This window comes from Bos javanicus, chromosome 14 (genome assembly GCF_032452875.1).
Source record: "Bos javanicus breed banteng chromosome 14, ARS-OSU_banteng_1.0, whole genome shotgun sequence".
NCBI classification, from domain to species: domain Eukaryota; kingdom Metazoa; phylum Chordata; class Mammalia; order Artiodactyla; family Bovidae; genus Bos; species Bos javanicus.
Genome location: NC_083881.1, coordinates 63,551,533 through 63,771,788, shown reverse-complemented (window position 1 = coordinate 63,771,788; position 220,256 = coordinate 63,551,533). Strand labels below are relative to the sequence as shown.

Here is a 220,256-nt window from a genome sequence, read left to right as displayed (position 1 = left end):
AATTCAATCTCTTTACTTATTATTATTTGTTCAGATTTTCTACTTCTGATTCAGTCTCAATAGGCTGTGTATTTAAAGAAGTTTATCCAGTTCTTCTAGGTTGTCTAATTGGTTGACACATCACTTTTCATAGTAGTCTCTCATGATCCTGTGTATTTCTATAGCAATCAGTTATAACATCTCCTTTTTTATTTATAATTTTATTTGAGTCTGCTCATTACTGGCTTTGATTTAAATGTCTGTTTTGTCTGATATAAATGTGATTACCCTTGTTTTCTTTTGGTCTCCACTTACACAAAATCTCTTTCTCCATCCCTTCACTTTGAGCCCGTGTCTTTACAGCTGAAGATGAATCTTCTTCAGGCAGTAAACATATTTGGGTCTTGTTTTTTTTTTTTTTTTAATTTATCCAGCCATTTGGCCTTTTAATTGGTGAATTCAGCACACTTATATTTAGAGGAATTATTGATATATAAAGACCTACTACTGCCATCTTATTATTAGACTTCTGGCTATTTTGTATCTCCATTGTTTCTTTTCCCCTCCCTTTCTGCCTGCATTTGTCAACTGGTGATTTTCCATGGTGGTGTCCTCTCTCCTTTTGTTTCCTGAATCTACACCAGATTTTTTGCTTTGTGTTTACCATTTTTTTTTTTTTGGTAGCTCAGTCATGTCCAACTCTTTGCAACCCCATGAATCGCAGCACGCCAGGCCTCCCTGTCTATCACCATCTCCCGGAGTTCACTCAAACTCACATCCATCGACTTGGTGATGCCATCGAGTCGGTGATGCCATCCAGCCATCTCATCCTCTGTCATCCCCTTCTCCTCTTGCCCCCGATCTCTCCCAGCATCAGGGTCTTTTCCAATGAGTCAACTTTTCGAATGAGGTGGCCAAAGTACTGGAGTTTCAGCTTTAGCATCATTTCTTCCAAAGAACACCCAGGGCTGGTCTCCTTTAGAATGGACTGGTTGGATCTCCTTGCAGTCCAAGGGACTCTCAAGAGTCTTCTCCAACACCACAGTTCAAAAGCATCAATTCTTCAGCGCTTGGCTTTCTTCAGTCCAACTCTCACATCCATACATGACCACTGGAAAAACCATAGCCTTGACCATAAGGCTCACTTAAAACACTGCATAGATAAAATAGGCCATTTTATACTGATAGCAATTACCTTTGTATGTCTATATGCTCCTCTCCTCTTATATTTTTGATGTTATAATTTGGCTTTTTTATGCTATATATTCATTAACTAATTATAGTAGCTATTTTAAAATATTCTCTTCCTTTAATGTTTATACTATAGCTAAATGGCTAACACACCATTCTAATACTGAGTTTTCTAATTCTTTTTCACCTTTACCAGAATATTGTATACTTTTGTATGTTTTGATGTTTCTAATTAGCATATTAATTTCAACTTAACTCTTTTCAGCATTTCTTGCAAGGTGGGTCTGGTGGTGGTAAACTCCCTCAGCTTTTGTGTAGGACAGTATTTCTCTTCATATCTGAAGGATAACTTTGCTTGATGAAGTATTCTTGGATGGCATTTTTTATCTTTCATGTTGAATATGTCATTTCACTCACTCTTGGCCTGTAGAGTTTTGCTGAGAAATCCACAGCTAGTCTAATGGGGGTTCCTTTGTTGGTTACCTTTTTCTCCTCTCAGTCTGCCTTTAAGATTCTTTATAGTTGATTTTTAAGTTTCAGTGTAATGTGTGTTGGAGAAGGTCTTTTTGCATTGAAGTAATAGGCTGTTCTATTAGCTTTGTGGTATGTTTGTCCAAATTCTGGGAAGTTCTCACCTTTTCTTTAAATAATGTCTTCTCTCTCTCTCCTCTTTCTGGTACACCAGTTAATCTTGCCTTTCATATTGAATTCAATAGCTCTCACAGGGTCTTTTTTTTTTTTTTTTTACTCTTTTTAGATCTAAGTTCTCTCTCTTTTAACTGAATTATTTTTATATTTTTATTCTCCAAGTCACTTATTCTCTCTTCTGTCTGGTCTGTCCTATTACTGATACTCTCTATTGCATTCTTCACCTATTTAATTCTTCAGCTCCAGAATTCGTTTGGTTCTTTCTTATAATTTAAACCTCTTTGTTAAAGAATTCCTTCTGTAATTGAACCACTTTGCCGTACACATGAAACTAATACAACACTGTAAATCAACTATACAATTATAAAATAAAAATAAAAAATATAAAATAAAAATAAAAAATATAAAATATAAAATAAAAATAAAATTATATTTTAAAATAAAAAATAAATTTAATATAAAAAATATAACAAAAATATAAAAATTTTAAAAACTGCTGTTCATTAATTTTATTCCTGATTTCATTGAATTATCTGAGTTTCCATATGTGTATATATATAATTTTAGTTATTTTTGGCTGTGCTGGGTCTTCGTAGCTGCACACAGGTTTTCTCTTGTTGCAGTGAGCAAGGGCTCCTCTCTAGTTGCGGTGCGCAAACTTCTCATCGCAGTGGCTTCTCTTGAGGGGGAACATGGGCTCTAGCGCACACAGCCTTCAGGAGCTCCAGCACATGGGCTCAGTAGTTGCAGTTTGCAGGCTTTAGAGTCCAGGCTCAGTAGTCGTGGTGTTTGGGCTTAGGTGCTCAGCAGCATGTGGGATCTTTCCAGACTAGGGATCCAACCGGCGTCCCCTGCATGGCAAGGCAGACTTTTAACCACTGAACCACCATGGAAGCCCCTTGAGTTTTCTTGTAGCTCATTGAATTTCTTCATTAAAGCGATTTTAAATTATCAGTTAGATTGCAATCTTGTGTGTCTTGTGTTCAGTTGGTGGAGAATTATTTGTGTGATACCAGACTTAAGTATTCACGTTTGTAGGTATGTGCTCTTGCTTTTGCAATTGAAGCAGCAGCTACCTTAGCTTTCCAGGTACACAGTGGTTAAAAAATCTGCCTGCCAATGTAGGGGACACAAGAGAAACAAGTTTGATCCCCGGGTTGGGAAGATCTCCTGGAGGAGGAAATGGCAACCCACTCTAGCATTCTTGCCTGGAAAATTCCAGGGACAGAAGAGCCTGGTGGTCTACACTCCATAGGGTTGCAAAGAGACATGACAGAGTGATGGAGCACCACCTACATTCTTAACCAAGCTTTTATGTTCTCTTTGGTTTTTGGAGTTCAACAGGCTGGCTATTAGTCCTTTCTTTTGTATTTCAGACTGTGGCTCTAAAGCTCACGTTTGTGACTTTCTTTCTTGCTCACTGAACTTGACCTGTATCTGGGCACCTGTGTGTGTACTGGAGCTGGGTCTTGGGATGGATTCAGGAATGTGGACAAGGAGTTGGCAGTAGACTGGGGTGTAGGCGAGTTTGGCACTTGGAGCAATGAGTGTACCCACAGCCTGGTGGAGGGAGCCTTGAGTGGAATACTCTCAGAGGTTTGTGGGTAGACCTGCTGAAGTCCTTAAACAGACAGGAAGTGCATTTCTCTAACTCTTTCATATCCTTACCTTTCTCTTCCCTCTCCAGTCATGGAGGTCCGTCTTCAGCAATCTGGTGCTGCTGGAGACATGGGTTTCTCCAGCTAAACCCTGCACAACTGTGGTAGCCGGGCATTCATTCATCACTTTTGCTCTCCACCTACCTCCTCCATGAGTGAGGTCGTGACCTTCCGCCTCCTCCGCCTTAGAGGTGACCACTGCTGTCACAAAAAAAGCCCAGCCCCTCGCTGTGCCCTCCTTGGGAAAGGGGCCGCCCGTGTGAGTTCTTCCCTCTTCCAGACTTATCTCTGTGTCTATGCTGCTTTGATGGCAGGCTGGAATCTCCCGAGGCAGGCTAGACTTCCACAAGCTCTCTCTTGCTGGTGGATACCCACCATCCACCTGGTTTTTCACCCTCCAGGCTCTTTTACCCCCAATCCATGGCAAGTGGTGGTGGGCAGGGTAGGTTCACCATACCCCTTGGAGGCACAGCCTACTAAAAACCTGTCATCTCTGCACAGGCGGGCTGGTGTGTCCTTTGGTGTAATGTGCGGAGGCACTTCTGTTCTCTTGTGGTCTGCTTAGTTGTTCAAAAGGATAGAGAAAAGAAGGACTCTGATCATGATTCTGACATCACTTCAGTGATCTCTGACTCTGTTTTTAAAAGTTGTTATCCATTAAAGTAATTGGGAAAGGAAGTACAAAGAATTCTTGTCCGTTGAATTTTTTTCAGCATAAAGGAATAGCAAGAGAAATAAACGCTAAACTAAAATGAAAGTTAATAGCACAGACTCGAGTCAGAGATCCTGGAGTTCTAGATTTGGTTTTGCTACTTACTAACAGAAGGTTACTTAAATAAAACATACCCATTTTGTTGGAAACTTTAGCAGCAGCGTTTTATCTCTTTGCTAATAACTGTTGAGAAAAGATTGGTATGTTCCCAGGTGGCTCAGTGGTGAAGAACCTGCCTGCCAGGGAATTCCCTGGTGGTCCAGGGGCTAAGACTCCGTGCTCCCAAAACAGGGGGGGTGGGTTCGATGCCTGGTCAGGGAACTAGTTCCCACGTGCCACAACTAAGACTCGACACAGCCAAATAAATAAAAATAAATATTAAAAAAAAATAAAAAAGAACCTGCCTGCCAATGCAGATGTATAGGAGTTCGATTGTTGGGCCAGGAAGATCCCCTGGGGGAGTAAATGGCAACCCACTCCAGCAGTCTTGCCTGGAGAATCCCATGGACAGTCTGGCAGGATATAGGCCATAGGATCACAAAGAGTTGGACATGACTGAAGTGATTTGGCATGCGTGCACGGCACAGAAATAAAATACAGGGTCAGAAGGTTAGTTCCACAAGTTTTATGAACTCTTAGGGTAATTAAAAGGTTTTGGTTAAGTCCATTTAGAATTCCAAGGGAACCTAGAATGAGAATACGAACAAACTCAGAAAAATGATCACAGGGTTGCTAAAAGAAATGTCTGATATTCCCAGGCAGTCCAAGATGCTCTAAAGAAAGGATTGATTTGGAATTATGCTCAGCTTGGTCAAAGATGTCCTTTTTCATTATACAAAATGACGACTTTCTCTTTTTTGACTGCCCTAATATGTGACAACAGAAAAGCATCTTTGTTTCGCCTTACTCGCAAGCATTGATATCTCCCATCACCTCCTCACCTCCTGTCTCCCAGGCTGAAGGTAGCCTAAGCATCTGAGATTTTATGGACCTTCACTTTTTCATAGTTCATAGGCAGTTTACACAGACCCTAAGAGCACACCCTAACAGCACTGCAGAGCCTGTAGATCTGGATTCAAATCCAAGCTTCACTACCACTTACTATGTGCTTTGGGAAAATCATGAAACTTCTTTAAGCTTTAGTTTCTTCACCTGTAGAATGAGAATATATGACTGAATCTAACTTAGGGATAGTTTTAAGAACTGAATGAGACAGTACATGTAGAGTTCATTTGATAAGTCAACAGGTAGCACTTGCTCAATATTCAAAAGCAAGCTTTTCAGTGTTTAAAAAAAATTCTGATTTTTTCAAATGCTCCACCCATCTTAAGAGTCCCTGCTCTACACAGGTGCCCATAACTGCTTAGTGCACACGATCTCCATTCCTCACTCATTTCACAATTTTTGTTGTTGCCCATAATTACTGTTTCACCAAATTATCACTGTATCATAATTGGTATTGTAAATAATCACCAACATTTGTTAAGTGATTACTTACAAAAAATGAGGTCTATAACATTTAAAAACTGTGTCTAGCATACAATTAAGCATCTGATTCATTTTTTTACATTTTTTAGAACTTTTTATGCTGTTACTTAAAAAAAATGGTCAAAGTATCTTAGATTGATTTCAATGGTTTGGGAAATATTAACATTTGGGGGATGATGAAAGACTTTTTGGATGTCAGTCTGGCATGTTTATTTAAGAGATTTGAATATCAGAATAAAATATTCCAAGTACAACATATTTTTCTTACTTCAGGTTGGGACTACATAGAAACAAAACCTTATCATCACCAGTCACATATCCACCTGCTCATATATACCTTATCAATTGTTGCTACGTATTTTGTGGGATCTAAAAAAATATTCTTGCCTTCCAACATCAAGAGCTTCTTCTCTAAAGGGAGTATGTTAGGTTAGGCTAATAAATGAATCAACTGTTTCAGACTTTCTGGGGATGTTTTCAGTAACAAAGTAAATTGCATGCTTTTCTAACTTTGTTAGGGCTTTCCTGGTGGCTCAGTCAGTAAAGAAATCTACCTGCAATGCAGGAGACCTGGATTCAATCCATGGGCAAGATAACTGGAGGAGGGCATGGCAACCCACTTCAGTATTCTTGCCTGGAAAATTCCATGGACTACAGATCATGTACAGGTCTTAATGGACTACAGATCATGGAGTCACAAGTCTTAGCAACTAAACTACCATCACCACCACTATCTTTGTTGAAAAGACAAATTCTCCCCCAACCCTGCCCCCAAACTTAAAATTGTAGACAGAAAACCGAACCTGATCATTTCCATGAGAACTGGTCTTACACGGAGAATGCATTTATTAAGCACAGCTATCCAGGTTCTCATTTACTCACTGCAAATGAACAGGGACCATGATTTTACATCAAGAGTAAGAAAATTTCAAAGTACTCTCTAAAATTTCACTCATTTGTGATCCATTAGTTTGGTAGAGGTATAATCAAAGGTAGCATCCTGTTAACAAGATACATTAGCTTGTTTTAGCCATGCAACTTAGTGTGCATGCTACAGAAAAGGAGATTCTAGGCTGAACAAGCAGTTTCCAAGTAGCCATTATCATCTCCTACCTGCCAAGAGGCAGCTGTTAAGTAAGCCTTGTAAGATACGGTAGTGTCCTTCACTGTGCTTCAATTCCTACATGAAGTTGGGTGTGCTCAGTCATGTCCAACTCTTTGCAACCCCGTGGACTGTAGCCTAGAGGCTCTCCAGGCAATACTGGAGTGGGTTGCCATGCCCTCCCTACCCAGGGGATGGTCCCAACCCAGGGATTGAACCCAGGTTTCCCACATTACAGGCAAATTCTTTACTGTTTGAGCCACCAGGAAAGCCCAGCCATACATTTATCAGACACTAGTCAGTTATCATCTATGAAGATTGTTTTGTGAAGTCTTGCTAACATTGAAACTGGTAAGTCATTGCTCCTAGGGGAAATAAGTTAGGTACCTGTGAGCCTATCACATTTTCATCAGTTGACACACAGTTTTGTGTTTCTGCCTGAACACTGAACCCACAGCTGACAGCTCTATAACTTATGCCCAAACGAAATTTACATTTTCTCCAGAGGGGCCATTTAAACAGTAAAATTATACACACACTCACTCATAGACACACACAGCACGAGAATGTCAAAGTGAGGCACAAACAGGCCTTGAAAAGGACACTTGTTTTTGAGAGCTGAAACAAGACATTATTTTTTAGTTCTGCTGGGAACACGTGGATTTCAGGTGACTCATTTTTCTGTGCTATCCACAGATGATTGAAATCTGTTTGCACAAAGACTTTGTGGGTGACAAGTAATTTCTGGTTGAGTAGGTGAACTTACACAAACAATGAAGATTTTTTTCCTATGTCAATTCCTACAAGATTACAGACATGTACCTGTTTTGTTGTCTCCTCTAAGAAAACAGACATTTCAAAATCAAATGATTTATCTTTGGATCACACAAGAAATACTGACTTCTAGCTATCCAACACACAAAGGAAACTGTCTGAGAACACCATCTGCAACTCTAGATCTGGGACGGTTTCAACTGTGAGAACTTTAGCTTGAGACGTCTTAGAAGCTGCTCCTTTAAAACGTGAAGATTGAACCATTCTGTATTCAAACTGAGATATATCCCTGATAAAGCTTTCATGATTCATAGAAGTTTTCCTCTCAACAGTCAGGGTAGGACTGCAGCCAGGCAAAATACAAAATCATCACTGTTAATAATGCCTACTAGGTGCATGATAATAAGCCATGGGGCAGGAAGTGGGGTTTGTGTATCTTGAGTTTCAGAATACAGTGAAACGCATAAGGCTTCAATATGCAGGGAGAGCTGGCACTGTCATAGCTAAGGCTTTAGACAGACTTATTTGCTCCCAAAGGCAAGATAGTTGAGGTAATTCTAGCATGGTGATAATCAGATATGCAACTCACAAAGCAAACTCTGGCAGTAGTGTGTAGAGAATAAAGTAGAGTTAAAACTAGATCATTCTCTAAAGCACACTGAAACTGTCAGGGATACCTGTTTAATGTGTATGCCCTGGGCCCCAATCCTGGTGTTTTAAATCCATTCCTCTCAATGTAGAAGCCCTATTATCTTCATTATTTAAAAGTACTTTCGATGATAAAGTATTATTCTGAGTTAAGTCACAATCAATAAGTCAAATTACACGTCTCTAAAATTAAGGCTTAAAACTAATCCTAAATACACTTAATGTAACTAGTTTTTGGTATAATTTTAATATTATCTACACTCTCCTGTCCAGCAAACACAGTAGTTATTACTGTTTTATACCACATAAGTGATAGTTTAAAAGCTATCTCCCAGCCTAGAAACCTTAATGTATCATATATTGAAATCATCTCAAAAGAACTCACATAGAAATCTGACTTCATAAAGTGCATTAGAGGCATTGTTTTATGTTTCTTCCATAGACCTAATAAACTTCTGAAAAACAATCATACCTTTGTTCTGAAAGAGGCTCTTAACGTCAGTTTCAACTATCACCTATTTTCCCAAGTCAATTACAAAGAGAAATAAAATAGCATAACATCACTATGCACTGTTTAAGGAATTTTTATTAAAGCAAGAATTTTATAATCCAAATTACGTTTCCTTGCTCAGTTATCAATTCTGTTATTTAAAACAGAAGTGACATTCTGAGCTATTCCACAGTAAAGAATTACAAAATTAAAGAAAGGAATGCTTTAAATTTTTGTACTTTGCTGAAAATTCTTTTTCCCACGGTCTATAAAACATTAATTTGTTTTTATATTTTACTATTTTTTTGTGTTTTTTGTTGTTTTTAAATCAATAAGTAATCTAGGACTAGCATTATGTTTGCTAGACCTGGCATTTGCTCGGTACATAAGGTTCAAAGTTTCCTTTCCTTTTTTTATTTATTTTCTATTTTGCAATGTTTTTTTTTCCATAGTATTTAAGTTTTTCGATGTTTAGGTATTTTTCTTCGGTGAAGCACGAGTTTCTTTTCATGGTCCCTGATCATCTGTAAATGTGGGGGAAAAAGAGATTATGATCATCAAATTTAAGACACAGAACATAATGATTCCAACCACTAAAAAGAAAGGACCTTTACCTAAGTGACAGAAGTGCTAATTATAGCTATAATGACAGTCGTATTTTACAATATATGCTGCTGCTGCTAAGTCGCTTCAGTCGTGTCCAACTCTGTGCGACCCATAGATGGCAGCCCACCAGGCTCTGCCGTCCCTGGGATTCTCCAGGCAATAACACTGGAGTGGGTTGCCATTGCCTTCTCCATGAAAGTGAAAAGTGAAAGTGAAGTCGCTCAGTCGTGTCCGACTCTTCGCGACCCCATGGACTGCAGCCTACCAGGCTCCTCCGTCCATGGGATTTTCCAGGCAAGAGTACTGGAGTGGGGTACCACTGCCTTCTCCTTACAATATACAAATGTATCCAATTTACACGTTACACACCTTAAATTTACACAATGTTGTTATGTCAAGCATTTTACTAAAAACACAAGTAAGAGGACCAACACTGGCACTTGTGGGTGTGAAAGCCCTCAGCCAGGCTCAGCCTGCCGAGAGCCTGTCTCTGCAAAGCTCTAGGAACCACAGCCACCCCTGCTGGTTCACAAGCTGCGCGGCCGCTCTCACAGGGTGACAGCGGGGCAGAGGAGCTTCAACACGGAACACACCCCGCACAGCCCCAGCTATTTCCTATTTTATAGGAAAGCTTTGTACACGCCTGGCTCTGGCTACAAAGCTACATCACCCTATTTCTTGGGGGTAATGAAAGGCAGTATTAGAGGCCAAAAAACAACTTCATCACTGCCACCCAAGAAAATGTATTAAGCTATGAAAGTCCTTCAGCGATCTACACAGGGCCAATCCATGTTACAGCTATTTAACACAAATTACTACGCAAAACGTCTGAAGGGGTCTTGATCTCAAAAATTCAAGTCTATACCAGGGTAACATGTAGTTAATTCCTCTGTATCTTTACTTCTCTTTGAAAAACTGGCAATGCATTTGGATTAGTGATAAAATGAGTTTTTGCTATGTTTCAATACACGCTCAAACTGTGAGAATAAGAAACAGGAGGCAGGCTCACTTTAAACAGTCGGAACCCCAGTGGCACTGTTAACTGCTTTCTGGGCAGCCTCTTTTGCTTGGTGGGCTTGGAGTACAGCTACAGCTTCATCAACCTGAAAAAACGAAAACAAACTGGTTCTGAAAAACAATAATTAGAACACAGCTTCAAACCGCCAACCTACAAACGTCCAACAAAGGCAAACTCCTTTCCTCAGATGCAGGTGCTCATGACTGTTATGAAAAAAACACATTCCAACTATACATCTGTATCCCTTGGGCTCTATTCCACCACTGTTTTGGAATTATTAACCTCTTGTACCTACTTTCTCCCCACCAAAAATCCCCCAAAGTTCAGAAATATCAGCAAATATCCCTTTCTTCAATACAGATGAGCAGTTAAGAGTTAATGGACGCTGGAGTTACAGTGACTGGATCTGAAACCAAGCTCTGCCATTCACTAGCTGCTTTGTGAGCAACTGGGCAAATTATTTAATCTCTCTATACTTCAGTTTCCCTGTCTATAAAATAGGGATAACAGCACCATAGGTTATTAGGATTTTCAATTAATATTTATAAAGCTCTTAGAACTGTGCGTGACTTGTACAAAGCACTTATAAATGTTCTACAAAACATCCTGGAATATGTAGTATAAGAAGCTGGTAGGTAAATGATAAATTTAAATTACTTTAGAACGGAGAGACTCTGGAGACTCAAGCATATGAAGAAGTTCTGAATTATCAATCTCCAACAACATGCCAGTGATTTTACCAGCAAGAGTAGGGTGCATGGCTTGAATTAGAGGAAAGAGCCGTTCACCTAGGAACAAAAACATTCAAAAACTCCTTCAATCAAAAAAAAATTTTTAAGGCATCTACTATAGTAAAACTGGGGTTTATGAACCCTTCGTATACAGCAAATAAATGCGAACCCATAATCCACCATTTTAGTATCTTTCATGAGATGATCAGTATAAAATGGATTAAGATCTACCACAAGGCAACTAATTCTTGAAAGCATCAGTTTGCCAAAAAAAGATGAAATGAAGCTACGTGTTAAATCTGTGTTCAGTCAAAATCAAAGTGGCGTACTCATTTGGTTCAAATTTCAAACTCCTCCTTCAGAAAATGTGGTAGGATACCTGGCAAGTCATGCCCCATTACCCTGTCCATCAAAGGCAACGTCTTAATAGCTTTCCAGGCTTTTAATGAGTTCGGCAGACAAACTGCCATGGTGCTCATTCATTCCAATCCGATCCCGCCACCCTAGCTGTCATTTTTAGGTGCAAAGGCAGTCTAAGTGTCCTCTTATTTTCTAGTCTCTCACTGTAACTGAGCAGGTGGGACAAAGGTACTCACCCAACATTTGCTTCTGCTCTTGAGGAGGGGCAGATGCCAACATGGAAGCAGTCAGAGGCTCCTGACCTTGTACATGAACAGCGGGCTAGAAAGAAAATGGGAAAATTCCTAAGTACAGAAGTAATGGCAAGCACAAATACAGTCATCACTGGAAAATAACTGGATAAAGACTATAATCTAAACATAAACAGGAGAAGCTGAGTGAACCAGAAAATGCAGCCTAAGGCAGCTATTAACACCTAAGTGCTCAAGTATTATAAGCACAGGGGTGTTGAATTTTCTTTATCTGGAGTAGTCTTTGGAACCATACTTCTAGTATAATCAACCACAATTTTGGTCCCAGGGGTCAAAAAAACCAAAAAACAGTAAGCCAAATCTCACAAACTAAACTTTATTTCACCCTTTCTTACAACTATGCCAAATAAAACTCTCAAACCACATAAGCAACTCAGGAAGGGAAACGCTGCTCTAGTTCCTGGAGTATAGCACATATTTTTACATATTAGCCATTAGTGGGACTTCAACAAAATGTTCTAGATAGCTTAAGCTCTCACACATCATATGGCTGTCCTCAAAGTCCTTGCAGTCAAGGACTGTCATCATAAAGAAGCCATCAAACCCACACCTGCTGCATGGTGACCTGCGGCTGTGCATTCAGATGCTGTTGAGGATTGCGAACTCCCGCAGCGTATTTGTACTGTGGAACGGTGCGAACAGCAGGAGTAGCTGCAGCTGCAGCAGCTGCGGGACGTGGACCCATCGTTTGTGTTGACGTGTTAGCTAAAAAAATAAAACATTTTTTGTATTTATCTTCGTATTTCCATTGGAGACCGATTTTTACGAGAAGGGTTAAGACTCACCAACACGCTGTGTCGACATGACTCGTGGAACCTGTGAAGAAGCTGGTCTCATAGTACTAAATGGTGGTCTAGGAGCGGCTGGGCGGATAGCACCGGGCATATTTTGGAATGCTACGTTTAAAGACATGAGCGCACATTAACTGGGAAAAACTCAGTGTTCATCTTGCTTTTTCAGAGCTGAGATTTGCACAAAAGACTAAAAATGACCAAATATAAACAAGTGTATTTTTTTTAAAGCTTAGGCTTCTATCTGCCATTTTCTTCAGACTTTTATGCCATTTCTCATCAGAGCATAAAAATATGAAATGGAGTTGGATGCATTCCCAAACTTGTGATAAAAAGGAAAAACAAAAAGAATCAAACCAGCATACATATTACTAGCATTTTAAGATTCTTTTTAAAGAACAAAATGCTAAAGATGCCCAAAATGAACACCCGTTAACTATAAATTACGGAAAGCAACAGCTAATATACCATTGGATATTATATGGTTATATATATATTAGCTGTTATATATACGGATATAACAGCTAATTTGCCTCATTTATGTTTTTTAATTCAAATACTTTGCAACTTAAAAAAAAAAAAAAGCTTACGATGAGGTCTGGCACCCTGAGCAGTCCAGCGAGGACTTGGTCTTAGTTGAGCAATTTGACTAGGAGGATAGTATGCAGCACGGTTCTGAGTCTGTTGGAAGCAAGCAAACGTTATCAGTCATAGAAAAAGCAGATAATACAACACATTATGCATGTTCAAAAGTTAACAGGTTCTCACACTCCAGGAAAGATCCCCAGGAGGAGGGCACAGCAACCTACTCCCATATTCTTGCCTGGAGAATCCCATGGACAGAAGAGCCTGGGGGGCTACAACAGTCCATAGGGTCGCAAAGTCAGACACGACTGAAGTGACTTAGTACATAGCATGCACACTCTTAAGCATTTTTCAAATCCAATCATAATTCACATCTCAATGTTTTCATCTTAAGACTTTATTCTCTTTTTTTGGGGGGTGGGGTGGGGGGGGGATGACAAAACATTAAAGGAAGGTGACCTAACAGGAAAACCTTCATGAGGTTTTTGTCCTTTTCTAGAACCTACCTGTGGGATAGCTGCCATGAAGTAACCTGAAGGAGGTGCTGGCTGGTAGGGGTTGATTACGGGGTTGGGCACAGCTCTTACACTTGCCATCCTCTGCATATACTGGTTAGTGAGGTGAGCCTGGCGCTCTTCTTTGCGCTGAGCTAAAGCTACATACAATGGCTTGGTGGCCACAATTCTACCGTTCATTTCCGTAACTGCTTTAGTGGCTTCTTCTGGGGAGGAGAAACATACAAAACCAAAACCTTTGCTGCGACCACCCTCCATCATAACCTATTGAAAGAAAATTAAAAAACCACACAATTAATGCAATAGAAGGATGAGGCACAAAGACAGTATCAACTAGAGCCACCACCTCACACTTAACCCTGTCAATACTTTCATCCTTTCCCCACAATTTTCCCGTTAATATCCAAATACTAAGGGTAAACTACATGCATGCATTATCCTAGCCAAGCAGAAGTAAAGGGGCGGAGACACAACAGAAACTTTAAGGTTTTTAGATTTTCAATATTAAGGTTCAATTTCTAAATACATTCAAAGCCTACTAAATTTTAGTAAAAAATTTAGAAAAATGCACAATTAAAATCTAACAAGTCAAGCTGACAAGATGCTTTATTACTCTTTGGGGTGGGGGAAGCAGTTGAGTCTCATTTTAAAGTTAAAATTTCACATTCATAACCACAGGGCCATAAATATTGGGGTATAAACAACATTCAGGAAACTTCACAATAACTCCAAAGATTTTTTAAACAAGCAGTAAGGAAATGAACTACTCAGTAGACCTACATGTACGCATGCTATACATCTGTATTAAACATCATGCTGGTGACACAGGAACAAACAAAAGAGCAATAAACCAGATTCATGGTCTTACATAAATGTGGAATCAAAACAAAACAAAAAACTGGCCTCAAGGATACAGAGAACAGATTGGTGGCTGCCAGAGAGGCAGGGGGCTTGGGGAAACGGATGAAGGTGGTTAAAAAGTACAAACTCTGGCATAAAGTCACAGGGAAGCAATGACTAGGGACGCAACAAACAGGATGTACAGGGACAGTGTGGGGACTACAGTTAATATGTGTTACTCATCTGACAGTTGCAGAGAATGGATCTTTAAAGTTACCATTACAAGAAAAAAATATTTTTAATCTATGGTAATAAATGTTATCTACACTTATCGTGGTGATCACTCTGCAATATACACAAATATCAATGTTGTACACTTGAGTATGTTTTACGTCAATTACATCTCAACAAGAGTCTAGAAATATACCCATGCAAGTACGGGAACTTGGGATGTTAAGCTTACATTTTAGAACAGTGGGTAAAAGATGGACTTTGGACTATCTAGTATATGATACAATGGGATAATTCTGAATTAACGTAGAGCTTATAGTCACATCATATTGAAACAATTCCAATTGCCAGATAGATTCTGACTCAACAAAAAATGCAAAATACAGGGAAAACCTAAGATGATACAAGACCCCCAAGTCTTAAATGGAAGACTTGGAAAAAATATTTGCAATATAAAACATAGAGCTGACATGAAATTCTCCCTATGAAATCAATAAACAATGCAATGTGAAAACAGGCAAAGAACAGGCTAAACAAGTAAACACGTAAATAGCATGTCTCATTTAAAAAGATGTGTATCTCTTTCTATTAACTTGACAAGACTAGTAGTAATTTAATTTGTTCGGCCTTTCTGGACAATTCTGTCATATTAATGTTAAATATACATATCCACTAACCAGCTATTCCAACTCTAGGACTTCAGAAATACTGGTATGTATACATGCAAAGACATATGAGGATGTTAGAGTGGCAGGTCTAACACTGTTAACACGCAAGTAACCCAAATGTCCAACGATATGGGCACAGCAGAATAAATTATGGTACACTTATACCATGAATAGCCAGCCTTTAGTGAAAAATGAGAAAATGTCTGAGATAAATATGTACCCAGATCTGTAAATAAAAAGACAAACTGCACAACTGGTATACTATGACTCTGTTTTATAAGAAGTTTATACGCATAAGGGGAGTATACAAGCATGAAGTATCTGGACGGCCACCCAAGCCCTTTGCCAGACTTCAGCATGGAGTTGTCACCCTTCTGTCTTGATCAATGTTTTTCAGCAAGTGTTACCAAATTAACATAATGACCTCCTCTCTCAGAATAAATTCTTGCCAAACTTTTTATCTCCTTGCCAACAGTGATATAGTGATCCACAAAGGACTTCTTTTTAAAAAGGACTTTTTATAAAGACTCTCCTTTGTAAAACATGCATGCTTCTTCATACATTCAAAATAAATGGATGCACAATACTCCATTTAAATGCTTTTCAGGGAACATAAAGGATAAACACATTCAGGAATAAATACTATCATACTCCCAAGTTCTCTTACAACACTCCAGTATGAAATATCAAATTTATATACATACATCCATGGGCACATATTTTTCTCAAATCTTAAAAAAAGATATGCACCATATGCTTTACCTTTGCACTGGTGATTGTGCCAAATGGAGAAAACTCCTTCCGGAGACGTTCATCATCAATACCATCGTCAAGATTTTTCACATAAAGGTTAACACCCTTAAAAAAAAAAAAAAAATTTGGAAAAAGAAAACCACAGTGGTACTTAAACATACTTCCTATTAGCTCATCCCATGTTTCCTCTCCTTTTCCCCTCTCAAACCCTCCAGTTACCTGGCAGTAACTGAAATGAACATAGAATAGGTTTCCTCACTCCTTAGTTTTACTTTTCAGTTAAAAAATGAACCTGGTATCTGGTGATCCTGTCTTGCTTCATCTGTTCAAATTTGCGCTTAAGTTCTGTCTGTCGTTCCACTTTTTTCTGGGCTCGACCAACATAAATTTGTTTTCCATTGAGCTCTTTTCCATTCATCTCATCCACAGCCTTACCACAAGAAACCAAAAACACAAAATTTTAATTACTAACTTGCACTAATAAGTTCATTTTTTAACAATAAAGAAAATCGGTTAGATTATAAAAGCTAAAAATGGACCCACCACAAAAACTAAACTTTGAGGTTTTAAGACATAATGAAGAAGTGAAGGGAAGTGAAGTTGCTCAGTCGTGTCTGACTATTTGCGACCCCATGGACTGCAGCCCACCAGGCTGCTCCATCCATGGGATTTTCCAGGCAAGAATACTGGAGTGGGGTGGCATTTCCTTCTCCAGATCTTCCCAACCCAGGGATTGAACCCGGGCCTCCCACATTGTAGGAAGACGCCTTACCATCTGAGCCACCAGGGAAGTCTTAAGACATAATATAAGTTTCCAATTTATACTCTCAAAACTAATACACCAAATGCAAGTAATTCAAAACAATACATATGAAATACAACATGTACAATAGCCAGCCGTATGCTTGTGTATTTCGATGCAAGAGCAACTCAACTTTATATCCCCCACTTCTTATAAAATACAGAAAACCCACATTGCCTGATAATTAATATTAAGTCTTACTTTTTGTGCATCTTCATGCCTTTCAAAGCTTACAAATCCAAAGCCTTTGGATTTTCCACTCTCATCAGTCATTACTTTCACACTTAAGGCAGGTCCTGAAAAAAAATTTAATGATTCAAATATATCCCATACATTTAAGTTTATATGTTTTAAGTTTCAAAAAAGCTGTGCAGAAAAGAATATAAAAATGGGGATTAAAAAAAATCCCAAACCTCCAGAAATTTATTCCTCCTTAATTACCCTCTCTCCTATCATGGGCACTAAACATTCTCTTCAAAGACCCTTTATTTCTTCTAAGAAGCTAAGTAAACTCTTTCTCTGAAATATTCCTCCTTCCATTTAAGGCGGTATGTTTCAGACAAATGTAAATGACAGAGTTAATTTATTCTTAGCATTTAGTACAAAACAGATGCATTGTTCTAAAACAACTTGATTTTCTTAAGAATTCCTTAAGCCTTGGCCCACTTGATTTTCAACAGGGAGTAGAGGAAACAAAGGGTTTGACCTTTGGGGAAGACAAAACAGAAGTACCTGGAGATGGCATGTTTCTGAAGACACACTTCTCCCCCACTAACCCCTCAATAAAATAGACTTAACTGAACTGGGTATTATTTTAGGTAGGTGGGGGAAAAGGTTAAAAAAAAAAAATCACATCTAATTACAGAGAATCTGCAAGATTTATGGGCACAGATACGACTGTTTAGAGGGTTCAATGTGGCATGACAGCTTGGCAATAATAAAGGATTACGTTTCCTGATTCTTTATGATTTGAAATACTCTTAAAAAAACAGGACACCTGTTTAAGTTAACCAGAAGGGGAAGCAAAGTTAAGGGGCAAGCAAATCATCCGCAAGAGTACAATGTCAGGTTCATCTTCTGATCAGCTACACAACTGTCTAAAGTGAGACTGGTTACACTTCACTGGAAAATCTGGATCGTTGAAGTTATTATTTTGAATTGCTCAAACATAATGCTGAGACTGGCCAAATATCCTAAAGCTGGCCAGCTTTCCTAACCCATAATTAAAGACTACATTCCAACCTAAGTTGGCTGTGTCACATGCAATGCCTCTGTTGAGATGGGATCTGTTAGTGCATAAATCCAGCACAATTTCGTAACATGGCAAAACCTTTTAAAGTCTGTTCCAATTACAATCACAACTTACTGTGCTAACGCAAGGCTATTGACCTTTAAACTGGATAGAATTTTACTGATATGCTAGTATAATGGACTATCAGTAGCTTAATCCAAATTAACTACAAAATTTAAGTACCATGATAAGTCTCATTTATTTTTAGTATAAAATATTATCCAAAATTAACAATGTGAATATAAAAATTTAATTCAGACACATTACCAAACTTGCCAAAGAGATCCTTAAGGCGCTCATCATCCATGTCTTCTCCAAAATTCTTGATGTAAACATTGGTGAACTCTTTTGCCCTAGCTCCAAGTTCTGCTTCTCGTTCTTTACGAGACTTAAATCTTCCAACAAATCTAATAAAATATGTAAGAACTATAAAATTAGGTTCTACTTTATGAAGTTCAGGTTAATTAAGCCTGATAGGTGATTCTGTAATAGTCACTGCTAATTTCAGAATCTCTAATAAAAAGGACACACTATAAAACAGAAATAGGGTCTTAAGTGAAAAAATAAAAGCACCAAATGTAACAAACCTCCCAACTATAACCACAAAAAAAGATATTCTTCCTAATATACTCCTTTGCTGTCCTTCTAGCTAACCTGGGTTAAGAGTCTATCCAGAAACGCAAGGAATGGAAGTACACATGGAGCAGGCCAGTGAAGAGACAAAACTTTCATCACTGCTGTTGCAACATGGCTTCTTCCACAACAGAAATTTACGCTACTGAATTCTGTCCTCACACACCCAACAGCCTGGGATGAATTTCTTTGTGACGTTATCAACAAAAGTGTTTTTAAAACAAGGCTTTGCGCAGTGTAACAGTAGTGTGTCACTGCAGAATACGCGAATAAACATCAAAGTAAAGATCCATCAGGTAATTGCACCTGGAACACGACTGAGATTAGTGCGTCTTTTTGTTTTCTGTGTTTAAGTCTATCTAGCACAATTTCTTTTCAGAGAAGATACCTATGATTTTATTCTCTTAGAACCCCCCTCATCTCCCTCCTCCCAACAGTGGTGCTTCTCCATGTAATTAGTTTTTTAAATGTTCTCAATGGGAACATTATTCCATTGTGGCTAGCACAACTTTTTGCTTTTATAAATAATGCCTTAACTTTACCAGACTGTTACTTGTTCTTAGGATAGCACTGTAGAAATCACGGCAGTTCAAAGGTTATATAAATGACCTTAAGTTTATACCTACAAACTGCTTTCCAAAACAGGGTTATACCATTTTATACTCAGAAAACAGCAATAAATCAAGTTCTTATTTTAATCTAGGCCGTCACCAGTGGTAGCCATTTTCTCCTCTAAACCATTGCTGGCATGCCAAAGACATTTTCATCTGTAAATGCTAGTAATGCTGAACATTTTTCTCATCTAAAGATGTACTAACTTTAAGAATTATCCTTTGTAAACACTGTTCACACTGAGAAGTTGCTGGTTTTTTTAGACATATGAGGTTCTTTTCCTTAACCATGCAGTTGACAGAACTCAAACAGCTAACACCATGTGGATGAGTCGTCCATGAACAGACTGACCATGCCACCTGACACAGATTTAAGAGTGATGTAGCTGACTTCTAAGAACCAAACCCAATTTGTGTGCCATTACCCCAGTTTACATGGCAACATGAACTCACAGATCACTTACAAGATGACCTCAAGGCTGAATCTGCCCAGATAAGAAAAATCCACTGGCATAGAAGATTTGTAATTTCTTTGGGCTCATAAAAATCTGTATTTTTACAAGCTGTAGCATTAAGTCTTACAGAGGTTTTATCAGTATCATCATTTTTAAACTTTTCAACTTTTAAGAACAAGTCTATTTCAGAAAAGATAAACCATGAAGACTTCTGATTTATCTTTACAGGGAAAAGGGAGCCAAACTGTCACAATTACAATAATCGTTGTAGGAGTAGGGTAAACAATCCCTGGTGGCTCAGAGAATAAAGAATCTGCCTGCCAAGCAAGAGACCCGGGTTCGATCCCTGGGTCATGAAGATCCCCTGAAGAAGGAAATGGCAACCTAATCCAGTATTCTTGCCCAGAGAACTCCACTGAACAGAGGAGCCTGGCAGGTGACAGTCCATGGGGGGCCACAGAGTTAGGACACAACTGAGCGACTAACAAGGCCAGTAAAAAGCTACCCTGGGCTCTGAATTTATCCACCAGATTTGTATCCCAGTTTATCCGTGGTACCAGCATGTAAAACATAGGCAAATCATTTTAGCCCCAGTTTTGAATGTAAAATGGGCTAATTATTACCTTAAGAATTATGACTAAGTTTCTGCCTGGATTTCTTAGTTTTCCAACTATGCACTTATTTCTGGGAAAGCTTTATATTTCAGCATACCTAGCTTCTCCTTTCTCTTTTCAGTTTGAATGCTGACCAGTTGTATTAATTCACTGTTATTTGTATGTTACAGTAAATATGGAGAAAAGACAATTATAAAATCTACCAAGATATGGTTTATTAATTTTCACTGTTATCTCTTTTGAGCACAAATATATTTCTTGTAAAATGGATGAAATGATTTTAACTATTAAAAACAGATTTGAAGTATTATTAACTTCATATTTATACTTACACTTTGCGATCATTTAGAAGCATCCCATTCATTTTTTCAATAGCTCTTTCAGCTGCTTCTTGTGTCTCAAAATGCACAAACCCATAACCCTTGGAACCATTTTCATCACAAACCACCTAGGGAAAAATGTATACCAATTTTTCATTACTTACTATTGATTTAGGATTTTTCCAATGTTCAGATAACTTGTCACTATTGATTTAGGATTTTTCCAATGTTCAGATAACTTGTCAGCTACCTAACCTCAGTATTTGGGAAATAAAGATATCTATTAACAGAAAGCACAGCTGCTATCTTAAGGAATAAACAAGTAGCTTCCCCATGGCTCAGTGTGCCTGCAATGCAAGAGGTACAGGAGATGGGGGTTTGGTCTTTATATTAGGAAGATTCCTGGAGAAAGGGTTGGCAACCCACTCCACTATTCTTGCCTGAAAAACCCCACGAACAGAGAAGCCTGGCAGGCTACAGTCCGAAGGACTGCAAAGTGTCAGACAAGACTGAGCAGTCGACTAAGCACACGGCTACAACACTGTAATAAGTGTTCAGTTCAGTTGCTCACACTACCCACAACAGCTCCAGAGAAACTCCTAAATATATTTTTACTATAATCACTTAAAAAATTTTTTATTACTTAATTTTCATTTTTATAACCTTCTATTACGAGACAAATTCCACCATGGATAGTTTGTTGTTTTGAACCAAGTATTTCGCATAGGGTTCTCTGACCTACACCAGCGTTCCCAATTATTTTCCAAATTTGGTTTCTGATAATCTAGTTAAAGATGACTGTGTGCTCAGTAAGAGCAAGCACCTTGTCTTATCCAACTTTCATCTTTGGGGCCTATTTAGGCTCTGACAGGAGTTAACAGGAGAATGTTAGATCCCACCAAAAAGATACCCCGCATTCAAGGGCAAAGGAGAAGCCCAGCAAGATGGTAGGGAGGGCGAAACTGTGCGCACCAGGACCCAGAGACTGAGCCAGAACTGTGTTTGAGTGTCTCCTGCGGAAGTACGGGTCAGCAGTGGACTGCTGTGGGGCAGGGGCTCTGGGTGCAATAAGCCATTTTGGAGGAGGTCACCATTAACCCCACCACAGAGCCAGCAGAACCTACACAGGACTGGGTAAACAGACTCTGAGAGGGCCCACACAAAACCTTGTGCACACCAGGACCAGGAGAAAGGAGCAGTGACTCCACAAGAGACTGACCCAGACTTGCGCATGAGCATCCAGGAGTATTCCGTGGAGGTGTGGGTCAGTGGTGGCCTGCTGGAGGGTTGGGGGCAGTCCAGCAGTGCATGAGTGTGAGCGTGCATGGGACCTTTTGAAGGAGGTTGCCCTTTATCTTCATTACCTCCATCATAGTTTGGCCTCAGGTCAAACAATAGAGAGGGAACACAGCCCTGCTCAATGACAGAAAATTGGATTAAGATTTACTGAGCATGGCCCTGCCCACCAGAACAAGACCCAGTTTCCCCCTCAGTCAGTCTCTCCCATCAGGAAGCTTCCATAAGCCTCTTATCCTTCTCCATCAGAGGGCTGACAGACTGAAAACCACAATCACAGAACAGAAAACTAACCAATCTGATCACATGGACCACAGCCTTGTCTAACTCAATGAAACTGAGCCATGCTGTAGCTCACAGGGCCACCCAAGATGGGTCATGATGGAGAGTTCTGACAAATCATGGTCCACTGGAAAAGGGAATGGCAAACCACTTCAACATTCTTGCCTTGAGAACCCCATGAACAGTAAATTATGTTTACTTATCACATTTTTGCTTACCTTACATGAAAGGATGTTACCAAAAGCAGAAAATGTATCATACAGTGCTTTATTATCAATGGATTTATCCAAATTTTTAATGAATATGTTGCCCACTCCACTTTTGCGAAGTGATGGATCGCGCTGAGACCACATGATGCGCACTGGCTTGCCCTTTATCACATCAAAATTCATGGTGTCCAAAGCACGCTCCGCTGCAAGAAAGGACATTTTCAAAGTAAATATTATTCAAAACTTTTACAGTCTACTTAATATAATCTATCGTGGAGAGAATAATTGAGCCCCTCTACCTCTTTAAGCCGAAGATGGCTGGACCTCATACCTGTCAGTCTAGATTTATATCATACAACACAAAGACAAGTATCAAGAATTCCCAAATTTCCCGCGGTAACAGATGACATATTGTTTAGAACTAATATATTTCTGAAGCAATCTCTTCCTTTGCCATGAAATTTAAAAGCGCTTTTTTGTTCCTAGTTAACTATAAAAACAGATTTCCCCTTCACAATCTGCTTGATAAACAATATAACAAGACACCAAAAGCAACTATAGGTTATCCACAAGCAGAGCAGTTTACGGATTTTCAAGCATTTTAACTTATTCCCTGCTACTTATTAAAAATGTTTTATTGCTTATTCCTGTCAGTATTACACAAAAACTAGCCCATCTTCTAAAAAAAAGTTCCTGACGTATTGGGGGGATTTCAGTGACTCACGGCACAACTTCCTGCTACCATGTTAAAAAAAATGAAAGGTTTTATCCGTTCAGAATCATTTGAGTCATGCCTTCAAAAACTAATGTGAAGTTGAGCATATTTAGCTATTAACAAAAATTTTTTAAATAACCTGGTTTACAATAGTCCAACTCGCTATTAATACATATAAAACCAGTTTTATCTTAGATCATTTACTTAGTAACTGATTAGTTACTTCTGGATAGTGCTAGAAAATTTCAAAATCTGAGTTCAGAGTCTATGAAGGATCAAATTATGTGCACCTGTACCATTAAAGAAACACTTATTAAAGAAGTTTGGACTCTAAATGGAAAAATATATCCTCTTAAGTAGAAAAGACTAGTTCCTAAACAAGGGACACACACAATCCATTTGAAGTTCTGAAACATCAATTTTCACAAATGCCATGCTAGTGTTAACTGTAAAGTGAGAAAACAAATTTTCCGGCCACTTCTTTCTATACATGAAAATTTCAGTTTCTAGAAGATAGTGACAATCAGCTGTCAGCTCATTTATCAACTGGCCACACCTACTCAGCTCCCCTAGTTTTTTAGCTGACTTTGCTTGAGCTTCTTTTGAATGAGTCACATTTTCCTGTTAAATTGGAAACTGATCACTTTCAGCAGCTATTCTACAAGTACACCGATGTAGCGAAATAAGAGGGGAGTAGAAGGAAAATCACTTAATTATTTGGAAAGAGAATAATTTGTATACATACAGGAATAAAATAAACTGAAGATGGAAAAATGCTACCTTCTTTTCAGCAGTGACAGTACAAGTCTACTGGTAAAGAGAATAATACAGTGAGTGTACTGTAACCATGGTAACCTGAAGTTCAACTTTTCAAATCCTAAGAAATTAAATTTTTTTTCTGATTTAAAATTGTTAAGTTTAGAAACTATGTTAACAGTTTCAAAAGTTCACATTTCTAGAATTTGTTAGTTCAAGTTTTCTCTATCAACCCTTCAGTTTGTGATTATCTGCACCCAAATTACCTTCCCTGATCTTCCATTTAGTGATAAACTTGATCAGAGTTGGGAAGAATCCTTACAGAGAGGCATTTGGAACTACTGCCTGCAGAGCAAAGGGCAGAAAACCTGCAGTGCAGTTTTACAACTTGGTGTGGCTCAACAGCCTGTCTACCCCAAATCTCAGTATTCACTTTACCTAGTGAAAAACTGACCACAAAATAATTCCTTAACGAGATAAAAAGTTTTAAATTCCACCTTCCAGACCTTTCCTACAAAAATTAATTCCTTATATTTTATAATACTTGACATATATTCAAGTAGCCAAGGGAAAAAAGGGCAAAAATGGATCATAAAATTAAGTGAAAATGACTTTTTCAAGTCAATTGATTTCAGCTATAAAGAAAAATCCCGGCAACTCATCAGGCCACATACCTATTTGCCAAATATTCGAATTTCTGTGAACTGTTTAAAAATATAAGGTTAATTCCATCTTTTTTCTCATACATTCAAACTAATTAATCCCTTACTTTTCAGTCAATCATTCCCCATGATGTATGAACAATCTGGACCACTTTTATAAGGAAATCACCACTAGAATACCTCTTAAGTATAATGGTCTAGTACACACTACACTCACAAGCAACATTTTACAGTCAAAATTGGGGATGACATTTTTAAGTAAAATCCTTCAAAACCAGAGACGATTTCAGGAGGTAAAAGAAAAAAGAAAAAAAACCCGAATTACCAGTACTACGAAACTACTAGATTTAAAAAATCAAAACTAACTAAATTGCCTGAGAAAACGATGGGTCATCTTCTACATCCCTTCTCTCCTAACTTGCTGTTACAAGAACTGTCTGAACCCCCAAAGCAACGTCTCGGTGGTAATTTACACTTTTGGAGCCGTCAGTCACTCACACGTTAGTGAGAATGGTAGCAGAAACCTGAGGACGACCACCAGAGCACCAGATTAACTTTATTCAAAGTCCCCGCGACTCTCCCAGGCGACTGGCCCCGCGGCAGGATAGAGGCCTAGGGCCTGGGAGGTTACCGGGTTCAACACGTGGTATTTTTCGAGCAACGAAATGCACTTCCTCCCTGTCCTGGGGCGCCGGCAGCAGCCTGGGGGTGGTGGGAGCGCCTCCACCGACTACCGGAGAAGGGGTCTCTGCTCTCGACACCCCCAGGATCTCGCCGCTACTGGGGGGGGGGGGGGGCGCCGCGTGGTGTTAGAACCCAACCTCACCCACCGTCCGGGCGCGTCATCACCCTAAAGTTTGAGCGCTGCTGAGGCCGAGAAAATGGTCGCGGAGAAGGAAGTGGCCCGGCGTGCAAGGGGCGTGCGGCTGCCGGCGGCGCGGGCCCCGGCCGGCGCGGGGATCCGGGGTCCTGAAGCCCCAGCCTCGGCCCTCTGGCCTCGGGTGGGGTGACATGCCCTCCCGCCCCCTCCCCCCCGGGCCCGCCGGCCTAGCCCGCCCGCCGCCGCCTGAGCCTCATGGCCGCCCGCCCGCCCGCCCGCCGGGCCCGGCTCTCACCGTCCGCCGGCTGCTGGAAGTTCACATACGCGTAGCCCAAGGAGCGGCGGGTGATCATGTCCCTGCAGACCCGGATGGAGAGGATGGGCCCGGCCGGGCTGAACTTCTCATAGAGCATCGCCTCGGTCACGTCGGGGTGTAGGTCCCCCACGTAGAGCGAGGCCATGGGGTAGCTGGGGGCGCTGGGGTTCATCTCGGCACGGCTGCCTGCAGGGCCACAGGCCGCGCGACCTTTCCCGTCAGAAAAGGGGAGCGAGTGCCGGGGCCGGGGGGCCGGAGCCGGGGGGAGGGGAGCGGGGGCAAGCGCAGAGGGACAAAAATCAACCGGAATCGGGAACTACTCAACGGCCGCAGAACCGGGTCGATCCGCTGCCGCTGGAGGCTTGGCTGTTGGCTGCCGGCTGGGGAGCGAGGGTGGCGGTCTCGGGTCCGGGCAGCGGGAGAAGGCCTCGGTCTCTTGGTTCCTTCTTGGAGCTGCTGCGGGGCCGCGGGCGGGCGGGTCGGTCTCGGCTGCTTCACCGGGTTATTTTATAAAAGAGGAAGGAAAAAAAAAATAAAAGTCTCCGGCGGGGGAGACGCGGATTTTTTTGTAAATTTTTTTTTTGGGTTTTTTAAATGATTTTTTTAGATTTTTTTTGGATTTTTTTAATAATAAATGTGTGTTCCGAGCCCGGAGCACACACTCCGCACTCTCAGCACTAACCGCCGGGGAGAAGGGGAAGCACCGCCTCCTGCACCCTCTACTTATACCCCCCGCCGCACTCGCCCCGCCCCCCGCGCGTCTGACGCCAGGGCCCTACGCGAGCGTCAGCGCCGGAGGGGGAGGCGACAAGGAGGCGGAGAGGGAGGAGGGAAGAGAAAAACAGGAGGAGGAAAAGAGCAGAGAGGAAGGGAGAGGAGGTGGCGGCGGTGGCGGCGGCTGCTGCGGGTGTGGGGGGGTGGGGGTGGGGCTGGGGCGGAGGGGCGGGGCTTCTGCGCACGCGCCGGGGTCGGGGTGGGGGAGTGTGGGCGGGCCCCGCGCGGCGTAGGGCCCCTGGGGGAGGGGAGGGGCGCGGAGGACCGGCTCGCTGGCGGCTCTCTCGGGAGTCGGGTGGGCCGGCCCCTCCTCCCACACACCCCGCCCCACCTCCACCCGGGAGAGGCGTTGAGCCGTCACCAGGGCGGTGGGCGGTGCGCGGGGCTTCCGGGTTTCTCGGCGCTTAACTACCCCCCACGTGCGCGGCCCCCACGGACCCTCTTCCCGCCGCAGCCAGTCGTGTTCCACTCGCCCCCACCCCCGCCCTCTAGGGCCGCCGGGCGAGAGTGGGCCGGCGTGATTTTCCCCAGGCCCAGTTTCCGCAACGTGGGCGAAAAGGAGCCAAGGCTGGCTCCCCGGTTCTCCTACCAGACCGCACTACGAGTCCCAGCGGGCAGCGCCGCCACGCGCCTCGACCGCGGAAGCGGTGCCTGCTGGGAGCTGGAGTCCTCAACGGCCGCGGCGCTCGCTGACCCCCAACCGGCCGCGGGTCTTGGCCGCCCGCTCGGGGACTCACCCACCCCCGCCTCTCGCAACCGTTCCAGCGCTGGACCCGGGTCGTGCTTCCAATAGAGGACCGGGGAGCGGAGGGGCCTTCGGACTCCCGGTCCTCTCCTTTCCGAGCCCTTACGAGTCTTCCCGGGTATCCCATCTGGGCGCTGTCGTTGGTCAGCGTGATTTTAATTTGGGCAAACTATTTTGAGATCTTTGTCCGCTTCCCTTTTTAAAGTATCGTGATCACAATTCACTTAAGAGGCTAGGGTGGAGTCACTGATTTCGTGCTACTTCTGCCAGCAATTTGAAACAGAACAGGACTCCAGAAAAATGTTTTCCTGCAAAGTGCGAGTCTGTCACAGTCGTACATGGCTCCACAGACTTGCAACCAGGCAAAATCAGAAATAGTCTAAACGCAGTATTAAAAATGTGTACAACAGTTGTGGAGTTAGTTGGGGGCTTTAATAGGAAGGCCAGCTGTAATGAATCAATTGCAAAAATACCAGTTGATAGGAAAGACATTAAATCAACATACAAATCCCACTTCAAAGTAGTACTGTACAATTTTTAAAGCTTTAGCATCTTTTATTCTCTACAGCAATCTTGTGTGGAAGGTGGAGCGAGAAGTACTAATTTTATTTTACTGTTCAGATCAGATCAGTCGCTCAGTCGTGTCGGACTCTTTGCGACCCCACGAAGCACAGCAAGCCAGGCCTCCCTGTCCATCACCAACTCCCGGAGTTCACTGAGACTCACGTCCGTCGAGTCAGTGATGCCATCCAGCCATCTCATCCTCTGTCGTCCCCTTCTCCTCCTGCCCCCAATCCCTCCCAGCATCATTGTCTTTTCCAATGAGTCAACTCTTCCCATGAGATGGCCAAAGTACTGGAGTTTCAGCTTTAGCATCATTCCTTCCAAAGAAATCCTAGGGCTGATCTCCTTCAGAATGGACTGGTTGGATCTCCTTGCAGTCCAAGGGACTCTCAAGAGTCTTCTCCAACAACACAGTTCAAAAGCATAATTTTTTCGGTGCTCAGCTTTCTTCACAGTCCAACTCTCACATCCATACATGACCACAGGAAAAACCATAGCCTTGACTAGACGAACCTTTGTTGGCAAAGTAATTACTCTGCTTTTGAATATGCTATCTAGGTTGGTCATAACTTTCCTTCCAAGGAGTAAGCGTCTTTTAATTTCATGGCTGTGGTCACCATCTGCAGTGATTTTGGAGCCCAGAAAAATGAAGTCTGACACTGTTTCCACTGTTTCCCCATCTATTTCCCATGAAGTAGTGGGACCGGATGCCATGATCTTCGTTTTCTGAATGTTGAGCTTCATACCCACTTTTTCACTCTCCACTTTCACTTTCATCAAGAGGCTTTGAGTGTCACTGCATATCTGAGGTTATTGATATTTCTCCCGGCAATCTTGATTCCAGCTTGTGTTTCTTCCAGTCCAGCGTTTCTCATGATGTACTCAGCATATAAGTTAAATAAACAGGTTGACAATATACGGCCTTGACGAACTCCTTTTCCTATTTGGAACCAGTCTGTTGTTCCCATGTCCAGTTTTAACTCTTGCTTCCTGACCTGCATACAAATTTCTCAAGAGGCAGGTCAGGTGCTCTGGTATTCCCATCTCTTTCAGAATTTTCCACAGTTGATTGTGATCCACACAGTCAAAGGCTTTGGCATAGTCAATAAAGCAGAAATAGATGTTTTTCTGGAACTCTCTTGCTTTTTCCATGATCCAGCAGATGTTGGCAATTTGATCTCTGGTTCCTCTACCTTTTCTAAAAGCAGCTTGAACATCAGAAAGTTCACGGTTCATGTATTGCTGAAGCCTGGCTTGGAGAATTTTGAGCATTACTTTACTTGTGTCTGAGATGAGTGCAATTGTGCGGTAGTTTGAGCATTCTTTGGCATGGCCTTTCTTTGGGATTGGAATGAAAACTGACCTTTTCCAGTCCTGTGGCCACTGCTGAGTTTTCCAAATTTCCTGGCATATTGAGTGCAGCACTTTCACAGCATCATCTTTCAGGATTTGGAATAGCTCAACTGGAATTCCATCACCTCCACTAGCTTTGTTCGTAGTGATGCTTTCTAAGGCCCACTTGACTTCACATTCCAGGATGTCTGGATCTAGGTGAGTGATCACACCATCGTGACTATCTGGGTCGTGAAGATCTTTTTTGTATACTTCTTCTGTGTATTCTTGCCACCTCTTCTTAATATCTTCTGCTTCTGTTAGGTCCATACCATTTCTGTCCTTTATCGAGCCCATCTTTGCATGAAATGTTCCTTGGTATCTCTAATTTTCTTGAAGAGATCTCTAGTCTTTCCCATTCTGTTGTTTTCCTCTATTTCTTTGCATTGATCGCTGAAGAAGGCTTTCTTATCTCTTCTTGCTATTCTTTGGAACTCTGCATTCAGATGTTTATATCTTTCCTTTTCTACTTTGCTTTTCACTTCTCTTCTTTTCACAGCTATTTGTAAGGCCTCCCCAGACAGCCATTTTGCTTTTTTGCATTTCTTTTCTATGGGAATGGTCTTGATCCCTGTTTCCTGTACAATGTTACGAACCTCATTCCATAGTTCATCAGGCACTCTCTCTATCAGACTAGGCCCTTAAATCTATTTCTCACTTCCACTGTATAATCATAAGGAATTTGACTTAGGTCATTCCTGAATGGTCTAGTGGTTTTCCCTACTTTCTTCAATTTAAGTCTGAATTTGGCAATAAGGAGTTCATGGTCTGAGCCACAGTCAATAGAACAGTCTCAAATGATTGTCCAATTCATTCTTTAATTCAGTAAACTTTAAGGCATGTTAAATATATTTTTGGTTGTGGACTGGGTACTTTATTCTCATTTAATTCAAATTTAAACCTGCAGAATCCCACATAAGTGCCATTTTGCCCCTATCTTGGTAGGAAGAGAATAATATTGATATTTTGGAAAACAAGTTGCCTTATGTAGTTCATTAGGCAAAAGAGCAAGACTGGGGACTGAGGACTGTGCGTTAGGAAGACAGATCTTATCCTAGACGACAAACCACCATTCACTCTAATAGAACTCTCTAGTTAAAGTCAGTCCATCCATACGTTTATTGAATACATACCAAGTGCATCTGGATGTGAGGAAGATCCTTGAGAGACACATTTCTTTCCTCAAGAGGCTTCTGATGAGTTCTCTGCTAATCATATAAATATAAGCATTACAGTGAGTACAGTAAATATCCAATCCCAGTGTTTTATCTGGCTGTGATGATTTTCTATTAGATTCTAAATTTGTTCTCTTAAAAAAAATGAGGATGGAAATTCCATTGTTTAAAAGAAAATATTTCATTTTAGTATTTTCATTAAATTACTGAATTGAGTATAAAAAAAAAATCAGACGAATGAAAGAAGAGGTACACTCATTAGAAAAAATGTGAAAGGAAATCACCTTCTATAACTTGGAAATTCTATCACACCAAGAGCTGAAACTACCAAAAATCATATTATTGCTAAGAATATCCACACTGCTGGTAGAGAAAGATGAGGGTGCAATTTCTGATGGAGCTCACTGAAACATCATTGTAAGTAATAAAGGTGGGGAAAAAATGGTCTGCTTTGAATCTAGAAAATTTTGTCAGCAGAAACTTTGGCAAGTGCTCTAAAGTGGATGTGGGTCCTCCAGTCACTAGAAAGGGCTTACTCTCAGGTTTCGCTGCTGCTGCTGCTAAGTCTCATCAGTCATGTCTGACTCTGTGCAACCCCATGGACTGCAGCCCACCAGGCTCCTCCGTCCATGGGATTTTCCAGGCAAGAACACTGGAGTGGGTTGCCATTTCCTTCTTCAACACATGAAAGTGAAAAGTGAAAGTGAAGTCGCTCAGTCCGACCCTCAGGGACCCCACGGACTGCAGCCTATCAGGCTCCTCCACCCGTGGGATTCTCCAGTCAAGAGTACTGGAGTGGGTTGCCATTGCCTAGCTGCTGGATTAAATAACTCACAAATGACTTCCCTTTGTTATAATCCATTTTGAACAAACAACCTCCCAATTACTAGTTGAACCCCCAGGCACTTTGACCCAGGAAAAGATGCTCTAGGTGGTAGACAAAAGTATTTTTTGTCATTGGAAAGGTGTATCAGTTCTTTGTAGATTAGTAAATACTGTGAGAATCAAGTTGGTCAGGATTCCTGTGCAGCCATGGTTCTTGACATTCAGTTGGTGTCACTGTCATATTTTAGGGAGCTACAGCTGAGTCTGTACAAGGGAGACTAGAAGCAAAGTCCATCTGTGAGAGGAGGGAGCTAATAGAATCAGGAGGAGACAGAGGCCACCTTAGGAGGAAGAAGAGTGGGATCTGGAACTGGAATCAAAAACCTGTTCCCTTGATCCATCATTCACCTCTTTATTTTCAACCAGCTCATTTCTCTCCAATTAGAAACCTGTTTTTCTGATTAAAAGTCAAGACAAATTTTCCCTCAGTGACAGATTTCCAACTTACTCTTTTCACAGCAAAGATTTTTATTTCCACTTCCCTTTAATTCCTCAGCATGAGTACTATATTGACTTTCCACACCTGCACCTCCCCAATTATTGCCCTATCAACAGTCACCAATGACCTCCATCTGTCAATCCAATGGACTTTCTTGTCCATACTGTTCAATAGCTGAAGGATCCGACTCTGTTTTCCTCCTCTCTCTCTCTTTTTTTTCAACACACTCTCTTGGCTTCAGGGAGGTAACTCTCCTGGTTTCTGTCCTGCTCTCAGACTTACCCCCTGTCTCCTTGTCCCCAACCCCCAAGCACCACATTGGGCTGGATACTCTTCTTCTGGCCTTCACCCTCACCACTCCTCTGCTACTACATTTACCACGTTATGTTATTGAACAACATAGTTTGTTCTTAAGCTTACAAACAGCTGTGAAAAGAGAAGCAAAAAGCAAAGGAGAAAAGGAAAGATATAAACATCTGAATGCAGAGTTCCAAAGAATAGCAAGAAGAGATAAGAAAGCCTTCTTCAGCGATCAATGCAAAGAAATAGAGGAAAACAACAGAATGGGAAAGACTAGAGATCTCTTCAAGAAAATCAGAGATACCAAGGAACATTTCATGCAAAGATGGGCTCGATAAAGGACAGAAATGGTATGGACCTAACAGAAGCAGAAGATATTAAGAAGAGGTGGCAAGAATACACAGAAGAAGTATACAAAAAAGATCTTCACGACCCAGATAGTCACGATGGTGTGATCACTGACCTAGAGCCAGACATCCTGGAATGTGAAGTCAAGTGGGCCTTAGAAAGCATCACTACGAACAAAGCTAGTGTAGGTGATGGAATTCCAATTGAACTCTTTCAAATCCTGGAAGATGATGCTGTGAAAGTGCTGCACTCAATATGCCAGGAAATTTGGAAAACTCAGCAGTGGCCACAGGACTGGAAAAGGTCAATTTTCATTCCAATCCCAAAGAAAGGCAATGCCAAAGAATGCTCAAACTACCGCTCAATTGCACTCATCTCACACACTAGTAAAGTAATGCTCAAAATTCTCCAAGCCAGGTTTCAGCAATATGTGAACTGTGAACTTCCTGATGTTCAAGCTGGTTTTAGAAAAGAAAGAGGAACCAGAGATCAAATTGCAAACATCCACTGGATCATGGAAAAAGCAAGAGAGTTCCAGAAAAACATCTATTTCTGCTTTATTGACTATGCCAAGGCTTTTGACTGTGTGGATCACAATCAACTGTGGAAAATTCTGAAAGAGATGGGAATACCAGACCACCTGACCTGCCTCTTGAGAAATTTGTATGCAGGTCAGGAAGCAAGAGTTAGAACTGGACATGGAACAACAGACTGGTTCCAAATAGGAAAAGGAGTACGTCAAGCCTGTATATTGTCACCTTGCTTATTTAACATATGCTGAGTACATCATGAGAAACGCTGGACTGGAGGAAACACAAACTGGAATCAAGATTGCCGGGAGAAATATCAATAACCTCAGATATGCAGATGACACCACCCTTATGGCAGAAAGTGAAGAGGAACTCAAAAGCCTCTTGATGAAAGTGAAAGTGGAGAGTGAAAAAGTGGGCTTAAAGCTTAACATTCAGAAAACGAAGATCATGGCATCTGGTCCCATCACTTCATGGGAAATAGATGGAGAAACAGTGGAAACAGTGTCAGATTTTATTTTTCTGGGCTCCAAAATCACTGCAGATGGTGACTGCAGCCAAGAAATTAAAAGACACTTACTCCTTGGAAGGAAAGTTATGACCAACCTAGATATCATATTCAAAAGCAGAGACATTACTTTGCCAACAAAGGTCCGTCTAGTCAAGGCTATGGTTTTTCCTGTGGTCATGTATGGATGTGAGAGTTGGATTGTGAAGAAGGCTGAGCACCGAAGAGTTGATGCTTTTGAACTGTGTTGTTGGAGAAGACTCTTGAGAGTCCCTTGGACTGCAAGGAGATCCAACCAGTCCATTCTGAAGGAGATCAGCCCTAGGATTTCTTTGGAAGGAATGATGCTAAAGCTGAAACTCCAGTACTTTGGCCATCTCATGGGAAGAGTTGACTCATTGGAAAAGACTCTATTGCTGAGAGGGATTGGGGGCAGGAGGAGAAGGGGACGACAGAGGATGAGATGGCTGCATGGCATCACTGACTCAATGGACGTGAGTCTGGGTGAACTCCGGGAGTTGGTGATGGACAGGGAGGCCTGGGGTGCTGGGATTCATGGGGTTGCAAACAGTAGGACTCGACTGAGCAACTGAACTGACCTGAACTGAAGCTGTCTCTCCAAAATAAGTTATAAGCTCCAAAAGAGAGTCTACATGCTAGGTGTTTCCGACTCTGAGACCCTATGGACTGTAGCCTGCAAGACTTCTCCGTTCATGGGATTCTCCAGGCAAGAATACTGGAGTGGTAGTGGGGGGGAGTCTAGATTCTATTTATCTGTATTCCTAACATGGGCATGAAGCCTGGCACATTGGAGGTGCTTTTTTCTTTTTTAACCTGACTTCAGGGAGAAGGCCAGACAGACTTATAGACTAACCACATAGGTTGGGGGTTAATAGTGAGCTCTCAGTCTGAAGTTCACGTGGGAAGCTATGGCTGGGTTCAAGTCCAGACCTCTTGGCCTGCCACAGTGCACTACTCTCAAATTCTGCAGGCAACTGGAGGGAGTGTTTCCTAACATAGTGGCTTGGTGCTCATCTCCAGTACTAAGCTTGAAGGTAAATTTGAGTACCCCAGAGTCAGCCACTCAGGGACAAATGAGGGATAAAAGGAGTTCAGGGACCTCCAAAGCAGAGGACACTGTGCATAGCAATCCCATTAGTGTCCTGTCACCCTTTAGAGGCTATCAGACAGCTTCCCTCTTTGACTTCAACAGTGTGATCACTTCTGACAAAGATAATTAAGGCTACAAATAAAAGGCAGAAGATAGAATATGTGTCAGTTCCCTTTGATTTTTTGATTTACCACTCTCATTTTTCTCTCCCATCATTTCTTTTTGGTCTTAAAAAAAAAGCATGCTATGTTTTTCCGGCTTGCCTGTGTATATCTAATTTTAGATTGCAAGCTGTGGGACAGGATCATGTCTTTATATGTGTAGCATCTCTCTGTGGGTGCCTCAACATCATTCAATTAACCTGTTTTTAATCTTAGGAAATAAAATGTAAAATTCTCCAGAGAACTTGTTTGTTTGAACCTCATTCAGTTCAGTTCAGTCGCTCAGTCATGTCCGACTCTTTGTGACCCCATGAATAGCAGCACGCCAGGCCTCCCTGTCCATCACCAACTCCTGGAGTTCACTCAAACTCACGTCCATTGAGTCAGTGATGCCATCCAGCCATCTCATCCTCTGTCATCCCCTTCTCCTCCTGTCCTCAATCCCTCCCAGCATCAGGGTCTTTTCCAATGAGTCAACTCTTCACATGAGGTAGCCAAAGTATTAAGAGTTTCAGCTTCAGCATCAGTCTTTCCAATGAACACCCAGGACTGATCTCCTTTAGAATGGACTAGTTGGATCTCCTTGCAGTCCAAGGGACTCTCAAGAGTCTTCTCCAAAACCACAGTTCAAAAGCATCAATTCTTCAGCGCTCAGCTTTCTTCACAGTCCAACTCTCACATCCATACATGACCACTGGAAAAACCATAGCCTTGACTTTCTAGAGATTTATAAATAATTTTCAGGCTATATCTAGGATATATTTGGAATATATCCAAAATAATTTATTTCAAGTAGTGTATAACAAACTAAAGTTGACTGGCCTCATAAGATCTTTGGATAATACTGAGAGATATATTTGAGCTGAATAAGAAAGGAATATAATAGCCCCTCCCAACTGAAAGGATATACTTTCCATACAAACAGAAATGATATATGTTCCTTGAAACAGAAAAATACTAAACAATGTCCACAATAAGACCCAAGCTATACAGTGTTTAACAATATTAACTACTGCTCCATTGGTCTGCTGTGTTGGTGAGGAATATAGTACCTACTCAAATTTGTAATCTAGCATGCTCATGATCAGAAATATTTCCTGTAAGATTTCCCATTCAGATTTTATGTTTCCTTCCATATACATTACATATTTTCCTCGTATCAAAAGAACAAAGGGATTTATACAAGAGTTTGAAAGTGGTTCTGACATTGTGTGTCAGATGACGTAACATGACATTAGTTCTGAGCAAATGGCTGCCAAGTACAAAGATACAGGTCTTGAAACAAAGACCCACTTAGAGTCGTAAACATCGACTCATAAGCAGAGAAACAATCTTGGGAGAAAAGGATAATTAATGGCTTTATTGCGAAAGAGAATAAGAAACTTAGAGAAATTTCAGCATACTTAGGTCTCTTACAAAATGCTCTTCTGATGGCATAGCCATCTGTGTTAGTTAAATCAGTATCACTGTTTGGTATAATGATAACAACAGGCATACCACCACCTATCTAATAGGATTATTGTGAGACCTGAATAGGGTATGATATGTAAGCTTAAATTATATAATGCACAATGCTACCATTGATTGAACAGTTCCTAGTTTTGCAAATACAAGCACATATCAATTTGGCAGATTCTAAATTCAAATCCATGGCAGAAATATTACACAGAGACGTATACATACAGACACACAAAAGAAACGACCATCACTGTCCTAAGCCAATCTGGAGAACAGAAAATTACAATGGCTACATTAAGACAGTGTTAAATGTCAGATGAATAACAACAGCAAAACTAAAGTCAGTTATCTAGGTTGTGGATTATGTGAGGAGGGGATCAAGAGAACTTTGAAATGGATTCTATTCTAGGACCATGGCACAAATAATCTAAGTACATAAATTAAGCTATAGAGAATGACAAAAATATATTTCAGGTAAATAGAAGAAATTTTATTAATTCTAAGAGCTAATATTTGTTGAGTACTCACAAGCCTCGTCACAACAACTCTATCAGATATGAAACAACAGTATTGCCAATGAGGAAACCAAGGCTTAAAGAAGTCAAATAACCTTGATTCAAACACAGGTAGTGCAAGATCAAAGGATAAAATCTTTGATCTGGGAATTAAGGGAACTAATACTTCGAATAAAAAGAGGAAAGAGCATTGTAAGGTGGAGGAAATAACATCAGGAACGTCATGGAGGTCGGAATAAGCAAGACGTGCTGAGGGTATGAGAAAATCTTATGGTTGAAACATGGCACACAAATTGCAGTAAAGGCAAGCGAAAGAGTGAAAGAGAGGGGCATAAAGAGAAGAAGAGATTAGGGCTTAAATATTGGAAACTAGATTGGGGCTTTATTCCTAGGAAAATAAACTGGGGCATGGGATCTAGTCCTGTGATCTGTGGATTATCAGTAATTCTGGTGACAGTGTAGAAGTATTGGTTTGAAAGAGGAGAAACAAAGGGAGACCAATTAAGATATTCTTGGAATGGCCTCACTTTGCTCTTCCAGGAAGTGAAGTCAAAGAAAACAAGTTCTTACTGCCTAATGAAAAGAAGCACACAAGTTTTTTTCAGGAATACAAACTTTTTTCCTGTAATAAATCTTGTTGTTGTTCAGCTGCTAACTTGTGTCTGACTCTTTGCAACCCCATGACTTCCCTGTCCTTCACTATCTCCTGAAGTTTGCTCAAACTCATGTCCATTGAGTTGGTGATGCCATCTAACCATCTCATCCTCTGTCACCCCCTTCTCCTTCTGTCCCCAATCTTTCCCAGCATTAGGGTCTTTTCCAATGAGTCAGCTCTTTGCATCATGGCCAAAGTATTGGAGCTTCAGCTTCAGCACCAGTCCAGTCCTTCCAATGAATATTCAGGGTTGATTTCCTTAGGATTGACTGGTTTGATCTCCTTGGTGTCCAAGGGACTCTCTTAAAAAATCATTATTATGTATCTTTATATAAAGGACACTGAATTATAGAATTCATCCCTTTGTTTACTACAAACCAAATATTCATTTAGGCCTACGGTGTATGCTTGTTTAAGGCTCTGCATAAAGCTTACCAACTCTATAGAAACTGATGGTTTTGTAGCTGTTAGGCAACATATCTCAAATATGCATGGGCTCTTTAAAAAAGGTAGATTGAAGTCACTTTCAAACTGAGGTTTCTGGTGAATGACTAAAGGAGAACTATACTGGATCTACATTTACATATGTCTTAATTCATTGAACATATATTTACTGAGTGATATGTTAAGAACCTTGAAACACAGTAGATACAGAAACGGGGAAGAGACTCTCTACCTTAAATAATGTAAAATGACATTAACATCATTTAATTCAACTCTGGTGTAGACATTTATTTAAGCTTAGTGCATAGATTGAAAAGTTCTCTAGAAAACTTGACTATTGAACTTCCTTGTTGTTGTTTCTAAGTCGTGTCCAACTCGGCGACCCCATGGACTATAGCCCATCAGGTTCCTCTGTCCATGGGATTTCCCAGGCAAGAATACTGGAGTGGGTTGCCATTTCTTTCTCAGAGGATCTTCCTGATCCAGAGATCAAACCCACCTGTCCTGCCTTTGCAGGCGAATTCTTCACCCCTGAGCCACCAGGGAAACCCCACTGAACTTCCTTAGTAATTTATAAATAATTTTCAAACTATTGCTCTCTCAGTTCAGTTCAGTTCAGTTGCTCAGTCATGTCCGACTCTCTGTGACCCCATGAATCGCAGCACGCCAGGCCTCCCTGTCAGTCACCAACTCCCGGAGTTCACCCAGACTCACATCCATCGAGTCAGTGATGCCATCCAACCATCTCATCCTCTGTCTTCCCCTTCTCCTCCTGCCCCCAATCCCTCTCAGCATCAGCGTCTTTTCCAACGAGTCAACTCTTTGCACAAGATGGCCAAAGTATTGGAGTTGCAGGTTCAGCATCAGTCCTTCCAATGAACACCCAGGACTGATCTCTTTTAAAATGGACTGGTTGGATCTCCTTGCAGTCCAAGGGACTCTCAAGAGTTTAACAGTAAGAAGCCTCTTTGCTATGAACTGCTTCCCTGGTGGCTCAGATGGTAAAGAATCTGCTATCTGTAATGTGGGAGATCCAGGTTTGATCCCTGAACTGGGAAGATCGCCTGGAGAAGGAAATGGCAACCCACTCCAGTATTTTTGCCTGGAGAATCCCATGAGCAGATCAGCCTGGCAGGCTACAGTCCACAGGGTTGCAAAGAGTCGGACACAACATAGTGACTAACACACTTGCTATGAATAGAGTGGGAATGTAGCATCTCCCAACTGAAAAGGCAGATTTTCTGGAGACTCTTTAATGGTAAAATATTTTGTGAAGGTAATATAGTCCAGTGGGCCGACAGACATGATTGCTACCAATTGCAAGGCAGCACAGTGAGTGGCGTAGGAGTAGGTGAGCACAGGGCATTCTGGGTAGACAAGCAGGTACACTGAACTCAGCTTTGGGCATTTGGGGCCAGGGACATGAGAGAAGCAATCAGGCTGACTTTTCCTAATTTAATAACAGCCACGATTTAGCAAGCTCCTTTACTCAACACACAGCTCAAGGGAGAAACAAAGCGAGGCCCAGGGAAGGTCAGCACAGAGCCAGCCCACTAGCAGCACATTCAGTGCTGGTGCCACGTCCACTGGGCCAGGCCCTGACGGAGCACTGCAGCTGCTCTCCTGAGTCACTGGTGACCTACCTGTCAGATTAAATGAAGATAATCAGTTCCAGTTCTGTATCATTAATGATTAGACAGCTCCTGTAACTGTGGTTCATTGGTTTATTTTGTTTCTTCTTCTAGGAAAACAACAGGTATGAACAACTTCCTTATAGATAGCATTCTTTGAGTTCCTTCATAGGTTAAGCAAAAAAAATATGTTTACACTAAGTGATGGATAGCTGCCTATGTCCTCACGTGTATGTTGTAGTGACAAAGTTATGTAAGTACCTGTCCAGTTATGTCTCTGGCTTGGAAAACTATATCTATATAATTTGGATTGTAAACCTACTTTTACCCAGTTAGACTTACTTCAGATTTACCCAAGCATATCATTTCCTTTTCACTAATAATTTTAAAACACTGTCCCTAGACCCAGGGGCTGGGTTGCCTTAGGCCAAACAACCAACTGGGAGGGAGCACAACCCCACCCATCAGCAAATAATTGGATTCAAGTTTTACTGAGTAAGGCCCTGCCCACCAGAGCAAGAGCCAGTTTTTCCCATGGCAGTCCCTCCCATCAGGAAACTTACACAAGCCTCTTAGCCTCATCCATCAGAGACCAGACTGAAGAAGCAAGAAGCACAGTCCCACACCACTAAAAAACCATATTACAGAAAGTTAATCACGATAAAAAAAGCAGAAAGTTATGTCCCAGATGAAGAGACAAGATTGCTGTTGTTCATTGCTCAGTCATGTCTGATTCTGCGAATCCACAGACCGCAGCATGCCAGGCCTCCCTGTCCTTCACAATCTCTTGCAGTTTGCTCAAACTCATGTCCACTGAGTTGATGATGCCATCCAACCATCTTATCCTCTGTCACCCCCTTCTCCTCCTGCCTGCAATCTTTCCCAGTATCAGGGTCTTCTCCAGTGAGTCAGCTCTTTGCATCAGGTGGCCAAAGTATTGGAGATTTGGCTTTGGCATCAGTCCTTCCAATAAATTTTCAGGGTTTATTTCCTTTAAGGTTTACGGTTGGATCTCCTTGCTGTCCAAGGGACTCTCAAGAGTCTTCTCCAGCACCACAGTTCAAAAGCATCAATTCTTTGGTGCTTAGCCTTCTTTATGGTTCAACTATCACATCTGTACATGACTACTGGAAAAACCATAGCTTTGACTACACAGACCTTTGTCAGCAAAGTGATGTCTCTGCTTTTTAATACACTGTCTAGGTTTGTCATAGCTTTTCTTCCAAGGAGCAAGCATCTTTTAATTTCATGGCTTCATTTACCATCCACAGTGATTTTGGAGCCCAAGAAAATAAAGTCTTTCACTGTTTGCATTTTTTCCCCATCTATTTGCCATGAAGTGATGAGACTGCATGCCATGATCTTAACTTTTTGAATGTTGAGTTTTAAGCCTGCTTTTTCACTCTCCTCTTTCACTTTCATCAAGAGGCTCTCTAGTTCCTCTTTGCTTTCTACCAGAAGGGTGGTGTCATCTGCATATCTGAGGTTATTGATATTTCTCCCGGCAATCTTGATTCCAGTTTGTGCTTCATCCACCTCAGCGTTTCTCATGATGTACTCTACGTACAAGTTAAATAAGCAGGGTGACAATATACAGCCTTGACACACTCCTTTCCCAATTTGGAACCAGTCCATTTTTCCATGTCTGGTTTTAACTGTAGCTTCTTGACCAGCATACAGATTTCTCAGAAGGCAGGTAAATTGGTTTGGTATTCCCACCTCTTTAAGAATTTTCTACAGTTTGTTATGATCCACATAGTCAAAGGCTTTAGCATAGTCAATGAAGCAGAAATAGATGTTTTTTTTCTGGAATTCCCTTGCTTTTTCTAGGACCCAACAGATGTTGGCAGTTGGATCTCTGGTTCTTCTGCCTTTTCTAAATCCAGCTTGTATATCTTGAAGTTTTCTGTTCACATACTTTTAAAGCCTACCTTGAAGGAATTTGAGCATTACCTTGCTAGTATGAGAAATGAGTACAATTGTGCAGTAGTTTGAACATTCTTTGCCATTGCCCTTCTTTGGGATTGGAATGAAAACTGACCTTTTCCAGTCCTGTGGCCAGGACTGCTGAGGTTTTCAAATTTGCTGGCATATTGAGTGCAGCACTCTAACAGCATCATCTTTCAGGATTTGAAATAACTCAGCTGGAATTCCATCACCTCCACTAGCTTTGTTTATAGTAATGCTTCCTAAGGCCCACTTGACTTCACACTCCAGGATGTCTGGCTCTAGGTGAGTGATCACACCACTGTGGTTATCCAAGTCATTAAGACCTTTTCTGTACAGTTCTTCTGTGTACTCTTGCCACCTCTTCTTAATATCTTCTGGCTCTGTTAGGTCCACACCATTTCTGTTCTTTATTGTGCCCATCTTTGGGTGAATGTTCCTTCGGTATCTCTAATTTTCCTGAAGAGACTGCTAGTCTGTCTGTAACAGGAGGGAAAGGGGCAGGGCACAACTTTTGAAAGAATGACATAGCCCAGGGATACAACATAAACAGATTAGAATCAAATGGGTCCAAGATGGCTTTAACATGAAGTGAAGTGAAGTCGCTCAGTTGTGTCCGACTCTTTGCAACCCCATGGACTGTAGCCCGCTAGGCTCCTCTTTCCATGGGATTCTCCAGGCAAGAATACTGGAGTGGGTTACCATTTCCTTCTCCAGGGGATCTTTCCAATCCAGGGATCGAACCCAGGTCTCCTGCATTGGAGGCAGACACTTTAACCTCTGAGCCACCAGGGAAGCCCTGGAAGATGGCTTTAACTAGACCTTAATCTTCAATCAACAAGCTATATGACACACTCAGAGGAACCATGACAGTTCCAAGGCACTGTCAAAAGACCAAGGAGTAGGAAGTGGCCCAATTCCTGGAAATCTTCATCCTTCCCCCAAAATAGTTGGAATAATTCTCCCACTCATTAACATATGATATTACCCAAACCATAAAAATTAACCATGCTACATGGCTCACACTCTGTATGTAGAGTGTGCTTCTCTCTGAATCTAAATAAATTCATTTCTTTAGATTTTCCTATTACTTTGTCTCTCACTGAATTCTTTCTGCAATGAGACATCAAGAACCTGAGCTTCATTAGGTCCTGAAACCAGGTAGCGTGGGTTTGCCTGGGTTCCAGTCCCAGCCAGGTGGTTTCAAGTCCCATTCTGAGGTAAATAGGTTTATTTCCCATTTTATCCTGTTCCTCTATTTCTTTGCATTGTTTACTTAAGAAGGCTTATCTCTATTTGCTATACTTTGGACTCTGCATTCAGATGGATATATCTTTCCTTTTCTCCTTTGCCTTTCGCTTCTCTTCTTTTCTCAGCTATTTTAAAGGCCTCCTCAGACAACCATTTGCCTTGCTGCATTTCTTTTTCTTGGGTATGGTTTTGATCACTGCCTCCTGTACAATGTTCCAAACTTCTGTCCATAGTTCTTCAGGCCCTCTGTGTATCAGATCTAATCCCTTGAACCTCTTTGTCACTTCCACTGTATAACCATAAGGGATTTGATTTAGGTCATATCTGAATGGCCTAGTGATTTTCCCTACTTTCTTTAATTCAAGTCTGAATTTTGCAATTACAGAACTTCCACAGGACTGGGGAAACAGACTATTTGAGGGCATAAACAAAACGTTGTGCACACCAGGGCCCAGGAGAAAGGAGTTAGAGACTGAGCCAGACTTGCCTGTGAGTGTTTGGGTGTCTTTGGTAGAGGCATGGGTCAACAATGCCCTGCTTCAGGGTCAGTGCGGGGTCAGGGGCACTGAAAGCAGCTGTCCTGGGAGGCACAGCTGGCATAAGTCCTTTTGGAGGAGGTTGCCATTACCCCTACTATAGTTTGGCCTCAGGCCAAACCACAGGGAAGTAAAACAGCCTCACCAATCAGCAGAAAATTGGATTAAAGATTTACTGAGCATGGTCTTGCCCACCAGAGTAAGACCCAGTTTTCCCCACAGTTAGTCCCTCCCATCAGAAAGGTTGCACAAGCCTCTTATCCTCATCCATCAGAGGGCAGACAGAATGAAAACCACAATCACAGAAGGGACAGGATAAAATCCGAGAAAAACAACTGAATAAAATGGAGATAGGTAGCCTTCCAGAGAAAGAATTCAGACTAATGATAGTGAAGATGATCCAGGATCTTGGGAAAACAATGGTGAAGATGCAAGAGTGAGTGTAGTAAGTGAAGTCGCTCACTCGTGTCCAACGAGCGACCCCGTGGACTGTAGCCCACCACGCTCCTCTGTCCATGGGATTTCCCAGGCAAGAGTACTGGAGTGGGTTGCCATTTCCTTCTCCAGAGGATCTTCCTGACCCAGGGATTGAACCCAGGTCTCCCGCATTGTAAGCAAGACACTTTACTGTCTGAGCCACCAGGGAAGTCCGAAGATGCAAGAAATGTTTACCAAATACCTACAAGAATTAAAGGACAAACAAACAGTGATGAATAATACACTAGAAGGAAACAATAGCAGAATAACTGAAGCAGAAGAATGGATAAATAACCTGGAGGACAGATGGTGGAAATCACTGCCACAGAACAGAGTATAGAAAAAAGAATGAAAAGATATGAGGACAGCCTAAGAGACCTCTGGGACAATATTAAAGGCACCAATATTCACATTATAAGGATCCAGGAGAAGAGAGAGAGTAAGGACCTGTGAAAATATTTGAAGGGATAATAACTGAAAACTTCCTTAACATGGGAAAGAAAATAGTCAATCAAGTCCAGGAAGCACAGAGAGTCCCAGGCAGGATAAACCCAAGGAGGAACACACTGAGACACATAGTAATCACACTGACAAAAATTAAAGGTAAAGATAAAATATTAAAAGCAGTAGGGGAAAAAAATGACAAAAAATATACAAGGGAAGTCCCATCAGGCTGATTTCTCAAGGGAAACTACAAGCCAGAAGGAAGTGGCATGATACATTTAAAGTGATGAAAGAGAAGAACCTACAACCAAGAATACTTTACCCAGTAAGACTCTCATTCAAATTTGATGGAGAAATCAAAAGCTTTCCAGACAAGCAAAAGTTAAGAGAATTCAGCACCATGAAACCAGCTTTACAACAAATGCTAAAGGAATTTCTCTAGGCAGGAAATACAAAAGAAGGAAAAGTTTTACAGAAAATAAACTCAAAACAATTAAGAAAACAGTAATAGGATCATATATATCTTAAATGTAAATGGATTAACTGCAGCAACCAAAAGACATAGACTGGCTGGGAGGATGAAAACATGAGCATGCATGCTCTTCCACTTACCACTGCACTCTGCTTGACCCCCCGAAATTGTATGTAATTATTTTATATTGTTAAGTTAATCATGTTCCCATTATGGTTTGCAATTGCAATTATCTTTTATTTTTTGTCTGGCTATTGATTGTGAAAACTGATAAACATCTTTCATATTGTGATTATGTACCTGTTATTCACTTAACACCATGGTATATGGTTGGTCAAAGAAAAATAATAGAACTCTATATCAGTGGCCACAGGACTGGAAAAGGTCAGTTTTCATTCCAATCCCAAAGAAAGGCAATGCCAAAGAATGCTCAAACTACCGCACAATTGCACTCATCTCACACGCTAGTAAAGTAATGCTCAAAATTCTCCAAGCCACGCTTCAGCAATATGTGAACTGTGAACTTCCTGATGTTCAAGCTCGTTTTAGAAAACGAAGAGGAACCAGAGATCAAATTGCAAACATCCACTGGATCATGGAAAAAGCAAGAGAGTTCCAGAAAAACATCTATTTCTGCTTTATTGACTATGCCAAAGCCTTTGACTGTGTGGATCACAATAAACTGTGGAAAATTCTGAAAGAGATGGGAATACCAGACCATCTGACCTGCCTCTTGAGAAATTTGTATGCAGGTCAGGAAGCAAGAGTTAGAACTGGACATGGAACAACAGACTGGTTCCAAATAGGAAAAGGAGTACATCAAGGCTGTATATTGTCACCCTGCTTATTTAACTTCTATGCAGAGTACATCATGAGAAACACTGGACTGGAAGAAACACAAGCTGGAATCAAGATTGCCGGGAGAAATATCAATAACCTCAGATATGCAGATGACACCACCCTTATGGCAGAAAGTGAAGAGGAACTCAAAAGCCTCTTGATGAAAGTGAAAGTGGAGAGTGAAAAAGTTGGCTTAAAGCTCAACATTAAGAAAACGAAGATCATGGCATCCAGTCCCATCACTTCCTGGGAAATAGATGGGGAAACAGTGGAAACAGTGTCAGACTTTATTTTTCCGGGCTCCAAAATCACTGCAGATGGTGACTGCAGCCATGAAATTAAAAGACGCTTACTCCTTGGAAGGAAAGTTATGACCAACCTAGATAGCATATTCAAAAGCAGAGACATTTGCCAACAAAGATTCGTCTAGTCAAGGCTATGGTTTTTCCTGTGGTCAAGTATGGATGTGAGAGTTGGACTGTGAAGAAGGCTGAGCGCCGAAGAGTTGATGCTTTTGAACTGTGGTGTTTGAGAAGACTCTTGAGAGTCCCTTGGACTGCAAGGAGATCCAACCAGTTCATTCTGAAGGAGATCAGCCCTGGGATTTCTTTGGAAGGACTGATGCTAAAGCTGAAACTCCAGTACTTTGGCCACTTCATGCCAAGAGTTGACTCATTGGAAAAGACTCTGATGCTGGGAGGGATTGGGGGCAAGAGGAGAAGGGGATGACAGAGGATGAGATGGCTGGATGGCATCACTGACTCGATGGACGTGAGTCTGGGTGAACTCCGGGAGTTGGTGATGGACAGGGAGGCCTGGCGTGCTGTCATTAACGGGGTCGTAAAGAGTCAGACACGACTGAGCGACTGATCTGATCTGATCTGATATCACCAAAACTATGATTTAATAGGAAAACCTGTAATCACTTTTTAAAGCCCAGATGCATATCAGAATTATCTTGAATTTTTTTGAAAAATACCAAAGCCCAGGTATTGCTTCTTTTTCCTCCAGAGCTCCAGATAGGTCTCTAATGAACAGCCATGTTTAAAAACAGTGGGTTATATGATGATCTTTTGTTTTTATCAGGTTTGTTTCACTTTTTGTATTTCATATTCAGTGCTCTCATTTCATTTAGTTTATGTTTTCTAATTTCTCCATCTCTTCTTTTTTCTGATATTCTCAAGGCTTGATAAAGCCTTGAGAAATCAGTCATGTCTGACTTTTTTGACCCCATTGACTGTAGCCTACCAGCCTCCTCCATCCTTGGGATTTTCCAGACAAGAATACTGGAGTGGGGTGCCATTTCCTTCTCCAGGAGATCTTCCCCACCTAGGGATCGAACCTAGGTTTCCTGTATTATAGACAGACGCTTTACCGTCTGAGCCACCAGGGAAGTCATACATGTAATATATATATTTTAGAAAACTTACGTATTTTTGCCTAACTAAAAATTTTATTATATTTTGATTCCACTTGTTTGACTTCATATGAATAGAATGCTAGGTTTATAATTAAAAAATAGATCTGCATCAAGCAACAAAGGTTTACTGTATAGCACAGGGAGCTATAGTAAATATCTTGTAATAACATATCAGTTCAGTTCAGTTCAGTCGCTCAGTCATGTCCGACTCTTTGCGACCCCATGAATCGCAGCACACCAGGCCTCCCTGTCCATCACCATCTCCCGGAGTTCACTGAGACTCATGTCCATCGAGTCAGTGATGCCATCCAGCCATCTCATTCTCTGTCGTCCCCTTCTCCTTCTGCCCCCAATCCCTCCCAGCATCAGAGTCTTTTCCAATGAGTCAGCTCTTGGCATGAGGTGGCCAAAGTACTGGAGTTTCAGCTTTAGCATCATTCCTTCCAAAGAACACCCAAGACTGATCTCCTTCAGAATGGACTGGTTGGATCTCCTTGCAGTCCAAGGGACTCTCAAGAGTCTTCTCCAACACAATAGTTCAAAAGCATCAACTCTTCAGAACTCAGCCTTCTTCACAATCCAACTCTCACATGCATACATGACCACATGAAAAACCATTGCCTTGACTAGACAGACCTTTGTTGGCAAAAAAATAACATGTGCATATATATAACTCAATCATCTTGCTGTGCATCTGAAGCATTGTAAGTGAACTATAATGAAATATATATTAAGAGAAAAAAAATCCTAATTTCTCAAGAGGAAAAAGTGAGAAGCTGAAAGTCACTTCATCCAAGAACTCAGAAGTGTCAGTCATCTGCCTACTGAAGCAGTCAGATGGACCAAAAGGAAAGAACCAGACCCTACCCTGGTGAGTATAATATAAAAATGCAAAATGAAGACTTACTGAGTGGCAAAACAATTGGTGTTGACATCCTTAGTGAGATGTATTCAAAGAGAAAAGCAAAGAAAATTCAAATGTTATGTAGTAGTTTCACTCTTTGTATTACTGTTTTATGCTTAAAAGAAATAAAGAAAATTAGTGATTATTAGTGATAAAAGAATTAGTGATTATAGTAACTTTGTTAGGAAGCCAATATTTTTACTTAGAGTGATAATGTTTCACTGAATTATTAAAGAAATATAATTTGGATGAAGAATTAAAAAATGGAGGTAGGCATACTTCAATGTGAGGCTAAGTTAGAAACATTAATATAAACTAACCACTAAACCATTCAGGTATGACCTAAATCAAATCCCTTATGATTATACAGTGGAAGTGAGAAATAGATTTAAGGGCCTAGATCTGATAGATAGAGTGTCTGATGAACTATGGAATGAGGTTCGTGACATTGTACAGGAGACAGGGACCAAGACAATCCCCAAGAAAAAGAGATGCAAAAAAGCAAAATGGCTGTCTGGGGAGGCCTTACAAATAGCTGTGAAAAGAAGAGAAGTGAAAAGCAAAGGAGAAAAGGAAAGATATAAGCATCTGAATGCAGAGTTCCAAAGAATAGCAAGAAGAGATAAGAAAGCCTTCTTCAGCGATCAATGCAAAGAAATAAGGGAAAACAACAGAATGGGAAAGACTAGGGATCTCTTCAAGAAAATCAGAGATACCAAAGGAACATTTCATGCAAAGATGGGCTAGATAAAGGACAGAAATGGTATGGACCTAACAGAAGCAGAAGATATTAAGAAGAGGTGGCAAGAATACACAGAAGAACTGTACGAAAAAGATCTTCACAATCCAGATAATCACAATGGTGTGATCACTGACCTAGAGCCAGACATCCTGGAATGTGAAGTCAAGTGGGCCTTAGAAAGCATCACTACTAGCAAAGCTAGTGGAGGTGATAGAATTCCAGTTGAGCTATTTCAAATCCTGAAAGACGATGCTGTGAAAGTGCTGCACTCAATATGCCAGCAAATTTGGAAAGCTCAGCAGTGGCCACAGGACTGGAAAAGGTCAGTTTTCATTCCAATCCCAAAGAAAGGCAATGCCAAAGAATGCTCAAACTACCGCACAATTGCACTCATCTCACACACTAGTAAAGTAATGCTCAAAATTCTCCAAGCCAGGCTTCAGCAATATGTGAACCGTGAACTTCCTGATGTTCAAGCTGGTTTTAGATAAGGCAGAGGAACCAGAGATCAAATTGCAAACATCCACTGGATCATGGAAAAAGCAAGAGAGTTCCAGAAAAACATCTATTTCTTTGACTATGCCAAAGCCTTTGACTGTGTGGATCACAATAAACTGTGGAAAATTTTGAAAGAGATGGAAATACCAGACCACCTGATCTGCCTCTTGAGAAATTTGTATGCAGGTCAGGAAGCAAGAGTTAGAACTGGACATGAAACAACAGACTGGTTCCAAATAGGAAAAGGAGTACATCAAGGCTGTATATTGTCACCCTGTTTATTTAACTTCTATGCAGAGTACATCATGAGAAACGCTGGACTGGAAGAAACACAAGCTGGAATCAAGATTGCCGGGAGAAATATCAATAACCTCAGATATGCAGATGACACCACCCTTATGGCAGAAAGTGAAGAGGAACTCAAAAGCCTCTTGATGAAAGTGAAAGTGGAGAGTGAAAAAGTTGGCTTAAAGCTCAACATTCAGAAAATGAAGATCATGGCATCCGGTCCCATCACTTCATGGGAAATAGATGAGGAAACAGTGGAAACAGTGTCAGACTTTATTTTGGGGGGATCCAAAATCACTGCAGATGGTGACTGCAGCCATGAAATTAAAAGATGCTTACTCCTTGGAAGGAAAGTTATGACCAACCTAGATAGCATATTCAAAAGCAGAGGCGTTACTTTGCCAACAAAGGTTCATCTAGTCAAGGCTATGGTTTTTCCTGTGGTCATGTATGGATGTGAGACTTGGACTGTGAAGAAGGCTGAGTGCCAAAGAATTGATGCTTTTGAACTGTGTTGTTGGAGAAGACTCTTGAGAGTCCCTTGGACTGCAAGGAGATCCAACCAGTCCATTCTAAAGGAGATCGGCCCTGGGATTTCTTTGGAAGGAATGATGCTAAAGCTGAAACTCCAGTACTTTGGCCACCTCATGCCAAGAGTTGACTCATTGGAAAAGACTCTGATGCTGAGAGGGATTGGGGGCAAGAGGAGAAGGGGACGACAGAGGATGAGATGGCTGGATGGCATAACTGACTCAATGGACGTGAATCTGGGTGAACTCCGGGAGTTGGTAATGGACAGGGAGGCCTGGCGGGCTGTGATTCATGGGGTCACAAAGAGTCGGACACAACTGAGTGACTGATCTGATCTGATCTGATCTGAATGCCATTTAATAAAACATATCTTTTCCAGCTCTGTTCAATTAAATGGTCAAGGAACAGTATTATTCCACCATCATGAGACTGATGCTATGCACTCCTAATTTCTGAAAGTTGGGGTCTGATGCTATTTTACACTTAAAGAAAACAACATGCTTAAGAAAACTGACTGATTCAAGCCTGGGCCTGGGAAGGCACAGGTGAGCCTTGAAACATTTTATTGGTCAGTAATAATGGTATTGCATGGAAGAACACAGAAGCCAATTTAAAGGGACACTCATGACTAACTAACTCCATCAATTGGAGTATCAAAAGAAAATGATGACTATAGTCAGTTAAAATGTGTTAATCTGTGAAAAGCTGTGGTCATAAATGATAGCAAAAATGTACCAGGGGAAAAAACTAAGAACACAGGAGAATGAAGAGGAAGGCAGGATAGGAGACCACCAAAAGAGGGAAACCCAGTCATGTAGAAACTTGTCCCAAACCCCTCTGAGTTGTCAACCACGCACATATGTGAATGAGTTATTAAAATCTGAACTGAGATATAAATGGCACTCAACACAGGCATTATACTGTTTGCAGTTTGACTTTAAACAAGTTAATTGGCCACTAAAGCAAACAATTCAATACCTTTTGTGCTGTGCTGTGCTTGGTCGCTCGGTTGTGTCCAACTCCTTGTGACCCCATGTACATGACCCACCAGGCTCCTTTGTTCATGGGGATTCTCCAGGCAAGAATAATGGAGTGGGTTGCCATGCCCTCCTCCAGGGGATCTTCCCAACCCAAGGATCGAATCCAGGTCTCCCGCATTGCAGGTGGATTCTTTATTGCCTGAGTCATCAGGGAAGCCCAAGAATATTGCAGTGGGTAGCCTATCCCTTCTCCAGGGGATCTTCCCCACCCAGGAATTGAACCGGGGTCTCCTGCTTTACAGGTGGATTCTTTACCAGCTGAGCTACCAGGAAAGCCCACCTTTTAGGAATATATTTTAAAAAAAAAATTGGAGTTTCTGTAACATAACATTTAAACTGTCCAGGTTACAATCCAGTATTATGTGATATATGAAGTACCAGAAAAATGTGACACATTCTCAAGATAAAAGATAAAAAATAAATAAGTGATAGCAAAAATGAGAAAAGTTGGCAAATTGTACTAAAGAAGTTGAACATAATTAAATCTCATTAGTCACCCTTATCATGTTAGCACTACTGACTCATTTATTGAATCAGTGCAGAATATCAAATTCAGTAAATATCAAGTATGTTAGTTTTACTTAATCTAAATTTACATTTAGGAAAATAATTTTTAACTCTCAGGCCATAACTGTCAGTGTCTATACTAGTGCAAACTGATTTTTTTGTGGTGACAAAATTATATCCCTGCCTGCCTTAGAAATCTAGTGGTGCAAGTTTTGATTGTACCTCAAAGTACCATTCTAGTGAGTCATCTTGGGGAAATTAGCATTGGAATATATTTGAACTACTGTACTCCTGAGTCTCTATGTATTAATCAGTAAGATTAAGTCTTGAGAGCTAGATCAGACCCCTGGTGGTATTTTGCATAAGGCTACAGAGCAGACTACCTGAAAGAATTTTCCATGCTATGGAAATGTTCTGTATCAGTGCTGTCCAGTATGGTAGACATTGCACATGCAGCTAAAGGCTATTAAGCCTTGAAATGTGGCTGGTCTGACCAAGAAATGGAATTTTAAATTAAATTTAATTCGCTTAAAGTTAAAATTAAATAGACATATGGCTTGCAACTACTGTACTGAACAGCACAGGTCCAGATTTTAAGCTTCTTTTTAATTACATAAAATACCTTTAAATTTACTCAGAAATGCAAATTCATTCTCATCAATTTGGGACATTGTTCATTTCCTTTAAGATAAAGTATCTATATTGAAAAAAAATTAGGATTAAACTTTTTTTTTGAGAAACTAACAACATTATTAATCAGCTATACTTGGATAAAAATTTTTTTGAAAAGGTAACATGTTTACATTATTTAAAACATTAAAAAACAATTTTTTTTAAGTATACAGTAAGAATTCTCTCCCGCTCTCTTCCCCAGCTACCCAGGTCTCTTCACTATCGGTGTGACTAATGCTATCAATTTCTTATGGATCCTATGCATATACAAGGACACCTTTGTTTTGCACAAGGCTTTTTTTTCCCTAACATTGTTTAGGGATATTTCATATTAGTACATCAGCAGTCTCCTTTGTTATGACTGCATAGCCGTAAATCTGTTTTAAAGGATCCCTGAAGGTGGCCTCTCTGTTGATGAGATGGCTTGCATTTGGAATGTGAAGAATCTTAATTTCACAAGACGGGTAAGGCTGACAGCAGGTAGAACCTACGGCAACCATCGCATAGCACAGACATAGTATAGCCAGCTCATCCATCCTTATGGAGGAGGCCCACATTTTAAAATGCCCAGACATTTTTCTTCTAAACTTGTATTTTGAACCAAATCATGCTAAGTTTTGTGAAGTGGCCCAAGATATTTATAAACTGACTATGATTTTTTTAAAATAGTATGATTATGATTTCAATAATATGCAAGCCGTGTTAGCAGCTTTCCATTACATGTAGAATAAAATCCAAACTCTTCACAGAGACCCACTGGGCTTTGCATGATCTGACTCCAGATGTTTTTATCACTAGGCTCCAATCACATACGCCTCTTAACACAGGCCAGCCCCTTCCTGCTCCAGAGCCTTTGCACTCACTCTGGCATGCTCTTTTCTGGGCTCTTTCTGTCACTCTCCACTTCATCCTCCAGTCTCAGCTTAAATGTCACCGCCTTCTTGATGCCTTTTTTGAATGTGCCATCTACAGGACCCCCTTGCAGTTGTCCCCTCACCACTGCATTCTTTGTAGCCCTTGTTATAATCTGCAATTATTTTATTTACATGTCCTCTCTTTCCCATTGGAATGTAAGATCCCTGAGAACAGGAACTTGTACTCTCTTCACCAGGGTAACTCTAGGACCTAAAACAGTGCTTGGTATACAACTGGGGAACAATTAATATTTGCTAAAACAAAAAAAATGTTGAATGAGCAAATATTGAATTCATTTCAAATATAGTGCCCAGAACCTGAGAGAATTTGGTCAAGTGCCATGCCTTTCAAATTGTCCCACATAATTGAATAAACACAGTAAATTACTCTAAAAATAAGCTGTTTGTGTATGAGGACTTTGATTCTATTAACATCTATCTGGAGTCCTATTTACTTCTTTTGTAAGTCAGAGATGTTCAGTATGTTTGAATCACTAAATCTACTTGCATCAGCTATGACATGCCTTCTATGAAGTGATGCTGATTATGACATAATGGTTCATGCTCTTCATCTCATAATCTTTTTGAGTCATTAGGTCAACACGTATTGGTCATTATGTTAACATTTATTAGTCACATGCTTACCTTGCATCATTACTGAAAAACATACATTTACATGGTGCTTTAACGCACAGTGTCGTGTAGAAAGCACACCAGCAAATTAGCTTGACAAAAAGAGAGGGGGTTTCATGAAGAAATAATGAAGCTGAGATGAGGAATACTCCTAGATGACAGAAGACCTTAGATGTCAAGCGGAGCTTAGATTTTATTCGACAGACACTGGGGAGTTGGTAAAAGCTCATGCAAATAAACATTAGGGATGAAAACAAAGTTTGATGGCTCTTCTGGCAGCTCTGTGTAGAATGAATTGCAGCAGGGGAGACTGACCAAGGCTGGTGCAGTAATCCTGGTGCAGGGTTACATGGTCATAGACTGTGGTGATGACAGAAAATGGGAAGGAAAGTGGACCTTGCAAAGAAAGGCCCATCAGGACTAGGTGATGAATTTAGAGTGAGGGAGGACAGAATAGAATGAAAACTGGCTACAAGGTTTCCAGTCTATTGACTTGGACTGACTGTGGTGCAATAATGCGTGATTTCTACAGGGAAGGCTTTAACTGAGGCCAGGAGTAGAGAGCTGGGTATAAAAAAGCATGAGCTAAGTTTTTAAAATACAAAGTTGAAGGTGGTGCAGGATATTTAGTTGAAGGCAATAGAGAATCAAGTCTGGAAAGAAGGTGAGACATCAAAATTTATACTGTGTCATTTTTATCAATTTCTGTCTCTCTTTCTCAAACTATACACTCACTGCCTACTTACATAGCCTCAGATGCTCCTTTCTCAGCAATTCACTATTCAGAAGAATCTACATTTATAAATTTGTATATTTCCTTATGAACTTTCTCCATGGTAGCATAAAAGAAATAGAAGAAAGGATTTAAAAAATGCATTAAACTTTTCACCCTGAAACATTTATTAAGAAGTTACTTTGGATTTTAAAAATTCATTACTTTTAAATTCCAAATTTGTGCTTCAGCTTTACATTAAGTATACCCATTTATTATTCTATTTATAAATCTAATAAACTGATGTCTGATCTATTTGGTTAATCATTTTAAACTGCATTTGTTCATTTAATAATTTGTTTATTTTTTCAAACACATTAATTTTCTGATTAACCCAGCTTCCAAAATACTTAAGTAATTCTCATAAAACTAATAAATCAAACAAATAAATATGGTAAGTGGTATTCTTGCTTGGGAAATTCCATGGATAGGGGAGCCTGGCAGGCTACAGTCCATGGTGTCACCAAAGAGTTGGACACAACTTAGCAACTAAACAACAAGTTCTCTTAAAAATTTCAATATGGTGTATAAGTTTTTCAAAGATTTTTAACTTGACATCAAAAGTTGAAACTAATTAGTCAGTTACATACTTTAAATCAGCATTTCAAGGTTAATTTTCAGATACTTTATTAAACATTGTTGTTGTTTAGTCACTAAGTCATGTCTGACTCTCTGCAACCCTGTGAACTGCAGCACGCCAGGCTTCCCTATCCTTCACTATCTCCTGGAGTTTATTGGAGAGTTTATAAACTCATGTCCATTGGAGTCAGTGATACCATCCTACCATCTCATCTTCCATTGCCCCCTTCCCCTCCTGCCTGCAATCTTTCCCAGCATCAGGGTCTTTTCCAGTGAGTTGGCTCTTCACATCCAGTGAGTTTGGCTCTTCACACAAACTCTTAAGGCCAAAGTATTGGAGCTTCAGCTTCAGCACCACTCCTTTTAATGAATCTATTAAAAATTCGAAGTATTTAAAACATCAAACAGGGAATTACATGGTGGCCCAGTGTTTAGGATTCAGCTTTCACTGCTGGGGCTCAGGTTCAATCCCTGGATGGGGAACTGCTGCTGCTGCTAAGTTGCTTTAGTTGTGTCTGACTCTGTGCGACCCCATAGACGGCAGCCCACCAGGCTCCCCAGTCCCTGGGATTCTCCAGGCAAGAACACTGGAGTGGGGTGCCATCGCCTTCTCCAGGATGGGGAACTAAGATCCTATAATTTGCACAGTGTGGCCAAAAAATAAAAATAAAAAATTAGAAGCATTTAAAACACAGAGATTTCTTTAATAGAAAGGTACAACGCCATGAGGTTTGATTTCCTTCACTATCTCTGTTTAATTCTAAACCTTCTCAGGATTAAGAGATGCATTTTCAGTAAGAAAACAATTATGTTATCCCAAACAAATCCAGGAACACCTTCCCAAGAAATGTTTGGGTTTACCTTCTTAGCTAGGAGGTTTCTCTTTGGGAAGAGTGTCTCTTGGCCTCTGGGTGTTTAGTTGTTGGCCTTTCTCTTGGCATCCAAAATTAAAGGGGTCAGCGTTCTCTGTGAAAGTACAGTCAGCCAGATTCCAGCACCACACTTCCTTCCCAGCACCCTCAAGGCTGGTTCCTTTCCTTCAGTATTCCAGCACACTCAGGAAGCCTCTGTAGGCCCTAAACTCTGCCTGCAGGCCTGGGCTAGGCCTGGTCACCTGGATAGCCCACTGCAGTCTGAACTTCTCCATCCTTCTCCTTCTCTATCTCTTTAGTGGGGAGAAAAACTCTTAAGGTTAAAAGCAGTCAACAGAACCTCCTTTAGGAGAAAGAACTGTCTTCAGTTAATGAGCTGGATTTAGCAAAGCAATTTCTTAGGCTATTTTAATTGTCAAAAGGTAGTTCTGAGGGGATGGTAGGAAGAGCTAGCTTGACATGATGAAGAATAAACTTTGAGTTCCAAAGGGAAGGGGAGAAAAATCAGAGTAAATGGGAGAGAGAGGAGCCTAACTGGAAGGAGAGGTGAAGGAGGTAGACAAGGTGGGTGGGTGGAGTCTACGGGAGAAACCTGTGACAATGCCCTGGTGACAGAAATGCTGCCTGCAAGAGCAGGGGTGTGCAATGCTCACGACCGTTTGTTCTGCAGTGTTCCCCTCCTGTCAGGATCATAGTGGTATCTGATGAAAATTGATCTGACAGTGATGAGCTGTGGTTAGGCCAGAGCTAGGAGAGATTTGAGGTAGAGAGCAGCTGGGTGCTAATCACAGTTGTCCAGGAATTAAGATGTTAGCCACTGTGGTGTTGACAGCAATGAATGGATACAAAAGATGCAGGAGAGACTCAGGGATGTCAGTAAGAGTTGGAACCACAGCAAGAGAGAACGGTGAGACCAGGTCAGACAACCGGGGGCAGGATGGGCAAGAAGGAAAGTCAGCACCAGCGCTTGTAGTGGCCATGTTGAATATGATACCCTGGGCCTTCTGGTGGAAGTTACCCCACAGCGTGATATTTAAAGCAGCATGAATGTTTCTGTGGGACTGAGTTTAGAGGAGAAAGAACACACTAAGTACCATAGGACCTTAGAGAGCTCTGTATATTATTCAGGGAGGTGGGGAAGGGGAAAGGGAGCCTTTGGGGGAAAAGAGAAAGAAACGCTATGAAAGAGAGGTGATCTTGGTTATTGCCAAATTGTAGAGACCTAAGGGCCTAGATCTGATAGATAGGGTGCCTGATGAACTATGGACTGAGGTTCGTGACATTGTACAGGAGACAGGGATCAAGACCATCCCCATGGAAAAGAAATGCAAAAAAGCAAAATGGCTGTCTGGGGAGGCCTTACAAATAGCTGTGAAAAGAAGAGAAGTGAAAAGCAAAGGAGAAAAGGAAAGATATAAGCATCTGAATGCAGAGTTCCAAAGAATAGCAAGAAGAGATAAGAAAGCCTTCCTCAGTGATCAATGCAAAGAAATAGAGGAAAACAACAGAATGGGAAAGACTAGAGATCTCTTCAAGAAAATTAGAGATACCAAGGGGACATTTCATGCAAAGATGGGCTCGATAAAGGACAGAAATGGTATGGACCTAACAGAAGCAGAAGATATTAAGAAGAGGTGGCAAGAATACACAGAAGAACTGTACAAAAAAGATCTTCACGACCCAGATAATCACGATGGTGTGATCACTGACCTAGAGCCAGACATCCTGGAATGTGAAGTCAAGTGGGCCTTAGAAAGCACCACTACGAACAAAGCTAGTGGAGGTGATGGAATTCCAGTTGAGCTATTCCAAATCCTGGAAGATGATGCTGTGAAAGTGCTGCACTCAATATGCCAGCAAATTTGGAAAGCTCAGCAGTGGCCACAGGACTGGAAAAGGTCAGTTTTCATTCCAATCCCAAAGAAAGGCAGTGCCAAAGAATGCTCAAACTACCGCACAATTGCACTCATCTCACACACTAGTAAAGTAATGCTCAAAATTCTCCAAGCCAGGCTTCAGCAATATGTGAACCGTGAACTTCCTGATGTTCAAGCTGGTTTTAGAAAAGGCAGAGGAACCAGAGATCAAATTGCAAACATCCACTGGATCATGGAAACAGCAAGAGAGTTCCAGAAAAACATCTATTTCTGCTTTATTGACTATGCCAAAGCCTTTGAGTGTGTGGATCACAATAAACTGTGGAAAATTCTGAAAGAGATGGAATACCAGACCACCTGACCTGCCTCTTGAGAAATCTGTATGCAGGTCAGGAAGCAAGAGTTAGAACTGGACATGGAACAACAGACTGGTTCCAAATAGGAAAAGGAGTACGTCAAGGCTGTATATTGTCACCCTGTTTATTTAACTTCTATGCAGAGTACATCATGAGAAACGCTGGACTGGAAGAAACACAAGCTGGAATCAAGATTGCTGGGAGAAATATCAATAACCTCAGATATGCAGATGACACCACCCTTATGGCAGAAAGTGAAGAGGAACTCAAAAGCCTCTTGATGAAAGTGAAAGTGGAGAGTGAAAAAGTTGGCTTAAAGCTCAACATTCAGAAAACGAAGATCATGGCATCTGGTCCCATCACTTCATGGGAAATAGATGGGGAAATAGTGGAAACAGTGTCAGATTTTATTTTTGGGGGCTCCAAAATCACTGCAGATGGTGACTGCAGCCATGAAATTAAAAGATGCTTACTCCTTGGAAGGAAAGTTATGACCAACCTAGATAGCATATTCAAAAGCAGAGACATCACTTTGCCAACAAAGGTCCATTGCCAACAAAGGTCCATCTAGTCAAGGCTATGGTTTTTCCTGTGGTCATGTATGGATGTAAGAGTTGGACTGTGAAGAAGGCTGAGCGCCGAAGAATTGATGCTTTTGAACTGTGTTGTTGGAGAAGACTCTTGAGAGTCCCTTGGACTGCAAGGAGATCCAACCAGTCCATTCTGAAGGAGATCAGCCCTGGGACTTCTTTGGAGGGAATGATGCTGAAGCTGAAACTCCAGTACTTTGGCCACCTCATGCGAAAAGTTGACTCATTGGAAAAGACTCTGATGCCGGAAGGGATTTGGGGCAGGAGGAGAAGGGGATGACAGAGGATGAGATGGCTGGATGGCATCACTGACTTGATGGACGTGAGTCTGGGTGAACTCCGGGAGATGGTGATGGACAGGGAGGCCTGGCGTGCTGCGATTCATGGGGTCGCGATGAGTCGGACACGACTGAACGACTGAACTGAACTGAACTGAATAAATAAACGAACTTATTATGTCACTATGTATAGTTCAGTTTATGTAATTCATTTAGTCCATTAGCCATGTAGTAAACCCCTTGAGTGTGTGGACCCATAGAAGACAGGTACATCAAACAAGAACCCTGAGGCTGGCCCAGGTAAAGCCACTTCTAAACATGAAGGGGGAATCCATCCAGGAAATAGGTCTGCCTGGATGTGGGTGGGGTGTGTGGGCCATGGGTTCATAGTTCTCCAATTTTGCTGCATATCACCCTTACCCTGATGGCCTGTTGACACAGATTACCAGGTCGCACTCCCAGCGTTTCTGAGAGGCCAGGAGAATCTGCATTTCTAACAAACTCCCAGTTGATTCTCTTGCTTCTAGTCTGGATTCCACTTGAGAACCACTGCGCTAGGTAGATGGGGGGATGGCGCTGGAGGTGTGAAAGCACACAAAGCCATGCTGCCTTTGGCTTTCTTCTCTGAAGGTTCCAAGGTCTGACCACTGAATTTCAATCACTTTCTCTAAAGTCTTTTCACCACAACCGTAGAGGCAACTTCTCACTCTAAAGCATTGTTTAAAAGGCCATTGCTGGCACTTCCCTGATAGTCCAGTGGCTAAGACTCCTTATTCTCAATACAGGGGACCTGGGTTCAGTCCCTGGTCAGGGAACTGGATCCCACACGCTGCAACTAAGTGTTCGAATGCTGCAACAAAGACCTCGCATGCCCCAGCTAAGACAGGGTGTGGTGGTGGTGGTGGTGGTTTAGTCACTAAGTCCTATCTGACTCTTGCGATCCCATGGACTGTAGCCCACCAGGTTCCTCTGTCCATGGGATTCTCCAGGCGAGAATACTGGAGTGGGTTGGCATTTCCTTCTCCAGGGGATCTTCCTGACCCAGGAATCGAACCCTGATCTCCTGCATTGCAGGCAGATTCTTTACTAACTGAGCTACAAGGGAAGTCCAAGACAGGGTGTAGCCAAATAAATAAACAAATATTTTTTTTAAAAAAAGAAGGCTGTTGCTTTTAGAAACTGGAATGGAAGTGGCAGAGGGGAATCAATCCTTACACCTCTCTCCATTCCCCTCACCCCCTCACGGCTGCCTCCCCTGCAAGGCCCTGGCCCCTGTTTCTGCCAATGAGGAAATGAGCGTTAAATGTTAAAGTTTCTAGTTTCTATGTGGCTGCTACTTGATGGAGGCCTCTCTGGCTCCTACAGAGAGGCCTCCATCAAGTACCTGGAAATAAGGTTGAGTTCTTTTTTTTTTTTTGATGTAATTTATTTTGCCTTTTTTTTTTTTTTTTTTGGCTATACCATGTGGCACGTGGGATCTTAGTTCCCTGACCAGGGACCAAACCCATGCCCCCCTGCATGGGGACCATGGAATCTCAACTACTGGACCACCGGGGAAGTCGCAAGATTGAGTTCTTAAACTACAAAATTCACACTTAAGTGATCAAAGCAAAAGCCAAAAGGATGGCTTTAGCCAAGAGCCTCTTCAATAACTTCACTAAAGGATTCATGAGAGAGAGAAGCACTGAGAGCAGGGGGCAGGGGAAGTAAACCCGGAATGACAGAGACAAGCATTGGCAGTGACTATCCAGGCTTTGGCCACGGAAAAGGAAACATGACTTGACAGACTTCTAACATTACGGTCCTGTGGGCAAGGAGGCTTTTCCTGATGTGGAGATAGAGGCATCAGGTTTTTTAGCCTGATTCCGTTTGTGTTTGATTCATCTAGCTTCCGTTGTTCTGATTCTCATTCATCTCTACAGGCAAGTCTCTCTGCAGGGAAAGAAGGCACTGGTCTCTCACATTCCAGTCTTACCATCCTTAGGAAAATTATACTTCTTATAATTAATTTTTTATATTCTGTCTTTATACATTTTTCAAGAAGTTAAGTAATTTGAGTCTGCCATTAAGAGACGGATTTATTTTCAATCAATTTGCTGATGAAATCTGCAAAGGTTGAGTACCAGATTTCAATATCGAATCTGCCAGGTTGAGTACCAGACCCCCGTCACGGGAAAACCTTAGGAGATTGGGCGCTAGTCTCTCCAGTTTCTCCCCAGGACATGGTCATAGGATAAATGACAGGGAGCTGCAAGCCACCTGAGCGTTCAGAGGAGGGTTCTTGGCCATGATAACATCTGAGTTGTATCTTAAAGGCTTAGTGACCGTTGGTGGGTAAAGAGAGGTAGGCAGGGAATTCTCAGCATAACCTAGGCCACAGAAAAGGGAATGAGCAATAGGAAGTTGAGTTGTGAGGTGGCTGGAAAAATAGACAGGGGTCAAATCAAGGAGAGCCTCAAGTCTCACGGATAAGAAGGAGTCATTTGAGTTTTTTAAGTGAGAAGACAACAGGGAAATTTTGGATTTACGACTCCTGCTCCAGGAGAATATGAATACAAAGTCTAGAATATGATTTTAAGAAGCAGCTAATCCAGAGACAGTTAGGGGATCATAGTCCAGAAGAAAGTTGGTTCTGAATTCTTTTATTTTTTTTTTTTTATTTTATACATTATAACATTTAATTTTTATTTTATTTTTAAACTTTACAATATTGTATTAGTTTTGCCAAATATCAAAATGAATCCGCCACAGGTATACATGTGTTCCCCATCCTGAACCCTCCTCCCTCCTCCCTCCCCATACCATCCCTCTGGGTCGTCCCAGTGCACCAGCCCCAAGCATCCAGTATCGTGCATCGAACCTGGACTGGCGATTCGTTTCATACATGATATTATACATGTTTCAATGCCATTCTCCCAAATCTTCCCACCCTCTCCCTCTCCCACAGAGACCATAAGACTGTTCTATACATCGGTGTCTCTTTTGCTGTCTCGTACACAGGGTTATTGTTACCATCTTTCTAAATTCCATATATATGCATTAGTATACTGTATTGGTGTTTTTCTTTCTGGCTTACTTCACTCTGTATAATAGGCTCCAGTTTCATCCACCTCATTAGAACTGATTCAAATGTATTCTTTTTAATGGCTGAGTAATACTCCATTGTGTATATGTACCACAGCTTTCTTATCCATTCATCTGCTGATGGACATCTAGGTTGCTTCCATGTCCTGGCTATTATAAACAGTGCTGCGATGAACATTGGGGTACACGTGTCTCTTTCCCTTCTGGTTTCCTCAGTGTGTATGCCCAGCAGTGGGATTGCTGGATCATAAGGCAGTTCTATTTCCAGTTTTTTAAGGAATCTCCACACTGTTCTCCATAGTGGCTGTACTAGTTTGCATTCCCACCAACAGTGTAAGAGGGTTCCCTTTTCTCCACACCCTCTCCAGCATTTATTGCTTGTAGACTTTTGGATCGCAGCCATTCTGACTGGCGTGAAATGGTACCTCATAGTGGTTTTGATTTGCATTTCTCTGATAATGAGTGATGTTGAGCATCTTTTCATGTGTTTGTTAGCCATCTGTATGTCTTCTTTGGAGAAATGTCTATTTAGTTCTTTGGCCCATTTTTTGACTGGGTCATTTATTTTTCTGGAATTGAGCTGTAGGAGTTGCTTGTATATTTTTGAGATTAGTTGTTTGTCAGTTGCTTCATTTGCTATTATTTTCTCCCATTCTGAAGGCTGCCTTTTCACCTTGGTAATAGTTTCCTTTGTTGTGCAGAAGCTTTTAAGGTTAATTAGGCCCCATTTGTTTATTTTTGCTTTTATTTCCAATATTCTGGGAGGTGGGTCATAGAGGATCCTGCTGTGATGTATGTCGGAGAGTGTTTTGCCTATGTTCTCCTCTAGGAGTTTTATAGTTTCTGGTCTTATGTTTAGATCTTTAATCCATTTTGAGTTTATTTTTGTGTATGGTGTTAGAAAGTGTTCTAGTTTCATTCTTTTACACGTGGTTGACCAGATTTCCCAGCACCACTTGTTAAAGAGATTGTCTTTAGTCCATTGTATATTCTTGCCTCCTTTGTCAAAGATAAGGTTTCCATATGTGCATGGATTTATCTCTGGGCTTTCTATTTTGTTCCATTGATCTATATTTCTGTCTTTGTGCCAGTACCATACTGTCTTGATAACTGTGGCTTTGTAGTAGAGCCTGAAGTCAGGTAGGTTGATTCCTCCAGTTCCATTCTTCTTTCTCAAGATTGCTTTGGCTATTCGAGGTTTTTTGTATTTCCATACAAATTGTGAAATTATTTGTTCTAGCTCTGTGAAGAATACCATTGGTAGCTTGATAGGGATTGCATTGAATCTATAAATTGCTTTGGGTAGTATACTCATTTTCACTATATTGCTTCTTCCAATCCATGAACATGGTATATTTCTCCATCTATTAGTGTCCTCTTTGATTTCTTTCACCAGTGTTTTATAGTTTTCTATATATAGGTCTTTAGTTTCTTTAGGCAGATATATTCCTAAGTATTTTATTCTTTCTGTTGCGATGGTGAATGGAACTGTTTCCTTCTCTTTCTGTTTTCTCCTTATTAGTGTATAGGAATACAAGGGATTTCTGTGTGTTGATTTTATATCCTGCAACTTTACTATAATCATTGATTAGTTCTAGTAATTTTCTGGTGGAGTCTTTAGGGTTTTCTATGTAGAGGATCATGTCATCTGCAAATAGTGAGAGTTTTACTTCTTCTTTTCCAATTTGGATTCCTTTTATTTCTTTTTCTGCTCCGATTGCTGTGGCCAAAACTTCCAAAACTATGTAGAATAGTAATGGTGAAAGTGGGCACCCTTGTCTTGTTCCTGACTTTAGAGGAAATGCTTTCAATTTTTCACCATTGAGGATAATGTTTGCTGTGGGTTTGTCATATATAGCTTTTATTATGTTGAGGTATGTTCCTTCTATTCCTGCTTTCTGGAGAGTTTTTATCATAAATGAATGTTGAATTTTGTCAAAGGCTTTCTCTGCATCTATTGAGATAATCATATGGTTTTTATTTTTCGATTTGTTAATGTGGTGTATTACATTGATTGATTTGTGGATATTGAAGAATCCTTGCATCCCTAGGATAAAGCCCACTTGGTCATGGTGGATGATCTTTTTAATGTGTTGTTGGATTCTGATTGCTAGAATTTTGTTAAGGATTTTTGCATCTATGTTCATCAGTGATATTGGCCTGTAGTTTTCTTTTTTTGTGGGATCTTTGTCAGGTTTTGGTATTAGGGTGATGGTGGCCTCATAGAATGAGTTTGGAAGTTTACCTTCCTCTGCAATTTTCTGGAAGAGTTTGAGCAGGATAGGTGTTAGCTCTTCTCTAAATTTTTGGTAGAATTCAGCTGTGAAGCCGTCTGGACCTGGGCTTTTGTTTGCTGGAAGATTTTTGATTACAGTTTCAATTTCCATGCTTGTGATGGGTCTGTTAAGATTTTCTATTTCTTCCTGGTTCAGTTTTGGAAAGTTGTACTTTTCTAAGAATTTGTCCCATTTCTTCCACGTTGTCCATTTTATTGGCATATAATTGTTGATAGTAGTCTCTTATGATCCTTTGTATTTCTATGTTGTCTGTTGTGATCTCTCCATTTTCATTTCTAATTTTATTGATTTGATTTTTCTCCCTTTGTTTCTTGATGAGTCTGGCTAATGGTTTGTGAATTTTATTTATTCTTTCAAAGAACCAGCTTTTGGCTTTGTTGATTTTTGCTATGGTCTCTTTTGTTTCTTTTGCATTTATTTCTGCTCTAATTTTTATGTTTCTTTCCTTCTACTAACCAAAAAAATAGAAATCATTCCAAGCATCTTTTCTGACCACAATGCAGTAAGATTAGATCTCAATTACAGGAGAAAAAGTATTAAAAATTCCAACATACGGAGGCTGAACAATACGCTGCTGAATAACCAACAAATCACAGAAGAAATCAAAAAAGAAATCAAAATTTGCATAGAAACGAATGAAAATGAAAACACAACAACCCAAAACCTGTGGGATACTGTAAAAGCAGTCCTAAGGGAAAAGTTCATAGCAATACAGGCATACCTCAAGAAACAAGAAAAAAGTCAAATAAATAACCTAACTCTACACCTAAAGCAACTAGAAAAGGAAGAAATGGTTCTGAATTCTTACAGTGCAATTGAAACATTGCAGAAACAAACACCATCAGGATTTAGTATTTGGACATACAGCCTGAAAAGGAAGGATCTGGGAGACAGGAGTGGGTTGGGAAGATATCCCTGGAGAAGGGAATGGCAACCCACTCCAGTATTCTTGCCTGGAGAATTCCATGGACAGAGGAGCCTGGCAGACTACAGTCCACGGGGTCACAAAGAGTCAGACACGATGAGTGACTAACACTTTTCACTTTTTTCAATAGTCCATAATGGAAAAGAATATGCAAAAGAATATATATGTATAACCGAATCATTTTGCTGTACACTGGAAACTATCACAACATTGTAAATCAACTATACTTCAGTAAAATATGTTTGAAGAAGAAAAAACATCAGCAATCTCCTGATTTTGTGTCTTGTAATGTGGTATTCATTACAAAGTGTCTTTGTGATTGTTAAAAATGTGGGAAGGCCTAGAGAAAATATCTGTAGTCTCTGAGTTTCTTAATCTACTTACCCTATCTTATCTAAATCCTGTGAATTAAGTAACCATCTATCAGACGGTCACAGTGGTTGCATCTAGAAAAAGGGACCTAGAGGACCAACCACAGCCGGTGTACGTACCTTATCCATTCGAATACATTTACAGTATCCCTCTGTATGGCTTCCCTGGTGGCTCAGAGGGTAAAGCGTCAGCCTACAATGCGGGAGACCCAGGTTCGATCCCCCCTGGGTCGGGAAGATCCCCTGGAGAAGGAAATGGCAACCCACTCCAGTACTCTTGTCTGGAAAATCCCACGTTCTGAGAAGCCTGGTAGGCTACCGTCCATGGGGTCTCAAAGAGTCAGACACGACTGAGTGACTTCACTTCTGTATGGAGGCCATAGCTGACTTATCAAATGCCGAGTAGTCAGGTAACTCCCGGAAGGCAGGCCTTTCCAGGCACTCTGGCTCCATGAGCCCAGTTACCGGGAGAGGAACCAGGTGTCACATGGTCTCTGTGCTCCACAGCCCCAAACGTGCAGAGCCTTTGGATCGGCATTCAGAGACCCTCTCAGCGCACTCTGCCCAAAGCTCTCTCCCACTGCATGAGCATGTCCCATGTGGGGTGATAGGGAAAGGCGGGACAAGGAAAGAGCCTCCCTGTGGAACACTGGGTGTTCTGAGAATTAGCGCCAGAACGAGGAAGAGGTTCCCGGGCTGACCTGGTTGTTCTATAACAATCACTGTCTCCTGAAGTTGTCTGGAGATCAAGCTGATGAGAGAGGCATGCAGGAATTTAGTGATAAGAAAGGGGAAGGATACTATAAGGAAAGTGTCTGAAAATACCAAAAAGATGGCTAAAAAGTAGGTAATAAAATAACACATATTAATTGGAAAAAATAAACACAGAAATTAAAATCTCCCAAGTATAACCAAAATTCACATTTTTCTGAATGATATACAAATATGCATTTAATTAATTTTGAACATTCTTAATACATGTCTTGTATTTTGCTTTTTTAAAAAAAAATTTGCCATTAACTTTACTTAATTATAATCAAAATTATTTAAAATATAATTTTATTGGTTTGTAGGCTCTCTTCCCTGGTGGCTCAGACGGTAAAGCATCTGCCTACAATGCGGGTGACCCGGGTTCGATCCCTGGGTCAGGAAGATCTCCTGGAGAAGGAAATGGCAACCCACTCCAGTACTCTTGCCTGGAAAATTCCATGGACGGAGGAGCCTGGTAGGCTACAGTCCATGGGGTTGCAAAGAGTCGGACACGACTGAGCGACCTCAATGTCATGTCATTCTTGATCTGCATGAAACTGCCACATCAGCTCTGCCTTCCTAATGGTCTCCAGGTTGCTACATTTTGGAGTTTTTGCCTCTACGTTAACCTTCCCATATTCCCTCCACCCCATTCCCCCCAGTCGGAATCTTATACTTGCCCAGAGGTCCCTAAGGGTGTGGCAGGGTCTTCTCAATGACTCGTCTCACCGCCCTGAGCCACCACCTATTATCACTACCACCAAGAAGCAGAGACCTTGGTGGCGGCCTGCCTGGCATCATCTTCCGCGACACAAAAAGAAAACACACCTAACATATTTCAGGTGAATCACCGTGGGAGCCTCCAGTGGTAGCCTTTTTTCCAGAAATGGAACCCAGGTGGCTAGTTTCGAAGCCCACTCTCTCCAAGCTCCTGGGACCACCTGGCATGGCACAGGCAGTGTCACCAGGAATAGCCACTTGGATCCACACCCCTTCCCACAAGAGCACATGTGTGTTTTCCCCCTGGTCTCGAGTGTTTCTACCCCGCTGTCACATCTACCCTGCTTCTAAGCCTGCCTATCCCGCGTGAATCCTCCCACCTTCAAACAGGCAGGAGATGATAAGGCTGGGATCACTCACTCATTTGAAGGAGGTAGATAAGAAAGTCTAGAGCCACCTGGGGACAGGTACTCAGTGCCTGCTTCTTGACTGATTGATTGATTGAAAGATACACCCTTCTTACTTACATCATCATAATTAGTTTCTTATCATAGGCAGATAGTGCCACAGTTATTATCGCAAAAAGAATTTATTTTTAAACCATAGATGAGTCTGAATTTCATAATCATCAGTCTGAGTAACTGCCACAAGGAAACATGCATCAGCTGCATAAATGTGAGCTGATGCAGAGTGGAAAACTGAATGGATAGCAGTGCTTTATATTTCTACCACATGTTATGTTTCCATGTTCTCCCAAATTATCGCATTCGCATGTTACAATAACTTGTTGAGACAGGCAGAATTGATATTTTTATTTCCATTTTATAGGCTTAGTTCATCAAATACTTATTGATTCCTTTTTATATACCTGGCCCTACACTGGGTCCTGGTGATACTGAGAGAAAGGTAATACAATTTCTATCCTCAATTTGCTCACAGTCTGGCAGGAGACATGAATATAACAACCAACTAAATTATGTGTGGTGAACATTATGCAAGTGATGGGAACAAAATGTTATAGGTGCCAAGAGGAAGGAGTGGAACTGGGGGTGGGGCAAAGCAAATATCACTGACTGACTACAAAGTGCCAGGTTCTGAGCTAGGGCCTTCCTACTCCATGTGTGGTCTGTGGACCATCGGAGGCTACATCTCCTGGGCCCTTGTTAGAAATGCATAATCCTAGGCCCTACTCCAGACCCACTTATTCAGAATCTGCATTTTATCAAGATGTTCAGGACATATCTCTGCCTGCTAAAGGTTGAGGAGCATGGGCCTAGGTGACTTACAGATTTTATTTAATAGACAGCCAGTGAATTTATTTCTATTAGCCCTATATTATAGATAGGAGTTGGAGTTACAAAATTCTAAGTCACACAGCTATGTCATGGAGCTGGAATTCGAACTAGGCAGATGGGCTGGGCTTCTGTCATTACCCTGATGTTATTTACTCTCTAGGGGTATCAGAAAGACCTCACAGATGATGTCTGAGCTAGATTTGGAAGGTCCTCGATGGAAGGAAGGAGGGCCTTCCAGTCAAAACGCCTGTTGAGTGAATTCTTGGTATGGCAATGGAATAAGTCCCATAGTGGGCAGTGTGGCAAGTATGGTGAACAAAGAAGATTGAAATCAAATTACACAGTTTGAATGTCACCCTAAGGAACTTGAGTCTATCCCATGAGTTGGTTTGGCAAACTGCTGTGGAACTGTGATTATGTGGAGATGGCTATGTCGGAAGTCCAGCCTCACCAGTCACTAGCTCTGTGATTCCAAGCAGCATTGCTGGTGGGGTTCTCTGGAGGCAGATACTGAGATGCACTTGGGAGAATGGTTATTAGAAATCAAGGTTTGGGAGAAAGAAGAAGAAAACAGGGTTGGGCAGAGGAGGAAAATAAGATCAGCCCCTGAAAGTCTTGGCCAGCCTGACAGGGAGCTCCAGAGTGAGGATATTGGCCAGTCCAGGTTGTGGCAGGTCAGGGTGAAACAGCCAGGCCTTTACCTCCACCCCGCCCCAGCGTCAGAGGCCAGGCCAGACATGAGCTCAGGTGATGTGGGTCTCTGTGGCTGGAGCAGACCCCGAAGGAGGCAGTTGTCTGCAGACAGCGGGGCAGCAAGTCCTCCCTTGGGGGGACTCTGAGCAGGGCACTCTCGGGGTCTGCCACAAAGAGTTTTCTTACTTCTTTGTCTCTGTCTTCTCATTGGCAAAATGGAAATATTATAGTAGATCACCCATGGGGCAATTATATGCCTGGCATGTAACTCCCAGGCTGCTAGGGTTATCTGCTCTTTTGGTTATCTACCCTGACAAGATAGGGTCTTGTCACTGTTTCTCCCTTGCAGCACTTAAAATTTGAAAATATCTTACCGCGGCCTGAGGAATAGAAGACGATCCTGTCCAATTCCCAGTTTGCCTGAAGTTCCGCCATTTTCTCATGATGTTCCAGGCCTCGTCATTTGTCCGGAGATCCTGGTTGAGTTAAGCTGTGCTAGGCAAAAGGCGAGATTTGAGAAATGTAAAGTAAATCAGTGGTTTGAAAATACCTAAGTTGAATCACAAAGGGGGGAATACAGGCTGCATTTTAGGGGTATAGACCAGGCTTCTGTACCATGGAGACTCAAAATAAGACTCAAACAGCAGAGTTTCCTTCTTCCTCATGTAAGAGTCTAAAAATGAGTGGTCAAAGGCCATGTAAGTGACACTATTCCATAAGGCCACTTGGGAACTGAGATCCCTTTTGATCTTGTTGCTCTACTATCCCCCAAGACAGTGGTTCTTAAAGTGTAGTCCCTAGACTAGCAGCATCAGAATCACCTGGGAACTTTATTAGAAACCCATATGGTAGGGCCCAGAAATCTGTTTTACCAAGCTCTTCAGGTGATTCTGTTGTTCAGTTGCTCAGTCATGTCCGACTCTTTGTGACCCCATGGACTGCGGCACACCAGGCTTCCCTGTCCTTCACCATCTCCCCGAGTTTGCTCAAATTCATGTACATGGAGTTGGTAATACTATTCAACTATCTCATCTCTGTCGTGCCCTTCTCCTCCTGCCTTCAATCTTTCCCAGCATCAGGGTATTTTTCAGTGAGTCAGCTGTTCACGTCAGGTGGCCAAAGTATTGGAGCTTCCACTTCAGCATCAGTTCTTCCAATGAATATTCAGGGTTGATTTTCATTTAGGATTGACTGTTTTGGTCTCCTTGCTATCTGAGGGAGTCAAGAGTCTTCTCCAGCACCACAGTTTGAAAACATCAATTCCTCAGTGCTCAGTCTTCTTTATGATCCAACTCTCTTATCCATACATGACTACTGCAAAAACCATAGCTTTGATTATGCAGACCTTTGTTGGCAAAGTGATGTTTCTGCTTTTTGATATGCTGTCTAAGTTTGTCATAGCTTTTCTTCCAAGCAGCAAGTGTCTTTTAATTTCATGACTGCAGTCAGAGTGTGTAATGATTTTGGAGCCCAAGAAAATAAAGGTGATTCTGAGGTAGACTCAAGTCTGAGAAACACTCATCTAGGATTTTTTTCCTCATCTATCAGGTCAAAACTGTGGGATGAGCCTGTGGAAAGGTGGAAAGAAAGCAAAAAAGAGGGCAAACCATTTCTTTAAAAAAAAAAAAAAAAGTGCCTTGAAGGTGAATGCATTAATTCCTCTGACATCCTTTTGGCTGACAACTGGTCATGCAGCCACCCAGCTACCAGGAGTCTTGGGAAATGTAGTCTCTAACTGGGCAGTCTGTGTCTAAAACTTGGGGCTTTATATTAAAACAAAGATCAGGGAGTGAATACTATTCAGAAAATTAGTAGCCTCTGTCACTATTGCAACAGGACAGGCAAAAAAGTGAGGGGCACCACTCCCACTAACGTAGTGGGTTATGGGGACTTCCCTGATGGTCCAGTGGTTAAGAATCTACCTTGCAGTACAGGGGACTCAGGTTCAATCCCAGTTTGGGGAACTGGGATCCTACATGCTGTGGGACAATTAAGCCCCACTTGCAGCAACTAGAGAGAAGCCCATGTACCGCAAGGAAAGATTCCACATGCTACAGTGAAAATCCCTTGTGCTGCAACTAAGACTCAATGTGGCCAAAAATACTTTTTAAAAGGAGTAGTGGGTGTGTATGGAGAGGAAGGGATGTATTTGAGAAATAGGTGCTGTTTTGATCCTATGGTGAGGGAGAGGAAGGAGAAGTGATAACTCCTAGGTTTCTAGGTGGGTATTTGGTGATGGTGTCGCCTGGGGTAGAGATTCTAGAGGAAGAGGAAAGAGGAAAATATGACCTTTGACACTAGGCATAGTGAATTTAAGCTGACTGAGGATGTCCAGGGAGAAATATCCAGATCTGTAGGTAGTTGGAAACACTTGTCCAAAGACCCTGAGAAAGGTTGGTGCTAGAATTAGAGCCTGCAAACACCATGGTGATGGGAGCTTGAGCATGAACTGCTCGCTCCAGCATAGGACACGGGAAGAGAGATCAGGGCAGGGGACATTGGCATTTAAAGTGAGTGCTGGGTTATACAGAGTGAAGTAAGTCAGAAAGAAAAAACCGATACAGTATATTAACACATATATATGGAATTTAGAAAGATGGTAACGATGACCTATAAGCAAGACAGCAAAAGAGACACAGATATAAAGAACAGACTTTTGGACTCTGTGGGAGAAGGCAAGGGTGGGATGATTTGAGAGAATAGCATTGAAATATGTATATTACCATATGTGAAATAGATCGCCAGTCCAAGTTCGATGCGTGGAGAGCGGTCAAAGCTGGTGCACTGGGACAACCCTGGGGGATGGGATGGGGAGGGAGGTGGGAGGGGGTTTCAAATGTGGGACACATGTACACCCGTGGCTCATTTATGTCAGTGTATGGCAAAAACCACTACAATATTGTAAAGCAATTAGCCTCCAATTAAAATAAATTAATTAAAAACAATAAAGTGGGAGCTGGAAAAGAGGTACATGTAGCGTGGTCAGCATGGTATTGGGACTGAGACCAGGAGATTAGAGAAGTCAGTGGAGGAAGGAAGGCACTTCAAGGTCAGGATGGTACCAGTGTCATACGCTGCAGTGGGACAGATCCTCCGAAGTGGTCTTTGATGACAAATCAGAAAACCTGTGACTCAGACAACTTAGGAGACACACCCAAGGTTCCAAGGCTAGTAGGTGGCAGAGCTACGTTGTCTGGTTCCAGCCTTCCCCTTCGAAGGTGCCGAGGCAGCCATTGCTCCTCTCCTAACGCTGACTGCACAGTAGTTCTTAGCATTCTCTCAATACTGCGCCGGGGTATGAACACGGTCTATCGGCTTGTGATTCTCTAGCCATCTGCAGGACTGGTTTCCGAAACTGTCACAGTTCTTTCTGCCTCCATTTGCTTGCGCTGGCCCGCCCTGAGTCTGATTGTGACACAGGTTGGTTTATAGGCTTCCCTTTCCTCCTGAGCATTCAGCAGTCACGTTGCCTTTGTCCTCGTGGCGTGTCTCACCCAGCATCCCAGCAATGAGAAGCAGTTGTTGTCACACCCTTAGCCACCATACTCTGTCAGCCCAGTGCTGGAAAGAGGAACTTGATGACTAAAGGACTCAAGCTTAAATCCACTGGACTGCTGACCCTCTATTCCATGCATTTTCAAGTGCTTGACTGGCTGAAGATGCCAGACACCTGGGTCATGGACAAACCCCGCCAATGTGACCTTATTCTCAGCCTTCCTGTTGTCCTGGAGGTCAGTCATGAATCTGGCACTGTGCAAAGTTGCTTATTTCCAAAGTGTTCAATTTTTTTTTTTTTAATCTTAGTTCCTAAATGTTTGACAATTGTGTATCAGGCTATTTTCAAGGCAGCTGAATTCTATGGCAACTTTCAGCATCCCGCTTCTGATGAATATTTTTGCCTGTTAAAAAGGACTTTGAAGCTACAGGCAGACTCCCACCATCCACCGACAGGCTCATTATCAATCCATAGTCATGTGCTGACTGCGGAGTGGCCCCAGGTTTTTGCATATCTTGTGAGATCTCTATGGGAACACAGTCATTATGATACAGCAGTTCCTGTCTTGAGTGCATTAGATAGGTGATTTTTTTTTTTTATGGTTTCATTTCCTTTTGATACAAAAGAGAGTCTTGATAACCAAAGATATTCGCAAATTCCAGATTCCTTGTTTCATACATGAGCATGACTTCATCATCTAAACTGAATAAACCCAGTTCATTGGAAGGACTGATGCTGAGGCTGAAACTCCAGTACTTTGGCCACCTCATGCAAAGAGTTGACTCATTGGAAAAGACCCTGATGCTGGGAGGGAGTGGGGGCAGGAGGAGAAGGGGATGACAGAGGATGAAATGGCTGGATGGCATCACCGACTCGATGGACATGAGTTTGGGTGAACTCTGGGAGTTGGTGATGGACAGGGAAGCCTGGCGTGCTGCAATTCATGGGGTCGCAAAGAGTCAGACACCACTGAGCGACTGAACTGAACTGAGATCTGTGATGCAGCTGTGTCTTCTCTTGGCAGGTGAGTCAGACAGAATTCCATCACCCCTGACATGTTGGATGACCTGAGAATTCAGTGATTTCCTATGACGTAGAACAAACCAGATTAGTAGCTGCCAGCAGAAACTAGGCATAAATACTGCTGCTGGTTCTCAAATATATACCTTATCAGCTCATTCTTCACTTTCTGCTGTTACCATCAAAGTCCAAGCTATCTTGACACAATCATTGACCTGGGCTATTAACCAGCCTCCTTGATTTCATTCTGACCCCCTCCATCCATTTTCCAAACTGAAGCTGGAGTCATCTTCTACGTAAAATGTATCATGTCACTCAACTGCTTAAAACTCATCTGTGTTCCATCTCATCTCAGAATAAAACCCAAGTTTAACACCACAGTCTGTGAGGCCCTTCTGAGATCTGATCACTGCCTGACTCTCCCATCTCATATGCCACTCTTTTTGCTTTGTAGTAATCTGTCTGCACCAACTTTCCTCTACCTTGCAATGATTATTCACAATGGCCTTCCTGTTTCTTGCTCACGGGGCCACCATGTACAGATATGCAGGTCCTGTGCTGCACAACTCTGGGAGGGGGGTTCAGTAAGTTCAGGGTACGTGACAGACCCAGAAATGCCCAGCATGGCAGTCCAGTTTACACTCGGGAAGGCTTCAGCACTTGCTAGTCCTTCTACCTGGTACAACCATCTGCAGGTTTGTCTCACAGCTGGCTCCTTCTTGCCATCTAGTCAACAAATATTCCACAAAGCATTATTCTCTACCAGGCAGAACTAGTTACATAATTTACAGGGCCTGGTGCAAAATGAAAATCAGGGCCTCTTATTCCCAAATTATTCAGAATTTCAAGATGTTAACAGCAGGGCATTAAACCAAGCACAGGCCCTTCTGAATGTGGACCCTCTGTGACCACACAAGTCTTGCCCCCTTGAAGTTGGCACCGCCTTAGTCTCAGCTTAAATGTCACTTTCCCAGGGGGGCCCTTCCCAACCAACCATGCCAAAGGAGGCTTCTGAATGCTATGTGAAGGCGTGCTAAGGACTTCCTTTCCTTTCCAGCTAAAATCACAGCAATGGAATTACAGATGAAATAAGGATCCTGAGTTCCATTTGCACTGAACATCCAATCAGCTTAAAGGATTTTGTGTTTCTCTTTAGTGAGGTCTTGGACAGGTTCTCATTTTTCTATAAATTGGCCCTGAAGGTGCTGATGGGCCTCATAAGCCAAGCCAAGCCAAGGAGAACTTCGGTGTACAAAGATCAAAAAGGACTTATTACAACAGTAAAAATTTGAAAAGGATATTATGATTGCAAGTTTTTCTAATGAAAAAACAACAATGCACATTTTATGGAACTAAGGATTTCATGTGTAATAATGAACTCAATTGTATTTTAAAGTTTAATAGAAATTGCACAGTTACTAATTGGTTAGCATGTATGTTCCTGTGTTCAGAAATTAAATTTTTGCTTTGGATGAAATAAAAATTAAGTACAACTTCATCCTTGAAGAGTCAAAAGTTTTGTTGTTCTGTAGCCCTGTGAAGTTTCTTATATAAAATGTGGTTAGTTTGAAATGTCTATTGCTTTCATTCATAAGACATTTATAATTAATGGCTTACAAATTTCCACGTACTGTATTTGACTCAGGAAAAAAGGATGCATAGGACAGTTTCTTTATAAGATCTTCTCATCTTGTTATGGTTTCCCTCCTGCTCCTAGGAATCTAATACTCTCAGCCTAATGACAGGGGAAGGAAAAAGTTCAAGGCTCTGTGACAGTGAGATAAGGTGAGAACGTGTCATTTTCAGAGAGACTGCCATTCCTGCCACCATCCTCTGACTAGGCAATGCCATCTGGGGGCTTCAGATATGGTTTTCTGTAGTGGATTACCCTTGGGTTACTGCCAGGAGCAAAGCAGTTGTAAAAAAAAAAAATTGCAACTTCCTAAAAGCTTTTGCAACCGAGGGAGAAAACAAGTTTCTGCCCCAGTTTTTGCTAATTTTGTAAACAACCATTTAAAAAAAAAAGAAGAGAAAAAAACAAGCCTAAGAATGATATGCATTTATATTTGTGGAAGGCAAAGAGTCGGACACGACTGAGCAACTGAGCACACACAAGGCAAAGAACGAAAGTAAAAGCTAAGCATGCTTAAGGTACTTCACTCAATTCGTCTATAGTCCTAGACAAAATCACGAAGGAAGCAAACCCTGACTTCCTTACTTCTTGCCCCATTTGTTCTCAGAAAAGTAGCTGATAAACGAATTTATGAAAAAAAAGTGCAAGTGTTAGTCCCTCAGTCATGTCCAACTCCTCGTGATCCCATAGACTGTAGCCTGCCAGACTCCCCTGTCCCTAGAATTCTCCAGGCAAGAATACTAGAGTGGGTAGCCATTCCCTTCTCCAAGGGATCTTCCCAATCCAGGGATCGAACCTGGGTCTTCTGCCTTACAGGCAGATTCTTTGTTGTCAGAGCCACCAGGGAAGCCCAAATTAACTTATACTAAGGTATAAATGACTGATAAAGCAGGTAAAAGGAATCTTTGGTAAAGAGCAGAAAAGTTTTAGAGGTAGAATTTCAGCAGAGCCAAAAATTCACCCACAAACTTTCCCATCTTGAGAGAAGAGAGAGCTATCTATATTTTTCACCTTCTCTCATTTTTCTTTCTCTCTCTCTCTCAACTTTTGTTTTGGAAATAGTTTCAGATTTACAGAGAAGCTGCAAAGATAAACAGGAGCGTCCCCACGTGTCTTTTACCCAGTTACTCCCAATGTTATTTTATATTACTCTGGTACATTTGTCAAAATCAAGAAACTAACATTGGACTCTTCCTATTCATCGCACTCCAGACTATTAGGGTTTAACCAGTTTTTCCACTGATGTATTGTACCATTTGCCCCAGTCCAGGACACCACACTTTGTTTAGTCCACACTGCATTTTTTTATACCCAATCTGATCTTTTATCCCCAGAATTCCACATGTAACTCTGGTCGTGTTACTTCTCTCCTCAAACATGCCAATGGCTTCCATTCTCACTCAAAGTAGAATCCATAGCCATTGCCACACAATCTGTGCCTTCCTTCAGTTCCCCTTCCTAACTGCCCACTAGCTGTCTCCAATTTATCCCACTCCAGCCACAATGGCCTCCTCGCTCTTCCTTCCACCTATCAAGCATGTTTTGCCTCAGGACTTCGTACTTACTGTGACCTCTACTTGCTATGATTCCACTAAGAATGCTTTGTCCCTGGATACCTCCCTGGCTTTTGAAGAAGGGAGGTAAGGTTGAATGAGCAGGAAGGGGTGACCATCTCTTCCAGGCTTGCCAGGCACTGTCCTGATTTTAAAACTGAAAAACCATGGGAGCCCCCTTACTTCCTGGAGGACCAGGACAGCTGGTCACCTAGCAGGGGTAGGTTTATGGAGGGGATTGGCCAGCATTTAATATGGAGGCCAGAAAAGGCCTCATGGACAGGTAAGGGATTGAGTTTGTGGTTCCTTACTGTTGTATGGCTCCTGGGAGCCTGTCTGCAGAACCCGTTGAGCACAGATAAAGGAAACCCCACTGGTTATCAAAAAACACATTAAAAAAAATTTTTTTAATGATACAAATGTTATTTACAAAACAGAAATGGACTCACAGACATAGGAAACAAATTTGTGGTTACCCAAGGGGAAAGGGCGGAGAAGGCAATGGCACCCCACTCCAGTACTCTTGCCTGGAAAATCCCGTGGACGGAGGAGCCTGGTGGGCTGCAGTCCATGGGGTCGCACAGAGTCAGACACGACTGAAGTGACTTAGCAGCAGTGGCAGCAGCAAGGGGAAAGGGAGAGGGGGAATAAAACAAACACCACTACATACAAAATAGATAAACAACAAGGACCTACTGTATAGCATAGGGTACTATCTTTAATATCTTATAATAGTCTGTAGTATAAAAGAGTCTGGAAAAGAATATATGTATCATATATACATATACATGACAATTCAGTTATATATATATATATATATATGCCATACACCAGAAATGAACACAACATTGTAAATCAACTATATTTCAATTTAAAAACAACAAAAAAAGTTTTTCCCTCCATTTTATTGAGATATAATTGACTTATGGCCCTGTATAAGTTTAAGGTGTACAGCCTAATGCTTTGACTTATATACATGATGAAATGATGGTACAAACTTCCAGTTGTAAGATAAATAATTCCTAGGGGTGTAATGACAACAGGATTAATATAATTAACATTACTGTATCTCATATATGAAAGAGAATAAATCCCAAGAGTTCTCAGCACAAGGAAGAGTATTCTTTTTTCTATTATTTTGTATCTATAGGAGATAATAGATGTTCACTAAACTTATAATTTCACTCTTAAATTTACAAGATCTATAAAGAGTGGCCAAAGAGGCTCTGAAGCCCAGGAAATTCAGAGTCAGGGCTCTATGTGACCTTGAACAGGTTACTTCATTTCTCAAAGCCTGAGTTTTCTCATTTGTGAAATGAAAGTTATAGAAACTTCAAGAGTTATTGTAAAGATTAAAATAGTTTATATATATATAAAGGTGCTTTGAACAATTCTGGCACATAAACACTTAATTATAATCCATTATTGTTGTTCTTTTCTCCCCATGTTTTTGGCAGGGCATCAATATTCAATGTAAGTGCTGTTGTGTTCAGGACACAGGGATGTATAATCAAGGCCTGTGGAAAGGGAGCTGGGGGAAAGAAGGCCATAAAAAAGAGGGGTCATGAAAGATAAGTTAATTTGGGTACTTATTTTAAAATAATTTTTATTTTGAGATAATTGCAAATTTACACACAGTCATAAGAAGCAATTTAGAGCCCTCTCATATACCCTTCCCTGGTGGCTCAGACAGTAAAGAATTTGCCTGCAATGCAGGAGACCCATGCTCAATCCCTGGCTTGGGAAGATTTCCTGGAGAAGGAAATGGCAACCCACTCCAGTATTCTTGCCTGGAGAATTCCAAGGACAGAGGAGCAGAGGTCACAGCGTCGGACACAATTGAGCGACTAACACTTTCACTTTCATATATTCTTCATCCAGCCTCCCTCAAGAATATCATGTTACATTACCATAGCACTATAGCACGATACGGATACAATGCATAGCAGGTACTTTTCATTTTGTTACTGAAACTAAGACTGTCATCTTCAAGGAATGAAATAAACAGTGCTTCCGGCTTGAGGGTGGAGGGCTGAGGGCCGAGGAGTGTGGGCCCACGGTCCTTATCACTTCAGTGATGGACCAATGGGTGGTCACTTACTGCTCCAATCCACTGTAAACCACAACCTCTACTTCTGATAGAATCACTTCTTAGCAGTGTTTCTTTTGCCTTTAGCATAGTCACACTCACCACTTACCCCATGTTTGTTATGGCCACAGGCTCTGTGCTAAATACTCCTCATGCATTATCTCCATCTTTACAATAGCCCTAGGCGATAATACTGTCCCCATTTCATAGATGATGAAACTGAGGCCTCATAGGGTTAAGCAACTTGCCCAGGTCATATCAATCTAGAAAATAGGAGAGCTGGAATTAAAACAGGACCATGTGACTCCAAAACTGCTCTTATCCCCCTACTCACCCCTACTTCACTTTCATAGCAGAGGACAGAGGAAGGGACTGGATTCACAGGTATTTCCCTTCCTTCCTCGATGAACTCACAATTGAGTTAGGAAGGGGGCAGGGGCAACATGCAGAATATAAAAACACAAATGATAATACAAGGTGGTATATGCGACACAGGAATCCAGGGTGACCTAGGGACCCGGGGCGGGGCAGTCGAGAGAGGCTTTCTGTGGGAGGCAGACGAGGGAGATGGGTTGGGCCTTGGGTGTGAAAAGCCCGTGTCTGGCAGGGTTCATGCTGTTGTGACACTCATGTCTGGTTTCATCCTTCCTTCCCACATCTCCCTCCTGACTTTAACCGAACAGACCTGCGGTAGACTTTCTTCAGCATGTATAATAATCCTCACAGCCGCCGTGTACTGAGTGCTCATATTGGGCTAGTCACTGTTTTAAGTGCTTTACATATGATAACTCATTCAATTTTCACAAGACCTAGGGCATGGGTAATATTACTAGACCCATTTTATAGATGAGGCTATTGAGGCACAGAGAGGTCAAGGAGCTTACCCAGTTATAAGTTTTAGCCAGGATCTGAACCCAGGCGGTTTGGGTCTAGACTCCCTGCTTTGGAACTCTGTCCTCCAGTATAATGTTTGTGTTTCTGCATCCAAGTCTTCTTAGAGGCCACACCTTTTACTTTGCAAGTCCTTTTACACATCTCTATAAAATCTCACCCAGTCAAAACTCAAGTTAAATAGCACAACAGCCATCACCCAAAGGGGAGCAGGCACTTTCTGAATAACAGACTTCTGTGATTCTCCCTAGGGCCAGTGATTGCATTTTCACAACAATCCTGCCAGATTCATATTAATAGGAAGGAGGAAATTGAGCTTCAGAGATATTAAGTAACATACTTACAGGCTGAGATTCCCACCTGAAACCTATGTCCTCCTCTGCATGTAGCTCAGACCCCTCCTTGTCTGAGGCCTTTCTCCCCTACCGCCCGGCATCCACACATCAGAGCCTGCTGTGTGCCACTCGCATGCATTAGAAATTCGCACACACGGCCTCAATGGTTTTCTCAGCAGGGCTCCTCTCCAGTCAAGAGTAGCTCAAGTGTCAGGAGACGCAGGGCCCACCTTGTAGGGCTTATCACATCCTAAGATTCTAAAGCTGAAACGTTCCCAGAGATAATCAGACCCACCACTCACCCCAGGGAGGGTCTCCTTCTGTAGTGATCCCTGATCATTTATTCATTCAGCAATAAAATGTACTGTGTGCCAAGCACATCCTGAGTGATGGGGCTACATCAACAAAAAGGGCAGGCAAATCCCTCATGGACAGGAAGTTCCATTCAGGTTGGGGGAGACTGCCAATAAGATGGGGAGAAATTTCAATCACAGTGATGAAAAGAATATATAGGGTGTCAGGCGTTGATATATGGTAAGGAGAAAAAATTTTAAAATAAAAATAAACTGTGGAAGGGGAAGAATGGTGTGTGTGACAGAGAGAGAGAGAGAGAGAAACAGAATGAAAGAAAAAAAGAAAAAGAGAGAGCTTAAGTTGGCCAGTGGTAACCTCTTTGAGAAGTCTCCCCTCAAAGTCTGTCATCCACTAACTGCTTGAATATGTCCAGCTACAGAGGGTTCATTCCTAGAAAGGCACTCCTCCCATTTTAAACAAGCTCTGATCTCTGTGACGTTTATCAGATCTTCTCCCAGTGACTTCTACCCTTCATCCTGAGTTCTGCCTTCAGGAGCGGCACCCAGGAAGCCTAACCCCCTCTCCTAGGACAGATATCCCCACCTGTTGGAGGACATCTGTTTCCTTCCAGGAGTTTCCCCATAACCCCAACATCCTCATTTCTTTCAGCTGGCTCGCGAATGACATGGTTTCAGTACCACCCTGGCAGCTGCCCTCCTCTGAATTCACAACCCTTTATCTCAAGAACATTTGCCTCTGCGGTGAGTTGATCAGCACAGAATATTTTAGACTACTGCTCCCTGCATATGGACCTAGTACTGCATGAAATCAAAATGAAACATGTTTTTAAGGTTTATCCTAAGCAGAACTCAATCAATCTCCACTGGAGAAGCTAGACTAGAATCGTCAGACCCTGGAAGTTGGGGGGAATTCTAGGAGGCCAGTAGAGATGAAGTCTTTTAATTAATTTGTTTATGGCTGTGCTGGGTCATCACTGCTGTGTGTGGGCTTTCTCTAGTTGTGGTGAGCAGGGGCTACTTTCTAGTCGCGGGGCTTGGGCTTTTCACTGAAGCAGCCGCTCTTCTTGCAGAGGACAGGCTCCAGAGCGTGCGGGCTTCCGTAGGTGCAGCACTCAGGCTCAGTAGTTGTGGCATTTGGGCTTAGTTGCCCTGTGGCAACTGGGATCTTTCTGAAACAGGGATCAAACTCATGTCCCCTGCATTGGCAGGTGGATTCTTAACCACTGGACCACCAGGGAAGTCCAGTGAAGCCTTTTTTTTTTTTTTTAATGGGTTTATATCCAGAGGGGATTTATAGAAGGAGGCAAGATGGGGAGTCCAAGGTGAAGAGAGACAGCATGAGGTAGACCCTACCCTGTCAGTGGACAGAGGTCCTGGCAGGGAGACAGGCATCGTGCCTGATGAAAGGTGCAGAAGACAAATAACTTATTGTAGTTTCAACTTGTCTACTTAACTTTTTAGAGTGAGGTCAAACTTCTTGTTTTTAATCTATTTAAGAGCAAGTTATATTCTTTTAAACATCCTTTGCAAAACCTTCAATTAATTTACAGGGTTTCTGCTTGCTGATTTCTAGAAGATCTTTATATATCAAGGAAATTAATCCTTTGTGTTGTATGGCACAACTACTTTTTTCAATTTGTCGTTTGTTTTTTCACTTTATGGTATTTTTAAATTCTAGATAGAAAAATTTTATGTTTTAAGTGGTCAAATGTATCAGTCTTTTCATTTGGGGATCTTTTCTTCTCCTTTGCCTCCTCCTTATTCACATATATCATTTTTAAAAAGCCTTCTCCATTCTGGTACTATAAAAATAATCTCCCATGTCATCTTCAACTATTTTTATTGTTTCACTTTTTACATTGAAATCTTTGATCCTTCTGGAATTCATTGTGGTGAATTCATTTATTGTTCATTTACTGTGTGTGCCAGGCATGGTGTTCAGCATTTTACATATGTTACCTTATTTAATAATAAGAAATGTATAATAATAATATTAATATGTAATAATAATAGTAACAGTAATGGTTTAACCTCTATTTTACTGATAAGGACACTGAAGCTTAGCAAGGCAAACTCAGCCAAGATCTTACATCTAGTGAGCATCGTAATAGAACTCAAGTTGACCTGAGTTCAGTTTTTGCTCTTATCATATTTATAAAAGTTTAGAAATCCCCATCTTCATGAGTGCTATATTATGCAAGATTGCTGATGAGTATGTGATGACAATGACCATTCTATGAGATGTAAAGAACCAGGAAGATGCATTGAGGTAGGGCCACTAGATGTCATTTAGCCAAAGTCACTTTTCAGCTGGGCAACTCACTCATGAATCAACCTAAACGTTGAGAATTCAAATACTTCTCTAGAAAAATGGTGGATGATTTGATTACATTACACCAGAGTAAACAGAACTGTGACTATGAAATCTTTCAATGTTCAAGAGCCTCTTGAACCTCCTTTGTCAGGAACAGCAAAGATTCCGAAGTTTGGATTGGCTTCAGTCTGCAAGTGGAGCATAATTACTGAATTTGATTGATTCTTAGATACGTATCTTTTCACATTTAACATCTCTGAAATTAGGATGTCTCTTCTGATCAATGGTGTCTTGTAATTGCTGTTGACCAGGTAACAGATAACACAGGCCAGTGACTGCTTGCATAGGAGCCAACGACCTGCTTTATATTTCTAATGATACAAATGGACAATGGCCACTCATCAACTTTTCACTCAACAAACAATTCAAGGAGCAATTCAGGAAGGAATACAATCTTGGCTGTTTTCTGGAATCTTCTGTTGACACCTTCTGAAAAGAAGAAAGGAGCTGTATTAAAAATTGGGGGTTGGGGGCTGGAGTCATTGGCTCGGGGGGGGGAATCCTTGAAAGAACTGTTTAAAGAAATCCTGCCTAACTGATACCTCTGGCAGCACAGAGGATGATTGTCTTTGGAAAAACAGGACAAATATACCCAACTCTGCAGTGAAATGCGTTTTAGAACATTGGATTCCAGAAAAGAAGTCTAGGGGAATACCTTAACCTATTTATTTTTTCTTATGATTTCCTTTTGTATTATGCACAATTGATGTGAAAAACAAATCTATGTCTATTAAACTTTTTTTTTTTCACAGTTAAGAGTCATCAGTAATGGTGACATCAGCCTATATTCCTGGCTCTGTATTGAAGTAACCTGTTGAACAATCTTGGAAGCACTGAACAAATCAATGATGGCTTCTGGACTCTCATCTTTTTTTTTTTTTTTTTTTTGCTGCGTGGCTTTCAGGATTTTTGTTACCTTACCAGGGATTGAACCTGAGCCCTTGGCCATGAAAGCACAGATTTCTAACTTCTGGGCTGCAAGGGAATTCTCTGGACTCTCATCTGAAAGTGATCCCAAGTCCTAGGACCATTAGCACAAGAAACTTTTCTTGTGGTAATTCTCAGAGTCTTAGTGGAAGACCAAGTCCTTTCACTCTGTGGTTCTTTCCTTTGTGCCTCTAAATAAAGATGCCCACTTCCTGCAGGGGCTTCCTTTCCATTACAGCTGGTTAATGCAACTCTAATTCAGTGAATCTCTCTCTTCGACTCTGAGGGCTTCTTTCTAGTATCCTTAAACCTTCCTCACTAAACTGTTCCTGCACAAGACTAACAGCTGAGGGTTAGGAGGTGCCACAAGGAGCTAGTAAAGTTTAAAATGTTCCTTCCACCATTATGAAACAAAAATGTTAAGTAATATGAAAGCAATATGACAGAAAGTGAAGAACTAAAGAGCCTCTTGATGAAAGTGAAAGAGGAGAGTGAAAAAGTTGGCTTAAAACTCAACATTCAGAAAACTAAGATCATGGCATCTGGGCCCATCACTTCATGGCAGACAGATGAGAAAACAGTGGAAACAGTGACAGACCTTATTTTCTTGGGCTCCAAAATCCCTGCAGATGGTGACTGCAGCCATGAAATTAAAAAATGCTTGCTCCTTGGAAGAAAAGTTATGGCAAACCTAGGCAGCATATTAGAAAGCAGAGACATTACTTTGCCAGCAAAAGTCCATCTAGTCAAGGCCATGGTTTTTCCAGTAGTCATGTATGGATGTGAGAGTTGGATTATCAAGAAAGCTGAGCGCCAAAGAATTGATGCTTTTGAACTGTAGTGTTGGAGAAGACTCTTGAGAGTCCCTTGGACTGCAAGGAGATCAAACCAGTCCATCCTAAAGGAAATCAGTCCTGAATATTCATTGGGAGGACTGATGCTGAAGCTGAAACTCCAATACTTTGGCCACCTGATGTAAAGAACTGACTCATTGGGAAAGATTGAGGGCAGGAGGAGAAGGGGATGACAGAGGATGAAATGGTTGGATGGCATCACCAACTCGATGGACATGAGTTTGAGTGAACTCCAGGAGTTGGTGATAGACAGAGAGGGCTGGCGTGCTGCAGTCCATGGGGTTGCAAAGAGTCGGACACGACTGAGTGACTGAACTAAACTGAACTAAATATGAAAGCATTGTGTCCTCGTTTAATTGATGGCATTCCCTCCTCTTTTCTCAGTGGTGCTAAGCCACTGGTGCATCTTGCAATCAACAGCATCTCAAATTAGATGAAATATGGTAACTTCAGCTTTGGAGGGGCATGGGTCAGGGAGCCAGTTAAAGAACTATGTGAAGTCATTGTCGTCACATATTAATCATTTTGAACTAGTCTATAGCAGGCTGACCGGGTCAATACAAGTTTCTACCTTTTGTCTTAAGCTGTGTGTTCTTAACTGTACTTTCTTTTGTAACCAGGGTATAGGATTTTACCATGGTCCTTTAAAAATTTTTATCTTTTCGACTCTGGCCTGTTGTTCTCATCTGCCAATCTCATTTACAGTTTTAGTTATCCCTTTCTCTAGCTTTATGCCATCTGTGAACAAGCCCAACCTTTATATTTTTATTTAAGTCACTAGTAAAAATGTTGAGCAGTTCTGGGACAACTCTGACCCATGGCAGTCATTAGTGAATCCTTCAGGTTTGCATGAACCACGGATTAACTCTTTCTGGACACGGCATTCTACCTATTCATCCAGCTGAAATAAAGCATAGTTGGTAGGCACGCAAAGTTTGATCACAGAGTTGGCCCCTCAACCTTAACTCCACCATATCCTGGCTATATGACCCTGGGCAAGTTACCTGATGACTCTGCTTAGTTTCCTCATCTGTAAAATGGGACAGTTGTTTTCACTTTATAGAAATGGGTAGATGTTTAAATTAAATAGTAATCACAAAACACTTGGCAGAGTTCCTGACATAAAGTAGGCTCTCAAAAATCCAGAATAATCCACGGCTGGAAAATGCTAAACAGAAGAGCATTTATAAGCTATGTTTGGAACAAAACAATCAACCAAGTAAGACTATCATCAATTTGGGGGAAGAGATGGATAATGCTAACATATGTAAGAACATCAGAAGAAAACAATCAGGACTTTCCTGATGGTCCAGTGGCTAAAAACGGTTAGTCCTACCAGTTTTCTCACATTTCGCCATCTTGCTCAGTACATATCATGAGACCCTGTGCAAATGCCTAAGAAAAACTCAACACAAGCTAATTCCATCATTCTGCTGTTGTAAGAGACTTATTTAAAAAATGAGATCAGTTTAGTGTGCATAGTTTTTTATTTATAATTTATAATGACATTTTTCAAGAAGAGGTTGATGCAGCTGAAAGTAAAAGACATGTATTTATTTGTGATGGCTCCAGTCTGACTATCAATGATCAACCCTACTTTTAAGTGTTTATGAATAAATACTATTAATACTTTCCAAGGTTTTACTAGGAATCCATATACAATTGACAATTCTGTATTTTATTGAATCTTCCCTTTTGCCATGTGATGGCAACAAATACTCATCTACCTCCGTCCAGGCTTCTAGGAATTATACCATTCCCATGAGATGGCAACCCACTCCAGTCTTCTTGCCTAGAGAATCCTGTGGACAGAGGAGCCTGGTGGGCTGCCGTCCATAGGGTCACACAGAGTCGGACACCACTGAAGCGATTTAGCATGCACGCATGCATTGGGGAAGGAAATGGCAACCCACTCCAGTGTTCTTGCCTGGAGAATCCCAGGGACAGGGGAGCCTGGTGGGCTGCCGTCTATGGGGTTGCACAGAGTTGGACGCGACTGAAGTGACTTAGCAGCAGCAGCATGATTTCTTAAAGATTGATGTTGAGATGTATACAATTGCATCTGCTGGTTACTTTTTATCCTGGATGTATTTCATAGGAGCTGCAGAATTAAACACATCTAAAGCAGCTGGCACTCTCACCACCTTCTCATTTATCCTGGATTTCATTTCCTTATGCGTGCTCAGTCATTTCAGTCATGTCCAACTCTTTGCAACCATATGGACTGTAGCCTACCAGGCTCCTCTGGTGGGATTCTCCAGGCAAGAATACTGGAGTGGGTTGCCATGTCCTCCTCCAGGGGATCATCCTGACCCAGGGATTGAACCTGAGTCTCCCACATCTCCTGTACTGCAGGCAGATTCTTTACCACTGAGCCACTGGGGAAGCTTATAGCCCTTGTCATTCTGTCCCTAAGAGTAGTGGTTTTAAATCTTTAGGGTATATATTGATCACTTGGAGAAGGAAGAGCTGTTAAAAATGTACATTCCCCACAGGCTTCTAGAGAGAGGCTTGGTAGGTCTGAAATGGGGCCTGGGAACATACATTTTTACAGATACTCTAGATAAATTTGATGCATAATCTATGAGAAATACCTTCTACAGAGGAAAATGACAGGAAGTAATTTGTTAATTATGATTTTTTAATGTATTTTAAAATTTATTTGGCTGTGCTGGGTCTTAAATGGGATATGGAATCTAGTTCCCTGACCTGGGGTCAAACCTGGGCCCTCTGTATTGGGAATACAGAGTCTTAGCCACTGGACCATCAGGAAAGTCCCGATTATTTTCTTATAATGCTCTTATATATGTTAGCATTATGCATCTCTTCTCCCAAATTGATCATAGTCTTGGTCAATTGTTTTGTTCCAAACACAGCTTATAAATAGCTCTTCTGTTTAGCATTTTCCAGCCATGGATTATTCTGGATTTTTGACCTTCCTGATGCTACTCACAAAGCTGATGCCTTTTAAAAATATTTGTTCTTAGTTTGGGGCCATTCCTGTCATTGTTAGCCTGTGTGCTTTGAAAGGATAAGCCCATTGGGGTGCTCTCTGTGCAGTACTCCTTGGCTGGCTTCTTTAGATGCCCACAGAGCATAGTCTATACCCTTATGGCATCCAGCCAGGATTCACTGATAATGAGATAAAGGCTGTGGATGACAAGAGCTCTATGAGCTAGTTATTAGAATACTATAGGAAATTTGCCCGCACAAAAACTGGCCATATACTGGTGCTCTGCCACCTGTGGTTGAAGTGTGAAGGGGTAGATTCAGACCAAAACTGAGGTCACCCAGCTGTCTGTCTGAAACTGCTGATTATTGGCCTTCTCCTAGAGCCATTCCCTGAAGATCCATTTTCCCTTCTTCCTCTCTGGCCCTCTGGACCTTGATACACTTTCCTTACTGCATATTCCACACCGGATTTTAGTTATTTGGTCATATGCCTGCCATTTATTACATTAAACAAAGGAACTATGTTTTATTTATTTAAAACAAAAACAATATAAAACAAACTCTTGTACTTTGCATACTACTTGACATTCAGTATTTGTTGAACTAAGCCACAGATAACAAATATTCGACAGGCATGCTATATTCCCAGTCCTATGTTGGAACAGACATTGCTAATGGATCTCAGAGCTCTCTCCTTCTGAACTTAGAAGCAGTTTCAATACTCTTCAGAATGTGGCTTGCCATCAGATCTACCAGAATTGACTAGCAAAATGAAACCTACTTGCCAATTCTAATCAAAACAGAAGTCTTTTTCTCCTACTACATTTCAGTTGTCAAGTTCATTTGTGAAATTAAAAAAAAATAGCTTACAAATTAAATACTTGGAAGTCAAGTTGGTATGATAAATACTAAGGGGAAAGCAAGGGGAAATACACTGGATATAGAATAGCCAGCATCTTGCAGTTAAGCAGGTGTCTGGGTTTTCCCACTTTTGAGATTCTAGAATGATACTAATGATGTAATAGTGATAATGATACTAAAACTCAGCACCTCATCTTGTGGGATCAGGGAAGTCTGAAACCTTTCAAGTAATGATTCTCCTATACCACAGAAACAGAGCCTACACTTCAGGGAGATCTAAAATCAATGTGTAAGTTGAGAGCTGTGTCTCCTAACATACATCAGGAAGCCGATTGGCACCCTTTGTGCTGAAACAGAGATAAACAAAAGCAGGACCATCTGGGGATGTTTCCTGTCCTCCAACTCCCTTCATCTCCCCTTCCCCATGCAACTTTTGAACCCTGATTGTCATCTATCACTTAACAATCTTGACAGTTTCATTTTGCACTGGTTATCTTTTCTATACCTATAACCTGGCCCAAATGGGACTGCTCTAAAGTAAAACCAGACCCTCCTCATCTCTGCCTCTTTCTTTCACTTGTGGCCAGTATAGTTGCTTTCTCTTTAAGTTCCTGTTTTAGATGTCAGTGATACTGAGAAAAATGCCCCTTCTCTCAACTCCAAGATTGAAGGCTAAAGAACTGAAAGGTACATTTAGGGTATTTATAAGCTCTGAATTTTCTGGAGTCAGTCTCAAAGGGAAGTTGGATCAGGAGGCTGTAATACAGAAATGCTTATTTTTCAGGCCCAACTAGGGAGTGAGATTCTCCAAATCGGCAAGCTTTTACCCTAAAAGTAACTTTTAATTTTACTTCCTTAAAAAACACAGAAAATATATCAAAGACATTACATCCCTGTCTTTCTCAGAAATGGCCTCACTGGTTTGATGCTACCACAGGAACAATACCAAGAATGTAGAGGTTTGTTCACTAAGCTGTGAATGGTACCATGAGCCTCCCAGGAGCTACTGTAGAATGTTGGGCAAAATGTCTCCATTGTAGACTTCTCTGGTGGCCCAGTGGTTAAGAATCCACCTGTCAGTGTAGGACATGGGCTTGATCCCTGCTCCAGGAAGATTCCACATACACCACGGGGCAACTAAGCCCAGGAGCCACAACTACTGAGCCCACGTGCTGCAACTACTGAAGCCCACACGCCCTAGAGAGCAAGAGAAGCCACTGCAATGAAAGACCACGCACCACACACAACCAGAGAAAACCCTAGAGCAGCAACGAAGACCCAAGAGAGCCAAGAAATTCTCCACTGTGCCTCTTCTAGAACTTTCTGAACATTTTATACATGTATATATAAAATCCTGTTTTACACTTGTGGGTTTGTTAAGTGCCATCCCTGACTCTTGTAATGAGCCTGCCTTTGAAAATACATGTTTTCCTTCAAGTTATTCCTTCTCTGTGTTTATGGGCTAGAAAACCAAAGAATGAGTTTTCTTTGGATTGTGTATAAAATAAGAGCTAATCAACTCTGAATGAGGCCTCAAAGACTTCTGATGAATAAAGTACATTAAATAAGGTGACAACACTTTTGTCATCTAACTGGATTATGTAGAGTCATTTTATATACTTTTAGATTCTTGGGTAGTTGAGTTCTATGGAAAAGCAATTTCTGGATAAAATGTTGCAATTTAAAAATAATTTAGAAGTGGTTCGTAAATTAAATTTGGGGGGGGAAACTTTTCTTAGAAAATTTCAGATATATTTCTTAAAAATTTTAATGGCAGTTCAAGTTTTATAGCCTATTTAAGTGAACTCTACAATGATTCTTTTCCTAAAGCACAGGAGACTTAAAAAACACGTGCTTGCTTTTCCTATGGTAACTTGTTTACAGAAGATCATGTTGGGTTTTTGTTTCTAAGTGTGCAGTTCAGTTAAGCCTAGAAAGATGAGAGGACTTGCATTTCCAAGAATAAGGCAGGATGAGGATCAGACCAGTCTCCTACTAGAAACAACCAAAAACACTCACTAAAAAAAAAAGTAAAATTTATAACTTCTTAAAAGCATCAAAGATCAGACAAGATAGTAAGAGGTTAAAGCCCCAGATCAAAGGAAAGCACGGTCTCTGAAAGTTAAGTGGTACCCTAAAGCTGTTTTTGAACTAAGGACATTTGCCAATTAGGCCAGTTTGGTTCTTAGGGCTTCTTAGGACAAGGAGCACAGAGTCAAAACCTAGGGCCTGCTCCTCTCCTTACTAAAACAGGAAAAACCCTCAGAGCAATGGTGAAACAAAAGTAAACGTGCCGCCTCCCTCAGGTCCTTACACTGGGCAGAGCAGGACAGATGGGAAAGGTAGGGAACTGCCCTACAAGATACAACTGCAGGTTAGCACTCTCACAGCTTGAAAGCCACATTCATTTGATGATGAAAAATAAATAAATGAAAACAAAGAGAAAAGGAAACCATAATACCATAAAACTCTCTCAAACTAAAGTGAATTTAGTTTAAAGTGACTTAAAATGTTCCTGTGTGCCTCCTTCTTTTTCAGACACTAAGTTGTGTCTGACTCTGTGACCCCATCAACTGCAGCACGCCAGGCTTCCCTGTCCATCACTATCTCCTGGAGTTTGCTCAAATTCATGTCCGTTGACTCAGTGATGCTATCTAACTATCTCACTCTCTGTCGCTCCCTTCTCCTCCTGCCCTCAATCTTTCCCAGCACCAGGGTCTTTTCCAGTGAGTTGGCTCTTCACATGAGGTGGCCAAAGTATCGAGCTTCAACTTCAGCATCAGCTCTTCCAATGAATATTCAAGGACCAATTTCCTATAGGATTGACTGGTTTGATCTCCTTGCAGTTCAAGGGACTCTCAAGAGTCTTCTTCAGCACTACAATTTGAAAGCATCAGTTCTGTGCTCAGCCTTCTTTATGGTCCAACTTTCCCATCCATACATGAATACTGGAAAAACCATAGCTTTGACCATCTGGACCTTTGTCAGCAAAGTGTGCCCATGTGCCTAGCAAAGGCAAATGAAAGCTCTTTCTGAAGGAAATTAGTGTCATCTTAGTCTTTAAAGACTAGATTCTTTACCATCTGAGTCATATTTGCAAAGCTATGTTTTTTCCAGTTGTGTTTCTATATTATACTCTGGATAATTTCTCCTGATCTATATTTTGTTTTCTAATTTTCTCTTCAGTGTGTTTAAATTGCTTAAGCATTTCTGTTGAGTTTTTAACTTGGTTTATTGTATTTTTTACGTTGAGACATTCTATTTGGTTCTTTTTTAAATTGGCTAAATCACTTTTTATCATCTCCTGTTTTGCATTTATTTTCTACTTTTTTCTCTGAATTTAGTAAGCATAGTTGCTTGTATATATTGTGCAGTAATTTCAAAATTTCTTTGGAGGTCTCTTTCTTCTAGTTTTCATTCTTGTTAGCATATGTCCTTGTAGGCATTTTTGACCGTACACTGTTTATTGTCCTAGAGAACTTGGAATATATACCTGTATCTCTCTCTCTCTAGCCTATCAATGTGGCAAAACAACTAATAAAAGCAATGAAATGATTATCACAGAAGTCAGGATGGTGATGTCTCCAGTGCTCAGGAAGAAAGACAAGAGGAGAAGGGTCTGAGGCCCTGGCAATTCTATTTCTTGGCATGAGTGGAGGTCACTGTTATTTAATCACTCAGTCATGTCTGACCCCATGGACTGCAGCCCGCCAGGCTCCTCTGTCTGTGGAATTCTCCAGGCAAGAATACTGGTGTGGGTTGCCATTTCCTTCTCCACTGGATCTTCCTGACCCAAGGACCAAACCTGCATCTCCTGCATTGGAGGCAGACTCTTTACCACTGAGCCTCCAGGAAAGCCCAGGGTGGAGGTGACACACACTAATTACTTTTAAACCATACATATATTTCATGTCCCTTTCCGTAATATCAAATGCTGCATAATAATAGAAAATGTCAAAAGTGGAACTTTCTTGGTGATTCAGGGTTAGGATTCCATGCTTCCACGCTAGGACCTAGGTTCCATCTCTGGTCTGGGAACTAAGTTCCCATAAGCCATGAAGCATAGCCAAAAAAAAAGTAAAAATCAAGATCAAGAAGCCTGGAATTTAAGTGGTATTCACAGACTATTTACTTAATGAGTAATGAGTTTTTAACAACTGAGAAACAGATTTTCCAATCTGTAGAATATCCTGCCCCCTTACAGCCTGCTGACATTTGACCTCTTCTCTGCTCATCAATAGGCTTCCCAGGTAGCACTAATGGTAAAGCATCTGCTTGTCAATGCAGGAGATGTCTTGTGGTTTGATGCCGGTTCAATTTCTGGGTTGGGAAGATACCCTGGAAAAGGAGGTGGCAACCTACTCCAGTATTCTTGCCACATCATTCCACCATGATAATGATGATGGTGGATATTAATACCATTAATCAAGTTCGAAGAGGCCAACAGAGCAGGTTGTGGGGTGAAGGGAACAGGCACCGCATTTTTTTAAAAATTGAAGTATAGTTTATTTACAATGTTGTATTTATTCCACTTTATTTTACATTTACTGAGTTTGAGGTATCTGTGGGAGAAGGCAATGGCACCCCACTCCAGTATTCTTGCCTGGAGGATCCCATGGATGGGGGAGCCTGGTGGGCTACAGTCCATGTGGTCGCTAGGAGTCAGACACGACTGAGTGACTTCACTTTCACTTTTCACTTTCATGCATTGGAGAAGGAAATGGCAACCCACTCCAGTGTTCTTGCCTGGAGAATCCCAGGGACGGGGGAGCCTGGTGGGCTGCCGTCTATGGGGTCGCAGAGTCGGACACGACTGACGTGACTTAGCAGCAGCAGCAGCAGCAGCAGTCGGACATTTAGGTGGTGATTTCTATTAGGGAGTTAGAAATTTGGTTTGAAACTGAGGAGAAAAATGAAATATGAACATGGAAATTTGGGCGCCATAAACATTTATAAAATAAGAGTTTAAAACCAGAAGAGTATACGGGATAGTCCAGTGGGATAGTCAATATGTTTGTTGAATCTACTTGAAAAGTATGCTCACCTAAGTCTAAGTGCTTTTTCCTTAGCATGTATTTTAGATCTTGAGTAAGAACATCTTCATAAAATATCTTCCTTTATCCAAGATCATACTGGTCTCTCCTTAGAGTAACTACTAATGGCTCAAGTTCAGGATACAGCTTTAATTTAGAATGCTGAAGTTTACTGGGCTTTCTGGTGGTTCCGTGGTTAAGAATCCACCTTGCAGTGCAGGGAACTCTAGTTCGATCCCTGGTCCAAGAAGGTTCCAGATTCCAAGGAGAAGCTAAGCCCTGTGCCACAACTACTGAAGCCCATGTGCCTAGAGCCCATGCTCCTCAAGGGAAACCACCACAGCAAGGAGCCTACACACGGCAACCAGAGAGCAGCCCTCACTCACCACAGCCAGAGAAAAGCCCACACACAGCAACGAAGACCCAGTGCGGCCTAAAATAAAAATACATAATTTTTTAAAAAAGAATGTTGGAATTTAATAAAGTCATTTAAGAATGATAGACATGGGGACTTCCCTGGCTAAGACTCTGAGTTCCCAATGCAGGGGACCCAGGTTCAATCCCTGGTCAGGGAACTAGATCCCAAGTGCAACAACAAAGTTCGAAGATCTGAAGATCCTGAGTGCTGAAACGAAGACCTGGCACAACCAAATAAATAAATATTAAAAAAAAAAAAAAGAATGATAGACTGGAAAATTCTATTAAGAGTATTCTAACAGGTGAATCTTGTACCTGAATACTAATTATGTAAAAAGTTTTCACAAAGTATTTAATGTAGTAACAAGAGTTCTGAGGAGGTCAAGATGTACTCTTCTAATTGATGCTTTTGAACTGTGGCATTGGAGAAGACTCTTGAGAGTCACTTGGACAGCAAGGAGATCTAACCAGTCCATCCTAAAGGAGATCAGTCCTGAATATTCATTGGAAGGACTGATGCTGAAGCTGAAACTCCAATACTTTGGCCACCTGATGAGAAGAACTGACTCATATGAAAAGACCCTGATGCTGGGAAAGACTGAAGGTGGGAGGAGAAGGGGACGACAGAAGATGAGATGGTTGGATGGCATCATCAACTCAATGGACATGAGTTTGAGTAAACTCCAGGGAGTTGGTGATGGACAGGGAGGCCTGCTGTGGTCCATGGGGTCGCAAAGAGTCCGACATGACTGAGCGACTGAACTGAACTGAACAGATAGAAAATCGGTAAGCAACTTTAAAAAATTCAGCATAAATTCCTGATGTTTAAACTTTTTAAATCTAATACTGTGACTTTCAGTTACATATGTCTTAAGTTTTGGCTTCCCTGATAGCTCAGTTGGTAAAGAATCCACCTGCAATGCAGGAGACCTGGTTCTATTCCTGGTTTGGGAAGATCCCCTGGAAAAGGGAAAGGCTACCCACTTCAGTATTCTGGCCTGGAGAATTCCATGGACTGTATAGTCTATGGGGTCCCAAAGAGCTGGACACGACTGAGCGACTTTCACAGCCACAGCCAGCCATGTCATAAGTTTCAGACTTTTTTAAGCCAGAACCATAGAATTATTAGCCCTGGAATGGATCTTAGAATTTATTTAATTGACTCCTTTAAGTTCTCAAACAGAGACTAAAGAGAGAGTGCTATGCTGTGAGCACGCCACATCATGGCCGCTTGGCCTGGGATGAGCGGCCAGGTTCCTCCATCCCTAGATCATTCTTTCCTCTTTACACCATCCTTCCTCTCAGTGGAATCCAATGTTGCTAAAGTTTTAGGATAGAAATGAATCAAACTTCAAATGAGAGGTTTTAATTTATTTATGAATTTAATGCGTATCTGTGACACTCGGAGCTAGATAAGAACAAAAAGCCAAGAGTGATTAAGATTCTTCCTTTGCCTCATTCTGTCTCAGGCTTCTTGGCGGAATGAATTATCGGAGTCCCACAAGGACAGACCCAGAGGACAGGACAATGACAAGAGTCTGATCTTGAGTAGGATTGCCAGATTTAGCAAATAAAAATAAGAGGCTGCCCAGTTGCATTTCCCTGGGTTAGGAAGATCCCCTGGAGAAGGAAATGGCTCCCCACTCCAGTCTTCTTGCCTGGAGAATACCGTGGACGGAGGAGCCTGGAGGGCTACAGTCCATGGGGTCACAAAGAGTCAGACACAACTGAAAGTGACTTAGCACAGCCCAGTTACATTTGAATTTCAGACAAATTATGAATACTGTTTTTTAGTGTATGTCCCAGGTGTTGCATGGGACATACTTACACTGAAAAAATGTTTTCACTGTTTATCTGCAATTGGAATTTAACTGGGAGTTGTGTGTTTTATCTGGAAACCCAAATCTGGAAGTCAAGGACACAGACTTTCAAGCTCTGAGACAGGAGGGAAGCAGATCAAGTTGGCCCCACTAGAGGTAGCTGATGTTTTACAAAATTGCCAACTTCACAACGAGAATCTGCTACTCTCTGTGCAACAGTGGAGTTGTCCTGCTGTGGCACTGCCACCCGCCACATTGTAGTATAACGTGGGCCTGATCTTTCAGGAGATTAGCAAGGATGGTGGCGGAGGCAGTGGGTCATACGGACATGGTCTCCATCTCCGTGTGTTCTAAAGCAGCTGTGTCTTTAACAGTGCAGACCAATTTTGCCAGCAGAGAACCAGAACTCATTATATAATCAGTGATTACAAAACCAAAGCTAAAATGTGAAACAATACAGTGTTCCCTTACAGAAAAACATAAAAAAGAAATATTCTGCAAGACAGTGTCTCATCCTGGCATTCAAGGTCCAGACCCTGTACACAATCCTCATTGAACAGAAGGCTGAGAGTGAAGTCTCAGGAGACAGCAGGGAGCCGTGTCACAAAACCGGGGCTGAGATATGGGAGGTGAAACGCCAGCCGTGTGGCAGCATCTTGGCAGTGTTTGACCACACGCTCAGCAGCAGCAAGATGCCGTACAACACTAACAGTGACTTTCAAGTTCAGCTACAGTGGTCCCAGCAACGCCAACCCTAGACTGTGAGCCTAGGTGTGAAATGATCACCGTGGGCGGCTCAGGGTCCTCAGCTGGAGGCGGTGGGAGTGATGGTAGCAGTGGCAGTGCTGGTGGGAAGAACATGAGGAGTGACTGGGTAAGCCTGGGGAGGAACACTAATTCATCAACAGTGTTGGGCTATATGGGCTTCCCTGGTGGCACAGACAGTAAAGAGTCCACCTACAATGCAGGAGGCCAGGTTTGATCCCTGGGTCAGGAAGATGCCCGGGAGAAGGGAATAGCTACCTACTCCAGTATTCTGGCCTAGAGAATCCCTGGCAGGTTACTATCCACTGGGTTGCAAAGAGCTGGACACGACTGAGCCACAAACATTTTGAGTTTTCGCTTTCAAAGGAGAAACACTTGGAGACTATGCAAATACTGTTTCTCCTCAAACTTTTGCCTGCTAAGTTTAGCAGGATCTTGCCTGCCGCAGTTATTCCTGTGGTTTCTAACGGTGAATTTCTATTTTCTTCATTCTTTCTACATTTATTAAGTGGAATTCTTTTGTAAGGAAGAGCTGTCCTTTCTCTACATTTATGTATTGACTTACTTTTAAAATATTTATTTTTATTTATTTTATTATTTATTCGCTGCACCCAGTCTTAGTTGCGGCATTCAAGATCTTTGATCTTTGCTGTGGCATGCAAACTCTGAGTTGCAACCTGTGGGATCTAGTTCCCCCGTAAGGGAACGAACCCAGATTCCCTGCATTGTGAGCACGGAGTCTTAGCCACTGGAAAACCAGGGATGTCCCCATCTATTTATTTATTCAGCTATTTATTTATACCAGGATTGGCCCATGGATATTTCTTTTATACTTTGATGCTTTAAGAAATTAATCAAATGTCAGATTATTTCTTAAAAAAGTTCCCTCTTCTCACTCTCATGTTCAATTGTCTATGCCTTTCTCTGGTGCTCCAGCTCTGTTGGTACTGTCAACTACAAATTGGCACTTGCCAAGGGCATTTGCCAGCAACTGAGCAACAGCAACACGGGCTTTTGCCACGTGCCCGTGCTACTGCAGCTGCTGGCTTTCGACACTCCCTGAAGGGGTTTCAGGGTGGAGAGTGAGGCACTCTGTGCTCCAGGGAAACTGGTGAAACAGGTCTTTAGATATTGATATTTTCAGGAACTGCTTTCATGATCCCAGTCCTTGTATTTCCTCCCTGATATCTAGAAAAGCACTAAATCCTTTCATGGTGACATGGCTCCTCATGACTAGCAGGAAGCCTTTTGTAAAACAAGTTCTTGATTGCCCTGAACTCCCCCTTCACCAAAATCTTATATATTGACCTTCCCCTACTGCCTCTTTGGAGCAGTCTCTCAGAGCTCTCTGAGGTGCTGTCTCCCAGGCTGCAATCTCATTTGGCCCCAAATAAAACGTAACTCGCAACTCTCATGTTGTGCATCTTTTTAGTTGACAGGACCCTAACCCTGAGATTGGTCTGGCTGTTGAGCCACTGCTCTGAACAAACGGGAATGAGTGCACGGGGAGCCACCGTTCAAAGGAAGCCTCTTCATGCCGGGCTTGGCGGCAGGTACTGCGAAGGTGTGTAATGCTGCCCTGACTCTCCCGGAATGAGGGGGCTGAAGCCCTGAGGTTCAGGAGGGCGGGAAAGAGGGGGATCCTCACCTCCAGCCATGATGGGCAGGAAAGAGTAAAGGAGTGCTGAGGAAAGCCCGGAGGTTGCGAATGTCTTAACAGCTGGCATGTCTCAAGTCGTGTGGCTCAGGTCTGGAGAGAACATGATTACTCAGGTCAAAGTCTCTGTAGAAAACCAGGCATTGGCTGGGGTTAATCTCAAGGCCGCCTCTATAATGGGTATCTGTTTATTCTCTGTGTTGGCCCTGATCTGGACATGCGAGGACAAGGTGATTATTTGGGTGAAAGGTCTCCTTCATGAAACGATCCACTTTGAATGGCAGAAAACAACCCTCTTTTCTTCCAAGTACCCTTGACAATTGTTCCTTTTATAAGGGGTCACACTGGGACTTGGTCATCCAGCCAAAACTGGATTCAAGGGGTGAATAAGTCTGATTGACCATCCGTGTGTCCACAGATCACCTTTACAGTTTCGAACTTGACCTTGTGCATGGCTGTCCTTCTGAGTCAGAAGTCCCCCAAGGAGCACGGGTGACTGTCTCGTCAAAAGAGAAGAACCGCTCACTACAGGCTTAGAGTTCCTCATAGATGGAATGCCCCCTCCGTGTGGCCTCTTGGTTTCACTTTTGCAGGAAACATAAGGCTTTTCCTCTGGAGAGGAATTCAGGGCAAGGCAGAATTATACTCTGTAGAAACTTTGGTTTTCTTAGCACCCAGTATAATGGTGTCTGTGTGTTTTCGCCTGTTCCTTGCTGAATCTCATCTATGTACCAGGCCCCCATGAAGAATGCTTTTCCATCACAGTGAAGCTTTCAGAAGTACTGTTAGCCCACTTTCCACATGAAGAAACTGAGATCCAGCAGTTCCCATCACGAGGGAGGGCAGGGCGAGGAATGAGATCTCTCTGGCTCCAAGGGCAAGCCTCCCTCCACCAGGCCTCACCACCTCTGGGAGGGAGCATGTCCAGTTTCAGCCCTTCTTTCATTCCCTGTCCTTGTAATCCTCAAATGTTGTGCATTTGGAATTTCTTTCTTGGCTTTAGGTCTTGGGTCTCAACTCCACAGTGCCTGCAGGAATGTACACACGGCCTTCCACGGAGGTTTTTTCCTCAAAAAGTCCAGACTCTTCAGTGATACAGTTGGTGGATGGGGAGTCAGAACCTCAGAGTTCAATGTTTCCCCTGGGTGAACTCCAGAGTAACAGGATCGGGGCAGAGCACTCCCAGTCTGCATTATAATAATAAATTCTAGTTTGTATTTCTTGAGCAGTTACAAACTGCCAGGCATTGGTGTGGGCTTCCCTGGTGGCTCAGTGGTAAAGAATCTGCCTGCCAATGCAGGAGATGCAGGTTTGAGCCTGGGGTCAGTAAGATCCCCTGGAGCAGAAAATCGTAACCCACTCCAGTATTCTTGCCCGGAGAATCCCATGGACAGAGGAGCTTGGTGGGCTACAGTCTTCGGGGTTGCAAAGATTCAAACACAACTTAGTGACTAAGTATCAGCAGCAACAAGGCATTGTTAGAATCACCTGATACACGTTATTTTCCCTTAGTACTTCCTACAACCCCAAAGAACAGGTCCCCAGTCTCTTATTCAGATTCCACACAGGTCCCTGGTATGCTTCAGAATTCAAAATGGTTCATATTTGTGAGCGACAAATCAGTGCATATACTGGATTATTGATAACAGCCCCATAATACCCATCTGTTATCAAACACACTGATGTTCCTGCACCACACTTGGAGATAATCATGTTTAATGGGATAAACGAAAACTAAGTCTTACATTAGTAGTTCAGATCAGGTTTTGCCATCAAATGAATTTTGTACAAGTTTACAAAAAAATCTGTTTTTTTGGAGCCCTTTGGATTTCAGAATTGCTACAAAGGGATTGTGGATCTGGAATGTTATAATTCATACTATACAGGTGAGAAAATGGAGGTTTAGCTCTATGAAAAGCCTATCCAATGTCACACTGAGAGCGACAGGGCCAGCGTTTGGACTCAGTCTGCTTCTGCTCAGCCCATTGCATGTGATCACCTCAGCTTGACAGCAAACCTTCATGTGGCAGGAAATAAAGTACTCAAACCTGCCCTACTTCCCTGCCACTCGAGAAACTAGTCATGGGTGACATTCACATTCCTTTTTAATGGGAGTGATGAATACATGTTCTTGTAAATCGGTAGGCTGGAGCGCATAGGGAAACACCTCCTCAAAGAGATGAGTGAAACCAAACTCCATGCGTGTTTGGGGAGAGGAGGAGAAGGGTGAGTGGCTTTCTCATTCTTGCTAAGGAAATATGCTGTGCTTTCTGTTTTTCCAGCTTTGGGTGCGTTCTTCTTTGGCTCCCCTTCTGCTCTGGTGAATGGGCTCCCTGACCTTGGCTTTCTGTTCTCACGGGCTCCAGGAGCGCTTGGCATTTCCGCTGCTGCTTCCCCTGCCGCTTGCTCATTCGGGCCTCTTCCTCTTTCCTGAGGTCGGGTCTCTCTTGACCATGTTATTGGCTCCACTGGTCAAGAGCCTCCCCAATCCTCTCATCTGCTGGTGCGAACCCAGGCACACAGCCACCTCTAACTGAACAGCAGAGAAATAGTGTAATTTCCCAGGTAGTGGTAGAGTCCACTTGCCAATGCAGGAGATGCAAGAGATGAGGGTTTGATACCTGGGTTGGAAAGAGTGCCTGGAGGAGGACATGGCGACCCATTCCAGTATACTTGCCTGGAAAATTCCATGGATAGCGGAGCCTGGCAGGCTACACGGTGTCACAGAGAGTTGGACACGACTGAACAACCGAGCACACACAGAGAATAATTCCACATAAACACCCTCAGTCTCATTCTAGAACTGAAGGTTTGACATTCTTACTGTTTGAGGGGACTATAGAGGACAAGAAGTGAGGTGTCTCGGTGTGCGTTACTGCTGCTTTGCCAAGGCTCCCGCCTCCTCCAAGTCACCAAGAATGCGAATACTTAGCCAGCTGCTTAGCAAGACATCAGCTTCCAGAGAGCAGAGGAGAAAAGCAGAGACACACTGACTTTTTGGCACTTGAATCTCTGCATTTTGGATTAACTTGGCCTTAACTAAATTATCATCATGGGCCATCCCCTCTGGATAATGAGGAGAGGTTGTGGTGAATTTACACGCACTTGGTTAACTTAATCTTTATATTTTTTCGAAAAAGCATATTGTCCTTCTTTGGAGATGTTGGAAGCATGTCCAAATTTTGGTGGGGCACAGCAATTGCTAGTATTTATTCAGGTTACTTTGCAGAAGGGAAAGGCTACCCATTCCAGTATTCTGGCCTGTAGAATTCCATGGACGGTACAGTCCATGCGGTTGCAAAGTGTCAGACATGACTGAACAACTTTCACATTCAGGTTGTTTGGTGGAGTCTGACATGGGCAGTATGCAGGTCAGGAGGCAACAGTTAGAACTGGACAAGGAACAACAGACTGGTTCCAAATAGGGTAAGGAGTACGTCAAGGCTATATACTGTCACCCTGCTTATTTAACTTACATGCAGAGTACATCATGAGAAATACCGGGCTGGATGAAGCACGAGCTAGAATCAAGATTGCTGGAGAAATATCAATAACCTCAGATATGCAGATGACACCACCTTTATGGCAGAAAGCGAAGAAGAACTAAAGAGCCTCCTGATGAAAGTGAAAGAGGAGAGTAAAAAAGCCGGCTTAAAACTCAGCATTCAAAAAATGAAGATCATGGCATCCGATCTCATCATTTTATGACAAATAGATGGGGAAACCATGGAAATAGTGACAGACTTTATTTTTGCGGGCTCCAAAATCACTGCAGATGGTAACTACAGCCATGAAATTAAAAGATGCTTGCTCCCTGGAAGAAAAGCTATGACCAACCTAGACAGCACATTAAAAAGCAGAGACATTACTTTGCCAACAAAGGTCCACCTAAGGTCCATCTAGTCAAGGCTGTGGTTTCTCCATTGATCATGTATGGATGTGAGAGTTGGACTGTAAAGAAAGCTGAGCATCGAAGAATTGATGCTTTTGAAATGTGGTGTTAGAGAAGACTTTTTGAGAGTCCCTTGGACTGCAAGGAGATCCAACCAGTGCATCCTAAAGGAAATCAGTCCTGAATATTCATTGGAAGGACTGATGCTGAAGTTGAAACTCCAATACTTTGGCCACCTGATGTGAAGAACTGACTCATTTGAAAAGACCCTGATGCTGGGAAAGATTGAAGGTAGGAGGAGAAGGGGATGACAGAGGATGAGATGGCTGGATGGCATCACCAATTCAATGGACAAGAGTTTGAGTAAACTCCAGGAGTTGGTGATGGACAGGGAGGCCTGATGTGCTGCAGTCCATGGGGTCACAAGGAGTTGGACACGACTGAGTGACTGAACTAAACTGAACTGACATGGGCAAAGGAAAACTAAATTAAAAATGGATCAGCCCTGTTTAAAAATTTTTATTATTCCACAGTGATCTCTCTTCTTGTGACATCCTATTTTACCCTTGATGATATTATGAAAGATACTCTTTTGTTCTTCAACTTATGAGAAAACAAACCATGGAAAGTAACAGGAATACCACTGATTTTCATTAGGGCTGATGAATACTTGGGTCAAATCTATTAATTATAGAGATCAAAAGAGAATCATACATTTTTACTCTAAGTTCTTTTTTTTTTTTTCCCTCAGAAGAATAGAACCCAGTGAAACCAAGTATTTCCTAACCCAGTAAAGAAATCTGTGACAATCTGTCCTACGAGCTAATTTACTTAGAGTTTTGTGTTTAAATTACACATGGTCTGGTGGGTCTTGCCCTCCCTAGACTTTTTTTTTTTTTTTTTTTTTTTACCAATTCAAGCCAGTGAAGTCAATACCAGCAAATATTTTCATGGGAACAGTTTCTTCTGACCATGAAGCTCATTTCTTTGTTTACTTTCTGTGGTCACTACACATTCCCAGATTCACTGGTTCCCATCAAAGCCTCTCTTCTCCCACCTTTGATTCCAGTTCATGTTTTCTGCCCTCAACATGGCAAACTTTTGGTGACTCATGGTTTTATATTCAGCTTGTTTTCTTACTCTGTACACCATCCCTCTGTGATTATCCAACGCTAAGACTTGATTGGTCACCTAGGAGTTAGAGAATCCAATGTGTATCCATCCCTGTTAAGCTCTAGAGCTCAGAACTCAAGAGCCTCCTCTTGGATTCTGTTAGGATGTTCCACAAGCATCTCAAACTCAATATGCCCCAAAGTGTACTTGTCATTCACAGCTGCCCTTCTCTCCATCACTGCCAACACCCTCCTCCTCCTCAAACCTGTTCTTCTTAAACTTCAAGGTCAAAGGAAGGTCTCATCATTTTTCCATCTCCTAAACCAGAGTCATCTTCAGGTCATCCTTCATGACTTTGTCATCCTTCATATTCAACCAAATCTTCTTTCCAGCCATGCTCTTCAGTCCCTCTACTTCCCAACTAGCTTTGGGAGCCAATCCCTTCTCTTTTCCACTGACATTGTCTTGGTGTAGACCCTCCTCCCTCACTGTACTCCGAGACCACGAGGCACTAATTCCTACAGCCCTGGGTTAGCCTCACTGCCATCCATCCTAACCCTCACCTCAAAGTAGCCTTCACACATGCTTTCCACTGGAGCTAATTTTCTCAAACACAAATCTGTCTTTTTCTTTTTCACTCCCTTAAAGCTCTTCAAGTATCCTTCTTCATTTACAAAATACAGTCTTATCTCCCTAGCACCATATTCCAGCCCTCCCATGTTCTGGCCCCATCGTCTCCCTCTTCTCTTGCCATATCTTGCCTTGTATGTTTAGATAATCTGACACTTCTCACTGATCCTTGAACATAGCAAGTGGCTTTAAATCTTTGGGTCTCTGGGAACTTCCCTGGCAGTCCAGTGGTTAAGACTCCACACTTTCAATGCAGGGGCTGCAGGTTTGATCCCTTCTTGGGGAACTAAGATCCCACATGCCATATGACAAGGCAATAAAATAAATAAAAATAATACAAATAGAAACAAATGCTTATTAAAAAAAAAACAACAACAACAACTCTTTGGGTCTCAGTACATGAGATTCACTCTCCTAGAATTCTCTTTCCCCTCCTCCACTAGAAGACACCTACAAGGTCATTCAATAAACACCAACAGAGGTCTGTTATGTACCTTAAGACTGTCCCAGACAGTGAAGACAAAAATGTGAAGGCATGGTTCTTTTCCTAACCATCCAGTTGAAATATCACTTCTTGAAACTTCCTTTAAATATCCCCTCGGCAGCCCCACCACCTGTGCATAGTAGATCACTTCTTCTTTCTGCTCTGTGTATACGTTTTTCACAGCGCGTATGTGATATCATTTTTGTTTGTCTGCCTGGGCTCAGAACCAACGCCCATGGCTTCAGAGAGAGGAAGCGAGTAGTTTAAAGACTATGTAGGCACTGACATCTGTGCAGTAGGCAGAATTCTAAAATGGTCTCTCAAGATTCCTGACCCTTGACAAATTCTATGATGCTGATGAATCTTAGATAATTTTCTGGAAACACAAAGTTGCAAAAATATTAGTATTTTTAGAGAGTTCTCCAAAAGAGTTGTTTGTTAGTAAGGTATTCTCCTCTCCTGATCACTCTCCTGAGCTAGTCACTGTCTCTCACCATAATGAAGTGTTAATATACAGATGTCTGTGTTTCGGGTTGATAGTATTAGTCCAGATCATAGTTACGGCATGAGGATTCTCTAGTTGTGGTGCACAGGCTCAGTTGCTCTGCAGCATGTGGAATCCTAGTTCCTCAACCAGGGATGAAACTCACGTCCCCTCCACTGCAAGGTGGATTCTTAACCACTGGAGCACAAGGGAACTCTCTGCAAAATATTTTTTGACTGAATGATAAAGATAAATTGGAAATTCTTGCTTTAGTTATTTAATCAACCATATTAGAATTTCTCATAATAGGAGGGATATTATGACCTATAAGTAAAAATAAAGAAAGTACATACATGTAACGTGATGAGATTTTGTTTTATTTATGTTTTGCTCTGAAATTGTATGGGAGGCTCAGTTACTAATAGTTGGCAGAGGGAGATTAAAAAGAATCCTGCTGTAACTGTTGCTGCTATAGTTTGTACTTACATAATGTATTTAATTATAAATATGATCATCAATCAGAGAAGGCAATGGCAACCCACTCCAGTACTCTTGCCTGGAAAATCCCATGGGGGGAAGAGCCTGGTAGGCTGCAGTCCACGGGGTGGCTAAGAGTCAGACATGACTGAGCGACTTCACTTTCACTTTTCACTTTCATGCATTGGAGAAAGAAATGGCAACCCACTCCAGTGTTCTTGCCTGGAGAATCCCAGGGATGGGGGAACCTGGTGGGCTGCCATCTATGGGGTCACACAGACCCAGACATGACTGAAGCGACTTAGCAGCAGCAGCAGCATGATCATCAATATTGACTTGTCACTGGGACATTTGGCAACTGTCTTTAGACAAAGGTTCCAGAGGGATCTTTGGTTAGTATCCAGGGATCTAATAGAATGTTAATTCTCCGAGCTACGTTTCAACCTCAAGAGATGTCCCTGGCTGATCTTGCCTTTTAACAAGAGAAAATAGGAGAAAACTTACTTTCAGGAACAAACCTCCAGTGGAAAGTGATAAGGAATTCCATATGATACACAGCACTAGCTCTATTCTGAGTCATAAGTCTTACATTAAACTTTTTTCTTCAAGTTTTATTGAGATATAATTGACCGATAGCTCTGTATAACTTTAAGGCATATAGCATAATGACTTGGCTTATGCATCATGAAATGATTACCACAGTAAGTTTAGTGAACATTCATCATCTCATATAGATACAAAATTAAAGTAATAAAAAATATATATAGTTTTCCTTGCGATGAGGACTCAGGATTTACTTGCAACAATTTTTATATTAAATATATAGCAGCATTAATTATATGTATCATGTTGTATTGGTATTTATTTATCTTATAATGGGAAGTCTGTGACTGCCTTCATCCAGTTCTCTTACCCAAACCTCCTGCCCCCAATAACCATAAATATGATCTCTTTTTCTGTAAGTTTGTTCCTTTGTTTTTGAACTATAATGGATGTATAACATTATGTTACTTCTTGGGACACAACATAGTGATTTGATATTTCTATGCACTTTAAAATAATCACCATGATAAGTCTAGGTATGATATGTTTCCAAAGATACCACATAATTATCGACTGTGTTCCCACATTGTACATTTCATATCCATGATTCATTTATTTTGCAACCGGAAGTCTGTAGTTCTTAGTTTCCCTCATTTAATTCTCTCCTCCCCCTTCTCCTTTCCATTCTGGCAACCACTTGTTTGTTCTCTGCATCTGTAACTCTGTACTGTTATGTTGGTTCATTTGCTTTATTTTTGAGATTTCACGTATAAGTGAAACCATACAGGATTTGTCTTTCTTTGATTTCTTTTACTTAGAATAACTCCCTCTAGGTCTATCCATGTTGTTACAAGTGACAAGACATAATTCTTTTTTATGGCTGAGTAGTATTTCATTTTATGTGTATGTATCTGTGTATGTGTATATATATGTGTGTGTGTGTGTGTGTATATATGTATATCATATCTTCTTTATCCATTCCTCTCTGGATAGGCACTTAGATTGCTTCTACATCTTGGCTATTATAAATAATGCTGTTATAAACCTAAGGGTACATGTATTTTTTCTAAATAGAGATTTCATTTTCTTCAGATAAATATCCAGGAGTGGACTGCTGGATTATGTGATATTTTTTTTTTTAATTTTTTTGAGGAATCTCTATTCTCTTTTCCATAATGGCTGTACCAATTTATATTCCCATCTACAGTGTACAAGGGTTCTGTTTTCTCCATATCCTCACCAACAGATGCTATTTTTTTGTCTTTTTGATAATATCCATTTTGACAGATTTGAAATATCTCATTGTGGTTTTGATTTGCACTTCTCTAACGATTAGTAATGTTGAGCATCTTTTAATGTGCCTGCTGGCCATCTGTATGTCCTCTTTGGAAAAACGTCTATTCAGATCTTTTGCACATTTTTAATCACACTGTATAGCTTTTTTTTTTTGAAGTTGAGTTGTATGAGTTCTTTGTATATTTTGAACATTAGTCCTGTCAGATCTATCATTTGCAAATATCTTACCCCATTTAGTAGATGGTGTTTTTGTTTTGTTGAGCATTTCCTCCACCATGTGAAATTTTTAGTTCGATGTAGTCCTGTTTGTTTACTTTTCTTTCCCTTGCCTAAGGAGACATATACAAAAAATATTACTAAGACTGATGTCAAAGAGTATAATGCTTACGTTTTCTTCCAAGTCTAATGGTTTCAAGTCTTACATTTAAGTTTTTAACTCATTTTTATTTTGGTATAAGAGAATAGTCTAGATTGATTCCTTTGCACATAGCTGTCCAATTTTCCCAACACCATTTACTAAAGAGGCTGTCTTTTTCCACTTATATATTCTTGCCTACTCTGTGGTATGTTAACTGCCCACACAAAAGTGAGTTTACTTCTGGTCTCTCTGTTCTGTTCCATTGATCTGTGTGTCTGCTTTTGTGCCAGTATCACATTGTTTTTATTACTGTAGCTTTGCAGTATAGTTTGAAGTCAGGGTGGGTGTTTCCACCAGTTTTATTCTTTCTTAAGATTGTTTTGGCTATTTCGAGTCTTTTGTGTTTCCATACAATTATTAGAATTACTTTTTCTAGTTCTGTGAAAATGGAGAAGGCAATGGCAACCCACTCTGGTACTCTTGCCTGGAAAATCCCATGGATGGAGGAGTCTTGTGGGCTGCAGTCCATGCGGTCGCTAAGAGTCAGACATGACTGAGTGACTTTCCTTTTTTCACTTTCGTGCATTGGAGAAGGAAATGGCAACCCACTCCAGTGTTCTTGCCTGAAGAATCCCAGGGACGGGGGAGCCTGATGGGCTGCCGTCTCTGGGGTCGCACTGAGTTGGACACGACTGAAGCGACTTAGCAGCAGCAGCAGCAGCAGTTCTGTGAAAAATGTCATTGGTATTTTGATAGAATGCATTGAATCTTTAGATTGCTTTGAATAGTATGGTCACTAGAATAAAATTAATTCTTCCAATCCATGATATATCTCCCATCTGTTTGTGTCATCTTCAATTTTTCTTATCAGTGTCTTACAGTTTTTTGAAAACACTCTTTTACTTCATTCATTAGATTTATTCCTAAATGTTTCATTCTTTTTGATGCAATTTTAAATGAGATTGTTTTCTTAATTTCTTCATTATCTACGTTTATTTATTTATTTTATTTTTGGCTGTGATGGGTCTTCATTGCTGTGCTGGCTTTTCTCTAGTGGCAAGCGAGGGCTACTTTCTTGTTGCAGCATGTGTGTTTCTCACTGTGGTGGCTTCTCTTGTTGCAGAGCACGGGCTCTTGGTCATGGAGGCATCAGCAGTTGTGGCACGCAGGCTCAGTAGTTGTGGTTCCGAGGCTCAAGGGCTCAGGCTCAATAGCTGTGGTGCGTGGGCATAGTTGCTCCACGGCATGTGGGGTCATCCTGGATCAGGGGTCAGACTCATTGTCTCCTTCATTGGCAGGCAGATTCTTTACCACTGAGCCACCAGCAAAGTCCCTTAATTTCTTCTTCTGATAGTTTGTTGTTAATATATAGAAACACAACATATTCTGTATATTAATTTTGTATCCTGAAACTCTCAAATACATTGATGAGTTCTAGTAAGCTTTTGGTAACATCTTTAGGATTTTCTATGAATATATATAAATTGATATTAAAATCACCCCAAAAAGATGTCCTTTTCATTATAGGGGACTGGAATGCAAAAGTAGGAAGTCAAGAAACACTTGGAGTAACAGGCAAATTTGGCCTTGGAATATGGAATGAAGCAGGGCAAAGACTAATAGAATTTTGCCAAGAAAATGCACTGGTCATAACAAACACCCTCTTCCAACAACACAAGAGAAGACTCTACACATGGACATCACCAGATGGTCAACTCTGAAATCAGACTGATTATATTCTTTGCAGCCAACGATGGAGAAGCTCTATACAGTTAACAAAAACAAGACCAGGAGCTGACTGTGGCTCAGATCATGAACTCCTTATTGACAATTTCAGACTGAAATTGAAGAAAGTAGGAAAAACCACTAGACTATTCAGGTATGACCTAAATCAAATCCCTTATGATTATACAGTGGAAGTGAGAAATAGATTTAAGGGCCTAGATCTGATAGATAGAGTGCCTGATGAACTATGGAATGAGCTTAGTGACATTGTACAGGAGACAGGGATCAAGACCATCCCCATGGAAAAGAAATGCAAAAAAGCAAAATGGCTGTCTGGGGAGGCCTTACAAATAGCTGTGAAAAGAAGAGAAGCAAAAAGCAAAGGAGAAAAGGAAAGATATAAGCATCTGAATGCAGAGTCCCAAAGAATAGCAAGAAGAGATAAGAAAGCCTTCTTCAGTGATCATTGCAAAGAAACAGAGGAAAACAGCAGAATGGGAAAGACTAGAGATCTCTTCAGAAAAATTAGAGATACCAAGGAATATTTCATACAAAGATGGGCTCGATAAAGGACAGAAATGGTATGGACCTAACAGAAGCAGAAGATATTAAGAAGAGGTGGCAAGAATACACAGAAGAACTGTACAAAAAAGATCTTCACGACCCAGATAATCACGATGGTGTGATCACTGACCTAGAGCCAGACATCCTGGAATGTGAAGTCAAGTGGGCCTTAGAAAGTATCACTACTAGCAAAGCTAGTGGAGGTGATGAAATTCCAGTTGAGCTCTTTCAACTGGAAAGAGCTGTGAAAGTGCTGCCCTCAATATGCCAGCAAATTTGGAAAACTCGGCAGTGGCCACAGGACTGGAAAAGGTCAGTTTTCATTCCAATCCCAAAGAAAGGCAATGCCAAAGAATGCCCAAACTACTGCACAATTGCACTCATCTCACACGCTACTAAAGTAATGTTCAAAATTCTCCAAGCCAGGCTTCAGCAATATGTGAACCATGAACTTCCTGATGTTCAAGCTGGGTTTAGAAAAGGCAGAGGAACCAGAGATCAAATTGCCAACATCCACTGGATCATGGAAAAAGCAATAGAGTTCCAGAAAAACATCTATTTCTGCTTTATTGACTATGCCAAAGCCTTTGACTGTGTGGATCACAATCAACTGTGGAAAATTTTGAAAGAGATGGGAATACCAGACCACCTGACCTGCCTCTTGAGAAATCTGTATGCAGGTCAGGAAGCAACAGTTAGAACAGGACATGGAACAACAGACTGGTTCCAAATAGGAAAAGGAGTACGTCAAGGCTGTATATTGTCACCCTGCTTATTTAACTTCTATGCAGAGTACATCATGAGAAACGCTGGACTGGAAGAAACACAAGCTGGAATCAAGATTGCTGGGAGAAATATCAATAACCTCAAATATGCAGATGACACCACCCTTATAGCAGAAAGTGAAGAGGAACTCAAAAGCATCTTGATGAAAGTGAAAGTGGAGAGTGAAAAAGTGGGCTTAAAGCTCAACATTCAGAAAACGAAGATCATGGCATCCGGTCCCATCACTTCATGGGAAATAGATGGGGAAAAAGTGCAAACAGTGTCAGACTTTATTTTTGGGGGCTCCAAAATCACTGCAGATGGTAACTTCAGCCATGAAATTAAAAGAAGTTTACTCCTTGGAAGGAAAGTTATGACCAACCTAGATAGCATATTCAAAAGCAGAGACATTACTTTGCCAACAAAGGTCCATCTAGTCAAGGCAATGGTTTTTCCTGTGGTCATGTATGGATGTGAGAGTCGGACTGTGAAGAAGGCTGAGCGCCAAAGAAGTGATGCTTTTGAACTGTGGTGTTGGAAAAGACTCTTGAGAGTCCCTTGGACTGCAAGGAGATCCAACCAGTCCATTCTGAAGGAGATCAGCTCTGGGATTTCTTTGGAAGGAATGATGCTAAAGCTGAAACTCCAGTACTTTGGCCACCTCATGCGAAGAGTTGACTCATTAGAAAAGACTCTGATGCTGGAAGGGATTGGGAACAGGAGGAGAAGGGGACGACAGAGGATGAGATGGCTGGATGGCATCACTGACTCGATGGACGTGAGTCTGGGTGAACTCCAGGAGTTGGTGATGGACAGGTAGGCCTGGAGTGCTGCAATTCATGGGGTCGCAAAGAGTCGGACACAACTGAGTGACTGAACTGACTGAACTGACTGACTGATTCTTGAATAAAAGTGGAAATATCCTCATCTTGTTCCTGATCTTAGAGGAAATGCTTCCAGTTTTTCACCATTGTGTGTGATGTTAGCTTTGGGCTTATCATATGTAGCTTTTATGATGTTGAGAGTTTTTATCATAAATGGATGTTGAATTTTGTCAAAAGCTTTTTCTTTATCTATTCAGATGATCATATGATTTTTATTTTTCAGTTTGTTAGCATAGTGTATCACACTGATTGATTTATGTGTGTTGAAACATCCTTGCATCCCTGGGATAAATTCCACTCAATCATGGTGTATGATCTTTTGAAAGCGAAAGTGTTAGTCACTCAGTTGTATCCAACTCTTTTCAACTCCATGGACTATAGCCAGTCAGACTCATGAAATCCTCCAGGCAAGAATACTGGTGTGGGTAGCCTTTTCTTTCTCCACAGGATCTCCCTGACCTGGAGAAGATCTCCTTTTATATACTGTTAAATTCTGTTTGGTAATATTTTGATCTATTTCTGCTTTATTGACTATGCCAAAGCTTTTGACTGTGTGGATCACAATAAACTGTGGAAAATTTTGAAAGAGATGGAAATACCAGACCACCTGACCTGCCTCTTGAGAAATCTGTATGCAGGTCAGGAAGCAACAGTTAGAACTGGACATGGAACAACAGACTGGTTCCAAATAGGAAAAGGAGTACGTCAAGGCTGTATATTGTCACCCTGCTTATTTAACTTCTATGCAGAGTACATCATGAGAAACGCTGGACTGGAAGAAACACAAGCTGGAATCAAGATTGCCGGGAGAAATACCAATAACCTCAGATATGCAGATGACACCACCCTTATGGCAGAAAGTGAAGAGGAACTCAAAAGCCTCTTGATGAAAGTGAAAGTGGAGAGTGAAAAAGTGGACTTAAAGCTCAACATTCAGAAAATGAAGATCATGGCATCTGGTCCCATCACTTCATGGGAAATAGATGGGGAAAAAGTGAAAACAGTGTCAGACTTTATTTTTGGGGGCTCCAAAATCACTGCAGATGGTAACTTCAGCCATGAAATTAAAAGAAGTTTACTCCTTGGAAGGAAAGTTATGACCAACCTAGATAGCATATTCAAAAGCAGAGACATTACTTTGCCAACAAAGGTCCATCTAGTCAAGGCAATGGTTTTTCCTGTGGTCATGTATGGATGTGAGAGTCGGACTGTGAAGAAGGCTGAGCGCCAAAGAAGTGATGCTTTTGAACTGTGGTGTTGGAAAAGACTCTTGAGAGTCCCTTGGACTGCAAGGAGATCCAACCAGTCCATTCTGAAGGAGATCAGCTCTGGGATTTCTTTGGAAGGAATGATACTAAAGCTGAAACTCCAGTACTTTGGCCACCTCATGCGAAGAGTTGACTCATTAGAAAAGACCCTGATGCTGGGAGGAATTGGGGGCAGGAGGAGAAGGGGATGACAGAGGATGAAATGGCTGGATGGCATCACTGACTCGATGGACGTGAGTCTGGGTGAACTCCAGGAGTTGGTGATGGACAGGTAGGCCTGGCGTGCTGCGATTCATGGGGTCGCAAAGAGTCAGACATGACTGAGCAGCTGAACTGAACTGAACTGAATATATTGATAAGGATTTTTGTGTCTATCATCAGTGATATTGGTCAGTAATTTTCCTTTTTTGTGTTATCTTTGTCTAGTTTTGGTGTCAGGTGATGCTGGCCTTGTATTAATAGAATGAGTTTGGAAGAATTTCTTCCTCTGCTATTTTTTGGTATAATTTGAGAAGGATAGGTATCGATTCTTCTCTGAATGTTTGCTGGATTCTACCTATGAAACCATCTGATTCTGGATTTTTTTGTTTGGGGAATTTTTCTTTTTTATAACTAAATTTCATTACTAGTAATTGCTCTGTTTTGTTTTGTTTTGTTTTCTTCTTGATTTAGTCCTAGAGGGTTATATATTTCTAGGCATTTCTTCTAAGTTGTCCATTTTATTGGCATACAATCATTCATAGGGGTATCATGACATCCTTTGAATTTCGGTTGTGTTGACTGTGAAGTTTGCATTTCTGACTTTATCTTTTTTCCTTGATAAAAAGAAAACCTTCTGGTAAAGGTTTGTCCATTTTGTTTACCCATTCAAAGAATCAGCTTAGCTTCATTGGTCTTTTTTTTTTTTTTTTTTGGTCTCTATCTCATTTATTCCTGCTCTGATCTTTATGATTTCTTTTCTTCTACAGATTTTGGTTGTTTATTCTTTCTCTGGTTCCTCTAAGTGTAAGGTTAGGTTTTTTTTGTTTTTTTTTTTTCCTTTCTAATTTTATTTTATTTTTAAACTTTACATAATTGTATTAGTTTTGCCAAATATCAAAATGAATCCGCCACAGGTATACATGTGTTCCCCATCCTGAACCCTCCTCCCTCCTCCCTCCCCATACCATCCCTCTGGGTCGTCCCAGTGCACTAGCCCCAAGCATCCAGTATCGTGCATGGAACCTGGACTGGCAACTCGTTTCTTACATGATATTTTACATGTTTCAATGCCATTCTCCCAAATCTTCCCACCCTCTCCCTCTCCCACAGAGTCCATAAGACTGTTCTATACATCAGTGTCTCTTTTGCTGTCTCGTACACAGGGTTATAGTTACCATCTTTCTAAATTCCATATATATGCGTTAGTATACTGTATTTATGGGCATACACACTGAGGAAACCAGAAGGGAAAGAGACACGTGTACCCCAATGTTCATTGCAGCACTGTTTATAATAGCCAGGACATGGAAGCAACCTAGATGTCCATCAGCAGATGAATGGATAAGAAAGCTGTGGTACATATACACAATGGAGTATTACTCAGCCATTAAAAAGAATACATTTGAATCAGTTCTAATGAGGTGGATGAAACTGGAGCCTATTATACAGAGTGAAGTAAGCCAGAAGGAAAAACATAAGGTTAGGTTTTTTATTTGAGATTCTTCTTATTTCCTGAGGTAGGCTTGTATCACTATAAACTTCACTCTTAGAACTGCTTTTGCTGTGTCCCCAGAGTTTGGATCATTGCATTTCATTTTCACTGGTCTCTAGGTATTTTGTTTGTTTGTTTGATTTCTTCAGTGTTCCACTGGTTATTTAGTAGCATACTGTTTAGCCTCCATGTGTTCCTGTTCTGCAGTTTTTCCCCTCTGTGGTTGAATTCTAGTCTCAAAGCATTGTGGTCAAAAAAGTTGTTAAATATGACTTCAGTTTCTTAAATTTACTGAGAATTGTTCTGTGGCCAAGCATGTGCTCTATCCTAAAGAATCTGCCATGTACATTTGAGAACAATGTGTATTCTGCTGCTTTGGGATGGAATGTTTTATATTTATGAAGCTATTCTGGCTTTCTTTTCACTTCCATTTACATGGAATGCCTTTGTCCATCCCCTCACTTTCTACCTGTGTGTCTTTAGATTTAAAGTGAGTCTTTTGTGGGTAGTTTATTTGTGGGTCTTTCTTTTGTATCTATTCAGCCACTCTAGGTTTCTTATTGGAATATTTAGCCCATTTACTTTAAGAGTTAACTACTGATGGGAAATGTACTTATTGCTATTTTGGTAATAGATTTGAGGTTGTTTTTGTAGTGCTTTCTTGTTCCTTTCTTCTTTTGCTCTCTTCTCTCATGATTTGATGACTATCTTTATGTTACATTTGGATTCTTCACTCTTTTTCCTGTGTGTGTGTATTACAGAATTTTGGTTTGTGATTAGCATGAAGTCTATATATAGCTATATATATACATACATACATATATATAATGTGTATAATGTATGTATATAATTATAAATTGCTGATCTCTTAATGTTTAATGTATTTTCACGACCTTGAATTTTTACTCTTCCCCTCCCCTTTTACTGTTCTTAACATCATATTTTACGTCTTTTTGTTTTGTATCTCTTTTAACTACCTATTGTGGATATAGATGACTTTACTACTTTAGTCTTTTAACGTTCCTACTAGGTTTATACCTGGTTGATTTACCTTCTTTACTGTATATTTGCCTTTACCAGCAAGATTTTTCCTTTCATAATTTTTATATTTCTCATTTCTTTTCTGCTCAGAGCAGTTCCTTTAACATTTCTTATATAGCTGGTTTGGTGGTGCTGAACTCTCTTAGCTTTTCCTTTTCTGTAAAGCTCTCTCTCTCCATCATTTCTGAATGAAAGCCTTGCTGGGTAGAGTATTCTTGCTTGTAGTTTTTTCCCTTTTATCACTTTAAACATACTGGGCCACTCCCTTCTGGCCTGCAGAGTTTCTACTGAAAAAATCAGCTGATAGCTTTATGGACATTCCCTTGTACATAACTTGTTGCTTTTTCCTGTGCTGCTTTTAAGATTCTCTCTTTATATTTAATTTTTGTTATTTTTATTACAATGTGTTTTGGTGTGGCCCTCTTTGGATTGATACTGTTTGGGGTTTTCCAAAGTCTCCTGTGTTGCAGGCAGATTCTTTACTACTGAGCCATCTGTTTGGGATTTTCTATGCTTCTTGGACCTGGATGTCTGTTCCCTTTCCTAAGTTAAGAAACTTTTCAGTTATTATGTCTGCAAATGTGTTCTCTGCCCCTTTCTCTCTCTCTTCTCCTTCTGAGACTCCTATGATATGAATGTTAGTACACTTGATGTTGTGGGTCCTGGGGTCCCTGAAGGCAGGGCCTAGGGTCTGGGAGCTGGTGTTGGTCTTCTGTTGAGTGGGGCCAAGTCCTGGGTCCTTTGGTGGATGGCACTGTGTCCCAGGGCAGCTGGTTTGCTGGTGAGTGGGGCTGTATCCCCACCTAACTAGCTGCTTGACCTGAAGTGTTCCAGTACTGGTGTTGACAACCTGGTGGGTGAGGCCATGACCTAGCGCTAAGTTAGAGAGGGGATTCCAAAATAGTGCTTGGAAGCTCCAGAGTCCTCTTGGTAGAATAAGTTTCTCCAAGTGACTGCTGCCCATGTCTGTGTCCCCAGGGTGAGCTCCAATTGCCTCTGTTTCTCTGGGAAGCTCTCCAAGATCAGAAGGTGTGTCTGATCCAAAATTCTTTCAACTTAGAGCTTCTTCTCTGAGTATCAGAGTGTGTGAGATTTTGTGTGTGCTCTTTAAGAGTAGAGTTTCTATTTCTCACAGTTCTCTGGCTCTTCTGAAAGTAAGCCCCACTGGTCTTCAAGGCCAAACATTCTGGGGGTTTGTCTTCCTGGTATAGAGCCACAAGGCTGGGGAGCCTGCTGTGGGGCTTGTACCCTTTGATTCTTAGGAGAACCTATGCAATTGTAATTATCCTCCCATTTGTAGACCACCTACCTGGGGATATGGGTCTTGATTATACCATGTCTCCAGACCTATTACTTATCTTGTTGTGGTTTCTTCTTTATATCTTTAGTTGTAGGAAATCTCTTCCACTAGGCTTCAGGTCTTTGTTCTCAATAATTTTGCTGTAAATACTTGTGATTTTGATGTGACTGTGGGAGGAGGTGAGCTCAGGGTCTTCATATTCCACCATCTTGGCCTCTCTGTCTAAGTTAAGCTTTTCAGTTCAGAGCAGAACACTGTTCCCCAAGCAGTCTCTGATAACCATACTCTTTGAGCAACAGTTTGTGAAGAATGAAGTGCAAGAAGAGTGACTAGTTAACTTGTGTGTGTGTGTGCTGTGTTGTGTTGTGTAGTTTCTGTGCTTCTGGGTGGATAGGAATGTAGATTAAGGGGTTAAACAATCCTACTCACCCACACCTGCTCCCAGAAGACACTGGCTGTCCCACGGTGGAGTAGCAACAACAGAGGGTCTTGGCATGATTATTAGTGTCCTGAGGGAGAAAAAAGCCCCATATCACTTACAATGGTTCAGCCTTACCTTCTACAGGAAGAGAGAAACTAGTAGGCTTGTGCAGGGAGTAGAGAGGTGTCAGTGATCACCAAGGGAGAGAAAGGAGAGGCTAAATTTTCTAGGTTTCTAAAGATGTAAGGACCTCAGATCGGAGAAGGCAATGGCACCCCACTCCAGTACTCTTGCCTGGAAAATCCCATGGATGGAGGAGCCTGGTAGGCTGCAGTCCATGAGGTCGCTGAGTCGGACACGACTGAGCGACTTCACTTTCACTTTTCACTTTCATGCACTGGAGAAGGAAATGGCAACCCACTCCAGTGTTCTTGCCTGGAGAATCCCAGGGACGGGGAAGCCTGGTGGGCTGCCGTCTATGGGGTCGCACAGAGTCGGACATGACTGAAGTGACTTAGCAGTAGCAGCAGCAAGGACCTCAGATAGGCCTCGAACCCCACTCCTCCACAGGGATGACCACAGCCAGAAGCTATAGCTTCTGAGAAGCTAAGCTCCTTCACTGCCTACTCTTCCAGATGCTGGGGTCAGAAACCAGACACGGGCAAAATACCAGGTCCTGGGAAATCCTTGCTTTGTGAAAGGTGTTCCCGTCCCCTTATGAATAGGTGCAGGGTAGAGTAGAAATAACCTCTGTCCTGGGCTCTGGGAACTGAGTCACTTGTAGACTGCATCCCAGTTACAAAGAACCTTCCTCTGCCCAGTCTCACTGAGTTATCATAATAGCCCCAAGAGATAGAAATTGTTATTCTTAATCTGATTATTATGCAATAGAGAAGGAAACGGAGTCTTGGTGAAGTTAATGATCTTTCCCAGGATGACACGGCCAGCCTGGCTCCAGGTCTCTGTAGCTGGACCTTCTTTTAATCCTGTGCTCCATCCATCTGATGCCCAAGGGTCAGAAAGAGAAGCCAGAGCAAGGATCATGTCCATTCCCAAGCAGGGACCTCAAGACCCTCCTTTCCTCAAGACCCTGACTTTCCTGGGCCACACTGCATGTCTTTCAGGCAGCAGCACTTGGGCTTGTCCTCTGTCTGATTCTCCAGCTTAGCTGATTCTGTGAGGTCATGAACTGCAGTCTAGGGGAAGCTTTAAACATCTTCAGTTCTGCACCCTTAGAGAAGGCATCTGGAGGAGGTAAGGGCCTATCCTGTGCAAGGGATGTGAGGCGCTTAGTGGGAGCATCAGCAACGGTGCCTGCCTAGAGAGGCGGGTATGTGGAGGAAGCCCCTCCCCTACTCCTCTCAGGAAGGACAGTCCGGGTGTAGAGCATGAACTGCACAGGCCTAGCCCAAGCCCCACCTCTACACTTGTTAGTTATTTGATCTTGCACAAAGTTATTTTTTCTATGTCTCTGGTTCCTCAACAATAAAAACAGAGAAAAAAATTGCCCCTCCCTTATGTTGTTATGAAGATTACATGAAATAAAGAATGCAAAGTACTTAGCACAGTGCCAGGCCCACTGAGAGAATGCTTTAATGACGTACAACACACTGGATGGAATGCTCATTCATTCATTCATTCATTTGGCAAGAATGTATTAAATGCCCAGTCTATGTCTGCCTTCCCAGGTGGTGCTAGTGGTAAAGAACCTGTTTGCAATGCAGGAGACATAAGGGATACAGGTTCGATCTCTGGGTTGGGAAGATCCCCTGGAGGGGGACATGGCAACCCACTCCAGTATTCCTGCCTAGAGAATCCCATGGACAGAGGAGCCTGGTGAGCTATGGTCCATGGGGTCACAAAGAGTTGGACACGACTGAAACAACTTAGCACTATGTCTAAGGAGCAGTATGCTAAAAACTCAGTCCCTGGGACTTTACCAACACTCATCTCTGTAGAATCTAATCACACAAAAGCTCTTTTCTTCATAAATGTTACAGTATGAACTGCTTTTATAATCATGGGAAATGATTTTTGTTGCTTACTTCTGCCCTTTATTCCTCCTTTATTTCCTACATAAGAACATAGTTGGAATCAGATGAGATCTGGAGTGAAGCAGACCATGTACTTGTCATGAACATTTGAGCAAGTGCCTTTCTCCTGTAACTCTCAGCTTCTCATCTGCAAAATGGGGAGAGTCACATCTTCCACAGAGGACTATTAAAAGGAAAAAATGAAATAGTGGATCAGGTAAAGCACCTGATTTAGGGCAGGTGCTCAATACATATCAGTAGGGCAGGTGCTCAATACATATCAGCTGTCCTTCTACTTTTCAAAACATATGGATAGAACTTCTGGTTTCTGGCCTGGCATTGTAAGAAGTTTGAGAGTCACCACTCCATCCTAGCAACAAGTAAAAGGCTGAACACACTGCAAAGTTAGCAACTCTTTTTAGATCCATATGGAAGTGAGGTCACAAGACAAATCACTGTCCCCTAAACTGGAAAGAGTGACAGGCGAATACAGAGAATCACAACTTACCAAGGAAGAACCCTTCATGGGGACCAGCACCACGTTAGGGAAACCTGAACTGTAACCGATGAATTACTGGAGGCTCAGTGCGGGCAAGTCAAAAATTCCAGAGGGATCCAGTCATCAGGACACCTGAAACTTTTGTGAGTTTTACTTCCTGGAGCTCTACTGGATTCTTACAGTGAATACTGGAGAAAAATTCCCCCATGCTTCTGGTAAGGGGAGGGGAAGAGGAACCATTTTGAAACTTCTGAGCATTCTGTTCTTAACAAGATCCACTCTAAAGAGAAACTATTTAACCAGAGCCTCACATGCTGGAGCTTTATCAGATCCAAACTGACTTCAGCTGGCTGTGGCCTTCCACATAGGAGAAAGGAAGTCCCCAACTCCAGCTCCCTCCAGCCATCCTGCCCACCTAAAGAGAGGGGAGTGCTGAGAAGTACCTGTGAAGTTCACAGTTCAGAGCCATAGCCTCACTAAAAGACTGAGCCCTAATCTTAGGACTATAAAATGCTTCCCCTTGCCCTGCAATTCCCACATCACCAAAGGAACAGCAGTTCCTCTTAGCCAATTCATTATATCTGGCTATCAAGAAAAAAAAGTTTTTTAATTTAAAATTAAAAACACACTTTGAAGGGTCAGAGCAAGCAAGCATCAGAACCAGACTCAGTTATGGCAGAGATGTTAGAATGATCAGACTGGGAATTTGAAGCCACTTATAATTGATATGCTAAGGGCACTAATGGACAGAGAAGTCAGCATGCAAGAATAGATGCAAAGGTAAGCAGAGAGGCGCTTCCCTAGCGGCTCAGCAGTGAGCAATCTGCCAGTAATGTAGGAGCACAAGACACATAGGTTCAGTCCCTGGGTCTGGAAGATCCCCTGGAGAACATGGCAACCCATTCCAGTATTCCTGCCTGGAGAATCCCATGAACAGAAAAACCTGGTGGGCTACAGTCCATAGGGTCACAAAGAATCAGACACAACTGAAATAACTTAGTATGAACATATACACGCATGGAAGCAGAAAGATGGAATTCTAAGAAAGAATAAAGAAATGCTAGAGATCTACAACACTATATCAGGAAACAAAACAGAAGCACAGGAGAAATTACCAATGCCTTTGATGGACTTATTAATAGACGTGGCTGAGGAATTTGAAACAATGATGATTGAGAAGTTAATGTTAGACACCAAAACACAGATCCAAGAAGCTCAGACAACACCAAGCAGAATAACAGCAGAAAAAAAAAAAAAACCCTACATCTAAACTTATAATTTTCAAGCTAGAGAAAATAGAAGATTTAAAAAAATCCTGAAAAAGGTCAGAGGGGAAAAATCTTACCGATAGAGAGGAGCAAAGATAAGAATTATATCTGACTTCTCCTCAGAACCCAGGCAAGCAAGAAGAGAATGTAGTGAAACATTTAAAATGATGAGAGAAAAAAAACAACAGTTCTGTTTGTGAAATTAACCCTCAATAGTAAACGAGGAATAATTAGACAAACAAAAATTGATTGAGGGAATTTTTTTGCCAATGGATCTGCATTGCAAGAAATGTTAAGTTCTTTAGAGAGAAGGAACATGATGTAGGTTAGAAACTTGGAGCTACATAAAAGAGGCACATAGAAGGAATAAGTGAAGGTAAAACCAAACCTTTCTTTTTTTTTTTTTCATTCTTAATTGATATAATAGATAATAATTTTTTCATAATTGTATTAGCAACAATTATTTGAAAGTGAGTGAACGAATCAATAAACTGTGGTACATTCAGACAAGGGAATATGATTCAGTGCTAAAAAGAAATGAACTATCAAGATAAGAAAGACACAGAGGAACCATAAATGTGTATTACTAAGAATGAGCACCAAAGAATTGATGCTTTCAAACTGTAGTGATGGAAAGACTCTTGAGAGTCTCTTGGACAACAAGGAGATCAAACCAGTCAATCCTAAAGGAAACCAACCCTGAATATTCATTGGACAGACTGATGCTGAAGCTTCATTACTTTGGCCACCTGATGCAAAGAGCTGACTCATTGTAAAAGACCCTGATGCTGGGAAAGGTTCAAGGCAAGAGGAGAAGGGGGTGACAGAGGATGAGATGGTTGGATGGCATCACCGACTCAGTGGACAGGAGTCTGAGCAAGCTCTGGGAGATAGCGGAGGACAGAGGAGACTGTCATGCTGCAGACCATGGAGTTGCAGAGACTCAGACATGACTTAGTGACTGAACATCAGCAAGTGAAAAAAAATGATGTGAAAAGTTATATAATGTCTAATTCCAATTATATGACATTCTGTGGAAAAAGCAAAACTATGGAGACAGTAAAAGGTCAGTGGTTGCCAAGGGCTAGGCATAGAGGGATGGTGAACAGAAAGCACCTTTCAGGGCCATGAAACTACTCTGTGTGATGTTATAATGGTGGATACATGTTACTATACATTTGTCCAAACCATAGATTGTACAAGGCCAAGAAAGAAGCCTGTGGACTTTAAGTGATTATGATGTGTCAATGTAGATTCATCAATTGTAACAAAAGTACTGTTACCCAAAAAACTGTGTTTGCCTCTTGGTGGGTGTTGATCCAAAAGACACAACCAAGCCAAAGACTGGGAGAAGGAAGAACTTATTACTTTCAACAAGTAAGGAAAACACCGAGGATCTTTCCCTGAACAGTAAAATTGGGAAAGTTTTAATCTAAGCGTACATGTATATTAATGAAAGGGCTTTGGCAGAGAATTCAGCATAGAACTGGGGCAAAGGTCAACAGAGTCCGAGCTTTAGTTGAAGTCACAAAGGCCAGAAATAAACAATATCATTAGGCTCCAGTCTATCTGGTGGTTGTCTTCAGGCTAATCTTTACTACTAGAAATCTTTACTTCCCTGGGAGAAATATCAATAACCTCAGATATACAGATGACACCATCCTTATGGCAGAAAGCGAAGAAGAACTAAAAGAGCCTCTTGATGAGAGTGAAAGAGGAGAATGAAAAAGCTGGCTTAAAATTCAACATTCAAAAGACGAAGATTATGGCATCTAGTATCACTTCATGTGAAATAGATGGGGAAACAAGGAAACTGTGAGAGACTTTGTTTTTTTGGGCTCCAAATTCACTGCAGATGGTGACTGCAGCCATGAAATTAAAAGACGCTTGCTCCTTGAAAGAAAAGCTATGACCAACCTAGACAGCATATTAAAAAGCTGAGACATTACTTTGCCAACAAACGTCCATCTAGTCAAGGCTATAGTTTTTCCAGTAGTCATGTATGGATGTGAGAGTTGGACCATAAAAAAAGCTGAGTGCTGAAGAGTTGATGCTTTTGAACTGTGGTGTTGTAGAAGACTCTTGAGAGAGTCCCTTGGACTGCAAGGAGATCAAACCAGTCACTCCTAAAGGAAATAAGTCTTGAATATTCATTGGAAGGATTGATGCTGAAGCTGAAACTCCAATACTTTGGCCATCTGATGTGAAGAATTGATTCCTTAGAAAAGACCCTGACACTGAGATTGAAGACAGGAAGAGAAGGGGATGACAGAGGATGAGAGGGTTGGATGGCATCACCAACTCTATGGACATGAGTTTGAGCAAGCTCCGGGAGTTGGTGATGAACAGGGAGGCCTGGCATGCTGCAGTCTTTGGGGTCGCAAAGAGTTGGACACGACTGAGTGACTGAACTGAACTGAGGAATCTTTACAACTGATACATTATTTTTACTATTGTTACTTGTCTTGCCTAATAGCAGTTATTTGTTCCTGTATTCTTTTGTTCTCTTAAGATCAGTAATCACTGAGACCCATTTAGGCCCACGTATTGATGAAAGTGAAAGTGGAGAGTGAAAAAGTTGGCTTAAAGCTCAACATTCAGAAAACGAAGATCATGGCATCTGGTCCCATCACTTCGTGGGAAATAGATGGGGAAACAGTGGAAACGGTGACAGACTTTATTTTTCTGGGCTCCAAAATCACTACAGATGGTGAATTCAGCCATGAAATTAAAAGACGCTTACTCCTTGGAAGGAAAGTTCTGACCAACCTAGATAGCATATTCAAAAGCAGAGACATTACTTTCCCAACAAAGGTCCATCTAGTCAAGGCTATGGTTTTTCCTGTGGTCATGTATGGATGTGAGAGTTGGACTGTGAAGAAGGCTGAGCACCAAAGAATTGATGCTTTTGAACTGTGGTGTTGGAGAAGACTCTTGAGAGTCCCTTGGACTGCAAGGAGATCCAACCAGTCCATTCTGAAGGAGATCAGCCCTGGGATTTCTTTGGAAGGAATGATGCTAAAGCTGAAACTCCAGTACTTTGGCCACCTCATGTGAAGAGTTGACTCATTGGAAAAGACTCTGATGCTGGGAGGGATTGGGGGCAGGAGGAGAAGGGGATGACAGAGGATGAGATGGCTGGATGGCATCACCGACTCGATGGACATGAGTCTGAGTGAACTCCAGGAGTTGGGGATGGACAGGGAGGCCTGGTGTGCTGCGATTCATGGGGTCGCAAAGAGTCAGACACGACTGAGTGACTGATCTGATCTGATTTTGGCCAGGCTTAGATCACAAAATGGCTTAGACCAAAATGGCTTCTCCTATGTCAATAAAGTCATGCCTGGTTCTCTTTCCCTGTGGACCCTCTTTCCTGGTTCTCTTTCCTATGGACCCCCTATCACATCTACTCAGAGTACCATTCTGGTGGAGGATGTTGATCATGTGTGTACAGGATCCTGTTTTGATGAGATTAAGATTCGTTGTTGTTGTTGTTGTTGTTGTTGCTGCTGCTGCTGCTAAGTCCCTTCAGTCGTGTCCAACTCTGTGCAACCCCATAGACGGCAGCCTACCAGGCTCCTCTGTCCCTGGGATTCTCCAGGCAAGAACGCTGGAGTGGATTGCCATTTCCTTCTCCGATGCATGAAAGTGAAAAGTGAATAAGATGTGTTAGCCTATGGTTATTCTTCAGTCCACCAATAAGAACTCCAGCCAGGTTCTGCTTAGTTCCCCATCTTCCCTGAGGCCTTTCCAAAGCCAATGTGGCTTCCCTGATTGAGATTTCAGAGAGGAAGCAGAAAGAAGTGTGATAAGAGGCTGAGGCCCCAGAAGCCTGTTAGAGATACTGGATTGTTTTGGGACGAGAACCATGAGCCACTCAAGAGCAGGGGTGCAGGTGGGGACAGCGGCCACCTATCCCTCTTTCACAGCATTTGAGAAATCTGGGTACAGATGAGCTTATTTATAAAACAGAAACAGACTCACAGACGTAGACAACAAACTTACTGTTATCAAAGGGGAAAGGAGTAGGGGAGGAATAAATTAGGAGATTGGGGTCAGCAGATACAAGCTACTGTATATGAAATAGATACACAAGGACTTACTGTATCACAAAGTATATTCAATATCTTGTAATAACCTATAATGGAAAAGAATCTGGAAAAGAGTATAAATAACTGAATCACTTGGCAGTACGCCTTAAACTAGCACAACACTATACATCAACTGCACTTCAATTAAAAAGAAAGAAAAGGATCTGAAAAATTTTGAAATTACCTTCATTTGCATGGTCTGTTTTCTCATTTTTGTTTCTGGCTATTACCTGATCCCAGAAGCAGTTCAGAGCATAGCATCCTGGGTCATGGCTGCACATCCATTTATACCTACCTTCCCCTGGGTCTGGTGGGAAATATGAAGACAGGTTTCTCTTTTCCTGTTGCTAGATATCAGTGAGGAACACAATGAACAGCCATCTGGAAATGCAGGCTTCAGGTTCTCTGGGTTCTCCTTGCACAAGTAGCGTCCAGACCTGTCGGCTAACCTTGGACACACCCTTTCCTTTTTTCACTCCCTCTCCACCTCCTACCAGATCCTGACAGTGGCCTTCAATGCATCTTCTCGCCTCCACTCTCTTTGTTGCCAGCCCATCCTACACACAGCTCCTGGACTGGTTTTCCTAGAGCACAGCTGGTAAACTTTCTCCAAAAAGCTCGATGATGATAAATATGGCTTTGAGGGCTATTTGGTTCATGTTATGATGGCTCAGGGGCTTCCCTGGTGGCTCAGATAGTAAAGAATCTGCCTGCAATGCCAGAGACCCGGTTTTGATCCCTGGGTTAGGAAGATCCCCTGGAGAAGGGAGGGCTTCCCAGGTGACTCAGTGGGTAAAGAATCTGTCTGCAGTGCAGAACCACAGAATACTTGGGTTCTAACTCTGGGTTGGGAAGATCCCCTGGAGAAGGACATGGCAACCCATCCCAGTATTCCTGCCTGGAAAATCCCATGGACAGAGGAGCCTGGCGGACTACAGTCCATGGGGTCACAAGAGTCTGAGCACAACACTTGTATGTATGATGGTCCTGTCCTTCCCTGGCAGAGCAAATGTAGCTATATTTGGGGATAACCTGTGATGTAGCAATACTGACCAGAACCATTTTTATTGAGGTTCTCGAGAAAGAAGTCTTAGCCTGGTTGATTTTGTTCTACAGGTTACTAGCCAGTCTACTGCCTGCATTTGGGTCCAGTGCCTACCCCAACGCCCTCACCTATGTCTTTGTATCCTGGTCCCGAAAAACAGACCTGGGGGCTTAGAAGAGGCTCTGGATAGGAGGCTGAGTAAACACATGAGGCCCGTGCCCCTTAACTGGCTCCAACCCCTTTCCAAACCATTTTCCTTGACACTCGAAGCCAAGCACGGCTTCTGCTGCTTTCTCCACTCTGTGGAGTCTCCTCCTCTGCCTTCTACCCTAAATGTTCTCATCCCCACTCCTACCTCCAACCATGTCCAAAAGCTGCCCAGCTGTCAAGGCCCAGCTGAAAATTCTTTTCCTCTCCTGGAAGCCACTGTGTTCTTTCTTCTTTTTTATTTTTTGGCCACCCCAAACATCTTAGTTTTTGGATCTTAGTTTCCTGACCAGGGATCAAACCTGCACCCCCTGCACTGGGAGTGTGGAATCTTAACCACTGGACCACCAGCAGAGTCCCCACTGTGTTCTCTCCTCTGAGTGTTCATATCACACTTTATTCCTATCTCTTTTAAGACACTTTCTGTTTCTTACACTTTGGTCACTCCTAGTATAAGTTGTCTGAAAGCAGGACTCAGGTCAGATTCAGATTCATACGTGTATCCTACAGTTTGTGCCTAACACCTGACTTAACAAACCATAGATCCTCAGGAATGGTTACTGAAAGAATGGGTGGTTGAATCAATGTACCTGTGATGGAGGCTCAGAAGCATGGGTAGGAGACCATTTGTCAGGAATCACGGAATACAATAATCTAACCATTGTAGAATACTTACTATGTTCCAGGCATTGCACTAAGAGGCTTTACATGGATTTTCTTCCCTAGTTCTCACAACAGCTTGACAAGTTTGGCTGGGCTGCATCCCACAGGCCTGCAGGCCCTGTATCTGCCCAGCCTCAAGCTGGAAGAAAGAGCCCAGCATCACTGACCAGGACCTCAGTGGCTTAGTGGACAGAGGATCTTACATGTCTGAAGCAAGACCCTTGGGTGATAGTCCACTGTGGGCAGCAGATGGCAGGCAGACCATGGAAGCAGTCTTTACTCTGGGGGAAGGTGGAGGATACCAGGATGTCAGTTGGCTCACTGGTTACCAGGGAAACCAGGAGAAGAGCATGCCCTTCACAGCCCCTTTGATAAGCTATGGTAATAGAGACTTTCTGATCTAAAGATTAAAACAATCGCTAGCTGGGGCTGGGAGCTCTATGATTAAGAGGGAAGATCAGCCATGTGAGTAGGTGTAGGTGAAGAAAGGGCTGATTGGACTTCCCTGGTGGCATAGTGGATAAGGATCCACCTGCCAAGGCAGGCGACATGGGTTTGATCTCTGGTCCAGGAAGATTCCACATGCCATGGAGCAACTAAGCCCATGTGCCACAACTACTGAGCCAGTGCTCTAGAGTCTGGGAGGACAACTATCGAGTCTGTGTGCTACAGCCACTGAAGCCCATGTGCCTAGAGCCTGTGGTCAGAAACAAGAGGAGCCATAGCAATGAAAAGCCCATGTACTGCAATGAAGAGTAGACCCCACTCACCGCAACTAGAGAAAGTCCATGCAAAGCAATGAAGACCCAGTGCAGCAAAAAATAAATAAAAGTAAAAAAAAAAAAAAAAGAAGGGTCTGATTGAGTAGGGGACATAAGAGAGCAGAAGAACAGGCATCTTGGGTGGCCTGATCATACAGGTCCATGCAATAATTAAACCCATTTACAAGAACACGCAGCTAGTGGTAGAGCTGGGATGCAAACCCAAGCTCCAAACCACCTCACTCGGCTGTCTGGGAAGCTCACTTGGGATTTACCAGGGACGTGGGGATATATCATCAGGCTGTCCTTCCTACGTGACATTGAGTCTTCCGTTGTTGCCCTGTTATTCCAGGCAGGCATGGAATGACTTGGGAAATTTAGCTTTGGCCCTTCCAGGGCATCAGAGTCAGGATAATTCCCAGTTGTGTAGTACCAACATCCATTTTCCAAGAGGTTAGAGGCTCCAGGCAGGTGAGGCAGGCAAAATGAAAGAGGAGAGACAGAAAGCCAGGCAGGAAGGGAGTCTCTGCTCTGTAGAACCTCTCCCTGCTGCCTTCCATCTGCTGATCAGTCATGGACTTAACCCTCACTAGGCTGCTTCACCGTCTATTTCTGAAAAGTTTAAATGCTATTTTTCATTCAATCACTGAATATCAGTTGGACAGCTACTCTGTACCAGGCATCTAAAACATCAATTTAATCACCTAAGTCAACAAAAATGTGAGGAAATAAGAGGTTTGAGGGAGTGGGGGAGGGCGAGAGCAAGTTCTGATATGTTTCTTATGCTCATGCCCATAATTAAATCTCTCTTAAGAAGTGCCTTCCTTAGTTCTGCACTCCAGACGAAAACAGAATAGAAACCTTACCATTTTACTTGGCTAAAGCTGAACATTTGGCTTCCCCATGCACCAATAAGTTCCATATACGTCTATCAAAGTGTCCTGTGATAACAGACAATGGGGTCACACACCCCATTTTGGTGTTTATTCCTGAACCTGCCTCTCTGCCATGCCTCAGTCATCTCTTATGGGTTAGGAGGATATTAACATTACTGAAATGCTGCCCCAGCCAACATTTTTGCTCCTGCTTCTTCCCAACTAAAGGGATTCCTTGACCCATCCTTTCAGAATATGCCACAGTTTCTGTGCTCAATGCTTCCCATTTCAGTCTAGTAGAGCTAAAGGCTGGCCACCACCAAGTTTATAACACAGAGACACGCATCATCCTAGAACTGACTTAGTGGGGTCGTCTAGGCTACATGTTTACACTTACTTAAAAACTTTTTTTTTATTAATTAATTCAGCTGCATTGGGTCTTAGTTGTGGCACGCGGGATCTTCACTGAGTCGCGAGGGATACTTCATTGTGGTGCACAGACTCTCTAGTTGTGGTGTGGAGGTTTAGTTCCTCTACAGCATGTGGGATCTTAGTTCCCTGACCAGGGATCGAACCTGCATCCCCTGCATTGCAAGGTGGATCCTTAACAACTGGACCACCAGGGAAGTCCCCTTATTTTTGTATTTTTAAAGGTACATTCAGATTTGGCAAGAAGATGCCTGGATGTGCACACACGTGCACACTTGCCTGCACATCACTTCAGTATAAACTGGATTTTGGACCAGCCTCCTAGATCAACCAGAACCCACCTCCCTCTAGAGCTGCCTTGGGCTGGTCACACTGAGAAGCAGGGCTCTGGGAGGAAGGAAAATCTTTGCTGAAAGCCCATGCACAGGGGCTATTTGGTCCTGGGGAGGACTGAGTCTCAGCTTTCCTGAATGCATGTCCTATCAAAGAATTCTGCTAAGCTTCCCGTAAATCGTTATATGGCCCCATTTATATTGTTGTAAACAAACCTATGACATTGTGACTGTATTCCAGACCCTGTTTATAGCAACCTCACACTGGATAGCTAAGGGTTAATTTTACTATCTTGCCCTTTTGAAGAACCTTTCAGCAAAAGATTTCAGAGAATTTTACCAAACGATCCCACACCCTCCCCCTCCCATTTGACAGGCAGAGGAGCTGAGGCACAAGGAAGCCAGAAAAGCATAGTCCAAATGTAAGTCAGAGATGGGGCCGGCTGGGCTGGTTACACCTCCTTGCTCACCTATGCTTACGCTGTTGTCACAGACTTCCTGGAAAGGGGTAGCTTCTTCTTGGCTTATCTGGTGAGTAAGCATGGCTGTGGGCTTTCAGTGTTTCCCCAGGTCGGAGGAAGCTGTGTCCCTGAGAAGGAAATGAGAAGGAGAGGGCCCCCTTGGTCAACACGTTTCCCTGTGCGGGTTTATCTGCAGTCCTCAGAATCCCGCCTCCTCCTATTGTGATGTGTTGCAATACCTTTCAGCAATTCCTTAACAAATTATCTCTTAGAAGTCCTCGGGGTCACATTGCTTTCCCTGCCCCAAATCCTACCCCAGTGTGTAGGAACAAAACTCTTTGGGATGGTAGGGTCATCTGTTTCACGTGCTGTTATATGGTCCCATTTCCATGAAGGTGAGCTTTGCTAAACTTTCTGCCCCTCCACTGTCTACGTTGCCACCAGCTCCACGTCTGGTCTCTTTCCCAGGGAAGCTCTTCACTCTGTGAAGGGAGAATTCAGAGCAATGGCATTTCTGCCTCTACCATAAATGAGACTTATACCTTATAATGAGACTTACACCTATCAAGATCTCACAGAATTTAGGGTTGATTGAGTTAGGAGCGGAGAAAAAATGCTCCCAAGGATTAAAAAAAAACCAGAGTGAACTCTGATTCCATCAAAACAACCATGACACTAGATTCCAAAACAAACCTCCTCTGTTGCCAACTGGCAATCATTCTTTTCCCTTTTCATAATAAGAAACTGTGTGAATGTGTTTTTGAAAGGTAGGTGTTAGTGAAAGCAGGATCGGTTCCATTTTTTCCTTGGATAGATAATAAGCTATGAATGCCTTCTTTAAGAATATTTGTAAATGTGCCCAGAGGTTAGTGAAAAATAAGAACATTTGATATAGCAAATAATGCCAGCTTTGTGTGCTCTCCCGGAAGTTCTCTAAGCTTGGATCCTAAGCTAGAATCATTTTCTCCAATATCTTAAGACTACATGAAATAAAACTTGGTATAACCCAGGAAAGTAATGTTTACAAACAAATCAAAGAATTTCTCAATTTTCTGTAGATAAGTGTAACTTTAGAGGGGGAAAAATCACATTCAGGGAAAACAAAACAAAACAAAACCAACTTTGACAGTTAAAATAGCTGTGACAAAGCCCAAGCACTTACTAAGAGGGAGACCCCCTCCATCCTTCTTCAGGGCTTCTATCTCTTAGTTTGCACACATTCCTACAGGGTATAGTGTCTGACTTGCATGGACCATTTGAAAAAGAGCCATTGAGGCAAGCAGGGCTCACATAACAGGAGTGACAGCTAGGAGTGACAGCTAGAGAAGAGACAAAAGCTATTTGTTGAAGCTTAATTTAAGAATTACTGATCCTAATTCTAAGAATCATCAGCATGATTCATTAAGAAAAAGTTAGATCATGTTCATCATCCTCCTACGTAATCCCTTTTAGGTTATTGGTCAAAAAAGTGGTTACAAGGGTGAGCTGCAAGCATGTGAAACATTCCTTAGGTGGACAGTGACCTCGCTCTACAAGGAAGGCTTCCCGGGCTTCCGCCTCCTGCGGGTGGAGTTGGCTTCCTGCCTGACTCACTGGCTGTTTATAGGCAGCTGCTGGTTTCTCAGGCCGCTTTGCCTCCAGTAAAAAGGGGGAAGAAGCTCACGAGTACTTGGTAGGGAGCCCCGGAGACCTTTGATGGCAAGTTCTAAAGGAAGGCCGGGCTTCACAATAGGGCAATTACGCTTTAGGCTAATTGGCGCCGAGACGCTGTAAAAGCACTTATTTGGAACGCCGCACAGAATAGCACGAGGGTGCTGGCGTTTGGCAGTAATGCTGTTAACACCTCGAGACACAGGGGAAGCCCACTAGAAGCCTGGAGATGCGCCTGCCACTCTGCACGGCCAGCCCTCCATACCACCTGGGCCAGGACCAAGTGGAACCACGGAGGGGCGGCCTCCACTTGACTCTTTGTGAGCTTTCGGTGGGGATTAGTACCTCCCTTCCAACTCCCCAGCACGGCCCAAGCAGCCTGCCAGACACCCCAAGGGAAGAGGTAGTCAGGGATCCAAGACAGGGGGGCATGGCCAATTCCTTCCGCCCCTGCCACCCATCCCCCACTTCCTTCCCCTTCAGTTGGATGCACCATGTATACTGGAGATGCCACCGTGAGGGTCGGAGGGGACATCTTAAAATACCGATAGAGGTTTTTTCTCCCCATTTTTTCCTTGCTCCAAACTGCGAAGCCACCTACCACGTGTGGTCACTGAACACCTGAAATGTGGTTCAGAAAGAGAAAGACAAATACTCTATATTAATGCATATATATGGAATTGAGAAAGACGGTACCTACGATCCTACATGCAGGGCAGCAAAGGAGACACAGACGGGTAAAGAACAAGACTTCTGAGAACAGCACTGAAACATGTACATTACCATATGTAAAACAGAAGATCTGTGCAAGTTGGATGCATGAAGCAGGGTACACAAAGCAGGTGCTCTGGGACAACCTCGAGGGATAAGGTGGGGAGGGAGATGGAGGGGGGTCCAGGATGGGGCGGGACACATGTATACCTGTGGCCAGTTCATGTTGATGTATGGTAGAAACCATCACAATATTGTAAAGTAATTATCCTCCAATGAAAATAAATAAAATTTTAAAAAAGAAAAAGGTCCTTGGGGAAAGGGAATCCTCTTCATCAATGTCCTCTTCAAGAATAAAATGTATTATCTGGAATCCTCTCAGGGATTACATATAGATGTAACACTTTAAAATGCTTGTTGGTGTTCACTTGTGAAAATTCATCAGGTTGTATACATTAGATTTGTGCACTTTTCTATTCGTGTTGTATTTCAATAAGAGTTTACAGAAAATATTCTTTAGAAATAAAAAGAAATGTGGTTAGTGCAAACCTACGGTAGTGCTGTGAGCATAAAATATACATGGAAATTCAAAGACAGGACAATAAAAGAGAAATTATCTCATTAATAACTCTCATACTGATTGCATAGTGACATGATAATGTTTTGGATATATTAAGTAAAATAGGGTAGTAGTAATAAAATTAGTTTTCATGTTTTTAATATTTTTTAATAAGACTACTAGAAAATCAAAAATTACATAGATATGTGACTTGCATCAGTGGCTTGATGAACTTTTTTTACTGGTTGGCGCTGCTGCAGGTGACTCTGGTCTCTTAGCCTGGCAGTCCTTGGCTCACTGCCTTAGGAAGGGAGGGGCTCAGAGGCAAAGGCTTTCATCAATTCAATAATTTGGGCCTATGGGGCAGAGGAAGCACTCTGGCAAAGCCAGATCTGGAAGAATCATGGAAAATGATATGGGGCAAGGCTCCCCAGCCCCGCTCTAACACATCTCAGATCTAGTGAGGACTCCTCTGCTTGGAGAGTAGAGGGTGAGAAAGTCGGCAGGGAAGTGAGCAGAACTGAGGTTCCGATGTGTCCCAAAGAAAGGGGAAGAGGATCAGCCCACCACAAATCTATGTTGAGCGTCTGGCCTGTGTGCCTAAGGTGCTGGGTCTCTACAGTGAGAAGCAGACAGAGTCCATCCCTATGTGCACAGTGTTATGAGACAGAGAATAAACATGGGAACAAATGAAGAAGAAAACTGCAGGTATTGCTAAGTGCTACAAAGACTCCAAAGGATTTGTGGGCCTGGAGAACACGTATTCTTGAGTCCTCATCTCCTGCCCTTTCGGCCAAATGAGTTTTCTAAGAATGCCTAGTCCTAATCATTTTAGTTCTTTACATTCCTTTTTAAAAACAGTTTTGTTTGTTTCCTTTGTTTAATCCACTTTAGGTTTACAGAAACCATGAGAGGAAGGTACAGAGATGTCCCATACACCTCCTCCCCCATCCCGTGCCTAGCCTCCCCCACTGCCAACATCCGCCACCAGAGTGGGACATTTGTGGCAACTGATGAACCTATAGTGACACATAAGTATTACCCAAAGTCCATGGTTTACCTTAGGGCTCATTCTTGACGCTGAGCATTCTATGAGCTTAGACGAATGTATGAAGACACGTGTCCACCACTATCGTTTCCAAAAATCCCCCCTCCCTCTCTTTTTTCTAAATCTTTTGGCTATGCTGTGGGATCTTAGTTCCCTGACCAGGGATTGAACCTAAGCCCTCCGCACTGGCAGAGCAGAGTGTTAACCATTGGACCGCCAGGGGATTCCCCCCAAATCCTCTGTTTTTAATTTTAATGAAATCCAGCTTGTCAATTATGTATTTCATGAATTGTGCCTTTGGTGTTATATCTACAAGAGACATCACTATATCCCAAATCATCTAGGTTTCCTCTTATATTACCTTCTAGGAGTTTTACAGTTTTGCACCTTACAATGAGGTCCATGATCCTACTTTTGTGAAGGGTGTTAAGGTCTGTGTCTAGATTCACCTTTCTACACATGGATGTCCAGTTGTTCCAGCACCATTTGTTGAAAAGAACATGTATTTTTTAAAGTTCACTTGTTTCATTGATTTGTAAGTTTGCTTCATTTATTTATATTTTCAGCTTGTGCCTCTGAAAATAATTTCTCCTTGGAGGTTTTTGCCACTGTGCCCATCCCAGGGAGTCATACTCCCTGAGCTTTAACCAACGTTTACATTGGCTTGTTGCAATTTAAAGTTAAATGTGTGTTGCTTAATTTGCCCTGCAGAGAAGCAGGAGCCCTGCTGGAAATCTTAAAATATTTTGTAATAATCTAGTTAGCTTGATATTAGAATGTTCCCTTGTGTTTATGATTTAAATTTTCCCCTGAATTTTATTTCATTATGTCTGATTGTATCTGCTATAACAGTGCTACTTAATTTCTCACTCTTTCTTTATGTTTTGAACTAATACATGTTTAACTACTACACTGTTATTACTCATCCCTCCAACTGATACTAAACTGCCCTGGCATCTCCAGGCCTCCTACATCTGAGCTGGCAGGCATACCTGTGGGCTAAGCTTTGTTCTCTCTCTGTGTGAGTAACAACAGGCCTTTAGGGCTTCCTCCGTGGCAAGTGGGGCCTGTCTCTCACCAACATGCACACAGCAGGCATGTCTCTAAGTACAGGAAGAGGTTAAAAGGCGTGGCCCCCTGGGTCTTTTTTTTTTTAATCGTTTTATTTATCGATTTATTTTTGGCTGTGCGAAGACTTTGTTGCTGCACGGGCTTTTGTCTAGTTGTGGTACTGGTGGCTGTGCTCTCGTTGCAGTGCGCAGGCTTCTCATTGCGGCGGCTTCTCTTGTTTTGGAGCATGGGTTCTAGGCCTGCGGGCTTCAGTAGCTGCGGCTGCCAGGCTCTAGAGCACAAGCTCAGTAGTTGTGGCGCACGAGCTTGGTTGCTCCGAGGTATGTGGGACCTTCATGGACCGGAGATCAAACCCGTATCTCTTACACTGGCAGGCAGATTCGTCATCCAGTGGTAAAGAATCTGCCTTGCAATGCTGGGGATTCGGGTTTGATCCCCAGTCAGGGAAGTAAGATCCCTTATGCTTTAGGGCAACTAAGCCTGTGCTGTAACTACTGAGCGCTCTGGAGTCCGTGTGCCCCAGCTAGATAGCCCATGTGCCGCAACTAAAGATATACCCTATCATGCAACTAAGACCAGGAACAGCCAAATAAATAAGTAAATAAGTAAATATTTTTAAAAAATGCTCGACCCTTGGTCCCTCAGCTGCCAAAGCTTGCCTGTCCCCTATAGGTAGGCAAGCCTTGAAGAGATATGACTTAGTGCCTTTATGACAGGAGAGTAAGGGACAGATATGTGACCTGTGGGCTTTCTCTTCCAACTCCGGCTTCTCTTTCTGGGAAAGTAGACAGTGTGCCATCGGAAGTGTGTAACTAGTTTGTTTCTGTTGGTTTTGAGTAGCCTGCTTCCATTGACTGACTTTTGGTTGTGCTGGGTCTTCCTTGCCATGCACGGTCTTTTCTCTAGTCTCTTCGGGGGGTGGGGGGTAGGCTTCTCATGGTGGTGGCTTCCCTTGTCGCTGAGCACAGGCTCCAGGCGTGTGGACTGCAGCAGCTGCAACTCTCAGATTCATTAGTTGTGGCTTGTGGGTTCTGTAGCTCAGCCTGCCAGTTGTGACGCACGGTCTTAGTTGCCTGAGGCATGTGGGGTCTTCCTGGACCAGGGATTGAACCTGTGTCCCCTACACTCACAGGTGGATTCCTATCTATCCTAGCACCAGGGAAGTGCAGTTTGTTTGTTTGTTTTAATTTTTATTGGAGAATAGTTGGCATGAAAGCATGAAAGAAACAATACTTGCCTAAAATATACTGCTTTCCAGTTATGCTTATGAGTCACTATATAGAATCCACCCCTTCCAATACAAAGAGGAAGGATTTAATAGTCATGTCTCTGCAATAATCACTAAATAATGCTGTCTGGAAAAAGACAGAGTCACAAACATTCAGCAACAGAGAGCAGAGAAGAGACCCAGATAATTAACTGAAGATAAATTCTTATCACTGCACTGATCACAAAATGATGTTCAAAGGTGGTAAAAATATTAATCAAACCTTCATAGTTTCCAGAAAATAAATCCAGATTCTCTAGCCTGGCATTCAAGAGTCTTCAAAATTAAGGTTCTATTCTCACAGAACATAGATGCTAAAATACTAAACAAAAAAATTTTAAGTAATGCACTATGACCAAGGCAGTTCAATTCTAGGGCTGCAAAAGTGGTTCAACATCAGGAATTCTATTAATGTAATTCATTATGTTAATAGATTGAAGGAGGAAAAATCAATTGAATATCTCAGAGATATCGAAAAACTTTTCATTAAATTCAATACCTATTGCTACTAAAACTCTCAGTAGGTGGAACAGAGGGCTTTCCAGATGGCTCAGTGGTAAAAAAAAAAAAAAAAATCCACCTGCCATATAGGAGATGTGGGTTTGATCCCCGGGTCAGGAAGATTCCCTGGAGAAGGAAATGGCAACCCACTCCAGTATTCTTGCCTGAGAACTCTACTCGATATTCTGTAATAACCTATAATGGAAAAGAATCTGATAAAGCATATATATATATATATATTTATATATGTATGTATAAATGAGTCACTGTGCTGTACACCTGAAACTAACATGATCTTATGGATAGAGGAGCCTGGGGGGCTACAGTCCACGGGGTTGCAAAAGAGTTGGACATGACTCAGCAACTAAACAACAAGACAGACTAGATGAAAACTTAGCTACTAGGACCACACGATAAACACGATACCTACGGGTGCAAGTATAGTATTTCCACTAAACCAGGGAAATGACAGTATTACTTTCTACATCTACTACTATTCACTGGAATCTACCAAAAGTCTTACTACATCAATAAAATACATACAAGAAAAGCAGTATAAGGAAATTTCCTGGCCATCCAGCAGTTAAGACTTCTGGGTTCCACCCCTGGTTGGGGAACTAATATTCCAGAAGCCTCACGGTGTAGCAAAAAAAATAAATAAAATGAAAAGTAAAAATACTTTTTTCAAAGTAGTATAAAGATTGACAGGAAATTATCATACTAAGTGAAGAAAGCCAGAGAAAGACAAATATCATACGATATCACCTTATATGTGGAATCTTAAAAAAAAAGGTACAAATGAACTTGTTTCCAAAACAGAAGAGACTCACGGACATGAAAAACAAACTCATAGTTACCAAAGGGGAAAGGTGGGTGGGAGGAGGAATAAGTTAGGAGGTTAGGATTAACATATACACCCTCAGTTCAGTTCAGTCACTCAGTCGTGTCCGACTCTTTGCGACCCCATGAACAGCAGCACGCCAGGCCTCCCTGTCCATCACCAACTCCCGGAGTTCACTCAGACTCACATCCATCAAGTCAGTGATGCCATCCAGCCATCTCATTCTCTGTCGTCCCCCTCTCCTCCTGCCCCCAATCCCTCCCAGCATCAGAGTCTTTTCCTATGAGTCAACTCTTTGCATGAGGTGGCCAAAGTACTGGAGTTTCAGCTTTAGCATCAGTCCTTCCAAAGAACACCCAGGACTGATCTCCTTTAGAATGGACTGGTTGGATCTCCTTGCAGTCCAAGGGACTCTCAAGAGTCTTCTCCAACACCACAGTTCAAAAGCATCAATTCTTCAGTGCTCAGCCTTCTTCACAGTCCAACTCTCACATCCATACATGACTACTGGAAAAACTATAGCCTTGACTAGATGGACCTTTGTTGGCAAAGTAATGTCTCTGCTTTTAAATATGCTGTCTAGGTTGGTCATAACTTTCCTTCCAAGGAGTAAGCATCTTTTAATTTCATGGCTGCAGTCACCATCTGCAGTGATTTTGGAGCCCAGAAAAATAAAGTCTGACACTGTTTCCACTGTTTTCCCATCTATTTCCCACGAAGTGATGGGACCAGATGCCATGATCTTTGTTTTCTGAATGTTGAGCTTTAAGCCAACTTTTTCACTCTTCACTTTCACTTTCATCAAGAGGCTCTTTAGTTCTTCTTCACTTTCTGCCATAAGGGTGGTGTCAGCTGCATATCTGAGGTTATTGATATTTCTCCTGGCAATCTTGATTCCAGCTTGTGCTTCATCCAGCCCGGCATTTCTCATGATGTACTCTGCATATAAGTTAAATAAGCAGGGTGACAATATACAGCCTTGACATACTCCTTTTCCTATTTGGAACCAGTCTGTTGTTCCATGTCCAGTTCTAACTCTTGCTTCCTGACCTGCATATAGGTTTCTCAAGAGGCAGGTCAGGTGGTCTGGTATTTCCATCTCTTTCAAAATTTTCCACAGTTTATTGTGATCCACACAGTCAAAAGCTTTGGCATAGTCAATAAAGCAAAAATAGATGTTTTTCTGGAACTCTCTTGCTTTTTCCATGATCCAGCAGATGTTGGCAATTTGATCTCTGGTTCCTCTGCCTTATCTAAAACCAGCTTGAACATCTGGACGTTCACAGTTCACGTATTGCTGAAGCCTGGCTTGGAGAATTTTGAGCATTACTTTACTAGCATATGAGATGAGTGCAATTGTGTGGTAGTTTGAGCATCCTTTGGCATTGCCTTTCTTTGGGATTGGAATGAAAACTGACCTTTTCCAGTCCTGTGGCCACTGCTGAGTTTTCCAAATTTGCTGGCATATTGAGTGCATATACACCCTACTATATATAAAATAGATAACCATCAAGGACATACTATATAGCACAGGGAACTTTACTCAATATTTTGTAAAAACCTCTAAGGGAAAAGAATCTGAAAAAGCATATATATATTTTTCATATATGTACGTATAAATGAATCAGTGTGCTGCACACCTGAAACTAACATGATATTACAAATCAACTATACTTCGACTTAAAAAAAAAAAAAAGGAGGGGGGACTTCCCTGGTAGTCCAGTGGTTAAGAATCTGCCTGCCAATGTAGGAGACATGGGTTTGATCCCTGGTCTGGGAAGATCCCACATGCCATGAGCGCTGCAACAAACAGTAGCCCCCACTTGCTTTAATGAGAGGAAGCCCTCGAGCAGCAAGGAAGACCCAGAACAGCCAAAAATAAACAAATAAATACGTTTTTTAAAAATTAAAGAGAGAATTCAATTGTCACTATTTGTCAATGATATCATTGTCTAGTCAGAAAATGCAAGATAGTCAAATGAGATAATAGGAGACTAATAAGAAGGATACAAAAGCAACACACCAGGATTCTATTTATTGTTGCCATACACACAAAAATACTAAAATACTGAGGCAAAACTATGGTCAGAAATATGCAAGATATTGGGGCTTCCCTGGTAGTGCAGTGATTAAGAATCTGCCTTCCAGTGCAGGGGATGCAGGTTTGAGCCCTGATCAAGGAACTAGGACCCCACATGCTGCAGGGCAAGCAAGCCTGAGCACTGCAGTTACTGAGCCTGCACGCTCTAGAGTCTGTGCTCCGCAAGCCACAACTAGAGAAAGCCCATGTGTTGCAACGAAGACCCAGCACAGCCGAAAAAAGAAATATGCAAGATAGGAATAAAATCATAAGTTTACTGAAGGACATTAAAAAGAGACCAAAAGAGTAGAACAGCATTCTAGCTGCTGAATGAAATTTGTTATTGTATAGATGTCAATTTTCCCTCAAATAAATCTATAAAGGCAATTCAGTTCTAATGGAATTGAATCATTGCCTTCCCATATTCTTCACTTTTCCTTCTCTGTGTCTCTAGGAATGGATGAATAGCAGAAAACAGGTATCTTTGCACCTCTCTTGATGTTTCTCCTGGTGTCTGATGGAGTTCACTGCGTACCTTTGCTTTCCATCTCGATGCCAAGTGCCAGCTTCCCCAGAGTCTACCTCCCACTTCCTCAGCCCTAGTCCCCCACACACAAGGGACCCGTCAGACCTGGGCCTCCTTCCTGCCTCTCCTCAGAGGAGGGCATGAACTCAAAAAGGCTCTCTGGCCGTATGGATCCCAGAGCCCAAGGAACTCTGTGTACTGAAGGATTTCCACTGTCCTCTGTGGATCTGAAAGGTGCAGACTATACTCAATTTACAGTGGAGTAGCAGGTAACCAGGGTTTCCCTGGTGGCTCCGATGGTAAAGAATCTGCCTGCAATGCAGGAGATTGGGCTTTGATCCCTGGGTCAGTAAGATTCTCTGGAGAAGAGAAAGGCTACCCACTGCAGTATTCTTGCCTGGGTAATCCCATGGACAGAGGAGCCTAGAGGGCTACAGTCCATGGGATGGGAGTCAGACACGACTGAGCAACTGACACTTTCACTCTCTTCAGGAGCAACAAAATGAGTTAAAAAATAATTGCCCTGGGGTCTTTCCTTCCACTAACTGGCATTCTCCACTCTGAGCAGGGAGCTGAACTAAACCCAAAGTAGGAAAGTGATATTTTAATTTGAATTGAAACTGAACTCAAATAACAATATTGTTCTCTCTTTGAAGTTTGAACTGGATCTGACCTGGACAAAATCCAAAAACTTTCTTACCCTATTTCTTCTCTCCAAAAACAACCCACAAGACTAGACTAGATCTTTCTCAGTTCTGAACCTGCTTCATGTTTTGCTGTATTTTTCCAACTGAGTAGAGTACTATGTTAAATAATTTTTTTAAAAACTATTTTATTATCATAATAGAGGCATGACCTTTTAAACAAAGCTTCAAAAGCAAAGATATGCTTTTGAAAGAACAGCAAAATGAGTTGGTAAGCTTCAAGAGTTTCTTTTTTAATTAGAAAAATTTTGAAAACTGATATAAAATTTGATTTGAAGTTCCATACTGTATTTGCCATTTTTGTGCTTCTTTTTTCAAATGATGGTTTAAGCAGCTATGTATGTGCTTAGTCACTCAGTCATGTCCGACTGTTGTGACCCCATGGACTGTAGCCTACCAGGCTCCTCTGGCCATAGACATTCTCCAGGCCAGAGTACCGGAGTAGGTTGCCATGCCTTCCTCCAGGGGATCTTCCTGATCCAGGGATTGAACCCAGGTCTCCCGCATTGCAGGCGGATTCTTTTCCATCTGACTCACCAGGGAAGCCTAAGAATACTGGAGTGGGTAGCTTATCCCTTCTCCAGAGGATCTTCCTGACCCAGGAATTGAACTGGGGTCTCCTGCATTGTGGCAGATTCTTTACCAGTTGGGCTACCAGGGAAATCCTCAAGAAGATACATAGAAATGAAATTGTAAAGCTTGGTGACTATTATATTGCCCTATTTAAAATTTTTTTAATTAATTAATTTATTTTTGGTTGCATGGGGTCTTAGTTGCAACACTCAGGATCTTCGCTTTGGTTCTGTGGGCTTCTCTCTAGTCATAGCTCGTGTGCTCAGTAGCTGTGGTGCGTGGACTTAGTTCCCCTGCAGCATGTGGGATCTTAGTTCCCTAACTAGGGATTGAACCCATGTCCCTTGCATTGCAAGGCAGAGTCTTAACTGCTAGACATCAGGGAATTCCCTATATTGCCCTATTTTTGTCACTAGGTCTTTAAAGAAGAATTTCAGTAGGAGAGGGTAAGGTGGTAGTAAATGTAGATCCCTTACAGATGGTGACTGCAGCCATGAAATTAAAAGACGCTTACTCCTTGGAAGGAAACTTATGACCAACCTAGATAGCATATTCAAAAGCAGAGACATTACTTTGCCAACAAAGGTTCGTCTAGTCAAGGCTATGGTTTTTCCTGTGGTCATGTATGGATGTGAGAGTTGGACTGTGAAGAAGACTGAGCGCCGAAGAATTGATGCTTTCGAACTGTGGTGTTGGAGAAGATCTTGAGAGTCCCTTGGACTGCAAGGAGATTCAACCAGTCCATTCTGAAGGAGATCAGCCATGGGATTTCTTTGGAAGGAATGATGCTAAAGCTGAAACTCCAGTACTTTGGCCACCTCATGCAAAGAGTTGACTCATTGGAAAAGACTCTGATGCTGGGAGGGATTGAGGGCAGGAGGAGAAGGGGACGACAGAGGATGAGATGGCTGGATGGCATCACTGACTCGATGGACATGAGTCTGAGTGAACTCCGGGAGTTGGTGATGGACAGGGAGGCCTGGCGTGCTGCGATTCATGGGGTCGCAAAGAGTTGGACATGACTGAGCAACTGGACTGAACTGAACTGAACTGAGTCAGTGGTGGTATCTTTTCAAGGCATGGCACAGCACCTCAAACAAAGCTCAGTATCTATCTGTTGAGTAAATGAAGCAAGAGAGAGGCCACTCAGCCTTCTTCTATTCAAGGACATACTTGTTTCTGTTGCTTAGCAGGCCTTTGGTCCTGACTTCAAGTGTTCTCTAGGCGTAGTCCTTTTATAGTCTTCTAGGCTTATCTGTGTCTCCGGACCAGGGATCGAACCCATGTCCCCTCTGCACTGGCAAGCAGATTCTTAACCCCTGGACCACTAGGGAAGTCCAGGAGGGACTATGTTGACTGAAGACATTTACTTATTTTGTCTTTAGACACCCAAACATAGGCTAGCCCTTATGCTTTGGTTCAAAGTTTGTGAATTTTTTTCCTTTTCTTTCTTCCATATTTGTCTCCTATCTGTGGTTAACACTAGTGCCTTCCCACAGGCACAGCTAATGGGGCGCTTTCCCCAAACTGTACACGGCAGCTCTGAAGAGAAGGGAAGGAAGAGAAGTGTCCCACCTCTCTTCACATACATCCCTGAATGGTGCTCTTTTCTGAGATCACCTCCCGTTTCTTTCCTGCTGTAGTACTTTCCCTGTTGCTGTTTCTCTTATTTCCAACCTCAATTCTAACCAGCAGGGCTGCTTTAAAATTCACTCCAATGAGAGCCTGCCTGCTTGTCTCCAGGGAAAGCCCAGGTGAGTGAATACACAGGGGCACACTCCTTGCGCAGCCCTTGTGTCTCCATCTGTGTCCCATCCAGACACTGCCCCATGCAGAGCACGCAGGCCTAGTGGGGCTGTCCCGCAAGGTGCCCCACTCCCAACCAGACATGACCACATGTTCCAAACCAAGCAAACGGGACTCTGGTCCTGTAAAAATTAGACCCTGGGCCTCGGAACACAAGGATCCCAAATGGCAAAACAGGTTCATCCCCAAGGACAGGGTTGCCCATCACTTCCGCTTCCTGAATCTCTGAGCTGCCCTAGTTTCTGCCCCTATTGAGGCCTTTTCTCAGTTCTCTGGGCTGCCCAAATTCTTTTGTTTGAATGAAATAATGCCATTTGCAGCAACATGGCTGAATCTAGACATTGTCATATGGAGAGAAGTCAGACAGAGAAAGATAAACACCGTATGACATCCCTTATTTGTGGAATCTAAAAAGAAATGATTCACAACCCAGATAATCATGATGGTGTGATCACTCACCTAGAGCCAGAAATCCTGGAATGTGAAGTCAAGTGGGCCTTAGAAAGCATCACTACGAACAAAGCTAGTGGAGGTGATAGAATTCCAGTTGAGCTATCCCAAATCCTGAAAGATGATGCTGTGAAAGTGCTGCACTCAATATGCCAGGAAATTTGGAAAACTCAGCAGTGGCCACAGGACTGGAAAAGGTCAGTTTTCATTCCAATCCCAAAGAAAGGCCATGCCAAAGAATGCTCAAACTACCACACAATTGAACTCATCTCACACGCTAGTAAAGTAATGCTCAAAATTCTCCAAGCCAGGCTTCAGCAATATGTGAACCGTGAACTTCCTGATGTTCAAGCTGGTTTTGGAAAAGGCAGAGGAACCAGAGATCAAATTGTCAACATCCACTGGATAATGGAAAAAGCAAGAGAGTTCCAGAAAAACATCTATTTCTGCTTTATTGACTATGTCAAAGCCTTTGACTGTGTGGATCACAATAAACTGTGGAACATTTTGAAAGAGAGGGAAATACCAGACCACCTGATCTGCCTCTTGAGAAATGTGTATGCAGGTCAGGAAGCAAGAGTTAGAACTGGACATGGAACAACAGACTGGTTCCAAATAGGAAAAGGAGTATGTCAAGGCTGTATATTGTCACCCTGCTTATTTAACTTCTATGCAGAGTACATCATGAGAAACGCTGGACTGGAAGAAACACAAGCTGGACTCAAGATTGCCGGGAGAAATATCAATAACCTCAGATATGCAGATGACACCACCCTTATGGCAGAAAGTGAAGAGGAATTCAAAAGCCTCTTGATGGGATTAAAGATCTAAATGTAAGACCAGAAACTATAAAACTCCTAGAGGAGAACATAGGCAAAACACTCTCTGACATACATCACAGCAGGATCCTCTATGACCCACCTCCCAGAATATTGGAAATAAAAGCAAAAATAAACAAATGGGACCTAATTAACCTTAAAAGCTTGTGCACATCAAAGGAAACTATTAGCAAGGTGAAAAGACAGCCTTCAGAATGGGAGAAAATAATAGCAAATGAAGCAACTGACAAACAACTAATCTCAAAAATATACAAGCAACTCCTACAGCTCAACTCCAGAAAATTAAATGACCCAATCAAAAAATGGGCCAAAGAACTAAAGAGACATTTCTCCAAAGAAGACATACAGATGGCTAACAAACACATGAAAAGATGCTCAACATCACTCATTATCAGAGAAATGCAAATCAAAACCACAATGAGGTACCATCTCACACCAGTCAGAATGGCTGCAATCCAAAAGTCTACAAGCAATAAATGCTGGAGAGGGTGTGGAGAAAAGGGAACCCTCTTACACTGTTGGTGAGAATGCAAACTAGTACAGCCACTATGGAGAACAGTGTGGAGATTCCTTAAAAAACTGGAAATAGAACTGCCTTATGATCCAGCAATCCCACTGCTGGGCACACACACTGAGGAAACCAGAAGGGAAAGAGACACGTGTACCCCAATGTTCATCGCAGCACTGTTTATAATAGCCAGGACATGGAGGCAACCTAGATGTCCATCAGCAGATGAATGGATAAGAAAGCTATGGTACATATACACAATGGAGTATTACTCAGCCATTAAAAAGAATACATTTGAATCAGTTCTAATGAGGTGGATGAAACTGGAGCCTATTATACAGAGTGAAGTAAGCCAGAAAGAAAAACACCAATACAGTATACTAACGCATATATATGGAATTTAGAAAGATGGTAACAATAACCCTGTGTACGAGACAGCAAAAGAGACACTGATGTATAGAACAGTCTTACGGACTCTGTGGGAGAGGGAGAGGGTAGGAAGATTTGGGAGAATGGCATTGAAACATGTAAAATATCATGTATGAAACGAGTTGCCAGTCCAGGTTTGATGCACGATACTGGATGTTTGGGGCTAGTGCACTGGGACGACCCAGAGGGATGGTATGGGGAGGGAGGAGGGAGGAGGGTTCAGGATGGGGAACACATGTGTACCTGTGGCGGATTCATTTTGATATTTGGCAAAACTAATACAATTATGTAAAGTTTAAAAAAGAAAAAAAGGCTCTTGATGAAAGTGAAAGAGGAGAGTGAAAAAGTTGGCTTAAAGCTCAACATTCAGAAAACAAAGATCATGGCATCTGGTCCCATCACTTCATGGGAAATAGATGGGGAAACAGTGGAAACAGTGTCAGACTTTATTTTTCTGGGCTCCAAAATCACTGCAGATGGTGACTGCAGCCATGAAATTAAAAGATGCTTACTCCTTGGAAGGAAAGTTATGACCAACCTAGACAGCATATTCAAAAGCAGAGACATTACTTTGCCAACAAAGGTTCGTCTAGTCAAGGCTATGTATGGATGTGAGAGTTGGACTGTGAAGAAGGCTGAGTGCCAAAGAATTGATGCTTTTGAACTGTGGTGTTGGAGAAGACTCTTGAGAGTCCCTTGGACTGCAAGGAGATCCAACCAGTCCATTCTGAAGGAGACCAGTCCTGGGATTTCTTTGGAAGGAATGATGCTAAAGCTGAAACTCCAGTACTTTGGCCACCTCATGCCAAGAGTTGACTCATTGGAAAAGACTCTGATGCTGGGAGGGACTGGGGGCAAGAGGAGAAGGGGACGACAGAGGATGAGATGGCTGGATGGCATCACTGACTCGATGGACATGAGTCTCAGTGAACTCCAGGAGTTGGTGATAGACAGGGAGGCCTGGAATGCTGCGATTCATGGGGTCGCAAAGAGTCAGACACGACTGAGCGGCTGATTTGATTTGATCTGATCTGAAAAAGAAATGATGCAAATTGCCTTATTTACAAAACAGAAACAGACTCACAGACTTAGAGAACAAGCTTGTCACCAGGGTAGAGGGATCATTAAGGAGTTTGGAATCCACCTGTATATACTGTAATATTTAAAGTGGATAGACAACAAGGACCTAGTGTATAGCACATGGAACTCTGTTCAATGCTGTGTGGCAGCCTGGACGGGAAGGGAGTCTGGGGGAGAATGGATACATGTGTATGTGTGGCCGAGTCCCTTAGCTGTCTGTCTGAAACCACCACAACATTGTTAATTGTCTATACTCCAATACAAAATAAAAAGTTTTAAAAAAATATTCTTTTTGCCTTCAGTTTCCAGAGTTTACTTCTGTTGCTTGCAACCCAAGTGCCCTGAGTAATACAAGTGTTTGCAATTATTTGAGAACTTTTTCTGTCTTTTTCTTGTGGTTCACCCAAGACTCTCTTCTGCTGCCACAGGGACCAGTGTGGACCTTCAACCCTGGCAACCAGATAGTTGTTCTCTGAAGGCTGCCTTCTCCAAGCTTCTCTAGGTGACTGGGCATCCACCTTTGCTTCCTTGGTCACCGTTGCCTTCAGAAAATGCAGAACAATCCTGTTCATATTAAAATCAGCTATCACTCTGGGGTGACGGTACAGTTCACTGCCATTTGGGAACCAGTTGGAACTCCACCCTATTAATTTACTTAAACAAAACCAGCTACCTAGGATTATCATACTAAGTAAAGTACTTCAGGAAAAGACAGACAATATCACTTCTATGTGGAATCTAAAAGAATGGTACAAATGGACTTTTTAACAAAACAGAAATAGACTCACAGACATAGAAAATAATGTATGGTTAGCAAAAGGGGAAGGGGAGGGGGATAAATTAGGAATTTTGGATTAACAGATGCACACTACTATATGTAAAATAAACAGCAAGGACCTACTGTGGAGCCCAGGGAACTATATTCAGTATCTTGTAATAACTTACAATGGAAAAGAATAAAAAAAATACAGATTTATACATATAATGTACAAGTGAATCACTTTGTTGTATACCTGAAACCTTGTAAATCATGTCAACTATAAATTGACACTTGCCAAGAGCATTTGCCGGTGACTGATCAGCAACAAGAAGGGCATTTGCCATCCGCCTTGGGCTTCCCAGGTGGCTCTAGTGGTAAAGAATCCACTTGCCAATGCACATAAACATAAGAGACACAGGTTTAATCCCCGGGTGGGGACGATCCCCTGGAGGAGGGCATGGCAATCCACTCCAGTAATATTGCCTGGAGAATCCCACGGACAGAGGAGCCTGGTGGGCTACAGTCCATGGGGTCGCACAGAGTCAGACACGACTGAAGCGACTAGCCCACACGCGTGCTGCTGCAGCTTCTGACCTTCAGCACTCCCTGATAGGAATTCAGGGTGGAGAGGGAAGGACTCTGCTCCAGGGAAACTGGTAGAACAGGTCTTTGGATAGTGAGATATTTTCAGGAACTGATTTCATAATCCTTGCATCCTTGCATCTCATCGTATCTAGAAAAGCACTAAGTCCCTTCGTGGTGACATCAGCTCCTTGTGACTAGCAGAAAACTTGTTGTAAAGTAAGCGCTTGATCGCACTGGACTCCCCCTTCACCAAAATCTTATATATTGACCTTCCCCCTGCCTCTTTGGAGCGTCTCTCAGAGCTCTCTGAGGTGCTGCCTCCCGGGCTGCAGTCCTCATTTGGCCCCAAATGAAGCTTAGCTCGTGCTCTCACGTTGTGCACCTTTTTAGTAAACAACCAACCATACTTCAAGTAAACAACAAAAACAGAAATCCTAAAAATCAGAATGAAACCAGCCTACCGGACCCTTTCTCGTCTTACTTTCTACCTGGGCTCCCTCTGACAATAGGTGACCTTTGGGTGAAGTTGGTACAAAATGGCAGGAGACAGGATTCCCTGCTGGGTGACATTTTCAGCACAGAGCAAGTCTTTGTGAGGCAGCATCCTGGACCGCGTTCCTTGAGAACATCCGGCGTCTTGTCTGACTAGCCCTCTGCCACCTCTCCCCCTCCCTCTTGCTGTCTTCCCTCTTCCAGTCTCTGTTTCTGCCTCTGAACCTTCAGCTGACTGAGGCTCCCTGTGCAGAGCAATGTCTCTGGGGAAGACTCAGGGACTCCTCAAAGACCTCAAGTCAGAGTCAACCAGCCCTTCTCCTCGGCTCTTCATGGGCCTAACTAATAGGCATTGTGGCCTTAGGCAACAAAGATGATGGTTTTTGTTTTGAATAGTAGGACAGCTTCTGCCCTGGCAGTCCTAAAAAGGAGCCTGTGGAGCCTCCAGGGTATGAAAGTTTCCAGTGTTTCTTGCTTGTGGGGAAAAGGCTTCAGCCTCTTAGACCTTTGTTTCAGTATGTTTGGCCTCACTGTGCTCTGAACACATGGACTCATGTTAGGCAAAAGTGAAAACAGGAGGGAAGAGGTCAGGGCACAACCTTTGAAGCAATGACATAGCCCAAGGACACCAACATACACTGGTTAGAATCAAATGGGCCCAAGATGGTAGACAAGTAAGTCAACTTTGACTAGACCTTGATCCTCAGCGTATGCTCATTGTAACACATCAGCAAGCCAAATGACATCCACAGGCACCATGACAGTTCTAAGGCTAATCATAAAAGACCAAAAAGTGGGTTCTAAGTCACTTCAGTCATGTCTGACTCTTTGCAAGCCTACGGACTGTAGCCCACCAGGCTCCTCTCTCCATGGGATTCTCCAGGCAAGAATACTGGAGTGGGTTGCCATGCTCTTCTCCAGGTAATCTTCCTGACCCAGAGATCGAACCTGTGTCTCTTACGTCTCCTGCAGTGGCAGGCGGGTTCTTTACCACTAGGGCCACCTGGGAAGCACCCTCCCCCCAAAAAGGGGATCGTGGCCCAATTCCTGGAAATCTCCATCCCCTCCCCAAATTAGGTAGAATAATCCTCCCACTCAGCCTATGAAATGACCCTGCCCATAAAAGCTAACCATACCACATTTCAAGGCCACCCTCACCTTCTGAGATGTTCCACACTCTGTCTATGGAGGGTGTTTCTCTCTAAATAAGTCCACTTCTTGCCTATCACTTTGTCACTCACTGAATTCTTTCTGTGATGAGACATCAAGAATTTGAGCTTCATTAGGTCCTGAAACCAGGTGTGTGATCTTATTTTGGAGACTATGGAGTTTGACTGGGTTTGAGTCTTGGCCATGTGGGTTCAAGTCCCAAGCAGAGTTTTGGCCTGGTTTGAGTTCCAGCACATGGGTTCAAGTTCCAATCTGAGATGAATGGTTTAAAAGGAAGCATTTGGAGCAAACTGCTTGGCAGAGCTTGGTGTGAGCCTCTAGAGGGCAGGGTCTGGTTCTCTTCTTTACCCTGGCTTATAGAATAAACAGTTGACTGCACTATAGCAGAGCACACACAGCTACCTAATTTTAGTCCTCAACCAGCACCAGGACACAAGAGTCACTGCAGCAAAGTGGAGAGTAGGGAGGGCTCCAGAGCCTTCCAGGGGAGGAAGGGTTTTATTGTGAGTAGCTAAGTGCATGGACCCTGGGCTCAAATGGATTTGGGGGCAACATCCAGTTCTGCTAATTAGCTGTTAATTGAGGCAAATTATTTTTGTCCTCTGAGCCTGTCTATACAGTAGAGATAATATCAATACTTATCTCATAGGATTCTTGTGACAGTTAAATGAGATAAAGTCTTAAAAGCCTCCAGTATGGAGACTGTCCCATTGGAAGAGTGCAATTAACATTCACTATTATCAAGCATCAGTAACTAGCTCCCAAGAGAGGAACAATCTATGTGCCTTGGCTACCATGGGGACCTTTCTGGAAACAAAGTCTGTGGAAGGGACTCCCTAATGAGACAGGACTAGAAACCATAGTGGTGACTCCTCACACCCCCTCCCCAAGTCTATTCTCTCACATCATAAAGGAGGTCAGCATATGCATGCTAAGTCACTCAGTTGCATCCAACTCTGCAACCCCATGGCTCACCAGGCTCTTCTGTCCATGGAATTCTCCAGGCAAGAATAATGGAGTGGGTAGCCTCTCCCTTCTCCAGGGGATCTTCCTGACTCAGAGATGGAACCCATGTCTCCTATGTCTCTTGCATTGCAGGTGGGCTGTTTACCCAGAAAGCCTCCAGGCTTGCCCCCAAGCAGAGAGTGCAGTCCTCCCTAAGAATGAAAGGAGAGGGGAGAGGCTGAGCCACTGGGGAAGCCAATCTTCCCCAATGATATGATTCTCTCACATCATAAAGCAGGCCAGCATAGGCCAGACTAAAATCAAGCGTTAGCCCTTCCACACCAATATCAGGCTATTGCATAAGCCGTGAGATTTAGCACTAATCCTAGGGAGAAGGAAGGTGGGGGCGTGAATTGTGTAGTTACATAAGTTTGTGAGTGGAATACATTCATTCTTGTTTCACTTGTAAAGGTCTGTCCTGATGAACTATGACTGGGATGCAGAACAATTTGGCATAAGGAGTGAAGCAAGCCATCTCCCATGTGTCACCAAATCCTCGCCACCACTCTCTTCCTCAAGAAAAGAATGAAAGTCTGGTTAGAGGAATGGCGGGACACTGCTGGAAAGCTTCACTGGTGTTCCCCATCCAGGGATTGAACCTGGGGCCATGGCAGTGAAAGCATCAAGTCCTAGTCATTGGACTACCAGGGAATTCCCCGGAAAGGCTTTGAATGAATGTTTTGAACCAGTTTGCCTAGAGATGATAGTTGACAATATGAGAATAGGAGAGCTCTTGTTGGAAGGAGAAATGAAAAGTTCAGAGAGCTGAGATCTGAACTTTGGGAGCATGTGTACAGCTGATCCTACAGGTTTGCCTTTGTAATTTTGCCTACTTGCTAAACTTCAGTTGTAACCCCCAAATCAATACATGATGCAGATCAGTAAAAGTTTGAGCTGCCTGATGTATCTGTTCCCAGCTGAGACCACACAAGGCAAGTCTTTCTTGTCTCAGCTTTTATACTGTAAACTTTGTGCAGTACATTTGGTGCCACTTTTTTTTTTTTTTTTTTTTACATCTTTATGCCTTTTATCACACATCATACCTTTATGCCTTTTATTGGTAACTTAACTGTTGAAATGGCCCCTAAGTGGGTTGTGATCCTACCCTAAGTACAGAAAGATTGTGATGTGCCTTATGGAGAAAATACTTGTGTTAGATGAGCTTTATTCAGGTATGAGTTATACTACTATTGGCCATGAGTTCAAGGTTAATCAATATATCAGATATATCAAATCAGTATATAAAAATAACATAATATATAAAGTAAATCAATATATTAAGTGGTAGTAGTAGTTTGAACTCTAAATCTAGCTCCTCTGTCCATGGGATTCTCCAGACAAGAATACTGGAGTGGCTTGCCATTTCCTTCTCCAGGGGATCTTTGCAACCCAGGAATCAAATCCGGGTCTCCTGCATTGTAGGCAGAGTCTTTACCCACTGCGCTACAAAAGGTAAGTAAGGTGTCTTTAAACAGAAATATGCATGAAACAAGATTAGATGTTGGTCAATGGTTGGCAATGTTGAAGGCTTATGGAAACCTAAACCTGTGTTTTCATAGGTGCAATGGTTGATTATTTGTGGCAACTCTATGGGACATAACAACCATGAATAATGAGAATCTCTTGTCCTTGGAGGGGAAATGAAAACAGTAAAGGAACAGAGGGACTAGGTGAGGCCATTCCCAGTGAGCAAAGTATCCAAAGGGAGTTACTGATCAACTTGTCAGATACAGCAGTGGAAGGAAAGGAAACATTTAGCCCTTCTTGTCTCCATCACCACCATCCCCTCCTGCCTGGACAGGTCCCTCCCAGCCTGCTGCCTGCCTCCTCAACTCTGTAAAGCCTCCAGGCTTGCCCTCAAGCAGAGTGTGCAATCCTCCCTAAGAATGTAAGGAGAGGGGAGAGGCTCTTCCACCATAACAAGAGGGGAAAGGGAAATAGAAAGTGTCAGATGACAAGGATACACTGATTGAAAAAAAGAGGGTTCTGAGGCTTTTACACTCAGTACAGGAACTCTTGACTTTCTCAGAAGTGAACAGAAGGGTGAAATCTTTCAGCAAGAGGGCTGTACATTACAATCTAGACATTTTCAGACAGGAATTGCCAGAAAGGCAAACATCTTTTGATGAACTCCATGTTGAATATGACTGAAAGGAAAAGAAGTCCTAGCTCACCCTAGGTTTAAGGCAATTTGAGGCAAGGTGAACTCAGCTTCTTGGGCCACCAATTAGATTCCATGGACATGGCCCACTTCCACCACCTGGTGACCACACATTTAAATTGCAAGGCCTGCTTTTAGGAGCCAGGGGACATCCTTTGGCTGAATGGAGAAAACCAAAGAAATGCACTTACAACCAAAAAACAAAAACAAAAAACTGATACTTTTTTTAAAACTAGAAATAATGATTGATCATTCTAGATCAACTTATAGTGATCATTCCTTTTTCTGGTTTAATATATCTTTTTTTGATGTATTTTTTGACCAACACCTGGTAGATATCAAACGGCTCTTAACAATGGGCATTGAATAAGTCAACTAACTGTTCAACAGCAGGGAAGACTGGGTCCTTGAAGACTTTTAAACCAGGCCCCAGAAGAAGCTGGAACTCAGCTAGCTTCCTTCAAAGACCGAGTTTTGTTCTTCTCCCTCGGTGTGATCTGAAAAGCCAAGGAAGACCCTCCTCTGAAGTGTGAAGGGCCCTAAAATACCTTCATTGGTAACCAGATCTATTTCCGTTCTGACCATTCTCTTTGAAATGGTAGACACCCATTGTGAGCAGGGAGCTATTAATTCATTAACACTGCAGTGTGAAAAACTGCCTTAGCCAGGCCTTTTGAGGGTCCTGGGAGGGATGAAGATGAGGGCCCAAAATGGAGAGGAGGGGGCTTAGATAAGGTCTCTCTGATTATCCGGAGCCAACAGGGTCATGGAGGACCCCTGGTGAGAGCACTGCACAGGAGAGGACTACTAATTACCATTCCTTTCAGCCCTGGAGGAGGGCATGGCAACCCCCTCCCGTATTCTTGCCTGGAGAATCCCCATGGACAGAGCAGCCTGGGGCTACAGTCCATGGGATTGAAAAGAGTTGGACAGGACTGAGCAACTAAGCACATCAACCCAGCAGCTGGTCATACTCAGAAGTTCAGCTTCAACACTAGCTGACAGGAGTGAAAGCTTTCTGACTGATTGTCTTCACAGGCGACAGTCCCCACCAGGCCCACCTGACTCATTTGCCTTCCTGGGATGTGTCTGAAACCATCTGAATTGTGACTGTGTCTAATTGCTGTGGTTAGGACTTCCAATACTATATTGAATAAACGTATGAGAGTGGGCATCCTTATGTTGTTCCTAATCTTAGAAAAAATGCTTTCAACGTTTTACCGTTAAGTATATTTTAGCTGTGGGTTTGTTGTACATAGCCTTTATTATATTGAGGTATGGTCCCCATATACTCACTTTGTTGAGAGTTTTTATCATGAATGGATGCTGAATTTTGTCAAAAGCTTTTTTCTGCATTTATTGAGATTATATGATTTTTATTCTTCAATTTGTTAGTGTGGTATATCATTTTGATTGATTTGCAAATATTGAAACATCCTTGCATGCCTGGGATATATCCCACTTGAGCATGGTGTATGACCTTTTTAATGTATTGTTGAATTTGGTTTGCCAATGTTTTGTTGAGGATTTTTGTATCTTTGTTCATGAGTGATATTGGTCTTTTTTTTTTCATATCTTTGCCTACTTTTAGTATCTGGGTGATGCTAACCTCACAGATTGAGTTTGGAAGCATTATTTTCTCTGCAATTTTTTGGAATGGTTCAAGAATAGGTGTTGCTGCTGCTGCTGCTGCTAAGTCACTTCAGTCATGTCCCACGCTGTGCGACCCCATAGACAGCAGCCCACTAGGCTCCTCTGTCCCTGGGATTCTCCAGGCAAGAATACTGGAGTGGGTGTTAACTCTTCCTTAAAAGCTGGAATTCACTGTGAAGCCATCTGGTCCTGGACTTCTGTTTGTTGGGAATTTTGTTGTTGTTGTTACTGATTGGATTTTACTCCTGACAACTGGTCTGTTCATATTTTGTATTTCTTCCTGATTATGTCTTGGGAGATTGTACATTTCTAAGAATTTGTCCATTTACTCTAGGTTATCCATTTTATTGGCATATAGTTGTTTATAGTGATCTCTATGATTTCTGTTTTTTCTGTGGTGCCAGCTGCTAACTTCTTTTTCATTTCTGATTTTATTTGGGCCCTCTTTTTTTAATGAATCTGCCTAAAGATTTATCAATTTTATCTTTTCAAGGAAACAGCTCTTAGTTTCACTGATATTTTCTATTGTTTTTAAACCTCTATTTCATTTATTTCTTCTCTGACCTTTATGATTTCTTTCCTTCTACTGACTTTGTTCTTTTTTCTAGTTCCTTTAGCTGTAAAGTTAGGTTGTTTGAGATTTTCCTTAGTTCCTGAGGTAGGCTTGCATCTCTATGAACTTCTCTCTTTGAACTGCTTTTGCTGAATTCCATAGGTTTTTTTTTTTTTTTTGGTCCCCACACTGCATAGTTTGTAGGATCTTAGTTCCCTGAGCAGGGATTAAACCCAGGCCCACAGCAGTGAGAGCGCGGAGTCCTAACCACTGGACCATTGGGAAACTCTCTGTACATTGTTTTGTTTTCCCATAGATTTTGGATCATTATATTTTTGCTATTTGTTTTTAGGTGTTTTTGTAATTTCCCCTTTGGTTTCTTCAATAAATCATTGGTTTTTTAGTAGCATGTTGTTTAGCCCTCATGTGTTTATGTTTCTGTAGTTTTTTTTTCTTACAGTTGATTTCAAGTCCCATAGGGTTGTGGCAGAAAAGATGCTTGATATTATTCCAATCTTAAATTTACTGAGACTCGTTCTCTGCACTAGCAGATCTATCCTGGATAATGTTCAATGCGCACTTGAGAAGAATGTGTGTTCTGCTGCTTTTGGATGAAATATTCTACATATGTATCTATTAAGTCGTCTATTCTCATGTGTCATTTAAGATCAGTGTTTCCCAGTGGATTTTCTTTCTAGATGATCTGTTCATTGATGTAAATGGGGTGTTAATGTCCATTACTAATATCACATTATTGCCAGTTTCTTCCTTTCTGTGTATTAATATTTTCTTTGTGTATTTAGGTGTATACATTTACAATTGTTGTATCTCTGCCTTGGATTGATCCCTTTATCGTTACGTCATGTCCTTCTTTGTTTCTTCTAACAGTCTTTATTTTTTTTTAATTTTATTCTATTTTTTAACTTTACAATATTGTATTGGTTTTGCCATATATCAAAGTGAATCCGCCACAGGTATACATGTGTTCCCCATCCTGAACCCTCCTCCCTCCTCCCTCCTCATACCATCCCTCTGGGTCGTCCCAGTGCACCAGCCCCAAGCATCCAGTATCATGCATCGAACCTGGACTGGCAACTTGTTTCATATATGATATTATACATGTTTCAATGCCATTCCCCCAAATCATCCCACCCTCTCCCTCTCCCACAGAGTCCAAAAGACTGTTCTATACATCAGTGTCTCTTTTGCTGTCTCGTATACAGGGTTATTGTTGCCATCTTTCTAAATTCCATATATATGCGTTAGTATACTGTATTGGTGTTTTTCTTCCTGGCTTACTTCACTCTGTATAATAGGCTCCAGTTTCATCCACCTCATTAGAACTGATTCAAATGTATTCTTTTTAATGGCTGAGTAATATTGCATTGTGTATATGTACCACAGCTTTCTTATCCATTCATCTGCTGATGGACATTTAGGTTGCTTCCATGTCCTGGCTATCATAAACAGTGCTGCGATGAACATTGGGGTACACGTGTCTCTTTCCCTTCTGGTTTCCTCAGTGTGTATGCCCAGCAGTGGGATTGCTGGATCATAAGGCAGTTCTATTTCCAGTTTTTTAAGGAATCTCCACACTGTTCTCCATAGTGGCTGTACTAGTTTGCATTTCCACCAACAGTGTAAGAGGGTTCCCTTTTCTCCACACCCTCTCCAGAATTTATTATTTGTAGACTTTTGGATTGCAGCCATTCTAACTGGTGTGAAATGGTACCTCATAGTGGTTTTGATTTGCATTTCTCTGATAATGAGTGATGTTGAGCATCTTTTCATGTGTTTGTTAGCCATCTGTATGTCTTCTTTGGAGAAATGTCTATTTAGTTCTTTGGCCCATTTTTTGATTGGGTCATTTATTTTTCTGGAATTGAGCTGTAGGAGTTACTTGTATATTTTTGAGATTAGTTGTTTGTCAGTTGCTTCATTTGCTATTATTTTCTCCCATTCTGAAGGCTGTCTTTTCACCTTGCTTATAATTTCCTTTGTTGTGCAGAAGCTTTTAAATTTAATTAGGTCCCATTTGTTTATTTTTGCTTTTATTTCCAATATTCTGGGAGATGGGTCATAGAGGATCCTGCTGTGATGTGTGTTGGAGAGTGTTTTGCCTATGTTCTCCTCTAGGAGTTTTATAGTTTCTGGTCTTACGTTTAGATCTTTAATCCATTTTGAGTTTATTTTTGTGTATGGTGTTAGAAAGTGTTCTAGTTTCATTCTTTTACAAGTGGTTGACCAGTTTTCCCAACACCACTTGTTATAATCCATTGTATATTCTTGCCTCCTTTGTCAAAGATAAGGTGTCCATATGTACGTGGATTTATCTCTGGGCTTTCTATTTTGTTCCATTGATCTATATTTCTGTCTTTATGCCAGTACCATACTGTCTTGATAACTGTGGCTTTGTAGTAGAGCCTGAATTCAGGCAGGTTGATTCCTCCAGTTCCATTCTTCTTTCTCAAGATTGCTTTGGCTATTCGAGGTTTTTTGTATTTCCATACAAATTGTGAAATGTTTGTTCTAGCTCTGTGAAGAATACCGTTGGTAGCTTGATAGGGATTGCATTGAATCTATAAATTGCTTTGGGTAGTATACTCATTTTCACTATATTGATTCTTCCAATCCATGAACATGGTATATTTCTCCATCTATTAGTGTCCTCTTTGATTTCTTTCACCAGTGTTTTATAGTTTTCTGTATATAGGTCTTTAGTTTCTTTAGGTAGATATATTCCTAAGTATTTTATTCTTTTCATTGCAATGGTGAATGGAATTATTTCCTTAATTTCTCTTTCTATTTTCTCATTATTAGTGTATAGGAATGCAAGGGATTTCTAACAGTCTTTATTTTAAAGTCTGTTTTGTCTGACGTAAATATTGCTATCCTAGCTTTCTTTTTTAAATACAATTTTATTTATTTATGGCTGTGCTAGGTCTTTGTTGCTGCACTGGCTTTTCTCTAGTTGCAGTGAGTGGGGGCTACTCTCTAGTTGTGGTGCACAGGCTTCTCATTGCAGTGGCTTCTCTTATTGTGCAACACAGGCTCTAGGGCGTGTGGGCTTCAGCAGTTGTGCACATGGGCTCAGTACTTGCAGCTCCTGGGCTCTAGAGCACAGGCTCAGTAGTTGAGACACACAGGCTTAGTTGCTGTATGACATGTGGGATCTTCCCATACCAGGTATCAAACCTGTGTCTCCTGCATTGGCAGGTAGACTCTTTACCACTAAATCAACAGGGAAGCTCCCTGGCTTTCTTTTGATTTCCATTTGCATAGAATACCTTTTTCCATCTTCTTACCTTCAGTCTGTGTGTCTTTAGATGCTGAATTGAGTCTTTTGTAAGAAGTATATATTTTATGGGTCTTGCTTTTGTATCTATTTATCCACTATATATCTTTTGACTAGAGCATTTAATCATTTACATTTAAAATAATTTTTGGTATGTACTTATTGCCATTTTGTGAATTGTTCTTGGGTTGATTTTGGAGTCCTTTTTTGTTTCTTTTTCTTTTGCTCTCTTCCTTTGTGACTTGATGATTATCTTCAGTGCTACATTTGGATTTCTTTCTCTTTTTCTGTGTGTGATTCTCTTTTTAGATTTTTGTTTTGTAGTTACCATGAGGCTTATATATAGTAATCTCTCTACATATGTAATTATTTTAAGTTTGAATACCTTTAAACAATCCTACATTTTTACTTCCCCACCCCACATTTAATGTTTTTGACATCATATTTTACATCTTGTTGTTATGTGCCTCTCTTAACCACTTATTATGGATATAGATGATTTTACTACTTTTGTCTCTTAACTTTCCTACAAGCTTTATAAGTGATTGATCTACTATCTTTACTATTAGTTTGATCATGTATTGTGTGTTTGATGGAAAAAAAAAAAAAGAACACCAAGCTATCTCAGTGACATATCTTTTGAATCACACAAACTTTGTTACTGTCTTTCCCTCCTTCTCTTTTTTGTTTGTTTCAACCCCAATGATTTTCTTTTAATCACTTAAAATCTTATCAAAGTTGTCTATGATCATAAAGATTCAAATGTAAGTCTTGTTACAAAAAGAGCAGATACCTCACACTCTATTTCCTATTATTACCCCTTTCAAATATCCAAATGTCAGTCTTATACTATATTCTATAAATTTTCAGTTTTAGATTTTACTTATCAATTTCTTACTGTGGAAGATAAAGATTAAAAAAATTTTTTTTAAATTTATGTTTGGCTGTGCTGGGTCTCCATTGCTGCATGGGTTTTTCTCTAGTTGCAGTGTATGGGCTTCTCATTGCAGTGGCTTCTCTTGCTGCAAAGCATGGGCTCTAGGGCATGTGGGCTCAGTAGTTATGGCTCTTGGACTCTAGAGCACAGGCTCAATAGGTGTGATGCATGGACTCAGTTGGCTCCATGGCATGTAGGATATTCCTGGATCAGGGATCGTGACCGAACCTGTGCCCTCTGCATTGTCAGGTGGATTGTCTACCACTGAGCCACCAGGAAGCCCAAAAGATAAAGATTTAACTACCTTATCTCTCTCCTTGTCTCTCTCTCTCTTTCTCTCTGTCTCTGACTCTCACACACACACACACACTCATGCTTTCCACCTCCCCATCTTCTCAAAATAGTTAAATCAATTTTGGTTAGTTTTCAGTGTTGAATTAATCAAGGTCCAATCAGGAGACAGAAACCACACAGAAATTTGTAAAGTTTAGTATAACAACTATTCACAGCAATATGGGACTATCTTATTGGAGAAACCTAACTCTGAACAATAACCCTAGAAGCAAGTAAGCCTACTCAAGGAAGAAACATTCCTTCCTGAGGCTGAGTTGGCAGAAAAGTATACTGAATTGCTCTAGGTCAAAGCTAGTCAACAGTCACTGGACGAGGAGAAAACACCAGGGTCCAGGTGGGTAGAAAACCATGGCCAAGACTGGAAAGCAGAAGGAGCTTTTCAGGAAGCCTGACAGGTCAAGATTGAAAAGCCAACCACTGGGGTGCTGGCATGACTCAGTGGAAACCTACTCATTGGAATGCCATGAAAATTCATTAGGAAGCTCTCCATGAGGTGCTATTGAAACTTAATATAGGTGAATGCCACTGATGTCTCTCCCAACCTATTCACTACTGGCAACCAAACAGTAGGAACAAGAAGAAGGAAAACAGAAAACACTGAGACTGGGAAGAGAAGCCCCTTCCTCCTCCAGTGTCCCTCCAGTGCCCTCTACTGACATAGTTTTTAACACCATGTCGGCTGCAAAGGAGAAATGGAGGATCTAGATCAATTTTTGTCCGGAAATGAAGTTTGAATATGGGGCCAGAGGCAACAAATTGCTAACTGGTACAAGTTATCTTTTATAATTGTATAAAAATCTTACTGACAGCTGAGCCATGTAGTAGACTATGCAGCTGCTAAGTCGCTTCAGTGGTGTCCGACTCTGTGCCATCCCATAGACGGCAGCCCACCAGGCTCCCCCGTCCCTGGGATTCTCCAGGCAAGAACACTGGAGTGGGTTGCCATTTCCTTCTCCAGTGCATGAAAGTGAAAAGTGAAAGTGAAGTTGCTCAGTCATGTCCGACTCCTAGCAACCCCATGGACTGCAGCCTATCAGGCTCCTCCGTCCATGGATTTTCCAGGCAAGAGTACTGGAGTGGGGTGCCATTGCCTTCTTTGGTAGTATACTATAGTCACTTCTTTTTCCTTACTTGGTTTTTTATTTTCTCCTGAATTAATAATTAACTTTGTTGTTTTTGTTTCTTTAATTATCATCAATCCCCAAATTCTTCCCCAAATTATGTAAATCTCCCCTCCCTTAGGGAAGCAATAGTCTTAGTCCTAATTCTGGCAATGTTCAATACCAGGTTAGGTGAGGAAGTCATGGCAGCAGAGACCATCATTATTATTTGAGGAAGCTTATGCATCTTTAGCAGGATTCCCCCAAAATGGCCTTAGGGCCAATTCACAGAAGACCCTGACTCTTCTCCACCATCCTTTTCTCCACCTTTCCCTTTCCCTGCCAAGGGATCTCACAATGCTGTGCCCTCTCCTTCATTAACTCACTGCTCTTCTGGCTTCTCAGCATCCCGTTTATTAATTATAATAGAGCAGTGAATATGACTGATAAGCAAGAACAGTAGGGCAAGACACTGTATTAAAAACAAGAAGAGCAATTGTGACATAATTTAGACCCATGCCACCAACCTCTAACCCTTAGAAAGATCCCAAAGCTTTCTGAAATGTCCACAAGAAGCATTCACTTAGCTTTCAACTTCCTTAAGGATTATCGTTCTAGATAAATAAAACATGTCTTACTAAGTGGTATTGCTTTTTTTGTCTTTTAATCAGTAGTATCATACCTGAAGGAGAAGGCAATGGCACCCCACTCCAGTACTCTTGCCTGGAAAATCCCATGGATGGAGGAGCCTGGTGGGCTGCAGTCCATGGGGTCGCTAAGAGTCGGACACAACTGAGCAACTTCACTTTCACTTTTCCTTTCATGCATTGGAGAAGCAAATGGCAATCCACTCCAGTGTTCTTGCCTGGAGAATCCCAGGGATGGGGGAGCCTGGTGGGCTGCCGTCTATGGGGTCGCACAGAGTCGGACACGACTGAAGCGACTTAGCAGCAGCAGCATCATACCTGAAAAGTATTCCTTGTAATAAATGTATATTATTTCAACTACCTCTCATAGAAAATGCATAGAATTTCAACCAAATAAAAAACCTATAGCTAGGTTGGCTCTCAATGGTAAACAATCCACCTTCAATGCAAGAGACCCAGGTTTGATCCCTGCATTGGCAAGATCCCCTAGAGAAGGAAATGGTTACCCAATCCAGTACTCTTGCCTAGAGAATTCCATGAACAGAGGAGCCTAGTGGGCTACAGTCCATGGTGTCACAAACAGCTGGACACAACTGAGCAACTAAGCTCGCACACACCCACAGGCTGGCTCTCACCACCACTTAGAATCTTATCTTTATAGTCACATAATTTCTGAGTTATGAACAACTGATTTAGAAACTAATTTTTCAAATTCAACACATTTGTGGATTAGAAACTATTCATTTTCAAGATCTGACTATGAAGTAGAAAAATTGCTCTTGTTGTTACTTAAAATGTACCATGTAATATGACACCATATCACATGCAGTATCACACCATATTTACATGTAAATTTATATACATTAATATATTTTATATAACAAATTTGTATTTGTTGTTTGTATCTCAAAATTATTTGCGTCACAAATGTTTGTTTTGTTGTCATGCATTTTTTTAGTCCCTGGAAACACAGGGCCAAGACCACATACAGGAGCTTAGGAAAGGCGTTGGAGTAAATGGGAATTTTAATACAACTGAATATTTAATCACTGAGGTCATTTTATACTTGTATTATTTACTGTGTTATATTATTTTAGAATTACAATTATTAATGTATAATATGCAATTATTGCATGTGGCTACAAGTTATTCAGTCAGTTTCATAAGATTTAGAACTCACTTCTCTGCAGCTTGAAGCTTTACCCCAATCATTGATTCCCAGGCACAAACGTTTCATGCTGGCTTGTAGAGTGCGGAACACTGAATGGCCCCAACAGATACAGCCCAAGTTTTTTAAACTTCAAATATCTAAATAATTTTCTTCCATGGATAGGTTTTTCCATTGGTTTTGAAAATCAAATAACTTTAGAATTCAAAGGAATGTGAAAACTGTAAGTACACATTCAGATGAGTTGATGGTAAATTGTTCTACATGGAATACTGTTCAAGCCTGAAATATTAAGGAAACTCATTGTTTCCTTTTAAAATAAAAGTTGGCTTCAGCTGTTAGTCTTTTACTGAATGAATGGATTTTCCAGAAAGACAGAAAATAGTGTTCTACAACTAGCTGAGAAAGCAAAGGAAAAAAACTGGTTTTAAAAGGCCAGTATACAGATGATTGCAAATCCAGGACTCCTGTCTGGTTAAAGGCTCACGTCCTTAGAAACTATTTTGAAACTGTATTTGAAGAATAAAATGGTAAACAAAGGTGGCAAAACACAGAGTAAGACCTTACCCCAAATTATATTACAGAATGGCTAAAATTTGAATGTTAAATAAGGCAAATATATAAAAGTTGAAGAAGAAAGTGTATGTACATGTTTACAAATCTCTGGTAAAAGCGGCCTTGCTAAGCTATCATTGAAGCCAAAATTATCAAAAGTATGATAGATGGATCTGACCACACAAAGATCCAAATTCTTCCTGTTACGGACTGAATGTCTGTGTCCCTATAAAAGTCATATGTCAAAGTCCTAACCCTCAATATGAGGGTATTTGGAGATGATGCCTTTGGAAGGTAGTTAGGGTTAGATGAAGTCAAGAAGGTGGGGTCCTGATGATGGGATTAGTTATCTCATAAGAAGAGACACCACAGAGCTTGTTCTCTCCCTGCCATGTGAGGACACAGCAAGAAGGCAGACTTTGGTGAGCTTGAAAGAAAACTCTCTCTAGAAATCGACCATGCTGGCAACTTGATCTTGGACTTCTAACCTCCAGAACTGTGAGAAAATACACTACAGTCTATTTTGTTATGGCAACCCAAAGCAACCCAAGCAGACAAATACACAACCTAAAGAGAGTTCAGAAACCAGAAATGTGAAGGAAAAGATTTGCAATATATGTAATAGGCAACACAGTTATAATTCCAAAATATATGTATATATATTTAAAACAAATCAACCAGGAAAATACAAATATCTTAATAGCAAAATTAGCAACGGTCACAGAGAAATAATTTATCAAAGAACTACAGATTGTCAATTAATAAAAGAAAACAAGCTCTATATCACCACTGTGACAGATAGGACAATGGCTCCCCAGAGATGTCATGTTGTAATCACCAGAACCTGTGAATATGTTAACCTCATGTAACAAAAGAGATTTTGAAAAAGTGATTTAAGGATTTTGAGATTATTCTGAAATATTATTATAATATTTATAATATTATTATATTATTCTGGATTATCTGAATGGTCCCAAAGGAGGGAAGAAGGAGGGTCAGAGTCAGAAAAGGAGACATAAGGAAAGAAGCAGAAATTGGAATAATGATGGAGGAAAGGGCCACAGGCCAAGGAATGCAGGGCTTCTAGAGGCTGGAAAAGGCAAGGAAACAGGTTCTCCATTAGAGCTTCTAGAAAGAAACGCAGCCCTGCTGGCACACTGGTGTTAGTCCTGTAAGACCTGTGCCAGATTTCTAACTTCCAGGTCTATAACATAATACATTTATGCTGTTTTAAGCTGACAAGTTTGTAGTAATGTGTTATAGCAGCAATAAAAAAGTAATATAATGACTAATCAAAGAAATATAAATTTAATTCATATAAATTTATTTATATTAATATAAGTTAAAAGAATATCTTTAGATCTGTATAAATAAAAGGTGTTAGTGTGGGAAACACAGGCACACATATGCTTTTGGTAGGCATGTAAATCAGTTATCCTTTCAGGAGTCATCTGGCAGTACATATCAGATCTTTAAACATGCCTACTCTCTGACATAACAATTTTATTTTTCCTTGACTATGTTCTAAAGCACTGGATTTCCAGCTGCAGTTAGGGATGAACTCTTTCTTCTCACCAAGTAGAGCAGAGAGGTGAACCTATGACTGGTAAGGTAACCTATGAAGGAAGGTGAGGGCTGGAGCCCGGCAGCCTTCACCTCACCCCTGCAAGAGCCTCTGAGGCATTCCCATGGGCTCCATGAAATGTATTTCGAGACCCACTGTCCTGGGGGAAGAACTGGATAAGCAACGAAAGACCTCAGCACACAAGGATGTGTATCACAACATTGCTTATAATTGCAAAACATCAGAAACTACCTAAATGACCCTCAAAAAAGTGACTTATGGTTTATGAATAGCATACGATACTATGCTTGTATACTACTGATGACACGTAACTACACTGACATTGAAAGAGCTATGCAATTTATTGAGAATATGCTGTAAAACATCTCTTGTTGGTAAGATTCATTTCTTAAATATATATCCAGATATGCATAGAGATACAGATCAAAGCATTGACAGTGGTCATTTCTGTGTAGTGGAATTAAGATGAGTTTTACTTTCTTTACATCTTTATATATATATATATATGAATACATATTAATTTTTTTTACATTAACAATATAGCTATTCAATTAGCTTTTTTTTCTTTCCTTTTCTTTTTTTTAAATTTTATTTTTAAACTTTACATAATTGTATTAGTTTTGCCAAATATCAAAATGAATCCGCCACAGGTATACATGTGTTCCCCATCCTGAACCCTCCTCCCTCCTCCCTCCCCATACCATCCCTCTGGGTCGTCCCAGTGCACTAGCCCCAAGCATCCAGTATCGTGCATCGAACCTGGACTGGCATCTCGTTTCATATTAATTTTTTAAAAATATTTATTTCATTTGGCTCCACCGGGTCTTAGTTGCAGCATGTGGGTTCTAGTTCCCCCACTAGGAATTGAACCCAGGTCCCTGCATTGGGGGCATGGAGTCTTAGCCACTGGACCACCAGGGATGTCTTCATATTACCTTTACAATCAGAAAAAAATCTGGTTGTACCATGAATAACAAAGGCTACAATGAGTATATAGCAGACACATAGCATACATTTTAGATCACAAATACAAGTACTAAAGAAATAATACTTTCATCATTTTCTATGGTGGTTTAGTCACTAGTTCAGTTCAGTTCAGTCGCTCAGTCGTGTCCGACTCTTTGCGACCCCATGAATCGCAGCACACCAGGCCTCCCTGTCCATCACCAACTCCTGGAGTCCACCCAAACCCATGTCCATCGAGTCGGTGATGCCATCCAAACATCTCATACTCTGTCATCCCCTTCTCCTCCTGCCCTCAATCTTTCCCAGCATCAGGGTCTTTACAAATGAGTCAGCTCTGTGCATTAGGTGGCCAAAGTATTGGAGTTTCAGCTTCAAAATCAGTCCTACCAATGAACACCCAGGACTGATTTCTTTTAGAATGGACTGGTTGGATCTCCTTGCAGTCCAAGGGACTCTCAAGTCTTCTCCAACACCACAGTTCAAAAGCATCAGTTCTTTGGCACTTGGCTTTCTTTATAGTCCAACTCTCACATCCATACATGACCACTGGAAAAACCATAGCCTTGACTAGACATACCTTTGTGGACAAAGTAATGTCTCTGCTTTTGAATATGCTATCTAGGTTGGTCATAACTTTCCTTCCAAGGAGTAAGCGTCTGTTAATTTCATGGCTGCAGTCACCATCTGCAGTGATTTTGGAGCCCAGAAAAATAAAGTCAGCCACTGTTTCCACTGTTACCCCATCTATTTTCCATGAAGTGATGGGACTGGATGCCATCATCTTCGTTTTCTGAATGTTGAGCTTTAAGCCAACTTTTTCACTCTTCACTTTAACTTTCATCAAGAGGCTCTTTAGTTCTTCTTCACTTTCCACCATAAGGGTGGTATCATCTGCATATCTGAGGTTATTGATATTTCTCCTGGCAATCTTGATTCCAGCTTGTGCTTCCTCCAGCCCAGCGTTTCTCATGATGTACTCTGCATATAAGTTAAATAAGCAGGGTGACAATATACAGCCTTGACATACTCCTTTTTCTATTTGGAACCAGTCTGTTGTTCCATGTCCAGTTCTGACTGTTGCTTCCTGACCTGCATACAGGCATGTCCAACTCTTTGTATGACCCCATGGACTGTAGCCACCAGGCTCTTCCGTCCATGGGATTTTCCAGGCAAGAATACTGGAATGGGTTGCCATTTCTTCCTCCAAGGGATTTCCCACACCCAGGGATCAAACCTGGGTCTCCTGCATTGCAGGCAGATTTTTTACCAACTGAGCCATCCATTTAATTTCTGTTTTTGAAAATGAAGGAGTGGCTAGAATATGCATGGGTGGCAGTAGCTGAGGCAATGAGAGGGAGTGGTAGAGTGAGACAGAAGTAGATATTTAAGGTGCTGAAGTTTGAACAAAGCTATCAGGGCTGTATTTCTTCCACTTGCCCACTAACTCCTCTTTTCCTTTCTTCTCTGTGTGTGAGGAGGCTGACCCATGTGTATGCCATGGATGATTTCCTTGCCTCTTGGCTTCCGGTTGGGATTTCCAATGGAAAGGCACTAACAGAGACATGAGACCAGCACTTATTTCCCAAGCTCCTTCCCTTTGTCACAGGCTGCATCCTTCTAGCAAAGTCCCCAGCTCCTGTCTGGAGGCTCTGTCCATGTCCAGCAATCCCCTCTGGGCCCCCTCCTCTGTCTAGTGGAGGTAACGTTTCCTGCTTTCCTTACCCCAGGGTACTGCATGACGTCTTGTTAGTTTCTGGGAATTCTACCCGTGACTTTGTAAATTACCCATTTTGGGTGTGCCATCTTTTTCCAGCTAAGATCCTAATACCCAAGTTGTGTGTGTGTGTGTGTTGTGTGTATGTGTGTGCAATATGAAGAGGGGTAATTTTCTTCAAAATTTCTTGTATACAGTCTTTCAAAAAGTCCCACTTTGTTCTGTGTGTATATAGCAGATACGTAGCATATATCTCAGACCACAAATATAGGTACTAAAGAAATAATACTTTCATCATTTTCTATAGCTCCATTTAATTTCTATTTTGCATCTCCATTTCATTGCGGTGGCAACATTTAGGGTCACTTGGTTTGGGACTTAATGCCTCCACCTACTTTTCCCTGGTTTTGTGCCTTAGATGGGGCACTCTCCTGGTGTCGAGGCATTGGCAAGTGGGATGTCATTGGATGTTCCCCCTCAGACACCCCATTGCTCTTTTGTCCTCAATGAACAATTCAAGAATTTCAGTGTTTTCTTCTCCTCTTTCTGTGCTGCCCACAGGCATGCAGGTATTGTTCTGCTATTCCTGTGATATTCTGGGGTATCGGAAACGGGGAGGCTGCCTGAGTCCCGCACATCACATCATAGCCACTGCTTCTCTAGGTCTGGCCAGTCCCTTAGGGCTCAGCCAGGGACATGTGACACATGTCCCACCACTGCTCTCACTCTGTCCTTCCACAATGTAGCTTACTATCTTCCTGGGTCCCAGCCTGTGGTCCAGGCTACAGGGCCTCAGTCGCTGGGACCCACCAATCCCATCCCTAAATTTTTTCCCCTGCAGCTCTCTCTGTTTCTCCTCAATCAAGGAAACATATTTTCTAGTCTGACTGTGGGGAAGCTTTCTCATCATATATTCTCCTCAATATTTCATTTAGTAGTTACTCAATCTGTGTATGTTCACCTATAAGGCCAATTTGATAGTGATAATTATGAAGTTGGTGCAAAACCTAATCACATCAAAGAAAGTTCAGCATCATGACAGGTGAGTATGTAGAGGTGGTTAATAGAGTCATATCTTATATTCTGATTTTTCTCTTTCACACACTGTTCAATTGTGTGCATTTAAAACTTTGGGAAGAACAGGCTTAAAGTAGACTTATGGTGTATATGCTCAGGCACTCAGTCATGTCTGACTCTTTGTGACCCCATGGACTGTGGACCTCCAGGCTCCTCTGTCCATGGAATTATCCAGGCAAGAGTACTGGAGTGGTTTGCCATTTGCTTCTCCAAGGGATCTTCCTGACCCAGGGATGGAACCCATGTCTCCTGTGTCTCCTACATTGGCAGGTGGATTCTTTACCACTAGCGCCACCTGGGAAGCCCCAGACTTATGGTACTTTTTGTTAAAGACAATACCATAATAAAGATGCTCAATACTACTAATTATCAGAGAAATTCAAATCAAAACTGCAATGAGTATCACCTCACACCTCAAGATGGCCATCATCGAAAAGTCTACAAATAATAAATGCTGGAAAGGATGTGAATACAAGTGCGATATGTGGAATCTAAGAAAATGATACAAATGAACTTGTTTACAAAACAGAAACAGATTCACAGACATAGAAAACAAACTTACAGTTATCAAAAGGGAAAGGCTGGGGAGGGATAAATTAGGAATTTGGGATTAAGGAATACATGTGGGGCTGCCCAGGGGGTGCTGTGGTAAAGAACCTGCCTGCCAATGCAGGAGACATAAGAAAGGCTAGTTCAATCCCTAAGTCAGGAAGATCCCCTGGAGAAGGGCATGGCAACCCACTGCAGTATTCCTGCCTGGAGAATCCCATAGAATGAAGAGCCTGGTGGGCTACAGTCCATATGGTTGCACAGAGTCAGACACAACTGAAGTGACTTAGCATGCCAACAGTACTATGTGTACAATAAATAATAAGTACCCATTGTATATCACAGAGAACCCTACTCATTATTTTGTAATAACTCATAATGGAAAAGTATCTGAATATAGTCTGAATCACCTTGATGTACACCTGAAACGTTGCAAATCAACTATATTTCAATTTTTTAAAAAAAGACCATACTGTACTCCTAACAAGTGGAAAACCAGTACATTTCTTCTCTTTGAAAGTAATTTAACCTAAAGTTTCCTAGTTTTGGTACAAATTAGAACTTTTTCAAGTCACTTATTTGGAGGTTTGCTAGGGCTGCAGATACAATTTTCTGCCACTAGATGTCTCTGAGTCTTAAAGTAGCATAGTCATGAGGTTTTTGTCTATTTATACACACGGATCACCTACCTCCCTGTTACAGAGTTTCATAATCCTCTTATGTAATGCAAGGTTGTCAGCTACAGTTAATCATCAGTTAGGAAACAGGCAGGCGGGGGCCTCAAGGGCTCCATGTCCCCAACACAAGGCCGGAAGTGTTGAGAGATGGGTCTGTTCCTCTGTGACCACACAGAACCCCACAACCCTGAAATGTGTCTCTGTGTTGGGCACTGACAGAGAAATTGGGCAGAGGAAATAAAGAGCAGCTGGGGCATGTGACCAGATGGATGACAAGACCAAATCCTCCTTTTTCCTACAGTTTGAAACCAGCAGAGAAGCTAGTGGGCTGAGTAGCATCTCAGCCCTGTGTCTCCCCTGCTTGTAGGCACCTCTTAAAACACTGACACCTGTCACAGCTGAGCCCCCACCCACCCACCCTGGACCCCAACCAGGGAACCCAAGGGTCAGCAAAAGCCCCAGAATGCTCCCCAAATTCTCTAGTACCTTGTCAGGCCATCTCATCAGTCTATTTTCTGTGGTGTTTACATGGTCGCATCTATCAGCCTAGGCAAGTACCCCCAGCCAGTGAGGACCACTCTTCTTCAACTTTGCAGCCCCTACACCCTGTACCCAGCTCTTCTACACAGTAGGTGTACGCAGAGTATCTCTTGAAACCAAAGTGGGATCATGCAGGTGGGAGAAGACTGATGAAATTATTCTTTACTCATGAGATTTTGAATCTTAATAGCTCAAATCCTCCAAAAACAGAAATAGCCTTTAAAGAATGCACCACCCCGTCCCCACCCCAGAGTTACTGGGAGGCTGGTTTAAGCAGCTTTTTAAAGCCTAGAATTTCAGTGTGAGGGTTAAGAGTGTGAACTCTGAAGTAAGATTGGGGTAATCTCAGCTCCAGTATTTTTAGTTTTGGACCTTGTGGCCAGAGACAAGCAATCTCTAGCTCAGTTTGGGCTTCTGTAAAATGGGAATACTAGTAGCACTCATTTCACAGATTTACTGTAAAGACTCCAGAGGTTAATACTCATAGCACAGTTAGCACAGCTCCCGGTAAACAGCAGCTGCTCAGGGGAGGTTATTAGCTAAGGGCCAAAGCAATAATGCCTTCAGTTCAAATATCTTCCAGTAACTTGAGCAGGTTACCTAAATTGTCTTAGGCCTTGGTTTCCTCATTTGTAAAGTGGTGATAATAACACTGCTTGCCCCTTAGGGTTGCTGCTGCTGCTGCTGCTAAGTCGCTTCAGTCATGTCCGACTCCTAGCGACCCCATGGACTGCAGCCTACCAGGCTCCTCCATCCATGGGATTTTCTAGGCAAGAGTACTGGAGTGGGGTGCCATTGCCTTCTCCGCCCATAGGGTTCAGATCAGATCAGATCAGATCAGTAGCTCAGTTGTGTCCGACTCTTTGCGACCCCATGAATCGCAGCACGCCAGGCCTCCCTTCCATCACCAACTCCTGGACTTCACTCAGACTCATGTCCATCGAGTCAGTGATGCCATCCAGCCATCTCATCCTCTGTCGTCCCCTTCTCCTCTTGCCCCCAATCCCTCCCAGCATCAGAGTCTTTTCTAATGAGTCAACTCTTCGCATGAGGTGGCCAAAGTACTGGAGTTTCAGCTTTAGCATCATTCCTTCCAAAGAAACCCCAGGGCTGATCTCCTTCACAATGGACTGGTTGGATCTCCTTGCAGTCCAAGGGACTCTCAAGAGTCTTCTCCAACACCACAGTTCAAAAGCAATTCTTCGGCGCTCAGCCTTTTTCACAGTCCAACTCTCACATGCATACATGACCACAGGAAAAATCATAGCCTTGACTAGACGGACCTTTGTTGGCAAAGAAATGTCTCTGCTTTTGAATATGCTATCCAGGTTGGCCATAACTTTCCTTCCAAGGAGTAAGCGTCTTTTAATTTCATGGCTGCAGTCACCATCTGTAGTGATTTTGGAGCCCAGAAAAATAAAGTCTGACACTGTTTCCACTGTTTTCCCATCTATTTCCCATGAAGTGGTGGGACCGGATGCCATGATCTTCGTTTTCTGAATGTTGAGCTTTAAGCCAACTTTCTCACTCTCCACTTTCACTTTCATCAAGAGGCTTTTGAGTTCCTCTTCACTTTCTGCCATAAGGGTGGTGTCATCTGCATATCTGAGGTTATTGTTATTTCTCCCGGCAATCTTGATTACAGCTTGTGTTTCTTCCAGTCCAGCATTTCTCATGATGTACTCTGCATAGGAGTTAAACAAACAGGGTGACAATATACAGCCTTGATGTACTCCTTTTCCTATTTGGAACCATTCTGTTGTTCCATGTCCAGTTCTAACTCTTGCTTCCTGACCTGCATACACATTTCTCAAGAGGCAGGTCAGGTGGTCTGGTATTCCCATCTCTTTCAGAATTTTCCACAGTTTATTGTGATCCACACAGTCAAAGGCTTTGGCATAGTCAATAAAGCAGAAATAGATGTTTTTCTGGAACTCTCTTGCTTTCTCCATGATCCAGCCAATGTTGGCCCATAGGGTTAGTGTGGGGAATAAGTGGAACAGGAAGCTACCAGCACACCTTAGCTGTGGTCATCAGTACCCTTCAGCACTTACAGCACTAAGTAAATACCCACGGATAGGTGGTCAGGAGACAGGGAATTGGTCATTGCACTAACACAATACTGGCAACTCCCTACCTTTTCCTCAACTCCTTACTTTTGAATAATTTTGTAAAGTATTTCTATACATATTATTTCATTCAGTTTATAAAAGCCCTTCAGCTCACTTTAACCCACAGTTGGGTGGTGATTCGTGAAACATGTGACTCCAGACTAGTGCCTCATCAGGTCCACAGGGGAAAGCCAGGATTGGAGACATCTGGGCAGAGAGAAGGAGGGGAGGGGAGAGAAGTCGGAGTGGCTTGTGAGCTTTATCTAAGCCATTGGTTCCTGTCCTTTTCCAGCTGGTGATGTTGTTCATGGTGTTTTTAGTGACGCAACAAAAGCTATGAATACTCACCCCGAAAATTGGACAAGCTTACATTTCATAGATTTTATGCTACCAGAGCTGCTCTAGATCTTTGCTCAAAACCTATGACCCCACCTTTAGTAGGAATTAACATAAATCTTAAGTTAAAGGGTCCAGATATTATAAAGGAAGCTACAAACAAACAATAATGAGATGGAGACTTTCTTAGCAGTCCAGTGGTTAAGACTCTGTGCTTCCAAAACAGGGGATGCACAGGGTTCCCCAATACCTGGTTGCTGAACTAAGATCCTGAGTGCTACACGGTGTGGCAAAAAAAAAAAAAAAGAAACTAAATGGAACTAGCCAGGACCAAGATGGCAGGAATGTGACCTTCAACAGATGCTGAGTCTCATTATACACTTCATTCATTTTACTTCATTAGTAAATAAATGGCACACCTATTAGTGACCAGGACTGACAGTAAAGACCAAAAGGGATAAAAAGAGGATGACATCCACTGCCTGGAAAGAAGCCTGGTCCCTTTCCCAGTAGACTAATGCACCTGCCTCCCCATCACTAGCCTCATTCCTCCTGCCTTTGTCTTTTTCCAGATGGGCAAGAAGTTGAGCTGTAAACTTAGTTTCTGCTTCTCCTTTCTTTGGCCACCGAATAAAGCTTGTACTGCCTCAATCTTGGTTATTAGCCTACTTAAACCTGAGGCAGAGAGCCTTGGTCAGCCTAGGGCCTGAGCCGGGGCCATAGGATTTAATTCAGTAACATCTACACAGAGTCATAGTGAGATCTGTGACAAGTTATAATTTTGCATCCCCTTCAAATCCATTTTTAACAAATATTTATTTAATATTTATTAGTAGTAGCAGAGAGAAACAAATTTTATATTAATAAACTTACTGCTCCTCTTTGTGCTTGAGTTTAGAATTTACTCGTATACATGCAGTTTTCTGAACTTCTTAAATTCCCTTGAAAGTTAGTGAAATAAATGACTTCTGATGGCCAGCACAACTCTGTGATTTATTCTACCTACTGCAAATGTCTGCTGATTGGTCACCATGCAAAAACACTCAACAGAAAGAACCCCAGTGAGGAATGTTCTGTTTTTTTCTCTGGAGTCTGAGACAAAGGGCGGTTGAAGTTTTTCCAGTCAGGCATCTTTCCGAACCCTCCAGTTCCACTTGGCAACACGTGATAGATGAATAACACCTCAGTACCTGCTGACCTACTCACCTCGTTGTCCGTATTTGGGTTCAGGGCCCAGGTTAAGACACGTGGACCAGACAGCCTGTGTTTAAACACCAAGAAGGTCGTTAGTAGATCTTTGTAGGCACGAATACCTCGCCCATCACCTGAAGTTCATTGTGATGGGAAAATGAAGAGAGGTCAGGAGACTTGAGACTCTGAAAGCCAAAGAGCGAGAAACAATTAGGCGTCCACGGAAGCTCTGAGAGGGACACTTAAGTCAAGTGAGGCTCCCTGTGCCTCCATGATTGTCTGCAAAGCTGACATCCTTGACGGGTCTGAGTGGCTCCCACCTGCCAGCCCGGCCCCTGACTCTGGTTCTGAGTACTGGGTCCGGTCACAGGCTCTTTAAGGCCAAAGTGGGAGAGGCCAAGGGGATTGTGAAGTACAGTATTCTCACCTCAGCTCTATTGGGGTGGCAGTGTCAGGGGCACCGGAAGTAACTCTTAGACTTCCGGCCAGCCAGACTCCATTTCCGGCCTGCAGAGGCGGGCCCTGGGTGGGCCAGCTGGCAGAGCAGGGGGACTTTTCGCGTTAGTTTTCAGAGCCAGGAATCCACGGGTCTAATGTCATGAAGATTTGGTTCATCCCCAAAACACAGGGTGGTGCTTGTCAGCAAGTCTGCACCACAGAGGACGCTTTGTGTAGGCGACTGGCTCAACTGAGGGCCGGGGCCTCTCTGGCGGCTTTTGCTGATGCTGTGCAACTCCGTGCTGGGAGCCAGCGGGCAGGAAAGGCCGGCTTCCAGGCTGCTCCCCCATCCCACCCCCGCTAACCCCGGGCTGGGTTGGCAGCAGCAGTTTAGCAGTGCGTACTGGAAGGGCATCATGCCTCAGAGGACAATGTGGTGTTCTGCAGAGGTGGTTCTCCAAGCGGGGTCCTCCTGGCAGAGGTAGCTGCAGCGACTGGGAACTTGTAAGGAATGCACAGTCACAGGCCTCGGTCGCTTTGGGGGCGGGGCTGGTGGCCTAAACCCTCCAGGGGATTGTGCTATGCACTCAAGTTTGAGGATCACTGGGTCACGCGCTAACCTGCCTTCTCACACCCACTGTGGGGGCTTGGGGGAGGGGGGGTGCAGCTCCTGAGCAGACAAGGATCCAGCCAACCATTCAGGCTTGGGTATCAGCACGGGGAAGCCAGGCCGGAGGCTTCTCTGTGACCTCCTGCACTGCCCACAGCAGCCGCAGGTAGGCCTCAGGAGTGAAGGTTTTGATCCCCGGGAGAGGTCTGGTCCCTGGCTCCTGAGCGGGGCTGAGGGAGCCAGGTGACCCCACACTCAGCCTTCGCCTTTGGGGGCACCAGGGTTCTGTACATATGGGTGAGGCGCTTCAGAGCAGGAGGCCAGGGTTATAAAATGTCAGAAACCAAGGTTGCTACCCCCATCCCTTCTAATGATCTACTTGGTGGTGGTGGTGGTGGTTTAGTCGCTAAGTTGTGTTCGATTCCTGCAACCCCATGGACTGTAGCCCGCCATGCTCTTCTGTCCTTAAGATTTCCCAGGCAAGAATACTGGAGTGGGTTGCCATTTCTTCCTCCAGGGGATCTTCCAACCCAGTGACCAAACCCTTCTCTCCTGTATTTCAGGACTTTTTACAGCTGAGCCACCAGGCAAAAGGCATGGGGAGGTATCTTGCCATTTTGTGTGGGATTCAGGTTCCTTGTTGAAGACCAGGCTGTGCCTAAACATAGAGGCAGCCCATGCTTTCTCCTCCCTGCCAGGGGAATAGCACCCGTGGCAAAGCGGGCTCTGTTAGCTCACGTTTCTACCTCGCAGAGAGAGGCTCAGCATGCAGAGGCATCTCTGGGGCTACCCCAGGCCAGGGATCTCAGTCCTGGGAGCCTGGAGCCTGCAGAGAGACAGGAGGGGCCTTGAAGTGGCCTCCTGAGAGCCCACCTCATCCTTCTGCTGGCATTGCCTGCACTTGAGAAGTGAGGGCACAGGAATCAAGAGAGGACAAAATGCAGATTCTTTGAGCAGTCTATTTCATTTTGACCCTCTATTACTGGAACACACATTCCTTAGTGTACAGAATTCAACAAATTTGTGGGAGAGTCCAAAATAAAAGCACAACCAATCAATACACAACTCCCCACATAAAGCTCTACAGCTCACCAATTTTCACTTTTAAATATCTACTTGGCCAGGGCACAATGCTGCCTTTGCACTGTGGCATAGTGTGCAAACCCTGGAGTCAGACTTCCTGGGTTTATAGCCCAGCTCTCCCACTTACCTGCTGTCTGCCTTAAGCAGCTTACTTAGCCTTTCTATTTTCAGTTTCTCCCTCTGCAAAATGGGAATATTTATAACAATAGCTACTTGTAAGGAGCATTATAACAATTAAATGAGTTAATATACACACAATGTTTAGCACAGTAGTTGGCATATAGTTATATGTGTGCTATATGAGTGTTAAGTAAGATTTCAAAGAAAGCTCTGGTGGCTTTGTGACTAAACTGCTTGGCTTGGCTGAACTACATTTCCCAGAATTCCCTTCCCTGTATATTTTGGTTGGGGTTGGCCAAAAGAGAGATAGGAGTGATTTGAAGGGTGGAAGTGAAGTGGCCACCAATTTGTAACTCAATGTGTACACTCATCTGATGAGTGGGATTCCCTGGTGCTCAGAGGGTAAAGCGTCTGCTTGCAATGTGGGAGACCTGAGTTCAATCTGTGGGTCGGGAAGATCCCCTGGAGAAGGAAATGGCAACCCACTCCAGTATTCTTGCCTGGAGAATCCCATGGATGAAGGAGCCTGGTGGGCTACAGTCCATGGGGTCACAAAGAATCGGACATGACTGAGCGGCTTAACTTTCACTTTCATCTAATCAGCAGCTCCCGCTCCACTTTTAGCCTCTCTAACTCCTGGGGGCCAGGTGTGTGTTTGGCAGACACTCGCATCACAGCAAAGGGTCAAGGTGACAAAAACAGGCACCGGTGTCACTCTGTCCTGCCTGTGGGGCTTAACTCGTGCTTGTGGTTCCACCTTGTCCCTGCTCTTCCCGCTTCACCCCCATCTTCCTTTCCCAACTGCCTGCCCGCAGGACTTCAAGCTGATTCATGAGTTCCAGAAACAGTGAACATGGAAAATAAGAGTGGAAAGTCATCAAATAGCAGAAAATAATTTTCTCAAGCTGAAGGGCATAGATGTTCAGAGTAAAATATTTATAATATTAATATTTATTTGTATGTATGCAAATATACATATATAGTATATACAAATGTATAATAAATATTACATTTGTAACAAGAAATATTTAATGTATAATATACAAGCATATTTATAATATACAAGTAATATACAATTGAAAAGAAAGTACCAAAAAATAAGAGAAAAGAAATAAAGAAAAGAAAAGAAAGGAAAAAAATAACAACTCAGAGAAAGCAGATCTCAATAGCAACAAACATCTGAAAAGATACCCAAAACTCACCAGGGATATGCAGATTAAAGTAATTTTATATCCACCACACTTGAAAAAATGAAAATAGCTGGAACACCTTTGATGACAGTGATGCAGAAAAATTGGGCTTCCCTCATAGCTCAGTCAGTAAAGAATCTCCTTGAAATGCAGGAGACCCGGGTTCAATTCCTGGGTCAGGAAGATCCACTGGAAAAGGAAATGACAACCTACTCCAGTATTCTTCCCTGGAGAATCCCATGGACAGAGGAGGCTGGTGGGCTACAGTTCATGGGGGGACAAGAGTCAGACACGACTGGGTGACTGAACCATGCAGAGCAAAAGGAACTCTCTTGCATTGTTTGTGGAATGGCGAATGGTTATAGGCATTTTGGAAAGCAACCTGACAACATCCATTACAATTTAAAAAAAAAAAAATCAAAGCTTTGACTCAGCAATTTCATTCCTGTGAATCTACCCTATAGAAGCTAAAGCACCCTAGGCTAATGTCCAAGGATGTTTATAGCCACATTATTTGTAATAGAAAAAACCTTGGGAGGCTTGGAGGTGAGAATGGATGAAGCAGAACAAATCCTGGGACATCACTGCTTCACAGGTCAGCCCCTGGGAGCTTGCACCTACCCTTCCTCTAGGCTGCACCCACATCTCTCCATTCCTCTATTCCACCCCCACAGGACAGAGAGGCACAGGTAACTAACTTCTCCAGTTTGTCCCCGTGGCCAGAGGTGGAGGCCTCGCTGCTGCCCTGATCCCTTTCCTTTGTTGGTGTGACAGGAAGGAATGCATAATCTTGCATATCTCTCTCTGACCAGGGCAAGAGCGCTTTCCTTCTACTAAAGCACTTAACTTCTCTTAAGGCAAGACGTAGCCCCTTTTCCTCTTTGAGGTTTTCTCTCCACTGACTCCACATTCTCAGCCATGGTTCCCAATGGTGGTGCAGCAATACAGCCATTAAGTATCCATGCAATAGATCCACATGGTCCTCAGTATGCACCCAACCTATGTCTGTATCCACACACCCACCTGTCCGTCAGAGCTCCCTCAAGTTGGGCTAGGTTGCCTCAACCTGTATCTTTCAAGAACGTGGAAGCTCCGTGGAGGCCAGAACCCTGCCATGGGCACCATCTTGTCATCAGGGTCCAGGTTGGTGTCTGCTGGGGGAGATTTTGATGGATGCAAACCTTTAACACCTGTTCCTGCCCATCCCCTAACGGGGTAGCTTTTGTGATGCAGAACCAGGAGAGAGAGGACAAGCTGGAAGAAAAGGACACAGGTCTTAGCAGAGTGGCTGAGTCAATTTGTAGAACAAAGAGATGAAAAGTAAGAAGCAGAAAAAGAAGAAAAAAGCCACCTGTGCTTGAGTCTTGTTTCAGATGCTGGAGATTCTGGAGGAAGTGTGGGACCATAAGAGCCAGGGAACAGAGGAGCTCAGAGACACATTTGTTATTGTTGTTTAGTCACTAAATCATGTCCGACTCTTCTACAACCCCATGGACTGTAGCTTGCCAGGCTCCTCTGTCCATGGGGATTTTCCAAGCAAGATTACTAGAGTGGGTTGCCATGCCCTCCTCCAGGGGATCATCCCAACCCAGGATTGCTATGGATTATTCCCTTGAGTGTTCCTGAGCCACCCAAGTAAGATCAGAATTTCTTTAAATTACTGTCACAGTCAGAGGATGCTTTTTTGAATGAAACTCCATGTAGGACCAAAACATAAACCTAAGGTGGAGTATTGGACTAACAAGGAGTCAGAAACAAGATTGCCTCCAGGGAGTTTAATGATGAAGCAAGATTGTAATGGCTGCCTACAAACTAGACAGAATCACCCTGAAGGAGAATGACTTGGTTTCAGCTGGGAAGCTAGGAACGAGCTGCCTGAAGGCATTCACACATCCAAGTGAAAAATGTGCAAAATCCGAGCAAGCCCAGTGATGTAAGTGTCTGCAGGTGGGTGCCTTGGCCCACACAGCGAGTTCCCCATCTGTCTGCAGGGGCTGCAGAGCCTGGGAACATCTGCAGTGAGGATCACTAGCTCTCTATCATCTCGGAGCCCATGTCTAGCAGGCAGCTTCCTGGTTTGTAATCTAATTTTCCATGTGCTTGCATCTTCAAGCCTCAAGGGAGAGAAGGTGCCAGCGAGTGCTCACCTGCACCTGATCTGCTTGGTAGCTCTTCTTTTCACCCACTTACTTGTGTTTTTTGTGTGGCAGATACCTGGCATCCACTCAGCCTGGGGTAACTGACAATTGAATTTCTTAACCTGCACATCAGGGGCCAGACTTGGGATATGGGACCAGGCCATGGAGCTGCCACATGCCAGGGACCCATCTGAGGGCCAGTGGCCCTCCCAAGGTAAATCCTTTCTGCCCTAAAAAATCTGCCCACAAGGTCTTCTTTGTGTGCAGTCAAAATGAATACAAAGACAATTTGTATTCTAGTACAGCCCAGAGCTGGGTGCAAGTTCTAGTTTGCTGGTTTCACGAGCTTCAGGAAGTTTTTAAATCTCCCAAGCCTTAGTTTCCTTTTCTGAAAAGAGGATAACAATAGTACCTATCAAACGTTACTGAGAAGAGCAAAGGAGATGATGGGCACAAGTAGCTTAGCATAGCACTTGACACATGGTTAGCACTCAGTATCAACGTGATTATTACTTAACCCATTGAGCCTGAGTCTGTATTGTTTAGAACAATAACAGAACAACTTAAACCTTCTATGAAAGATATTTGTTTCACATAGTATCACATCTAGACGGAGGACAGCTCCAGGTTTGATGCAGTATGGCTTACCAGCATCATTAAGGACTCAGGTTCTGTTTGTCTTATCATCATCTTGTTGCCTCATGGTTACAAGATGGCTGCCATGGTGCTAACAACAGTGATACAGCAGGAAGAAAGGATATGAGCAAAAAGATATGAGCCTTTGCTTTTTTATTCAAGGAGAAATTTTATTCAAGGATAATCAGAACAGATCAAATGCTGGATGTAGCCCTGGAGCAAAGTCTTGGAAGCCCCTTCAATGCCAGAAGTAACCTTGTAGATGCTGGATTATGAAGAGACGCAAGGGAAGAGAAGACCAGGGGAACAGTATTTACCACCTGGTACAGAAGTATTTCACTAGTTTAATAACTAGTACCACCATTCTGACATATCCTATTAAACATCTGTTCTGCTGTGTCTTATTGACCAGACTGGGCTGTACACCCACTCCTAGGCCAATCACTGCACAAGGAACCAAGCTGCCACACCTGATTTGAACTAATCATGATTCATTCCCAGGGATAAGAGAAATGTCCACCTGCTAACTGAGTACAGTTGCGTCTGTTAGAAGGCACTTATTCAGTTGTTCATCTGACAAACACTTACTGAGCCCTGCATGCTGGGCACAGCATGAAGGATGGTGGAGGTGTGGCACAGGGAACATGAATGGTGGGTAAGTACCTACCACAGTTTTGTTTTGTTTTTAATTCATTCTTTATCAAAGGGTAGCTGGCATATCATATTTATAAGTTTCAGGCATACAATACAGTGATTGTAACCAACTTTTAAAGGTTATATTCCATTTATAATTATTATAAAATATTTTCTATTTCCCGGTGTTGTACAATATGGTTTTGTGTTTTATTGTAGTTGATTTACAATGTTTCAGGTATACAGCGAAGTGACTCAGTTATGTTTATTTATTATCTTTCATATTCTTTCACATTATAGGTTCTTACAAAATATGAATAGTTCCCTGTGCTACAAGTAGGTCCTTATTGTTTATGTACAGTAGTGCATACCTGTTAACCCCAAATTTCCAATTTATCCCTCCCCTCACTTGTTTTGTTTTTTCAATCAACCAAAATCCATAGTTCACATTGGAATTTATTCTTTGTGTTGTATATTCTATGGGTTTTGACAAATGCATAATGATGTATATTCACCAGTATAACATCAGACAGAGTATATTAGCTCTATCCATTCATCCTTCACTCCTCCATAACCCCTGACTTGTTATCGTCTCCAGAGTTTTGCCTTTTTCAGAATGTCCTATAGTTGGAATCATGCAGCATGTATGTAGTCTTTTCAGATTGGCTTTCACTTAGCAAAACGCAATTAATTTCCATGTCTTTTTGTGGCTTGATAGCTCATTTCTTTTTACTATTAAGTCATCTGGCTACGTGATAGGTGATCCATTCACCTTTTGCAGGACATTGCCACAATTTTTTTAACCTGTAAAATGGTGACAATCATATTAATGTCTACCTCATGGAGTTATTATTCAGATTAAACAGGAGGATATTGGTGCTTAACAAACGGTTTCTCAAACAAGATATTCAGCTAAAGACACCATCATTTGCCCCACAGGCTTGCCCTTTGGTGGTTCTGTTACTTGCTTTTAGGCAGAATAACACTTAAATCATCTCAGGCCAGTGAGAATTCAGCCTAACACTCCTGGCTTCCCAGGCAGGAGACACCACCACCTCCCCAACAATTCTGTGTCTCCAGCCTCCACTGAGAACACAGGTTTTTATGTGGACAGTGTTGCTGGAAACGTGAACTGATTGCTTTTCTTTACTTTCCTGGGGAAACTTTATTTTTAAACAAATTGTTCCTTTCAGAACAAGGCTTGGATCTTACTGTTTAGTCATTTTATTCCAAGGTGGATACAACAGTTTGCCTCAACTCGCCCCAGGATTTGTGGGTGCTCACCACAGCGCCTGCAGCCAGCCTGACTCATTAGCTGGCATTATTCATCCCTCCTTCTGGAACATTGTCAGTGGCACCAATGCCCAGTGACTGCACGGACCCTCTGCTCTGTAGGAAGAATAGGATTAAATAAGAACCCTTCTGTGAGCCATCCTTTAGTCATCTGGTCTCATCCAGACTTGCCTCTCTGTCACTGAGTCAAAATAGAGCATTTCTGATTCAATCCACTTCCCAGGGAGGGAGATTCTATTTGATCCCCAAATAAAACTCATGATTCTGTTAAAAGCCAGCTCTGCTTTGTGAATCATGTTTCTAGAAGCCCTGAGCTTGGTTGTAAGCATTGTTATCAGCCTGACTTGGGAAGACAGCCTGGGGTCCAGGCCCAAGTGTTCAAGACGTCCTGTGGGTGGTTTTTGTGCATGACCAGATGCAGACTCCCCCTCCTCTTCCTAGGCTCCCCAAGTCTGGAGGAAGGGGAGGGGCTGGCCTGGAGGAAGGGAAGGGTCTGGCCTGGAGCTGCTGTGGTTGCTCAGGCCCAGAAACATTCTTTGCATCCTGCCTACTCCGCCCTCTCCCACTGGCCCTGATCCAGACCACTGGTCCAAGCTGCCTAGATAGTCTCCATGTCAAATGGGCTGTCCTACAATTACCCTAGACAAAGGGAGGCCCATGGGGGAGGGTCTGATCATGGAACAGAGACCAAACTGCCAGTCAGCAGAGTCTGAGCCCCGGGCACAATTCTCTGTGGCTGAAAGGAGAATGCAGACAGATTCCTCTTCTCTGGTTCTGCACTGGACCAGAGAAGATTCCTTCTCTTCTCTGGTTCTGCACTGGCCTCTGGAAATTTCCCCTTTCGCCTATAGAGCATGTTCTTTAATCATGCCATGTGGATGTTGGAATTCATTCCAACCCCTGGTGCAGCACAGATTCAATAAACTGGGCTTAACGCTAGATGATACAATATATGAGGATGACGATGTAAAAGAAGCCATAAGAAGGCTTCCTGATAACCTTTGTAACTACAGAGTGTTTCTCATTAAGAGAGCACTGGACCTGGGCATGAGGCAGCAGATCCTGCCTAAAGAGCGGTGGACAGAGTATGAGGAGGATAAATTCTACTTGAACTATATCTGAAAGAGGTTATTCAGGAAAGAAAAGAGAGAGAAGAATGGGCAAAGAAATAATTTAGTAGTCTAAATCTGTGGATACAGCTGTTCTCAAGTATTTTTATGAAGTTGGTTAAACTTGAAATGTACAATGTAGAACTATTTGGGCTGTAAATGTATTACTTTAAATAAATATTTTAATTATTGCTGGAAAAAAAGTGGGGCCCAAGGGGCCCACCTGGCTTGGCACTGTCTGAGCTTGGCAGAACAATACACAGGTTGTGCTCCAGGACAGGGACCGCAGCCCCTGCACTTTCCTTTTTTTTTTTTTCAGGGACTCTGAGTGGGGTCAGAATAGCACCCGGTGAGCATGTGACAATGCAGGCTTCTGCAATCCTGAGAATGGTCTGGACGACAGAGAAAGGCTTCTTGGAAGTGCACACTGATGCTGATAGCAGCCAGGAACCCCTCAGTGGGGTGAGCACAGCCCTACTCCTGGAGGAGGGGGAGCCCCCGTTTCAGCCAGCTCAGCACCCAGCAACCTGGAGTTCACACCTGGTCACTCAGCAGAAAACCCTGTCTCTTTTCACATAATGCTGTTACCCAGTGGGCTTGAAGGCAGGTCTTATTAACCTGACTTTCAGACTGGGTAGCTGAGGCACAGATGCTTAGTCACTTGGCAGGTATATGCATAAGGCTGGAATGTAAACCTAAAGTTACCTGACTATAGAGCCTTATGCCTCCCCCATCCCCCTTTTTTCACCTGCTGAGCTGCTTTACAAAACCAGTGTGATTGGCTAACTATGAAGGATGATCAACAGCTCTTCAGGATTAAAAAAAAAGTCAAAAGTCAAAATGCATTCTCTTCAGAAGTCAAGAGGGACAGGCCCTCTGATACAAGAAAATGAATGAGTGAGTGAATGAGTAAGTGAGTGGCTGAATGAGTGAATGTATTCCCTTTATTATAAATAGAACCATCTTCCACAGCCTCCTTGCATACTCTGTCCTCTCTCACACCCAGATACGCAGCTCAGGAGGAAGTTCTGGCAGTCCCCTTCCTGAGGTATGGGCCAGCCCCTCCCTTCCTTGGGCAGAACTGGGTGAGCCCTGAAGAGGGAGTTGGAAACCTGGGTTCTGATCCCAGGACAAGTTCCAGAGACTTTCAGAGCTTCCGGTGCCTCTGCTCTAAGATGGGACAGGAAGTACCCCCCTACCCACCCCCCCAGAGGTGATATGAGTCTGGGTTGAGGTGAAGTGCCTGAAAGCAGCTTGCCAAGCATGAGGTGTGGCCTCAGGGGAGTGGGGGGAGGACAGCTTTGAAACAATGGTGGTTCTACAGCTCTTCACAGCCAGCGACCCTGCTCTGTGCCAGGGCTGGACACCCAGTCCTTATCCTCCAAGCATAGGGGCACTCTATAGTTTGACCCACGTGTACCTTTGTCTCACTTTCTCCCTCTCTTCCTATTCTGATCCTGCTAAATTACTCCTATGCAGTTAGGAATTTTATAGATCATTCAGAAATGCAAAAATGGAAGTTTTTTTCCTATAACTGAACTTAACTTTGCTTGTATCTTCATTTGGGGGCCCAGAGAGAAATTTATAACCTGAATGATTTCTTGCTTTCCCTCAGCTGGTACAGATTTGTCTTCTTTCTCAGAGATGGGAAAACTGCTCTCCCATCATCAAACTCCTCTTCCCCCATTTTCCTTACTCTGTGGTTGATGGCAGAGGCTGGCAAACTTTTTCATGTATTAAATGTTGTTGGTTCTGTGGAACATTCTGTCTCTGTGGTGACAACTCAACTCTGCCACTGCAGCAGGAAAACACCTGTTCAATATGTGGAGGAAAGGGTGTGGCTGTGCATGAATAAAGCTTTATTCACAAAAACGTGCGACAGGCCCTGTTTGCTGATCCTGGATTCATAGTATAAACTCTGTGATCTCAGTCTTGGCGACTTTAGCTTTTGATACTCAGAGCCAGGCTTTTAAAACCCACAAGAGCCTTTTCTCTCTGAGCCCTGGTTCTTGCATTAGGAAGTCACAGCTTTTAAGGTCATTACTTCTCTGCCTGCTATTTAGGAAAGTCTCCTGAAAGGTCAGAAGCCAGGAACTTGACAATCTGTTCTTTAAGGTTCTACCCTTTCTCCCCTGAAATCTGCTACCTGAGTGGTAGCAGGGGGGACCCTGGAATAATGCATAGGAGAAAGAAAATTCTTGTTATCTCAAACTTTATCTCATGATAGCATGCGTGTTTGTGCTAAGTCGCTTCAGTCATGTCCAACTCTATAACTCTATGGACTGTAGCCTGCTAGGCTCTTCTGTCCCTGGGATTCTCCAGGCAAGAACACTGGAGTGGGTTTCCATGCCCTCCTCCATGAGGATCTTCCTGACCCAGGGAGTGAACCAGCATCTCTTACATCTCCTGCACTAGTAGGCGGATTCTTTCCCACTAGCGCCACCTGGGAAGTCCATCTCATGATAGCAGTGGTTTGCAAAGTGTGGTCCCAGGCCAGCAGCACCAGCATGGTTAGAATGGCAAATTCTTGCACCCTAACATACATCTATGGGATCAGAAACTGCGTGGGGCAGGTACTCCACGCTTTCCCAGCCCCTGCTGGTGGTACTGCTGCACGCCAAGGTTCAGGAGCCCTGCACTGCAGTGGTGCCTCCTGGACCTTGTTTTTTCATCATATTTTTGCTCCTATTTCCTCCTCCTGCATGCTGCTCATGGGTCTCTGCCACCCTCCTCTGAGCCATTCCACCTCTAAAATTTGTTTGAATGTGGTCTAGTTCCTTGTGACATGTCCCAAAGTAACTTCATTGTCGTTAACTTCTTTAACTTTTTGCATGTTAATGTGTTGCCTCTGTGAGGGACCAAAAAGCATTTTATAAATAAGAATTGGGTTTTAAATATCTTTTGGGCTTCCCAGGTGGCTCAGTGGTGAAGAATCTGCCTGCAGTGCAGGAGATCTGGGTTCAATCCCTGGGTCAGGAAGATCCCCTGGAGACAGGAATGGCAACCCACTCAAGTATTCTTGCCTGGGAAATCCCATGGACACAGGAACCTGATGGGCTACAGGACACAAGTTAGTGACTAAGCAACTACAACTTAAACATCTTTGCAGCTCTTCACATCCCCTAGAGAACTTCCTGTCGCTGGACAGTTTCCTGGAAGGGATTCTGAGAATGGATCTTAAAGTCTGTGGCATTTGGAGGCAGTGGCCTGAGGGGAGTCTTGTAAGCGATTAGGGGAAGCTGGGAGTAGAGAAGGGAAAATGCTGTTCAAGGCTGTGGCTCACGTCTATGCAAGCCGTGATTTTGAGGACCGTGAACTACACCCGATTTGAGGCAAGGGGTTTGCATCCTGTACTCCCTGTCAGGCAGTCATGGGCTATGGGCGTGGTTTCCTGGATGGGGGTAGGGGGCACCTAATGGCCAAGACCACTTCAGAGATGGTGGCAGCTAGGAGCCGTCTGCAGCCACCGCGCGTGGCAGCTGAGGGGTGAGTGCCCTGACCTGGGCAAGGGGATGTGAGCAGGGATTGCACACTCTCCCTGTATACAGTGGTGATGAGTGTGGACTCTGGGGTGTGGAAGGGGGAAACGGACCATCTGGAACCACTGAGAAGCAGGAGGAAAAGTTGCCGCCCCAAGCACCACAACCTTCCTTGAATAAGTGCAATTTTTGTGTTTCATCTCACGGATGAGTCATCTCCCACTTTCGTCCCCTCAGCCTCCCCGAAGTCCAAGTCAACCCAAGGCGTCTCCAGATGGCTCACCCACGACGAGGTCCTCTTTGATTGTTCTGGGAGGATTAATTAGTCACCACCGCGAGTATGAAGACCCAATCCAGAGGCAACGTGGCAGAAAACCAGAGAGGGAGGGAGATCCTTGCCTGAGGATGAGGCGAGCACAGAAGGGCCCAAGAAGCACACAGATGGCGTGTCATTCAAGAGCTCTTCTGAGAAACGCCAGCGTAGGTTGGCCCAGGCGTGTTAAACAGAGCAGCTCAATGACTCACGGTCCTGGCTGCCCACCAGAAGCACCTGAGGGTCTTAAAATGCTGATACCCAGGCCCCGCCCTTGAGGTTTGGGTGTGAGTGGTGCCTCAGAGCCGGGGTTGGGGGGCAGGTCAGCATTTCTCTTTTTTAAAGCTCCCTGGATGATTCCAATGTACATTTAAGAGTTGAAGAGCACTGCTGTAAGGCTTGCAGTTTATTTGAATTTGCAGTCAAGGTTTATCACTTTCTCCCCAAGTATTTATCTAGCTGCCCAGTCCTGTGTTTGGCACCACAGAGAAACCAAAGAATTGTGAAACTGGAGGGGGCCATGGACCTGGGGCGACAGAAGGTACGGGCTCCAGCTCCAACTCTGCCACTTCCCAGCTGGATGACTTTGGGGAAGGCACTTGGTCATTTGGTTCTCAGGTTCCTCACCTCTAGAAAACTGGGATAAGGGCTCAAAGACCTGAAAAGGAGAAAACCAAGGGTTAATGCCTTCTTCAGCTCCTAAACCAAAGCAGAATTCACAATAAGAACTGTTAACCCTTTCCAGAACTCACTGAATGAAACGTCACAGAATTCTCCTTCCTGTTGGAGCAGTAAGAATCTACCAGGTGACATGGGTTTCCAGAGCTTCTCCCGGCCCTCCAGTGATTCTGCCGCTGCTCACCGAGTCCACTCCAAGGAGCTCCATGGCCTTGACTCTGATTCCTTCCTATGCGCTCTGATCATGTTGTTAGGCTCTTCTCATATACCTTCCGCCTCCCCAACCCTTAAGCTTCAAGGCACATCCCTTCTCCTCTAAATCGTCTCTGGGAATTAATTCTCCTACTCTCCCATCTCTGAATCCCTTTCCATCAGCAGAGATAATGAGCACTTCATTGTTCCTTCATTCCCCCGGCCTTGTTTTCCCCACAACATTGGGACTCTGCAAGGGTCTGCAGAGCATGTGTCTAATCTTTCTATTACACTCTCCACCACTTACATGTGCCAGGCATGGCTAGGTGCTGCACTTGTTAGTTGCTCAGTCGTGTCCAACTCTTTGTGACCCCATGAACTGTAGCCCACCAGGCTCCTCTGTCCACGGACTTTCCCAGGCAAGAATACTGGAGTGGGCTGCCATTCCCTTCTCCAGGGGTTTCTCCCGACCGAGGGATCAAACCCAGGTCTCCTGCATTGCAGGCAGATTTGTTACTGTTTGAGTGACCAGGGATCCCCTAGGTGCTTCACTTACATCATTTCTAATCTTCAGAGCGACCTGGAGAGTAAGTGCTCTTACTCAGATGAAGAACTGAGGCTCCAAAAGGCGGCATAACTTCTCTGAGGTCCTGGTGTAGGAGTCAGGGTTCAACCCTAGACTTGCTCAGCTCTCAGGCCTGTCTGTTGCCACCTCTCTACATTGTCTGTGTAGTAGAACGTTGGTCAAATGGTGGATTTAAATATCCATGAGTAAATCCAAGTAACACATGTATAAATGACACCTTAAGGGACAAGCAGGGAAATCCTTTTGGACTCATCTTCTCTGAACAGAAATTGACATATCTGCCCAATGCAGCCTGAACATCTGCTCGATGTGGTTAATGTGTGAATTCAGTTTGATGGACTACGTCCAAGCTGACATATAGATTATAAATTCTTCAGAGGAGTGGCATTATGAAACAGAAAGAGAGCAGGAAGGACTAAGGTCAAAGGTCCCAAGTTCTAATCCTATCACCTTCGCTGTTAATTTGCTGTGTGACCTTGAGCAATCACACAGCCTCTCTGGGCTTCCATTATTCTGTACATAACAGGAAAGAGTGAGGTGCCCTTAGTGGTTTCCAGGCCTGGTTTTGAGAGGCAGAACCCTCGTGGTTCAAGTGTTTTGACTGCAGTGAAAAGACAAGACTCATCCTTAGGTACCCCCATGTCCCCTTCCAGAAAATGTCAGAGGTAATGCCTGGGGACTTGTTTGAAATGCACTGGGCTGGAAGATGTTCCCTCAGCACCCCTGCTCTAAGTCCTCTGGTCCTGTCTCTTGTTTATCCTAGACAAGCTGTCCAAGCAGTACTTTCTGCACTAGGGGCTTACTGAAGGCTTTTACATGATGAGTGGGAATTGTTTCTGGATTTGTCCACCAGGCACATCTCCCTAAGTGCATTGCTACTTCCTCCTCCCTGACTTTCTTTGCATCTTATCATTGATTAGTTCTACTTGGCAAGTTTGTCCTAATTTCCAAACCTCTTTTCCCAGCTCTTCTTTCCTTATAGGATGAGCTGGACTTGAGGGCAATGAAGCACATGGCCACTGGGGATTCTAGAAAAGAGAGGACTTCCCAAAGTATTCATTTTTGTGATTTCCACAACTCTTCTCTACCAGAGCCCTTGGGCTGTCTCACTCAGCCCTGAGCTAGGAAAGTGATGTCTACTCCATCAGATAGGCTTGCTCCAGACTCCATTAAAGGAGGATGAGACAGAGTGTTTCCTAATCGATGATGCTTATTAAAATTTTATACCTAGCAAGTTGTTACTGGGCTGAGATCAAAATGAGGAGGTTATGGCTACAGGGAAAGAAGAGAGTTGTCTTCAACTCTTCCATGTTAGTTCAGGTCTTCTGAGACACAGATACCATAATGGGATTAGATGTGCCAGAGAGAGATTGAGAGATTGAGGTAAATACTGCAAAGGATAAAGTGGAGGAATCAGGAGTAGGCAGGGGGAGGCTTTGGTTCACAATTCAGGTCTGACACCTGTGCAAGGAGAGTGGGAAGGAGGAGCCCCAGAGAGGAATAACTTCTGACTGTGGTGCAGCTTGAGAAATCTTAGCTGGACAGTGCAGAGTCTCCAAGCAAAGGGTGCCCATTGGAAGATTCCCATGTTGGGCAGGAATGCCCAGCTCCAGAATCTCTGCAGTGCTCATGCATTAGCTGGAAGTAGCTCCAGGAAACACGGCCTTGGTGTGAATGCCATGGTGAAGACAAAGGCATACAGCTAGAAGTTGTCAGTTACCTCTGCTTCCTGCAGGTCCTCTTGAAAGGAGATGGGAAGGGGCCACCTCCTTGACTGCCACCTCCACCCTTGAACCAACTGATGTAGATTTTCCCCAAAGACCCCAAGGATTGCAGCACCGCCATCATGAGTGATACAGACTGTGTTAGAAGGTAGCCCATTGGCTGGCTCTGGGTGTAGTCAGAGATGATAGTTGCTTAGGTGGCAGAATTTGAGGACCCTGGAAATGCCCAATCTCCTCAAAATATCCCCACTTTCACTAGACTTACTCTTGGACATTTAAGCCTTTATGTTGGTTGAAGGCCCTATTGAAATGCAGATGTGATGATCGCAAGAGCACTTTTAGCCTAAATCCGCCAAAATATGACTAGACCATGTCAGCAGCACTGGAAGATCGTCTAGAAAAGTATCATTTTTTTCCCACTTACAGATGAGAAAATTGAGGTTCAGAGAGGCTGAAGTGACTGACCCAAACTCATAGTTAGTAAATGACAGGATAAATTGAGAGCAAAGTCCTGACCCCCTTCATTCACTCAATAAAGATTTATTAGCATCTATTATATTTCACGGAGAAGGCAGTGGCACCCCACTCCAGTACTTTTGCCTAGAAAATCCCATGGACGGAGGAGCCTGGTAGCCTTCAGTCCATGGGGTCGCGAAGAGTCAGACACGACTGAGCGACTTCCCTTTCACTTTTCACTTTCATGCATTGGAGAAGGAAATGGCAACCCACTCCAGTGTTCTTGCCTGGAGAATCCCAGGGATGGGAAAGCCTGGTGGGCTGCCGTCTATAGGGTCCACAGAGTCGGACACGACTGAAGCGACTTAGCAGCAGCAGCAGCAGCATTATATTTCAAGCACTAAGAATATAGCTGTATCTTACTAACAGACAAAAATCTCTACCTTCAGGAAGCTTATACTGCTGCTGGGGGAGAGGGCCAATAAATATATAAACTGATTAATTTCAGATAGGTAAATTCTATCAGGAAAATAAAATCGACCACTAGGACAAAAAAGGGACTGGAAGAGGAGAGAAGTACCCCAGCAAGGAGGCTTGGGAAGGCGTCCCCGAGATGTGAGTTTCTTCTAAATCCTGAATGATAATGTGCAAATCAAGGGAAGATCTGAGGGGAGAGCACGGTGGATGGAGAAGACCACAGGCCCTGCCTTAGGACCAGGCTGAGCTGGGGATGGTAAATGGGGAATGTGGAGACTGGGAGAGACAGGGACGGAAGCTGGACCAGAGAATTGGCAGGGACTTTGTAGGTCCTGTAGCTTCCCTGGTGGCTCAGATGGTAAAGAATCTGTCTGCATGGTGGGAGACCCCAGTTTGATCCCTGGGTCAAGAAGATCCACTGGAGAAGGAAACGGCTACCCACTCCAGTATTCTTGCCTGGAGAATTCCATGGACGGAGGAGCCTGGTGGGCTACAGTCCGTGGGATCACAAAGAGTTGGACATGACTGAACGACTAACGCTTTGTAGTTTCCTGGTGAATTTGGATTTTTATGCTAATTTCAATAAAAGCTGATCTATAAGAGATGCTAAAACAAAGGACAAATCCTGCCCACTGTCATATTTTTGTTAAGTTTCTGCACTGGGGTTAGGGACCCCTCCTCTAAAGGTGCCTCAAGGTATAAGCTGATCGCTGATTGCTAACCAGCTTGATGGGGAGCGGGACACCTCACCCAGGCCATTTGTTCCTGGGGGCAGAGAGCAGAGGAAGAACGCTTCCCTTGTACCCCCTGGTTCTCCACCTCCCCCGGAAGAGAACTCAGGCTGTCTCAAAATGCAGTTCTTAACCTTGGCTCTTGTGGGAATCATTTGGAGAGTTTATTTTTAAAATATTTAAGCCCAAACCTCTGGATCCACCAACTCTGACTTAATTTGGTCTGGATTGAGAGACATGAATATACAAACTGACAATAGCCAAACCACATATGACAACAGAACTCTGACCCACCGTCTGCAGCAACCAGCTGAGGAAACCAAACTACAACCTCTTTAGCACTGGCACCAGACACACAGTTCTTAATCTACATCTGCCAGCTTCCCTAGTTTTGGCTCCTGCTTCCAACTTAGGAAGAACCAAGAAAAGTCAAATATGCACCCCTACCCAACTATATAGGAAACCCTTCTTCTCGTTTCCCCATGCCAGCAACCACAATCAGGGCACCCCTGGAGCCTTCCTTTTTTTACACCCTAAAGCTGTCCTACTCTTCTGCCTGCCTCTGAGTCTACCAAATGCTGGTGATGGTGGCTGTTTCTCTTGCTAGACCAAACGGTGAATAATTAGCTTTTGATTTGCTTTGGGTCTTTTTCATTTATTTCCACAGGGTACAACTCAGGAATTGGGTGTTTAAAAAGTTCTAATGCACAGCCTAGGTTGAGAACCATGGCTCTGAATCAGTGGTTCCCAAAGTGTAGTCCCTGGACCAACAGTGTTAGCATCACCTGGTAACTTGTTAGAAATGCAAATTCTATCAGTTCAGTTCAGTCGCTCAGTCGTGTCCAACTCTTCGCGACCCCATGAACCCCAGCATGCCAGGCCTCCCTGTCCATCACCAACTCCTGGAGTTCACCCAAACCCATGTCCATTGAATCAGTGATGCCATCCAACCATCTCATCCTCTGTCATCCCCTTCTCCTCCCATCTTCAATCTTTCCCAGCATCAGGGTCTTTTCAAATGAGTCAGCTCTTCGCATCAGGTGGCCAAAGTATTGGAGTTTCAGCTTCAACATCAGTCCTTCCAGTGAACACCCAGGACTGATCTCCTTTAGGATGGACTGGTTGGATCTCCTTGCAGTCCAAGGGACTCTCAAGAGTCTTCTTCAACACCACAAGTTTAAAAAAAAAAAAAAAAGGATCAATTCTTTGGCAATGCTATATCTTCTTTATTATTTTTAGGCAATTTCCTCATAGTCCTAGTTTGCTGAGAGTTTTTATCGTGAAAGGTTATTGAATTTTGTCATATGCCTCTTCAGTATCTATTGAGATGGCACAGAAACACACACAGAGTCAAGAAGGTAAGTTTAACAGTACAGAAAGGAAGCTCTGAGGCTACAAAGGAAGGACTAATGTAAAGCTTCAGAAAGGAAGTGGTACATGAATAGTGTCTTAAAGGGTTAGAGTCTCACCGAACCATGAGGGAGAGAAGAGGATTCCAGGCAGAAAGAACAGAATGACCCAGTATGCCAGCAAATTTGGAAAACTGAGCAGTGGCCACAGGACTGGAAAAGGTCAGTTTTCATTCCAATCCCAAAGAAAGGCAATGCCAAAGAGTACTCAAACTACCACACAATTGCACTCATCTCACACGCTAGTAAAGTAATGCTCAAAATTCCCCAATCCAGGCTTTAGCAATACATGAACCGTGAACTTCCAGATGTTCAAGCTGGTTTTAGATAAGGCAGAGGAACCAGAGATCAAATTGAAAACATCCGCTGGATCATGGAAAAAGCAAGAGAGTTCCAGAAAAATATCTATTTCTGTTTTATTGACTATGCCAAAGCCTTTGACTGTGTGGATCACAATAAACTGTGGAAAATTCTGGAAGAGATGGGAATACCAGACCACCTGACCTGCCTCTTGAGAAACCTATACGCAGGTCAGGAAGCAACAGTTAGAACTGGACACAGAACAACAGACTAGTTCCAAATAGGAAAAGGCTGTATATTGTCACCCTGCTTATTTAACTTATATGCAGAGTACATCATGAGAAACACCGGGCTGGAAGAAGCAGAAGCTGGAATCAAGATTGCTGGGATAAATATCAATAACCTTAGACATGCAGATGACACCACCCTTATGGCAGAAAGTGAAGAAGAACTAGAGCCTCTTGATGAAAGTGAAAGAGGAGAGTGAAAAAGTTGGCTTAAAGCTCAACATTCAGAAAATGAAGATCATGGCATCTGGTCCCATCACTTCATGGGAAATAGATGGGGAAACAGTGTCAGACTTTATTTTTGGGGGCTCCAAAATCACTGTAAATGGTGATTGCAGCCCTGAAATTAAAAGATGCTCACTCCTTGGAAGGAAAGTTATGACCAACCTAGATAGCATATTCAAAAGCAGAGACATTACTTTGTCCACAAAGGTCCGTCTAGTCAGGGCTATGGTTTTTCCAGTCGTCCTGTATGGATGTGAGAGTTGGATGGTGAAGAAAGCTGAGTGCCGAAGAATTGATATTTTTGAACTGTGGTGTTGGAGAAGACTCTTGAGAGTCCCTTGGACTACAAGGAGATCCAACCAGTCCATTCTAAAGGAGATCAGTCCTGTGTGTTCATTGGAAGGACTGATGCTGAAGCTGAAACTCCAGTAGTTTGGCCACCTCATGCGAAGAGTTGACTCATTGGAAAAGACCTTGATGCTGGGAGGGATTGCGGGCAGGAGGAGAAGGGGATGACAGAGGATGAGATGGCTGGATGGCATCACTGACTCGATGGCCATGAGGTTGAGTGAACTCTGGGAGTTGGGGATGGACAGGGAGGCCTGGTGTGCTGCAATTCATGGGGTGGCAAAGAGTCGGACACGACTGAGCAACTGAACTGAAGGCCTAGAGTGATGAGAGTGGAGGAGGTAGTAAGGAAGATGGTAAGGATGGTTTCATGGCTGAGGTGAAAGATGAGCGCACAGGAAGAACAGAGGAAAGGTGAAAGAGTTAGTAGGAAACATAAGGAAGAAAAGTGAAAGTGAAGTCGCTCAGTCGTGTCCAGCTCTTTGTGACCCCATGGACTGTAACCCACCAGGCTCCTCCATCCATGGGATTCTCCAGGCAAGATTACTGGAGTGGGTTGCCATTTCCTTCTCCAGGGGATCTTCCTGACCCAGGGATTGAACCCAGGTCTCCCGCATTGCGGGCAGACGCTTTTAACCTCTGAGCCACCAGGGAAGCCCAAGGAAGAGAAGTAGGGGTCAAATTAGCCTGGACTTTGGTGGTTTGTGGGCTTTCCCAGTGGCTCAGCAGTAGAGAATCCACCTGTAATGTAAGAGCCACAGGAGACATGGGTTTGATCCCTGGGTTGGGACAATCCCTGGAGGAGGGCATGGCAACCCCACTCCGGTATTCTTGCCTGGAGATTCCCCATGAGGAACCTGGTAGGCAATAGTCCATAGGGTCACAAAGAGTCAGACACGACTGAAGTGACTTAGCATGCATGTATGGATGCTATGTAAAAACCCACCAAAGCTGACTAAGGTTGAAAAGATGGAATTGCTTAAGAAATAGGAGATTTCTCAGAACCCGAAGACAAGACCACATCACAGAGTCAAGAAGACTGAAACTTGGAGGTAGGTCATGGTAAGCCCAGGCAGTGTTCACGCTTCAATTTTTAACTCTTCTCTCTGCAGACAGAAAGGTTTCCTTCTTTCTCTTTTCAGACAGGAATTCTGGTCAATCCAGTCTCTGTGACACCTGTCCTGTTCATAGCACTAGAGTTTGCACGAAACAGACCCAGACACCCGGAGAAAACAGCTCTGTGGTCCCAGTGCCTGTTCTTGATGTGACATTTCTGGTTGGTACAGCTCCCATCATGGGACCGCCCCTGGTTCAGTCAACTATTGCTAAAGGCCAAGGTCACATTTTTGTGAATATGGTGCCTGGTAGCCCAACCCTGGATGGGAGAAGGAACGATTCCCAGAGAAAGGGGACCTGTGACTCATGGACTGGGTGGATACCCCAGAAATTCTCACCTGTGGCCCTGGAAGCCATAACAAGGGGTTTGGACTTTATCCTGTGGGCAACTGGAGAGACTGAGAGGAATGAAAAAGATCACGTTTGGCTTTAGCAATGTTGTAGACTACATGGAAATGGATCATAAGGGGGAGAAACTCAGGGCTTGGGAAAGTGTTGAAATAATCAGGCCACAAAATGACAAGGTCCAAATTAAGAAAAAGTGATGAGACTGGAGAAGCATTTTAAGGATTGAAGCAATAGGCTTTGGTGACTGATCAGAAGTGGAGGCTGGGGGCAAAGGAGCTGAGAGGTTCCTTGCTTTCCTCCCAGTGGGATAAGGAAGAGAGTGAGCTAGCCAGTAGCACCGAGGCTACAGAAGGTGGAGGAATTGGGAAGGACACGCATAGAACAAGGAGTGTGGGGAAGTAAGGCTAGCCTTACACACACTGAATTTGAGAGGTGTGTGGACGAAGAAATCAGTGGGTCACATCTGCTGGACCTTTTCCCAGACAGACCCGCTTGAAACAAGCTGCATTGCTAATAAAAGAGCATTGGGAGGCATCATGAAATTATTCTCATCTCATTGATTGGTAATTGTGAAAACAGGAGGAAGCCAAATCTAGAAGGGAGAATGTGGGCTTTGAAGTCAGTCCATGGGTATCCATCAGCAGTGTGACCTTGAGAAAAGCATTCAACCTTTCTGAGTCTCAATTTTGTCATCTGTGAAATGGTATATCAGGTTGATCTTATGGAATTATGATGAAAAATATTAATATCTGTAGAGTCCTTACAAAATAGAAGGCCCTCAGTAAGTGGTCACTGGGATCATTACTGTTTTTCACCATCATGTGATCTGGATTTCTGCATGCAGGCAGAAATGCTGTAGGGCTCCCCAGGTGGTGCAAGTGGTAAAGAATCCCTCTGCCAGTGCAGGAGACACAAGAGACAGAGGTTCAATCCCTGGGTTGGGACGATTCCCTGGAGAAGGAAATGGCAACCCACTACAGTATTTCTTGTCTGGAAAATTCCATGGACAGAGGAGCCTGGCAGGCTACAGTTCATAGGATCACAAAGATCTGACATAACTGAGCACTCACACACAGAAATGTTATATCCACAGTTTCAGGACTGAAGCTGGGTTTCCCAAAGAAGCAAGCCCATCCACTCCCTGCCATAAATGCTTCCTGAAATGATTCATCAAACCTATGGACCATTTAATGAAACTCTAACACAGCAACTGAAAGCAAAATAGATGCAAAATTTGGGTCTACACAAGCAATCAACTGACTCTAGCTGATAAATTTGACTATTGAGAGCATCGGGAGGCATCAGTACTCAAACTGATGGTGAAGATAAGAACAATAGCCATCTATGGGCTCTCTATTGCATGTTGAATACTGTTCTGAGGATTTAGAAACTACAAACTCGTTAAACCTTCACAAACAACCCTACAAAATCAGAGCTATTATTATCACCCCCATTTTACAGATAAGGAAACTGAGGCCCAGGGAAGTAAAGTAATCTTCCAAGACTGTACTGCTGGGATGCAGTAGAGCCAAGACTGGCTCCCAGGAAGTCTGCCCTGGGGCTCACAGGCTCATCAGGTCACAAATACTGCATAATTCAAAGTCTTATTTTTCATTGTTCTTCCAAAGGACATCTCACTGTTTAGCTGAGCATTGATTCAACTGAGTGTGAGGAATGTTGGAAATAATTTCTTTGGGGCTAATTTCCTCTTTGAAATAAATTAGGGCATTTTGCTCCTCGTACACCCTCGCTTGCATTCAAATATTCCCTTGTGAGGAGGAAAGAGGCTTCTACTGAAGGAGCAGTTATGGCACTTTCCAGCCAGGTAGTGTCCTGCTTCCAGCCACAATTTGGGGTAGAGGAGGGGGGAGGATGTTAAAATCTGAACTCACAATGGGAGGCCATCCTTCAGCTGTAGGGCTCCTACAGGGGTTGTCTTGGGAAGCCCAGTCTCAGAGATGTGGAAAGAGATCAAGAATCTTAACCTTTGAGGGTCAAGGGCCTCCCTGAGAATCTAAAGAAAACTGTAGACTCTTTCCTCATAAAAATGCACAAGCACAACCCTATACAAAAATAAATATTCTCTTTTTAAAAAGGGACTTCCTTGGTGGTCCAGTTGTTAAGAATCCACCTTCCAATGAAGGGGACATGGGTTCGATCCCTGGTCAGGGAACTAAGATCCCACGTGCTGCAGGACAACTAAACCCCCACACCACAACCACTGAACCCTCAAGCCACAAGTAGAGAGAAGCCCATGTGCCACAATGAAGAGCCCACGTGCCCAGACAAAGACCTGAGGCAGCCAAAAATAGATAAATAGTTTTGAAATGCACAAGCATGACTCTAAATAAAAATATCATAAATCTGGGGGAACATGGATCCCCTGAAGTGCACCCCTGAACCTCAGGTTAAAAAGCTCTGCCACAGAAGATAGACCAGGCAGGCACTTTAATTCCCTCCAAATTCAGTCTCAGCTTATTAATTTGTAATGTAACTCCCTGGAAATCTCTCTGTAATATTGAAATTCATTATGCCCATTTATCATGCTCTGCCCTTGAGACACTTGTGAAATTAGCTGCGGAGACCAATTTGGATGGGCAGGCCCCATTTCTCACCTGACATGAAGTTATATAAGGAGTTATGTCCTGCCTAGCCAGTCTGGAGTACCGCATAAGGTTGCATCTCTTTGAAAATTCCAATAAAATGACTCAGCCCTCATCCTGATTATGATGGAAACTCTGTTCTTATTATAAGCACCTCCTTCCCTAAATAATGTCTGAAATGCTGAGGAATGGTTACCGAGTCTGTGATCAATCCTTCTGAAGCCCACTCACCACCCGGTGGGGCTGTTGCTGTGGTGGTTACAGTGCTCCACGCACCCGAGCAAGTCAGCAATAAGGAGTTTTCTTCAAATTCCTTAATTTGAGAAGTCACCAATGTCCCACCTGCGTGCCTGGCAGCAAGGCCAGCATCATTCTTCAACATATTTTATTTTTCTATTTCTATTTTTTGGGCCATGCATCACGTCATATGGGATCTTAGTTTCCCAACCAGGGATCAAAATAATTGTCAAGGACCCACAGCTGAGAGCCTGGAAAGATTAACAGAGGATTGGGAGGGGATCCCAAGCAAAGTTGGGAAGAGGTGTGGTTTAACAATTTTGAAATGACTTTTTATATATTCTAGGGTTATGGAGATAAGTCAGTGTGTCATGGATAATAGGATCCAGGATGTTCATTGCTGGAAAATGAAGTTATAAATATAGAAAATGCAAGGATGAGAGGTATCTGCATGAGCTCATGATTTGAACTAATGGTTTTTAATATAATACAGATATATAAAGTGTGAAGATATATATATATATATATATTTGTGTGTGTGCATGTGTATACGCATTTACGGGCTTCCTTAGTGGCTCAGATGGTAAAGAATCCGCCTGCAAAGCAGGAGACCTGGGTTCGATCCCTGGGTCATGAAGATCCCTTGGAGAAGGGAATTGCTACCCTTTCCAGTATTCTTGCCTGGAGAATCCCATGGACAGAGAAACCTGGAAGGCTGCAGTCCATGGGGTCACAAAGAGTCGGACACAACTGAGCAACTTTCACTTTCACACACACACACACATATATTTATATATTTCTTACTTCTTTCCACCAAGAAGGACAAAAATCAGTGACACTCTAGTAGCAGTGAGCATGCCTAGCACCCAGATCTTGGTTTCTAAATCTTTCCCGCTGAAAAGCAAGAGGGCTCCTTAGGAAAACAGTTGATTTTAAGGCTGGAGCAGGGATCGGACAAAGTGAGCCTGGAACATCTTATGCCAAAAAAGTTTAGAAGTACTCAAAGAATGATGGAAAATGTGAAAGGATATAGAAACAGTCGAAGAGCCCCCTAAAGGCCAAATCCTGGACAACTTAAGCATTGGAATAAATCATGACAGGAGCAAATTATAACCCACTAAACCAAATACAAATAAATTGGTAAAAACTGATAAAAATAAATAAATGGGAGAGAAGAACTCTCTTACAATGTAATACATCAAACGCAGAGGAAATGATGAAGATAGATAATCATCATTTGGCAATCACAATGGTAATAACTGATTCATCAATTGACTCATCAATGGATACTAAAGCTAGTGGATTAAAGTGTCATGAGAAACAGGATATTCACATGGTCTTGAAGAATCTCTATGTAAGACACCTGTTAATAACAAAGAAAAAAACTGTAACTTTGAGAAAACTGTCAGAAACCATCACAACCAAGTTCAAATTCAACATCGCTGGTAATGAGGCAAATCAACAATGACTATCTCTTGATTGAAGCACTGAAAAAGAGACAACTTCTCTTCCAGAGTATTTCCTGTCAAAAATGTATAAGCTAAATCTAATCATGAGGAAACAGCAGAAACCCATACTGAAGGACAGCCTGCAAGCTAACTGGCCAGTATTCTTCAAAAGTGTCAATACCATGGAAGGCAAAGAAAGCCAGAGGAACCGGTACAAGTTAAAGGAGATAATAGAAACATGACAAGTGAATACAATATGTGACCCAGGATTTTCTTTTACTGTAAATGACATTTTTTTTACACCTCTGGCAAAATTTTAGCAAGGTCTGTAGATTACATGATCATATTATAAAATACAAAGTTCCAGTTTTAATAATTAAACTTGTTTATGAAAGAGGAATTTTCTTGTTTTCAGAGAGAGACACACTGAATTACACAGGGATAAGGAATTACCATGGAGAAGGAAATGGCAACCCACTCCAGTATTCTTGCCTGGAGAATCCCCATGGATGAAGGGGCCTGGTGGGCTGCAGTCCATGCAGTCACAAAGAGTCAGACACGACTGTGCGACTGAGCATGAGCACAAGGAGTTACCATGTTTTACTTTCAAACAGTTGAGCATGGTGGAGGGTAGGGAGATGGACTGTTAACATTTGAGCAATTTGGGTGAATGGTATATGGGATTTTTTGATACGGTTTTCATATCTTATCTGTAGGTCAAAAAGAATTTTATAACAATGATTTTCTTGTTCTTCCTGTTTCTGTGGATTGCAGGGCTCAGCTGGTCGGTTTTTTTTGGTCTTACTCAGGATCTCTTGCCTCTAGAGTCAGATGTTGGCTGGGGCAGGAATATTCAAGATGGTGCCACTCACATTTCCCTCTCTCATCCCGGGTTTCTGAGGGTGACCGAGAGGCTGGACTGGAGGGACGCTGAAATTGGGGGCTCCTCCCTCTCATACAGTCTCAGGGTTCTCCCTCTCCAGGCTGTCCCACGTAGTCTGTCCTGCAGGACTTACGTGGTGACTGAGGGGAGTCCTGCTGCTGCTAAGTTGCTCAGTCGTGTCCAACTCTGTGCGACCCCATAGACGGAAGCCCACCAGGCTCCCCCATCCCTGGGATTCTCCAGGCAAGAACACTGGAGTCGGGTGCCAGTCCTATGAGTGCCAAACTGAAAGTCTCCAGGCCTTCTTGAATCCTAGGGCCCTAAGAGATCATTTGTCACTTCCACTGTGGTCTCTGTTGATTTAAGAGAGCCACAGGGTCAGCCAGACTTCACAGAGTTCTCAGTGGCTAACTGGGGGTCAGGTCTGGAGACCAGCTACCTACCATAACCATAATAGAATTTGATCAGGGAAGCAGAACCCCTGCGGGTACAAAATAAGAGGTTTGTTATATGAATAAGACCTTACACAATCATGGAAGAAATGGAGAAAGGCGGGTTTAAAAGGAAGGGCTGATCTGGCATGGACAGACAAGTCAGTGCTTTCAGGGAACATGGGGAGCCAGGTATGCGGTTGGAGGACCCACACATGGCTGGTTGAGAAGTCCACGGGAGGCAATTACCTCCGTGTCTGGGTTGAGCCTGCAGATGCTACTGGTCAGCAGGCAGGGTCAATGTCAGAAAAAAGAGCTGGTCACAGATGTAGGAAGAGTGAGGATAAGCTTGAAATTGCCAGCAATTATGCGTCGTAATTTCACTGCATTTAAAGCCTCAAGACTTTCACAGAGAAGGAGAAATATTGTATGACATCCTTTATGTGTGGAATCTAAAAAGAAAGGACACAAATGAACTTACAAAACAGAAAGAGACTCACAGAGAATGAGTTTATGATTGCCAGGCAGAGGGGAAGGATAGGGGAAGGGATAATTGGGGAGTTTGGGATGGACATTGCTATATTTAAAATGGATAAATATGTAGTGTACAGCACATGGAGCTCTGCTCAATGGTAGTGGCAGCTTGGATGGAAGGGGAGCTTGGGGGAGAAGGGATGCATGTGTGTGTGTGGCTGTGTCCCTTTGCTGTTCACCTGAAATCATCACAACATTGTTAACCAGCTGTATGCCAATACAAAATTAAAAGTTAAAAAAAAAACAGCATGACTTTCAGAAACTATTGGTTAGTTTAGGCTGAATTCTTTTAAAAAGAGCAAAGCATTGCAAACTCAGATCAGAGATTTACCCAAAACCATTTTCTAGCTTATATGAACAATAATGATTATGATAGCCAACATTTTTATACTCACTGGTACTTCCCAGGCGCTATTCTAAGAGCTTCATGTGCCGAGCATCTTGCTAGCCTCTGGGGTTACCATGGTGAGCAAACCTAACCCAGATTTTGTCTCATGCAGTACTCAGACCAGTGGAGGTGGAAGCCATTATTCCAATGAGTTCAGAAATGAGAGTATAATTGCAGGCTGGTGTAGGTTTTCTAAGGATGAGTCAACCATTAGTGATTCCATTATTTTCAGTACTGTTCACATACTAAGATAGGAAAGTATACATTTTCTGGAGAACTTTTTGCTAAAAGGGTCAGATTCCTTCTTCACATCTCTGCTCCCTGATGCTTCCATCTGGCCCCTCCCTCTGCGGACTGGGGCAGCTTTTAGCTCCCTGTGTTGACCCTGTCTCTCTGCCTCATTTTGACAGGCTAATTTTTTCTTCTCATCCTAATATTTCTTCCACCTGTTGGGCTTGTTTGGCTACCAGTCCTCCTCCTGCCTCTGGTATAAAAAGGTAATTAAGAGATTAAAGGGAAAATAAGTAGTTGGCTAATTATTAAGTAGCCTTTCCTGAGAACACTGAAGACACTTTAAAATTGTACACAGCTATCTCCCCATTATGTCATGCAGGCCTGGAAAATAATGAGTAGTTTAAAGTCTCTCCAAGTGGGGCATGAGTAGAAAACAGCCTCTCCAGGACCCTAAGAGCTTCATGTGATGGGACTCTGCCTTCATCCCAAGTGACATCCTTCCTGCTGCTGCTGCTGCTGCTGCTGAGTTGCTTCAGTCATGTCCGACTCTGCGACCCCATGGACTGCAGCCTACCAGGCTCCTCCGTCCATGGGATTTGCCAGGTAAGAGTATTGGAGTGGGTTGCCATTGCCTTCTCTGGACATCCTTCCTAGGGAAAATCAAAGTCAGGTGACAATCAGTGCAAAGACCCTACACACTAGGAAAAAGCCTTGTATGAGTGACTATTAGTGTTACCCATTAGACAACAGTGTTTTTTGGGGGTTATTGTTTTGCTTTGGGGGTTGCAATTGGAAGGGGTGGGAGTCTGATAGACTTATGAGTTTTCTGAAGTCATTATGTTCACTCATTTCACACAGACAAAATTTTTGCACTCCCCAAAATTTTGATTTATGGGTCTTGACTCTTTAAGAATGAACATGTGTTATGGTCTGAATGTTTGTGTCCTCTCAGAATTCATATGTTGAAGTCCTAACCCCAGGGGTGATGGTATTAGGAGGTAGAGCCTTGAGAGGTCATTATGTAGTAAGGGTGGAGCCCTCACAAATGAGATTAGTGGCCTAGTAAGGAGAACTGTGGTGTTGGAGAAGACTCTTGAGAGTCCCATAAACTGCAAGGAGATACAACCAGTCCATTCTAAAGGAGATCAGCCCTGGGTGTTCTTTGGAAGGAATGATGCTAAAGCTGAAACTCCAGTAGTTTGGCCACCTCATGCGAAGAGTTGACTCATTGGAAAAGACTCTGATGCTGGGAGGGATTGTTAGCAGGAGAAAAACGGGATGACAGAGGATGAGATGGCTGGATGGCATCACGGACTCAATGGACGTGAGTTTGAGTGAACTCCAGGAGTTGGTGATGGACAGGGAGGCCTGGAGTGCTGCGATTCATGGGGTCACAAAGAGTCGGACATGATTGAGTGACAGAACTAACTAATTAAAGAGAACCCAGAGAGCTCCCTTGCCCCTAGTGGTGACAATCAGAAACGCCATAGTTGTGACCCTCTTCCTCACGGCCTCTAGAAAACGGAAGAATGCATCCCGTCTGTCCCTTCCACCACTGATGGTGACGCGCTCCAAGGTGTCTGGGGTGCATAAGACTGTCGAATTGATGCATACCAGGTGACACAAGGTGTGCATATTGATTATAGAGATAACCGTGATTTTTCTCAAATTAATTTTAATTATATGTTCACACATAACATAGTTATTGTGGGATGTTGAATTTTCCAAAGGTGGCCAGATTATTCCACATGCTCTTCTTTGATGAGAACTTGCTGTACTTGATCAGGTGGTGGAGTCTATTTCTCCTCTCCTTTTGCCTGGAAAGACTCCGTGCCTGTTTTGATCAAGGCCACACAGTGGAAATGACCTGGTGCCTGTTCTTCTTGTGGCCCTTAATTGGCTTGGCATGCTCTACATTCTGCCTCTTGGAAACTAGTCTCCCTGTAAGAAATGCTGCTTCCCTGAGACGCCCATGCTGTAAGGTCAAGCTGTGTGCACAGGACCTGGAAGATGAGACATTACATGGGGAGAGAGAGACCGAGGGGTACCGAATGGGCTGGACACAAGAGTGAAAAGCTCTCTCAGGCCTGGGTCCTCTAGCTGTCCCAGACAACATTGTGTAGAACAGAGATAGAGAACCCTCCCTCAAATTCCTGACCTACAAAATCATGAGCAAAATAAACATGGTTGCTTTAAGCCATTAAAGCTTGGGTCATTTTGTTTCCTAGTCTCAGATCACTCAAACACTGAATAATAAATATTTGAAAGTGACCAACAATTGTTTTTTTTTTTAAATCACCCTATATTTAGACTCTAAGTTGCATGTTGCAGGCTTTCACAGACTGTGAATTCCAAAGAGATCAGATTAACATCCATCTCCAAAATGCAGAGGCCCTGAGCTGCCAGCTGCCTGACTGAAAGCCCACAGGCCTTGCCCTGGCCGTCACTCTGCTTCACTCTCCTGGTTGCTTCTAGGAGCGCAGATGTGTGTGTGTGTGCTAGTTACTTAGTTGTGTCCGACTCTTTGCAACCCCGTGGACTGTAGCCTCCCAGGTTCTTCTGTCCACGGGGATTCTCCAGGCAAGGATACTGGAGTGGGCTGCCATTGCCTTCTCCACTAGGAGTCCACATGTGCCCTCAAGCCAGACTGTCTGCTGGCAGCAGTCACCATGGACTGTGCAGTGTTACTCCTCTTAGGTTCCAAATCCCACTCAGTTTTGCTCATTGCCACTGAGCGCTGTCTCGCCATTGCCACTGCTGTCTGGCCTTGTCACCGACGCTGTCCCAGGGCTTGTCTCAGCCACTAATCTCTGGTGTGGAGGATCCCAGAACCTCACCGTCTCTGATGAAGCCAGTCGCTTCACTGCTTGTCCTCACCCCCTTAACAAAGGCTCTGTCCTGCTCAAGGAGCCAGGCGGGAACCAGCTAGTCCTCAGCCGGTCCCTTTCTCCTGACTCTGCTTCTCTCCCCTGGCTGCTGCACAGCCCACTCACCTGACTTGCTCTTCTCCACCACTCCCCAAACCAGTGGCTCCCAGGCAATCAGCGGGTGCAAAGGAGCCATCAGAAGGAACCTCGTGGTCCTTTTTCCCAGCTTCCCTGCCAAGATGCCCTGTTTGAACAATTCACCAGGATCTTGGGTCGGGGGAAGAGCAACAAACGAGCAAACACTTATCAATGTTCCTACACTCAATCAAAAACCTTTTTAAGCGGGATGAAGAATTGGAAGAATTCTTAACTACATCTTTCCTCTTAGATTTTTGCATCCCTGCCTGTGTTCGTGACCACATACAGACGTGGGAAACTGTTCAAAATCTGAAAGGTATCCACACCAGATGATGGGGAGCAGCCTCAGAGAAAGGAGCAGAAAAAGAAGGTGAAAAGGGACGGCTGAGAGAGGAAGGGAGAAGGAGTCAGGGAGAAGGCATCCGGGCTGGAACTTAATAATGAATGGTGCTCGCTGGCTCCTCGGGGACACCCTGGAGCCTCCATCGCTGATATAATTGAATTATTGATGGGAAATATGTGATGCTCTGGCTGGAGTTGACAGGTGGAAGACAAGCTGACAGCAATTTGAATTGATTCTGAATCTAACAAAGCGGAGACATCTCTGATTTTCAGAGATGCTCAAGGCCCCTGTGGGCAGAGATGGTGAAGAGATCCAGGTTTTCAAAGGGTCTAGGACTCTCCCTGACCAGGTCTGGAAGCAGCAGGAGAACTTATCTAGAATCATGAGCTTGCCCGCTGATTTTTTTTTTAATTGGAGAATATTTGATTTACAATATTGTGTTAGTTTCTGCAGTACAGTGAAGTGAATCAGTTATGCATATACATATAGCCACTCTTTTAGGTTATTTTCCCATATTGGTCAATATAGAATATTAAGTAGAGTTCCCTGTGCTATACAGTATGTCCTTATTAGTTATTTATTTTATATATAGTTGTGTGTACGGGTCAATCCCAATCTCCCAATTTATCCCTCCACCCCCTTCCCTCGCAATGTTCTTTATGTGTGAACCACCAGGGGCTCCTCTAGGACTCTGGGTATTTCTCAAGCAGCATCCAGCCCCGACTCTAATCTGCTCCCTCTTGTCCGCTTGCAGTTGGAGCCTGTACTAGGTTGCTAGGGCTGATGTAACAAATACAGTCGAGCCTCAGTTCCCAGAGGAGATTGGTTCCAGGATCCAAAATCCTATAGTCAGCCTCCTGTACATGCCATTTTGTATCCAAGGATCAACCAACTGGGATCGTTTCCTACTGTATTTGCTCTTCAAACAAATCCACATATAAGGGGTCCCACCCAGTTCAAACCTGTGTTGTTCAAGTGTCAGCTGTACCACAATCTGGGTGACTTAAACCACAGAGGTCTATTGCCTCAGTTCTCGAGGCTAGTAGTCTGTGATCGAGGTGTCAGGAAGGTGGCTCTGTCTGAGGATTCTGAGGGAGGCTCTGTTCCACGATGCTCTCCTTGCTGGGGGTGGTTTGCTGGCACTCTTTGGCATTTCCTGTGCCATCCCAATATCTACCTTTATTTCAGCTGGTATTCTCTGTGGGAGTGGGTCTGTCTCCACATCCATATTTCCCCTTTTTATAAGGACACCAGTCATATTGGGTGTCCTCTAATGACCACAACTTGATTATCCATTCGATGATTCTATTTCTAAATAATTGTCCAAATAAGGGTCGAAAATATCTGGTTACCTCAGTTTGAAATAGAGAAGTGCATCAGATCAACACATGCACTCCTTGTTGTTGTCTGTTGTTCAGTCGCTCAGTCGTGTCCAACTCTCTGCAGCCCCATGGACTGCAGCACACCAGACTTCCCTGTCCATCACCATCTCTCAGACCTTGCTCAAACTCATGTCCACTGAATCAGTGATGCCATCTAGCCATCTCACCCTCTGTCATCTCCTTCTCCTCCTGCCTTCAATCTTTCCTAATATCAGGGTCTTTTCCAATGAATCAGCTCTTCACATCAGGTGGCCAAAGTATTGGAACTTCCGCTTCAGCATCAGTCCTTCCAATGAATATTCAGGACTGATTTCCTCTAGGATGAACTGGATGGATCTCCTTGCTGTCCAAGGGACTCTCAAAAGTCTTCTCCAGCACCACAGTTCAAAAGCATCAATTATTTGGCGCTCAGTCTTCTTTTTGGTCCAACTCTCACATCTGTACATGACTACTGGAAAAACCATAGCTTTGATTATATGGACCATTGTCAGCAGTGATGTCTCTGCTTTTTAGTATACTGCCTATGTTTGTTGTACACCTTAAATTTACGCAATGTTATATGTCAATTATATCTCAATAAAACTGGAAAAAAAGAAGCAGCCAAAAAAAAAAGACTCTACTACCAAATAAGTCTGCATTCACAGGTGTGTCGGGACTTATAACTTCAATACCTTCTTGAGGGACACAATTCAACCTGTAACAGAGCCCTTTACACCAGATCTCTGCCCTGATTCCTGTCCTTCTTCAGATAGCAGACTCTGTATTCTGTCTGTTTCCTCGGCTCACCACAGGGGCATCCCAGCTCACTCCCAGAACTCTGTGCCTATTGGCACCCAACTGGCTCCAGAGTACTCTCAGGTTGACACCTCAACCCTGAAAGCCAGGGTTTTTGAACAATAGAGTGCCTGGGTCACTATTGCTAGTCTCATCAGCTTCTACACAGCCCAGACCCCTTCTGATCCTCTGGCGTGTGCAGGCACCAGCCCAGCTAAACTGCTGAATCGCACAGAGCATCAATTAGGGGGATAATCAACATAAAGAAAGTGTATTTGCTACAAAGCTCTTGTTATCTCAGATGTTAAGAGAAAAAAAAGAAAACCCTCGATTTTCTCAGTCTCTAGGGTAGCCACCAGAGCAAGCACAGAACTAGTTCTCAAAGAATCCGTGTACCAGCCCAGCCCCCACCTACAATTGGAGTAGCTTTGACCAAATCACTTAGCTCTCTGGCACTTTCGTCTCTCGCCTGGAATGGACATGCACTGAACTAAGTATTTACAAGTTCTTCATCTCTGTGATTCAAGGAGGACAGGCGAAGATCAGTACATGCGATACATAGTGATATCTGTTTTTCCTGGAAGCTACACAGGGCTGCTGGGCTGGAAGAAGCACAAGCTGAAATCAAGATTGCCGGGAGAAATATCAATAACCTCAGATATGCAGATGACACCACCCTATGGCAGAAAGTGAAGAGGAACTCAAAAGCCTCTTGATGAAAGTGAAAGTGGAGAGTGAAAAAGTTGGCTTAAAGCTCAACATTCAGAAAACAAAGATCACAGCATCTGGTCCCATCACTTCATGGCAAATAGATGGGGAAACAGTGGAAACAGTGACAGACTTTATTTTTTTGGGCTCCAAAATCACTGCAGATGGTGACTGCAGCCATGAAATTAAAAGACGCTTACTCCTTGGAAGGAAAGTTATGACCAACCTAGATAGCATATTCAAAAGCAGAGACATTACTTTGCCAACAAAGGTCCGTCTAGTCAAGGCTATGGTTTTTCCAGTGGTCATTTATGGATGTGAGAGTTGGACTGTGAAGAAAGCTGAGTGCCGAAGAATTGATGCTTTTGAACTGTGGTGTTGGAGAAGACTCCTGAGAGTCCCTTGGACTAAAAGAGATCCAATCAGTCCATTCTAAAGATCAGCCCTGGGTGTTCTTTGGAAGGACTGATGTTGAAGCTGAAACTCCAGGACTTTGGCCACGTCAAGCGAAGAGTTGACTCACTGAAAAAGACCCTGATGCTGGGAGGGATTGGGGGCAGGAGGAGAAGGGGACGACAGAGGATGAGATGGCTGAATGGCATCACGGACTCAATGGACATGAGTTTGAGTGAACTCCAGGAGTTGGTGATGGACAGGGAAGCCTGGCGTACTGCGATTCACGGGGTCGCAAAGAGTCAGACACAACTGAGCGACTGCACTGAACTGACTGACACAGGGCAGATAAAGCCTCTGTGGTCTGTTGGTGAAACTTGAGGGCCCAGCATAGTCTCCCGCCTGGGTAAGGTGCTCAAACGCCTGCACAGAGTGCCTTTCAGAACTGTCTCATCTGGCCCAGGGCACCATGACCTGCTGGGTATCTGGAACACTGTCCGGGGAGCTGGACCTAGGGGCTGGGGTGAGGGTGCAGCTGCCTTGGGGCAGGTACTGCAGGCTAAAGGCCAGGTCAGGAAGATCTCAACCACAGCCCACTCCAGTATTCTTGCCTGGAAAACGCCATGAACAGAGGAGTCTGGCGGCTGCAGTCCCTGGGGTTGCAAGGAGTTGGGCATGACTGAGCGCACATGCACGCACTGGGGCTGAGTCTTGGAGATGCTCAGATGGGATGGCAAAGGCGACAGCAAAGGACCAGCAGACACCCCAGGGACCCACAGGAACCAGCTCTGAATTTTACGTGGGGGCATCGGGAGCCTTCACAGAGGACCTGAGATTTGGGTACTGAGATAGGCATTTTGTTGTGTTGTTAGTCATTCAGTCGTGTCTGCCTCTGTGACCCCATGGACTGTAGCCTGCCAGACTCCTCTCTCCATGGGATTTTTTAGGCAATAATACTGAAGTGGGTTGCCATACCCTCATTTATTGACTCCTAACCCCTAAGGTGGTGGTATCAGGAGGCGGGGCTTTGGGAGGTGCTTAGGGTATGAGGCTGGAGCCCTCCTGAATGATACTGACCCAGAAAAGATCCCCCACAGCTCTGTGGCCTGTTCCGCCACGTGAGGACACAGGAGCCTGATCCTGGAAGAGGGGCCTCACCTGACATGCCTGCACCTGGTCTCAGTCCAGACCCTGATAAATATATCCCTGTTGTTTATAAGCTACCCAGTCTCTGGTATTTTGTTTCTCTAGCCTGAATGGACAAAGGCAGGAGCCAAGAAGAGAGTGAGCTTCAGAAGCACCATAGCGAGGCGGTGGGGCCAGGGGCTTGGTGCTTGGTGCTCCCTGGCCCTGGGACAGTCCCTTAACCTCTCAGGTCTCTTCTATGAAATGGCAGGGGATCTACAATCGAAGGTATTGTGATTCAATATATGAAGTGTCCAGAATTGGTAAACCTGTGGAGACAGAAAGCAGATTGGTGGTTGCCAGGGGCAGAAGGGAGCAGGTGTTCAATGGACATTCTATTTCCTTTTGGAGGGATGAAAATGGCTTGGAACTAGACAGGGGTGATACTTACACAACTTTCTGAACGTGCTAAGTGACACTGAATCGTTCACTCTGAAATGATTGACACTGTGTAACATGAATTCACATCAATTAATAAAAAATAAGAGCTGGTTGTTTTTGTGGAGCATAAAAAAGTGTTTCTCATAATTTGGGGATTTTTTTCCCCCTTGTATAGAGCTTCAAAGAATATTTTTCATTTGTCAGAAATGACACATACTGGCCTGTCATGGAGGACAGTGTAGAATAAGTCATTTTCTTTGACAAACTCAATAGCGTTTCCAAAATGCTAAAATGGTTTTAATTGCATTAGTTATTGGGATGTACACAGACTGCTGGTTTAGTATATATATTCCTAGTATCGTAAATGTCTTATATACAGGGGAAAAGCCACTAATTTGAAGCATCTAAAATTTGGAGATTCCACTCAAAATGCTGTAGAGAATTGTTCTTTTATCAAGCGCATATTGACTAAAGGGTAACATTTTGAGAACTAGACATCCCACGTGTTACTGCTGGGAGGTGGGGAGGAGTGGCTAATAGAAGCAAGGAAGGGTGAAGCTTGCTTCTGGAGCGTGGATGCTTCATCCAGCATTCTCAGTGGTACCAAGATGAGGGAATCATGGGGACTGCTTTGGTAATGAAATGGATGAGCTGAGGAGGGATTCTGGGGAATGGGGAGAGCGTGGAGCTCAGAGGCCTGGTTACTATGGTTTTGTGCAGGGTTATAGCTGGGGAGAGCAACCAGGGAGCCAAGTGCTGCTTTGAGAGGGCAGAGCCGCCCCAGTTCCTAGAGAGCTGATGATGTCCTTTTAAAGCCTTGCCCTAGATTTGCTAAGCAGGCAGTCCTCGGAGCAAGGTGAGAACGCTCAGAGGCGGGACTGAAAAAGCCTTCTTCAAGGATAGTCTTAGCATTTCAGGGTGATCGTCACAGCCTAAATTCCATTAAGGTGGAGATAAATGCAAGGATTCAGATTACAAGTACAGGAAATATCCCGATTCGAGGTCAGAAGACCCATCTTCCAGTGTCAGTCATGTCACCAACTGTGTGACGTCAGGCAGGTCACTGAACTGCTCCATAGCCCACGTGAGAGGGGCCTCAGAAGCCCTCTGCAGCAGTCAGCTCTAACTAAGTCTGTGTCATTCTAGAAGAACACAGTCAGGTTGACCAGGTCATCTATGAGCTAGAAGCCTGGGGATGAACGGGTTCTATAAGCTACAAAAGCCATGCAAAGGTAAGAATTTTTTACTGGAGATGGAAAACATTAAGATATGCTTAATTTTCTCAATCATCTATGGGGCAACAGATATTTAGTGAGCTCAGTGCTGGGTGCTGAGAATACAAAGAAACATAGGATAAGCCTCTGACTTGGAGGAGCCTCGGACCTAGAGAGGAAACAGCCAAGAACAGTGGAATTGGGAAGGGTGGTGGGCGGGTTGGGGTGGGGGAGCGGTCCTTGCATGAGGCGGAACTCAATCTGAGCCTCAAAGAATAATATCCTAGCCAAGGCTGATCTGACTTCAAGGAATAGAAATCTCTTCAAATGAGGGGCTGAGGGATCTCCTGGAACCTAAGCCAGGAAATGAGTTATGTAGCCCAGGGTCATCGATCTGAAATGGAACACTGGAAAGAACAGAGGAGACACATGGTCTCTCTCTTTTTGAAAAAAAAAAATTTTTTTTTTAAATTATTTTTGGCTGTGCTGGGTCTTCATTGCTGCGCAGGCCTTTTTCTCTAGTTGTGGCGAGTGGGGGCTACTCTGGCTGCCTGGCTCAGGCTCCTCCCTGTGGTGCCCTCTCTCGTTACACAGCACAGCTCCAGGGTGCATGGGCTCAGTAGTTGCAGCTCCCGGGCTCTAGAGCGCAGGCTCAGTAGATGCACGGGCTTCGTTGCTCCACAGCATGTGGGATCTTCCCACATCAGGGATCAAACCCGTGTCTCCTGCATTGGCAGGAACCACCTGGAAACCATCCTCTGAACTACCAGAAGAGCCCGCCTCTTTTTCATTCTCTCTCTCCTACTCCTCCCTTCCCTCCCTTCCTCCATCCCTCACTCTCTCTCATTTCTGACTCCCTCTGTACATCTCTTCCTTTTTCTCTGTAGATCAGCTTCTCTGTGTGCTCATCAGCCTGTAAATGAGCCCCCAGACTGCTGCCATAGGCTCCAAGCCCAGAATCCAGATAAACTTCTAGTACCGTTTCTGATTTGCTTTGTTTTTATTTGCTTTGTCACTACCTGACCACAAGGTACAGAATTCGTTTGAATTCTAGAATGATTGATCTAGCTCAGTTGTCCAATCCAGGATACCCAACTCACTAGCCAATCACTGGTCAACTGTTTGGGGCTCAGCTGACCATCTCTGGTCCGATCAACAGAGTGCATAGTATTGGAAAGTCTCTCTTCCAAGGGCCAGGCAAGCTACAGGGAAGTAGCAGGCTTGTCTGTCGATGTTGAATCTAGTGGAGAAGAGAGGAGAAGAGAGATGGCAAGGAAGAGAGAGGGCAAGGAAGTAGTATGAGTGAAGGACCATAAGTTCCTTTTGGTATCATGAAGCATCTTGAGAGGTTCAATAAAGCGTGCCTCCATCTAGAGATACTATTTGAATAATAACATCTTAACTGGAAAGGCCTGGCTGCCAGCCTATTAGAACAGGCAGTGGCTGTCAACAGCTGGACTGGTGCTTGAACCTGATGCTTGAATCCAGCATTCAAGGCTGAATATCACACCTGTCTTTAACTATTATGAAAGCTTTTCAAGCATCTGCATTTTTACTGAAGGTTGTGGCCCTCTCTTATCAGGCTCCCCTGCCCTCACTTCTTCTTTTACCAAGTGAACGGTTCTCAGACTGAGGAATGAGTCAGCTCTGAGGGCTGGGTCCGAACTGGTTTTCACCTCCAGGCCACCTGTGGAGTGCACAGCACAGCTGTTCCTTCTGGCTGCTGCTTGGGTTTGAGGGGACTTCACTTGCCTGCAAGAGTTTTGAAGCTGCATTTCCCCTTTTCAGCCTTTCTAGGGATAAGAAGGAGGAAGCTAACGTGGTTGGATGGCATCACTGACTCAATGGACATGAGTTTGAGTAAACTCCGGGAGTTGGTGATGGGCAGGGAGGCCTGGCATGCTGCAGTCCATGGGGTCTCAGAGAGTCGGACACGACTGAGCAACTGAACTGAACTGAACGTGTTTGAGCCCCATGGAGGCTGCAGAGAATTCTGGGTGAGTGAGCACTAAAAATGGGGGAAGTTTCTGAAAAGCGTTTCTCAGCCAGCAGTACTTTAACCCTGGCTGGGGTGAGTCTCTACCAAGCTTTGTGTACTGGTGACTCATCTGAATGACTCCTTCCCTTGCCAGAGGGGCTACTGGTTCTTATGGGGCATCTCTTATGTGCTGGACACTGAGCTAAATATGACATGTATCATCATATTCAATCATCCATAGTCCACGCTCAGATTCACTGCACAAACTTTTCCATCCCAAACATCCTCAGAGCCCACCTATTTCATATGGAGCTCTGGGTACTCTCTATAAAAACCACCATGTGGAAATAAGGCAGAGAAGATGAAGATGGCACAACCTTTTCACATCATAGCAGGTCAAAGAGCACCCCAGAGTGTCTAGAATTGCTCTGCCCAATGCAATAGCCACTAGCCACTCTGCCTGTGAGCTTTTGAATGGTGGCCTCTGGATTGAGATGTGCTGTTAAGTGGAAACTCTACACTGGACTTCATAGACTCAGCATGGAAAAAAATTGCAACATAGCTTATTAAAATGTTTCCTGTTGATTCCATGTTGAAGTGATAATATTTCAGATATATTGGGTTAAATAAAATTTATTACTAAAGTTAACTTCAAAAAAAAAAATCAAAAAAAAAAAGTTAACTTCAGCTCCTTTTTAAATATGGCTAATCAAAAGTTTTAAATTATGTCTGTGGTTTGAATTTTATTTCTTTTGGGAGGACTGCTCTAGTGGAATGTACTTAGAACATCTCATTGTTTCCTATTGATTAAAAGTTCTAGATGTAATGAAGTTACTTGTTAGTTTATAAACTTTTTTCCAGTAGAGATGCAGATAATTTCTGTTGAGTGGAACAAATAACCCTTAAGATTTCACTGGTTTTATATCTAACCCAGCAATTGTGTCCTAACATTTCATTATTCAATCATTGTTAATTCCTAACATCTTGGCTTTTTATGTGTTCTTTGTACTGGTCATAACATCTTATTGGTTCCCTAATTAATGAGTTTTTAAAAATCCTTGACACATGTTCATTTTACATTTAAGAGTTTTTTCTTAACTTTTTGAAAAGTTTTTTAAAAAAAAATAAGTGATTTTTACTTTTTAGGCCATCATTAATAGCATGCAAGCCACATATGTCATTTAAAATTTTCTTGTAGTCACATTAAAAAGTAAAAATTAATTTAAAAAATATATGCCTTTTAATTTTGTATGTGCCAAATATTATCATTTCTATAATCAACATAAAAACATTATCAAGTTTATTTTACATTCTTTTTTCATACTCACCCTCAGAAGTCTGGCCCGTCTCAGCCTGGACCAGACACTTTCAAGTTCCTAAGAGTCACGCGTGGACGTGGATCTCGCATTGGACAGTGCAGGTTTTGACTCTAAATGTAGAAGTAAAGGAATATGACCAACAAATAAGTCAGCTCAAGACATCCAGGGTCCACATGTGAGCTGGAAGGCGGTTGTCTCTACTAAGGCAACCAGCGGCCCCAGGGCAGAGTAGAGCTGTACCTGATGAGAGTCTGCCCCAGTGCTCAGGAAATGCTCATCCCACCTTTGGGATGAGCATCCTGTCCACCCACCAGCTGGGTCCACCTGAAGAAAATCACCTGTCTTTTGGGTTTCTCTCATGCATGCGTGCTAAGTTGCCTTAGTCGTGTCCGACTCTTTGCAACCCTATGGACTGTAGCCCGCCAGGCTCCTCTGTCCATGGGATTCTCCAGGCAAGAATAGTGGAGTGGGTTGCCATTTCCTCCTCCAGGGGATCTTTCTGACCCTGGGATCGAACCTATGTCTCCTGTGTCTCCTGCACTGGCAGGTGGGTTCTTTGCCACTGGTGCCACCTGGGTTTCTGTTTCCTCGTTTGTAACATGGAGGGGTTGAAGTTCTCTGAAGTCCCTTTCGTCACTGATGTGCCATCATTCTCTGAACTCCTCCTTGGGAGCACCCTCTGGGGAAGTCAGCCACTTACTCTTGGAAGCATCTGGGTACTTCTGAGTCTTCCTCTTGTTCTTGTCATCTCTTGACAAGAGGCTGGGAGGCTGGGAAATGGATATGGAGCTGCCCACTCAACCCAGAAGAGGCTGCTCCCTTTAGGCCAGTGGGTAGGATCTCTTGCTTCATGAAGTTCTATAGTCAATCTTATGCAACAGAAGATGAAGGAAGTTAATTCCCTTCTGAGGATTCCAAGAGACTGTGAAGGAAATTAGGAGCCAGGATGTAACAAAGAAGAAAGAGAAACTCCAGGTTGATGGCTCACTTCAGGAGCTGTTAACTAAGTGTCGATGTCTGTAGGTGAAATTCTCTGGAGCCTTAAGACCAAGTCTTAAGTCTGTAGCTCTTAAGTCTGTAGATGTTTTTGCATAAATCAATGAGGGGAGGCCAAACGGATATGCCTTCCTCCAGTCCAACAAGATGCATATCCTGTGAGGATCCAACAACTAAATAACAGGGAGATGCCTCACCTGCTGGTGCCCAGAGAGAGGGCCTATGGGACAGAGGCTCAGGGAGGTCAGTTTCTGTCTGTAGGTATAGGGACTGTCTGAAGATGGGAACTTCCTGTGAATCAATGGACAGCATCCAAAGGCTGGGAGATACAGGCCTTTGAGGTTCCAGGCAAAGTCTACCAGGAGAAATATTCCACGTGGAGGCTTAGGACCTGTCCAAGTGCTCCCCTGTTTAAATCACCTTATATTAATAACAGTTGTGCTTGAATTACGCCTTTTATTTCAGCTTCTCCAGGCACATTATCTGGTCCACAGCAGCTACTCACTAGATGCTGAATTCATGCATGAATATATCAAACAGTTCACCAGTGGATAAAGCAATGAATAAATAAATACATGATTCTTTCATCAGATGGTTGTTGGACTAGGTGTTTTTTCCAGGCTTGAGAATGGAGAGTTTAATGAGCTAGGAGAGATAGGAGAACCACCCCTTTCTCTGGCGCTGGACAGCCCTTTCTTCTGACATTTCCACAGAGCGGAATGGCCAGGAGCTTTTGAAGCAAAGGCTCCCTTTCCTCCTGGCCCATGACTTACTGAAGCCATCTCTGGACAGAAAGAGGAGGCGGGGAGGGAGAAGCAGGGGCAGAGATATTTTCTGTCACATTTGGACTTATCCATTCAGGCCAGTTACATGTGTCCCATCAAGTCACAGCAGGGTAGGCGCCTTACATACAAGGGCAGCATTATGATTCGTGAGATGCTAGAGAGGGCACAAAAATAGCTCCTCCCCTGTTGCCTGAAATCCTACCACGAGGGATGCACTAATTATTTCTTTATGTCTTAAAGAATAATTCTGATTTTAGGAGTTCTCTACTACACTGCATAAAAACCTGGGTGAACAGACACCCTTAGTGCTTATCAGCTCATGTCTTAGGGTCCTGTAGGAAAAAAAGTCAGCACAAGATGCCTGAAATAAACTCTGCTGTCTTTGTTCCTTAATGCTGCAGAACACTGGGCCTTTTCCTCCCTGGAGCTTAAGGGTTTAACATCGGGCCAATTTCTGGTGAGGGAAGGCAGATATAACACTCTAACTGCAGGCTATTAAGAGCCAAACAGATCCTTGTGGAGGTCCTTGTGTGAACAAGAGCGGACCCCACCAATCCACAGGGCACAGGACAGACATCTATAATAAAGCCTACCTTGGACTAGAACCCTAGGAGCCAGGTACATCTTTAAAATACACCCTAAGCTTTCCAAATTTGCCAATAACTCAAAGTGATACTGCTATTATCATGGTCCCTTGAGGCTATTTTTTTATATTAAAAAATAGCTGTTAAATATAAAACAGACTTTATTCTGGAAATACGGTCTTGGGAGCAAATTACAAGTGAGATTCCTTCTTCTAACACAATATTTTTTGAACGCCTATTTCTAGTAAGTCATTGTTGCGTGCTATGTATGCGTACAAAATTGCTTCAGTAGGGTCCGACTTTTCTGCGACCCCATGGACCATAGACCACCAGGCTTCTGTCTATGGGATTCTCCAGCAAGAATACTGGCTTGGGTTGCCATACCATGCTCCAGGAAATCTTCCAGACCAGGAACTGAACCCACATCTCCTGCACTGGCAGGTGAGTTCTTTACCACTGGCACCAACTGGGAAGTCAGGTAGGTGTTTGCAAAGTCAAAAAGGGAAAAATCTTTTTGTTTGTTAGTACAGATGCCAGAAAGAGGTTTACGGCTTATTTACAATCGTTTGCTAAGGATCTATTCTGCGCCACGTTCTATGCTGAGTGAAGAACAGAATGATCAATAGAACATCGTTTTTGCCCTCTAGCAGCTTAATTCACTGTCCCTGTTGGGTGTAACTTGGCTGGGGTGTCTCCAGAATGCTTGCCCTGAGTAGGGAGGGTACACTTTTCCTGGTGTCCTCTTGTATGTGCAGATTCTAGCTGGGGATGGTTTTATTCATTGTTGAATTCCTGCTAGAGGTCAGGATAATTTTGGGGTCTCCCGTCAACAAGGAGAGTGTGGTATTTGGTCAATTTATTTATATAATTTTAAAACAATGAGAATGTTGAATAAATGATGTGCCCTCTACTTTCTTAAGAGATTTTTTTTCTTTCACAGCATCAGCAATGGGGTGGGGCTATCACATGCCTCCTGTCACGATACCCTGAGGACCCCAGCTCATTTCAGGGCAACTCTTTGAAAAAAGAGCACAACCTGAAACTAACGGGAAAACATCAGGGAAAAACAAAGCCCACAATCAAGAACAGAAACACAGATCATTGGCCTGTACTCTGAAAACATGCCATGAAGACGAGAACCAAGAAACTGTGTCAGGTTAAAGGAAACTACAGAGACATAACTAAGATCCTGGGTTGGATCTTAGACCCAGAAAAGAAGTTCCTTTCTTCTGCCACAAAGGTCATTAGCAGAACAGGCAGATTTGAATGAGGTCTGTAGACTATAGAATCGCAGGTGTAAATTTTCTGGGTTTGATCATTATATAGTTTTATATAAGATTATCTTATTTTCTTTTGTTTTGGCTGTGTGGTGGCTTTCAGGATCTTGAGACTCCTGACCAGGGATTGAATCCAGGCGCCCCCTGCAGTGAAAGTGTCGAGTCCTAACCATTGGACTGCCAGGGAATTCCTGTGACTGTCTTTTCTCTTTTCAAATAAATAAACACTCCAGCATACACTGGTAAAGAGGCATCACCTCTCAAATTTACTCTCACATGATTCAGAAAAATTACTCAGGGAGAAAAATATGGCAATATATTGACATTTGGAAAGCTTGGATGAAAGGTACATAAAAATTCTTCATATTATTTTTACAACTTTTCTCTAAGTCTAAAATTTTACAAAAGACCGTTTCATGTTTGCTACTCTTGTTAAGAATATGCAATCAAAAAAGGTTTTTAACTCTAAATCACCTGAAGTTCCACAACATTGATCCTATTTCTTTGATGAGAGGACACTCTCAAATTTTGCTAAATGTTTTAAGATACACGGACTATATTAATATATAACAGTTTTTTCTTAATAAAAGACTGATTATAAGGCTTTCTTCCCAGGAAAAAGTGGTTGCTGTTTTGTGTCATAAGACAGATTTTATTTTCTGGAAAAAGTAAAATTCCTCACTGGTGTTTTTGCTTGTTCCTTGAAAGAAAAATTAATCAAGTAAGAACATGTTTTCTCAGTTTACTGAGCTGAGTTTTTTTAGATTACCTGCCAGATTATTCAATTATTATTCAATCACCTGTTTAGTTTTTTTCAGTGTCTTCTTTTTCATTTTGGTTTCTATTCTTTCACCTTCTTAGTCGTATCAAAAACCGTTTTTTCCTGTTTCTTTCAGATGGCTCTTTCACTCAAGCTCTTAGAGTGTGAATCCTTCCGTTCTTTTGCAGTCTCACCCTTGTCATTTTTCACTGAGATTGTTTTAAAAGTGGAGATGAAGACCTAATTGCACAGCCTGTTAATTTCCTTCCTTTGCGGTGCGCTGATGGAGGGATGGGTGGGCAGCTTCGTTCTCCATGTCCTCACCTGGCCCACTCCGCCTTCGGCGGCCAGCTGCACTGGCTCCAGCGGGGTTGCATTAGGTGGGGGCAGCTCTCACAGGACAAGAACCAAAGAAAATGAGCATTGCTCTCCTCTGACCATGACAGATGTTTTAAGCCAACTTTCCTAGCCATCTGTTGATTCTTTGGAGATCAGTCACAGATTAAATCTTGAGCTCTCTCACCATCAGCTGCTGCTGCTCTGCCCTTCAGGGGATCCCAGCCAGGCAACCCTTTTAGACCAAGTTCCTGGTCTTGATCCTGGCCTCCTGGAAGCATGTCCACGTTCTTTTGTCTTCAGAAATCCTGAGAGCAGACCATTTCGAATGCCATCACTTTTCCCCATCTGCTATCAGTATCACCAGCTAGACACTGTCTCGACTCGAGAATTCCCAGTGAACCTGGCTTCACAGAGCATCACACAGTAGATTTCACAAGTTTATGAAATGCCCTCTCCTTTCTTCCCAAGCAGGCAGGTGGTGGTGGAGGGACATGCCCAGCACTTTAAAGCTTTCTCCAAACTGTCTCATTTTCAATTTTTCTGGCTCTTCAACTTTTATCCTTAAGACCAAGTGTGGACTAAAGTCTCCAAAAATGATTATCTGGGTATCTATCTTGCAAACCTTGGGAAAGAAAACAAAGGACCAAC

At 42.8% G+C, this 220,256-nt stretch overlaps 1 protein-coding gene, 1 long non-coding RNA gene, 1 other non-coding gene and 1 pseudogene across 5 annotated transcripts; 1 reads left to right on the top strand and 3 right to left on the bottom strand.

Annotated features, from left to right (window-relative positions):
- Window positions 1-8,768: 8,768 nt before the first annotated feature.
- On the bottom strand, window positions 8,769-27,277 carry PABPC1 (poly(A) binding protein cytoplasmic 1). The gene is made up of 15 exons (XM_061439269.1): window positions 25,861-27,277; window positions 22,622-22,815; window positions 20,838-20,953; window positions 18,460-18,599; window positions 17,103-17,197; window positions 16,392-16,529; window positions 16,109-16,204; window positions 13,599-13,871; window positions 13,098-13,188; window positions 12,502-12,612; window positions 12,267-12,421; window positions 11,642-11,726; window positions 10,972-11,102; window positions 10,306-10,399; window positions 8,769-9,214 (listed from the first exon to the last, which is right to left on the bottom strand). Exons 1-14 carry the CDS (start codon window positions 26,051-26,053, stop codon window positions 10,307-10,309), a joined length of 1,911 nt encoding a protein of 636 aa, XP_061295253.1. The 5' UTR covers window positions 26,054-27,277; the 3' UTR covers window positions 8,769-9,214; window position 10,306.
- A 2,990-nt stretch (window positions 27,278-30,267) lies between these two features.
- On the bottom strand, window positions 30,268-174,123 carry LOC133260665 (uncharacterized). Of its 3 annotated transcripts, none has more exons than XR_009740922.1 (7): window positions 173,936-174,123; window positions 173,524-173,693; window positions 129,694-129,812; window positions 117,029-117,108; window positions 107,230-107,330; window positions 69,466-69,581; window positions 30,268-30,564 (listed from the first exon to the last, which is right to left on the bottom strand). It is a non-coding gene; the product is annotated as an uncharacterized LOC133260665 (long non-coding RNA). The 3 variants fall into 3 exon arrangements; XR_009740924.1 differs by having other exon boundaries at window positions 30,268-30,561; XR_009740923.1 differs by lacking the exon at window positions 107,230-107,330.
- TRNAY-AUA (transfer RNA tyrosine (anticodon AUA)) lies at window positions 46,805-46,876 on the bottom strand. The gene has a single exon. It is a non-coding gene; the product is annotated as a tRNA-Tyr (tRNA).
- An 8,390-nt stretch (window positions 174,124-182,513) lies between the features above and the next one.
- Window positions 182,514-183,024, top strand: LOC133260238 (cytochrome b-c1 complex subunit 7-like; annotated as a pseudogene).
- Window positions 183,025-220,256: the final 37,232 nt, after the last annotated feature.

Bases quoted from the DNA above. Each gene is read 5' to 3' on its own strand.
- PABPC1 (XM_061439269.1), bottom strand. From the start codon at position 26,053: ATGAACCCCAGCGCCCCCAGCTACCCCATGGCCTCGCTCTACGTGGGG. The intron at 16,205-16,391 runs GTTCATTTTTTA...TTTTTTTTTAAG, and splicing joins ACAGGATCACCAGATACCAG to GGTGTTAACCTTTATGTGAA. The intron at 13,872-16,108 runs GTAAAGCATATG...TTCTTTCAATAG, and splicing joins GCACAATCACCAGTGCAAAG to GTTATGATGGAGGGTGGTCG.